Genomic DNA, 288,358 nt, shown 5'->3' with positions numbered 1-288,358 from the left:
TGGAAATGATTCAGAAAAATCCCACAGCACATATTCGACTTTCAACATGTGAGATACACCCTTGGGAATCATTCTGACCATAAGCACTGTTAATTACTCCTGCTAGAGATCAAACAACATACGTAACACACACTTAGCTGTAATGCTGATATAGGACCCTAATCCTGACCGTGGTTACTACCAAACTACCAATATTATCTGGAGGCAGATAATGTCCTCTGATGCACCACTGCCACTTAAATACTTTCATTAAGTAATAAATACAATTTATTGTCTTTCATTGCATAAATTCTCTCATCTTATTTCACGTCGTAATTTGACAGGAACATTATAAAAAGTCAATTACATTTTAACTGTATTGTGTTTCTTTTTTTTTAAATTATCTGCAATGTCTGACAAACAGCAGTCTGCACAAGTCACTCTGGGGACTCTTTTTCACACCATTTATAATTAGGGCAAATGTGTTCTTTCAAGGTTTAGTTACCAATAAGGAGTAATTTCTTTATAACTGTAAAGAGCCATTGTGCTTGGGGTGTCCAGCAGGACCATGTTCATCACCATTATTGTTCAATATGTTTGTGAAGTCCCTTAAAGGTCTAATAAGGCAAAACAGGAAGGCTGTTGATGGATATCAATGCAAACAATACAAGATACTTTGTTTCCTGAGCCCTCAGAAGAGCTATAGCTCCAGCTCAAATGCTCCTAGGATCTCCAGGCCTTCATGTTACCATGGCAGAAGCGATAGCAAACAAAGATGAGCCAATGCTTTATAAAACAAAATATGAAATATAGCCTAGTTATTATGGACATATAACTTCAAATAGCCAAATCTTTTTGGCAGGCAGAGCCTTATAAAGCAAGACAAGAGATATTATTCAATGTCACTTATCTTTAAATATCTGCAATAAGACACTACACACGCATGCATATACACACGTTTGCATTTGGATAATCTAGCATGATCAGGATTACTGAACCCTTGTAAGTCAAAATACAGCATTTTAAAACATTTCACCATAGCCAACATCTAGGAATTGCTTCATCCATTGAAATGCAGCCATAGCTGGGGCAGGAGATACCAACTATGCTAATGAAATAACAGAACATACAACAGCTATAGAGACCAGAAGTTAAAATGCACTACATCTGGTAGAGACAAAAGAATGTTGTTAGCTAGAAAGCAATCTGGTCAGGGCAGAGTCTCATATCTGCTCTGGGATAAGTGAAATTTGAACTACAGAAAAAGTCAGGACCCAGTTTTACCTCTGATTCAAAGAAGGTCTTTCCCAAAGCATATTTTCTGAAGGTCTCAGGTTCTATCCAACATTCAGTACAGAACTGTATTTCCATGCCCAAAGGTACCCTAAGGCGTATTACTTCCTAGAAAACCTCCACACAGAATCAGCTATCGGAGCAGGGGTTGCAGCCATACAGATGTATTCTTCCAATGCTGCTTTAGAAGTTCATAGGGGCAGATCATCCTCATGGGGTGAGACGATATACAGCAGCTGGGGATCTGTGGTCTAAATCACATAAGACCTGCTCATTCCCATTGATCTGTAACAGCACGTGGATATATAGAAGTATGTGAAATAGTATTATCTTTTCAAAGTTTAGCTAGTATAAAACTTATCACCTGCCTTGAACTTTAATGGCTTGCAAAACTAGGTGGAAGCATTAGAGTTTGCACTACATATGCCCATAATGAGAAATATGCTATTCATTAGAATTACTCTATGTCTCAGTATGTGCCAGCTACAGATATTGATCCTGCATAAACACATCTCTTATGACTGTAGAAAGGCATCTAGGAATGATCTTTGTCACCTTGACTAGCCTAAAATGGTTTTAACATGAGTAGCCCCCCTAAGTCGATTGATCGCAGACTAAGGATAAACTAGCAGTTACAGTTTGTCTGTCTTTGTCAAACATCTTTAGCATTCTACCTAAAGAGAAAGTACCTGCAATACGGGAGTAGTTGTGGGCTTTTGCAAAGGTTTGACCTCATCATGTTTCAGTTGGCTTAACGCACAGGTATGATTTCTTTGTAGATTAAAGAAGTATTGTAATCAACAAGGAAAAAAAAAAAAACATACTTGAAAGTAACAAGTAGCTCAGATATTCATTACTAGCCATTAACCTGATTTTCTAATGAATACGACATTAGGCATTCATTAACAATCATTTGTGTTTATGTGGAACAGTGGCTGTATAATGAAGGTTGATAAATGAATAGAAATGAAACGAGGGAATTTTGGACACTTGTGAAGCAATTAACTTGTTTGGCATTAATTACATATTGAAAAGCTAAATCAAGTACATTTGGAAAGCCACTAGGACAGAGACACAGACCAAGGGTAGATATAAAGACTAGATATAAAAGAAAAGCTTTATTTCTTTTAAATAAAGAAATACAGCCAGAAGTATGGTATTAATGACAAACAAAGTCCATTTCTAGCAAAAAGAAATCGGATTGCAGCCTGCATGTTAATAAAGAAAAAAGTTAATGAAAAGTGAAACAATGAAGCCAATAAAATAACCCCTCACAGTTGACAATGAAGTGCAAACAGGTGGTGTACTAGAGGGTTAATGTTTTTGTTTCTTAAAGAAAGAGCTATACAAGTGCCCACACACTTGAATGTATGCTAATAAACGAAACCACCTAGAAAATTAGATGCTAGAAATGAGGGAATATGGAAGCTCATTTTACAGTTACCAGGACACATTCCCTCTAATGAGTTGGTAACCTGATCTTTCCCAGCAGTTTTGACTGCATCATTTCTGCTCGGTGTGGCCCCAGCCCCGAAAACAGATGCTTTCTGTACCCTTTGCCTGCACAGAGATGCATTAACTCCAAGGAAGGCGACACAGCCTGAGCAAACATCATCCATATGTCTCTTTTGCACGATTAAGACATAGAGTATCAAAGATCAGGGGCAAAAGGAGGAAAGAGAAGACTGAAGAGCAAATAATGGGAAAATTTTTGCTTAGCTGGGATTTGCTAAGGCGGGACTCTCTTTAGCAAAGGAGAAGGGGTCTCCCGTGGCATGTTGTATTCCTTTCCCCAATCTCTTCCCACACCCCATCCCACTGCTCTCAATGAAGTAGTGCCACTTAACCTCCCATGGCAACAGTCAGGACAACCCACAAGTGCAGGATCTGCTCCTCTGCTCCTGTCTGCCCCGAGAGCTCGCAGGGAGCTCCTGTCCCAGTGAGAAAGGACTGCCAGCTGAGCAGGACCTCGGCTGCCAGAGAGGCCATATGGTTTGACCCGGGAAACAAAGTGACATTGCAAACTGAGAGCCCCTTGTGCTATAGCAGCAGGTAGCAGCTGATGAGAGCTGCCCCTCCATCAGGACATCACTCCTCCTGTCAGAGAGCTGGACCTTCTTCCCTGCCCAAACCAGTGACCTAGGTGCTGCCAACTCCCAGCCCATGCCGCTGAGAAAAGGAAAGGTCTTCCCTCTGCCTGTTGCTAGTGCAGTAAAGCTAAAATTTTAAGTTTGTCTCCATCGAAGACTCATACAGTTGTTCACACATCCTGAATTAGACCAAGAGACATGTCAGTAATGTTTCCTGTTTCAAAGTGATTCAGCAACCACCAAGTACAGAACCCAGCTCCATTCCAAGAGTCATTAACAGCCTTTCTCTCTAGTCAAATGTTCTGCCACTGATTCCACTTACAAAATGCCAATATGATCAAACTAAAAAAAGCATACAGAAGATGACTTATATCCAGATATTTCTGCAATTAAAAGAGCTTTACACACTTCACCTGACAGGTGCTGTCTAAATTCAATCAGTGTTCTGGATTTATATCCTATACCATAAAAACTGCTTATTCTCTCCTGTGTTGCAAGCACATTTCCACAACAGAAGAATTAAATAAATCTCATCTTACTCCAATTAATCTTGCTTGGGCTTATAGTCAAGCTTTGGTGGATGCATGTTCCATACTGCATGGTTCATATCAGACAAGGACTACCACAGATACATCACCAACTCTATAGGGAGAATATAGTTTTATTTACCTTGGACCAAACTACACATAGCCCTCAATAACTAGGAGTAGCCTCATTTAAAATGTGTTTTAAACTTGCGCAGTGTGCTTTTCCTCCACTGCTGTGGTGCTTCAGTGCTAGCTGAGAACCCCGGTGAATCTTCAGAAAGACCCAGCACCACTATAGGAAACCACAAATCCTTAACTAACATATGCTAACTTTTCTCCTCGGAACAAAAGCAGCATCTCTGTTGTCCCCTCAACAGAAAACACCAATCAAAGACGACTCTTTTCAGGAACAAATGTTAGCCAGGAACTTCAGTTGTGTTTAATTAAGTTCTTCCGAAAGAAACTGCATGCTGTGGCACTGAAAAGGTTATCAGAGGTCAGCTGCCTGCCATGACTTTGTGACCCCCAAAAGGCAAAATAAAAGATAGTGGTATCCCTGCTGGTAAGATTGGCTTCCGCATTTGTTTCCCTCCCTTTCTGCTTTAATTTAATAGCAATCAGCACAATATGGCTGCTTTTCTTCGAACAATAGGATGGGCAGAAGTTAGATTTACAGCACTGCAAGGGGGAAAGCAGGAGAGAGGGGAAGCACACTATGGCTCTTGATCTACAATAGGAACATCACTTTGATACCCATAAATAACTTGCAAACCTACTTAAGATTCATTGCTGTCAAGAGCTGACAGATGTGCGCTTTTTTAAAATTTAGTATTACCTTATGGAGCCTCTCAAAGACACCACTGTTAAGTCAAACAACTGCCTTTAAAAATGGAAGATAATTCAGGGTACAGATCCATGTTGAATATATAATGTATTCCCAATATTTCTCTGAACCATTATAGAAGAGGTATCATCATAGATGTACAAATTCATATTTAAAACACCAACACAGCAAGCAAAACTACTGAGGAAGTTGAGGCAACACTGTCAGGATCCTCCTTTGGGTTACTTTGGTCACAGCAAATGTGCGCTACAGTCCCTGTGATTATCAAAGTGCACAGAAGAGACAGGATTTGACCTGAAGTGTCCAAGGGAAAAGTCTGTGTAATTCCAAAGATTTCAGAACATCTATTATTACACCGCCACCCTTATAATAAGTTTAAAGCACTCCCATCAGTATTAATGAGATTGCCTCCCAAATTTAGTTTTGCGTCCAATTTTAGTGACGATAAGGTAAAATGGAGTTGTTCAACCTTCAGATTTTGTTTAATCATTTTACAGTGCAAGAACTTTAGACATTAGGAGCCAACATTTCTGTTATTGTCTGAGAAGACACAAGTTGAGTGGGGGGTTGTTTTTTTTCTTAAACTATTTCCAATCTCTTCAGCTGTGGTCCCTCATGACTTCGAGTATTTCTCTGTCTCATTCCTGCCCAGCGAACTGCCTTCTGTTGAACATTTCCATCATAGAAAACTTGTCAGCAGCTTCCTTCAGATCCAGCATGGGATGGCACCCATGGCCTTGTTGATAGATCCCCCCATCATCCTGACCCTATCTGAGTCCATGGCAAAACTCTCATTGACTTCAGTGGAGTCAGGACTGCTCCCAGCTCTTTGCTCAAAATCAAGCTCATTCTTTCTCCTTCTCCAGTCCCACCAGTCTGCTTTCTAAAGCATGAAAGACTCAACTCTGCTCCCAAAGCCAGGGCAGAGGTGGAGAGGCTTGGAGCAGGGGCAGTCTCAGCCCAGAGAGGGAGCCTGAGACCACAGTCACCACTGTGGTGAACACCATCCTAACTGCTAAATCCTGTTGGTTCTTAGCAGTTTAGCCATTCACCAAAACGAAGAGAGATGATTCTACCCCCTTTTAGGTCACAGTCATTTTGGTTTGAAGAGAGGTCAGGCGACAGGAGGATAATTTGCTGTGATACTGCAAAATCTCCCACTGAAATCAGTACGATTCTAGGTACATTAGAAATACAATGCATTCATACTCTGAATATTACCTTCATTTCTAACCTCATTAAATACAGAAAATACCTTTTATATTTTCTAAATGTCTATAGTATTGAATCTCAGGTGATTATCATGCTAAACAGGACAGAGCAGAAAGTTAGATATGTTATGGCAGGGCCCTGTTTTTTTCTCTCAGTAATCCCTTTAGTGGCAAAGTATTGGTGCTTTTGTTTGCCTGGTGAATTACTCTCTAGAAAATGCAGTTGGTCCTCCAAGAAGGCATATCTCTGTACTATACTGATGTGCAAAATTATTATCAATAACTGTATCAATTCCAGGAGCAAGCCGAGCTTTGCAGTTCAGAAGCATACATTTTAAAGTGAATCACAATTAGAAAACCAGTTCCAAGATTAAAGGTATCAGACATAAAAAGACACAAACTACTGTTAGTTTTCTGTAGCAGCAATCAATCCTGTTCTTCCCTCTGCTTGAATTTTCTCCTCTGTTGAAACACTGTAGTCATGAGACTTTAATCAATATGCAAAGCAATTAATTTCTAATGTAAAAAAATCTTAGGTCAACTAAAGATAATGGAAATCATACAGGCAGTTATTCATGTCTAAATGCCAAGCTTCTGGTTTCACTTCCAGACAAATCCAAATGACAAGGAGTACAATATTTGTTTTCCCTAGTAACGCACTGGGATACCACAGCATATACTTTAACTGAGTACGGTCTCCTGTGTTTGTCCTCAGCTTGTTCCACATAATTCAGTAAAATACACAGACAAGTGCCACATCTGGATTTGTTACCTAGGCAGCAAATAAACTTTGTCTGAAACCTCACAGCAAAACATGCAGTTTGAAATTTTAGCTGCTGTGGCAAGTGACTCATTTATCAAACCCACAAGGAGAAAAACAAAATACAAGCGATCAAGAGCATCTCAGTTAAAATGAAGTTGCATTGGGGATTTTCAACTGTAATCACTTTAATTTTCTAGCTCTTACTTTTATAAAACAATTGAATCTTGAAGGGAGCACTGATATCTATAACACACCAACGTGACAACAGACTCCTGGCTCTATTCAGAGAACAAGCTAAAGCCATCCTCACAACAGCGATTATATTACATTAACAGAACAAAGTGCAAATGGGAGTACTTGTGGTTTTATCTACTGTTTTTAATAAAAAACACATTTTGGAAAAAAATAAGCGAACAAGCACAGTTCATCTAAGTCAGAAAAAAATACTTAAGAGAAAGACTGATCAGTCCTCCACAACTGTGTATAGTTCAGTGTAGAGGTTAGGAAAACGCTTTTCATGTTTTCATGTTTTCATGACACTGGATTCGAGGCTATTTTAAAGAGGTTTACAAACATCTCGGCCTTCAGGAGACTTTGAGCCAGTAAGTAAGTAAGATCTTCAAGTTCACACTCACCTTGTTTGGCATTGTCTAATATGAATTGCTTCAAAATATTTTCCCAAAACGAGTGACTGAGCTGCCATATTGAGCCACTGGTCAACTTAAGATTTTTCTTCTCCCTCTGAAAATAACACATCTTTCTTCTTCCCTGTAATAGGAAGTCATTTTACCTTGCATAGCAGATTTCTTGGTCTGATTTCTTTGAGAAAGCAAAACAGTTGTCTTTGCTGGCACTTCAAAGGATTTCATGAGTGTATCTTAACCTTCTGCCCTGCAGCTCAAGACATAATGTTCAAAATCTTCAGGGAGAGGCATGGTACAGTGGGAAAAATAAATAAATGTTTACCTGACTATTATCCACACAGTGCCAATGGCAGCCAAGTGGTTTTTCTCAGGTATTTTCAGCAAGGGTATGAGCTCATCTTATAAATGATAAACTAAAGGAGGAATGTACACTCTTGAGGCCTGACGAAAGCCAATAAATGTGATTACAGGCATAAAGGCTGGTTGTTTAAAGGATAAATAACAGTAAGAAGAAACTAACATTTTGTAGAAGAACAGATCAAAATTGTCCAGTATATGAAAGTTCAAGATACCATTACTGTTTGTGGTTAATAAAGAAAGAGGAACGCTTGGAAAATAGACTGTGTACTGGCAGAGGTGCTGGCAGTAAATCGTAATTTCTTACCATTCTCAGGCCTTTACACTGTCCAAGAAGAATAAAGCAACCAGATCTCATTGCTGAGATTATCTAGGATGAACTCAGTCATCCCTGGAGCAGAATTCAAGAGGGTATGGGGGAAAAGGGAGGGTTATGTCTTATTAATAAAGCAGCTTACATCATCTCAGGTCATTTTGCCAAGTGGCAAATTCGACTGTGTAAGGAAGAGATGCAATTACAGACCCATCAGCTTTGGTTTTGAACCTGCAAAGGATAAGTGCACCCCCATCTGTAACAAGAGTGGTCCCACTGTCCAACCGAGTCCAGGTTAAGCCCACGCATAAAACCTGGGTATATGTGGGACCCTGACCATAGCAGGCAGGTTTACTGTGGAGAAGAATATTGATGAGGGCACCAGCTGTACTGATGTATTGGTATATCCTCAGAGGCCGGAAGGAGACACACACAGCAGGAGGAATCTTCCTTCCTTTCACACCTCAGCCACACCTTCCCTTTCCTGTTTTTACCCCAACATCTTGCCTGCAGACTCAAAGCCAAATCCAGAGCCCTCCATAAGGGCATAGGTGAGACAGACCAGTACCACAGAGGTCCCAAAATGCCAGTTCCCCATGTGGAAGAAGGAAGCAGAAGAACCAGTGTCTCCTTTTGAAAAGCTGGCAGGTTTGCAACGCTGCCCTCTGCCAGGTAAACTGTGTGTGAGGGAGAGACCGGGAACTCAAAAATCCAAATTCCTTGACTGCACAAGTCATCAAAACTATGCAAGTCCAGAAGCAACGTCACACCTATTGGCTACACTGCCTGTCACCTGCGACAACTGCGTTCACAAGCTACCACCCACCACGTTATTTTTCCACTGTTTTACCCAAATGATAAGCTCTTTTTTCAAACTCTGTTGCTTTAGCATGTTTGACCCTGAAAACCCTGCCTCAGCAGAACTCGTCCCCATCCGCCAAGCGCAGGGTTAGAGAAAACTGACTACATTACCTACAACGACATTTAAAATTCAAGTGCACTGGAGCTATGTATTTCAGAATAAAACCTTTGAAAAGTATCTAAATAGTATAAAAATAAATCAAAAGTGTCTCAGTATATCATGAAAAGAAGATGATAAGATCCCACAAAGTATTTATTTCTTACAATTACAATATAGTGATACTTCATGTGCAGTACCTAATAAACAAATATGCAACTTTTTGAACGTCAAACCTTGGAACATATATTTTGAAGTCCTGGGATCTGTGACCATTGTTACCCGCAGAAGAAGAAACAATAATGACTGATTTAAATGAGCACATCTCTATCAACCTCATCAGGGCCATGCTTCTGTGAGAATTTGGTAGAAAACTTTGGTTTGAATATTAACACAAGTGAATCTTGGGGAGGGAGCAGCCGCTGAGCTGTTTCAACAATGCCGTACAATTTGCTAGCTGCAGTCTACACTGTGGGCTTCAAATCCCTCCTCCATCAAAGAGGAGCTTGAACTGCACTGCCCCAGTTCCCTGCTTGAGAGAGAAAGAGTCTCTTCTCCCTGAGGGAAGAAAGGTGAATTTTCTATGCTTTTTACTTACTGTATTTCAAGATGTAATCATGTTTAATTATGATATTAAATAATGTGAAGTTAAGGTATTGCCTAGTAAAACAAATCTTATAAATACCATACATCTACCTTCTTTTCCAGCATGTTCATATGACAATTTTCATTCAAACTAGGGGGTTTTTGGACATCTTTTCTCAATGGTTTTTAATCAGAAATAACTAAAATTGTGGAATTGCTATTCTTACATTAAATAAAAATTCACAAAGTTTGTTCAGGATGACTCACGCAGAACAAAACAAAATACAAGCACCAACTAAGCAAGATGGCATGGAAACTACAAGTGGATACTTACAACAACTTGACCACACTTGCAATTGTTAGTCACAGGCCATCGCAGGTGGGGTTTTCTGAAATGCTCTGCATTGGCCCAATTCCCAGTAGGCCAGCACAGGGTGCTCTGTAAGACATGATCAGAGGTTATTAATGATTATGGAAAGCATTGCCATCACTGGCTGATCCTTTCTCCTGACCATAAGAGAAGCAAGAATTGAACAGATGAGTACAGCAAGATCAAGCCACATACCTTCAACTTCACTTATTAGTTCATAAAATAAATCCTCGTCTTTCTATGTGGAAGTATAATGGTTGTTTCTTACAAAAATTGTAAATTATAGCCAGAAAGACTGGTTGGGATCAGTTCAATCCTTCCCATGGATGGTTAATGAGAAGAAAGATGCTTCTCTTCTCATTCCTTCTTACCACTCCCTCCATCCCTTTTGCCATGATAGTTTGGGATCAGTTGAACACCAGTTTTGCTATTGAGGATTCTGATCTTCTCACCCTAGCCATAAACAGCAGCAAAAATCTTAAATTTTCTTCTACTGAAATATTTTTATCTGTTTTTCTCTTTATTGTTGATCAGCGTTTTGAACCACGAAGTCCTCCCTGATAACCTGTAGCTGCCTTCCTTGGCTTTCCTCAGAGTTACTGCAGGGGTGGGACATCAGGAGCATGACAAGAGGACTCTAACCCAAAAAGGTAGGTGAGAACTGCACACCCTGCATAGAGGCCCTGAAACGATGGTTGTGCCTTGCTCTCCCAGGTAGGACTGCAGTCTGCCTATGAGAACAAGAAGCCTCACTGCAGAAGCACATGTTTCACTGAAACCTAGAGCCACAAGGCTTAGCAAGTCCCAGGTGATATCTGTGCTAAAAAAACAGGGACCCTAAAGCCAAAACAGGTTTCAAGCCTGAAGCTAAAATATACCTCATGGTGAGAGCAATAGCCGAGTATAAATCACATTCAAATTCTATATCTGAAGCCAACTGAGCACGATTCAGCCTTGTATTACACAGATTACAACATGGCTATGCTAATTAGTGGCACCCACTCTTCCTGGGTTGTTGTCAATTTTTTTTTTTTTAGGAACTTCTGAATTTCATCTTGATAAGTGATAAAAAATTGACATTTTTTATAGCATCAGTTGTATGTTCCCCCTTTTTGTTTTCTCTTCCAAATAGTTTTATATAGCAGCCATTCCTGGGCAGTATTTGTGCAGCTTTTATTCACCGCCTAAAAGTGGAGAGGATGCTTTGGGCTTCTGGTTTTGCTCATAATTTCACATTGGCAAAGTTTGTTCAAATCCCTTTAAAACCTCTAAACCTATCTGCAAGCCAAAAAGGTACAGCTTCAGAAGGCAAAAGAAATAAATCTCTTTGAAATGCTAATGGAGTGGAACATTTTCTGCTATTTCAAGAAATAATCTAGCCCTTTGGAAAATTTGTAAAGGGTTTGCTGTAATGAAGATATTTTAATTTATGACATGCAATTATAGTTCAGTGAAAACAATATTGCGCTGTCACAGCCTTGTTCCTTGTGCTGTGAAAATAGAAACACCATTATGAGAGAGAAACTGCCGCTTTTAGGAACACACAATGTTTCACTAGCTTCGTTGAAGACGAACAAAGCACTGACCTCTGTGTAGATATCTGAAAGGTACAGTTTTCTTTTTACAGTGACACTTCAGTTACTTTTCTTTAAGTGTTTTTAAAGGGAAAAAAAGTGTCTAGCATGAGTCTGTCAGGAGCCTTGAGGAACTGGAATAAAAATACATACAGACAGTACAACGCTTGGTATTGTAGCAGCCGCCACACACGTGATTAAAAGCCTACCTAGGGCACGAGGCTAGGTCTGGTACCAGAGAAAAGACGCTATGCCCAAATATTGCTCGTCGAGCTAAATTATGGATCTGGGAACATGAAGAAAAAAAAAAAAAGGCTTCAAAAGAAAAATAAAACAATGCTCCTAAAATAGACCTGATTATGTGGGTCACTAAGTACTGTGTATTTCCCCTGTAGCATTTCATAGTCGTTACTGTTGCCAGGGGAAGCTTGATCCTCTCATTATGTATGTTTGTCTTTCACATCAGAGCTCCTCTCTTTCTTTCCATGCCCCGGCACTGTAACAGAAATAAAAATAAGGAATGAACCCCCATTATTACCCAAATACCTACAAAGCAGAGGGAGTGACCCCGGCGGGTCGGCGGGTCAGCCCCCTCATCATTGATGCACTTGCTCCAGCGGACCCCTGCCTTTTGTCGTGGGGTCAAAGCCAAGACCTCTGCTGAGTGTCCTCAGTGAAGAATTAACAAGTGTGACAATTTGCGGTCCCTCCCCCCCTGGCCCCCGGTCCTGCCTGTGTGAATGCTGTAAATAGAGACATCTGGATGGAGGCCTTTCACTGCAGTAATTGAAAATGAACATGGATCAAGTTCTGGCCTGTTGTAATCATAAATCTTCAGGCTTAATTACATTAAAGGGAAATCTAGAGCCCGGCTCTATGGAAACGGCAGATCCTATCGGGCTCTCAGATCATGAATCTTTAAGATAAGTGTTTTTCCTCTTTTCAGGACAGTGGGATGAGAAATTTTGATCAGGTCTTTCCAGCATCAGAAACCCAGCAAAGATCTATAATTGTTCTTTGTGTTTTCCTTTTCCTTCGTACGTGACGCGTTTCCACCAGCGAGGAGCTGGAGGACTTGGACGCATGAGGCATCAGGCTGCCGTCATACCAGGCATTTGGGCAATTGATCCTGGAGGGCCATGCACACCCTCCGTGTGGAAATTTAGGAGAGAGAAAATGTGTAGCTAGCTCAGTGTCATGGTTTTCGCAGGCACAGAGTCCTTGGTCCTGCTTCCCAGCGAGAGCTGGGGCACGATAAACAAGTGGGGTCTGCAGTTCTGTTTGTTCATTTCAAAAAGAAAATGGATTTTGAGTTCAGTGGAGACTCTCTTCACATCTGTCTTTTAAAAACTTAGCTTTTCGCGAAGGAAGAAACTGATATTCTGAAAAATTGATAAACAAACAAACCGGGTGGCAGAAGGGTAAAAATTCTGGACTTTGAATGAAACTGTCTAGCAGTTAAGAGCTGGTTGTTTCACAAAAACATCAACATTTTCAGCAGCATTTTCTGTCTCTGTAACAAGCTCTCATCACAGTTACAGACTCCACAGAGAGCTTGTACGTGATGCAGGTTTTCAATGCAGCAGAAGCTTTGATAAAAAGAACACCCCAAATGGAATAAAGATACACAAGAGCCAAGATATTTTTATGTGAAGTAAGGGTTCTCCTAGACCCTACCCAGAAAAAGTGCTGGTGTAGACAGACCCCTTTAATTAAATTCTGCAGGAACTAATTTGATAGCATATAAGTTGACTACTGTGTCCACAGCCACCAGACAATGCAAGTGAGCCACAATATGGCCAAGTAAAACTGAACCCTCCTGTTCATTGCAAGACCATTGGAAGAATACGGTACAGCAAATAACAAAACCTTCTATCTTGGCCTTTATATACGTTCTGAATGGTGTCGTGTGGTGGGTTTTTATCATTTTATTTGTGACCATTTTAAAGCTAAAGAAATATTAAAATCCGCCAGAAAAAAAGACTTTAACCAGCTCAAAAACAGCACGAAATCTCAAGACTTTTTGTAAAAAAGGAAAGGAAAAAAAAAAAACCAACAAATTACTTCCCAAATGCAATTTTGCTTCCATGAAATTTCAGACTGAATGAACTTCAATATCATGGCTACAAATTTTCAATTAATAATAGCAGGGTGAGTTCCATGCAGAACCCAAAATTCAGTCCTCAGTCCCCACGGCTACAGGTTCCCGCCCAACCACACAGGTTTCTCCACTCCATTTCTCGCAGAGCAGGGAAGCTCTGCAGCAGGAAGTGGCAGTAGCTAGCAAGCAGGTCCTCTAAAACAACAGCCTGTCCTGCCTCTCAGATTAGGGGCATACTGCAAGAAATAAAAGCTCCTAAAAAATATCTCCTGAACTGGAAATGAGAGTAACCCACCCTTGTTAACAAATCTTGATTTTGTTCCAGGACTTGTACAAACCACTGTGGCAGAAAACTATCAATAACGTTTGCTCCGCAGGAGAAGAGCAGGGTTACTTTTAGCCTTCAAAGAAGCAGCGCTCCAGTAACAAGTGGCTTTGCTGTCAACATTTACCGTAGTATTGACAGAAAGGGCTGGGTAATGACTCAAGGATTATTTACATGAAACCCAGAGCCAGTGGCACTGTAAGTTACGGAAAGAGGACAAGCTCACAAAGCAGCGGCCGTGTGTCTGAACGAGAAGGGACACGTTTTCTGTCAGCGGGGCTCGGGGGCTGTGATGGAGATCCAAAACTACAAGCTTGCACCTGAGCTCATACACACATTTCCCAACAAGGCAGAAGGGTGACAACAGTGCCGAATAATTCATGTTACAGTGAGGCCAGTCCTGCTCTCTGCAAGGCTTTCTCATCTGACAGGTTTACTCACGTACCTTTTGTTATTCTCCAGCCATTCCGCTCCGGGATTCTAGATTTCATCTTTATCTTAATTGTAGGTTTAATTGTTGAACCATTTAGGTGCAGTCCATTTTATAGAGGTCTTTCTGTCATACATGCTGCTTTTACTACCACCAAAGAGGGACGGCTCTGGCAGTAAAATTAGGAAAGGCTACAGAACCCGGTCCTGGGGGGTTTAACCACCCACATTGTTAATAGCATTTGGGAGATGCCAAAGTTGTTTTCAAATGTGGTCTGTCTTTCCCAATTCTGAAACTTTCAAACCATGCTGGTGATTGGGGCTAATTCCTATTACACGGGCTTATTCCTATTCCTATTCCCCTCCTCCCTCTCTCCCACCAGTACCCAGACTCATACCCCCTCCTGTACCTCCTTTCTCACTGAGCGGGTCAGAATTCAGCCCTTGCGCCGCACAGCAAGTCCTCTGATACAGCAGGCTCAGGCAAGCCTGTGCAGTGGTACTGAAACACACTGTGGGATGCCCTGCTCCTGCAAATGCTTTGAAAGGAAAGTAAATCAGCAATTTTACATTCTTCTCTTCCTGGCAAGGAATATGCAAAAGTAGCAAATTAGTAAAAAATAAATAAATTAATTAAACTAACATTATGGATTTAGTCCTGCTCATAACTCATCGGTGTCTGTCTGGAGTCTTCTGGAGCTAGTCGGCCTCTATCAGGGTATTTTATTGGCCTTAAATTATTAAACATACAATAGAAAGCAGCCATTGTGCATGTGTACTGCAGCGTGTTGTACTCTTCCTTGCTGCCTGCATTGATGCTGGCTGTGAGTTCATTAAAGAAGGTAAATTGATGTCTGGTTGTTTTTTTTTTTTAATTGTACTATGTGGCAATATACTTGTATGAACCAGGAGACATCCTTTCTGCACAATTTTATTTAAATTCTGTGGGGACTGGGTGCCTAACTCCCACGGGTATCTTTGACAGTGCCTATGTGTGTTATCTGCAAACACAAAAACAATGCCTCAAAAATGTAAAAACAGGTGGATTCTCCAGAAATAACCAATAACAATACTTTATAAAGTCCATTAAAAACAGTTAACTTTACAACAGGCAACCTGTAAAGGAAATCCAATCTTAACAGTGAAATTTGATACAACTTTTGTTTACTTCCATTCTTTACCAATCCTAAATGTACAGCTGTTGATGAATCCCACCATGAATAATTCAGGCGAAGATCCATCATGAATATGATGGATACTAATGAAAAGCATCTGTTCAATCATGTTGTACAGATCCAATGAGCCAAAAGTCATCTCAGGAAGTGAGGATATGATCCCTCTAATGAGCCCAATTTCCCTACGCTCTCAGACCTCCCATGTATTTGCTCACATCCCAGTTGCTACATATATCTAGTCTCTCCCTATACACAAACATGTATAACGTGGGCCCTTCTACCCACACAGGCAACTACTTTGACAGAGGCAATTGTTAAGGCTCTAAGGTCACAGCAGTAACTCCTTTGCCCAAGCTTATGCCAATGCTTTGCCCAGCCAAATGCACCAGAGCAGTTTCTGCAAAGCTATTTCATGCAGGAACTGTATCATTTGAGCCACTAAAATATTCGGGATGAAAACACCACCCCTTGTGCAGTAGGCCAGCACCAGGCCCTACTAGCAAAAGTCTTCATAGGGAACATGAAACTACAACCTAATTTCATGGGGAGCCTCCGTAAAGACCTCTATGAATACTGATGCATAAAGCATAAAATATAGTTACTGGGGCATTTTCCTTTCCCAAGGTAAGATGTCTACCTGAGCTAGTTACTTCAGCAATACCTGAAGCCATTCATGTCCTGCATTGACCCAGGAGTCATTGCCATTCCTGGGATGCCTGAGCCTGCCCCGTGGAAGGGAAAAAAGTATTGCAATAGCTGCTGAGAGACAGGTGGAGGGGGTCCCCATTTTGAACAAAGGAAAATAAAAAACCTCCATAAAACTTACACAGACTTTCCAGTATTTTGCCAGCTGTATGAGTTAGGAAGTGATTACAGGCATCTTCATCTTTGACACTGTTTCTTATTTATGTTTCTTCTCCTTTTGACTCTACAGACTTCACAGTCTGGCATACCAGGCATAAATGTAAAGATTCCTTATGTTGCAGTTGTGTTGTGTCGTTACCAGCAAACAAGTTGAATGTATCTGTTTCAAGCCCAGAAACCTCGGAAGACAAACTTTAGGATAGCAACACATTTAATTTCCCCATGACTGCACTGCCTGAATTTTTATATACGTGTAAATGGAGTGTGCGTGTGTGTGTATAGTCCCAGTAAACTTGAAGTTTCAGTAAAATTTACTATGGCCAAAAACCAGACCCCTCTTCCATTGCATGGAGGCATTGCAGCATCTCTGCATATGCTGAAAAGATCCAGTGACAGCTGGCGAGGTCATTGTAAATGAGGGAAAAAGAGAGTCTTGTCTCCATTACCAAATGGCAGCAACTAATCACTGTCACATCATGATGTGGTTCTGGACTGTCCACAGGTTTATTGTGGCCATTAACCTATTCAAATATTCTACTTGAGGAGAAAAAAAAGTCTGGGGCCAAGTCTGGATCCTTAGGTCTTCTGCAGTCATTTTAACCGCTACAAAGTCACTGTAAAACATCACCAAATCAGATCACATCTATACAAATCAAATACAGTGAGGCAAATTAGAGCTTGAATATATAGCATATTACTATCTACAGCCCTCATGCATGATCTTTACCCTGCAAGCAATGCAAAGTAGCTTTTGCAGCTTGCACTGAAAGCCGAGCCCTCTGGTATTTACTGCTCAGTCAGGGGAACTCACCAGGGAGCGACTGAGGCTTTGCAAGCTCACACACCACTTCAACCCACAGCAACCTGTTCATGCCACCGTGCTTTCAGGCTGATAGTACTTTATGGCCACCTCGCTATAGTGCAAATAATTACACTGGAGCAGAGAAAGGGTAAAACAGACTGCAGGAAGGAGGGACAGAAATAGCCTTTTTCCTCCTATTTTAGAGCTAATGTTCTTTGTCATGTATTTACATTATCTTAACAATAGGGGGTTGATTCCCACACTGATTTTCTTACGGGCTGTCAACATCATTGAGAATTATACATAAGCGATGAATAGTTTCTTTAGCCACCACAGATTATTTTAACTGAGTCTCACGAATTCAAAAAAGTGTTAACTTAGAGTCACCTGTTCTTTTGGTTGGGTTTTTTTTTGCCTCAAGGAAATGAACCGCATGAATGTGAGACAAAACAATATTGTATTGGGCATACGCCTACACTGCATGAGGCTGACGCTCTTCACATGCTGCATGCAGCCACTACCATACTTAGAATAACATCATATCTCGTAACCAAATAGACACCAGGACATCCCATGAGTGAACATTACACAAACCTTTATACACAGAAAAGTTCCTAACACTGTGTAATCAACACTCTGTGATGGTCAGACACAGTGGGAAGTCCCTGCATCTTTGCAGTTCATGGCAAAACCCGGTTTATCCTCAAAGACAACTCAGGAAAAGAGGGAGGTTAAGACACAAGACTGAGTTTCAGAAACTATGGCATAAAATTGCTGTGGGCAGGGCACTCTGTGTGACTTTTGGAGATGAAATCAGGTTTGCCTGATAACATGGCTGTAGTCTGTGTGGATGCACCCCCAAGCTAGTGCCAACCACCGAGCTCAAGTACCCCGAGGGGGCAGGAGGGGCAGCCTGGAAGTCAACACATGGTAACCTCCTAAGTGGGTTTTTTCAGCCTCCCCAGCACTCTGTACTGCCACAGCACCACCACTAGCAGTACCTAAACTACCTAATGTACATCCAGGTGATATATGTTTACATGACCTTCACAAGGACTTTCAACTCTTGCAGAGGCACTGAGACCGTCTACCCAAGGAACCTAACCTGAGTGCCTCAGTTTGCCCTCCCAGCATCTCCACAGCTGAAGAAGCTATACTCCTGACTCTAGACCTCAGACCTGTATCTGACCTGTCTAAAACTGGCTTTGTGATGCACTTCCCACTGGAAACTAGGGAAAAAAATACTACTTTAGGTGCCTGTCTAGTTTATAACCACTTTAGAAGTTCAGTGTCGCTGTGTGTTTTTATGGTATCTAATTCTGTAAAGATGTGGTCTCAGATGAGCTTCCTAGGTGATGTTCTAGCAATTGTTAAAATAATGATCTTTTGTAATAACCAAAGTAGTTATCTCATGGACAAATGCAGCCCCTTGTGCTCTTCTTAAATTGACGTCATAGAAAAGTATTCAGCATAGAAGAAATTGCCAGGAAAATATCAATGAAAATCTGAGCAATACTCTTTTTCTTCTAACTGAGCAAGTCAAAGAAATAGATGAAAATAATTTATCGGTGTATGAACCCAAACTCTCATGCGTGATATGCAGTGTATCGTGGATACTTAATGCATCTGCCAGTCTATAGCTGCATTTTATTTAGCACTCTGGAAGTACAAATGCTTCCCCACTAGTGGAACCACATAGTTTCCAAAAGCTGTCTTCCATTGAGAGGACAATTGTTTTCTATAGAGATGAGAAACAAATACCCATGACCCACGTCACCTTGCCCCAGCAGGCTTTTGCTGCAGCTTCCTCTGTGCAAATACGACAAAGTCTGGCAGCAGTCAATCCTGCCAGCCCACACTGAGCCGCCACAGAGTGCGTAGCTATTTACCCTTCCTATTAATCTGTCAGTGTTCTAGTCAAACACATAAAACAATATGGTGTGTGCATATCTTGACTGGTCATTGCTAAGTTACTGAGGAGCAACATGAATGAGTGGAAAACCATGCAACAAACTATAACGCTAGATTTTTAAGGTATGGAATATTGGAGTTTTCAATTGTCAGAGCGAAGGAAGCAGCCATGGTGTTCGTAGCATGGTGACAATAATGCGCAAGCCAGAAACTACAGCCAGTCTTCCTCTTTCAGTGTACAATAAATGGGCCCTGTTTGTTTTGCTGAGATGCAGATTTAATCCCAACTCTTTTATAGGCCCCCTGCTCTGTGCAGTCAGGAAACAATTAGGAAACTTGGGATCCTGTCCCTCAGTTTACTTCACACAACCAGACTGCTGCCACAGTGCAGAAACCAATGACTGCAGTTACCAGGGATGTGGCAGGGCTATATTTTGAAGCATTTGGAAGTTGAAATACTGTTTACTTACAAACCCTGTTAGAGAAACCCAATTGACTCAAAAAGCCGTGCAGTGGATAACTCCGTAGCGTCCACTCCAGCACTCCTTACTGAGATAAATTCAGCTTAGTGGTAGCAATTCTTGTCCAGGAGAGCACCTTTAAGAACAAGTCAGTACATGCTGTCAGGCTGCTGAGCCAAGCACACTGCTTGCCCTTCTCAAAGTAATAATCTTATTTGATGATGCTTCAAGGCTCTGTCAGAGCTGAAAATTCACACTGCCTGCTATCTCTTTAATCCGTTTCCTTGCCATGAACAAAAGGAAGAGTGTGCGTATGAGAAAGCAGAAATAGAGGATATAGGTCAAAGGGTATATTCTGAGTGTCAGGAAGACTTTATCTCAATCAGAATAGTCTTTCCGCAGTCAGCAAACTCCCCAGAGCCAACAAGAACTGCAAAAAAGCATGACTATAGACATTACAAAACTAAATGACAAAGTACAAATAATAGTATTTAGCCATTTTCAAAAACCTTGACTCGTTCTTTGCTTTATGGTCAAGAAAAGTTCTACTTTGGCAGTGCTGGAAGAGAAGATAAATTTTGCTTATGTGCATAAGCATGTATATAAATATACATGTCTGAAGGTATTGGTATATATACACCAAATTATGCCAAGCAATTCATAATGAACAAAGGCAAATCAGGGATTCACTGCTGCAACCACTTCCATGCGTAGCTTTATACTTCTAACTAGTCCTATTGACTTTAGTAATACTATTTATATATGAAAGTATACAGATGGATAATCCTGAAAGGTTTTAGCCTCAAGATCTCACACTTGATTGGTATTAACAGAACTACATGAGGCTCTAAAGAAGTCCTGGATTAGACTGCAAACTAGTGATTTACAAAGTGATAAATTGCAATAATTAATTATGTTGTAATTGTCCTAGCCAATACCCATTTGAATATGAGGTTCATTGTCTGATCTACTTAAAGTTGACCAAAATAGGCCATAGTATACATCTCTTTGGACTTCTGAAAGATGAATGGTCCAGGGATGTCCAAAAAAGTGTCTGGAACAGATCCAAAGGCAAATAAAATATCTTAATCTCAGTCCATGCTCAAGCGACAGCTAGGGAAGCATACAGAAAGCAGATCTACCCCACACAATCAAGCTATCAGTCTCAAGTACTTACAGGCAAAATATCAACCTCTTAGTAAATCACTGCTGGTCAGGCTGCACTTATTTAACCTCATTATCACAAAGGACAGGTAAGCACATCAGCATTTCAAGAGGAATCGGAGAACCACCGTTTCACTGGTAACATAATTAAGGTGCTAAAATCCCTGACTGCACATGGCATTCCTATTTCTTTAAACTTGCAAGGAAATGCCATTTATTCACAACCCTGTTCTGGTAAAGCCCACACAGACTGGGAGCAGCAATAGCTCCCCTGCCCCATCTGATGCTGCATGCTAAGGTCTAGGAGTGACGGTGTTATCACCAGTACACCCAGTCAGAATCAGGTTTTCACAAAATATCCCAAGGCTTGTCCCAAACAAAAAAATTTGGTTATGCTTTAGCCAAAGATAACAGATTGCTGTTTAACTCAGGGTAATTAATGCAGTTTCCAATTCTAAGATAAGCATATCTAGCTCATAACAGGAGAGGAACACATGCATGTACATTTGATTTGAAACTCCTAGACGCGATACACTTATTGTGGCGATGAGACTTGCTGAAAGGGGTAAAAACTCTTAGAATCAGCATAGTGTGTCCCTGCTTAGCAATTTCACTGAAGTTTTCAGCAAGCCAAAGCCTGCCAAGGTCAACAGAAAGATTCATTGTACTTTGTTTCAACTCTATACTTAAGGTCTATCTAAGAAGTAAAAAAAACCATTTATTCCAGTCATCTTAATACAAGAGATGACTACTAGAAAAGCAAGAATTTTGCACTAGGAACCAATGTTTTGAACTATAGTATTTTTAACTGCAGGTTTAATAGGACAAGCCAGACCCTTACAAGGTTAAATTGCAACAGTAGAGTGAGTTTTCATACTAAATTATTCTTGTGCAAGTATCTTCAGAGTGCTTAGATAAAACTGAAAAGCTCCAACTGATCTTAAAAAAAAAAGAAAAGAGCTCCCTTTTTAATAAAACACATTCAAATTGTTTGGGGAACAGAGAAGATGATTTCATTTATTAAGAACAAAGTAGATTATATTGTTCAGTTCCTCCTTTATCATAGTGGCTCCCAACTGATTCCAATTTGCAGGAAAGTTGTACAGAGGAGCTACAGATCTCAGACTAGCGATCTTAAACTACCAAGCATTAGTTTACTTTTGTGGACCCCTCAGAAATGCAACTCTCTTTCTAGTAATCCAAAAGCCTGCTTGCTTTATTTATTTGTGTACCAGTGAAAAAAGTCACACTTGAGTCCAGAGGCTCCCAAATGAATCAAGACACGATAGTTCCAAGCGCTGAGGAAAGTCATACAAGAGATGGGTGACTGCGCTCTGATTTCCCCACCTTTGGTTAATGCCCTAGCCACAACACCAGATCACTTCCCAAGTGAAACATGCAGCAGTCTTCTCTGGTTTAAATATACCATATTCAAATAAATCAACAAAGTTGCATGCATAATTCTATTGATAATGGAAAAGAGGTAAGAAGAGGTAGGATGAAGTTTGAGGGCAATTGCGGAGCCTTTTTTTTTTTTTTTTTTAAACAAAGTTCTTAGCAACAGAACTAATCAAGACAAGGAATGTTGGGTTTTTATTATTTACCTAAATAAAACAGGTTTTGGTAAGTTTAAGGCTGCAGATTTAAAAAAAAAAAAAACATAGAGAGGAATGTGAAGTCTTAAGGAATGACATCCAAAAGGAATAATAAAAACTGGGAACAGAAGGGGGAATGGCCCAAGGATCTAGAGAATCATAATATTTTTTTTTTTCAAATGGCAAGAAAGTCTGCTTCGTACAACATTTTAATTTTATGAAATAATTAACAACTTTGGCTGTTCTGGGGGGAGAAGAGGTTTCTCCCTAGGCAGAGCTCTCCTGGATGCTAATGAGCACCTCTGTTACAGGTTTTGAAGGAAAATAACTGCCCATTCTGAAATGAAGAGTAGTGTTTACCCCAAGAAGCTTTTGGGACCTGACTCACAATACACTTACTGGAATGAGAAATCCTGGGACGCAGAGACGTCTACTTCACCAACCTGAAGTCAGTGAAGCCAAGGAGCATTTTTACAAGTACTCTTAATCATATTTTGTTACTTTATTCCAACATTAAAGAGGAAGAGGAATGTTTTGGGGTTTTTAACCATCTAATCACGTTGAACTAGTTTCTAGTACCTGGGCAAGAAAGTCTAGACTGTAATAGTGGGCCCCCTTGGGCTGGGTGGTATATGTAAGGATGCTCCTCGGACTTCAGCGCAGGCCCTTGCTTCGCAGAGCATGGGGATTTGGTGGCCATTTCAGAGACACGCTTCAGAAGGAATAATAGAGTCTTAGCTTCTGCCACATCATCACAGAGCAGCACTGATACCCTGCCAGATTACTAGGCTGATCTTTCCATTTCTCTTTTCATCTCATTTCTCTGTCTCCCAAGCTCAGCATCCTCTAAATGCTGGCATTTGTATTCAGTAATATTTCTGGGGCTTTTCTAAACTCCATAGTCTCAGACGAGTTAAAAAAAACAGCATTGTGCACAATTGTGACATGCAGTGTAACTTGAAAACAATGTCTTGCCCCTCTATTTATATATATTTTTTGTATGTGTCCTTTACAGCTCCCTCTTTGCAAACCACAGGTGTTTGCGGGCATAATGCTCCTGATGCTGTAGAAAAGAGTTTATTGTGAGGAGCCTTTTCTTTGCCACTTGTCCTAAACCTGTTCGCAAAGTGCTACATGCGTTCTACCGATCACCATAAAAATCAAGGAACAAGAAGTCCTCTGTAAGCCTGCCCAGCAGCGCCACTATGACATTGGTTGCGACAGCTTTGTGACCCTGCATTGTTTTCCATTCATTCACAAGCCTTTTTCTTTGCTTTGCTTTCCTTTTTTTTCTTTCTCTACTCCCTCAGGAAAAAAAAAAGAGAGGGGTGAAGCCTTTATAGGCATTTTTATCTACTGTAAAAAAAAAGTTTGTGTGCGCTGGGGTAATAGATTGTAAAAAAAAAAAAAACCACCAGAATGTGACGGCTACTTTAGAGAACACTGCGTGGAGTTACAGCAGTAACAGTTTCAAAAAACACCTGCAAACAAGCACAGATACCATAGCAAACTGCCCTTAGGATTTCTTTTTTCTTTTTCCTTACATGGTCCTTCTTTTTCTTTTTTTTAAGTTCCCTCTTGCCATTCTAAGCCTGAAGTCGGTAATGAATTTATGTGACAGCTATGAAGCAGGTATTAAAACTGTGAATAGTGGCTAACAGCGCTCATGCCCTCAGTGTTAGCATCTTCGCGCAGCAGTGAATACAGGGCTGAGGCTGGTGAATGGGACAGGAGGGAGGGGGGCAGGCAGGCTGATAGCCTGGGTTTTCTCTCTTATTTATCTGTACACAAGTATCTGAGGGGGGACGGCAGGGGGGACGCATGATGGAAAGAGCAAAATGCAAACACCAGGACTCCTTCTTGTGCTTCTGTCAGTGCACGCTTAGGGAGAAGGGGTCAGAAACGAGCCCAGGAAGAGACTGGGGACATTTTTGGCTGCTTGTCTGCTGAAGAAGCGAGTGCAGTCAGGCGGGGAAGTAACAGGGACAGGGAGTGAAAGGCATCAGGTTTTGCTTTCATTTAAACGTGTTTGAGCAGACTGAAGGAGTGGTGGTCACAGGCAGGTGTAGGAGAGGACAGACAGGACAGCAAATGGAGAGGGGGTCCCTGAAGCTCTCCCCCCAGGGCAGGTGGGAGCAAATTTGTCATCCCCTCAGTCTTTCTCCATACATGCACACAAACAAGGTTAAGGGGGCAGAATGAAGAGGAAGGGAGAGGTGCACAATGAGACAGCGAAGGGTGCCGTGCCTCAATGCGTTGGCTGGGGCTGGGTGCAGAAGGAGCCTCGCCATCTCCTCACCCCCATGCTGAATGGGAAAGAGGGCAGGAGGGAGGGGGTGCAGGGGGGAGGGGGCAGGGTTAAAGGGTCTTGGGGGTAGGGGGAGGTGGCTGCAGCTAGAGAAGGGAAATCATGGGCACCCTTTGATTTCCCCGGCTTTCAGCGGGCTTTTCAGCAGGGGAGGAAATAGAGCTGGAGCTGGGTGGGCAGGGCGAGGGCTCAGACTCCTCTCTCCCAAGAAGTGCTGACGGGCTGTGATGATGGGGGGGTGAGCTTGGGGGGGACGGACATTGTTATTAGTGGCGAAACCTCAAGACCGAAGTTGAAGCCGAAGAAGAGAAAAGGAGCAATATGATCAATATGGTTTCATTGTTGAGCCCCGCTTACCTCGGCGGGAGACCATCTGCTCCCTGTCAATGCATCACCTGCTTGTCTGGCCTGTTGGCTGGGCAACGCGCGGGCGGGGGGATTAAGGGGGCAGGGGGGGCCGGGGGGCCCGGCCGGGGGCTGTCCCCCCGCCGCCGGGGCAGGGGCAGGGGGAGGCTCGCCTGGGCTAGGTGGGAAGCCGGGTGGGCTCCTAGGGGCTCGGCTATTTCCAGCGGAGGGCATAAAAGAAATGCCGTGTTTCTAGCCAGCGGGGTGGTTTCAGGAAAGCCCGTCCTGCCCCTGGAAGTCGGGGTTTTGCTGCACGCGCTGAATTTAGGGATGCATGAATGAGCCTGCCACAATGGACACCCGGGGAAAAAAGGGCAGCAGAGGGGTCCCTGCAAAGCCAGGCGCATCGCCGCTGGAGTCACCAAAGGAAAACAAGGCACAGTGCTCTCACATCCCCCCAGAAAGAAAATTTGGTGTGGAAGAATACATTGAAATAGTGCAAGAATATTGCTAAGTCATTTTAATGCCACTACAAAATCACTCCATTTCCATAGGCTGAATGCAAGGAAAAAAAAGCAGAAACCCTCAGATGTTGTATAGCAATGAATGCAAATAAGGTGCTGAGTCTGTGTGTGATCCAAAATTACTTGATTTTTGGATAATTTTGAATACGTTTGATATTAAATACCATCCACTTAAGAAGCAGATAAATTACAGCTCCCTGGATCCCAGACTGGGCAGTACCAAAGCACTTAACCAATCCCTCAGAAACTGTCAGAGGAGACAAAATGTTGCCGGTGTGGAGTACCCTCGGTTTTGGCACGTGCGCAAAGACAGGGCTGCCTCCTGCTCTTCCCTGCAGCTGGGTGCACCCCTGCACCAGCTGCATGAGCACACTGGGGAGTATACGAGTTCACTGATTTGGGGGGGGAGGTTATATATCCATATAACCATGTATCTATATCCATGCATGTTTGCGCATACACGCTCACACACACATCCTCTCAAGAGGCCTTGCATCTGCCCTATCCCGTATCACCGTTACTGAAGCAGGGCCTGCCGTTCTCTGTGTGTTACAGCTGCCGTACAGCCAGCCCGAATGCTCACAGCGATCATGTTTGGGCATTTGGTTACAAACATCACCTGAAGGCTCTGGGAAGACCTTACAGCAGCCTTCCAGTACCTGAAGGGGGCCTACAAGAAAGCTGGAGAGGGACTTTTTACAAGGGCATGTAGTGATAGGACAAGGGGTGATGGCTTTAAACTGAAAGAAGGCAGATTTAGATCAGATATAAGGAAGAAATTCTTCACTATGAGGGTGGTGAGGCACTGGAACAGGTCGCCTAGAGAAGTTGCGGATGCCCCATCCCTGGAAACATTCAAGGCCAGGTTGCACGGGGCTTTGAGCAACCTGGTCTAGTGGAAGATATCCCTGCCCATGGCAGGGGGGTTGGAACTAGATGATCTTTAAGGTCCCCTCCAACCCAAACCATTCCATGATTCTATGAAGCAGATTCTCCCAAAGGTTCTTCACCCTTTGGAGACAATGAGAGTCCATATGGAGTTACACTTCTAAGGCAACACCACCAGGATCTTGGGACAACGTCACACCCTCCTGCCTAATAAACAAATGAACAAAACCACTTGGCAAACCTTGCTGGTCTGCTGAGTTTCTCATTAGCAAATTTTTTTAACTTTTCTAACCCCAAATAGAAGTTCCATGCAAGGACGAGGGGCGTATAAACAGGAGTGCATGAGAAGCCAAGTTAAACTCTCACCCTTGCAGAGTTTTCCCCTTTACACATCACTCATCAGGGAGAAGATTCCTCGGATGAAAAGCTATCAGCAACGTTCATTACAAACAACTGTATTTGGATATTGTTATGCATTGCAAAGCTATAACTGAGCAGAGCCAAGCAACTATTTCCAGTTTTAGAAATATCTCCCGTTACACGGAGCAAGCGCAGTCCAGTGGCGTATGCACAGAGAGGCTGCGAGTTAACAGATGACATGGCCTTCAGCAAATCTCGTGTTACCACTGTTCCGGAATCACTGAAAGTCAAACAGGGTAGTGCTTAACTCATCCTTCTAAGGTTAAATAAGGTTAAATAACAACCTAATGCTTGTCAAGCTCTAAAGCTATGAGATGTTTTCATTAAATAATCTGTGTGAAAATGGCAACTTACTCTACCTACAAATGGAGCTTGTTAAAGCACCGCAGAAATTTTTTCCAAGCAGTTAAATCAAAACATCCAGCGCATACAACCCATCAAGATGAAGAAAGGTGCTTTCTTGTTATTTTGTAATCACTGTTGAAGCACTTTTTCACATGATGCCACACTCGCATCTCAGAAATGTTAATGGAGTTTTCTATTGACATGCTGAACACAAGTAGTACATGCTTTTAGGTGTCACAGCTAATAGTCCTCACTGCTTGCATGAATCGGGAAGAAGAAACCAGACTCTTAAAGAGGGATATTTTCTGCCCAGAATATTATTATTCTTTTACCTACCATATAGCTCAGAGCAATTCACACAGAAGGAATATGGAATATTTGAATTCTGGATTTACCTTGCATTTTAAAGAGTGTACTTCTAAGCCAACAAAAGGTTACTGCATCAATTATAAAGTAGATGTGGAAGAAATAGCAAGAATCACTTCTAGGAAAACTAAAATCAATAGGTGGATAACTAATACTGAGAAACAAAGGTAAAGCACACATCTCATGACAATGTGTAAAGTACAACTCCTGCAATATCCCTTACAAACTTGTTGAGGAAGTGGTTTGTATCTCTAGTGCTAGCTTGTTCCTGGTTTCTCCAGAAAGAATATTTCAATGGATTCATTGCCTACAATTCAAGATGCAAAGCATCAGGACAAGAAGGCTAGAGAAACATCCTGGTTTATACAAACAAAGGGCTTCTGTTACTTTTTCACTCCCTTATGCACAGATTCACAAAGGCATTTAGAAGACTCCATCCACTAGGACACGATATCCTGAATGCCTTCTCTAGTCTGAATCTTGGAAGCCTAAACATCAAGACCCGCCCTGCACAGGGAGAGCAAAGTGAACATTTCTGTGCACTTGAGAAAGTAAGCCATTCAGGTTGATGAGTATCACTACAGGATATGTTGTTAGCTTGAGTTCCTCACACTTTTTTACTGCGCAGGCTGTGTTGATACAGTGCGTTTGAATTTATACAAGGCATCTAACTTAGCAAACCATGGCACCTTGAGGAAAACCAGCATTGTATAGAATGAACATGACATGCATTAGATAACATAAACACTGATTCGTGGGCTCATTTCTCAAACCAAAGTTGTTAGTGATGTTGTTTGTCAAAGCAATGAAAGAGAGACTTCCTGAGGGAACTGTGCAATTTGGAAATGTTTGGACCAATCATGAAAGGACTGTGTGCAGGAGACAGGATTGGGAATTTTCTTACGCACACCTTCCAGTCAGAGGCTGCGTACAAGTGCTGAGCTTTCTTGCGTGGATAAAGCCTGGGATGAGCAATGTATTTTGACCAACACGAGCACTCTATCCATTTCAGAATTTCCATATAATATTGTTTTTCTTTACTCATTTAGCCACCTCTTGTCCGGGCTGTTATTTCCATTTGGAAACAAAGGGGAACACTACCAGCATCTAGCCAGCTCATCCCTGCAAGACCCCCAGAAATCCACTCGCAAAATTGTGTCATTATTCCTATTTAAGTAAACCTTTCTAAGGAAAATAACATTAGCCTGACGTACCATGCTTCAATATTTACGTGAATTAACTAGGAAGTGGAAAACTACAGAAAAACTAACAGAACCAGGGCAATGGATACAGAAGAATGTTCTTGGAAACCATGTTTTCTATAACAGTAGTGAAGATTAAAGGTCTGCTCAGGTCTGTATTGTACATTAAAACGTTCAAGGCTGGGGAATGGGGAGGGCTGAAGAATGGCTCTGCAGACTCCAGTCTCCTGGGTGCAGCATGGAGAGACTGAACCTCAAAAGGCCAAGTAGGAGAGAGCACCTGAATCAAGCTCTGCTAGAGGGTCATACAGAATAAGAGCATATCTTTCCACATTACCTACAGCAGCAGCCTAAGGACACTAATCTCCGGTACTAACAGTCAGAATTTAAGTATACCCAAAGTATTTTAAAAAGTCCATGACAATATCATTGACCGGACATTATGGCTCCCAGGCAGCCGTATACAGCAGCAAATACACTGAATAAGACCCATACTGATGCTGGCAAGTGACTGGTGTTGGAAAAAAAACTTTTAATGCCTTAGACAAGGAACTCTGATACTACGTTCAAATACTTTTGATACAATATGCCATGACCTTTAAGCTTCCCTGCTTAGTGTATATATCTCCTACTCAGAAGTCTTCTTTTCCTCTCAGCCAGTACTAACTATGTTTCTGGCAGTAACAGTAATTTCTAGGCTCTCTGGACCAAACTGGAAATGCAGGCAGCTTTCTGCAAGTTATGCAAGGCTCTCACCATGTCAAAACACATCTGAAACACCGGTACCACTTTTACTCTAAGAATGACCCATGCAATTGTAATTGAAATTTTGTCTGCATTTTGAAGCAAGAATTAGACTTGCTTCATGATGTAGTAGCTAGAAAATAACAACAGTGGTATTTAAAATAAGTCTAGCAACACAGTCTGACATCAAAAAGACATTCAGACTTGTGGTTTCAAAACAGCAAACCTGCTTCCTTGTGCAGCTGAGATGTTAATGACAACCAACAGGTACTGCAATAATGGGAACAGAGAGGCTTGCATTTAGCCAAGAGGTTAATTCTGGAGAAGAGGAAAAATCAGGTTTGTTTGGAATGCAAAGCTACAGCTCTGTCCCTTGTAAACCACACTATTTCTCCTAAGCTTTGAACACAAAAGTAAGTCTGGATCCAGCCAGAGTGGCCAGGCATGACCCAAGGAACTGCCAGAGCTGCCTGGTAGGGGATGGGCGCTCCCAAAGAACTGAGGCTGTATGTGTGGGCTGAAATGGTATCTCCTTTACAGCACTGCAACCAGAGTCCGCAGAGTGCTACTTTCCTTAAACATACTTAAAATTTACTATGGACATTAGCTCCAAAATCCAGAGACCATTTTTTTGATTAAACAATTCAAAGTGAAATAAGCCCTTTAAATTTTCTTGTCGCAACATTGAACAGTTTTAATAAACGCAAAATTTTTGCACAGGATAACTTTGATTTTGTAGAACCTGACTGTTTGCTTGAGAAACCATCTTGACAGAAAGTTCCCCATGGGTCTTATAATCAATTTGCTAATTCACTGCTTCAACCATAAGTCATCACAGAATTCCTGAATCAAAGCTGGAAGGGACCTTTTGAGATCACCTGGTCCAACATCCTGCTCGAGCGGGGTCCATGGAAGCAAGTTGCCCGGGATTGTGTCCAGATGGGTTTTGGGTATCTCCACAGACAGAGACTCCACAGCCTCTCTGCGCAGCCCCCACAACAACAACAAAAAAAGTGTTTTCTTGTGTTCAGATGGAATTTCATGTGTTTCAGTTTGTACCCATTACCTCTTGTCCTGTCACCAGGGTCAGCAGGACATCCTGCTGATAGCACCAGCTATCAAGCAGGAATTATCCCATATTTCCTTCCGGAAATGTATAGACTTGCTCACATTTATCAGGAGTTTTACTGTTTATACTAAATTAGTACTCAGGGCCCCATTTAATACCAAGTCTCCCTTGGGTACTATTATCAGGCAGTCTCTGAAAAGAAGGACAACTTCTGGTCCAAACAAGTTTGTATTACTTAAGCTAGTATACCTTAAAAAAGAACAAATACTGAAAGGATAAACAGAAACAGATGCAGGTAACATCAGTAAGATTTCTTAGTCGCACAGGCCAGCTGTGTGCAGGCTGTCATGCATATGAATTATTTTAATGATCGTTAGCTCTCAGCTAGCATTTCAACAAAGAAAAGGTGGGGGAAGACCTGGAAAAAGAAGCAGCAGCAGAAAAAGTGTAGCTAGGGACAGACAAACCATTTGTCACAACCAGCATCACTGAATAAGAGGAAGGGGACATAGGGAGTTTTTTAGAAGGAGCCTAGCTACAACAAATAGGGATGCTGCAGAGGACAAAGCAAAAGTAAGAAGCAAAATCAGGATATTGAAATATGGGGAAAATTGCAGAAATTACTCCAAGATGATGGTGATACTCCTCATGCAATGCAAAAGAAAGACCTAGGTAGGTACACTGTATGGGGCAGGCACTCGGGAATCTACAGAAGTTAAATTAATCTGCAGGTGAGGGCCTGGGTGAAAGTTTCCACAGCGTGGACTGGAAAGAGCAGCCTAACTTCATGAGACATAACAGAGGAGCACCAGATGGATTTAGATACAGCACCAAGGTGATGGATAAATGAAAGACAAGTTAAAGCCTGAAGAAGGGCTTTGGCAGGATGTTTTATTAAACCACTCCAGTCATGGTGAGTAAGACTCTTCCTCATAAGAAAACATGCTTAGCTCTGGGTCTCAGCAGAAGCAATCTGGCTGTGATAAAGCCATGTGCAGGGTAGAAAGTTTCCCTTGAATTTTGGTTTCCTTTTCACTAGAGGAAAAAAAAGCCTCTCTTATTTTGGTCATGGCAGTTACATGGGTTTGCAGTAAGCTCTTCCAGTTAGGATTCACTGACCTATAAATATCACCATTTTTTATACTATCTTCATTTTTTTTTCTGACCCACATCATCCAAAAGCCATATTCTGTGCATGCAATGCAAGGTGGCAAATTTTATTGAGGTCTCTAGAGATAATCAGGGAGTAGTAACAGTACATCCTTCATACCTCTATTAATTGGAGCCTGGATGAGCAAAGACTTCAAAAAATCCATTTTAGAATACATTACAATAAAAAAACAACTTTATACTATGTTGTGGTGACTGGTCTCCAGATAGGAGAAACTTCCTCCTATCCATCCTCAATGCTTTCCAGTCTTCTGCTACCCAAGATAACCCATCGAACAACACATTTCAGGGATGTATTTGGCCATTCTACTTTTTCACCTGTTTTCCAAGCGATACCCATGATGTTTAGAATCATAGAATCATTAAGGCTGGAAAAGACCTCTAAGATCATCGAGTCCAACCATCAACCCAACACCACCATGGCCACTAAACCATGTCCCTAAGCGCCTCATCTACTTGTCTTTTAAATACCTCCAGGGATGGTGACTCAACCACTTCCCTGGGCAGCCTGTTCCAATGTTTCACCACTCTTTCAGTAAAGACATTTTTCCTCACGTCCAATCTAAACCTCCCCTGCCGCAACTTGAGGCCATTTCCTCTCGTCCTATCGCTAGTTACTTGGGAGAAGAGACCGACACCCACCTCGCTACAACCTCCTTTCAGGTAGTTGTAGAGAGCGATGAGGTCTCCCCTCAGCCTCCTCTTCTCCAGGCTAAACAACCCCAGTTCCCTCAGCCCCTCCTCATAAGACTTGTTCTCCAGACCCTTCACCAGCTTCGTTGCCCTTCTCTGGACACGCTCCAGCACCTCAACGTCCTTCTTGTAGTGAGGGGCCCAAAACTGAACACAGTATTCGAGGTGCGGCCTCACCAGTGCCGAGTACAGGGGCACGATCACTTCCCTACTCCTGCTGGCCACACTATTTCTGATACAGGCCAGGATGCCATCGGCCTTCTTGGCCGCCTGGGCACACTGCCGGCTCATGTTCAGCCGGCTGTCGACCAGCACCCCCAGGTCCTTTTCTGCCGGGCAGCTTTCCAGCCACTCTTCCCCAAGCCTGTAGCGCTGCATGGGGTTGTTGTGGCCGAAGTGCAGGACCCGGCACTTGGCCTTGTTGAACCTCATACAGTTGGCCTCGGCCCATCGATCCAGCCTGTCCAGGTCCCTCTGCAGAGCCTTCCTACTCTCGAGCAGATCAACACTCCCGCCCAACTTGGTGTCGTCTGCAAACTTACTGAGGGTGCACTCGATCCCCTCATCCAGATCATTGATAAAGATACTGAACAAGACGGCCCCAAAACTGAGCCCTGGGGAACACCGCTTGTGACCGGCCACCAACTGGATTGAACTCCATTCACCACAACTCTCTGGGTCCGGCCGTCCAGCCAGTTTTTGACCCAGCGCAGAGTACACCTGTCTAAGCCGTGAGCCGCCAGCTTCTCTAGGAGAATGCTGTGGGAGACAGTGTCATATAGGGGTTATACCCTTGTTTGTTCTACTGCTGAATTGACCCAGCACTGTCCACTGTGTTCACATGTAGGTGAAAATTGAGCAATATTCAAAAGCCAAAATATGCCAGTACTGTACTGTCAGCAGTTCTGAAACTACAGATCACAATAATAAATGAGATTTCTTTTTTTTAATCCCAGGGATCAAAGGTATAGTCCTGTGAAACTCATGCTGTATGGAATAGGTTATCCTTATTCTCAAAACTGTTTCCATCTCCTCCACTATTATTTCCTGGAAGTTTATTGTTCATAAGTTCTGTACAAATATCTATAAAATCAGTAAGAAATCTGTGAAATGCAACAAAATTTCATTTTACCCAGCCACCAGAACACACAAATATTGTGTTATATCCTCATTAGCACTCAAAGGATCCATCTGTAAGCAATAGATAAGTACCTAATACCAAAGGCCTTCTTTTAACAGTTTAATATCTAATAAATTAAGCACTGGGAAGATAACAGCCTGTACATTTAGAAGTCCATTTAGAAGCTAACCTACAGTTCCCTGTGATAGATCTGTGCTGTCACCCTCTTACCAACTTTATTCTGTGGCCCAGGATTCACTCTGATTAATTTTAGGGAAAACAAAAAATTATTAATTTTATGTATGCAGCAGTTAAAATTTTACTAGGATATGGAGATGGGAGCCCAGAATTTACTCTCCTTTTTGCAAAATTACCTACAGTTGGCAAGCAGAAAGCAGAGCTCCCTGGCATCCCCAAATAACGCACATCTAATACCTCGGTGCAGCCTCTGCTCAGACTGGAGCCACGAGCGTGCAAAGATGGGATGACATGAAATTCTTTCAAATAAGAAAATCTGTCAGCACAGGTAAATAAAAATATTTGGACCGAGTTTAGCGATGAGGAAAAATGACTTTGAAAGACGTTGAGCCGGATAATTAGGTGGTAATGAATGGGGAGCTGCACTTGGTATTCCACTCCAGCACACTGGGGGCGAGTGCAGGCGGGATGCGGAGCTGGGTCTCTGCCGCTCCTGCCATGCATCATTGAGGCCATACGCAGCGTGGCCTCAAGTTGATTATTGCTGCTTTCCAAGAGGTTGTCAAAACATGTAGACTGCCAGCAGGAGACACACTTTTAATAAAACTGCCTAGTCTCCAGTGATATTTTTCAGTTATGAAAACAGCATCCTTTCATATAACATGTGCATGTGAGCAAGAGAGCATGTAAAACACTGCAGCAGCGTTCCCAGAGAACAGCATTTTCATTACAAGTAGGCAAATTGGATGTTTATGTAGACTAACATTTTCCATGCTGTCTGTTACATGGCAATGAGGTGATTTATTGTGAACAGACAAATGCACTGTCTTTGCAACGTGAGTAACCTGAAGTTTTATACTGTCACTCAGTCCCTTGATTTTTTCAACTCGTGTCTTAACTCATCGTTTTGGGTGAGAACAGACAAGCCCAATTCAGTATTGCTTGTTTGTGTGTGTGTGTCCACACGTGTGTGTGAGAACAGATGAGGAGTGCAACACTAAGATTTTAGATGCATCAAAACACCCTTAGCACTCAGTATGTCCCAGGACTCTGTGGATTCATTTGATAGTGTCTCCTGTCTTTCTTTAAGAGAAGAGAGGTGGAGATGGAGCCCAGCTGGTCCACAATGCCTGTGAAAGTAATCTCTGAAGATGTAGGGGAACGGTTGATACAAGCATGTCTTGTATGTCCTATATCCCATTTCAAAACCAAACAAAGCATTTAACAAATGCAAATTTCAGTAATTTCTCTGAGATTTAGGACCCTACATTTCTAAGCTGCTTTAAAAATCTTACCCATGGGGGGGGAGGGGAACAAGAACTAAAGAGATGCTTTGGATGCAATGGACGTGAGAAGAGGATGAGGACTGCCGCCTTCTAAGCAAACGTCAAGTACCACCAGCCCTCCATTTGCAGAGAAGGAATATAAATGCAGGTGAGCACGTAGGTGAAATTACAATTAGACGTCTAAATTTTGACACAAGTTCTGAAGGGCTGGATGGGCATGGCTGCAGAGGAAGCCAGAAGCTCTTTTTCGAAGCCCTTTGAATCACAGCACTTCAGTTCAAGAGCTTGGCACGGGGAGTGAGGGTTGTAGTGACGTAGTGCATACACTCATTTCATCATCATCACTTTACTCTTCCTTTGTACATCATGCTGCTTTGACGTTTCTTCCACCTATCCTTTGTCTGCTCATTGTATGGGCTTGTTTTCTTCCCTGCATTGTTACAAATGCTATAGAACTAGCAAAAGCCTGTTTAATTTTCTTTGCTATAGGAGAGATTTAAAATCATGTAGAAAAATAAGCTGACAGCAAGGGAACCCTTTATTTAAAGGGGAAGGCTTCCTCTAAAGTAGCACTGCCAAAAAGGAAGACAAAAAAAGGAATGGTCATAATTTTCCATGTCTCCTCTTTTGTTCTTAGTACCAGAAATAAACTTTCTCAATCTCTGTTGCTAAAGAGGGCAAGGGCTACCTTCTCTTTGCATCTCAGAATCAAAGATCAAAACAAAGCTGGCAATAGGTATACCTACACTGGTATTTGTCTCCATAAACAGTTGCTTTGTATTTAAATTCATCATTTTCTAAGCATTGTAGCCTTCTTTTGCTTTTTTTTCTGCCCACAACAATGCCTTGAGCAACTTTCTGTCAGGGTGCCCCATGATTAATAACCCGTCACAAGCAGACTAAGATAAGTACTGTGCTTGATTCCTCTGCTGATGGAAATGTTTGTAAACATGGCAGAGGAAAAAAAAATCACATTATGTTGTCACGAGTAGTTAGAGAGCAGGGAAGTCGAACGCAGAAACATCCAGGAGCCAGGCATGCACCCACAGCAGTGGTTTCCTCTCTTTGCTCAGCCAATTGACAGCAGCAAAAAAAAAGACTCAAGCTATTTTTCAGTGCTTTCCTTTAGGGAGAAATATGAATGTTAATCGGGAGGCTGATAGACAAATCAATAGACAATGTCTATCAGAGCTCTAATTAGCATACATAACCCAGTAATTCTCTCTTCATACGAGACGCTGCTTATCACATTGTTTTGGGAATCATGCAGCAAGGAGACTCGATAGGTATTTTCAATCTTCTTTCAATCAGAAGGAGCTCTGATTTAACCTCTACCTTTTCTGAAGGCTTTAGTTTTATTGGACAGAGTCCTGCCTCTGGCAACACACTGGTTTTGCACCGAGGTCCTCCTGCTCACTGGTGAGCAGCATGGTACCCACTGGGACAGCATCCATGGGAGTGGTGGCAGTGGGCATCCACACCGGCCTCACCTCCCCTGGCTGCAGGATTCTGCTTCTCACAAGCTGACCCCACCTACCCCAGCTTTTGTACTTTTCCACCCATGTTGGACCTTGTCCTGCTTTTTGCTTCCTGTGAGAACTGTGCAGGTTTTAGCCTCTTTGGGCTCTGACACCGAGATCTCTCTTTCTGTCTCAGCCTTTTTTTTTTTTCCTTGATGTCCTGTCTGCAAATTCAACACAACCATGTTTCAGGGAAGGTCTGACCCTTTAATATAAAATTCATCCTGGAGAGGGTAATTTCTGTGGATTGGCAAAGTCTAGCTGCGCTGTTCAGGATTATTTCTGATCTGCTCAACAATCTGAGGCATTCAGCTCTGGGCTGCAGTCAGGACCTGACCCTCAGAAAATGAGTTGTCTCCCATAAAGATGAAAGATTTATCCTCAGCTCATTCAAAAATGCTTCATCTTTTATTTTGGTTTCTGTTACAGATTTAGTGCGACACTCAGCGCAGTTTCACACCTAGCCCACCCTGCCAGATTTAACTGAAACTACTAAGACACGCCAGAATAGAGAGCTAACTACTGCCTACAGAAATAATAAGACCTTTTGTACAGTCCTCTTTTACAGGCACACACTGCTTGCAAGCACAAAATGGTGCACCATTTAAGGCTTCCCATATTTCTGGAGAATTTCACCACTGACAGAGCATTTAATTGCTGCTTTTTAATCATTTTTATTCCTGGCACACTGTAGCGTTTGGGGAAGTCATTGTGCCTGCGGGAGCTCTGTTTTAGTCAGTCTGCCTCCTAACGTTCAGGCACACAATCTTTGTAACACCTACTTTTTTTCCAAGAAACTGCATGCTAAAAGGACTCCGAAATACCAGAACATCCATATGTCATCCTCTCTTGCCATAGTGGGCACTCTGAGCTAGAGGCCATCCTCTACATACAATTCTTAAACCAGAGAGGGGATCATCTCTAGGAACTTCAACATCAACTTCAGGTTCAGTGATTAACAGTAAGGTTGTCTCTACCCTGCAGTCACTGGTTACAGGTCACCATGGAGTTTGCTGCTAACTTGCTACTTCAGGCACTAAAACCACCTGGGCTTCAGCAGCACAAAACGCAATGCAAGCTCCAAGGTTCACACAGAAGCTGGATAAATAATCATTTCTTCTCTCATGCTGAGACCACGCTGCTACAACTAGGTGCTTGCTGCAGCTACATGGCAGTAGTAACCACTGCTGTTAGCTGAGAGGTAGCTCAGCTGTGTGTCCGGAGGAGCATTCATACCATTTCATCACATTAAACACATACATCCACGCTAAACATCATATATGCAAGGCTTCTAGTCCACCTAGTTATTACATCTCTACTTCTAGTCTTTTAGGAAAAAAAAAATCTTAAAAGGGTTTTAAAAAGCTTTTTTAAATGCCCTGTTCACTTTTCAGTGGGAGTCTATTGCAAAACAGAGTGTGATTCTTCAATTAAAAGCTGTGTGATAACACATATACTGCGAGAGATGGCTGAAGGTGATCCAGTTTCAGTGTTTCTTGACTCTTACATATTTTTTCACAATGTTAATGTTCTCAGCATAATTTGATGCGGCATTTTAAAACAGCTTACACAAAATTAGGAACGGAAGTATAAATCCCAGAAGCAGAGGCACAATTATCTGGGGAGCTATATCTTTGAGACAGTATCATGTACAATTTCTCCAATAAAACTTTATGGGCAAAATGCTGAATGTGAGATAGCACAAAGCAGAAAGCTTCCTTTCATCACTGTCTCACGTCAGTCTGAGAGCAGGACTCCACAAAGCTTTGTTCACAGGGACCACATCACGAGTTGGAGGTCACAAAATCTAGCCCCAAGCCAATATATACAGTTCCTCGCTCCCATTTCCCTCCTTCTCTCTCTCCAGTCCTTCCACCTTCCCCAGCTGGTCCCCTCTCACCTCTCTGTGTCCCTGGGGCTGAGAACAGGTATCAGGCTGGCCTGACCCAGCATCACAGCACCTTTGGAAGAGACCTTGCAGAAATGTCACTTAGCAGGAGATGTAGAGGCAGCAAGAAAGCAAAGGAAGCAACTTCTGGTTTAGAAGCTCTCGGCCCCATTTTGCTTCCACTAAAGTTAGTCAGGGTTAAACCAGAGGACATCAGTGGCTACCACATCAGGCTCCAGCACGTTCAATTAACAGAAATAATTCCATGATATGGAAAGATATTTATCTACACCCGTTTGCCTTTTAAACAGGACTCTTCTCTTCCGACTTCATGCCAGTCTTCATGTTCCAACACGTTATTGACATGCTACCAATGCTGTGTTTGATTTTCCTTGGGCTCTTCATGTTAGCCAGTGCCACATACATCTAAGTGTTCTCAGTTCCCTGTTGCTGGTACACCTAGTTTCATCATCTCAGGTTATGAATACAAATGTGATATATATTATTCATATTGCTTTCTAATTTTAAGCCATATTAGACTTTACAGTAAGGGCCATATTCTACACTCTGCAGGCTCTACACAGTCCCAGCGTCCATAGGGTGGTGGTATGCAAGTGAGTACAGAACTGAGACCACAACTTTTCCCTAACTACGTTAAAACTCAAAAAATCAGCCAAGCTAAGCTAGCCTTATTTTACATTCAGCTTGCAAGCAATAAATTATTCGCTTTTCAAAAAGTTGTTCTTCACAAGAATAAGCATAGTCAGGTGGGCTTTAGTAACAGTGCAATGTTCTGGTAAGTTAGGTACGCATGAAAAGGCATATAGCACTTTTTTATCATTTTTCAGTGAATTGGGTCCAACTTATCAAAAGTATGATCACAGGGCTTGCAGCGGATAAGATTTGTAGTTCACTTACAAAATTCATCTTTTCATGTATGTTAATTACTGAAATACTGAGAATAGAAATATGTCTAACAATGCTTTGTTAATGATCTAGAACTATGTTTTTTTCTTTAATGTTTCAATCTCTAATTTTAAATTCTGCATGAAATGGGCATGCAGATGGTTCTATACACCTTCTAAAAAAAAAATGAAGGTATTTGAAATAACTTAATTCTAGACAACTTCTCTGGATGAGAGTATGGAAAACAAACGTGTTTCTTCTAAACAATAGACTACCACACTTATATCTAATCCCACTCTTGTCTGCGCTAACATAAATCAGGACAATAACTAAAGCCAATAGGATGACATGGGGTCAAACCAGTTTGAAATCTGAATGAAGACCACACACTTTTCGTCCTTTAGAAACACTCATACCATTTTGCTGTTGCTTCTCCTAACTAGGCTTCGCTTTCTGGTTTTTACATACCAGCATAAGACTAACACACAGACATTCATGGATTTAAATTGAAATGAAACAAAAATAAATTCAATTAAATGCTTCTCTCCAAGGGTAAGTCAGACAAGTTATGAGCTTTCGGATGCCATTTCCTTTAATGATATACAGGAGTATTAAAATAGTAGTTTTGATGTAGTTTTCAAATTGAAAATTGCTATTATAAAAATTCCTGATCTGGTTATTTTTCACTGCATGGTGAGCCTAGAGAGCTTTCTCAGCTTGACCAAGGCATCAGGGGAACAGTTCCTTTAGTCTCTGACAGCAAAACAAGGTAGTCATTGACTCAACAGAAGGGACACCATCCAAAAGGTCACTGAACTCAAGGAACCAATGGTGGTTTGGACCTGGGGGAGGTAGAGAAGGAAAAGAGTGATTCCAGCAATAGTTCGTCATCCAGAAAGGCAACAGACTCACAAGGCAGGGAAAGCAGCTCTCCATTCTGCACTCATTGACATCTAAGAATCACTGGATAATACTGTATTTTGGGGTCACAAGGCACTGCATTAAATACTACCTAATTAAATGTATTTCACATGTTTTAACATATGTTTTGCTGCAGTGGCATTTTCTGTCCTTTTTTTTCCTGTTTTCTTTTCCCTTTGATGTTTAAATTCAGGTGGAAAATGCTAATGAAAAACATTCAGTCGTAGTGCAATGTGGTTCCCTGTTTCATTCGAACTGCCATGGAGAAATTTATTTAGATTTTTTCCTTGTTACATTTTCTGAATTTTTTCTAATTAGCTTTATGGTTTGTTTCAATTTTTTTCCCCTTTGTTTTAAATATTGGAGCTCATATCTCACTCTGTTTGTGGCACACAAATTTCTTCTGCAGCCTCAGATGGGACTTTATCACACCCTTCAACTGCTCATAGTTAATTTTAAACAGTAGCTTTGTCCTCTTCAGTTTGAGATAAAAATCCTTAAAATCAAAGGCTACTAGTTAGAAGAGCCTACATTTGAAGTGCCTTGAAGTCTTTGGTTTTCTTTTAATTTCTGTGGGCCTCGGATCAGCCTGTACAGTCCTCTTTGTTCATTTATAACCACAAAGAGGAGATTCTCTTTCATTTATCAGAACCATAGCCACTCAGATAAAAAAGAAATTTTTTTATAAGTGATGTTACGGAGTTACAGTTATTTAATGATCTTATAAGCTAAAGGCTCATTACGTGTCTCCTTTTAGACCGCTGCTAAGGATCTGAGCAGGACTAGCCTACGCACAGAGAGCCGGCTGGTCTAACTAAGCTGAACCTGTGCCTGCAGAAGACCCAGACTCATTAGAGCATGTCATCAGAGCGAAGCCAAGCACGAGCCCGAGCCTGAGGTGGCTTGCCAAAGCCAGTGGGGTAAATCTGGAGCCGGGCTTGGCCCCACGCGCCTGTGCTGGAATCTGAGCTGTCACCACCACATGGAGCCGGGATTGACTTATTAAGAGTTTGACGAGAGGCACTTGGTATTCTGCAAGGAAGGCAGCCTTTGCGTGCGCGTTGGGAATGAAGGAGTTATGGCGTTTCTATGGGTCCTGCGAGCCTTTTATTTCATTCAGCTCTCCGCTGCTGCACAGCATGAACTGACTGAGCCCCAGAAGAGGTTAACGAGCACAACAGCCATCATTTGTGAGGAGTGGGAAAGAGCCATGTGCTGCACCAGCTTCTTTTCAAGGCTCCTGATTTTTTTTTGTCTTCACACTGGCACAAGGGCAAGCACCCAGCATAGCTTGTCTTGAGGAGCTTGGCAGCACTCTCCTCTCCTGGCAAACCTGACGAAGCCAAATAAAGTAATCTGTGCATTGTCTCTTCCTTCGCTTGGGTGACTTTTAAGTTGGGGAAAAAAGGAGCGGCGGGGATAAGACTTTTGGATTTGGGGCCCTGTTGCCATTCGTACCATAAGCATCTTGCTTGGGACAAACGAAATGAAATTGTCTATTGAAATCTCACCTATTAAGTAGAAATTATTTTTTGAGACAGCTCCCTCTCCCCCCATCCTCCTCCCCTCTTTTCTGAAGCCATCATTGCATAGATTTATTCTATTCAGCCCTCACATTAGCAGATGTGAATGAGGGAATCTGACTGAGCCTGTCAAGGCAAAGAAAGCCATGAAAGAAGAGAGAGAAGAAACATTACACAACTATAATGGCAGCCACAATGGAAATATGCTGGCGTGAAAACAATTAATGCAATCGGTGCTCTAAGTTCACAGCTTACTCCGAAACCAAGCAGCCCCTGGAAGCATGAAGCCCGTCGCGACATAGGGACAAACCCCGAACCACCGAGGAAAGCGCAAGTAAGAGGCTTTGCTGTGCATAAAAAGCGGCTCCGGAAAGGGGCTTTAGCAAGTGACTTCTCTGCTCTAAGCTGCTGCAGCAGCTGCCACATGCCGGAGCCCCGCTCAGGGACCAGAAAGCAGCCGAGGTAACATACCGCAAGGCTTCGCCTCGCTGATGTGCGTGAACCCTTGCAACTGCACCACTGGCTGTGAGAGCTGGCCTGAGCCTTCCTCTTCTCCTCCTGTCCAAGGATCCAAACTCTTCCCCTTCCCAATGGAACAAAAAGCCAAAATCCTGAAAAGGTTTGCAAATCAATAGCCCAGGGGAGAGAAGGAAGGGGAAGGTCAGCTGAAATGTTTTCATTTGATCACCTCAAGTGCTCCAAACCAGAAAAACAAAAATTTTCATCTAGAAAACATTGAAATAGGCAGTTTCAAGAATTTGTCCTTTCCTGAAAACAGGCTTTGTTGTAACTAAATACCATCTCACCGGAAAGAAGAAACAACATTTTCTGGAGGTATCTAACTAGCTCAGTTACAAGTACGCCCATCTACAACAGACTTCAGATGTCCCTCATAGTACCCATGAGCCACACAGGACTAGTAGTACAGTACGGTATTTGCACAGCAGAAGCGCTGGTTTCCCACAGCTCAAGCCACTAATGACCCATGGTAGCAGAAGCAATAATTGGACCAAAAAAGTGAAGTATTACAGAGCATGCAACTGCTTACTAGCCTACATGGCAGCAGGTCTAAAACAGGATTAAAATTCATAACCTAATTTGGATATTTTTGCCTTCCAGGATTAACATAAACAAGACAACAGAAAACAAAGGAGAGAAATGTAAGTTTTCCCCTCTGAGTGTTATGATGTAGGAAGAGATATGAAAAGAGACGTCACTTCTGCTGATGTCAGTGATTAGATGCGTGACCGTCTAAATCACTAACCCCTCCTGGGCCTCGAGGCCAGAGATCAGGCATGCCGGGGAAGGAGTTGCTAAGGCTCCCTCTAAGCACTACCAAAGATTTTGCCCACCCATCTCCCCCATTTCCAGGAGCACCCTCAGAGGGCAATGAATTTTACCCTTTGAGGCAACCTGATTTAGTGTCTTCTCCACAGCCTCAAATTTAGGGTCTTTCTTCGACCTGCCGCACAGTTACAGCAGCACTTTGACACAAATGTCACTAGATCTCCCATCGGATATGTACACGTGTATAATTGCTGAAGAGGGCATCCAACGAACTTAGCTAGTTCCTGTTCCCTTTGCTCATGTCAGGATTTACTTTTAAAAGAACTTAGCAATCTGAATTACAGGCTGAATAGATTAAAAATATATTTTTTAAAATTTTTTTTTTTGTTATTTACAAAGGAACTTTTTTTATTTTCTAAAATTATATTCAGATATATTCTATGACAGGTTTCTAGCTGTCTCCCTGCATTGTAACATTTCATTGGCATCTTGTTTCCTTTTAATGCAGCAATAAAAGAATGGTATACATATTGTGGTTCTATTTATAACCTATCTCCTTGTATAAATAGAAATGATCCCTCAAAACGCAAATGAGATTCATCAGGATCTTTTTCCTTTCTTTCTTTCTTTCTTTTTAAAATCACTCCTTTCCTTTGTAGTTATAAATAAGGCTTCCTTTCTTTCCTTTTGTGAAGTCTAGGGTAGCTATCAGTCACTGCTGTAGGTCACAAACTTGTTACACACTACGGTGATAAATCACTGTCAGGAGGCAGCTACTGTATAGTTAAACAGGGCTCTGTCCCACATTAATGCAGCAACACATACAAGTGGACCTGCAGTATCCCACTTCACCTGAAAATCCTACAATGCACGGTTATTTTCCAGAAGTAAGAGTCCCCAGCAAGGCTTTTCTCCTTTACATTTTCCAGGGGAGATGCACATTTCCATTGAGCTCTGTAGGAGCCCAGGTGCCCCAGGGCAGCCACTGTCAGAGCGCTGGGTTCGGACATCTCGGGGGACTCTGCTGCTTTGCCATTCCAGGTCTGGCCCAGGAAACAATCAATGAACCAGAGGGAAAGGGAGGGAGGGAGGGGGAGGTGGTAGGTGACACAGAAAATCTGGCCCTAAAGAAGAAGGGCTGAACAATAGTTTTACTGTTACAGAAAATAAATGAGTTTAGAGTCAGTGCAAACATACGGTGCTATCGAAAATCTCAGCTTTTTAGGAGAAGGTTTGCTGAATGCCAAAAAATAAACCAGGTATCGAATGTCGTACATCAACTTTCAAATTAAAGTCCGAGCCTCAGACTTCGTACACTATGGAATTAGTTCACACCTCAAATTTTAATTTCAAAATGACAAAACTGTATATACATCATCCAGTTACTTTATTGCTCCACTTCATATGCAGTCCCTAAGGCAGTACTTAAGCTATCCAAAGGAGCATATTTTCTCCGCTCCTTTTTGTTCAAAATAGAGTAGACAACATAAACAAGATGTTATAAGCCCGCTATGCTAATTAGATTATTATTAGAACGTGCAACTTCTAACTATTTGACAAAAAAGCAGAGAAAATGAGGAGAGCGGCAGCAAGCGGCGGTGTTTGCCAGCTCCCTATTATGACAGGGTGTAAATAGAGGTTAGGCTCATGCCTCTGTCTGCGAGGAGGTCACATCAAACCGCTTTCACCCCACAGGCAAGGTGAAAACAAGACCACACAGACAAAGAGGAATTGAGCTTCAGCTGGCATGACTGGAACCAATGCCAGTCAAAGAGTTCATTGAACAGTTCAATCATTTATCTTGACAGGATATGATTCTTTTCAGGCTCCTTCTAGCACTCAGGCACAGCCAGCTCCTTAAATACTGACACAGTATTTAATAGCTCTAATGATCCAAATGAATATTTAGTCTAGAAAATTAACTTTTGATAACAGTGGCTGATATGCCCTCTTATGGCATACTGTGTTTATCAAATGTTACGGTAATTTATCACTGGGGAAAACAGAATGTTAGTTTTTATGGACAGACTCCAGTACTTCTTTTTAAATGAAGGTTTAGAGAGGGATTTACAGTGGTCCATACCACACAGGTTGCCAGAGTATGAATTTGACGTCCTTAATGCCAAAACACATACCTCTGTCACTCGAGAGGAAGCAATAGTGCTGCTGGACCTCCCATTCAGCAGGGTGTAAATCGCGTTTTATGCATTCATCCTGCTTAGTCTGACTTCCAAACCTAAAACTATCAGAAAATTTTCACATTCTCATGAATTACATTATTGACACGTTTTAATATCTCCACACAGGAAAAACGGGATTGTAATAAAGAAGGTTTAGCCAAGGCTGAAATTAGACGGTAGCAGGTCCCAGTTTTCTTGTAGCTTTGGTCCAGCTGAGGAAATTCCAGGTTTCACAAGAGTCTTGCTGCAAGAGGGGGCATATAGGGACAAAAGCATGTAAGTTTGCAATAGGATTTCTTTCCAGATCCATCCCGTGCTGCATCACAGCACTGTGTGGCTTCTGTGTTTTACCATTGATTTTAAGGGGAATGGATCCAACACTAACTATTTTTGTGGTCCCACCATCTCTAGGCCAACTGGACACAAAGCCAACAGCCTATTCTCCCTTTTTAACCAACTTCGGATAAAGCTCTCCTTTTCTTACAACTAACTGGCTCTTTTTCTATCTGCTCTTGAATGGATTTTGGGAATACCTCCTTAAGTCACAAGTCACAGGTTTTCTCCCCTTGTTCTGAAAACATTTCAGTTACATTCAGGGGCAATTTCTCTACTCTCTGCTGCCATGAAACCACTTTTTGGGCTGCAACGAATACAGTATTCAACCTACCTGATAAATTCAGCTTCGGCATCATTAATATATCTCTGATAACAACCCAAAGTCAGATGATTTAAGTGAAATGTGCCATCTTGTCCAGTCATAATTCAAACATGCACCTAAACCCAAATCTGCAAAAGGGTTAAAGCCCCAAAGTGCAACTTGGGCAGAAGTTAAGGACCAGTCCTCACAATCCACCCTAAACCCTCCTTCACAGCACTAAGTCCCCCTCATAACTGCTAGTACAACTACAGCATCTGCTTTTAAAGGATACCCAAAATCTTCATTCAGCTCACCTCAATAGGTTGTTAACTGGACTAATTGCCCCAACTATATAAAACATGCATTATTTTTGTCTTCTGAAATTGTCTAGCTATGCTTTCCTCCTCCATTACTGCCTTTATTATAGAGGTACCAGCTAGCATTTTTGCCATTAGTTTCCTCTTGGCTTTGTGTAATTAAACAGACTTAGCCTCATTAATCTTTTACAGAAAACCAGATTTTCCAAGGGCTTCATTTTACTAACACATTGATATTAGTGCATTGTGGCAATTAATTTTTAACATCAATAGGAGTTAAACTTATGTTGTTGTCTATGTGTTCATGTCAGAATTCATAATGGTCAGTGTTCGTAGTAGAAACAGGCAAAATATTTAAACTACTACTTTTGGACCAACAGCATCAATATGAAAGTTTTCATGAAAAATCTTAATTATGCTTCATATTCCTAAAAGAAAAAAATATTTCATTAAAAAGGTTCTGTTTCCCATAAATTTTCTTTCCACTTTTAGAGAAAGAAGTGCATCCCACCAAACAGACAATTACAGAGGTACCCTTTTAGGAACACACTTTTTCAGCACGGCAGCATGCCCTGTCCCTGGGCTGGTGACACATTTTTCAGTGAAGAGGCAATGGAAAAATAGCCAAAGAGATCAAATCCCTCATTTCCTGAATGACTGCTCTAACAACTAGGCTGTTTGAGAGAAGACAAGTGTCAAGTGGTACAGCAATGCCCCTGGCACATGCAAATGAAAATATATATGGCATCCATGAACTATGTACATCCTGAATTTGGCACAGACCACACTGCCCGCGTTACTTTGCACTACAGGTGGGGAAGAGCTGTTGTACTCTTTGGTGGCAGGCAAGGACTACAATATCATTAGCACCACAAATTAATAACACAACACATACACTAATACAGGCCTGGCAAGCATTTATGAAGGACAAAGAGAGATCTGTTCACCTCTCCATCAGGTTACTCAAGCCAATTAAGTGCAACAGGCTTATAAAAGGGTGCTTCACCCCTTTTCAGGCTTTGCTCCGCTCCTGCCAGGCTGGCAGTGTTTCCGGGCACCCACAGACCAAGAGAGCAAGGGGCTCCCCAGGCGTTGGGACAAAAGGTGGGTGCACACAGGAACGGAGGTGCCCAGGCGTGCGTGGTGCTTCTGGGGCTCTCACCGTTTCTCCTGCACAGAGCGAGCAGGGTGAAGGGGCACCCAAATGGTTTGTGATCCCAAGCATCCGTGTCTTCAGCTGCACTCAGTTGAGTTTTTAATTGATATGGCCATACATCCAAGCACTTCCTAAACGTTAACTCGGTAAAGAGAACAAAACCCAAACCCCTTCTGAAGTCAGCAATAACCAGAATGAGAGAGATTTCTGAATACTTCTGTAAAGGACTCTGTGTGACCAAGAGTCTAAGAGATAAAAGACCTCGGTGCATCTATCACATGGAAGGCAATTACAGAAAAGCAATCTGTAGCACTTGCTGACAAATAATAATTTAGGAAATAGAGAATAAAATACACCCTACCTGGTATCATAAACTGTAGTTTCAACAAGGGATTTTCATGGTGTTATTAAGTTTGAGAGACAAGCTCAAGTGGTTTAAATAATAGAAAGAAGAAAATACAACTTCCACAACATTATGTCTCAAAGCACACTTCCTTGCATGTAATATATAGGGCAGCCTGACTCCAAATACATCTGAGATTTTCTATTTCATGTTCTGCAGATGATGTTTGCAGCTCTGTGCAGGTATCTAATTTCCAACCAATCTAAGACATTACACCGGGGACAGCATGAGGTTATAGCAACAAGCCAGTCAAAAAACAAATTATTCAAAGACTGCTCAAAATAATACTGTAATTCTCTCTATTGTGCAACCTTTGCTTTCAAAGGATAGAGCGATATGCTGCTCACTGGACAGAGTTTTCATAAAAACCAACATAATACAGTTTAGATATTCTTACCCAACTTTAGGCAAAAATAATAAATATTTCACTTTACAATATCACTGCCATATTATTCTTAGTTCTGCATGAGTCCCAAATGACCAAACACTTTTAATTTCTCTGCTTCAAAGGATAAAAATAAGTGGGAGTATAAGTCTGCACCAACACCTTGCTTTTGGATAAAGAAATGATAGATAAAATACGCAGTTTTTATGGCAAGATGATGACACATCTGAGCACCTTGACCAAGAAACTGAGATAATAGATTTTCTAATGCAGCATTTGCAAGAATAGGCATAGTTGATTAAAGATTTGTGAATTCCTTAAGACAGACAGCCTGCAATTCCAAGGAGTGTAGATCCCCAACTCCATCGGAGCTATACCCATTTATATGACCCAGCCATTTAGGCTCCAGAGTGTAACAGCCCTTTACAAAAGCCTCTGAAAGAAAACAAGTGGTTATGGAATAAAGTTCCTCCAGTGGATTATTAACTGACTGAAACATAGAAATAAAGGAAAGAAATAGATTGCAAATTTTTCACATTAGAGAGAAAACATTGGCCAGGAAGTGAGATACATGACTATGCTGAAAGCATAGGTGAAAATGGAGTCAATAATAAGGCAACAAAGCATATCATGTTACCAAAATATTTGGGGAGGTCAATTCTAAGGCCAATTGAGTGAAAAGCTGCAAAAGGATTTCACAGCAAGTCAGGGGAAACAAACAGCAAATGAAATCCTGCATTAATCCACACAACATGGAAAAAATAACCATGACCCAGGGATGGTCTTTAAATCAGTATTGCACTCTTTAAAAGGATCTGGGAGCCGTGTGGCTCCCTGTCTGAAACATCAGCTCAATGTTCAAGAGTAGGCAGAAAAGCATATACAATGCTAAGGATTTTAAGGAGAATTGAGAACGAAACAGCAAAAAATACTGTTATATAGCCATATAAATCTATGAATGTTGTAGGCAGCTTGGCTCATCCCATTTCCAAAGTAACAAAGGTGAACTAGGAAAGGTTTTAGCTCAGAGAAGGGCAAAACTCAGGTCAGAGGTCCAGAAAGACTCTCGTATGAGGATAAACTGGATAAACTATAACCCTTGTATATGGAAAAGAAATAACAGGGGCAGAGGGTGGAGGGATATGATACAATTCCACAAAGTCACAAAGAGATTATCAGCTATTTCTCACACCCCAGCAAGCAGGGACACGCAACCACAGTATCTGACAGGAGGTTTGAAATAAAAGAGCTGGGGTTTTTTTACACAGTGTGCAACTACATTGTGGAAGTCACTGCTACAAGATGCTGTGGAGGCAAAAGTAAGAATATAAAACAGCTAAAAATAGCTGGTCATAGGTGGAATCCTGGAGAAGTACTTCAAAAACATTATTCTACATTTGGCCTGTTTCTTATACTCTTTTGCTAGACATCCAGTACTGGGCACTGTCAGGAAAAGGATACCAGACTAAACGGGCCTTTGATTTTACATGGTGGTGTTGCTATGCTCTTGCGTTTTCATATACATTAAGAGTTAAATTCAGAATAATGTCTTCACTCAGAAGTTTTGCCAAGAATACAAATTTGGGCATTTTGCCTCTTAAGCACTGTGACAGGAATTAGTTAAATCCAACTTTGTAACAGACACAGTGCTTAAAACCTTCACTGCTGTCCTTGGGTGCAAGACTGTCATCAGCACAGTCTCTTTTCCCCTTAGTCTTTGGTCTTGAGGTATAACACTAACTGAAGAATTCACCATCACTCTTCTACCATATCTCCTCTTGTTACTTATCAGCAAATCTGGGAACTTTGCTCAATAATAGCATTCAAGTTTTAACATGATAGATCCATCAACGGGAAAAGGCTGCATTGCATTGATCCTAAATTAACAATAGTACACCCAAGTGCAAGCTCTAGCTGCTCTACTATTCTGTTTTTGTGGAAATTGTATTTAAAACAGCTCAAATCCTGAGAACATATAAAGGCAAATCACATACAGGGAACATGAAAATTTAAGGTTGATAATATACATCACTTTGTGGAAAGAATTTCCAGAAAGAGTCAGCTTTTTCAACCAGACTCAAATGCTATTTACTCACCTAAATAATTATTAGGAGATTTTCAAAGGAGCTCAGCACTCAGTATGCTGAAATCTTTTGAAAACCTGGTCATAATAGTCACAATGGGAACTGAGCTCTTTTGAAAAACTAGTCACAGCTGAGAGTGCCAAGCCAGCGAGAGCTGGATCTCAGACAGAAAACTTGCATCATAACATCTCTTGAAATACTCAGCGGTGATTGATGGGAACAGATGACTATCTACTCTACCCTCTGATTGCAGCCTGCATCAGATGAACAACCAGTTGTGATTTTTCCATTATATTGATTTCCCAACAGGAAACCTGGGTTCCAAAAAGCCTTTTCTGAGAGAAGATATCGATTTTGAGGCGTCAGTTTGATTTGCCCTCAGAACGTCGCTTCCACGGTCTGCAGGTCCCAGGACCTCCAGCCAGCCTGTGCTTCCCAACTTGTGGATCCACAGAAGCCAAACTAGTGAGCTAGAAGGAAATCTATGTCTTTAAAATCGTAATTCTGTAGAATTTCACCTAATGGGAACTTGGAAAGGAGACATCTGTGGTCATCCTAGGCCCAGCCCTCAGCACTCCCATAAACTCTGCAGCTCTTCATGCTTTCAGGTTTCTAGTTCCTTGGAGTCCTTATGCCCATAGGGTGTGGTTTAGCTGCCTAGGACTGTTTCGGATGCCTCATAGTATCCCACGTGGCTGCCAGGTGCTACTCCAGAAGGCCACAGCACTCACTAGTCCTGAACATCCAAAGGTATCTAAAGAGGCACTAGATGCCTGTGTTTAGGCACCTGAATTGCCTCGAGCCTTTCTGCTCCTCGGCAGAGTTTGAGACAAGCTACTACATCTCTGAGGAGTCCAGTGTGCCAGGCAGATGCTTTACCCGGCAGGCAAGGTAGAAAAAGGTAAACATTTCATTTTTTCTGCCATAAAATTTCTTCAACTCAACCTGTGAATACTTACATTCTGAATTGGAACAAAACAAAGTTATTCAAAATCAAAATATTTTCTACAAGAACGAAAAGTTTGCTTCTTACAGATTCTAGCTAAATGCTGCATAGGAAGTCTGTGAAACAGTTTTCTGCCTGGTTCCTCTCAACCACAAACTTCTAAGAGATATGAAGACTTACCTACCTACAATTAGACAGTAAGAAAATAAGAAGTTGCACTAGCAGAAAGGACTAAAAGTTTTTTAACCTCTAATTTACAAAGAAATAACTTTCTTTTGTCTTTTTTAAAGGTAATTCTTTCAAACATTCTCTTATTGTAGAATTACAATAAAAGAAAACATAAGCATTTCCCATTTACCATCTCTACACACTTCATGACACCTCTATTAATTTTATCTCTTTTTAGTCTTCTATCTACTCCACACAGGCATTTATTACTTCCTATTTTTCTAATCATTGCCATTTTCATTCTCCAGATCCTTCCAAATCCTTCTATATCCTTCACGGGATGGGATGATCAGAACTGGACACCACAGTCAGAAGAAGGCTGAAGAGAATTTCTGACATTAAAATATTCAGGCCACATCTTTAATTATCTATTCGCTCCTCTCCTAGGAAGCAGAGGTCCTTCCCCCCAGGAGGTCAGACCAGAAGCCAACGTTTAGTTCACCTTAGCATATTAATGCTATTGAATAAGGTGAGGTTCATGAGGTTATGCCACAGTGTTCTTCTGCGATAATGTTATTTCCCCAACTGATACCTGAAGTGTTTAGGTAATTTCACATCTGCAGGTCAAAATTTAAAAACAGACAAAAAAAGCTGGTTTGAATTGTGTTGTCCTATAGTGCTATTCCTTACCCTAAATAACTGCGCACAGCCAGTCAGCATTTGTCATGTATGTACACTCACGTGGTACATCTCATTGGGGCTGCAGGGGCTTTCGGATTCTGGCTGGTCTAATGTCATTGATGATGCACAAGAATAGGATGCTAAAGAGGATGTGAATGTGGAAGAGTCTGTCTTTACACTGCTAGAACGTTGCTTATGCTAAATGATATTAAAATATATTCTGCAATCACATAGTGCTGGGTGAGAGTCTTAGAAGACTATCTGGCAGGGCCAGTATCCTGGTTTTGGCTGGGACAGAGTTAATTTTCTTCCTGGTAGCTGGTACAGTGCTGTGTTTTGGATTTAGGATGAGAACAATGTTGATAACACACCGATGTTTTAGTTGTTGCTAAGCAGTGCTTACACCAGTCAAGGACTTTTCAGTTTCCCATGCTCTACCGACTGAGAAGGCTGAAGGTGCACAAGAAGCTGGGAGGGGGCACAGCCAGGACAGCTGACCCAAACTGGCCAAAGGGATATTCCATACCATATGACGTCATGCTCAGTGTATAAACTGGGGGGAGTTGGCCGGCGGGCGGTGACCGCTGCTCGGGAACTGGCTGGGCATCGGTCAGTGGGTGGTGAGCAACTGCATTGTGCATCACTTATTTTGTATATTCTTTTATCATTATTATTATTATTACTATTATTTTCCCTTCCTTTTCTGTCCTATTAAACTGTCTTTACCTCAACCCACAAATTTTACTCTTTTTTTTCCCAATTCTCTCCCCCATCCCACTTGGGGGTGGGGGAGTGAGTGAACGGCTGTGGGGTGTTTAGCTGCCTGCCGGGCTAAAGCACAACAGCCAGGAAAAGATACATCTGCAAAGACAAGTGATGTTACCAGGGCCAAAGAGTTAACATTGTTCCTGCTTAGAGTTTTACACGATCAGACCTTGTTTCTGCTGCTTATAACCTCGGTGGATTTGAAATAACTACATTAAAGCTCCATTTACAGGTGGTTTTGGTCTTTTTTTTTTTTTAACGTTCCTTGATTACATCTACAAAACTTAAAAAAAAAACAACAAAAAAACCACAACATTTCCATTTTAAAAATTTGAAAACAAGTCAAGCACTCAAAAACTAGAAAGTTTCTAATTTATAACCCCCACATAACCTAGTTTTTCCTCTCTTCAGGTGAATACTTCATGCTACTGTCTCTAATTGCTAAGCTGAATAATCCTCTTGGGAGGGCATTTAATTCTGGACTCTTCATACTTCTAAATACTGGACTTCACCATCAAAACTTTCAAAACTGTAGCTTTTTTTTTTTATATTGGACATATCCAAAACTTATCTATGTTTGTAGATGAGGACTTTGCACAGTTCTTCACAAGAGCCTTCTGTACAGAGCCTTGCTACACATATGTGAGCCCTCGAAGAGGTTTTTCTGCATATGCGTGCTCAGCCTGATCTCATTGCTAGTTACACTGACTTTACATTTTTATGCTTATTTAGACTTTCCAGTGTGTTTAACACAAAGTATAGTCTTTTTACCATACCTTTTGTATAATTGGAAAGAATCCTTGTATGTTTATTTCATCACAGTAAGAAAACAGTAAACTTTCTAACGAAGTTTAGTCTTCAACATACAAGGTACAAAGCAGATTCGTTTAGATGGAACTTCAGAAGATGCTCCTGTGTATTTGAAATCACTCAATTTTTTTATTCACAATGCATATCCAACTCAGTGGGAGTCTGGGGAAAGGGAATAGCTCCCCAGGTGCTCAGTTTTTGAGATGCAGCATATGTTTGTGCAGGTATCTGGGTGTACCCTCTCCCCTCTACCTCGTGTCCTATGTACTCTCTGCAACTAGACAAATGCTTCCAAACTTCTCCGTCGTATAAATGCCACGCACCATTTTAATATTGCCATAAACGCATTTTTATGTATTTATTTTATATATTTTATAGATTTGTTTTATATATATATATATATTTATTTTTATATATTTATTTATAACCACATGCTCTCAGACTATTTTTAGGAAATCGGTACACCTCAACCATGTAAACGTCTTCACCCTTTCGCACCCCAGTGCGTCTCCTCTGGGTTGCAGCGGGGTTACCCACAGCAGGGAGCCGCCTCCCGCACGGCTCTCGCAGGGGCTTCGTGGGGACCGAGGAGCCCCTTCGAGGTGCTGCTGCCTGCGCGTTGGGGGGCGGGGGGGGGGTGGTGGTGTTGAAGCCGTGCCTTGGGCTCTGCTGCCCTCCGGTGGTCCCGCGGGGAGGGTCCGGGACTCGGAGGCGGGGGGCGGGCGGGCGTCCCGGGAGGGAGCGTACGCTCCCTCCCGGGACGCCCGCCCGCCCCCCGCCTCGGAGCCCGCTGCAAAACCGCCCCAGAACAGGGCAAGCCGGACCCCGGAGACGCCAGGTAGTAAGCCCACCCTTGTCTCTCCCCTCCCCAGCGGGCTGCGGCAGGAAAGTTTTAAGAAAAAAAATGCCCGCACTGAAGAGGGATGGAGGATGCAGGCGGAGAAACTGCATTTTATTCTTGTCCTGGAGGCATCCTCGCCCCGGGTGTCACTTTTGGAGGCGCTGACACACACCCATAGTGGAAGGCAGACAAACTATAGGAAGGCAGAAAGGAGAGAAGATGTAGCCAAGGCAGAAGGGAGAGCGGCTTGTCCGCATCTTTAAGCAACGGAGCCAAAAACGCAGCCTGAGCTTCCTTATCCCAAGTCCAGGTCTATTTCTTAGGGCAGTGGTTTGCTGGCCTACAGCCAGCTGACACACGCCCCGCAGCACCGCACTTGGCTCTTCCCAGCAATATCAGATGTCCCCGTGGGCAACTTGTTGCCCTTGGGTCATGGCTTAGGGGATTACCGTGCTGCATACCCACACTGTGTTACCCATCTGGCACAGCACGTAACAGATCCCTGTTGCCTGATGTAAACCACGGCAAGTTTATAGATCATAAGGATGAAGACAATGAAAGATAACATTGTGTTATTCTATTTGTGGAAATTACGCCATCTTGTCTTCTGCATGATTCGCTTTCTCAAACAAATTTTGAGATGGCTTTTTCTAGACAAGATAATTGGCTGAAATCAATTCACTATAGCCATAAACACGCACGTTTGGATAATGTTATAAAGGCTGCATTTAAAAGAAAGAAAAAAAAAAATGAGCAAAGGTTTATTGCTCCACATCATTATCTGCAATTCAGTTCTATTACTAGTAAATTATTAACTATATTAAGCTAACTTAATGTTTAAGTCTGACTAGTCAAAACAAAGGCATTATTATGAAAGCATACAAGCTCTACATAGGCCAAAATTACAGCAAATTCTCTGCATTGTCTAGAGCAAGGAAGGAAATCAGCAGGTAAAAACACCACGGTACTAACCCAGCCTCTGCTGCTTCCCCCCGACGCCACAAGCTCCCTTACCTTACGGTGCCTGGGGTTTCCAGATGTCCCCAGTTCTACCACGGCCAACTGCTAAGATCTGAAACGTGTGTGCCGCTCTCTGTCCTGCTTCTTTACCGTGGGGTTGGAGAAACCAATGTAACATTTACAGCACCAGAAATCCATGCTCCACATCCCTCTGTCCATCCCAAATACTGGAATCTCAGGATTTTCCTCGTATTTTGGCCTTACATTCTGCAATCTTAGCAGAACTGCAAGTACAAGACACACATACAAACAACCCCAGTCTCCTTCCTGCCTGGATGTTTATAAACTGCAAAATAGGTTTGCTTGAGAATTGCCATCAAGATCCATTTCAGACACCTTCTCCTCTTGTGTAAGCCTTGTATTCCTTCCTAGTTTCCGATATCCTTTGACTGCACCTTAAAGCTGAAGCTTCTTACATGTTGACATTACACAAATAGGCAGATGTTAATTCAAACTACGAGTTTATTTTGGTGTATTTATCCAGCAGCTCATAACTGTGATTCATTTTATTCCAAATCTATGCAAGGAATATGTGTTATATTTATACTCCATTAAATATGAGATTTAATGATTCTAAAGAGTGTTATATCGCCAGGAAGAGCCACAGTGTTCAAAAAAGTCGAGATTTTGTACCAGGGCAGTACCTTCTGCATTTACCATGCCGTTAGCTGGCAGCAACGTGGGACCAGAGTCTATGCATGGTCTATCAAGAACTGCAATGCAGGAGATGCAGAGCAGACGCAGGGACACAAAGATGGCTTTAATATTCCTCTATGCCACCAGCATTTCCAGGTCCGAGTTACTAAGTCCTTCCCTTCACCCCCATGGTATTGCCACCCAGCAACCCTGTAGCTTCATCCCCCTGTACATCTTGGCGTGAATGTCACACAGCTGAACATGGGGGATGCTTCCCACAAGTCAGGGACTTTAAGTCCTATATCCTGCTGGACCTACAGGGCATGGGGCCCTTCCTATGGCTAAAGCATGACTTTCATTTTTTTTTAAGCAACATATTATTATAGCATGAAAGGGTAGCAGAGGTACCCATGAGCAGATTCTGGTTTTGTGGTCATTCCCTTTACAGCATGGTGCTGATTATAAGCTCAGCCTCACAGCTCACCCACCTAACACCCCCTTAAAATTCATAGTAAATAACATTGTCCAAGTTAGCGCCACATACGCTACTCTCCTCATGTCTCCCTAGAAAAACCCTCTCCACCACGGCCTCAGCTAGAATGCCTTTTGTTTACAATTTCACCAGCTGAAAGACTCTTTTGAGAACAAAAAAAAAAAGAGGGGAAAGAAAGAAAGCTGAAGAGGCCACTATGAGGATCTAATCTATGGCTAAGACCACCCCTTGACTGGCAGTCTGCATTGCCATCAGCTGTATGCATCATGAACGCATTCGGGTTTAGATCAGCTGTCTGTGCCTTCTCCCTCATTAACATCGATAAAAGCGATGGCCTCTGCCGGGCGCACGGCATTCCTCAGCATACCAGCTGCAGCTCTATCTTAATGCATCCTGTGGGCTTGGAGAATTAATTAGTTCTGATAGTCACCATGTTTCAAAATGATGGCTGTCATAACCCTGCAGATAAAATTACACACCCCTAAAATTTTCCACATTGCCCATTCAGACTCTCCATAGGCCACTGTTGGCTTCCTCAGACGTATGGCACTGGAACGATTTAACTTGCCAAACCTTTTTTTTAATCTCTTTGTTACGTTCCAATTAAGTCTGTGTTAATCAAAGGCAGTATTTCCCAAATATTACCCCCCGCTCCCTTTCCCCAAGCCTCTTTCTAGGCAACTTCATGGTTTGTGCCCCCCTTCCTCCCACCTACAATTAGCATTCAGACGTTTCTCTTGGCAGAGCCAAAGCCTCCCTCCCCCTAGGAAGCTTTCTTCTTCTGAGCACATTTTATCTTTTCCTACCCCTCTGCAAGGTGCTTTAGCCAGTTTCCAAACAAAGAGCAAAGTGACTTTCCTCAGACATGTGCAGCGTCAAACCGTATTCAAACACCCGTGGGACAGCTTTCCTGCTGTGACTGGCTCTAAAACAGAAGCCACATACAGTAAAAAACAGTAATTCATTTATTTTCTGCTGCTTACTTTCAAATTACTAAGTAAGAATATTAAATTTAGCTCAAGACTGCCCTCACGCTTGACACTTTCTAAGACCTCACTAACGAGGCTGCTCCCCTGGGAGAGGAGCTGAGCCACAAGTAGGGTGGGACATACCAGAAAAGCAGTACCAGCTTTTATTACACAGAGTTCATGAATGTTCAGGCTGCAAAGAGTGTTCTGCTTCAAAATGGTCATATTTCTTTTTTATTTCTTCCTCTAAAATGCTGTTTTTGTCAGATGATTGTGAAATGGCTGAGCTTTGTATGAGTCTGAGAGCTCATCATACGCTGTTCAGTCACCTCCGGTTGAGAGAGCTTCACGTTCAAAAAGCTCAGGGGAACGATACACAATGCAAGTCATGTAGTCAATAATAAATTAAAAATTTTTAAAAATGCAAGAAGTTATGTGGTTATCAAAACTGTGTAGAGGAAGATGAGTGCTGCAACCATCATGTCTGTATCTCCACTGTTTTTTATTCACTTTTAAACTGACCTCATGTGCCAGATGCCTGGCTCTGAGAAAGAACGACTAGCTCATTGTAACGCTGAAATAAGTTGCAGCACAAAACATTGTTTTCAAGAACACCTACATAAATGAACCATCGCATTTTCTCTGGTTCGTTGACATTTTCAGCACAGAAATAGAAGAAGCAACTTGGAGAGAGGCAGTAGGTGGATGAAGGAAGTAAAAAGGCAACCAGCTCACATCTACCTAAAGTAGGAGCATCCAGTCCAGGAATGCAATAGCAGAGCGGAGGAAGGCTGTGACGCACACGAGAGTATGCCACAGCACATGGTATTTGCAGTATTACAGCACACACAATGACTCTTACTAATCTTTTTCATGGGCTCCTTGCAATCTGAAAGTTTTCAAAGGTACAAGGGTAGGGAGCATCTGAGCGGTCGGGATATGCCCAGGGAGGCTTGGCTGGGCTCCTCCATGTCAAATTGATCCCAGCTTTCAGGTGCATCCGTGCCCACAGTCACTGTCACTCCCATATTCCTTGCTCTCACTTCACTCACCTGTATCAACATTATTTAAAAAAATCCAAGGGGACCAGCTCCACAGACACATTTGTATTTTGATATTTGTCATCTAAGGCTTCCAAAATTTTCACCTTCTTGTAGGAACCAAAGAGATCCAAGACCTCTCCACCACTCCAGCTAGACACAGAAAGAGGCACAGCACAAAGCTAAAATAAAATATCCTGCTAAAGCCAGGAAAAAGTAAAAGTAGGAAATGCAAGAGCACGAAGGCCTCAGCTGAGCTGTATGAGCGGTGAGATAATGAGAATGTGATAGCTTGCCACTACGACCCAGGACATGGGCTGGACGGCCAGGACAGGATACAAACACATCAAGGGCAGGAGCTGGAGGAGGGCCAAGACAAAAGTTGGCGCAAACGCGGCGATGCGCAGGGTAACACGCCAACAGGTGAAATGCCCACTGGGGATCCGAGACATGTACGGACCCCTTGGCACTCTGTGGCCCTGGCACCAGCAGGGGAAGAGGAGGAAGGATGCCGGTCCCAGCCTGCAGAGACCACCGCTATCATGTTTCTAAAAGCAAAGGGAGAAACCCAGCAGACGGGGCTTCCTGCCCATGCTGACAGCATGCCAGCACCCGACACCAGCACGGACAGCAGCGCTGGAGCCGGCGGCTGCCCGGTACCTCGGGCACTGGCCAGGCCACCAAGGCAAGCCTACTCCTGAGCAAGGCAGTACGCCAGCTCCCTGGCCGGCCGGCAGGTACACTGTCATCAGCAGTGGTGCCACACTGCACAGGCTGTTTTGAGTGTCGGAGTGCCGCCTTCCCACCCCCTGAGTCCCCAGGGAGCCCCGTCCTGTGTGCCACGCGATGTATTAGCCTGTATTTCTGCTCAAAGCAGGGCAGGAGCTGGCCAGGCAGAGTTACAGTCAGAGCCTGGCACAGTCTGCATTTAACCACTGAGAACAAGGAAAATCCCTGTCACCAACACGAGGAAAGGGTGGTTGTTCCCTCTGGAGCAGGGAAAGCGGTCATCATGGGAGTTAGCAGGGAGACCATGCTCTGACACAAAGGGAGAGGAAGGAAAGGGAAGAAGGGTTTACTTCACACAAATGCCTATACGGGAGGTAAGAGCAGATAACAAGAGAGCTGATGTGTGTTCCTTTTTATCTCGATCTACAGGACAGGAAAGGGACGTGCTTGATTTACAGCTCCTTTCACCACTGCGCTGTCTGAAGTGGCAACAGGCAAGAAACCCTGCTGACCTCAAGCTGCTGCAGACACTGTCAGCTCCTGCCATGACACATGCAGGGGCCAAGCAAACGTGTTTTGCCCAGGTAGCACAGACCCTGCCCAGACAGCCACCCTGCCCACGCTCCAACAAGGCACAGCTGCAGAAGAGGGAGGATAAGTTTTACTCCCAAACATCCCACAGAGGACGGGATGTGGCCGTGGGCTATCATCACAGGGGAGAGAAGATCCTCCAGGATTCTGCTCTTTTGGACAAAAACCTGAGCCATTGCTTCCGCCAGGCCAGATTGTACATTGTATGCAAAACCGAAGTAACGTGAAAGGCCTTGACCTCAGAAAAGAGAAATGGCACTTCTCAGGGCCGTATGTACTGTCAGCACGTACGTCACGACCCCTGGCTGCTATCTTGTCTGCATAAACAAGAAATTATTTACTTTTCTCATCGTATAGCAGAAAGGAACAGGATCTGATGAGCGCGCAGGAAAACATCTTGCCCTGCCATCTTCTACCAGCAATTTTTCAGTCTTCAGTTAGAGCATATAACAAAAGTAGATGAATTTGTGTATTATCTATGTATCAACACTGAGTTCTTTAGGAAAACAGTATGGAGTTCAAGATAATAGGTTACCTGCATCAAGCATTACATTTGTGGTCTAAAGGTGGATGCAGCACGTAGCCATGACTACAAATAGGAATTTGGGAGAAAGCACTATGTTTACAGCACTGTACTTCTGTGAATTCTTCCGTCAAAAATATAACATGGTTTTAAAATGCAACTTTGTATTAAGGCATGCTTACAGATTGCCTTCAAATGATTGAAAAATTATAATGTCAGGGGCACAAAGGAAAGCTGGCAAACTGAAGTCAGCCAAATTATTAGCTATTTAAGAAATGGGAGAGGCTGCCCTTACAAGACTGACCAGAGCAGCAGCAAAGAGCAGCACTAGAAAAGAGCCGAAGAACTCCAAGAAGAAAGAGAGAAAGTTTTGATTTGGGCAACTCAAAATGTCTGTCTATCTACTCATCCCTCCTAACCATATGCAAGTAACACAGCTGAGTTCCAGGAAATTAGTAAAAATAACTTAACAAAAAAAGCAACAAGAAAAAAAAAAATCCCCTTTTTTATCCAGCTAACCAAAGCTGGAAGGTGTTCTTTTGGCCTCCTGAGATAAAGACAGTAGTATTTCTCCCAGAACCACATTCAGGGGACCCACCCTTACGCTATTAGGGCTGATAAGCCAGCTTCCAGAGACCCTTTGCTCTGCCTTAGATCATCTGAACAAATGTAACGATAACAGGCACAGCAGTTAGTCCAGTCCCCTGTCCATGCCCACCCAAAAGAAGAAAACATCTTCTGTCATAACAGTTCAGTGTCCTTGGTTTTGTCCTGTCAACAGCTTCAGAGAGAGGGATAAATGAACAGAGCCCCATCAGGATATCCTGTCATTCAGTTAGGAAGGGTTTATTCAGCTTTGCAGTGAAAACTTTCGGCAAATACCCTACGTTTTGGAATTTTTCCTGCCTGCAGGCAAGCTTTGCATGCCGTATCCTTCACTCATTTTCCTTCAGGAAGACAAGAGTCCTGTTAAACTATTTACCTAAGAATGCAGAAGAAATAGCACCTCTAACAAACGATCACTTTATGTCAGGATTTTAGTTTTCATGTCTGGAGGGCTCCGAAGGAAAAAACCCAAATTCTTCACAATGGAAAAAAATCCAGTTGTTTTATTCTTTTTGGCTTTTTTGGCTGCAGTGAAACTGTGTTTGACATCACAAGTCCCAGATGAGGTAAGCACCAGCTTTTTATTTAAGTAATGAATTATTATATGTCTGTATTACACTATAGGGGTGGGGATTGTTTCACTGTTATAGAGAGAATAGTTATCAGATACTGTATCTTATAGAAGAAAAACCCACTTTAACAGTCACTGATGCATATGACACTGAATTATAAACTAAGAGCTCTGTAATTCAGTCCTCTGAAATAACAGAAATGCATCTGTTTATTCCACGTGAGAATTTGGCTCAAAGGATGTGTCATGAGTACACTGAAAAAGCGTCTAAAAAATGGCAAACATGGCAAAAGACTGTAGCTGGCACATTCATCAAAAACAACAAAAGAAAACCATTAGAATTTCTGATAAGTCAGAAGATGAAAGCAGAAATTTTTCCATAGTGAAAATTTTCCACTCTACTAACCACAAGGAGGAAAAGCTATTTCAGATAGGTGGGGAAAAAATTCTAAGGCATTGAGCTATTGGGAGCAATTGTACAAAGTTATAAATTTAAGTAAAAGGTCTGTAGACTTTTGGGGAAGTGGTGCGTCTGTCATTACAAATCCTACGGATCTGTGGAATTTCACGAAATCTGTTTTCACCACCCTCGTAGAGAGGTAGAAAGTGTTGGGTTACAAATCTGAACCAGGAGTTCATCAGCGAGACCTTCACTCATTTAAACTACCTCTCAACATGAGACTTTAAATGACTGTGTTCTGGAGAAAAACCCCTTGTAGAAGAGGAAACAAAAGGACAGGGAGAAACTGGGGGGGGGGGGGGGGGGAGGGAAGCCACTCAGGTTGTTGGGGTTTTTTTGGTTGGTTGGTTGGGTTTCTTAAATGGAAAAATACTTTGAAAAGTACAAACAAGTACTAGGAAATGTGTTCCAATTATTCTGTCTCTAACAAAAGAGGCACTAACAAATCACCTTTCTTTCATTTTCCCTAAAAGCAAAAAGGGAAAATGAGGAAATGGGAGAAAGTGGAAATAACCCCACCATTCTAAAATAAAGAGTTCTTTATAGCTGGTAGTAGGGAAAGGGTACAACCTATTTTTATTTAGATTTTACCTTTTCAAAATCTCTTTGAATTTTCTTGTTCCAAAAATGAAATTTTGTGAGGTGCCTTTTTGATGACCACTTCTGCAATGAGGTCATTTCAGCTACTCCTACCAACAGCTTTTTCACTTCTGAACCTTAATATCCTACAAGCCCAGCAGTTTATCCAGACTCTTAATGGCTTACCCCGAGCACCTGCGAGGAGCAGGGCTTAAGTAGCATACTTGGTTAAAGACTCAAAACTCAGCCAACGCTCTGAGTTTATGATTCTTCAACATTAACAGTACTGATTTGACTCGGTGGAAATGCTCATAGGAGTTAAGGTGCCCAGACTGCACGTTTGTGCTGTGGTGGTTCTTGCTCTGGTGCATGCAGAGTCTCTCGTTAATGATGGGCCGTTAAGGTGGCTGCACTGGTGCTGAGCACCAGGGTTTTGAAAGGCTTGAAGCGTTTAAGCTCCCTCGTGTTGGTGCCTCGTGAGGTGGTTTTGGATGGGAAGCAAGGTGCAGAGATGCTCTGGTTTGAGTTTGTGGGAGCCACATTAGACCTGAAGCCCAAAGAGATGGGTCAATCCAGTGCCCCACCAGCACCGGGTTCTGCCGAGAGGCTGCTCAGTCCTCCTAGCATGGCACTGCTCACCGCTGCTTTGCCAAGTGTCTGATCAAGCTGTATCCACATTATACCCACACATGGAAAAAGGTCTCATTTTTATTTCAAAGATGCCTGAAATGCATCTACGCAACAGTAAGAGGTTTCACTACCCAAATACTTGAATGTTATCCAAATCAGATTTCAACAGTACATTTATAAAGACTAAAATTTGACAACGAAATAGATGTTGAAATGTACTCATAACTGGGTGATGACTATCAAGTGGAGTCCCTCAGACCTCATGCAACTTAATCTCCTTATCAGTGTCTGTGATACATCCTCACAACCTTCACTACTGATGTGCTGCTATCACAAACACTGAAGGAAGGATAACACTGCTGTGACAATACCCTAAGCCTTTTCTCCTTTTTGCCATCTTCTCAAATCATTTGTCAGATTTGCATTCTTGAAACTGGGACCTCCACAGCAAAGGGCACGAGCCCTTGGCATTTGAGCTAGAGGACTACAGCCAGGTTTCCCAAGCGGGGCTGGTTCCTTCTGTGGTTTTCTCTAGGTAAAAAAAGAGGATGCTGCTCTTCTCAGCGTGCTCTGGTGGAGTCAGGCCCATAACTTCTACCAGATTTGAATGCAAAGCTAGATGTCATTCTTTTACACCAATTTGAAAATACCAGCCATAGTCCTTCAGTTCAATGCGGTGGTGCTGACAAAATGAAACCCGCTTTTGAGAGGAACAAAGGCTTGTGCTGTGCTCTGTGTGCACAGAGCCACTAGCAACTTCCTCCACACCTTAAGTTTAGCTTTTCTGTTGAATGGAGAAGGCACTTGCCTTTCTCCATCCTGCTTTGGGTTGGTGAGACAACTTCAGAATTAACGCTCTGTAGGCTGATGCTGTCTCGGTAACCTGGCTTTTAAGTCTGCTGAACTTAGCATTTGTGATAAAGCATTCTTAGGAGAAATATGACATTTAGAAGGGTTTCTCCTGCAGTGGTTGGACATATTTTGTGCAGACAAGACTACTGTAAAGCCCTAATATGTGGTCTATAACCAGAGCAGGGACCTGCTGAACAGGACAGAGCTTGTGTCTGAGTGAGAAGCCGAGTTAAATTTGTCACTTTTCAGCAGTGCCACTGGGGGCAGAGTTAAACCAACTCAGAGAACTTCTTCCTTCTTTTTAATTAATCTTCTCCTATTACAGATGAAGAAGCAATGTGATCAAAAGCTGCTCATTCGAATGAAAACTGAATGTGTACCTTGCTCTTTAAACCTCGAAACCCAGTGCCCTGCTGGTTACACCAAAATTACCAATGGGACTGGGATACCAGATTGCAGGTATCTCTTCTGTCAGAGCTTTTCACCGTGAATATAGTTCTCCGTTAATTAGGAAATGTTAATTCATATCACAAATGCTCTATTCTGTGCAATTTCTATGCTTCACCAACTCCAGAACTCAAGCTTCAAAGTACTTTAAGCCAAAAGTTAATCAGCAAATGATATGAGGAAAATACACATTGCTATCGATGGCCTACCAGATTTTCTTTTGAGTGATATCATAAAATCACTTCCTTGTTTATTCTGCATACTTGATATGAATGATACATAAATATCATATGATAAATACATAATCATGTAAATGATATTTATGTATCATTCATATCATATATTGTCATATAAATAACAGATTTTTCAAACTGCCGGATTGGGAAGGTGTGGGGGGTGAAGGGCAGGAAGAAATATCTCAAAACAAATTTGAAATCTTGCCTTTCAGATTAGAAAAAAAGAAAAGCGGTATTTTAGGGAAAATGTAACTATTTTGAGCTTACTTAGCATTTAAAGAACCTTGATATTAAATAATTTTTAAAATACTATTTCAAATCAAAACTTAAAGAAAACTGCTGTGTAGGTTGCAGAAATGAAAAAAAAAGATATATATATATACTATGCAAAAGAAACAGCACCGAGGATCTTTTTAGACCTTGATATGCAATGTATGTTTTAATGAAGAAAAAAAGGCAGATCAATACAACTAAGCTTAAAGTGCTCTTGTCTGACACTGAAAGGAGAAGAGGCAGTTAAGAATTTCATTTTTCCCCACAGGAGGCTTTTAAATACTTTAAGCAGCTCCAACTTCTTTTCCTCAGGTATTATCTAGAAATTAAAACACACACACTTTCTTTTCCGGGATGTCGGCATCATTGTATGAAGGAATTTGAACAACCTGAGTGCTGCGAGGGACACTGGGGCCCAGACTGCATGGGTAAGCTCTTTTTTTTTTTTTGGATAGAATTTGAGTAGAAGTAAAGCAGTGGTTTTTCTTCTTTTCAGAAACTATTGCCATGAGAAGATAACTCCTCCGAGCTTATTATAGGAGTAGAAATAAACAGCAGTTTTCAGCTAAAACTTATAGGATTTGGAGAAAAACACATATTCAAAGCTTTATTTAAAAAGAAGAATTCCTAGAAATTTTCAAAAAAATCAGGGAACTCCCTTGGTTTTGAGATTTTCAAAACAAATCATTTCAGTCAATGCCTGCAAAATTACTTGTCATTTGGGAGGATCCCCACAACAGATTTTAAAAATTAAAATTTTTAAACTGCAAGTTTAAGTGTTTCATTTTAGGTCAAAAATACCCTCATCTGAGTCTGAAATATTTCCAAATCTCTTTAGTTCTTTACTTTTTGATGCAAGGAGGGTCTTTTCTTTCAGCTCATCTTGAAACAGTTTTTCCCTCCAAGTTTTTTGAACCTCCAGCGAATGCTAAAGGTCATTACTGAAGCAGGGGTAATCAGCAGTGACTTTCCTCCCGCTGCCCCTTCCTCAGGAAAAGCCTTTCAGCATCTCCACAAGTGCATCAAACCTCAGGCTACTGAGGTGGGCATCAAGACCCGCAGAGGAAGTTTCCCTGCCCAGACAGAGCATTTCCTCCTTTAGTTAACGGTTTAGATAACAGGGTAAAGGTCTGGTTCAACATCTGTGAAGCCCTTTTGTCCACAAAATAGACAAAAAAATTATCTTAGCATGGCCCAAGCCATGATTTAAATACCCGTCATTTATCTACTAAAGTAAAATAGCCAAATCCCAACTTACAGCTACTTCTATATAAAAGATGGGCGAATAGCTGAGTGCATAGTGTGTGGTCCTGTCTTCTTCAGAAGATAACCACTTGTGTGGTGATTTACCATTTTTCCACCAAGTGCAGCCTAAGTGCCCTGTAGGAGGAAGGCAATGCTACACATGACTGTCATCCCATACTTCAGGGTGCTCTGGGAGGCCACGCAAGGGGCATGGGTGTTTCTAGAGAGGGGCAGAGCTCGCTGCCCCCAAGCTGGAGCCCTGCCTGCACTGCACAGGAGGCTGCAGAGGCAAGGAAGCCCTCTCTTCCTTAGGACAAACTTCCTGGCCCCAAAAAGCAAAGAACCAAGGTCTCAGCATTGTTTCTGCTGCCATTTGGAGGAAGAAAATAGCTCTCTGCATTATCACAATCTCTCTAAGAGCATATGGCACGCCTTGAAATGTTTGGAGGAAAGCCGGTCCTTCCTGAGGCCAGAGAAAAATCCCTGACTAGGGGTTTACTTCATATTTAGCATCTGATGGCAATGACAAAATTAGGTCTTAAATAGCACTCTAACTTCCTTAAACGATAGCACACGCTAAAACACACAGTGTGCATGAAAGATGTTTTGTCCCCTTCCCTCCCCACGAAGCACCCCGAGCCAACAAGCCGCACGCCCATCCCTCTGTAAAAAGGCATCAAGGAAAAAGGGAAAAGTACCGGGGGGAAAAGGTCCAGGGGAGAGGAGCACAACCTTTTAACACTGCCAGTATCATCCAACCACAGATGCCAAAGCTGGTGGAGCTCAGATGCCCCACGTGCGTAACTGATGGGCTTCAGCGGGAGCTACTCCCTACCCCAGCTCAGGTTCCCACTCTGGGCAGTATTTGCCTGCCTCCAAAGAGAAGCCTGGGTACCAACTGAAAGGTGCACAGTCTGAGCAACTGAGTAGAAAGCATTGTAAAAATAAAGAAAAAAAAGTGAAAAGGAAATAAAAAAGCCAAGAGGAAAGATAATAAACCTAACTCTATCAAATTATACGTCCAAAATACATCATCTTTACAAGTTCTACCCACTGCTTCAGCCTGCAGGGGTAATCCAAGAAGAGGCTGCATTTGAAAACACTTGGGAAGTGCTGATTTAAACTCTATGAGGCAAAAAAGCTGACAGATTTAAGCTCTTTTGGCCTACATATAAAGAATAGGCCTTCGGTCTCTGACAGCTGTAAGAGCTAAGCAGAAACATCTCTTTCTTACTACTTTTCGAAGAACGTCCTCAGCAGAAGTGAAGGTCTCGCTCCTCCCCGGTACCGGGCTGGTGGCAGGTGACTGTGCCAGCATCACTCCAGTGTCCCAGCACCGCCTCCTGCGGCCCCGCCAGCCGGGGGAAGCGCTTTATCTGCCTGACCAAACTCATACAACGATATGGTAATTTGCTAAACTTCTGATAAAGCTTGTCCCTTGGTGGTGGTATCAAAACAAGAGACAAGAGGTAGTGAAGACAAGGGGAAGTGTAATGAATATCAACTGCAAAAAAACTGTTTTGTCAGCAATTTTAAAGTATGCTTTCCTAGAATTTATACCATAAACTGAGTTTTCTCGTGAATTCTCTATCTTTGCACATTCAATAAAAGCATCAGTGCAGTTAAAATTGTTTCCATTCAGAGCAAATATTAAACGGTTTGCACCTGTGTCAGTCCTAAAGATGAGATTTAGCTATCACATGGTAGCCAGAAAACAAAACTCACTAAAAGCCACTTTAAAGATTAAAGTATATGTAATTATTACTTTACCTCATTTCTGGTTATTTCATCTCAATTCTTAATAAATCTTTTTATTCCAGCATGTATGAAATAAACTGCACTAAAATTTTCATCCTTAAATTTCTTGGTTTTTTCACAAGAAGCTTACTCAGATCCAACAGACCTCACAGACTCATCATTAAGGAATAAATTGAGAAATATTGACAAATTGATATAAAGCCAAAGCCTTCACTAAAATTAGGTGTATACATGTACACATCCACTTATTTGCTCATCACTCTGCCCAAATCAAATTCATTTTCATGAAAACTTCTGTATCACTTAAACACTCTAAAACAGGATTAAGTTACTCGGTGGGAGCATAAACCCAGTGCTGCCCATCTCACCACACACACAACAAACTGAGGCTCTTTATAAGCAATAAATCTACCAGTAAGGTACAGCAGAGAACCTGTGAGGACAGTTCGAGTTTGCTGCATTTGAATACCACCTGCATCAGGATTATGGTTCCTAATGGGAATTCCAATTAGGGGAAGAAAGGGCTTATGGAAGGGAGTTAATAAATCATTTCCATGGAGGGGCTGCACAACTGTAAAAAGTAAGGATATCCCTACAGGGGAAAAAAAAATGACAGAACAATCTGACTAAAAATATGCATTTCCTATAGGCAACCTTTCAGTAAAAATGTGAATATTGAAAAATTTCAGTGAAAAATTAAACTATTTTGATTTGGAAATGCAGTTACTGTTTCTTAGCCTCTCCTGCTGGCTGGGGTTTTTGGTCAGACTCTGTCTCACCTGGTGTACCACTGCCTGTAATCATGGTTTTAGCACCAGAGGATCTGAAGACCATAGCACATCATTGGCACACAAGTTTTACTAGTGACAACAGCCCATTGGACAGAAGTGGGTTATGAGATACCCAAATTTCAATTTCCAAGATCATTTGAATCAAATATCACAGTCTTATGGGAGGCAGCAGGGAAAATGAAAAACTTTCCACATAAAGCAGAGGCAATTTGTGGGGAAAAGAAAAAGACTTATTTAAACTCTAATTTAGCATCAAATATAATTCTGACAGCAAATTTTCAATCAGAGTTGTATTAACAAACAGAAGAAGCAGTCAGGCAAGCTCCACTTGTATCAAAAAAGTTAACAGTTTAGAGTGGCTGCAGACAGAAGAGGTGGATCAGCAGGGGCAAAATCAATATGGTACTTTAGAATAAGAAAACTATTTTTTGTACAATCTATTGATTACAGTCACTAGCTTAAGTTCCCATACTAGAGAGGGTGACGGTCTCTACTGAAGCTGAGATTCTAGTGAAGAGATTCAGGCAGCTGCAACATAGCAGCAGTCACTCGAGGTCCCTGTCTGGCCCAAAACCCTGCGGCCTCTGAGGTCGTCACCTCTAATATGCAAGGGGAGCATAAGGGTCTGAGCGAGCTGACTGATGGCTTTAACGTTGTCATTTCTAGCCTGTCCGGGAGGAGCTGCGTCACCATGCAACAGGAGAGGACACTGCTCCCAGGGTATAAATGGGGATGGAACGTGCACCTGTCAGGTATATCCCTTCTTTTAAATGAAAAAAAATAACAGTAGTATATAAGCTCTGCTAAGAAAGAATGTATATTATGTGATATAAATACATTAAAGGAAAGTATTTCAGAAATAGCAGAGATGATCTGCTTGGAGTTCATTTTTTTGCTTGGTTTGCACTAATCTTCACACTTATTTCTACAGACTTGAGCATGTTTGGGTGATATTATTAAAGAGCTCTTCCATCTTGTCTTCCTGAAGCAGGTGGTTTGAGTTCCTCTGGTTTTAAGAGTATGCTATTACTTATGACTTTTTACCCTAATTAGAAAGGACTTATACTTGGGACTAATACTCTCAATATAATGTTTCTTTGCTGAGAATGCAATGTGCAGTGCTTAATAACTTCAGCCAAAAAGATTTTTTTTAAAAAACAACTCAAATGAATCTATTCTACCTTCCCCCTCTACTGGTTAATCTTTCCATTACATCAGAAGAACATCTGGGGACACGTAAAAAAGAGGCAGAGTGAGAAGCAGTCAGAAAATACAACCTAACAATTGTAAGAATGATTTGGGCATTAAGCTTGATTACTGTTCTTTATTTTTAACTTGATATTCAGAACATCTGATTTGATTTGAAGTGTAAGAGCTAAAAATTTAAAATTAAAAAAGAGAGAGGAAAAAAATCATTCAAAAGACAATGTTTTCTAGATTGCAGTAGTCATCTCTGATTTGCTGAATGAACCGTTCACATTATTTTCTTTTGGCAGCTAAAGATGCTGTTTTCAGGCTGCTAAGCATGTATCTATCTGTATAGAGATAGATGAGAAACTTAAGTTTTGATTTCCATTCTGTAATTCACAGAAAGGCTTTGGTGGGACAGCCTGTGAAAAATGTGCTGAAGATAATTTATTTGGTCCTCACTGCACATCAGGTAAGTTTGAGCTTTCTTTATTGAAGTGGGGAAAAGAAGGTGAGCGAAAGCTGTATTCAGACACCACGAAATCCCAGTGAAATGGGTAGGGGGTCTAAGGGTTTCCCATCAAGAGCTGCTGTCTGCTTCAGGGAACACAACAGGGAAAGAAAATAGGCAGCTGCTCAATTCCTCATTCACAGTGGGGCCGGATTCAGCTCAGGACTGTACAGACAACACTCTCAGTGTAGCGCTACAAAAATATCTTAATCGCTACAAAAATATCTTAATCTTATCTTGAATATCTTTGTTATAGCCAACAGTCAGATAAATTAGGGATTAGAATCATTGGCGTGTTCCTGCAGGTATGCCTCCCTGTTAGCCCGTTATCATGTTACCCACTTTTCACCCTAAATTATGGATTTGCATTTGTTTGATCTAAATACAGGAGGTTGTTATGGTACTTAAAATATTGGGTGGGAACATATCAAATGCATAATTTATAGCGGCTTACAGTGTTTTGGTATGTTTTTTAAATACATCTACAAACTGGAGCATCTGTATTAAGGCATGAAGTACTCATGTGGTGTTGAAATCAGAATCTCTGAGTCAAAAAATGCCATTTTGAATCAGGCCAAAAGTCCTTCTAGCCTAGCATCCCATATTGGAGGCCAATAGTTGATATCTAGGGAAAGAGTACAAGCAGCCAGAGACTGCATTCAAACTGTAGTGTTTTAAGGCTCCTGCTGGATCCATCCTCCATAAATTACCCACCTTACCTCTGAGTCCAATTCCGCTTTTGCTCTCCATAATAGTCTGTGCCACGGAGCTCCATAATTTAGTCAAAAGTGTGAAAAAGGATTAATTTGGTTTAGTTTTGGGGTTTGGCTGGTAGATCATTCCATTGGTTGGCCATACTTCTATTAGGAGAAGCGGGACATTGAGGGAGGGATCAGAGCTATGTGCACTATTTAAAATGTATATGTATCACAAGTGTATATATTTGTATAATAGTCTCCAGTTTTGCCTGTTTCTTAATGATTTCTAGTATTTTATTTACCTTCCTGACCCCTGCCGAGCATTAAGCAGACACATCAGAAAACCACCTGAAAAAAAAAAATTAAGAAACGTCTCTTTCTTGAGTGGTAATAGTTGTTTATCTCTAAGTAAAACTCTTCTTATTCCCTCAAGTTCTACATAAAGTTACTCCTAAAAAGAGTCACAAACGACCTCACTTTAAATGATCTGTGTTGGCCTTTCTACAGTAATCCTACACCACTGCTGACCCAAAGGCCCTTTTTCCACCAGCTGTCCACTGGATGCCAGTGTTGATACACAGAAATGTAACTGAGCCAACATTTTCATGCAAATAGGGTACTTGAATGAATACAATTTCGTAAATGTAATTATTTTCCAAGAAGCTACCAGAGGACTCAACTGCATGTTAATTTAAGCAACATTTTACACTTCAGCTTTCAGATATTTGAGCTCCTCCAAGTTTTCTAAGCACCTATGAACACTGCGTTTGTGACTCGCTGCTTTTCAGCAATACCTTAGACATTTCTAGTTTTTATATTAGGACTACTAACATAGGTAGAATGTTACTAATTAATTAGTGTAGGTGATTTGCGTGAACACAGGATACGTTTGTGAAGGGAAGAGGATACGCTACACCACTGCAGCTTAAACATAAGGTCACAATTACAACTCTGCACATCTTAGAGACTTTTCCAAGTGTAACTGTAAAAGGCCTTTTTAAAAAGCATCATTACCATAATTGAAACAGTTATAGCTATAAAGCTTTTTAAGTATACTTAAGGTTTCAAAAACCACTTATAAAAGGGTCTCATAGTTGCCTGGACTCTGAATACGGCATCTTGTGCATATATTGTCACAAGGTTTATAAGCAGAAATGACAGAATATAGGAACAGGACCGAAAAAAAGCCTGAGACCTACACAGTGATTAATTATCCATTTAACTAAATAAATTCTGTTTAGGGGGAAAAAAAAGTCGCAAAACTCATCTCTTCTGGAGGTGTTTGAGAGAGGCAAAGAGAATTGAAGCAAAAATAAGCAATTTGTTAACAGTTATAAAAATGGTGTCTGTTACACATTATATTCAATTTTGGCTTAAGACTGTATGTCCAATTTTACAAGTTTTATGGTATTAGCAACTAGTCAGTTTGGTGTTTATAGTGTGTGTCCTGAAGATTTTCAGGCCCCAGGCTATCAACAGCCTGCAAATATCAGTATGTTATTTACTGATGTATGCAACTATGAGTATTGATCTTCTCATTAATGGCAGCCTATAAATTCAGGAACTCAGGTCAAAGCTTGGTTTGGCCAAAGTTGTTGGCCAGGACACTATTTGCTATGGGTACTGCTAACGATGTCTTTCTGAACACCATTATTATTCGGTAAAGCCAATCCATCTCTCCATACAGTTTGCGACTGCGTTCATGGAGTATGCAACAGTGGAATTACAGGGGATGGAAGATGCGCTTGCTTGTCTGGATACAAAGGGCTCAGCTGTGATCAGCGTAAGTGGATTGTTTTCTACATAAGATATATTCAACAGCTCTGATACAGTTAGAATTGGCAAGGACGAACGTAAAATTAGTCTCAGGTTAGTCACTCTAGAGCAACCAAGCATACACTGAACCTCAAACCCTGTGTGTGAGATCCCATAACCATCATCACTTCAATCGCCACAAAAATTATGTCAGCAATAGGATCAACAGTCCCTAGATCAGGCGTACTTTGAACTAGTATACTGCAGAACGCAATGCCTCCTGGCACAGTGTGCAGACACAGCTTAACCTGTCGCACTCTGTCCCTCAGCGATAGCTGAATGCGAGGCCTTGCGGTGCCCTGCAAACTCCAGATGCACTGCCTCAAGCGAGGATGGAAGACAACTGCAATGCTCGTGTCTGCCCAACTACCATGGGGACGGTACACAATGTGAACGTGAGTAATTTTCATGTCCACCGAGTTCTTTATATATGACATCATTGGTATTATAGTTCAGATATTGAGTGTGCTTTTGAACCAAATCTCACCATCTAATTGTTCTTGGGTTCATATCCCAAAGCAGTCTCATGTGCACAAACTAGATTCCTTCAGGATGAAACTAAACCCTAGAACGCGCTTCAGAAGCACATCAGTCCAATTGCTAACAAGCTTCAGTCCATGCAACCAGACTAAAGCTAGTAAACCCCCTTGAAATACATAATGTGGATACTGGGTCATCAGTGCTTACAAATCCATTCCTGTCACGTCCCTCTACTTGCTAAAGCTCAACCTCACTCTTTGCTTCCATAAAAATCAACAACAGCAACCAAGGTCTTATATTTATTGAATATCCATCATGTGGCGGCTCAGCTTCATCACTAAGCATAAACTCTACAGCCAAGTAAAGCTCATTTTAGCTTTCCTATTTTTCATGAAACAAAGCTAATAGTGTCTCAGCTAGAGCTAAAAGTCTACCTTAAAGTTGTCTTTATAGACTCCTCAACTTGCCATTGAATACTCAAATTTAACTATATTACAAGAGTCCAGATTTTCTTTCCTCTACTTACATTATGTCTTACATCACCAGCTCTTCCTTCTAAACCAATTGCAATGAAGAAAATGGTTGTATCTGATGCTGGAAGCACTATTTTAGTAAATGTTGGCTTGGATCAGGCCACAAATACAATACTTCTTATCCTGCCTGGGATTATTAACATTCAATCCTCTTGGTCCTAACTATGGTGTCATCCTCTCTGAATAGGCTTGAACACCATCCAAGAGCAAGACATCAGAAAGTCACTCCTCAGGGAATATGACATTCTTCTAGTAGGCAGCATAGACAAGCGAGAGACAAAGAAATTGCAGCAACCAGCAGAGAAGAAGGATGCTAGTACCCCTACCTCTCTTGGGTTTTGTATTCATGCAGTCTGTGTGGATGTTGCTCCTCTGTCCCAGTGCCTTTAGATACTGGGGTCATCTGTGGCTTAAGCCAGCGTCTTTTACATTTGACTGGCTGGGAAGCAGAGGACAAGCAGCTCCAGCACAGCTAAGTACGTAAGTGAGGATAGCAGTGGCTGCCCCAGACTCTGTTTGGAGGTGGCATTGTTTATGGTCGATTTGAGCATGTGAATATGCGTGCACATGCATGATTTCACACTGGAACAGAAGAGAAGACTTGAAAGAGTGAAGCTGAGCTTTGCCAACTCTCTCAGTCCCAGCTGAGGGGGAAGAAAGGGAGGAGGAGAGGGGAAGACAGTGAGCAGCACCACCTTTTAGGTGAGTCCAAGGCCTGCCACCTTCTAGGTACAGTGTGTGCTTGACCATATCCTAAGCTGGACACAAAGGTGTGAGAAGATGTTCTCCAAGCACTGCTGGACTATGAACAAGGACAAACAATGCCATTGCCTTGAAAAAAAGGGCTCATGGAAATAACTAGTGACCTTCCAGTCCAGTCCTGAAATTACAGCAGTGTGGAAGACTTGACTAAAGCACTTGCTGGCCAGTTTTCCATATAGCTGAACAGATGACATTATATTGTTTAATTACCGGAAAGAAAACAGCGAAGGCCTATTATATTGAGAAATACTTTCCAACTGATCTAACAGGCGCTTAAAGCTTGTACAGACCTCGTATCACCTACCTGACCTTCTCTGGTTAAAATCCACCAGAGAACAGGGAAATAGTTGTGATATTTTATTGAGCACATTACGTGTTTTAATCTGTTTATAACTCAATTTGCCAAGTTAAGAGATCATTTCTGTTCAAAAGCAAAGTCAGTTGCTATGTTAGTATAAACACATTCCTCCCTTCTGTCTTTATGCCGCCACGATACTTCAGACTTGGCTGTTATGAGAAGTTTAGTCTACCCAGGCTTTGTTTGGTATGGAGGTGCTCTGGCAAATCCTCATCTTCAATTTCAGAACAATAATTCATTTACTTCACTTATTTTTTCACAAGCTATCAACCCATGCTCCAAAGAGGTCTGCGATCCTAATGCCGACTGCATTTACCTCGGACCAAATCGGCACAAATGTACCTGTCGAGAAGGTTACAGAGGGGATGGTCAAGTCTGCTTACCCATAGACCCCTGCCAAGCAACATATGGGAATTGCCCTGCACAGTCCACCATTTGCATATATGATGGTCCAGGAAAGGTTAGTGTTGAACGGGTGCCCCAGACGTTTCCTATGTCAACTACCTAGGAAGGAATAATGCTTTCTCTCTGAAAAGCAGCCATGAGGGTACAGGAGCAGGCCTCAGGAAGGCCAAGCTCTACTCCCAGCTTTGGCATAAGGAGCGAGCCCCTTTACCTGCCTCTCTATGCATCTATGTGGTGCTTTCCCCTCTGAAAATGGGAATGGCAATAGTGTTCTTTTTCCTAGAATATTTTGGCTCAGATTTGCCCTCCCCAAAATGAAGGCACTGAAATGAAGCTTCTCCCAGTTCAATTTTCTCTCTCTGACCACAGGGGGCTTGTAGGACCAGTAGGCGCCTTACACAGGTACCACAGATAAATGCCTACAGTGAATGTATTTAGGAAAGAAGTAATCTGGGTCTTTGAGGACTACCAATGAGAGGCACCATATAAAGGCTGCTGTCGGGAACTGGCTCAGGTTTCCATGTGTAAAACTCCTGCTACCGAGAAAGCGAAACTTCAGAAGACCATGCCTGCTTTGCCTGGACACCCTGAAGAGCCGAAAAGGGAGTCAGTCATCCAAGGTTGTCCTACAGTTCACGTTCATATAAGTGCTGATATGCCTCGCTCATTCATAATATGCATTGGCACTCGTTTTGGGAGGCAGAGGGCTGTGGGAACAGAGGTAAAAAATCTGACCTACCCTCACTGATTTTAAATGTTCTCTGGTCACGGAAGTGAATCTAAACGGCTTTATCTGAAGGAAATTTATCTGAGAGTCAGTAGTTTTTTGGAGTGGATAGAAACCTAGAAGGGAGTTGTATAAATACGGATAAGCTTTATATTTGCATCTGAACTCACCAGGTGATTAACTAAGGCTTTGGAAGCTCACTGTCTTTAGACCCTAGTTCCAGAAAGTATGCTGAAATTCACAATTTGTGCATGTCTAATTTTTCTCTCCCCTCTCCCATCCTTCTGATAGTCCCATTGTGAATGCAAGCAGCATTACACAAACTTCGTACCTGGGAAAGGATGCAGCATGATGGACATCTGTGAAACAAACAACACCTGCCATAAAAAAGCTAAATGCTCAATGGTTGCACCAGGACAGCTTACGTGAGTCTTTTTGCTTATTAAAGCTTTCACCCAGTTTCTCCCTCCTCCCCCTAGTAAACAGGCTGCTAAAACAAATCCGGTGGATGAACACCTCCTGAAGTTATTATTAATCATTTCTTTATCAAGGACAAATTACAAGATTTAATGGGGTTAGCGTCAACCAATTAGTATAGTGTTTGATTTCATCAGTCCAATTGCTAATACCCACTAAGTTTTATTTTTATAGCACTCAGAGGTCATTTCTACACTAGTAAATAAAAAGGACCAAGACCCTTTTCTGTTCCTCAGGGCAAGCAGCATGGTCTGGCTCACAGCTAAAGTCTCCTCTTCTTCCAAAACAGAGTAACTGCCTCTTGGCAGGGGTCCCTGGCACACGCTATCCCTTCAGCTGTGCCTGGGCACTGGGTGAGAAAATGCTACTTGGTGTGGGCCAGAAACATGCCAAGCAGCATGCTAAAAATTAATCAGCATTAATTATCATGGGACAGGGCTGGAGCCCTGGATTTTTTTAGTATACTAATAGTAGGGAATCTGACCCCCATGCTGTGAAAGCAACACCAACCTCAGCGGATTCCTCAAAGCCTCGAGACAAGCACGTGGGAAACTGCAAAACCTCTGGCAGAGTTTGTTTTCCTGTACAGAAATTTGCTACAGATGTTAGGAGGAAAGTCAGTTTTAACACTAAACTTAACAAAGCTATCTTAAACCAAACAATTTGGATTACATGTTTCTATAGCCCAGTGGTGGCTAGTACTGGGTTTAAAGAGGTGTCCCTGAAACATTAGTTTTCAGGAGCTGAGAGTTTGAATGTGAAAGACAAGACAGGCCATTAGTTGTAAGTTGGGAACAAATTATTTATCATACAGATCTATATAGACAGAAAGCGTTCACTCGGGAGAGTATTCTTACTGCCAGTTCTTGCTTCATCATGCAGCTGTCTCTTACAGCGTAATATCAACATCACTTTTGTGTAAGCTCTTGTGCATTTCAAACAAGTTTATCTAGAATATCCCCTAGTTCATTTCTAGAGCATACTATACTACTCAAACTGCACTTAGTACATACTTATACTATACTTAGTATAGTATCCTACTGTAATGGACAACATGAGTTGAAAATTAAAATAAAATTCCACATCACGTAAATCAGGACCTTTCTTTCCTAATTTGTCACTGTTTCACTGTTGCAACTCAATTTTCAACAGCTGAGGAAGTTTTCAGAATTTCAGAATGGGGAAAATTGAAAATTTATGACTGGGGGGGGAAACAAGCAATCCAAATGCTTTGCACATCATTCATTCAGTGACCTTTAATGGCAGAAACAAATACAGAAGAAAGGAGTGGGATTCCAATCAAACTAAAACTATCTATCTGGAAAAAAATTGAAACTATACTGAATAGTTTACAACTAAGGAAAATCCATTTATGAAAGAGGAACTTTGCAAAGAAAAACATTGATTGGTAAATGTGGGCACAGTAAATTGTTTCTGATAAGTGACAGACACTGTATTTTGGCTGCATCCCAAATTTTAAATGTATTTGGGAGGGCTTGTTTTGGTGGGTTTTTTTAATTCTTCTAAAACACAAAGCTGTAACAGAGGCCACAAACCTGCATTGCTTCCTTTCTTTTGTTTTCGGTTTTGTTTTTATTAAAGACGCAGTTGTGCTGTTAGCTTCCCCCATATAGAGTCACTTCTACTTTCTCCAGAATCAAATTATTTGTACAGGAATAAATCTCTTATACAGACAAAGATGTAGAAAAGACAAACATTTAGTTTGTGAACATAACAACCTCCTGGAAAATCAAGATTGTCTCTGTTTTCTGTTCCTATAAAGATCTTTCCTGAGTGACTGCTGACACTTTCCATGGCGTTGCTTCAGCACAGTAATTATGTTCAGCCTTGCCCAGAAGCTACAAAGCTTCAACTGGTGCAGAATTACACTGCATATTAGACCACAACCGCTCTGGTTTCTGAGCAGAACTAGCTTTCCCTCAGCTAAACTCAATTATTTTCTCTTTTAACCTCACTCTTATTTTTACTCTGACTGTGTCTTCAATGTAGAAATTAGTAGCTTCATAAACCAAAACTCTATTGTACAAGTTTCAGGTAAAATGGAGACAGAAAGCTGGGCTCCCCTTTTCTAGAGAGATCAATTCTTTTTCCACTCCTGGGTAAGCTGAAGTAGTGACAATTCCCATCTTTTCCAGTCCTGCCTATACTGTCCATGCAGCATATCATGAAAACATCAGACAACTAAGTTTAAATAGTCTGGCAGGGTTTGTTGTAAAGCTGTTCCTCTTTAGAAACGCTCAGCCCGTACAGTACACAGTGCATTCAAAGTAAAACCAATAAAGCCATGTGCAGTATGAGTTGCAAACCAGATCCTCCAGACAAAGCTAAAACAAAACTAATCTAGTTAGTCACCCAGCTGGTCCTTCCCGAGCCCGGCCACACAGAGTAAATTACTCCATCAGAAGGGGTGAGAGGACAGACAGGTTGAAGGGTTCAATTCCATGCCATAGGTGCTAATCTGTAATTGCTAAATGCTTTCCTTTGGCAGTCAAATCCAAAGCGTGTTACTGGACGCCCACTCAGTTATAAGCAATATTGTCCTCAGAAAAGAAATTTCAAACTACATAGGTATTTCTGCAGTTCACTGTGCCCCTGGAAATGATAGGCAAAAAAATTACTATGTTTAACCACCTGCTTCTTTATGGCTATTTGCTGAAAAAGAGAGGAGAGGTTTATTTTGAAACCTTGATCTGATTTGTGCAATATTTCAAGGGTAGTTTCTTTTTTCTACTAAACTATTCCTCGGCTCCTTTGAAGCCTCAGGTTTTTTCTTCTCTGCTCAGAAGTGAAGGGGGCTATGTACATCAATACAGCAATATTTACCACATCAGAAGAAAGGGGTCAGCTCCCAAGGAGGAGCTGCTCCTCTCTCCCAGCCCTAAACCTTTCATCCAGGCTCCACAGTCATACCCTCTGCCCAAGAGATCCCCTTAAAAAGAAGAGGGTTCACCATCAGAATCACATCCTAAAAATTTAAGATGCTTTTAAACTGCTGTTTTTACCCAGGACCAGAAGAAGTCAAAGTTTGAGCCTCTTGGCCAAAATCCCAGCACCCCTCTGTGTCTATATGCAGCCCCCCACACTGCAGGGACTGTGGGGATTTTCAAATATTCCTATCACCAGAGAAACAGCTACAGTAGAGACCATACGTGGGAAACAGGAGATGATTTGGCATCAGGTTGATACTACTGTGGGGTGTGAGTGGCAGATGTGTGTTTGTAACAACCAGCACATGCAAACGATTAGGTCATTAGTTATATAAAGAACAACTTTTGCTTGTGTGGAGTAATGTTCCTTCTCTAATAATGCCTTTAGAAAAAATATCCGGAGAGATGAATCATTATGGATAGGGCTTATACGAATACTGAACATGCTGGAGACTTAATTAGGAAAGGCACTATTAAAAACCAACGTCCGGCAACACATACCATATAGTTATTTAGCCTCCTAAATATAGTTAGGGTTTCTTTCTGTGCATGCTACGTGTTGACAAGCACCTGCTTTAATTTTAGCACTGAAGATGAGTAAATGACTGAGCTGACACCACCAGCCAGTCTCCCAGGAGCAGCCAAGCAGGGGCTGATTTTCTGAAGACTGCAACAAAAAGAAAGAGCTGAGATTGGCAAAACCAGCAGGCATCGATGGCCCCTCACATTGAGGCAGGCTTAAAGAGCCCAGATTTTTTAGAAAATACTAACCACCTCTCCTGGTGAATAGACAGGCTGACACAAGGTCAAGGCACATGCAAGTCCTAGCAGCTCTTTGAGACTCACAACTATTTGTACCCATCAGCACCTAATGGCAAGCACGTGTCAATCACCTTAACAACCAACAATTTCTTCCCCACCTCTCCTGCAATGCATGGCCATAAGATTCAATTTTCACGAGGCGTGTTCCCTCCCTCATAGGACAGAAAATGTCAGACCGACACTTGGGGTTGTTCTTCCATAAATTTCCTTTAGATTTTGCCTTGGCTGCAACACGCTACTTCTACACGCTATGCAGCCCATCCCAAGGCAGTGAGGACACTGAGCCCATCTTGAGGCATTGCCTGTCACTCTCATGGGCACCACGACCTGAGCCTGCTTTGGACGTACGTAGGACTGGGTCAACCGTACATTACTGACACCTCTCACAGGCTGGAGTGAGAGTCCCGCAGGGGACAGCCAGGGTGTTACAGATGAGAAGCTATTTCCAGTGCAGAGACAGCAGCAGCATAAAGCATACATCTGAAAAAGCATGATATTTCATGCTTCAACAGCTTCAGGAAAAAAAGATGATGTTAAGGTACAAGTACCATTGCACAAAATGGTTGCGTTACTTAAAGGGCAGGATAACAACCAACCACTTTGCTTTGTTGAAAGGACTGACATCCCTGCCTGCCTTTTCTTACCAGTCCCATACAGCTATCGCAAGGATTGATGAGCTGCCATCACCCCTTCATACATAACTACCACTAATCCTGCCAAGTCCCACGTAGTAAGTGGGGGCTTCACACAGCCGCCTCCCCACCGCAAGGGTGGCACCCCACACATTTATGCCGTAGCCTCTCCTCGCCCACAGGCAGGCAGACTCAGTGGCTTTCTGGGCTCCAGCAACCACAACATTTGGGGACCAGAGGCTGCACCGCAGCCAGGGGCGTCACGCAGCCCCCATTCAAAGAGGCCCTGCAAGACAGACACGGCTGCCCCCTGGCCCGGCTGACAGAAGGACATCGCGTCAGGCAAGCAGCCACCAGGCTGCCCTACACACTGACGTACTTTACAGCATACAGAAGCAAAGGTGCTAAAACGCATTGGTGCTTCCTGAAAATGCCTTCAGAGAAGCAATTAAGTAACCCCTGGAGCAGGTTTAGCTAGAGCCTCGCTGACACCACAAGGCATCAGCCCACAGCTAAAATGACCATCCCTTCACAGGTGTACGTGCCAGGGGGGCTCCGTGGGGAACGGGTTTGTGTGCTATGGAAACATCATGGAGCGCCTCCGGGACCTGAACGCCGAAGTGGGAGGACGGTGGCAAGGCAAGCTGACATCTGCCTTATCTCTCATGGGTAAGTGACCACACGCAAGCAGAGTCAGCTCCTGCTGGGTGGGTTGATCTTGCCCTGTCTTCCCCCAGTGCTCCCCGCTGCAGGAAGGTGCCGCTAACAGCATGACACAGCACACACGCTACTCACCGCAGACTCCCTCTGACCGCCTCAAGCTGCCTTTGCTCACCATGCCATGCAATCTGCAAGAATTTCCAAGCAGAAGTGCTAAGCACATTCCCCCAACCCCTCACACATCATTTGGTATCACCAGTGGGTTTTGCCCCATAGTGGGATAAGTGGGATCATCCCACTTCCTCTCCCTCCCTGCCCCCATTGATTTGGATAAGTGAGATTTGATCTAGAACGATACACAGAAGTCCACCAAAAACATCAGGATTCCCAGCTGGGTCCCTGTTCCCCAGTCCCCAGCCATCAGCAGTGGCATTGCTTTCACCGGGAAAGAGGAGAGAGGCAAGGGGAAGAGACTGATCCCATCCATGGTCTCCATTACCCTCAGGACCCCCACCAGAGCAACTCAGCCACAACTGGGGGGTCTCCAGGTTTCCAAATTGTCTGCAGAGGTGAGGTAGAGACCCTGTCAGGGATCACAGCTTCCAGCCTTTCACAGTTATTGCAGCCACCTCATGAAAAGAACAGTGTAACTGTCTTTATCATCTTCTGTTGCATGGCCACGAATGTGACCTATGAACAAACACTGCTAGAAGCAAGCTGGATCTTCAAGTTAAATTTGTAAATATGAAAAATTTCCTCCTGTTTAATATAATTTGCTTGGTCCTTTTCACTGAGCCCAGCAATTAAAATAAAGATCCCGAATTTCTGACCAGAACGGAATAAGAATCCCCCATACCCAGTCAAGGACAAAGCCTGGCAGTGACCATCACGTTCAGCACCGAAGACCAAAATCCATTGCCTTAGCACTGAGAGCTCAGTTGCAGTTTCTCTGTGTGTTTCTCCTTACGTGTCTGAAAAGTGCCTGACATGCTGGGTGCCACCATTTGTTAACAACAATCCAGATTTTATGTTCTTTGGTTAAGTTTTGGACATATATGTGCCATTTGATTTACTAGCCAGAAGCTACAAAGACACATTAACCGCACAGGTTATTTTACAATACATTCACTCCACATTAATGTCTTTCAAAAACTAAGAATACACAGAATAGTCCACATTGTTTTGTAAGACAGCTTATTAATTTTGAGGTATATTCTCTGGTATGACATACCTGTAGCGACTGTAAAGATGGGCTTAGTTCTGATTTTAAACCTCTGGAAAATGAGCTGAATATTAGAAATATTTAATGCCTTCAGCTACAGAATCAGTGGTCTCATACTGCTGTCTTGGAAACAGAAAAGCCATCTGGGTAGCAAATTAACTTTAATTAACTTTCAGTGCATCAGTTTTTATTACCAGCTATGTGTTTGCTGATATTTGCACTACCAGCAGGTTATCAGCAGCATATCCCTCACCCTATGAAGACTGAATTGATTTAAAGCAGGAGGTCATCTTTCTGTAAAGACACATCTCCAAAGAAACACTGTTTTCATGTCCATCACCCTGCTCTGCATGCCACGGAATCCGGGATGCCAGAAGCATTCTGAATGTTTTGCCTTATCCTGTGTCAAATATGCAGCAGCACCTGGATTTCACATCCCATCTGCCTCTCACCTTTCAACAACTTGGATTTCAGAATCTTAAATTACAGATTTAATACAGATAGTGTTCTTTCTTATTCTGCCCTTGCATACCTGGCACAGATTACACAGTCCCTTCCTCCAATGAGCTTTTCAATACACATTTAAACTTTTTTTTTCCCCCCTCCCTCCTTATAAGAAAACGTCTATGAATGGCCGCTGAGTACTCTGGGACCATTTACCGTGCTTGTACCAACAAACAAGGGGTTCAAAGGTACAAATGTAAGTAAACAACAAAGAGGGTTTAAAATTGGTGGGGATTTAGCTCCTTCAGAAATCTTATCTGCGTTAAACGTGTTTTGATGCAACAAATTCAGAAGAACTTTTTGCTCTAGTTCATTTCTGGATACATTTAAATCTAGGGGCCAGAGATTGTCTTTTGCTACTTGAAAGAAAAACAAAATAATTTGGCAAGTCAGGGCAGAATGCAGTCATGCTTCAAGTGAGTTTTGGATTGTCTTACATGGCTATGCTCAAGGTTTTTTCACTTGGTTGAGACAGGGTCTGAACGAAGATCTGAATTTTCAGCAGGGAGGCCTACAGGTCACTTTTTATGTAAGGTGATAAAAAAAATAGTATTTTTAGTTTTAAAAAAAAAAAAAAAAGTGGCCTGATATGCAAGTGGTCAGCATCCAGTACCTTCCCCTGAAGTCAGGACAACTCTGGAGGCACTTACAGCTCATGCAGGGACATAAGGGTGTAATCTGACCTGAACTGAAACCAAGAGAGGCCTCCATTTGGTTCAGACCCTATCACCTCACTTCAGAAGAAAACATAGCATTTCAGAATGTAACAGCTGGAGGAAAAAAAAGCATTCACCATGAAATTATTTTTAGATGAAGCCTGTATTGAAATAAATCTCTGCTCTTCTAGATAAAGGATCTTCTGAATAATAAACAGAAAGCACAGTACTTCGTGAAACTCCATGTAATTGCTGGTCAGTTGAATACCAGTAGCTTGAATAATACTAATGTGATATATACTTTGACCGGCAAGTCAGGAGAGATATCAAAAGGAGAAAAGGTAAGTGGCCTTCCAGCCTACCTCAGCAAGAATACTACTCTCTGTTCACTCAACACGGAGTATGACAGGTCTTTCTGCAGCGAGACGTCAGGTTGCAGATAGCTGCTGGATTATGAAAAACCACAGCTGTGGCCATGTATTACAAGGAGTTCAAGTGAAACTTGAAACCTCACCAGCATCAAAGTTCCCACTAAAATCAGCGAAAAGAAAAATTACCTTTAGAGATGCATCACCACTGAGTGACATAGCAGACTAACACAGACCGCTCTAAAAATGTTTGCTAAAATTAAGTCATCTTAAATCTGCAGGCACGACCAACAGACTGGGGGGAGGCATTAAGAGAGCGTAGGTAAAATAAAAGGGGGCATGGGGAGGGAAAAGCCCAGAGCTTATGCTGGAAACCTGTGCCTACTGCTCACACAGAGCAAGCACCAACTGCATTGCCGATCCCACCTCCCACTGAGCATCAGTCTGCGCACCCTTTGAATGATGCGGCACATAAAACTCTTCAACATAAATAAAATGCACATGGCAATTTATCATGAAAAACATGAAGTTCATCACTAGCCCAGCTTATTTGATGTCAGAAAACATCGGGGCAGTCTGATCCCACAGCTTAAAAGAATTGTTCTCTACAGCTGATATACTAGTTTTTATAATATAGAATTATTGCTCTTGGTCCATTAAATGTCTGTTAATGACTTGAGCCTATGTGAAGGCTGAAATCAAGTACTTCTCATGATTTTTAGTAGATCAGTGGCATCTTAGAAGAGAGATCTATTTTCTTTCTTTAACGAATACGCACTCCATTTGTAACAGGAAAATACCATTGCTGTCTGAGGCCTGTTAGTTTCCTGCAGGCTTCAGTACAGTGCAGAATCAGCAACATTTTGTTGTTTTAAATATACATATAATATAAGGAAATGGATTGTAGTCCCTTAAGATTACGGGAGTTGACCCTTTCAGTACAATCATATTTTAAATCATTTCCTGGCAGACTTCTATTACTAGCAGTCATCAGAGCCCTTTTAGGTACACTGCTCTCCCCACAGGGCCTGTCCCTGCTTCTCTTCTGAACTTTGCTGTCCTGGAACAAAATAACATGGTCCTGATCCAATGTCAAAGCAATTTTTTCCATTTCCTTGATAAGCATTGGAAGCAACCTTTAGCCTCCCCAGATTTAAATGGTCCAGGTGTTGGCAATGGAAGGGGGGTGTTAGACTTTATTCAACACTCATATTCTCTCTATTGTCATTCCACAATAAAGAGCTCACTATCTATTGCCTGGCTTCTTTCAGGATAATCAATTAAGAATTAGACTCCAAGGAGGAAGGAGAAAAGGAAAACTTTTGCAGGGAAATATTATTGCTTCCAATGGGATTTTGCACATTATTGACAAAGCCATGGACAACGTGCAGCCAACATTTGAAAGCAGCAAAGAGGTGAGCCGTAAGCTATACACATGCAATGTCAGACTTTCTTTTAAAATAGTTTCACATTAATTGAATGCAAAGAAGGATGACTGACAGCAGCTAGACAAACTCTACTGAGCCACTGTGTGTCAACTCAGAGAAGCAACATTCAAAGTGAAAGGTAATGACGCAGTTTCCACATCAAACAGACATTCACTCTTCTGCTAAGCTGGTCTATGGAGGATTTGGTTGTACTCACTGCATTTGAGTGGTTCCTTGGGAAATTGGCAGTCACGATCAGTGCATCTCACTGAATTCCAGAGCAACATACTAAAACGAGGGACATCTGGACAGATGTCAGGCAAGACTTGTATTCAAAGCAGCAATCCCTCCCCCCAAAAGGCTGATATTATAAAAACTGATAATTTTGGATGCTTTGGGTTTTTTGGTGCCCTGCTTAGCATACTTCCTTGAAAGTTCACTCTCACTTTATATGGTGGTTTTGCAAATATTTTATTTCTCTGCCATTTCGCATTGGGAATGAAGAGATAATAACACTTTCCCCATACACACGCAGTTTGTACGTTCTGTGACTACACAGTATTTCAGGACAATGACAAACTCTAACTATAAGCCAGTATAGCACCAGGACAAGAGCGCTACCATCTCAGCCATTTCCAGACACCACCAGCCACCCAAACAATAAGGAAACCCAAATGTATTCAATCTGTAATAACTGAGACTCATACAATAATTCAAAAAGTGTCTTATAAGAATTGGTATTTATTCCATGTTCCCAACTAAAATAGATCTTACTTTCATCTTACTTTAGGAAACCATAATGTCAGTACTTCAAGATAATGGAAGATACAGCCAATTTACATCTTTGATAGAGGTAAGGATCCAGAAAAGCAATTCCATAAAGCTATTTTCAGATGTTCTTCAATATTAATGTATAATTTCACTTTTATTTTTATACCAAAACAGAAAACTGGCCTGGGAATGGATTTACAGCAGGACAACAGACCTTACACAGTCTTTGTTCCAAGTAATGAGGCTCTGAGTAATATGAAAGCTGAGGCTCTGGATTACCTGCTTTCTGCAGAGGTATAGTCTTTCTATAATGCAAATCTTTCTTAGATAGTATATATATATATGTAGATATATAGTAGATGCATACATCATTTTCCTGTGTTCATCTAGTTTAGTGTTCATCTAAACTAAGCTCCTATGATCAAGGCTTAAGCCATCTCTAACAATTAAAGATCAAGGTAACACCTAGAGAGGAATGGGATTTGGGATCTCCCTAGCCTATGAAGTGACACCAATCCCCCACACCAGGTCCTCACTTCTCTGCTCTTGCCCTGCCAGCACATGGCAAAGCCCCAAACCCTCTCCTGGGAGGTGTCACCCTTGGCAGGGACAGACAGAGGGAGCAGACACCACAGGGCAGGTTGCGTGCCTCGAGCTGAGCACCACCACTGACCCAGAGGTTTCTGGTGCACCAGCCGGTGACACCATTCTCATCCCCATGTCCTCTCACAGGCCAGGTTGGGTTTGTGTGACTCATTTTGGGCTAAAACAGCCTCTTTTCTGCTTTGGCAGGGTTCATGGAAGCTGCTGGAGCTGGTCCGATACCACATTGTTTCCAACACTGAGGTGAGCACGGCTCCTTTACTGACCCAGAGTGTAAGAGCATTTTCAAACCCCTTGCCACTCTGAAGGCAGAGGTTTTCCAAGAACAGCCTCCACTCAGCATTGCACAGCAAGGCTTCAAAGGACAGCTACGTCTCTGCCTTTACTAAGAGTAGTCACATAAAGGTCACTAACAAAGAACACAAACCTTTCACCTCAGTGTCACTAATCAAAATAAAACCCTGCTAGGAGGCATGGGGTAGTCCTTGAATTATAGCAAATTAAAACTGTGTTGGGTCACACGTGTGTTACAAGCGAGTAACTATTTCCACTTTAAAATATACTTTTTGGTGATGGGGACTTAGCCCAAGTGGGGAAAAAAATATAGACATAGTCATCCTGAACCTGAGACCCACTACCTTAGCCTGCTGTGGAGCAAGAACCACTGTCAGGGGGTACTGTCAGCTTGGCAGGGCTGCAGGAAGGAGAAGCAGGAAAAGTACTTGTTGCTATTAAAATCAAGCTATGAGCCACTTCTGCTAAGATTAGTCTTCTGTTTATCAGAAAGAGGTGGTTTTGTCATCCTCTAAGTAAGCGCCCCCTTTTTACCTCCTTTTTCTACTGGAAACAAAGAGCAGAACCCAGCAATACTCCCAGCAACTAAGCCTGGAGGAGACTGAAGTTCATCCCCACCCCAAACCCTGCTGCGGGGAAGGAAGGGTGTTCTTATATCCTTAGCGAAAGGCCCTGCTCACAGTGTCCAAGGTGGAGGTCACTCCCGGCACAGAGTGGGATCACAGGGAGCAGAGGCATGAGATCCACATGTCCCTTCACGGGATATCAGCACCGCAATTTCCACAATGGTCTAAGAATGCACACACGGCCATTTTTAGGAGAGGTGATAACTTTACTTAGACTAGTTGCTATAATTAGGAGAAAAAATAATATCCTTTTGGGCAACAAGCTCTTCACAGGCAGCAACCAGCAAGCTGAGTCAAAATTCAATCACTCTAACTTCGTTACCCAAGCAGGTTAGTCAATGCGAGGCTGCCCACGTAGCTAAAGAAAAGCTGATAGGGTCATTCGCTCACCCTAAAGAAAAGGGTGGTCTTTCTTGTGAAACCCATCTGGATTTGAAAAGAATAATGATATTACATTTCTTTCAATCAATTTATATTCATTTCAGCTAGAGGTTGCGAGCCTCATCTCAATAGAGCGCATCAGAAGCATGGCGAAGCAGTTCATTTACTTTAACAGGACCAGTGCTGTAAGTCAAAGGCAGCTTTCACCTGTCAACAGCTCTCTCTGATCTAGGCAACTGTTTGCATGCAGGGGGAATAAAAAAAGGGAGGAGGAGGGACATTAGCAGAGGAATTTCTTGCTATAATGAGGCAGAAATTTTCAACTTGCCATTCCCACCTACTGTTAAAAATTAGTATTATAAAGGATGCAGAGCAAATGCCTGGTACATAAGGACAGCCTGCAGTTTCTTTTTTCTTATGATTAGCCCCAGACTAGGAATGATCCTCATTTATGCTCTGCCTAGTTTAAAAAAAAAAAAAAAATCTATTTAAAATATTTTAAATCATTCTGTTACGTATTCTGGTTATTTTAAACACTTCTCAGTGCACATGTAGATATTCTTTTATTCGCTTTAATATTATAGTCTCTGACCCTGATGAACCTAGTGAACACATTTTTAAAGGTGTTAATTTGTCAGTACTTTTGCGAAACCAAACTTATCTGTTATGTTAACTCCCTTCTGTTCTTTGCATATTTTAGCCAAATATGAACATTCTGGAGAAGAGATGCATCTATGAAAATTCTTGTAAAGGCAGAGCAGTTGCATGAGTAAATGCAGAAAGAATACTTTTTCTTTTTTTTTTTCTCCTGTGAATTTGGATAGATCCCAGATTCTCTCTTACTTTTTCCCCCCTTTGTCAGAAAGAGGAACAGAGCATGCTTATGCCCACTGAAATCAATGCCTGAAGTCATCAGTAGTCTTCTCATTTTGGCCAGTCTTCTAGTCACCAGTTCCACAGGTTAACAGTGCAGATTAAGAGGAAAACTTTAGATACCGCTGTTGTAGACCAATATTCAAGAAAATGGGCAACATATGCATGCTTCTTGCATAAAACAAGTGTAATAAAAAATAGATAGCCAATTAAAAAGAAGTATGACTACAAATTCTTGAAGTTAAATTATCAGAAATTGAGAAGCTATGAAAATTTCATTATTAATAATAATTTATTGCTTCATAGGGACAAGTCTTGGTGAGTGGAGAAGAAATGGAAGAAACAGATATTGTTGCAAAAAATGGTCGCATTTATACCCTTGCAGGAGTCCTTATCCCACCCACAATTGTTCCAATTCTACCACATCGGTGTGACGAGACAAGAAGTCAAGTCACAATGGTAAGAGAATCATGACAAATCAATAGCTCTTCACTGCTCCATATAATGCGCTCCAGCTTCCTCTTTACTGCTTTCTCTGATATTCTCCATAAAAAGGAGGGTATTTTTGGAAATTAATATATCAATGACATACAGCCACCTAGCTAGCAGTGCTGCACAAATACAAATAATCTGTAAATAGGGAACTCATATCAGCACATCCTATGCCACTTTAACTCATCTAGTTCTTGCAGTAGTCCTTTAAATATGTTGTCTCTCTGGTCAAACTTTTTCCTCCAGTTCCTGAATCCCACCTGTGCATACAAGTACATGGTAAGTAGTGTCAAGTTCTCAGGGAAACTGTTTTGGACCAGTGTTTTCATTTCTACTAAATATGCAGGGAAAGGAGCCAGCAAGTTAAAATATTAACATAATAATTAATTTAATATTAATATATTAGAAATACGTTATTTTCAGAAGCCACAATTTCCCCTAGCCCTTCTTTCTTCCAGTTTTCTTCAAATTAGGAATTACAAAACTGCTTCATATTTCAAAGGGTGGATTTCAACATATCTTGTTCGGTTTGGTAACACAGTACAGGCCTTTACACTTGGTAACATTCAGATACTATTTCTGGTAAGAAGACTGAGTATCAGACTGAGCTTTTAGTCTGCAGTAAGCATGGCTCCAATGAGCTGTTACTGGCCCGTGTTCAAGCACATATCTGGGCCAGTAACAGTTCCGGTACAGTAATGCAAAACATTTATTGTCTTAACTTACAACAGTCCAGAACCACAGCCTTGAAAGAGGTTCCCAGCAGAGCTGGACAGCATCAAAATTTAATGAAGAAAACACAAGAGCTGGCACTAAAGAACTATTACCTCTGGCAGTAACTACAAAGTGCCGTATGTGCAATACAATCATAAACCAAGCAGAGCGCCGAGCCACAACCTCCAATACAAAAAGCGATCAACACCTTACAAATTCAAATTACACTTCAGTAATTTGAATTCTCTACCAGGAACCTACCTACAAACTATGTCTGACATCGATCAATCCTAAAGCAACACTATGAAAAATTATTTAAAGACAAAACAAATAGCATCTGTCACAAAAATTATTCCCCAAACTGAAGTCAGGAACTTTTGTCAGCTTTGAAAGCTTCATGCATAGTTTGAAATACAGTTTAATATCCAAGGCTTTAAGCAGAGCACTGCTACCAAGTAGAATACCAGAGGGAGCAGTGGCTTTGCTGTTCTTACCTGCCATCGTGCATCTTCATCACTCTCAGAAAACAAGAGCAATGCCACCTTTGTAAGTAAAGTAAATACTACTTGTGGTACCAGTGAAAAGTGACAAACCTTGTAGGAACTGTCAGCTGTACACGCCTACAAGAACTGTACATCCCTAAAGATGAAACCATTATGCTAACACATACATATCCATGTGACTGTACCTGAATGCTGGTAACAACCGCAGGACTCAATATCTTGCTCCACCTCCTCCCAGAGGTCATCACTCCCACAGCAGACTTGGCGGAAGGGAGTTTATGTCTATGCTTCAAGCACTTCGGTGCAAAGACAGTATCTTTATCTACTGCTGAAAACAGGCAGATTGGACTTTGCGTGGAAGTGCAGACACATTGCCCTGTCCCCCCTCTGCAGCGTGGCAGAGGGGAGAGGCAGGACTCCCATCCTCAGGAAAAGGAGGGAGCAGGTACGTGTCAATGGCTGAGACCATCCCAGGTGGAGAAAGGGAGCAAATAGGTGACACTGAGTGGCACTGAGCAACAGGGAGAGCAACGCCAACAGCAGGAAACACTTTCCACAGCAACCAGCCAGATTTTTAAGTTCTAAAAGATCAAAGAGGCACTTGCAGGGATTTTCAGAAAAGCAAAGCCTAAGTCAACTTCAGCCATGACCACACAGCTTATCAAAGAGCTTTTATAATGCCCAAATGCATTTACCAAAATACATCTGACCCACAGACCGTTAAAACATAGTAGTGGCATTGGCACCTCAACTATTTGATGCCCAAATGCTTTTGTAAGTCTGGTCCTTTATTCCTTTAAGCGATGTACAACACGAGGGGCTACTAAATCCAAACCAGTATTTGATTCTTTCCCCGCAGCTCCAGTGATAAATCTGTGGGGAAAATGCCATAATTCAGGTTTGTGGTCACTTGTCCACTGATTATGAAACACAGTGAAGTAACACATCGGATGTCGGCTCTAGGATTTATTCTAACTTAGTTGAAATGCAAGACGTTAGCAGTCATGAGCGACACGGCTTTGACAAACTCCATATCCACACACTGAAAGGCTCAAATCTCTGAAGTTATTGTATGTTGAGCCTGTCAGAGGACTCACCTTTAAAACTGCCACTGGAGTTTATAACTCCTCAGTGCTGTAATTGCCAGTCTCTGTCACCACCACATGGTGATAAATTAGCTAGTGGGGAAAGGCAACCGAAAGGTGAAGACATAAAAATAGTTATACACCACTGGATCATACCAGAGTACAGGATCTATGACATGGAAGCAAAGAATATTTTCCTCTCCACCACCTATAAACAAGACAAATTTCTGTTCACAGTGTCTATATAGGAGACTCAACTAATTTGTGGTCTTCCTAGGAAGAAATAAAAAAATTCTCATAGAAGTTAAGTGTACAGACTGCACCAGACCCTCAGACAATACTAGTTAATATATTATACCGGGTTGAGCAAACGACACCAGTGCATTTGTGCCCATGCTTATCTTCTGTTTAGGAAGCTGCCAGTTCTTTAAAAGAAGGGAGTGGGGAAAGGACAAATGAAGATAAAAAGGTGAAGGTGGAAATGAAAAACCACTCGGCAAAAATCAGAGCCAGCGCATATAGCCCTGGTGCTGCTGTTGGGTTCCAGATCCATGCTGTGACAGTTAAAGTCATAGAACAGACATACTTAAAATTTACAGGGTATATCATCCATAAGTATGCATCTCAGTAGTTGGTATAATGCCTTTTCAACTGACTATCCTTATTGTCTCCATCTAGGGTGTCTGTGCAAGTTGTTTATCGCATGCATTGGCTCTCTGTCCGCAGGATTCAAAGCCCATTGTAAGTGACATTTCCTGACAGATTCCTCAGTTGTACAAAATGCATAGAGGAAAGGGGTCCCCATATGTTGATTACTGCTCTCCCAATATAGTGAGCAAAAGAACCAGATATGAATACAGCAGACTGCATAAAAATACAAATACAGATGGTACCTTAGTCTCTTTTTGGCAATGATTGAAGCATCAAGTAATTTCAGCATTATTTCGTTTGCTGTTGCAAGATCCCTCACAGACTTCATAGAAGCTCTGATTCTTTTCTCAGGTAAACTAAGATCTATTTAGGATAGGCTTCGGCAGAAGAGAGAGCTGAGGATGAGAATTGCTACAATTATGCTTTGAGAGTTAGTAAATGAAAAACAGAGGAGGGATACATTTAAAATAGACCTCACATCTGTTAAAAATTTCCTTTTGATTAAGCATCCTCCCAGAAGTAACTGTCTGCAGAAGTAGCTTCAGAAAGGATTTAAAGTCTTCCATCTGCTTTGCATCTAATACATGCAAATCTGGCTGCATGTTTCTCCACATACAAAACTCAAGTCTAGCTACCACAGGAATTATATTCCCCCCGTCATAAAAATTCACTAGTAGTTAGTCCTATATGCCATTATTCAGTAATAACAAAAAGAAAGCTCGCATTATGAAAAAATACGTAATTTAATAATTTTTTAAAATGCAACACTATAGCAAGGTGCTTTCTGTTCTCCAGTTAAATTATGTTGCGATATTAAGATTGTATCACGGAACTGTACGTTGCTTAGAAATAGTGATGCTTCCATTTTGTGCATGTTCCAGCCTTTCTCAAAACGGAGATGCATTATTGAAGGCCCAACCTTTCAAAAAACCGGCTGTGCTAGATCCTGCAATATAACGATAAAGGTACAGAGTTACAGTTTCTTAAGGTGAAATGTATATAAAAGTTTTCCAAAATATTGTCTTTTGCATTGTGAACTTTCCTTTTGGAGCTGAGATATGTTTGGAGATGTCCATGTAGTTTCCATACCCTTCTACAGGGGGCTGAGAGGAGCTACTGTAAATCTTAGAGCAAAATACCGGGCAAATTCCAGTGAGGTTTTTCAGCTGCCAGATGTTATTGACAACAATGCTCTCATACTCTGTAACTCAGGAGTTTTCACATAAGACTCCCAGCCCAAATGTTCTTGTTGCCCCATACAGCTTTAGCTACGAAGAACAGGACAGCTTGTTCACCCCTGGTCCCAGCCCTTCCTGTCCCAGGACTTCACACAATATTGGGTAACAATGAACGGGAAACACTCCCGAGAACTGCGCTCCACTTGCTCTGCTTGGCAAGCCTAGTCCTCGCAGAAGTCATTAGCCCCTGAGAAGTACTTAGGTATTTCTGGCTCCCAGGGCTCCTAAATAGGCTTCTGCATCTCATGACCACCATTAAGTAACAAGCAGAGAAGTCTACAAATCCATAAGCTTTGAGAGCCTTTTGCTAATTCCTATTTCCCTTGAATCACGCATGTAAATGAGGGTTTATTCTAATACACTTTCTGTGCTCTTGATAAATAAATGGATCAAGCAGCCAATTCATGATTAAAACAAAAGATGCAGCCGAGAAAAACATTTAGGGCTGTGTAGCGGCTAAATCCCACACTGGTGCAGAGGGGAAGGGGGAAGATCAAAGCAGCGTGTCTAGCTTTCACAGCGTCTCCCTGGGGTAAAACATATCTTCAAGTTCCTTGATCTCAGATGCAAAGGAGACTGCCTGCCTCTGAATCGCACTGCACTCCCACAGGCAAATATGAGAGTACGCACAATATGAGCAGACACACACAGGCACATTCATAACTGGTGACAGGACAGGGATTTCTAACACTGATGAGTCTGATAAGAACAAGGGAAGGACCTGGTGGTCTGTGCATCCCCTTCTCGGGCTGCCAACACCCCTCCTGATTTTAACAAGGCCATTGCAGAGGTGGTTCTGGTTTAACACAAGCCTTTCAAGAGCCAGCTACCCCTACAGCCCTTTGCCAGAGGGCAAAAACACTATGAAGAGGTGTCTTTTGTGCACTGCCTTCACACTAAGGCACTGGAAAAGAGGCTATTTGCTGTATTTCACAGGAACGAAAGTGTTGCAAAGGCTTCTTTGGCCCTGACTGCAGTCCGTGTCCAGGAGGTTTCTCCAAACCCTGCTCAGGAAACGGGCAGGTAAGCAGAGCATCCAGCAGCACCCTGCACTCCCATGGGGGAAGGACAGGCTGTGTCCCAAAAGTCCCCGAAGCACTTCTGCACAACCGGAACGTTAGGCTCCACAAGAGCGGCACCTTCCATTATGTCCAGTGACGGCCGTGAATTTAAGGTTCAGTTATACGGAGGAGGGAAAATGAATTGGTCTCCTCTCAGACGTCCAAATTGCAGGTTTCTGTGGTTCCAACACACAGCACACAGGCAAGGCTGGGGCTGGGTCACCCACTCTGATACTTTTATTTTACACGGCACAGGATAATGACCCAGCTCACTATTCTCACTTTAAAATTGCAAAGGAAGGTAAAATACACAGCAGCAAAGTACAAGCACAAGGAAAGCTCTTGCTTTGAAACACCTTTTTCGTCAAAGCTGAGGTTCTTCCTGGTAGTCTAACACAGTCATAATATGGACAGGCATATAGCCTCTTCTCTGGGGGAAGGATAAATATTTATTTCAATTTATACATAGAAATCACCTCTCTTCCATATCACAGTGCATGGATGGCCTGGGTGGAAATGGGACCTGCACTTGTGCTGAGGCTTTTCAAGGCTCGCGCTGTCAGTTCTGCTCAGACCCTGGCAAATATGGACCTCAGTGTGACAAAGGTAAGTACAGCTGTAATTCCTCAGCCCGAGAGCATGGTCTATTTCTTTTGGACCCTATTAACATTAAGGTAGGAGTTAACTGCTCACTAAACAGTCTCTACAGAGGATGAGCAAGATCTCTCTGGGGTACTTTCATTTCTTATTTCAAAGGGATACATCATAAGCCCAGAGTCAGTAAAAATCTTCTCACTGGCTTAATTGGGCTTTCTGCAGGGGCCATAGCTTGCTTTATATTAATTTATTGTTCTTTTCATTTCTGTCTCCCTCACATAAGTAATTGAAAAGAACATCTTTGCTATTCCATTCCCGTCCGGTATTGCCCACAACAGAACAGATTCTGCCTGCAATGACAAACATATGTAATCTAAGAACAACTAGATCTATAACAGATTGTGTTTAGGGCCACTTCATAACCATCTTTACTGAATAATTTCTGATCTATTGAACAGCTTATAGTTCTAGCAGTCATCTTCTATATACTGACAGATTTAATCCTGCTATGTCAAACCATACTACATTTGAGAGTCTACAGAATATACAACATCAAATATAGATATATTCCCCATCTACAAAATCATTTTTAGTCTTTTTTGCTATGAAACAGCCTGTCATTCATGAAGCACAGCTCACTTGTAGGTTCAGAGGTACATGGACAAAAACCAAAAGACAAATTCCATAAGAAAGGGTGGTACTGCCTAAACTCCAGTCCTGCCAAAGCAGTACATGTTGGCTTAACTAGTCTCCACTGGCACTTCTCGGGATTGCAGAAGGCTTACCTACAATGTCCTTTGGGCACATTGCTGTGCCTCCCAGCAGCACTAATCCGCCCAGCCCCAGCAAAGTGCTGGTAGGTCTGTGCTGCTGCTCTGTGTACTAGCCCAGCACTGTGCAATTTGTAGGATTGTGGACTCAGTATTAAAAGGCTTCCCATATCACTGAAAGTATGCCAAAAGTTGTGCAATTAAATAACTTCAGCCTTAACAGCCTGGGACATAGTATTTTGTTCCTACTTCTCTGAAGTACTTTGACTTTCATTGATAGGTAAGTGCACTATAAAGACAAAATAGATTTTAGTTATCCATAAAACACACCTGAAAAGACATGGGTATGATAAATAAAAAATGAGTCCCCCAACAAAGTGAGACTTTAAAAATACAAAAGTTTAGATTCTAGAAAAAAAGGAGGACCCAATTCAAAAGAAATGCTATGTAAGGATAGATGCCTTTTACCACTATGGAATTGCACATTGTAATTTACCTCTGGTAGAGTGCCTCTGCATTTATGGGAAGTGCGATAACCGAATAGACAGCGACGGGATCTGTCTTCCTGGATCATGCATAAGTGGATACACAGGGAAACTCTGTGATAAGCAGATTGTTCCCTGTGAGCCCTCCCTACGGCTCTGCCATGCACATGCAGACTGTCAGCTTAGCGATGGTGCAGTGAGGTAAGTCAGTAACTTGCATCTAATTAATATTAACTGTGACGCAGCTCTTCCCTATTTGCTTGATCAAAACAGTACCTTGTAGCAGTACACAAACATCAGCCACTGAAATACTGCTATGCGGCAAATAAGCATAAACATGTACCACATCGACCTTGAGTTGCAAGATAGTAATTAAGAGTTTTCAATGCCCTATCCTGTACCTTATATTTAACACTGATAAGATAGATACATACGGATCTGACCCTTGTTCAGAAGGCTGCCTTCCTACCAACATCTACGAAGGCTCTTAGGAACCTCTTATTTCTAACCATCCCTTAGTGAATTAGGAGTTTGAGCCTTGTTGAAAAACAATGAAACTCTCAAGCAAGTTTGGGGATAGATAGCTCACTCCGGTCAGCTCAGGTAAGATTTGCATACCACAAGACCACAGACTTCAGCACAGGCTCTCCAGTTCTGACAGGACTGGTCACAAAACTCTCTTACTGCTACAGCTGCCTTGTGCTTGCCTCACGCTCACCTTCACATGCAGCAAGTTTGCCTCTTGCCGCAGTGTATTCACAATGAGTCACCACAGGAAGCAGAATGTGGGATGCTGCGTAACTTGCATGCTTAAGAAATTCCCTCCAATATGGGTTAATCTTGGGGGGGGGACCCAGGGAAACAGGGGGGCTTGTTGTCTTGCATGCATTTCAGGAAGAGAGCTATCTTCGTTGTCACTGAAAGAAAGAGCAACCCCAGCCCATAATTAATTTAGAGCTATTAGCTCACCTTTGCAAAGATCACATCAGCACAGAATTAATTTCACTCCCCATCTCGTACACAGAGAGTGGATCCTTGATTTGACTTAATTAACCCAGTCAATATTTCAGAAGAAAACCATAATGTATGCACTTAAGCTATTTGTATCATGAATCCAAGGTTACCAATTTTAAGCTGCCTATAAATAGCACGTTACAGTGGAAAACAATCACTTCACTTTACAGCTGTCCTATCGTGTTTAATGCCTCCCTCCTTTCTCTTGTCTCTATAGCTGTGTTTGCAAACCTGGCTATGAGGGAGATGGCATGAGCTGCAGCAAAGTTGATCCTTGTGCTGCTTTAAACCCAGGTGGCTGTAATATCAATGTAAGTATGTGCTTTTCCCACAGAGCCTGACACCATAGAAAAGTAGGCAGTAAGGAAGGTTTGGCCAGAAACTGTTGCAGAAGAAAGAGTCACAATTTTCACTGCAGTTTCAAGCTCTTTTCCCTGATAGCAGCATCACTATTGCTTAGACAAGCCTTACACCTAAAGCCAGATGCCACCTAACTGTCCTGAATGGATGCTTCTGCATCCCTCCCAGGCTGAGTGCATTCAGACGGGCCCAGGAGAGTACACGTGCATATGCCAGGCAGGATGGACAGGTGATGGAAGGGACTGCTCAGCCATCAACAACTGCCTGCTGTCCACCGCAGCAGGGTGCCACGAAAATGCCACCTGCATATATGTTGGGCCAGGTCAGGTACGTCTTCTCACGTTCATTGCCACCTTCGGCACTAGTCCTCACCCATTTTGCTCTGCCGGTGCTTCCTACCCTGTTTTCTTCCCCAAATTCTCCTCTTCCTCCCAGCCACAAGGCTATTTCCGACAGTGCTCTCTATCCAAAGCAGTCTCCTTCAGTTTCTACCCCAGTGCTCCCTCCCTCCTACGTGGTGGTGTTCTGGCAGCAAATACTTTTTAGTAAGTACGTTAGTAGATGTCAGGTATAAAGGTCTTCTGAAGATATTAATCAGTGTCATTCCACTGAGGTCAATGGAGCTACGCAGAAACACAGAAAGACTAATTCACCATGTCTAGAATATGTACACTATTTTAATCATTTTAATTAATTGCTGTGTTTTATTAAAATGACAGAATGACTGCAAGTGTAACGATGGATTTCGGGGGAATGGAATTGAATGCACACCCATAAACTCATGCCTGGAACAAAATGGAAAATGCCATCATCTAGTGAGTAATTAATCACTCCCCGAACAAAGTGTTCAGATACATATCACACCTTGCCTCCTGCACACACCATAGAGTTTCCTTGCCATTTCAAGCCTGCAATTTCTGTTTGAGTTGGAAAAAAGCTTTCCAAGCAGTACTACAAGCACCAAAAATGCTATGTGAACCACATCAGTATGGTACATGCGCTGACGACAGACAGCAAGGGCTGCTCCCAGTTCTGAAGGACTATCTCAAGCCTGGCATAAATAAATGCTGCTTCTCTACCAGCAATTACAATTTGGATGCAATAGACTGTTGAGATGTTTACTCAAGTCACACATCTCTATACAGGCATCCATCAGCTTTATCAGTAGCTGCATGTGTTCAGCAGACCTGCAGGCTCTGCTGTGCTCCGTAGTGCCTGCAAGAGCCACACCAGCCTCAGGCGGGACGCAGGGACAGAGCTAAAGAAAAGAGCATGGGGGAGCAGAGGATGGGTCTGCCATAGTCGGGTGCAGGAACAGGGCCCAGTTTATGTAGGGAGGAAGTAAGAAAGGGTGGAGCAGAGAGTTTAGACTCCTAGACTTGGTGCATGGTGGGCAGGTGAGGAAGTTAGTGCCCTCAGCTGGTGGAGTTTGTCCTATAGGAGGGTGAGGATGTCTATGAAAGATGCTATGAAGATCCTTTGTTAAGGTTATGTCTGTATGTGAATGTGTATCAGGAAGAGGGTTTACAGGCCATTCTTGCTCTTAAGTGGTCTCCTGAGTATTTGATAAGTTCTCTCTTTCTGGTTCAAAGGCAACTTGTCAGTTTGAGTCTTCACGTGGCTGGGAGTGCATATGCCCAAAGGGCTACGAAGGAGACGGTAGAATATGCTATGGAAATGCTGCAGATGTAAGTAAGACGGTCATCTTCTCTGAGCACAGGACCTACTGCACAGTTCTCACACTGGATCTTAACCAGAGAGACAGCAAAGCTATTATAAACAGTTAGAAAAATATGATGCCCACCAGTGCTATCTGCAGACAGTGTTCCTGCTGGAGACTCTTGCCTGATACAAAAATGATCTGTTGTGTTTAAAAACATAACTTGGAAAGCGGCCTAAGGGATCTGAGCATATTTCTTGAAGACAAATTGAAAAATGCCAGCCCCAGAGGCCTAACGTGCAGAAGTGCTCAGCACTCACCTCCCAGCTGGGAGCAGCGATCACCCAGCTCTTCTGAAGTTCTGCCTTGAGGTCTCTCTCAGTGGAAACGGTCAATTTATTGTGTTAAAACAAACCATGCTGACCAGCAGGCAAATAAAACCAAAACAAGTAAATTGGTGAAATAAATATGCATTTAACAGCGTAGGAAAAATGAAAGTGTCAGCTGTCCCAGCCATTGGCAATAATCTTACATGGCTCTTAGCACTATCTGCCATCCCTGCTCATACCATCATCTATCTCTGTTCGAAGTACTGTGGCTGAATAAAGGCTCTCCACTTGCAGGATGATATGTAAGATGCTGTACAAATACCAACCAAAACAACACAGCTTTTTTCAATTAATTTTGCATTGAAGAAAAGATTTAGGTTTACATTCCCAGAAAATTAACGCTTAGCCTGAGGTCAGTACATGTTACGTACCAAGGTCAAGTACACCTAATACACCTAAGCAATAGATGGCCTGATTTTCAAAAGACGTGGTAACTCACCATTCCCATTACCAGAAAGTATCAGTACTAGAAAAACATTGATGTCCTCCCTTTTCACACATACTGAAAACCTCCTCCTCCATGACATGTCAACCAGGCCAGACACAGCGGGTTACACCACAGGCTACAGCAAGAGTACTTTGGTACAGCTAATTATAGCTTGCATACTCATGGCTTGCTCTTTCTCTCTCTAATCAGGAGTTATCTACTCTGTCAGAAGCATCTGCATTTAACCAATGGGTTAACGTAAGTACACTTCATGGTTGATTTTTTTAGTATGTTCAAGTTTGCAGAAATACATGAGCCTTTTAGCCTTTAGAAATGGGAACCTCACAGCAATATTCCCATCACACAGCAGAGGCCCAAACTCTGGAGAGGCATCGAGTGCCTCTCCCACCAGTCACGGCAAGGCTGATCATCCGGTTCCCTATTTCTACCTGAAAACCAAATTCTGATCCCAAATTCAGGCAAGTGAAGAAGCTCCACAAGCAGAAGAGCAAGTTACAAGCCCATCCTCTGAGGCAGGGGGCTACATAAGCCATTACTCATTCTGTACACAAATACACCGCAGTCCAGATGACCAGCAGCAGGGTACAAGCAGAGCCTGAATATGCGCCCAGGTGGCTCCTTCCAACTTCCCTCATGCAATAAAACTACACATAAGTGGAGAGGGAAGGCAATGCCTTACCCTCCCATTTTCACTGAGCCCCATGCCGGGAAAATGCAACCATATGGCTGGTCAGTGTGCTGCTGCCACAGCAGGCAAGGAGGAAAAAACTCGGTCTGTGTGGGCTTGACTGAGGTGCAGGAAATGAAGGAAGAGATTAGCTTGTTTGGCTTCAGATTAGGGAAGAAACGCCAATTTAGATGAAAGAAAAAAGTTCTAGATAGATTGATTGTCGCTGTCTACTTTTTATTTTCACATGCTATCATCTATTACTAGCGCAGCAGTAACATTAGAGGTCCTACCCCACTGTGGTTGGCACTGTGTGAATAAAGATCAAAACCAGTTTCTCCCAGAAAGAGCTTAAAACCTAAATATAAGAAGTGTATAGCAAATACATGGCAAACAGAAAGGAACAGGGATATGTTAATGAATAGCATCAGAAGCAGAAGCCACAGCATATTAGCTGCTTTCATGCTTTTCAAAGTTAGACGGCTCGGGGATCATTAAAGTATGCAATTGCAACAGGGACCTCAGGGAGCTGCTTAAAAGAGAAGCCAGTGTGGCTAATTTAAATCAGTTATCTGCCTGGCCCTGGGCTCAGGCTGCAGCACTGGACACTGTAAAGAGAAACTAATGAAGTTAAAGAAATGAGCACAATAGGAAAGGCTGTTCACCTGCTAATGTGCTTTTTAGATAATGAAGCAGGGAGGGGGTGGGAATCAGGAAGCAGATTCTGTATAATCTATTGAAACAGGGATGTGGAAGTTTCTGCTACACTTCAGAGAAATGGTATACCTTAAATTAAATAATGGTAGCTACAAATACGAGTGAAATAGGGAGGTATATCCATCTGGGGGGGGGGGCGGGGGGGTAACTTCATACTTGAGCAGGAATGTGATGTTTACCACTTTTCATAACCAAATATTTTTCATGCTGGCCAGGAAGGATGAGAAAGGGAAGTCTGTTGCTATTTCTATATTTAAATATTTGGAAGATGACAGTGATGATGGCTAGAAAGAAAGACGATCTTAACAGAGGCAAAATTCCCAGCTATTTAAGGGAGCCGATTCTCTTCTTGACTTAAAACCCAGTGTGGGTATTGAAGGACTATCCAAAACAAGCCAGCTTCCAGGCAGCATACCAGCTGCAAAAAGGTAGAACCCAAGCTAAATTATGATTTTTTTTTTTTTTTTTTTTTTTTTTTAACATTCAAGTCCATAAAATAGAATCCATGAGACAGACTAACTTTTGTGGGAGGCAACTTATGTGTTTCATAAGAAAAAACAATTCTGACCTAAACATTGCTTCTGCCCTTTAAATGCTGGCAATCTATTCTGTAAAAAATAGACACTCATTTACCATTTTTGTACAGCTGTAAGTACTTTTGTTCAAGTCATTGCTCAGTATAATAGTTTTTCCTCTCCAGGCCGGTCACAAAACACGTCACATACTCCACCTTGCTAAAAAGTCACCAGCTGCTATTTATAGATCGTCCTCAGGATGAATTATTTTATGCTCTTTACTTTCACACAGGAGGCTGAGATAAACTCGGTGTTGTCCACCACCTCAAACCTAACTGTCCTCGTGCCTTCTCTTCAAGCAATTGAAAACATGGATGAAGATGAGAAAGCCTTTTGGGTGTCAAAGAGTAACATCCCAACACTACTGAAGTACATTAATGGTTTTGGGTTTGGGGTTTTTTTTAATGAATTGCTTTCCATTCCAAACAAGACTTTGGTCTGAAGCCTCTAAAGCAAGACAGCTCTTACATTTTTAAGGGAGGGACATAGGATTCCCCTTCTAGTTACAGTGGTATAAAACTGTAGCAACTCCACTGAAAACAAAGACATTGTTTGTATTACATCAGAAATGTTTAAAGGCTGAGCTAAGATCAGAACATAGCTGAACTAGGTATTGTACAAACAATTCCTGCTTTAAACCACAGTTTTAGGCACACTAAGCACATTTATCTGAAAAAAATGAGAAAATACAAAACCTTCAAATCCAGTTAATTTCCTTTAGGTATCATGTATTGACAGGAGCTTACAGCTTTGCTGATTTCCAGAATTTATCGTCCTCTGACATGCTGCCAACATCTCTCCAGAGCAACTTCCTACACTTGTCTAAAGAAAATGGGGTGAGATGATCTGCAAACCTCTATGGTATCATACACCAAACCCTGACCATCACTGCCACTGGCTTTCTTGTATTACAAAGCCACACAGACATTATGTACCTGTGTTTAAAAAAAGACCGTGTCATAAAATTAAAGAAATAGATCAATTATATTGGGCCCTCTGGGAGAAACGTTAACTTGATTTTCTCCACCACTTTACCTAGCTGAAATTTGTCCACAATATTATTTATTCCTAGTGTCCCTGTAGCTGCTGCAAATGCTGGACAGTCTCGTAGCCAAACGGAAGCAGAGTCCCTGCCTGGAGCAGCCTGTGTGAACTAATTTAACACAAAGAGCATCAAGGAAACCCAATAACTTATTTTAGGGAGCTGGGAAGACAGGAGGAAGCAGTGATACCATGCACATGTCCTCATGTGCAACTTGATAGTCCCAAACCACGCGACAGTATTTTTAATGGTAAATAGCTACAACTGACAGCCCTTCCCCCTCAGCCTTTTTATTTATTACTCCATGTTCTGAGGAGGATTTTCTGGGACTCCATATGGCACATTTAAGCACTTCATCCCCATTAAGGGAGGGAAAAGTTGCCTTTGCCTCCCTTCCCCGAGGGAAAAATCATGAATGGGGTCCTTCAAAGCTGCACAGACACGGGAGCGCATGAATCTGCACAGGAGCTCATCCTGCCATGGGGTGGGGGTGAGTGCACCTACCCTGAGTAACCACCCCAGTGCGAGCGACCCCATGGCTTTGCCGGTCTGCGGGCGGGGAGCAGCACCGAGTCCCAAAGTCACCTCTCCTGCACACAGTTCCCTGAGGGCAGGTGCACACCGGCATGAGCAGAGCCATGGTGGAGCCCCAGGCAATCGTTTGGGAAGGTGTGGAAATCCACAGCACGAACCGCCAGGAAAACACTGCCACCGCAATGCAAAAGCAAACCCTTTCTCTCTTCCCTCTTTCAGAGCCTCACCCTCGAAGGCGCTCACATCGTGGATGGCGACATCGCATCCACAAATGGGATCATACACGTTATTGATAAGGTATACGGCCGCATAGGAAGGATTTGTTCCTCTGCACCACAAGCAGTGGAAAATAATTAACAACTCTTGGAAAAAAGTATTTGCACAGAATCGCACTTTCTCCTGCATCTGATCCTTGCAGGTGAGGTGCTACCACAGCATGTGCACATGTGCTGACGTGGGGTATCTGCTTCCTTTTCAGGTTCTGACCCCCCTCCACAGCACCGTCATGCCGAGGCTGCTGGCCCGCCTAGAGCAAATGCCCGATTACTCCATTTTCAGGGGCTACATTATTGTAAGTTTTCATAGCCTTTTAAGAACAGCAGCAGTTGTCTGCTTTGTTTGCATTTGGACTGGTATCAGGCTATCAGTGGTCATTCTGATTTGTTTTTATGTGTTTCACAACAGCAATACAGCCTGGCAAATGAAATAGAAGCTGCAAACACATATACAGTCTTTGCCCCAAATAATGATGCCATAGAAAATTACCTAAGGGATAAGAAGTCTGCTACTCTGGTACGTATTACTCACAAGACTTGTCTTAACTCAGTATCTCATCTCAGTTTCAAGTGGATGGATTGAGAGGACACAGAAATAGGAAGAGGTATTTGGTTTCCAGAAATCCAGTAAGTTTGGGTTTGCTTTTAACACCAAAAGAGGTGAGGAGGGATGGATCCACCTATATTTTCCTGGCTTGCCAGAAGAGCCTAGCTATTTGTTCTGGGTTTTGTCCTTCTCTACATTAAAAACATGCTGATAACATCCAAGACATTTCATCAGTAGACTTTTTTTTTTTTTTTCCCCAAAGATGATCAGTACAGGAATGACCAGGAATAACACTGAAATGAGTTTCCTAGGTGAACAAGTCCAGTCCCCTGTCATCACTGGCAACCCCATTGTTAATAATGCCACAAAATATTCTGACTCTTCCCTAAAAATATCCAGATGCTTGCCCTGTCGCTCCTGCAGGAACGCTATTGCCCAGCCACTTTCCACAGACTGTTTCTAATCCCAGTTTACGAGCACCATTGGCCAATCCCAGGGCTCAGAAAAATTTCTGAAATTTTCCTGGCTAGAAAAATTTCCACGGGCAAACCCCATTGCTGCTGCCCACTCCCAGGAGCCTCACACCAGGCTCATGCCTGACCTGGCCATCAGCTCCTCCCACCAGCGCGGACATGTCCATCCCACCTCCCCTGCCGACCTCAGTCCTCATGCCCAGAGCTAGTTTATATTATTTTGACAGCACGCCTCCGGCCAGTTTATATCCCTTTATTCTTATGCCAGGAATATGCTTTAGCTGAAACAACTTTCTCTCTCTGGCATTTGCGCCCTGACATATTTGCAAGGCCAAACAGCCTTCTCAATCCTGTCAGTCTCCTCCCAAGATAAGCTATCCATTTCCTGCATCATCCCAGCACCTTTCTTCACACCTGCTCCAGTTTGAAACAGCTTTATCAAACACGCATATCGAGAGCCACACCTTGCAGAGGAAGCTTCGCCCACGACTTGCTCAATGACATTAATACTTCCCTGCCTCTTCCATAAATATTTACCCTGCCACAATCTGTCCCTACTTTTCATGGTCTCCATTTACAGCCAGGAAGCTGAGGAGCACAGGGTTCAAATGACTCATCCCAAAACATTTACCACCAACTGGCAGACTCACGGCAAAAGTCCCGCTTCCTGCCTCACCGGAAGAATTCACACGTGATCAAGCTACGTCTGCTCAAATGACTTTTGAACACTATTTTAGTTAGTTTCGTGACACGACATCATCATTTCTGCATGACTGTAAGAAGCATTTATAACAAACTTTGAGAGATGCGTAGGTAGCTTTAAGACATCAAACCCGTTGGATTCAGGTTACACACGCACAGAAATCTTTTTAATTTCCACTACTTACCAATATGTTTCTTCTGTCTTTCTTCCATCCTCCCAACCTTGCCTGGTGTGGCAATCTGACAAAGAAAATGAGAAAACAACCATAAGGTTAAGCCTGCCTAAACCTTATCCTCTTCATGAAACACCTTGGGAGAACTCTGCCGCAGAGGGAAGAGCTCGGCACAGGGAAGAGACCCCATTCCTTGGCCTCGCTGGAAGCAAGGTTTTTTTCTCACTCTGCTGGTGATTAAAGACAGAAATGGGGATGCATGAGAGTTAACTTTTCCTCCAAAGCATCCAAGTCAAGAGGATTAAATAGGGTTGGACATTGATGGAGGCCTATGCCTTACTAGATTAGCTCTACCTTAATTGCCACCTTCTTGCCTGCAAATATTTCTTTGTCAAATCTGTGGAAAAGAAAGCAGAATGAGTCCCACCGTATGAGATGTAAAGACCACTACTTCACCCTGTGGGCAAAGCCAGGCAACATCACAAATCTTGCAACCTGGGGTTGTTTCATGCTTTCACACACTTTTGAAGGAGCTGAAGAGCGAGGAGCAATATGAATGTTCAGAACAAGGGGACAGCAGGCAATGGGATTTCCCACAAGCACCTTTTACTGCAAAGACATACAGCTGCAGCAGCGCTATATCTGTTGGCTAGGCAACTCCTAAACCCTCCAAATGCCCCAGCTTCTCTCACATCTACAAATCTCGCACAAACACATTCTCCTTCTGCTTCCTCCTCCAAGTCAGGGAGAGCTCTGGGAGTCCCCTGCTTTGGAACAAGATGCAGAAGCTTTGGGAAGCCCTCACAAAATTTTGACATGCAGAGAATAATTTCACTGCATCAATGAAAAATAAATACATTCTAGCAATAACGCATAGAAAACTTTCCAATTAACAGGTGTGGCTCTAGCACTTCGTTGATTGAAGATGACCTTAAAGATTAAAAAAAAAAAAAAAACACCCACCACCTATAAATTGCTGTAAACGTTCCTCTATAGGTTATTCAGGGATTCCCAAAGGAAGAAGGAATCGGTATGGGGAAGATTATAAAAGCATTCATGAATATGCAACTTTTGATGTCAGATGAACTCGTGAGGTTCAAGAGTCCTAAAAAAATCACCTGACTAACTTTTCCCTGAATCTGTCAGCCAACCCTATACACAGAAGAGACACTAACAGGCACAAGCAAACCTTGGTCCCGCCAGTTCAATATCCTTCCATCCCCCATGGTCAATAAAGTTTCATTATGACAGGAATGTGGACTCTCCACAGTAAGAAATATGAAATAACCTGCCAGCTAGAGAAGCTTCTCCTTAAATTCAGGCAATCTATGTTTGGCTTATACCCTGTGGGAAAAGCTATCCCAAAGAACTTTCCATGCTTTTTTACGTAACTCTGAATTTAATCGTGTGTTTGCAGGATGAAGGCCAAATCCGCTATCACATTGTGCTGGATGAGAAGCTCCTGAAGAACAACCTGCACAATGGCATGCACAGGGAGACCATGCTGGGGTTCTCCTACCAGGTTGGGTTCTTCCTCCACAACGGCCAGGTACTGCTGCCTGCACTTGCTCAGAGAAACAGGTTTCCTGCTTTTTACGAATCCAGCTTCAACTTTAACATGCAGTCAAAAACAGCTGTGCACCCCACATGAGCTTCTGGGACTTAATAGCACAAAAGATGTCACTCAAATGCAATGTTGCTCTCAGACCTGCTTAATTCAAAGTCACCCTTGAAGGGATCTTTGACTGAATTTGATTTCAGTTATGCTGTTCCCATTTAGCATTGCATTTTAGAAGCTACTGTGGTGGACATGTATCTCTAGCAGCTACAAGCCCACATCGCAAAGCAGTCATTAATCTGACTTCCAAGAGCTATTAGAGACCTGCCTTCAATTATAAAACATTAATTCTCTTTTCTGTGGATTTACTCCACTTTCAATCCTAAGAGCTCGAAGCACTTGGCAACAAATATGAATTGCCTTTCAACACCACTCATTGGAAAATCAGGCACAGCAAGATTAAGCGACACACCCAATTCTGTGGCACAGCCGGGAAGGGAACTTGGTCCTCCTTCTTCTCTGCCCCAGAGCTCCCTCCAGGCATAGGCAAAGGAGGACAGAAAGCTTCTCACCAAAGCAGTTTCAGCCCTGCTGTTTGCTCTGCCCACAGCAGAGCCTTAAAAGAAACATCTGCTTGTGGGGCTGGTGAGGGCACGATGGGAGTGTGGGGTAGCAGTGAGATGATGAAAGTCTGCCTTGAAGGAGCAGCTTCTGGGAGGTCTTCCCTGAAGCCCATCATCCCCCACAGACAGCAAACCCAGCTCTTGGCTTGCTTTAAGGCTCCTTCTTCAAAACCTTTACACCCCACAGTGGAAAAAGCTGCTCTGCCAAATCCTATTGCTAAGAAACTTCAACAGGCTGCATGTCATCTCACACCCTCCAGTCCGGTGAAGCTCTTAAATGCAGCAAAACTGGGATGTGAGCAAGTGCTCGAAATTAACGACGTTCTTTGGTTTTCCTGAAGTGAGGCTTGTACATTGCTCCTTCTTTCACCCACTACTGCTGCAGTTACCGTAAGGCTACTAAACAGCTCTGCTGCTTTCTAACTGATGGCATTTCTTTTGCAGCTATTCATAAATGATGCACCTATAAGCTATACAAATGTTGCAACAGACAAAGGAATTATTCACGGTTTGGGAAAAGTCTTGGAAATCCAGAAGAATAGATGTGATATCAGTGATACCATGATCACCGTAAGTGGTTCTGTTCATACAAATGTTTAAAGGCCCATCAGAGAGATCTATAACCAAACACAGCTAAGATGTACAGGATACGTGACACTGTATTTCCCGGTAAGGAAAGCATGCATTTTCCACAAAGGGTATTCCTACCAGAGTTTTAGCATCTATTAAGACTGCTTTGATCCTGCAATCAATGTACTGACAGCCTAGATAAAATATAATTAGAGTAGCACAAGCAATTCCTGAGCTTTAATTTTCAGAAAATAATAGTAATGCACTATTCTAATACATCTTCTTAGCCAGGCCACTTGTTTATAAAGTAAACAAGTGAAAAAAACCTAGAAAATAAAATCTTTTTAGTAAGGAAAAATGTTTCTTTTCATTCCAGGTGTAGATTACCGCTGCACATACGCATGAATTCCTCTGAGTAAAGCATTCTCCCTCTTTTGTTCCTTTTACATATGAAATACAAATGGGTTTACATTCCTTTAAAGGATAGGATGTGGTTTCCTCAAACTGGCAGAGAAAGGTTCCCTTTGTCTTTTCTCCTGAGTGAGTCAAATAGGACAGCAAACAAGCAGGTACCTCCCTTTTTTATGGAGCATGCAACGAACTAGACAAGGAAGACAAAGTGAGACCTGTGCTTCAGTTAAAATTTAACAGGCGTGAACTTTTGCAGCTTAATTCTTTTCCTTGGGATACAGTCCCATATTTGAGTGTATTCCACTCAAGGCGTTCCCCCAGCTTTGCTCTGTCAGGTACTAACCAGGCTTCGCACATAGCCCTTTGGTTTCCCATGGAAAATTATTTTCCCTGCTATGTTCAAATGCAGCAACATACTTAAACAGTCATTTAAGCCTTACTAAAACTAAGCACATATTTAGCTAAACAGGAATAATATTAAACATTGTATATTAGGTACAACATGCACCTAAGCATTTTGCAGAAACTGACCTTACACGTGCAAATGAGTCACATGCATATAGCATAGGACATATACACTGTATGAGTTTTCCATTTCCAAGCTGCTATTGCCCTTGTACCCCAGGCAAACTACATCCAAGCTCAGGATTTGCCTCTTATTGTGCTTCCGATGGGGAAGCCTTTGGGAAGAGCAAATCCAAAAGAGCTTTCCTTCTCCTTCCCCTTGGGAGAAGGCCTCCCGTAGGGTGTCCCCACAGACCCACTGGTAGGCATGTTCTTCCTTGCTGAGCAGTCCAGCTACCCTCACCACCTTTACCAAAGGGAGTATCCTGACTATGCACCCTGAGGGCTTGGTTTAGAAATATAGCTGGAAACGATGCATTTTCTATTGAACAACCTGTCTGCAGCTCTATACAGTCTGTTAACTACCTCCCATTTGTGTTGCTTAAGGAAAAGTGCAGAATTTGTTCGCAGCCATCAAGTTGTCCCCCAGGAACAAAAGAAATAGTAAGTATTTTATCATTAATGCTTTTTTTTTTTTTTAATCAAAACTGAGCATGGATGCATTCAATCCTGTTTTTAATATAATTGCCTCAGTTTCAACAAAAGTTATTGTAGTTACTTCAGCCTGCTAAATACATTGCTTACAGTCAATGGACTCAATCTACCCTGAGAGCAAGGCAGCAGAATCAAGGGCAGCTTAAAGATAATTTTATGTTGAAAGACCAGTTTCTAGTCTGCATTAGGACAACTGAAGACTCCTCCAGCTGCAAAGGTTAACCTCTACCATGCAAAACTGAGGGAGTTGAACATGGTCTGGAGTATGCTCGCTACAGGAGGAATTACAGAAGCAGCTTTTAGCCCTTTGCATCAGAAATGTACAGAAAGGCAAACTCAACCTGTCCCCAGCAACATGCTGTGAGTTATGGTCACAAGGAAACTTGGAGACTATAGAGGCTGCGGGCGCCCAGGTCCAATGCATGAGAAGTGCAGATATTTAGCAGGTCCCCGTCAACCATGATAAGACCTAGAGCTTCTCAGCATCTGAATTTCTCTGGGAAAGCCCCTCTGTTGGGATTACATAAGCATATTTTCCTTTATAATTTTTTATTTTTTAATTATGACAGTAATAGGATTCCAAAGCAGATCAAGTTCCATCCACTCCATTAAAGTAATTGGCTGAAGTGCTCATGAGTAAAACTCAAACACATTAACGTTTCCTTGACAATGAGCAGCTGGATGGATGCTTATCTCAATCTCCTAACAAGTGTACAATGAGACCAGCAAGCCTTTTTCTGCAAGCAATCTTTCCCAACTGTGTCCAGACATGGAAGACAAAATTTCAACAACTATTTTTGCAGAACTTTGGCTCTCAGTTTTCCAAGAAGAATTAGGAAGAACAGGAAATATGTCGGGGGGGGGGGGGGGGGGGGGAATGTTTGTCAAACTTCAGAAAAAAAATTCTGTTCCAATTCTGAGCAAAGGCAGTATTAGACACATCTTTAAAATGCCACAGGGCACTGAGTTAAATTGATCATATATTTGCTAGCAAAAATCATTTAGCTAATGCATTTTTATTGCTAAAAGTATTTCCTTCATTTTCATTGTGAATGTGTGAGTCAGTGCACAGCATGTATAAAGTTAGTGTCCCATTTTTTAAAACATTTCAAAGTAGCTGATCAATATTACCCAGAAGTGAAGCCATTTCTCCAATCTGCGTTCAGGCAGGGGAGAAGAAATACTGCGTCCTCTCAGAAAACATGAGAATGTACACCATCCAGATCGGGTGCCAGCTAAAGTGTGCTAAAACCATCATTGTGAGTATACCATTTCTGTTGCAGTAAAAGCCAGGAAACCCCGACCCTGAACTTCACCCTCCTCGTAATCCCCACAGGCAGCGCGTCAAGGCGGTCCCTGACAATGTATTTTTAGGCCTTTTATTCTGGATGCAGCAGAGATTGGAAGGTTAAAGGCTGCTGATGGCTGCAGCATAGGAAGAGCTGGGAGCTGATGTGCTGCAGAGGGAGCACAGGTTTGGGAAGGGTAACCCCATGCTTGTCCCTAGCAATCCCATCCACCTTTCCTTGGGGTGGTGGAGGGCAGCTGGGTCCCACCAAGGACTTGGGCTGGCAGACTGAGCCCCAGCACAGTAAGAAGTGTGGCCAGAGACCAGCAGAGCTGAAGCGCTGCTAAAAATCCAGACCTATAGTTCACCTCCACCCAGCAGCAGTCCCAAGAGACAATACCCAGTGGCTACATGCTTGCTGCCATGCTTGCTACCCTGATCCTGACCCTCAGCACGGCATTTCTTGGTTTCCAGACCAGGGAGTGCTGCGCAGGTTTCTTCGGGCAGCAGTGCCAGCCCTGCCCGGGGAAAGCAGGGAACGCCTGCTTCGGAAATGGCGTCTGCCTGGATGGCATCAACGGCACAGGCACCTGCGAGTGCGGAGAGGGGTTTGTTGGCACAGCCTGTGAAAGCTGCATCGAAGGCAAATACAGCCGCAACTGTGATCAAGGTACTGAGCATCCCCAAACCACACAGGCACTTTCGCTAGTCTTGTCAGATGTCAAAACCTTCCCCTTAGATCTTCTAACCATGTCCATTCTAGATCCTGGAAAGGTACATCATTTTCAGGGTAATAGGCCAGTCTTAAAGACATCATTAACCCCTTTTCTTTCCCCATTATGGTATTTTCTCTCTACTCCCTTCTTTGGAGACGGTGCCTCCTACTCTGGCATGCTACAGGCTTAGAACAGCATCTGGCAAGAATCATAGAATCATTGAGGTTGGAAAAGACCTCTAAGATCATCGAGTTCAACCATCAACCCAACACCACCATGCCCACTAAACCATGTCCCTAAGCGCCTCATCTACACGTATTTTAAATACCTCCAGGGATGGGGACTCAACCACTTCCCTGGGCAGCCTGTTCCAATGTTTAACCACTCTTTCAGTAAAGAAATTTTTCCTCACGTCCAATCTAAACCTCCCCTGGCGCAACTTGAGGCCATTTCCTCTCGTCCTATCGCTAGTTACTTGGGAGAAGAGACCAACACCCACCTCGCTACAACCTCCTTTCAGGTAGTTGTAGAGAGCGATGAGGTCTCCCCTCAGCCTCCTTTTCTCCAGGCTAAACAATCCCAGAATAATCCTCTTTAGCACTGCTTTTTCACCAGTGCTTTCCCATTAAAATACAGTTTCAGTCCCTTTACTTGGGAACAGAGGAAAGATAAGCATATTTTGAGTTTAGATTTATTCTGTAGGAAGAAGCCAATAGGCACAAGCCAAAGCATTTCCTTCCTCTCGCTGCGCACACTGCTACCCTGCCCAGGGACAGTGGTTTCCCCCCCATCTCTCCCTGCAGCATGCGCTTGTGTCCATGGGAAATGCAGCAGCGGGATCGACGGGGACGGCTCCTGTGAATGTGACATTGGCTGGAGAGGAGTGACATGTGAGACCGGTGAGTGTCCCCTCCTTTTTTATTCCTGGGGAGAGAAGTGAGCATTTCAGGAAACGCCAGAACTACCACCGTGATCAGATCCCAGTGCAGGAGGTCCAAGTGCACTACCAGATACCCAGCAGCTTCCCACACGTAGTGAAATACAGGTGACGCTCATGTACTATGGCAATTAATTACCATATTAATAGAAAGCCAGCTGAGATACTGCTCATGAGACTTAAATACCTTACTTAGCTAATTCTCTAACTCTATCACCCTGTATCTGTCCCAAAAGAATACCCCATTTGTTAAGGCTATATATTTTGCAGTTACCTAGCATGTTTTGATCCTCTGATCAGAAGCCTCTCAAGTGCTTCAATAAGTTGATTTAGCTATACAACACTGGATATTAAATTACGTTCTTGCTAATACAATAAAAATTAATTAGCAAATAAATCATTTTGTGTTGGTTTAATACAGCTCCTACATCCAATAAAATTATATTCTAGTTAGACATAATTAAAGTGTATTAAATAACTATTTCAGAACTCTACATATAATAGTATAAAATAAAAAGATGTATATGCATATTAATAATAACATTCAATATCTGTTTTAAATTTGCTTTGGGAAAAAATAGTAATGAAATGAGCTTCATAGTTAAAGAGTTGTTATAGTTGCTATATCTGAGCAATTTCAGTTCCTTTGGAAAACCTACACTTATATAATTAAACTACTAATGTGCAAAACTCACCAGAATAAATCCAGATAAAGGACAACAGGTGAAATGTTTTCCTGGCAGTATGTTGACATGCCTCTTCCTCACAACTGAATTTAAGTGGTACCCACTGATCTATACAGACAGTCTCTATACAAACTGAGCGCGCGGTTGTCTGGTGCAGAACTCATAACAGACTCCAGGTCTGCATGGTGGGAGCAAAAGACTGGGAAACTAGGAGGATGTTGACCCAAAAGGTTCTGATCCCTGCTTCTTTTTTTTTTTTCCCCCCTCTTGCAGAAATCAAAGATGATGCATGTAACACCTCATGCCATACCAGTGCTAAGTATGTATGAAATCCACTTATTTGGAGGAGGGGGGAGAAAAAGGGGACATCTTGCTAGCAAAAAGCATAGTCCATCTCGCTCTTCATGAAGACTTCTCAGCCGCATAGATAACACTCATGTTTTCCACCACAGAGATAAGGGGTGATGTTAACGTAACATGTTCAGTGATTAGGCCAAAAAGGTCAAAATGTGCATGTTAAAAGGGGAAACAAATGAGATTTTGCGGGGAGGAAAAAAAAAACACCCGTGAGATCCTACCATGCAGTATACAAAGAAATAGAGCCTGCAGCACTAAAGAGAACAAGAGGGCAGGGCAAGGGTGATCACAAAGGTGGGTTTCTGAGGTGGGCTTTATCTGTCCCTCCTATTTTCCCCATCCGCCACCACACATACAACTGAGAAATGCCATTGGCACTGGGGACTTCACCCAAAAAAGCTGCATTTGACAAGAAACAGCTCTCCACATCAAAACATAAAAATGCTCTTGGTGGTCTAGCACCAGTACTGGGACACTAACCAGTTTTCAAAGGAGCAAGTCACCCCCATTGAGCCATTTACTGAAGTGCACCTGCCCCCCATCATTGACCAGACAGCAAGATTTACATTACCCAGGACGTTTAAAGAACAAGGAAAGCTGGCTGGAAAGACTCCTCATTTTCAGCCACAGCTCTTCTGTAGGAGCAGAGAAGCCAGAGGGACAAAAACCCTTTTTCCCAGATGTAGATCATTCTCTTCCCCGTGTGTTTGTGAACTGCCGTTCACAGCAGTGATATTTTACCAGGGTTTTTGGCAAAACTCCACTCTCAAATTTGCTCAGGGGGATCCCACACATACTGGCTTCAAGACTGTGTTTTTCACAGGAGCAGCAGACTGTTCTTCTCTTGAGCCTTATTCGTCCACTGCCGTACCCCTGTAGGTACGAGGACAGGTGCAGGCATGGCAGGAGTCGGGGGAAGGACAGGATTGTGCTGGCTGTGTTGTGACGTTGTCCCTGGGTGACACCAGGGACCAATCCCTGTATTATACAGAGTTCATGGGGCAGTAAACCCATGCTTGCATACAGAAGACCAAACTGTCCAAAAAAACAAACTTGAACTCAGGGGACTCAGACATCTGGCTCCCACCCCTGTGTGTCAGTTCTGCTGCGTCCCTCAATAAATTGTGTGCACACAAACAAAAATTTGTGCATTTTTTGGGTGAGCAGGCATGCAACTTCTGGAGTTCTGCATGAGAAAATAGGACACTTGATGACCAAAGCATGCATTTTTAATACTTGAAATAATACATGCAAAATGCACTTGGAAAGCTTGGTCCGACTAGGTTCATTTTTATGATTGTAACTACATCATACCGTATGGTTAAATGCCTTGTTATTTCTATGCGACATTACCTTCAGAACAATGCACAAAAACAAGGGCTGTACAGAAGACCTGACTACTTTTTTTTTTCCTTCTCTTTTTTCTTTTTTTAATGTCATCTCCCTCTTTTTGCTTCTTCAGCTGCCTTCTCCTATCAAATGGCACTGCCTATTGCAAGTGTGCAGCTGGGTTCGAGGGGAACGGGACGTTCTGCACAGGCAAGTAGACTTTGTTTCTTCCCTTTTGGAAAAAAAAAAAAAAAAGAAAAACACGCTTGAAGCACTCTGTGGTCACGGTGGAGCTGGTGAGAGATGAGCACTTCCCTATGCACCAGTTAAAAAACAGGAATTGCTGCCAGTTTGCTCAAAATGAATAAGAGCCCAACAGGTGCAGATTCATAGCAAACAAAGGGCTCAAAATCTCCAAGTTGCAAGGCATTGTGCTAAGGGAGACCAGAGAAAAGGGAACGTGCCATGCACAACCCAGGCCCCATTGTTTGCAGGGTAATGAAACCTGGATTATGACTTTTACTCCTTTTCCCAACAAAGACCAGTGAAGAGAGGCCAATTCAGGGTACAATAGCACTTCCAGCTATTGGAAGCTGTATAGCCCTACCATTTCCTCGACTTTCTCAACTTGCACAGATTTCTGGGGTGGTAAAATCAACTTCTTTAGACCAGAGAGATCTAAGACACCCTCAGAAAGGAGCAACAGCAGCTTATCCTAGGTGTCCCTCCACGAGTCTGGGATATCCAGACTTCCAAAATAGACAGCTTCCGGCTACAGTGATTGTAATTAATTTTACAGTTGTTTTACTTAATCTTTAACTGATTAAAATACTAATTGTCTTGGGAACAGAAGCATATTTGTCTACTTACAATGGCTGGCAGGGTCCTAATCCAAGATTTTAGTACTCTTACTCTGCCTGCTTTCATTTTCTCTTCTGGCACAAATCAAACAAATTCATTTTACTCTGCTGCTGGGAAATTCCCCATGTGCAGGAAGAGCTGGGTGACACAGGTCACCCATAGTGGCTCTATACTCACCCTTATTCCCCTATACAGGGTTCTCGGGCAAAACCAGTTACAGGACAAGTCATCTCCCCAGTCTGACTGTTACAGCTGCTGCAACAGCAATTTGGGATCATTTGAGGCAAAAACTAAAGCAACATTTAGGCTGATTTGATTCACACAGGAAAGGCTCCCTCCCTGCTCTCAGGGTAACCCAAGGAAGCTCAATTGCAAGCTCAATTTGCCAGCCACTGACTCATCCAGAGTTGCAGAAATGGTGCGAGTATCCATCTGAATAACAACCAGGACTTTTTGTCAGAGGAGGGGGCTGGGTGGTGTTACACTCTAGACAAGAGAAGGCCATTTGATCTGTGTGCAGAAAAAGGCAAGCTAAGGGAAAGCTTCACGTGGCCATTTAACGTAGAGAAGAACGTGAAGGTCCCTTTTTTTGGTGCTTGGTTGGAATGGGCAGAATCAGAAGATGGAAAGTTACTGCAAGTCAGTCCTGGATGAATTCTTATCTTCCAGACTGAAGCAACTTCTCAGCTTTCCCTCTTGTAATCAATAAGATGTATTAAATATCTGGCACTAAAGTCGTCTATGGACTCTTAAATCAGAAAGGTTCTGTGTTCAGAAAATGTTAGCAAATCCCTTTAAAAGATAGAGACAGCTTAACCCGAAAAGCAAAGAGCCATTTAAGCACATTGTTTTAATCTGGGTTGTTGTCACTGTTCAGCTATTGATGCTTGCAAGACCAGCAACGGTGGCTGTTCTGCCAAAGCAGAGTGCAGAAGAACAACGCCTGGCAACAGAGTGTGCATCTGCAATGCTGGGTACACTGGAGATGGAATAGTCTGCATCGGTAAGCATTCGCAGTGTCTCGTGTGTCACAAAGAGGAAAATTACAGGAGTGTGTTTTCCTGTAGATGGAAGATCCTTCTTCCGCTACGACCCAGAAGTGCAGTTTCCTGATACTATAGACCTTGATGCCAAAGGCATCTCTACGTGCCACATGGATGATACTACTTGGCAAGCCGTGCAACTACAGCAGTGTGGTGTGACACCAAAGCTTACTAAAAAAGATCTACCTCTCAACAAGGATAACCCCATCTTCAGCAGCTTGATACACTCCTCTGACCACTGCACACTTAAAGACTTTTAGAAGTTGTTGCACCATACCTCCCCAGGTATGGTTTTAGAAATGCTGACGGCAGGGTTTTAGCCTTCACCAAGACAACTGCAAGACCTAGACTGAGTTATTAAGTAGCTAAGAGAATGAGTTTAATTGATTTACAGTTGTCATAGATCTGCATTCCTAGTATGCTTTACTTAAAATTCTCCCTTCTTGGGTTTTCAGAAGTCACACTTTTTTTTTATTATACTGTTTCTGTTTTATAAAGAAATCAATCCTTGTCTGGAAAACAACGGTGGATGCGATAGAAATGCAGAATGCACACAGACTGGACCCAATCAAGTGAGTACTTCGTCAGTGCAGAAAAATAAGACTGGGCAACTGTCTACATTTGGATGAAGAAAGATTTCCCCATCTCAACTTTGTTTTTAAATGGAAAAGTGGATTTCATAACAAAAATTCCGAAAACTATATGCTTCCCTCAAAAAGGTATTTGAGAGGGAGTGTAGACAAACATGAAAAAATTAATTTCAGTAGAAGAAATCCAAAACTGCAGAGAAAAGCAGTGTTTTGCTGTTTCAAGCAGTTGTTTTTCTCCTTTGGGAGGTTTTGATATGAAAACCTGTCAGTTTGAAAGTATTGCCAGATAATGTTTCTTTTATTGTTATAGAAACTGTCCATGGAAAAAATCCATTTCAGACTAGCCCTTCTCCCGGCATAGCTCAAACGTATGCACAAGGAAACAAAACGGGCTGAATCATAGTTCTCATACAGGGGTTACAGCATACCGGCATCCACTCACTCGTCTGCTGTTCTGTGTCTCCCATGCAGAAGTACCACATACTCCCCAGAGAAAAAGAAGTATAAAAGGACAAGGGGGGAAAGGAGAAACAAATTAGCCCAGGCAATCAAGTGACATGGATTAGCGTTTCTAGTTTTATAACAGTTTCAGAAGAAGCTGAACACCTTGATTGCAGCACTTATCATCCCCCTAGTTTCATATTGGCAGGACCGTAAACCGCCAGCGAGCACTGCACAACAGTATTTCTTCAGGAGCAATGCAGGAAACGGCGACCAAGAGTCAGAGGCCTCCTGCCTTCCAGTCGTCCGGGGACAGGAGGGGCAATAACCCCATCAGCCCTTTTTGCAAGTCAGTATGCTTCTGGTGGGAGCACAGAGCCACTTAACTCCTTCCCCATCCCTCTAGACAAGACAGGTGATGGCTATTTTCTTCCATATACCCTCACTGGGGATAGAAGTAGTAGCTACAACATGATTATTTATACTTCCTTACCCATGGGAATATAGTTAACATCAGAGCAATAATAACCTCTACTACAAAATCCCATTGCAGCAGAGCCGCACTTATAGGACAGAAATGAGTCTGCTTTCTGTAGGGCTTTCAGTCATACAGATACATAAAACACTGCTATTACACTGCCTACCAGTTTTATTTCTGCCACAGAAATCTTGAATTTTCAGTCTCCTACATACTAAATGTGAATTCTAAATTGAGAACGATTAAGCAGTGAATTGGAGAGGAAGGTAAGTCATTTCTTTGCAGCCATGTTAATTTTTCATCTTTGTGATAACTGCAAGTGCAAACCAGAGTAATCATGATGTAAGTGTCAAATGCATTACCACTGCATGGGAAGCTGTCAGTAACATCAGGACACAATTCCAAGTGTGTTTTGAAGATATGTTTCATCACTTAAAAAAAAACAGGGGAAGGGAAGAGAAGAGAGGGGAATACCAACCTATGCAAATAAAATGAGGGAAACAAATCAGGGGTTTAGCCTGTTTTGCCAGCAAGATGACTGTGCAGGTGTCAGAGGCATCATTTCAAATGACCAGGACAGCAGAGGGGAGACGAGAGAGATAAGCAGAGAAAGGGCAGATAGAGCCTCTTAGAAATTGTTATTTCCCAATCTCAGTCTATGGTTGCTGATGCTGGCTAAGAAACTGCTGCGGGAGAGATGATGTACACCATACCACTAGGAAATAATCTGGAAAAAAAGTAAATTAAACATAAATGTGCTGAAAAAAGTCAAACATCTTCCCATGTATGCATATTTTCTGGGTTTGCTTTATAGGCAGCGTGTAATTGCTTGAAGGGATACTCTGGAGATGGTAAAAGATGCACATATATCAGTCTGTGTTCACAAGTAAGTATCCATTTAAGGAGAGTATTTAAGGTCTTGTTATAATCATTACACTTTCAGGTTTTGTATGCATTTAAAACTAAGTCAGATGGGTAGATCTGGGACCTTCTATGCCCAGAATCCACTTACGTTAACTAATCTTTAAATGTGCTTAGTTCACATGCTTTAGTGCCATCACTGTTTTAGAAACTACATATGCAGTAAGGGCTTTTCCTGGACCACAGCCTGGACATAATACAAAATGAGGGCCCGGACTCATCACTGAGTCTTCACAACACTTCAGATCTAGAGAAACAGACCCTAGTCTGGAGTGGTAAAGTGCAAGTCATGTCTTCTCAGCAGATTTTTTTTGTCATTGCTATAATTCATATAAAAAAGCCACCATCTAAATTTGCATTTGGGACCCAGACGGCTTGCCAACATTTCAGTTACTATGGGGGAAAAAAAAATATGCAGCTTCTAGGCAAGACAATTAAAGAGCTTCATTCAAAAGATAAGAGAGGAGTGTGCTCTATTGCATGTTACCTGTAATGTAAAAAAAAAAAAAAAAAAAAAAAAAAAAAATCAAAGGTTCAGGTTGTTGATGCTCAGGGGCCAGTTCTAGCTGTTCTAGGAGCCGGGTGATTGGGAACCAAAGAGAATAGCCTACGGTAGATCAAAACCCCTATTTATTTTTAATATTCTCCTGTAATTAAGTCCTCTGGTATGATTTAGGACCATATCTGTGCAGTCTGAACAAGAGAAATGATCAAGTGTCAGCATACACATCCCCTTCTCAGTCTGAATTTTTTATAGCCAAATCAGAGTATCTAGTCCTCACATTGCTGGGTCATTACCAGTGAAATCCATGCTGGGGCAATCCCAGGCTCAGGGGCCCGAGTATGCCTGGGCTCCCTGGAATAGATGTTTCCAGCAGAGGTCCCAGCCTGCAGGCTCACCTAGGGCAGAGCTCCCATCGAACAGTCAAAGAACAGAGCCCCACAGCCACATGTAGGCTGCATCCCAAATGCATCCCTTTGGATGCATCATACAGGATAGCAACACTGCAAGCTGCAGCAGAGGCGGGTTAGTGAATAGTGAAACAGGAGGTGGGGTGGGAAGATGGAAACCTCTCTTGATGGGAAGGTTAAAAGAAAAAAAAAAAAAAAGAAAAGCATTCTCTACAGAAACCATTTCCCTCCTTTTCCTTCCACAACACACAATGCAGGGCTACCCATGGTATTCCTCATTCTGTCCCTCACTTATCACTGCAGGCTGAGAATTACCCACATTCATTTCGCACAAGCTAGCTCACACGCTGCAAGCCACGTATTTGCAAGCAACGCAGTGCTCTGCACCAGCCGCATTGCTCTGCTTCTTGGCAAGCTGCAGCAGGGACATATCCACTCTCCCGTGCACATTAATCCTTTGTGCTCCAAGCACAGTGACAATAATTCTCACCCTCCCGGCCTGGCCTGTCAGCAGAGTTTCTCTGATCATCAAAGGTTGCAGAGATGAAAGAGCAAGGGCAAAAACAGAAGCTGGAGGAAGGGGAGCCCAAAGTTATGAGCTGCTGCGTCCTATGATTTTGTAAGCTTTTGCTTTTTCCTATGCCTTGTTCCAGCAACTCTGCTTCCACTTGACTAATTATGCCAGGCTAATTATATATATAAAAAAAGATAGTCTTGAGAAGCGTCAATGTCAGACCAGAGGCTAATCTGGCTTCACTATGGCCAAACCTCTGTGCAGCAAAGCTTCACAAGAAGCTATGATAAACCCAAGATTGCAAACAGTTCATCTAAATCTAGCCAATAAATAGCACTACTTACAGCCAGTACTCACTATGGCCCATCAAGCCAGGCCCTGGTAGTAGCTCCCAAAGGAGCTTCTGTTCCCACTCACGGCCCATGGGAAAGGATCCCCGAGATGTCCAGCAGCAGAAAGGACACCATGAAACAAGTGCAAGGAAAGAAAAATAAGATGGCTTCTCAGTTTTTCCTGATTTGCTCCCAAGTCCAGGATAGAAACGTATTTGCAAACTGAGGTGCTAACTGGGGAGCACCTACTTGTGACTGAGCAGAGCTCTGAACCCCAGCACGCTGCTTCTGGATGAGGGACATCTCCCCTTAGCACAGAGGGCTTCCTGGAGCAGATGGCCAGGTGAGGTGCATCTGCTGCTCCAAGCCTTAGGTCACAGTGGTGGGGCACCGGTGGGCAGACAGGGTATGTTTTAGAGGAGAGCACGTGGCAGGTCCCCATTCCAGCTGGCCTGGGCCATCAGACAAAGAACAATAGACAGTCCTATGCTAATGCTCCTCTAGAAATCCAGGCTCCTGGCACCATAAAAGTGATTTACAGCTGTAAATAGTTCCCTTCAGTGTACATCAGTGCTGCCTCAGCAGAGCAGCTAAGGCTCATCCCCAAGGTCCAGAATGAAACTTGCCTGGAAAACCTTTGGATCCTTATAGCGCCATGAACTGAAGCTATAAGGAGGGAATCGAAACTACATCTTCTGCATAAAAGAAGAGTTATTTCTTATGAACCTTAAATGCTCTTTATTGTTTGCAAGAAAGTATATACTATCAGAAGTTCCAGTAAGTTCTGGTTTCAAAAAGCTGTTGGGATTAAGTCTTTCAAAGCTATATACATGGGAAAAAAGTGATGAACTGGAATTGTTTTGTACACCTGGCAATGAAGGAATGAAATATTTTAAATTTTGATCTTACAAGAATAACGGAGGCTGCAGTGAATTTGCCATCTGTAATGACACTGAGCTGACAGAAAGGACCTGCACCTGCAAACGTAACTACATTGGGGATGGATTTATGTGCCGAGGCAATATCTTCCAGGTAAAGTGCTGCACATGTTTGCTGTCCCTTATTTTTCTTCAGATAGTTATTTAATACAATGGTTGTCTCTTGAAACACGCCAATTTTTCTCTTGGACAAATTGGTAAATCTACCCCAGAATTTGAAATAATCCCAGTCGAAGAAACCAGGAATAGGAACAGGATGCTGCAAGATAACCTTACATGCCTTAAAAAAAAAAATCCACACTGATGGACAATCATTATGACTGCAGTACTAGGGAGTTAATACTGGTATTTTTAGGTTTCAAAGAAGCCTGTTCTTTGATAGAGCAAGGTAAGAACAGAACAGGAGCTGCAGTTGGGCAGCATTTATTCCAAACCAGAAGTTCCCTTTCTTGTTCGAGTGCTGCATTTCTTTGCACTCCGCAGATGTTGTGTCACATTTACAGCACTGTTACAAAGTCTTGTTCTTGATTGCAGGAACTTCTCAGGGACTCCAACACATCTAGGTTTTATTTCCACTTAGAGGTAAGAAAAGGTTGAGTGGGGTTTTTTTGTTTGTTTGGGGTTTTTTTGGGGGGTCCCCTCTTTTTTTTTTTTCCCCCTCAAGGGTGTAGGGGGGCAGGGAGCAGGCAAGAATCTGGCATGTACCATCATCCTTCAACTTAATTGGGACTGGATTTGGATCACCAGTCACTAATGTCAGAGGTGCTCTGATTTAAAATACTAACTGCCATTAAAACCTCTAGAGAATTAATGATCAAGACCAAGATCCCAGGGAAACGTAGGGCCTCCAGACCAGGCATAAAACTGAAGCTTTCACCCACCCATTCACAGTCTTAGATTTCCAGCACATCTCTCATGAAGTCTGATGTGAGCAAATAACCACTCTTCTACTACCCCTGCTGCATTTCTAAACTCTGATGCTGTTTTCAGTTGCCCCACTGAAACGCCTCCAGATGCCGCTGTGTGTTGCTAGACAGCCAGTGTGCACCACCAGTTCTCACTGCTTTTTGGAGGCTGGCAGTAATAATTCTCTGTTTACCCTGAGCCTCAGGACAGCACAAATCTGTATACTGGCCTGCTAGTCCAAAGACTGATATTCTAAGCTTTGATTCTGCTACCATGGTAGACGGATGGCTTTAGCAGAGCTCTCTTCTTATTTTGTCAGTGGTCATTGCAGAGTGCCTGCAATACCCCAGGTCCATTTGTCCTTCTTAACAGTAATTAATCTACTCCTAGGTACAAGCAACCATGTATCAGCTAAATGCGTGTACAAACACGTGCATATATCCACTCTTGACTATCTCAAGATGAAAGGGTTTGTTCATCCTCCCTTGCCCAGGAGGGAATAGCCCTCTCCACCCTCCCTACACTTAGTGTTTGTTGCAAGCTTTCCCTCTTCTTCTCCTCTTCGTTATTGCAGAGGAAACTGAGACTCGGCCATAAGCCAAAAAAGCAGAAAGAAAAATCTTCCATTTTATACCCGTGGGCAGAGGTGACAGATGGGGCTGGGAAGGAAAGTCCACGCCATACAAAAGAGTTTCTCCCACCCTTGCATTGCAGGGAAGGGAACCCAACGTGCAGCAGCAACGGGGCTGCAGGCATCACCTCCCACTCAGTAGGGCTGTCCCCATCGCTGCGTGACGTTACACGCATTAATGACTCATCACTGCTTTGTCCTCTTAAATTTGGCAGGCCTCGTCTATCAGAGATATTGCAGGCCCTGGCCCTTTCACTCTGTTTGTACCTCGCACAGACGTACTAAACAGCGACCCACGAGTAAGTAAGAAGGCCAGAAGTTTTTGGTGAACTGGCCACAAGTTTTTTGATTCAGATGCCTTGCTTGACTGCTTCTCAACTTCTCCACTTTCTGCTGCAGGTCAAGGACTGGATTGCCAAAGGAGTGATGGCTCAAGTCCTCCGGTACCATATGGTGGGTTGTGCCAGTCTGTTGTACAATGACCTGACAACAATCACCAACATCACCTCTCTCCACGGGGACCCGATACACATCAGCTACTCTCAGGTAACAGAGCATGAAGAGGCAGGGGACAGAATAATAAAACAGTCTGCTCTCATTCAGTTTTTTTTAAAAACCTGAATGGTTCCCTTTCCTCCTCTGATGCACAAAAATAAATAAATAGCATTAAAAGAAGATTGCCCATTCACCTGAAGTGTTCAGCACTTATCTGCTATGCAAAGAGTGGATTTGTACAATCCTTGCTTTGACACAAGTTATTTTATCCTCAGACTCTGGCTTTATGAGCATGATGAGAGTTTGAAAAAGCAAAGGGCAATTTATTAAAACTGAAGCTACTGTTTGCTGCAAAGAAAGGATGTTCTAGGCTCACCATATCAAAGAAATTTGGCATTGGCCTCACCCTCCCACAAGGTTCCACAAAAAATGTGTTTTTGTTTCCTTTCTAGAACTCACTGGTTTTGAACAACAAAGCTGAAGTTATACTCAGCGATGCTGTTGGCACAAATGGCGTGATCCATATCATAAACCAAATTCTGGTCCCATCACATATGCAGGATTTCCCCCTTAAGAAGGTATGTGCAGCTCATTGCCATTCTCAATGCAGGGGCTTTTCCACAGTTACTGTTAGATCATGTTTAAATCATGTAAGTCACAAAAAAACCCAGTGATACTAAAAAGACCTTATACAAACATCATTTGACACTGCTGAATAAGTTAAATGTTGTATTTAAAATTCATTCAGGAATCACAGTTCTACTAAGAACAGTATAAGAGGACTTCTGCACAGGGCTTTTACAGCGGCATTGATTTCATAGCAAAAAGTGACTTACAGGGGAAAGCAAGATAATATCTGCTTTTTAAATACCTATATAATGTATTTATTAGATAAATTACTGAAATTCCTTTCTTTGTAGGAAAGCCTTAAAATGGTTGCAGCCAAACATGGATACATCCTGTTCAGCAGTTTGCTGGAGGTAAGGTCACAAGAGACAGCAGCCACTGGGCAAAGGTTTTAAACACTTTTTTAAAGACAAAAGCACAGGCATGGCACATGGCATTACTGGCAGGATGGTGTTCAGTGGAGCCAGCGGGCTCACAACACAGTACACGACAACCCTGGTCACCACATGGTCCCTCTTCCACAGAGGTAGGGGGATATCAAGCAGACCCACAGCCACCTTTCCCCTCCCCACTCAGCTCTGTCCTACCATATTTCAAATTACGTGGCCAAGGTTTGACCCAAGTATGACTTTTTGAGCCCAAAGTTGGGCCATCAGCCTGCTTTTCAGTCGGCAGCCCTGGGTGATGAAGCACTTCTGAGAATTCAGTCATGTAACTCAACTTGGGCAGCTCAACTGAGGCATCTGGTTTTTAAAGTCAGGCTGTTTGCGGGCTGGTGACCAGGCAGCCCACAGGCCACTGCATCCCAGTTATACTAGACGTTCACTCCATAGGGTCAATGTCATTTTAGATGGAGCATTAATCCTCTGCCCCAATTTTTGGTATGTTGCAGAAAAACAACCTGCTTGGGCTGATCAACGATCCTATTCACAAACCCGTCACGCTCTTCTGGCCCACAGACACAGCTATCCGTGGGCTGCCACAGGAGCAGCAGGACTTCCTCTTCAAGAAGTCCAACACTGACAAACTGGTCCAGTACCTTAAATTCCACATCGTCCGTGACGCTGCGGTAAGCCCTTGCTTTTTAGAAGCATTGCCAAGGCCAAGACATGCAAGCCCAGACACGTGCATTTCCCCTGTTTCCTTCCCAGGTGTTGGCCTACCAGCTCCCTGTCTCCACCTCATTGAAGACCCTGCAGGGCTCCAACCTCAGCGTTAGCTGCGGGGATAACAGGGAGATTGTAAGTGTTCACTCTGCCAGCACGCTTACCCCTTGCCCCTGCTGCAGGATCCACTCATGCAGACCCCACTGTGCCTGTGCATAGCCCCCAGAAAGGGTCAGTGGCACCAAAACTCAATTGGTCTTCACCAGTCCACGCCAACAGCCACAAAACCGGGGCAGCCACCCCAACAGATTCAGCAAACTAGATGGTTTGCAAGACTCTTTGGAGCTATCGTTTTCTCTGTTGTAAGATGCTATTTGTTCAAAACAGCTCTCAGTTACCTCAGAACTGAAATATCAGCACATTTTAACTTCTCCTACAATGAAATACACAATGGAAAACTATTTAGGTGAACCTGGCTTTGGCAGAAACCTCATGAATGCAGCATCTGCATGCAAACTCTGGTTTGTAAGCACTTAGAAGCTAAGATTGCAGGCATGCATGCAGCCTTGTTAAGCCAGAACAACGGCACGTTTTTCTTTGCAAATGTATCAGATCATCCCTGGCAAGCATCTGCCTCTGAAAACGTGACTAAGCCTAAATGTGCATAAGGTAAACCTGTGGACATAGGGCTGACACACTCTGTCCCCTTCAGGAAAGGCACAAAAGATCTGCCCATCTGTAATGTTATAGCATTCAGTTATAGGTCCCCAGATTGGTTTAGAGCAGAGGGAGAATTATCCCTAACACCCGTGCAGGACCTGGATTCAGCCTGGCCCCAAGGAAGACGAAGCTCATGACCTGTCACGCCCCCATCTCCCCATCCCATCCCTCAGGGCGCCCTTTTCCTGAACGACAGACAGTGCAAGATAGTGCAGCGGCAGCTGGAGTTCGACGGGGGCATTGCCTACGGCATCAACTGCCTGCTGACAGACCCCAGCCTGGGGGGACGCTGCGACAGCTTCTTCACCGTGGATTTCATGGTCAGTCCCCTTTTTTGGTCCCCCACCCTGGCAAAGGTGCAACCCAAGGGCCAAACCCTGTCCTCGCAGAGACTGGGGCAACACTGGCAGCAGCTTTGACACATTAAGTCCCACCACTTCGGTCTGGCTTCGTCTGCCGCACTGGTTAGAGCTAAGGTTAAGAAGCACAGCACAACACCTGAAAGATACACAACAGAAACCCTGCATCCACACTAAGCAATACACAGGACAAGTGGTTTCAGTTAAGACCAGCTTAGCAAGTCCTGCCCTGTTTTCAATAAGAACACTACCTTACAAATGCAAGCATAAATTTGAGGAATTGACAGATCTTCCTATCGAGCTTTTAAATTAATACAAATTCTCACTATGAATTTGGTCATACAGATTGCATTTACAAAGTTCCAAATTACAAAGCAACAGCGTTGCTGTCCTGACTGCACAGGACACAAGATAAGGACACAAGATAGAGAACTGCCTAGTCTGTTAACCAGACTCTTGGTCTCTCACATTTCTTGCTTTCGCAGAAATATCCTTTAGCACACCTGAACAGGCACTGTTTTAGTGGAGGAAACTTCTTCCACAAACTTTGATGGATCCCACAAACAGGAAGTTTTGAAACCCATTTTGAAATGGTTTCAAGACCAAATTTACTTCAGTTTAATTCGAGTGTATGAAAAAATTACCTAGAAGTAAAAAAGATTTCATGTAGTCAGTCTTAAAAAAGCTTATTGGAATTTATATTTCAATTATAAAGCCAACACTTGTGTGTATCCCATCTGCTCAAGTTACCTTTTGTTTCATGATTTTGTTAAATGAAATAGATACAGTTTCCTCAGATCTGGTCAGCACTTTCCAAGACGTAACCATTTACCTCTACTCCAAATTAGACATCCAGATCTGATGCAGCCCATGTCAATATTTGTTTGAAGAATATCCACCATCTTTTCCCTGCTTGTTTAAATCTAGAGCAAAGTTTCTTCTTCCAGAACTTATATTCTAGTATCAAAACTAATTTCTTGCATTTCATGGCACTAAATTAATGCAACTATTTTGTTGTCATTCTCCTCTCTTCTTTCTCCAGAGTTCTTATAATGTTTCAAGCATAGTAAGCCTACACTCTGCTCATATTTGCTGCTCTCATAAAACAGACTTTTTGTCCATTTCAAATAGCCTTTTGTTGCCATTATTTTAATATATTTTTTTTTCCTTGTCCATTTTGTACAACAGGGGCATTGTGTTAGCTGTTTCAGTAATTCTAAATGCCCTCCAGGGACAAAACCAAAGGTAATACATTAAAATCTTGCATTTAAGCAGTCTAACCTGCTCTTCTCTGTATTTCACACAAGCAAACTAGAATAAGTTGCTTTGAAAAAATAAAAAGCGAACCCTCAACAGTGAAGCCACACTGTTAAGTGATGCCACAAAGCCGCCGGGAGAAAGCTGTCCCCAGGGCAAACACCCAGACACTGGTGGTGGGGGATGCTTGTCGGTCTCACGCAGCATCCACTGTAGCGAGTGCTTTGGTTGACTTTGGAGCCAGCCTTCCATCCTCATTAATGGTGCTTAGCAAGTCGGGAATGAAAGAGAAGGTGGGGGCCTCACACCAGCACTCTTCACACATCACATTTTGATTCAATGTACATCAGAAACTGTGATTTAAAGAGGAAAAAAACCAAACCTCCACATGGCACTCATCTTCCTGTGTTTTTCCCCCTCTCTGCGCTGGCACACGTGATGCCCAGGAAGGGATCCACTGGTGCACATACAAGTCCTATGGGCTGCAGAGGGACGGCTGCCGTAGGAACTGCTCCATGGTCATCCACACGGTCAAGTGCTGCAAGGGCTACTTCGGGCCAGACTGCCAAGGTAGGACCCCCCTGCCACCAGCCACGTAGCGCCTGGCAGGCTGAACTGTGAGAGCTGGGATAGGGGGCATGAGGAGAGACCAGCCGCAAGATGGGGGAACTCTGTTGCAAGGGCTGAAGTAAACAGAAAGTATTATTGCTTTTCCACTCCAAATAATCTCTTTTTCACATTTACAGCAAGTTTGAAACTCCATGCTAGTAGCAAACTAAGTGAATGCTACAGAGAGTAAAGACTGCTCTGCTGTAACCAAACCTAGCGAGTCTTAATCAGTCACCAGCTGAAAGTCCTTTCAACACAAAAACAGACATCAGGTTCGTGGCAGTGATACCAGGAGACACCAGAGACACAGTGTACAATTCCTCAGCCACCTGCAAGCAAGCACACCACTGGCGTAAGCTCAGAAATTGCAGCTTTAACCAGGTGTGAGACAGTTTGAGAAGCTTTCTCTCCAGCTGTTTGTTAGCAAGCATTAACGAACGGTGTGCTCCTTCACCTGCCAGCCCCACAGGGGAACAGTACTGAGGCTCTCACCTGGCAGGCAGGTCCAGGGACACATAGCCCTGCCGACTCACTCTGTAGAGATTTCACAAACAGACACATGGCGGTCCCGAGCAATTTTGGCCAGCCCACCCCGAGCTGTCCTTTGGGCTCACCAGCACATGGAGGTGCATGAGCAAGGCTGGATTTGGGCAGGGGCTGGGCAGTCCCATTCACTGATAGGTCTGAATGAGCAAGCACCCAGACCCAGGGCTGGCAGAGTCTACAACACCGTTCTGACATAAGCTGTAAAAGTATGTCAAGGGATTTGGAGCAGGAGGCTTGCAGTTGCAAGTGTCACAGCCACTTTTACACGCCCCCACAGAGATGCATTTACAGGCCTTTCCCTGTTCAAGGATTTTTACAGAACAATAAATAACAAACAGTGACAATGCATAAACATGCACTTGAGCTAAACAGCCTTTTTTTTTTTTCTTAAACCTTTCAGCTTGCCCAGGGGGCCCAGAGACCCCATGCAATAACCACGGCTCCTGTGACGATGGGTACACTGGGACAGGAGAGTGCCACTGTGACAGCGGCTTCAATGGGACTTCGTGCGAGCTGTGTTTGCCAGGCAGATACGGCTCCAGCTGCAGGCGTATGTTTAAGTTACCTTTCCATATCATTGCCCATGTCAAGCTCAATCTATTTTGTCAGCAATGAGTTTTTAAGTAAACCAAGAAACACTTCCCACTTTCTACACTAACATTTTCCCCGAGTGCTTCCTCACACAGAGGGATGGCACAAGGTCTCAGAAGGGAGGAGAAGGCGGGGGGGGGGGCAGAGGTTTACATAGCTTTCTCTGCAGGGCTCCTCCTATTCTTGTAGGGTACATAAAAAACAGGGAATAGAGACAGAACCTCCATCAACAAGTGTTTTCAACTACAGCACAGCCTTCTCCCCCACCCTCATAAAAGGCAAGACAGCATTTTAGCAATGTGGTTCCTCAAGGACTGCAGGAGGCCAAGGCCATGCACTGCTTTTGCAGAAGAGAAGAAAAAGGACAGAGATGAAGGCAGTTTGTGAAGAGGGACGGCATCTAAGAAACTGCTCATATAATCCACTTCACTGTGGTTTTAAGTATAAACTAGGAGGAGCCAGGATCAATATCACCCTTTAAACTTAAATGCTTTCCCAACATAAAGCCTTGAGATGGGAAGCTACGATATTGATGCTTCCATCCTAACCGTGTGCACCCGTAGTGCTCATGAGGCACGTACCATGAAGGGTTATAGGCTAGATACCCTTGCAATGTAGGCAAGGCACCAGGCTTGGACACCAGTGCTCAGTATTATGCTTCCCTACAATTTGTCCATTTCATAGCACACCATAGCATAAACTGCATGAGCTGTTAGTCTGAAACCCAGATTGTGGTATCTAACAGAAAAGTTTTATGCATATTTATATCAGCCAAAAATTAGGTAACCAGCCTAAATAAAATAAAGCCAGAGGATGAAACTCCTTTTCAGCAGGACCAGGTTTTCAGAGAATCAGTTCCCCCAACCCCACATCATTTTCCTCTTTAAACAACAATATTTCAGGAAGAGGGATAAGGCAGGAAAAGATGCTACTTCGTTACATTATAAAACAGAGAGACAATAATTCCTTAAGAAGGACTCGGCATGTAAGTTATTGCAGGGCCCAAAGAGTAGGGAAAAAACATCACCTATAGATTAAATCAGCCCCTCATGCTTCAGTTTGCAGGGCACAAGGGGTAACACCCCACATATAAAAGGAACAAAAGGAATCCAGAAGCTTTTAGGCATAAAAACATCTAAAACCTGAAAAACACATTACAGGCAACTTGCCCACGTTTTACAGCAAAGTTCACTAACCTCATATTTGGCTTCCTCACTCAGACAGACCCCCTCCCTGCCAGCAACCAAACACTCTCACTCTGTACACCTTACTTCTCTCTGGCTAAAAGGCTCCCCCACAGCTAGCAGCTGCTGCACATTAGGACAGGATCAGGCCGGGTCTTCAGCTCAGCCATTAACTCCTTCCCGCCACAGTCCTTTGTGAAATTTGCTACTCTACCACAATGCAGATCAATACCCATTTTCAATTCCAGAGGGACATTGAACTAATACCAGTTATAAAATCATAGGACCACAGGATAATTCAGGTTGGAAAGGGCCTCAGGAGGTCTCTAGTCCAAACCCCTGCCCAAAGCAGGGTCAGCCCTGAGATCAAGCCAGGTTGTTCAGGATTTATCCTGTTGGGGCTTGCAAACCTCCGAGGATGGAGACTGCCCAACTGCTCTGGGAAGTCTGGTCCACTGCTTGACTGGCCTCATGGTGAAAAACCATGAGGTTAGATTTATCTGAATAATTGCTAAATAATACTGTATCTAAACTGACAGTATAGGTGATGTTTCTGTAGGGAAAGATTTTCTCCTTTCCCAATGGCAGCTCTGTAAGTGATCCCTCTGTGTTCCTTTTGCAGCCTGCGAATGCAAGACCAACGGGCAGTGTGACGAAGGATATTCAGGAACGGGACGATGTTTCTGTGAAACAGGATGGACTGGCCGGCTGTGTGAAACCAAGCTAGGTCTCTGCCTCCTCTCACCGGACTCTGTTGCATGGAGCCAGGGGTTCAAAGCACTTGCAATTCAACAGAGGGTTTGCATAGAGAAGAGAGAAAAAGGGTTAATAATATCAGAAGCCCTCTAAGGAGACTAAGGGACTCTGCTCTGGACTGAGAACAGGTCCCTTCACCCCTCTGTCTCCTCCTTTGTGAAATAGGAATATGAATGCCTACCTCCCCTGTGGAGGGGCTTTGGACTACACGAGGGAAGGTGTCACCTGAGAGCTAAGCAGTCAAAAAAATATTCTTACAGGTTTTCCACTTAGCAAGACTGGTATGAGGGCTTTTCGTTCTGCAGGAAACAAGGGCATTGCAATATAAATAGCTCTTTCATCCCAGCTGTTCTGCCTTCCCCACAGCTCTGCCGCCGGTGTGTTCCCCAAGCTGCTCTGCCAATGCCGTCTGCATGGAGAACAACACGTGTCAGTGCAAGCCATTCTACAACGGGGATGGGCTCACATGCACAGGTGAGCTCCCTCTCCCATCCTACAAGAAAGCAGGCTGTCCCCTCTTGCACATGCACTTGCGTGCAGTTGCCGTCTGGTATGAAATGTCGGCTATCAAACCTAACAGCTTCCACAGTGCAGCAAGTGAAACGAATTTAGGATATATACAGATCAGTTTTTTTCTGAAGCAAGTGGCTAGCTTCACCAGGTTTTACTGAGCAGGAGTATGAGCAAGAAGTGTGCTTCAGTCAGGGTTTTGAGACAGCAGGTTTTCAGCAGTGTTTCACTTACGGGATTTTCTTTTATGACCTTAAGGCAAGGCAGTTCCCCAGTAACGTCGCTGCAGAAACAGTCATTCTTTCTGAGCCAGGTGTCTCGCGTCCTCCAAAGTCACCCTGGCCAGAGCAGAGTCCCCAGAAAAGCAGCTCTCTTGGGCTGCCAAAAGGCAAAGCAGAACCTCTGGGGGGTGGTGCCACGTCTCTTAAATCGAGGACATCCTGACAAGGGCTTCAGAGCCCTAAAGGATAGCCTTCACACAAGTTCAGGAATGCCTCAGGAAACTCAAACAGTTGTTTTCCCCAAACAAGTGTTCTAGTATTTTTAGCGTGCCTTAAAAATCTGGAGGTGGTTTGTCTTTGTGAAGAACATCCTCCTTAAAAGCAGACTTTACTCACTTGTTTTCTTTTCCCCCGTGCAGCTGCAGACCTTTGCAAACAAAACAACGGCGGGTGCCACAAGGCAGCCGAATGCACACAACTTGGGGTGAAAGTCTTCTGTAGCTGCCAGAAAGGATACAAAGGCGATGGCTTTACATGCCTTCCAATAAATCCTTGCGCCGATGGGTTCAACGGAGGCTGCCATGAGCATGCCATTTGCACTGTCATAGGACCTGTAAGTTGAATGATTTCAGTCACCAGCAGGGAAGTCCGAGGCATTTCTTCCTGGTGCCAGCAGAAGTGTTTTCTCTGGCTGGATCACACCCCATACCTCTCAAAGTCCCTGTTTTCCGAAACAACCTTTACATAGCACCAGCCTACTTTCCACATCAGTTTGCTATCCTTTCAGCTGAGGGGTGAGAAACAGTTTGAAATCTTTCCTCTGGGGAAAGGGGTACTACAGCAGATGGGATATTTTGCACGTGTAATTTTTCTGTCCCCTTAGCTCTCCCTAACTGGCTATCCCTATTTGCAATAGGAGTTTGTTGGATTGAAACTGAATATAGTTTGGTAGCTAAACCTAGGGACAGTTGGGAGAACAGTATCACTTGTTGGTTGGCCGGACTCAGCTTAAAAAGCTCTGCAGCCACATGATACAAATTCCTTGGCCCCCACAGTCAAAGCTGTTGAGGAAAACATGTGCGGTGACTTGATCCAGCATTTGTCCTGGTGCTTTCGGGATCACCTGTCCGTTCCATTTTGGTGGCTTGCCTGATGTGTCTTCCAGGAGCTATCTAGAAAAGCCTTGCCGCTAATCCGTTCCAGCTGCCAACCATCGCAATCCCTGGATGTCACCAGCTCCTGCTTGGTTTATAGTTCTCAGTTTATTACTATCAGTGGGCTGCTAAATTCCTTTCATGCTCCCATGCCCAGTCATTTAAATATCATTTTGATAGGTTTGCCATCCATTTTTGTTAATTATGTGTCATATAATTCTCCAATGCATGTTATTAGCTTTGTGGATGGAATTATGCTTTGGTATTAATTCAGCAAAGCACCCAAGTGCATGTGTAAATATTTTGCTTAGAAGAATAAATGTCAGTGTCAGAGTTTGTGGTCTGTTGAATCACAGTTGTTAGTAGCAACTTTCCTGTTTGTCCATTCCTGGCTACATCAAGTGAAATTTTTCGAACAGTTCAGAATGTTGCTTGAAATACCACTTCTAAGTTAGCTAAGTACTTGGCTTAGCGGTTTTTATTCTCTCTCTGACCAGGACAAACGCAAGTGCGAATGTAAAAATAACTACATTGGTGATGGGCTGAACTGCTCGGTGATGCAGCTTCCCCTCAACCGCTGCTTGCAAGACAACGGGCAGTGCCACCCTGACGCTGACTGTGCCGATCTCCACTTCCAAGGTGAGAATGGCACACCATGCACACCACGGGACAGGGACATCCTCATCCCTGTGCCACTGCACTGAAGCCAGTGGCCAGGATCCTTGTTTCTGTAAGCTCACTCAATCATCTACCTATGTCCCCTTGAAACAATGAGATTGAAGTTAGAACGTGTGCTTACATACTTTGTGATACTGGATTTATGAAGCAACAGATGAGGGCATTCCAGGTAGGAATGTTACCCCTAAGGGATCAATCTGTCCTAACTACATTTCACAAAATTCACGGGTATTTCTATGGCACAGTTGACTCTGCATCCAGACATTGAAACCCCCTCAGGAAGAGCTGGTCCTTCTCTCTCTTTGCAGATACCACGGTTGGGGTTTTCCACTTACGGTCCCCACAAGGGCAGTACAAGATGACTTATGAGAAGGCAAAGGAGGCCTGTGCCAATGAGTCAGCCACCATCGCTACGTATAACCAGCTGCTGTACGCGCAGAAGGTGAGGTAGCCTCACTGCAGGAGGAGATCCCTGGAGAGGACCTAGCCACAGCGTAAATGGAGAGGGAGGAGCAAGGGGGCTGCTCTGTGCTAATAAGCTTCGTTTTCCCTCCTTTCCTTCCCCCGTGCCTCAGGGTATGTTTGGCTGGGAGCAGTTTTCAGACTGTTTATTGGTTTCACGCCTGCTCATACAGCACTGAAACCAGTTCCCAAGTTCTTGTTTCCAGTGATACTGGGATGGGATGGTAAAGTCAGACTTACAGAGTGTTTTCATGGAGGTTTTAATTATTAGCACTTCTTAAAGAAATACACACTTCAGAATTATGCTTAATTTTTTTTTTAATGTAAGGCTCCAGGAATCTTTTCCCCAAATGCTGTTAACTTAGCAGAGCCATTTCCATATTCTTTTCCTCGAGTCTGTTATAGACAGCGCATGGCTGACATCAGTGGGATGAGCATCACACCTTGGGTTTGTAAAACTTGTTTAGAAGAGTGAGTCAGACTGACTGTGCCTTTCTGGGTCCTTCCCATCTGTGGAAGGAAGAAAGACGCTCACCGTTTAGAGACACCTTTAGCAAAATGTGAGGCTGGACCACGGCCAGCATGTAAACCTGCCCCTGCTGCCCGAGGGGATCCAGATTGCAGCCTGAGCTGCATGTCCCCTGCGCCCCATAGTCTAAATATTTCCCTCAAAGCAGCAAAGTCGGCAGTGGGGCTGGCTCCAGCACTCCCGGGAGTGTTGGAGCTCTAGCTCCAGCACTCCCAGGAGCAATTTTCTGTGTTGAGCTGGTTTGTGAGCCCTTCCCACACTGACAAAAGGTGGGCTGGCACACGATGGGATTGCACGTCTCCCTTTGGCTTTCACACCCACCTCTGATCTTGCCTGGCTTTGGGCTTGGGGAAGCTTTTCCTGGGAAAGACTCCCTTAGTCCATACGGGGAGCCACTGACTTTCAGAGGGGCCCCATCTCCGCAGCCCTTTGGCCCAGAGCTCAGCACAGGGCAGGCTGCAGGACAGATGGATGGACAGAGCCCCCTCAGAAAGAGGGCTGGCAGGTCGGGTGCTGCCTGAGCGCCCTGGGGGGGATCGTCTGTTTTGTCTGCAGTGCCCCAGCCCCACCACCCAGCTCTTCCCCCAATGTTTTTTCCCTTATGGCCGATCCGGCTGCAGGCGAGGTACCACCTGTGTGCTGCTGGCTGGCTAGACGGCGAAAGAGTGGGCTACCCAACTGCCTTCTCCTCCCCAAACTGCGGCTCTGGGTACGTCGGCATCGTGGACTACGGGAGAAGAGTCAACCTGAGTGAAACCTGGGACGTCTTCTGCTACAGGGAGAAAGGTAAGTGGGTCCTTTGCTGCATCCCTCTGCACAAAGGGGAGCAGCAGCCCGGTTTTTGGTTCCTTTGGTCAGCCACAGGCTGCTAGATAACACTGCAAGAGACTCCACCTCTTTTTAACTTTAAAAAAAATATGTATCTGTTGCCTGAAAGTTGTTTTGTCAGGCACAGGACAGCCTAAAGCCTTCTAGCAAAGGGCGTTTGCCCACGCGGCTCTCTGTGTTTGTGCCTTCCAGAGGTGAACTGCACCTGCAAGCCAGGCTACGTGGGGGACGGCTTCTCCTGCAGCGGGAACTTGCTGCAAGTGCTGACGTCCTTCCCAACGCTGACAAACTTCTTGTCGGTACGGCCCACAGCTGGCGCGTTGCTCGGTCGGGTGAGCGGAGCGAAGCAGGCTCTGCCACCGGGTTGTATCTCAGTGTTTGCTTTACTAGCAGGTAACACCACCACACCAGCAAAGCAAGGTGGAGTGGTCTAAATCTGTGCCGTTGAAATCAGAACTTAGTCGCTATTTTTTTAATTACTTGCTCCAAAGAGGTTTTGGGGTTTTTAAAGTTCATTTGGAAATTAAACGCTACTGCAGCTTTAGCTTAAGGAGGATTCTGTGCACAACTGTTCCTGGCTTTCTAAGCATCACAAGGAGTGCGGTGCTTTTTTGTAATTTTATTGAATTGCTGCTGGGGAAAAAGGCAAAGCATTAAAAGGGTCCCTTTCTTGCCACTACTCAGAAAGGCATTATACGTGTAAGGAGGCTCACAGACAACAAGGGCCCAGCTCCTGCAGGTCAATTTAAGATGCGCTCGCCAAATCAGCAGCTAAAACTGGGTTTTGACAACAAACTTCTTCCATAATATCACTCCGGAGTTACTAGTGGCTATTAATAGAAAGCTTCTTTGTCGTTATTTATACAGTCTCATCTTTTCAGCTCCCCGCACAGGAGTGCACAACTGCTCTTTAGTAAAGCTGGATTTTGTTTCTGCCTAGGACATCATGGCTTACTCCAACAGCTCTAGGAAGGGGAAAGAGTTCCTGCGGTACCTCACGGACCTGTCAGTGCATGCCACTCTCTTTGCTCCAAACGATAGCGGGTTAAGGGAAAATGAGGTCAGGTTTTTTTTCTTTTTTCCTTCCTCATTTTAATAACACTTTTTAAACAGCCATTACAGGTTTCTGTATCCCAGTGAAATTTAAGTTTAAAAAAAAAATAATAATCTTAGTATGACATGACTTCTGTGTAACCCCACATAGTTTAAACTGTGCTTCTGAAAGAGGTGAGTTCATCGTTTCCATTTCTTTTCCATAGTTAGGAGTGTAAGGTTATCAAGCGTTCAAGTCACTACAGACTTTTCCATCAGGGATTTTAGTTACCCAGTTATAAAGGAGTCTGCCTGACATGAAGCTTTCTCTGCCTTATTAACATCAAGCACAGTTATTTGAAGAAAGCAGTGCCCAGCTTTGGTATTTCCCACAAATACGTTAAAGGCATCTGGTCCTCCCTCCCTCCCCCCCCTTGCCATCAGAGGCCAGCAGGGAGAGAAGATCCCACTGTTCACATCCAGATTTCCCAATAGCCTCTACCCCATATTGCACTTGCTGTAGCATTAATAGCAAAGAGGGAAAAAGGCCACAGGCACTGGTAAATCCAGAAGATTAATGAGATCAGTTAACATTCCTTCTATTTTGCTCTCATTTGCAGACACTTTCCGGGCGAGACATCGAGTATCATTTATCTAATGCCAGCATAATGTTTTATGAGGACTTGACCAATGGAACCACTCTTCTAACTCATCTTGGGGAAAAACTCCTCATTACAAACACCAGGGGCCAGGAACATCAAGTCCCTACCGCTGAACAGGTACCTTTTTAATAAATCTCCCATCTTCGTGCTTTTTCCCCACTTAGGCTATACCCTGTAATCGGGTGACACACTGATCCGGAGAGCAATTTGGTACGGTTATAGGGGGCAGCAATGAGAGGCTGACTTCAGAAGGCTCCTGCCCAGAGACTGCAGGATAGCAGTTGGCAAACTGCAAATTTACAAGTTTGCAAATGGCCAAGCTCTGACCCGCAGAACTTGAGAAAAGCTGTTCAGGCGGCCTGCAGGAATGGCAGGATGGGGATACGGGCTGGATTCAACCCTTCTCTCAGCCTGGCAGGATTATGGGAGATGGCAGTGCAATAAGAGGAGAGATGAGAGCAGCAGCTTATCATTAAAGAAAGGTGTTGGTATTTGTAAAGTTTCTTGGTAACCTTTTGGGAGAGGTGGGAGATGCTAGCACAGCCTTGCTCAGAGCAAAAGCAGACAAAACAGTGGTTTGCATCTTTTATTACTATTTCAGTGGGTTTTAAATGCAAAAATTGATATCCTTTTTACAAATGGAAAATATCCTTTGACATTTTAGGGGAACACATCCTTTGAAAACACACCCAACTTCTCATTTTTTTTTATTAAGAAAATACTCACTACCCCAGCATTTCAAATGACCTCTATGACAGCAACCCCTTGAGACCGAGGTTGGGACTCTGCTGTGGGTGATGCAGTATAGCTGAATATGAAAATAAGAAACCCTGCGTCCGTGGGCTTGCAGTTAAAATGTGCTCTAGAGAATGGCACTGGACCCAAGGCAAGTTGAGTGCCCAACATGCCAGCTGGGGGCAGGGGGGGAGGATTTTCACAGACACCAACAAGAAGGGAATAGGTGCTGCAGGAAGAGGTGCACAAATGACTCATCTGTTGCCTTTGCTCCCTTCCTCCTTCGAGGACAAACTCCTTTGGCATGAGAATTACCATTTATATTTTTAAAACCACCCTAATACTGCAAACCCAGTAATTGCATTAATAAAGTATACCCTCGTGAGAGATTGGGTGCACCAGCACAAGGCTTACCTGTATCACTCATTAGCATGCCAGGAGCTCTTTTGGATTACTTTGATCTGATATTTGAGTTAAAAGAGATTCTCCTTAAAAAAAAAAATCCTCTTTTCTTCAAAAGCTGCCAAGGGGAGGCTTTGAGCCCATTAACACAAATCTTGCTCCTGCCCTTCAAAGCTGGCTGGAAATTTGTAGCTTTTCTTCCTTCCTGGAGGACCTGAGCAAGCCCCCAGTTCCCCCGGCTGCAGTAAAGCTCAGCGGGGTGCCAGGGTGGGAAGGAGAGGTAGCAGCCGCTTTCCACGCATGCTCCAGGCAGCCAAGCACCCACCTGTCCCAGCACACCAGGTCAGAGCCCACAGGCTTTCCCCAGGACCCTGGCAGGGGTGAGGGAGAGGGAGGAGGACATGGTGTGACTCCCACACCACTCCGCGGTGCCACCACGGCTGAGTCCCTTCCTCCCTGGGCACAGAAAGTCGACGTGTGCTCCAGTAGCAGTGTACCACCTTGTGCCTGGGGCAAGAGCAGGCAGCAGCTCTCGGTTCTGCTCACCGAGGAGAAAACGTTTTGCTAGGATGCAATTTAAAGCAGAGTTTGCAATAGCTCAGACACCCATGCTCCCAAAAATGCTGGAGAGACTCAGGATCGGCTTGAAGCAGTCAAGGACTCCTGTTATCAGCAGAGTCTAGAGAAGCGTTGGGGTGGCAATGACCGATCCCGTCCCTCTCCTTTCTCACCTCCTGATAAGCTGCCAAATGGGACCACCTTCCAGCTCACTGACACTAGGCCACCAAATAATCTGCAGGCAGCGGCTCCCCATCAGTGCTGACCCAGCACTTCTCAAGCCAGCAAACTCAGTGCAAGTGGCATCCTCAGCACAGAAAGCAGCTGTAACAGCGGCAGGCTGCAGCTGTAACAGCACTCCTAGGCAGAGCTTGATAATTGCACAAACATCACAAAAACCCTTATTTTAAAAAAAAAAAAAAAAATGCCTGAAGGCAATATGCAGGTAATGATGATGCTACTTCATGCACAGGAGAGCCATGACCAGCCTGGGGCCATCCCAGGCTGATGTCCAGGGAGGCAGCGGTGTAAGCCCCCACGTGATTTTTCCTCTGTTTGTCAGTAACTGAGGTGGGTCAAGAGTCTCAAGGTTTATTTCAGTCCCAAAGGGAGGAGGGTCAAAACTCAGCTCTCATTGCTCTTTCTCCTGGCAGAGTGAGATCAGGTATGTGGACAGAAGTGCTATTGTTGAGTGGGATATAATCGCTTCCAACGGGATAATCCACGTCATTTCAGAGCCTTTAAAGGCTCCGCCAGCACCTGTAAGTACATAGTGATTTTTTTTGGTTTTTTGGGTGGTGGGAGCTCTGTTCCATGCAGGGTATTCTGTGACAGCCCAACACAGGCTCAAGCTGACCTTACAAGATGACCGACCACTTATTTAATCCAAAGAACTTCCCTTCCATCGAGGTATCTCATTCTGATCCTTCTCTCCATGCGCTGGAGGGGCCTCACTCACGTTTACAGCCCATCTATCCCAGCTCTGATTTCAGAAGTGGCTAATCAGCTGCCTCCTTGGTCCGCAAGATTAATGCGACGGATACCCTATTTCTCACCTTCATTTTGTTCTGAGCAACCCTTTCTTCTTTACAAACCAGCCTTCTTGTTCCTAGAAGCTCAGTAACATGCCTGCACAATCTCTGTTCACAGAAATCCCTTGCAGCCTACAATCCTCACAAGTAGAAAATGACACACTTAGGTAAAAGCATAAATTACTGCCTGAAAATGAGTCAAAATAATAGGCAACTTCTGTCAGTCTACAGCAGCATGATATTATAGTCTTTATAATACCTTTCACATGCTAGAGGGCAACTAAATGTTTTCTAATATTTAGCTGTCCAGCGGCACTGTGTAAATTACTTTGTTTTCTAAAAAATAAATGAAGAGAGCATATCTATTAAGACAATGTGATTATTTTTGCCAGGGTAGGTTTAGTAATTAGTTTTCTAGGCAGGAGGCCACGGAGCTAGAGCATCACATGGAAAAGCAAGAGTAAGAGCATATGAATCTCCTACCCATTTCCAGACCCCTCCTCACCTCCCGGATTGCCAGCAAAGAGCACAGTGCTTTGGGGAGATTGCAGCCTGAGTGGCTGCGTGCCCTGGGATCCCTCAAACTTATTATCACTCCAAAACTGCCAGTCACCTTCATGGTATCAGTCTGTCAAGGCCACAGAGCTGCAGAAGGCAAACCAAAGTCAAAGTCAGAGTCTGGAGGCATTTCTCCCCTTTAGATTAAATCCAGATCACATGTGAATTTCTTTCAGTCCTTCACCTACATATTTATTAAAATATTTATAAAATATTGTATACAGTTACTTGGATTGGCACTTTACCTGCTTGACTGAAGAATAATTTCAGGTTAAAGGCATTGCGTGTTTTGGGGCAAAATGACCTACAGAAAGCAGGTGTTGGGCCGCTGGCGGAGCCCAGCCCTGCACACCCTCTGCACAGGCTGCCAGTCCCTCTAACCAGTGATGAGATGGGCCTCCTCCCAGATGCGGTTTGGTTTGAGCCCTGATAAGCAGGGCTCAGAGGATGGTATGGCTGCCGATAGCTGGCAATAACCAACACCTCCCCAGTGCACAAAGCAGTGGGGAATAAGCTTGAACCCATGCAGAGCCCTCTAGGGTTTGTAGCACAGGTTTCCAAAGCTGCTTAAGGGCATTTGGTACCCACTTCACCTCCTCAGGCCAGTGAGGTTTCAGCCTCATCATAGCCTCTATTGCTACTTTGAAAAGGCTGACCAGAAAAGATCGCTTAGGCATGCTCTGTAACTTCAGAAACATAACCAAGATGAAGCTGTACCACAGCCAGTGTCCAGTACCCTGAAAAAAAAATTAATTTGCAATTACTATCAAAAGGCCGTATTTAACTGTCTCTAGGGATCACGTACCAGGAAACTCGAGCACAAAAGCAGTTCAGGACTAGGGCATATCTCAAAGGGACACTGCATGTGCTCGGGTGCTGGTAGGTGACCAGTGCCCACCCCGTTGCTCACTCACCCTCTCTCTCGCTTCCAGGCTCCTCTCCATGCCAGTACTGGGACAGGAATATTCTTTGGCATCTGCCTGGTTACTGGAATTGTGGCTTTTATCGGATATTCTTACCTCAGGTTCAGGAGGAGAAACACAGGCTTCCAGCACTTCAAGGTAGGCAGCAGACAGGAATGCAAAGCAGGGGGGCAGCACTACCCCAGACCCACCGCACCTCCCAAACTCACAGCCTCCAATTTCTCCTTGCATTTTATTAAGCTAGAAACATTCCCGATCGCTTCCCACTTGAACCATTCAGACTAAGACATGGAGAAAGCGGGGAAGGCTCACACACTTGTCTTGGGCACAAGCTTACACTTGCCTACTGCTCCCCCCAACCTCTCCCTCCAGGGTGCCTGAGGGGCTCCTGCTCTCTCAGACACTTCCAACACCAAGGACTGGCCAAACACTTATTTAAGTATACGGCACCAGTGTGGAAGTCTTTGCCTCACCAGAAAGCTCACCTTTAGGGAAGCAGGTAATTACAACCACTGAAAGGGCACCTGTTCTCTTCCCCTTCCTTCAGGACATTGCTAATAATTTTGCTGCTCTGGAGGTTGAAACGTTTGATAGGGAAAAAGCCCAGATTCAAAAGACAAGCAAATTGAAATGACTGTCAGGACTGAAAAGCGCAAGTTTTTATACTGATGCGCTCTCCTGCTTGCTTTAACTAACTTTGCTAGCTTCACGTAGCATCGTGGTGATGTGAAACCAGCCAGCAACAGCCAAGCTACTCAGAGACCAGGGATGACAAAAAAGTGTTACAAAATACACAAAAATCAATCCAAAAGGAAGTCTACCTAGAAGTAACCAGAAATCCCTTCCTATTCTAGACCCTGCATAATGTGAATCGTCTTCTAGAAACAAAAACAGGAGCCATGAGCCAGGGGAAATGCTTGTATTTTTATGTAGTTGCAATTTAAGAGAGTGCTCAGGACCAACCAGGTACCTTTTATCCCAGGCACAATGCCAGGGCAACACTCCCTCTCCCATTCTTTGCTGAGGCGTTAAAATAGTAAGGGAGAGAAAAAAGGTTCCAGCGTGAAGTGACCTGAGATAATACAACAACCTAGGACACAGTTCATGCCCGGAGACACTGATAAAGCCCGTTCAGTCACAACGCTGCACCAGTCGGTAGCGAAGCTTAAGTGTCCCACTTAATGCACTGTTAGGAGGAGGATGGATTTTAAGCAGGTTTGTGTGATTTTATGTAGTTAAAAGATGACACTGACGTAACATCACTGGACAAGTCACAGCCTTCAAATATCACCAACCCCTCATATGAAAGTTCTTCTGCACTGACTCCACCAGAACCTTCTTATGATCCTTTCTCGGTAAGTGTTCATTTTGATTTGAGATTGAGACACAACTAAAATCATGGTAAGAGGGAATGACTTTATGAAAGGAAGACGTCTAGTCGCAAAAAAGGAAAAATTAATTCAGGAAAACACCATTCAAGTTCCTGGCTTTCCTGTCTCACCACTGCTACAAATTGGGTCTGTGGTCTACAGCTGTATCTCAAGTCTACCTTCAAAGAGAGCTGAATTAAACAGGACTTCAAACGCTACTCGATGCCAGCGACGTGTCTATACAAACTTAAAAAGCCTTCCAATTTTGTCTTCCCTTCTCTTCGCTGCAAACGCAGCTGAGTGTCACGCCAGCACTCTGCAAAGAATCTGAAATGCAACGGGGAGGGGGCTGGTAAACAAGGGGAGGAAAGATTGAGTAAAGCTAGAATATCTGACTAGCCTCAATGGTCCAATTTAGCAAGACCCTCATGTACATGCAGAGTCTAAAAATCAAAATAAACCTTTCTGCATCCAGTAAAAAGACTTGTTTAGTGCAAAAGTGTCAGGTGCAACCTCTGCCATCTGTATGGACAGATTTGCCAAAAAGTGACTTTCATTTCTTAATGCAATGTTCAAGTCTGATTTTTCTTTTTCTTCTATTTTATAGGATTCAGATGACCAGCAGCTTGTGATGAGTGGTCCTCATGATCAGAATTAAAGACTGAATTTGGCATTAGTCAATTATAAAACACATTTCTATTTACACTTACTGTGGAAAAAACAGCACCTACACATTTCGGGGAATAAAATCTTGTTACAAATTAAAAACTGAAAGAGCACAGCTTTGTTTAAGATGCAGTCTATAGAGTTCACAGAGTTACCAACCTCAGAAGCGGTGGCTGTATCTGAGCAATATCAACTAAGAGTGCCAAATGCAAAACCGAGTCTCAACTAACCTACCCAGAAGCAAACAGACACTTCTCAGTGAAAAGTAGATGACTTTCACTAGTCTATATAACTGCTTTTATTCTTCTTCACAGACTTTAAAACAGCCTCAAACACACTGCTAACTTGCAAATATCCTAAATTTGCTAGTACTCCAGCTCTACGATTTCATTTTGGCTCAGTTACGACTACAACTGGCAAGTGTGAAACAGAACACGTGTTAAACCTGTATTTTTAAACTAAGGAGATTTTTTGCTAGTAAACTTTCTTGTAAGAATTTCAGCAGCGAAAAACGCAACCATTCTGTCTACCCTGCTTGCCCACTCTAGCTTTTCTGTCTTTCCTCCAACTTGACTGTGTTTTGTTTACATCTCACCTCACTGTACAAAGGGAAATAGTACTTGTAGCAGCTTTAGCAAGAAATATATGTGATACAAGGGTATTTGAAGAGTAATCAATTGTTACTTGAGCTATTTTTGTGAAAAGCAGACAATGAAGATAATGTACTTGCCATCTCATGTCCACATTCAGATTTTTGGGTCTGCGAGGAGCAGAAGCTACCGGCTTGTTCACATACCGTAATTTTACCAAGCACGTTAACATTGCCTTTCAACCGATGCACAGCAGTAACAGCTGCAATTTTCACCATACTATTAGGAGTGAATCAAACTTCAGTTTGATTCGCTGTCGTTTCCTTCCTTCAAAACATTAATATCATAGCAAATTGTGAGAACACGATAGAAACCACAAAACAGCAAGAAAAGGAAGATTTTCTTGCTGGCAGCAGTAACGTTCCCCGATGATATACCTCCTGGTGTCTACCACATGTGGTGGGCAGGAGGCAAGGTGTCACTGCAAGAAAGCATTAGTTACCTCTGGGAGCAACCCCAGGATGCCTCCTATCAGAACAAGGTATGCAGGCAAATCCAGGGTTCTTGATGCAGCAGTCAAGCACAACACCAAGGGAATCTAATGTGTAAATAAGCCTGGATGAAAGAGACGGACTGAAGTAATTTCCCTAACTCCTTCCCTTGCCCCCCTACACATGCCTGCTTGTTTTTACCTAGAAGATATTAAAAAATTTAGAACACACTTAAACACGCACACATATTTAGGGGATTTTCCCCACAGAGTTTTGCAATCAATACAACTCATGTTCTTTCCTTCTCCCCAGTCACCCAAAATATTAAGGCTCGTAGGGACCAGAAGATAAAGTCCAAGCATTTATTTTTGTAATAATCATTAAATATTTTTAATCACAAAAAAGTTTCCACAGTTCATTAAACTCTTCTTTCACTGACAGACTATTCCCTTCAGAGTTTTTGATAGAACAGAAAGAAAATTTCTTCTCGCTTTGGTGTTCAAATAAGCTATACTCCCAAAACAAATGTAAAGAGACACTGCCCTTCAAACACACTCAAAAAAAACCTCTTTGAAGTCAGTAACATAACAAGGTTAAAAAAAGTAATGCAGAGAGCATTGAGGTGTAGAGCTCAAGTTCTCCGAAATGGTTATAAAAATGCAAGTCATTTTTAAAAGTTAAATAAGAGCATTCTAGCACTGAAAAATAAATAATACACGTTAAAATTCTCACTTAATTTCATATTCTATATTGTTGGGTTGTTTTAAAGGAACATAACCCTTCCACATAATGTGTTTTTTTTTTCTCCATGCAATGTTGTTTATTTCAAGAAGTCATGCAATATAAACAAGATTTTACTTCAGCTGGCTTTTGTAACATAGCTTTGTAGAGAAGTTTGATTTGTTAGTTAAGAGAAAGGATGGGGGGGAGGAGCAAATAATCTTGAAACAAGATGTGTATTATGTGGATAACATCACCCAACCCAATTAAACTGTTCCTGCTTAACACAGGAAAATTAGGCAAACAAACTGACTCCTAGCCAGCTTTAAAAGAAGAAACATCAGACAGCTATAACCAACAAAAAAGTACCAAATTCAGTAACGCAGAACTGAATAACATAATACTATTATTTGCTGGTAGTAAGATGAAGACTGTACAGTGGTTTGGGTTTGTTTGGTTTTTTTAAACAGTGCACTGAAACCTCTGGAGCATGAGAGGTGCTACACACATGTAACACCAAGTTCGGTTTTAGCTGAGCATTAGGATAAAGAACTGAAGGCAAATCAGGGATATTTCCATCCCCACATTTCATTATCAAGTTATGCCAAATATTTCTCGCACAGCCCCACCACCAAATCTCCTGATAAAGCCAAACTAACTTCCTGCAAAACTTTATCTTTTTCTTCCAGCAAAACAGCAGAACTGTCAGATGAACTTACTTGTTTCAAGTATATTCATCTGTTTAAATACACACACACACTTCAGGAGCGTTGCACATCAAATTTGTAACAGGAGCACAAGAAAACCACGAACATAAGATCTATAACCGCCTCTGAGGAGTTCAGACTGATTTCAAGCATACAAGAAAACCGCTTATGAAATTGTGCAGGCTAGATTAGAATGCATTCTTTACTTTGCAAACATGCTTTTAAAAATATGAAAGATAACTGCATATGAAATTCAATACAGGTATTTGCACATAATACAGACAGGTTAAAAAAACAAACAAGAAAACTTTTGGTCACCAAAAGTTTGTTTACCTGACAATCATGGTAGGAAGCAAGTGATATCCCCAAATGAAGTGAAGAATACCAAATGCTATATATTTTGTTAATTACACACTTTTAAAAACAGAGCCTTTAATAACTAGAATTTGAAAAATATTAATCATATTATGCCTTCCAAAATGGCTGGGGTGGGAAGCACCAGTTAAAAAAAAAAAACATTTCCTTTGGATGCAGAGAAAGGAAAGCATCCTTTTTAAAAAACAACTATATAGCAGTTCTATAAAGTGCCTGTTTGAGGAAACACATCAACAGACGTTTTCCTTGTGCAAAATAAACATTTTTCAGCTCAAATCTTTGGAACATATATGCTACCCAGAGTTTGTGTTCATGCATTACCTATAATTTCAGTAATTCAATAAAACTTCTGATCTGCACCGCCAAAGTTATTTTGATTGATGCAAACTGCCCACCACCTCCAATTCAGCTTTGAGAGCTTGAGCTAAAAAAAATGTCAGAAAACTCTGGGTTTCGTTTTCTTGTTTCTTAATTTTTCTTTCAACTCATTTGCCCATTGTGCGTGTTTACTTTTGACTGTAAAAGTCCATTACTGAAGGCTATATGAAATACATTCTCTCTTAGGGAACAGCAAAACCACATTGCATACCACTGTAAGACACTGTTAAAATTTTAAAAAGCAGCATTTAGGCTCAATCTAAAGCCTAACGGAGATCTGTCTCCACTTTGAAATGCAAAATGCACGACCTCTTGAAATGGCTCTATTATCAGAGAGTGGATATTTAAAGTGTTTTAAAACTTGAAGAGAAAGGTGCCTAAAAATTAACAAAAAGGAAGCTGAAGCAGCCCAAGTTACCGCCACTTGCGGTTTTAGGCTCAGGTTCACCTACAGCCAAGCACAGACATTGCAAGAACAGAAACTGCACAGACAGGAGAAAAAGCCCCCATCAGCCTGAGCCCGCCCGTGCTGTAATCACTGCAGTGCAGCAGAGCCACACCAACTATGCAGCAGTTAGTTCAGTTACAGGTAAGGCTCTAGCTATGGCAGCAAGGAAAATTAGAATGGGTACACCATCCCTCTCAGTCTCACCGTAAACTGGCTACTAACTGTGTATCACTGAATTACTAATACCGGATTTAAGCTCTTCAGTGACAAGATCCATTACAGGCTCCAGCTGGAGTTCTGATCAGGGCCAGAACAGAGAGTATAGGTATTTCTTTGTAAACCACAAGGCTGCAGATCGAAATTTCCAATGAACAAACAAAAACAACCACCCCAGAACACCACCAGTCCCTCCCCTCAAATTTGCCCTCCCTCCCAGCCCACTACTATTTTGGCAGTCCATCATCTCTTCTGTGTGTAAGAGGAGTTTTCACATCTCCAAGCAGGAGTGAAGAAAATGGGCACGATGCTTATAAGAACAAGTATGAATTACATCTAAATCAAGATAACAGATTTGAAGTGACTTAAATAAAATACATGTACATTCAAAAAAAAAAAAGAAATGTATTTGCCCATTTTAGGGAGAACAAGCCAAGTGCTTATTTGACCTGAACTGTCTCCTGTAGGAAAGGTATTCTGAATGTACCAGTGCACAGCTGGTCTGACCAGCCAGGAAGTTCATGCTGCAAAGGAGTCCTTCTTGGATAAAACGTGTAATCAGGCTCATAGTTCAAGAGACAACTCAATGATGCCATGTAGATATCCGCAAATCTAGAGAGACGTCTTAGGAAATAAGTTGGATTCTCATCAGTTCTGAATAAGCTTCCAAACTGTGCGTTGAAGAAATTCCTGTTCATCTCCCTGTCCCCAAAAAAAACCAAAAGAGAATGAAGTGAACATACCTGCACACATCTCTCTACCAGCTAGCATCCAGAACCTGAAGCAAGCAGTTCCTATAATCTGTTCTATGCGTTATTCTCTTGCCATTGCACTTCAAACCACTTAAATGCACCACTTAAGAAATTTTTGCACATATGTAGCCCAGATCTAGCAATCACAGTAGTGAACAGAAGAGCTTCACACTTCTCCCACTAAAACCAGTGGTAAGTTGGTTCTGACTTCAGAAACATGACATCTCAAGCTTTCCTTTCTAGAGATTGCGAAAGAAGACTTTTGCCTTCATCTAAATCCTAATAACATCCACTTGTCCCAAAGAAAAGACTTTAAAAAAAAAAACCGCAAAGATTTGGCTTAATGTACACAAAAAGCTTAAACACATCTTGGAATTAACTTCTGTTATTAGTCACTGCCAACTGTCGTTCCCATTTCATTTACTTCCACATTTCTGGGGAAAGCTGCTGGTGGTACAGCTGCTGGCCTTGCCAACTGTGCACTTCGCACACCCTGCATTTAGGGATTGTTCCTTCATGATAGTAGATTTTTAGGAGTTTTAGCCGTATTACCTATCTCTGGGATGAGATGCTAAATCCAGTCCAGTGCAGAGCCCAGTTTCTGCATATTCTAAGATGTATTGTATGTAATCTGAAGAAATCATCTAAAAAAACCTGAAGAAGTGACCTAAGTCTTGATACAGAAACACATTTTTAAATCATGCAGCAGTTAAGCTGTGTAATCAGTAGCGATGGTGACAGCTGAACATAGAGGGACAGGAGAACTAAGATGAGAAGGAAAAGTATTTGATCTGATGTTACCCTTTCATGCAGAAAGCTAACATCTGTTTCAAAAAAAGGGGAACAGAGAAGAGGGGTTCATTTGCACAAAGGGTCAGAGGGGAGAAGAGCTGCACAGGTAGAATATTACTTTACACAGATAATTTTAGAAGGTTTGTAACTACCAGGGACTATAAATCAGGGAGGGATAGAAATTCTGAAGAAACCTGTGGGAGATATCACATAGAACACTTGGCTACCATGAAGCATATTGAAATTCATCTCCCCTGTCTTACCTCATTTCCTTCCTTTCCTTCTTCCATTCTTCTAAAATCATTTGTGAATCAGGATCACGGTGAACCTGGAATGTAAAGTATGGATGACAGGTAACTAAGGATGCCCTGGTAAATGAGCCTTTCCATTAATAAACCCTTATCAGCTAACAGCACAAGAGCAATGCTTCAGAGATCGGTATACAGAAGATACCCACATGCATTTTAAACAACTGAAAGCAGGAATCAATCCAGGCTGACAAGTGGAGGAAGGGAACAAGATTTTAGTAAAACTCTTAATTAACTAGCCACACAAATAATTGCATTTATTTATCTACAGTCAAACTGGTGAACTTCAGTGAGACAGAAAGTACTTGCAACATCAGTGTCCAGCATTTAGAAACTTGGCTGGATCCCTTTGCTATACAGAGCCGATTACACACACACAAAACAAACCTGCATGTGTTCCAGTAATCCTGTCAAGGTTTGCAGCCAGGTCATGGTTTGAATGTATTTCTCTGTGTTCATGATTTTAATCTCCGATCGTAACTCTGGAATAATTGCACCAGTGCGCCAGCCGTGCTTCAGGGTCAAATCCTATTCACCAAGAATTACAAAATACAAGTATTAGTCTTAAAAAGAACTAGTTAAAAGAACTGAAGAATTTGACCATTGTTTATTCCAAAGATGCACTAATTCAATTGCTTCTTATGTATTAGCAGAAATATTAGACAGTGGGACTTAACTGTTCCAATAGGCAATAGAATTTAATTTCAGAGTAAGCTTCAAATCCCACATTTTTAAAGAGAAAGAGAGATAAAGAACACATAAGCACTTGCAAATAAGCACTAATTCATTAGGTTTAAAACAAACAGTAGGAAACTCCTCTTGCAGATGAGACCTCTGCTGCTGTCAGAAGTATCTGGAGGAAACCATGTGTTGGGTTTGTGGTATTTACCCGTACACTCAGCTGACAGAAGGGTCCTATCAGGACCCCCAGGCATTCAAGCTCCTCCTGACAAGTACAGGACGAGGCAGCTGCCACCTGTGCTCTTTCTTCCACTGCACCAGAGAAGAACAGAGCTGCCTCCTCCTTCCTTTGGCCCTCAGCCTTCTGAAGCACCTGAACTTACTTTTCTTTTTAAGAGCAGATTGGGGCAAAAATGTTAACATCTGCTGCTGCTGAAACGCGTTACCACTGCTTGGCAGTGGAAAGTCATATCCAGGCATTCATATGCAATCAATTACAAAAGAGTTAAGTGGTGGTCACTTACACTAAAGTAACAGTTAACAGTACATTTGTTCATAAGGTAGTAGGAAAATGCCTGAATAGCGGGGCTACAAACTATAGCAAGATCTCAGGAAGAAAGAAAGTTCACCATTAGTGACAGGAAGATTGCCTCTCCTGCATTCAAAACAGAAGTTCATTCAGCTCTTATTACACTTGGTAGTAAATGTCTGTGTTTACTCTCTGTTACATCTGACACAATCAGTATCTGGATCAGGAACATAAACTCACAGGTTCCTGAGCGCAGTTGGTAAACAAGTTAAATGCTACAAGTCAGGTGGAAAACACGGTCAGCCTTTTACGGCACCAATTTTCTTCCCTGCAAGAAAAGCAATATGGCTTAACTAACAACTCAAATTTTGTTGTATTTGGAAATCTCAAATGAAAGTGTGTTATTTTGAATAACTGGGGAGGAAGAGAGGAAAACAAAAAGCCTCATCTTTTTTCCTATTTTGTAAAAGTAAACTACTTACTGCCAAGTCACTGTAAATGTGATCACCAAAGTAGAGAACCTTAGAGCCCCTCCAGCCAGTAAGCTTCAGAAATTCGTACAAGTTACCCTGCAGAAACAATGACATGTACGTTGTAGTGGCATGCAGCTTGTGCCTTCACAGATATGAAAAAGGAATTTAGTACACCCCTAAAAATATTTTCATATCAAGAATCTTGTCCTCAGTTTATATATTATGAATCCCAAATTTTACAGGCAATTTCAGTAATGCTATCACTTCAAGAGGCAAGTAAACTGCAGACATACAATACCAACAATGAATTTGTACCACTTCAATCATTAGAACAACTGTCTTAAACATATCTACTTTTTAGAAGCCTTTATGATGTTTAAAGAAGCTTGGGATTCTAGGAAATAGGTATTAAATTTGAACTGAAAGAGTTTATTGAAAGCATACCTGTTTGTAAATCTGACCTTTCTGCAGCTTGTGAATTTTGTCCCAAAGCAACACTCCCCTTTCATTCACCTTCCGAAATGGTCTAGAATAAAATTATATACAATTGTTACATTGCTGTAGAAATTCTGTCACTTTTTAGGAGGAGATTAAAATTTTAATATTAAAAATATTCACCTTTCAAAAGGAAAACATGCTCTCTAGCATCTCTATTACATTTTGTAATAGACAGAAAAAGCAAAGCTCCAAAACTTCAGCTTTAGCTAGTGAAATGCAATGTATCTATCCAGTATACCTATGATGTTTATAACGGAGTTTGAGAACTGTTAAGAACTAAGGCAGGGGTCCCAGACAGAAGGGAAGAAACTGTGAGTTGCCTGCCACTAAGAAGGAGAGAAGAGAACACAAAAGAAGTGAAGAGGTGTAAAAATTTTGCCCAATACCTCATTTCGTACAACTGAACAACTGAAGAAGCAGGGGGCAGAGGACTGGGGGCAAGACATACAGCAAAATTCTTTTTAAAATTAAATGAAAAATAGTAAAGGGAAAAAAATCCCACCTCCCTCTATCTCACTTTCAAATCATAAGTGCACATAAAGGAATAGGTCTTTTTCAAGTGTAAGAGTAGTGCATATGCATTATAAATGTGTTTACTTAATTGAACAACTAGTCCAAATACTCCAGTCTGTCAGCCAGTCTGCCCTTTAAATATCACGTATGACTAAACAAAACCAGAAGCAGTGAAAGACATTTCCAGATAAGGGGCTGATTCTGAAAGGCACCAAAATTTCTCACATTTATTAGGAAAGGAACACACTTCAACTTACAAGCTAAGATGTTAAAAACAGCTTCTGTGACCCTAACTCAGTCCAGTAGACCTGTAATAGCTACTGGAACTTTCTTAGGTAAGAAATGGTAAATATTTGGACTTCAGAATTGGGTATTGCTGCATTCTGTAATGACCTTAAACAGGATTTCATCAAATATGATTTCATTTTACATTGCATTCAAACTAAAATATTTCATAACACGCTCTATAGCCTTATATGGAATAAGCTGCTTGAATCATTCTTTACTGACTAAATACCCACCTTCGCTTATCGTTGAAAAAGTTTGGCTTATCAGCCTGTACAATGACCACATCAAAGAGATCCCTCCAGTCCTTGCCAACTATGAACTTCATGCCTTTGTCCCTAAAAAGGACGGAGAGGTATTAACAGTGAAGCATAACAGAAGTGCAGTTATCTATGCAATATAATGAATTACATTCGAGAACCTCATCCTCCCCATCCTATAAAATGTATAGTTGAACAGCAAACAACTGATCCCTTACACGAAGCTGCTGGGGCTGTTTGTGATGAGAAACATCTTCTTGCCGTGATCAGCCAACTTTGCTAACACCGCACGAGTTTGTTCGGCATAGCAGATGTATGTCTCTGTGAGGATTGGGGAAAATACAGTATTAATTGAAAAAGTTTTTCCACAAGAATTTTCTCTGCATTCAACCAAGGGTTCCAAACATGAGGTTATACTTAACAAAGGCACCTTAGACAACTGGAAATAACTCTTTCAAGGTTTAAAATTTAGAATTTATCATCTTAAATAAGGAAGCCAGAAAGATCATTATACTATCAGTGAAAAAAGCTTTGATAGATGATCTCAATAGTACTTACCAATATCTGCTTCAATTGCTCTGTACATTATTCCTTTGATGTGGACATCCCTGATTGCATCCTGCCAGGAAAGCAACAGACCACTAAAGAACTGAAAAATCTTTTCAAGTATAAAAACCCTGCTCACTGCATAGCAGTAGTAATTTGTTTTTAAAACAATTCCTTTCTCTGAATTACACTTTCAACTTTACAGAAATGCCATGTGATATTCATTTTATATACACATGTCACCACTAGACAAAGAATAAGCCTGTACTCCAAGAAACTAACTTCGTATTTTTGGGAAGTACAAAACTGTATAGCACAGGGGCTGTTTTACATAACAACTGTGAAAATGCGCTCAGATGGGTGAAGTGGGGTGAAAGCCCTCAGCAGAAGCAGAGTCACCACAGATTTCCAGTGACCTTTGGAGCAGAACACATTCCTTTCCTCTTAAAAAAAAAAAACCCAAACCCCACACTTTAAGTCAGATTTTAGATTATGATCACTCACAAATACCCTGGCTATTTAAAAGAGAAAGTTATGAACAGATGAAAGAAGCTAAATGCTTAAGCAAAGTACCCATAAGGCACTCTGAAGGCATTTGGCAGCTCTCCTGAGCCAGCTCTGCACCAGACCGCTTTGTTTAGGACAGTGGTACTGCCATTTTGGTGCTTACATGGAGTATGTCCTAAAAATCCTCAAACATGCCGCTGTAGGGCTTCCAAAATGTTGGTAATGCTGAGTATTACAGTACAGAAGTTTCTACAAACACTTCAGCACAAACGACAAGAACTAGCCTTCTGACTCTATGTAATGATAGGCAGAAGGGAAAATTACTCTGGAGGTCAAAAGTTTCTTAAAACCCATCTGATCTACTTGAGAAAGTGAGAAATTCAACATTCAGGTGCATCACATATGCTGAACAACTACACAAGTTTAATACATGTCAACAAGGGGCCAGGAAAAGGTTTTGGATGGAAAGCTTGTGCAGACAAATACCATCAACTTGGGCATGACCTCTTCCGTTCTTAAATAACCATGACATAATCTTATCTCCTCTGCAGGATATATCCTGAGGAATCAAGAGGGTCAAATTACTCTAGTCATCATTACTAGATTTTTTTGGAGGAGGAAGAGAGGGAAAACAGGCAAAATAGATACGCCAAAAGGAAGAGACAGCAAATGATCGTATACTAGTGAAGATACAGGAGCAGTACAGCTGAAAGCTCCAAACTGGAATTCCCTATAGCCTTTTACAACTCCTGCTAGTGAGAAAAGTATACCTTTAATAACAATCAAAAGAAGCTTTATCAACGTACAAGAGCTTTTTCACTTCCCCCTATCCACCCCTCAAACCTACAAAAAGAGCAACAGCCCTAGAATGTCAGATTTAAAACAAATTTCAAATTATCCTGTTTCCTTTCCAAGGTCTACCTTCATTTTACTTATGTTTTTATGGTTGTATAGCAATAATTACTCTATACAAAACCTTAAATTGAGGTATTTCACTGGAGCTGCCGCAACAGGTTGAAGCTCCCTGAAGTGCTCACAGAGAAGACACACAAATGTAGAGGTTTACCTAAATCTTCAAAGCTAGTACCTTGACATCTTTGTACAGATGAACAGGCTCATAGTCTATGTTGTTTTTCAGAAAATACTCATTCACACAAGAAAGGAGCGTCATTTCTGGCAAGGAAAATATATCCATGAATTGCTTCATTGTATTTCCTTGTGAGCTCTACAGGGGTGGGAAGAAGAAAGAAGAAAAGGTCAGGCATTTCTCAGATTAAAACACTTTCATTCATTCAGTATAAACACTTCAACTTAGTGCAGATATTCAGCTTTTGCCATCACTGTTCACATTGCTGTAGTTTTTTTTTTTTAACTAAGGCTTTCAATAAAATAACTCCAACAAAAGTGTTGGCTTTATTTTAAGAATTAATCATGACTTATTACTCTTAAGAGCAGTATTTTAATTCATAAACAAATAAAAGACAGCACTCAAGTAAAAGTCAAGAGAAGGACTTAAGCCTTCACTGGAAGTCTGCACTTCTATAAAGAGGCACTGGATATTGTGATGGGGGTGAAAGTTGTTATTTGTTGTTTTGTGGGTTTTTTTTAAATAAGTAGAGCATCGATTAGGACTGCAAAGCAATTTGCCCTCTTGAAAAGTGATAAGAAGTTGTAAGAATCTAAAATAACTAATGCAGTAACAGAGGAAAAGATTTCTAGTCTGCAAAAGCTGTAACTATAGTTAAGTTTCACAAAAGTAGACAATCTCATCATACAAGAGCAAATACAAACCAAGTACTTCTCAAGAAGAAGAGAGGTAAAGCAACAAGCTCAAGAGCACACCAGTCAAGATCACAGAAACAAAGAATGGTTGAGGTTGGAAGGGACCTCTGGAGGTCATCTTGTCCAACCCCCTTGCTCAAGTGTGGCCACCTAAAGCCAGCTGCCCAGGACCTTGTCCAGATGGCTTCTGCATCTCCAAAGATGGAGACTCCATAAGCTTCCTGGGCAACCAACCCACACCAGTGCTCAGTCACCCTCACAGGAAAGGAAGTGTTTCCTGATGTTCAGAGGAAGCCGCCTGTGTTTCAGTTTGTGCCACGGCCTCTTATCCTGTCACTGTCCTTTCCAAGATCAAAGAAAGCATAGACCTGCAGAGACCAAGGCATCCCACAGGGAATGCCAGGGCGATATTCAGAACTGCTGCAGAGACCAGATTTGGGAATTCTAAGTTCAGCTCCTTAAAATAAGAACAAGCGCGAGAACAACAAAATGCTCCACAGCACAAAGAAGGGCCTTTCACGTCAACATGGAATTAAGATGCATAAGTAAAAGGGGTTTGGGAAAGAGGAAGGAACCTACCAGCAAGAAGATCAACTTTCCCCACAAAGTCAAATCCTAAACTTAAAAGCTTTATCTTTTATCATTCATCTTTTGTCAAATCCTCTTAGTGTCACTCTGCCAGCTTGTATTGCAAGAGATGCCTCCATACATTTACTTGCTGCTACATAAGCTAAGCCATTAGACCACCTGGAAGAAGTACATAGCTGGGGTAAGGTACCAGATATGGTTCATTTCCCAGCCTTTATCAGATTTGCTGTGCAACATTGAGCAAGTCACTTGATTTTTCTATGTTCTGCTTCTCTGTCTGTATGACTAGGCAAGGGACAGTGAAAGAAGAAACTACAGCAAGTGGGAGAAAGAAAAGATATTTGTCACTTTAGAGGGCAAACTTCACATCTAGCACTGTAAGTCAATCGTGTATTGAGAAAATATAACTGCTAGTAAGAACAAGAACAAAATGTAGACACCGCTACCCCCACCCCCCAAAAAAATAAATCATTTTTAAATAGCAGTTTGTGGTTTTACCTTTCCATAAAAGTCACTCATTTGTTCTAAAGGGACATGGGAACCATCATACATTGCAATGACTTCTTCATCTGGGACAACACTGAGGCCTCTGGAAAACAACATCAGCTTTAGTTCAAAAGTCAGATTAAAATTTTCAAGTAATTACCGAATGGAAGTCTGACAGACTAACACTTAGATCTGGAGCTTATTAAAATACTAATAATGTCATAGCAACACTTTAGTCTGTAAGTTAAAACAGCATCATCTTTCCTTACGGAACAAGTAACATTTTAACAGGCTGACGCACACAGAACACATTCAATTTTAAGTCCTTTTTACTGTCTTATGGGAAAAGAGCTAATTAGTCTCCATTGAAACTATGCCTCAAGGGTTTGTAAGAAGTAGCTAGAGCTTCCAGTTTCTTAACGCAAAGTAATTCCTCACTCCACCTTTGTTTCATACAGCACTGATGATGTGATAGTGTTTAAACCAGATTATTCTGCAGCATGACCTTGAAGATTCAAGGGAAAGAAAAACATACATAACCTTTAACTAAATAAGAATTTCTTTTAAACTGTATCAACAGTTCAGTTTCCCAAAATTTAAAATTACTTGAAGGATCGTTGACAAGTATTTAAAGTATAAAAATGTAACAACAAAAGGAGAAGGAGACATCATCTCTCCCCAGAGTTTCTTTATCAACTATTAAGAGATTAAAGGCTTTGTTTTGGTTTTGAATGTTCACAGTATCAAGCATCTTGCACTAAAGCATCTAAAACACTGCAGGCAGGCAAACATCCTCAGCAGAGGACACAGAAGTGTTGAGGTTTTGCTTAAGATTAAAGAACACAAATGAAAACCAGATCATCTGGTCCCTTTTTTCCAAGCCTACTTATGGTGCTTTGCAGCCTTGTAAGACAGACAGTTATTCCAGTGTCTCCCTTTCTGGGTCTTACCCTGAAGTGTTGTGAGACATTAAAAAATAAATAAATTAATTAATTAATTAATAAGCCTAGCACTTTCAGTGTTTAGTGTCCAACACCAGCTTTGCAGTGGAAGGGCATGATACATGAACTTCCTCAGGGCTGCTACAGTAGCAGAGTCCCCCATTAACTAGTTTCTTTACTGCACTTCTCAACGCTACATCGACTTGGGCATAGCTCTGTGCTACTGCTGGCAGGACTCCAGCATTCAAGTTCGTATTGTGCACCAACAAGGCAGATTATTTCGTTTTGTAACATACAGAGTTCATCGTCACCCACTCCACAGCAGGAAACACAAAGAAATGCAACCAAACTGTTAAACACATACCAAGTAATACAATCAGAATTAAGAAGGACTGACTCATCTTCTAGTCTGCAGACAGCTATGCCAAGTGGTATCTGAATACTGCTAAAGAAAACGCTTGTAGATCAGGAGCTACTTAAGCACAAATCAGGAGAGGACAATAGATACATGTGAAATCCAGAGAGGAGAGACGTCGACTGTGTAGGCAAAGCTGTAGATTAGTTTTACCAAAAGACCCATAGTCTTGACACAGTTCACAGTCCAGCTGAATAACTACAAAGTTTATTTTATTCCACTCACAGCATGGACAGATGGCACTAAAAGCATCACAGTTCACCTACAGCAGTGCTCCCATTGCTGCTCTTGGAGATGTGCATTGTTAGAGGGATACCAGAATTGCTTACACCTCTCAGTGCAAATAAGGCTGTACACTTGGGCAAGTCCTGCTACTTTCAGTGGTATAATTGTCCTACACACATACAGAGCACATGGAAGGTTAAAACTAAGAACTACAGACACGCAGCAACTGACAGCAAAGCTCAGTGTTGGTGTAGAAGAGAAAGGTAATCTTATTTTAAACAAAATTAAGAGAAAACATTGAGTGAAATGGTAGCTTTCACTGCCTCCCTCACACACACTCAGAAGTGCCAAGACATGTGGCCTAGCAGTCTGTCCAGAATTACCAAGACGTGTGGCCTAGCAGTCTGTCCAGAATTACTTTGGGTGATGCAGAGAACAAGGGACACCAGCTCTTCAACAAATCTCAACACCTCTCTAGAGTTTTCTTGATCAGTCATCACATGCTGCCTTCGGATGTGCCTTTTGTACTAGAGGGTGACAGCAACTGTGATCTTCTGCCTCTTCATTCTGTCCCGCTCTGAGTCACAAAGCAACACTGCTGATGGACTCACCACCCATTTGCCTTCTCGTCTAGGTCACTATACAGTTCCAGTCATACCATTGTTCTTCCTGACATCTTCTCTCAAAGCCTTCAGCCTCTTTTTTGCTCCTTCCACCCCCATAAGGGCATTTGGAGAAAAAGCATACAGATGTGACAATATCTTGGTGACCAACTGATCCAGGTACCACCAACACACGCCACCCTTTTGTCCCTTCTATCAACATTTCTTCTGGTATTCTCACACATACACGTTTCCATTCATACCAATCTTAGTATTTCTATTACCTACCTCTACAGATAAATGTACCTTTGATTACATCACCTAGCCTTTAATCTAGCAAACTAGCATTTTTCACAGTGAAAAATGTGAAAATATGACAGCCTTTTTAAATTAATCTTACAAGCAGCGACCTTCACTCTGAGTTCCCTGGTTCCCTCCTAGTCCTGCATAAATGATTCCTTCGAAAACCACAGGAACAGGTTTTGTCAGTTGAAATATACAATGATTATTCTATATCAGCTTGTATAAAACAAAAGGTATGACGTTTCACTTGGACTCTGATGATACACATAGAGCACACATTGTTTTGGCAGCTTTAGACAGCCACTACGTTGACAGTATGAGCCTAATGCTGGACCCATGCCATCTTCTTTCCTCTTTCACTTTTCTTCCCTTCCTCTCCCCTCTCCCAAAGGGCATCTCACACTAAGTCAAAAAAGAACAGATCAATGACTAAGGCTGAATCATCTATCTATCTGCCCACCTGGCAAACAAAAAGAAGTAATGAGCGCATTATCATCACTTCATACTACCATACACAGTTCCATGCTAGCCCCCATAGTGCATCACTTCAAGGTTGCATTATCTTTTGGCCCCAAAAGAAAACTTTTTGTCCAATGACATTAAGAAAGGTGCTCAGGCTTGTTGTTTAATTTAAAATATGGTACCAAGTGTGGTGTTCATGTCAGTCAAATGTGTACTGCTTCATTACAGCAAACTGAGCCATACTAAAAACTGTCCTGTCAAAGATCACATACAGTAAGTCAATACCACGTAACAAAGCACGCACAGAGATCACCAATGAATTCAGTCAACTGAATTCACCATCAATTCAGTCAACTGAAAAAGGGTCAGGCTGTGCGGACACAAAGCAGTTGTGCTCCAACCACATCATGCTTGCAGAATGATATGTCCCAACTTAAAACGTCTGTGCAAATACAGGACAACCTCTCAAGCGTCTCTGCAACCACACCAAAGTCATTCTAACAGGCACTCTGTGACAATTATTTACACAGAAAGCAACAGCGGAGAAGTCATCAGTGTATTTTTAGATGTCTTTCAGCACAATTTAACAGCCGGAAACAAAGTGAGTCAACACTATGTGACCAACCAGCTTGCCAACTTCCCCAGCTCTGAACTGGAGAATCAGCTGTACTGTACCAGTCAGTACACATGTGCGCATGTCTGTGTGTACACACAGAGGTGCAGAGAAACCCCCTTCCAGTAAGACTGCAATATTCATTCATGTCGTGCTTTTTTCAGTGCACCGTTCCTGATATGAACCTAAGATGTACACTAATAAATGCAATTAAGAGATTCAAAATACAAGAGTATACATTTTTATTATAAATAGGAAATAATTTTACCTACCTGTAAACTGTTCCCAGCTGAATATAATGAAAAGCATCGATCTTCATTAATAATGCCTTTGGGGGAGGGGGGAGATTAAAAAAAATCAGTTTTTATCAAATCGACTATTTGACAGGAAATTATACAAATCAAAGCAACTTTATCTATAATCTTTCTGTCTCAAGAACACCCGAGCACCTTCACTTCAACTTCCTTCATAGCTTCCAAAATACTTTATCAATAACTTTTACCTAGCGCTTGCCAAATCACCAAGGAAACATTGTCCAGTGACCTGAGCTAGGTCATGAAGAAATATCTTTTCCTACTAGCAGATGCCTGCTTAGGTTTATTCTGTTGCACTCTAAGTTGTCTTTCTCCCTCCCCCTGCCCACCATGAGAACAAAAGACCCAAAACACTTTATACTTAAGAGCTATATAAAAAAAAAAAAAGTAAAATAAAAAAAAAATCAAGCTTGCCATGAAAGAGAAAAAAAAATATGAAACAAAATCCTTGCATGTTAACACTGGTTGACTTAAAAGCCCTATTTATTTTCTTTGGCTAGGTTCTCAGCACTACATAACTCATCACAAAGTTATTTATACATACCCGGTGCACATCATAATGAAGTCCTCTGATTGCAAAATTGGGATCATAATCATATTTTCTTATTTCTGCAGGATACTAAGAAAAGATGGCAATGATTTGATTTTAAATCCGTAACAAAAACAAATAAAAAATTGTTTCTGCAGAATTTTAAAAGCTAAGTTTTCTATGCTTCTCATTTTCACTAGTCATTAAAAGAGGCTTTTTGATAGGTTGGTGAGATTTGCAGGAACATATGTACAGTGCAAGACAAGTCGAACATTTTTCCAAAATCCAAGGTCAACATTTTAAATTTAAGTCAAGCACGGTACCTGAAGTTGGACATCCAGGTACTCTGTAGTGGTCAGCTTTGAACATTAGCCTCTTGTTCAAAAAGTTATTTTAACATATGCACCTTTGAAAACAAACTAAATTTTATTAAATTCCTAAAATTTAATAGCTGGGTTGCCTTGCATTGTGAAGTGTCACCAAGAAACAGACTATACAAACACAGTTTCTAACTCAACCTTCTAGCTAGAAGCCCAAGAATATTGCCTGATTTACAGAGATACCTGAACTTTACTGCTCACTTCTATTGACAGAAAAATCAATACGATATCATCTATATTAACAGGAGCAAAAAAGTCTCTGGCATTTTCAAGAAAGAAGCACAGCTACCTGTTTTGACTCCCTAAGTGTAGATCATACTCCTGGTCTTAGATTGTCCTGTTTGAAATGTAGACCCCAGAGGTGCTTAAACATACAGTGCACTGCAAACACAGGAGGGAGGGAGTGAGGGAGGAATTCACAACAGCTAATGTTAGAGGACCCTGGCTTCTCCAGGTAGCAGGGACTTTCCCCAAGGTACAGTGCATCACAAAGATCAGATTCTGAAAGCAAGTTACATTTAAGTTGATTAAACACCACCAGGGTGAGTCACTTCAGGAGAACACCACAGTGACCCAACTGTATTTACCCTGGACAGCATTTGCAACACCTTGGTGTTTAGAGATGCACACGAATTGAATGTCTGTGTCATGTATTCTTTCCTCAGGTTGCTAATAGATAGCATAGGTAGCTCAGACCACCTATTAGAGAGTTTTCTAACATTTTTCAGTACAAGCCCATTCTCAGTCAACTGTAATTTTGTCCTGCTTTAAGCATAGGTTAGCCATGAAAAAAAATGTTACGTGTGTGCCTTGGGCTAAGGGTTTCGTTCATTTGTTCTTAAAAGGTAAAATGCTTCAGTCATTTCTGACAAGGCCTGAGAAAGCTATCATTTCTTTGATTAACCAACTGAAAGGTGATCCTTCATTTTCCTCCCACAGGCTACAGCAGCCTTAGAACTTGCATTTGTCAAGTTCTAAGACGCATTTGACATCTCAGGCGCATTCTCCACCTTCTCAACAACAGTCTCCATACGTATATGGCTAATTTATAAGCCTTCAGGGGAAAAAAGTAGATTACACAGCTTCAGCAGAGGCTCTAGCTATTCTTACAAAAAAATAAATAAATCGCAATTTCTCCACAAAGTTTTTATCTATGCTGAAGAGGACTTGCTCTGCAACTGCTGTAGATTGTACTTGTATTGAGCACAGGTATCTACAGTTAAAGAAAATAGTCTTTTCTCCTAACTTCTGAACTATCATCCCTACCACCACTTCCAGAAAACATGGGGGAGGCTACTGATCCGAATGAAGAACAGCACCAAAAGCCTACAGATGCGTTGGGAAGATGTATAGATTTGGCCAGGGAACATAAAGCAGAAAAGGAGACAAGGGAAAACATCAGGGACTGATACAGAATGTGATTAATTAAAAACTACCATGTACCACGCATGCCTCAAAGCAGCCACATCAAGCATGAACAAGGAAATTTATTTCTGACTTTTTCAAATTTCTGCATGCTTGACTTTCCTACTTCAATTTATTCTGCTAGAAGGCTGTCTTTCTGCATGCATGCCAGTACGTATGAGAAAAAGATTGAGCCTATCTCGGCACACAAATCAAAGCTTCCTTACAAGCCAAACAAAATAATGATAAAAATTACACTGTTTGCTTACCCCACTCTTGGTAGGGATAGATATATCTGGACTGAAACAACAGTCCAGATAAGGTGGCGCAAGGCCCGTACATTAGGAAAGAAAGAAACCCAAGAGCAAGAGTTTACATTCAACACCTGCTGCCACCTCCAAGATTAGCATTAAATTGATGTTTATTCTCTTGGACACACTTCAAAATTCCTTGCTTCCTACACTGTATTTTGCAATTTCTGATTAATTACCTTACACTGCCACAACCAAAACTGGCCATCTTTTAGGTTAACTATGACAGTCATAATGGGCAATACTATCTAGAAGCTTTTTCAAATGTTAAAGGCAAGAAAAACATTAACAGTATAAGCAGCTACAGAGATAGCATTAATAAAAACTGTTGTCCCCCAACAAATTCCAACAGGAGAGGATATATTTCAATAAGTTGTCTCAAAAAGTAATTACAGCTTCATTTATTAGAACTCAAGATATTTTAATTGAGACAAACTGGAAAGTTATTACTGCTTGAATTCATTCAAATAGTAAAGACAGATCACCGGTTTAATTATTGTCTACAAGAATTAATCTTGACTCCTATGGTAATGTTGATTTTGCAAGAACCAGGTAGCTTTATTAAAGTGTATTTACACATTCTACAGAAATTGCTAACAAGACATGCCAAAATCTTAGGGGGATCAAGTTGTATATGCTTGTAGCGCCCATGAAGTTTTGTTTGTTCTTCCAGGGATATTTATAGATTTTTTTATATATAGCTCCTAACCTTTAGATTCAAATATGAAAGTAGAGTAACACCACCCATTCAGATTTAGGCTATATAAAATACACAAGCAGTTTTATTAATAAAGTTACTCTGTGGGCTTTTTGTCTTTTATTTTCCTGCAAGTCCTACAGTTCAACAAACTTTGCCTCTTTCAGTCCACGTTTTCTTCAATCTTTTTCCCCGCAATACCTTCAGTTTCCCAAGTCACCCATCTGCCCCCCAGCTTTCGGACACACAGTAACTTCTCCCATCCCCAAACTACGCAACACCCAGCTCCAAGCTGCTTGGATGTCAACTGGCCACTGATGCAAACACGCTGCTTGGTAAGGCGACAGGGCAGTGCTCACTCTTAGGTGACTACTGAGCTGAACACTTAACTTGGGTGTCTCTTGTATCCAGCCTCTGATTACAGTGTCACTACACACGCTGCCCCTTCAGCTAACTCAGCTGAAACGCCAGGCACATACAGAGCACCTCGCAAGCACACAGCGCAATCAAAGACCTCATAAGAAGTCAGGCTAAAAATATTCCACATGGAAATTGATCACTGCACTCACAGCAATGCATACAACACAGTAACAGTAACTCTTAAGCTTCTTATCTATTAGAGTAACTCCAATAATTGACAATCAGGAAAACCCAAAAACACCACCCCACCACCACCAAATTGAAAAATAAAACAAATAAAACTCTATTCCTTAACAGTTGTCAGATTGCACTCTGCTCAAAACTGCAGCTGAGAATAAACTAGGACTTCTGTGGTTCATATGTAGCCATTGTACAAAATGTGTTATAAGGGAGCCAAGCTAGGACTGAGGCATGAAAAGATGAGTTATGCTCCTCTCAGTTAGAAATTATTTATTATACTCTTTATTCGTAAGTTCATTGTTATTCCATTAATTTTACTTACCCGATGCTCATTAATAAGAAGATCTCGAGCAGCATTGAAGATCAGCGTGTGCAGATGTTTAGAATAAAAGACCAATGTGTAGTCATAATCAAAACCATAAATCTCAATGTCTGACAGGCTCATTTCATTGTTTGAAAAAATAGCATCCGGATTCAGCATGTTACTCATAATTGAAGGAACCAACTCTGGGAACAGGGGAGAGAGAAAAAGAGTTATACCACTTTGTAGTTTTATTTAAATAAATACATATAAATCCATTAGCAATTTCTAAATATAGATAAATGATGATGGAAACTATCAAACTAACTCACACTAACCAGCTAATCCTTAACAATATGATGCTATTGAAAACGCTGTCCCTAACTTGTCTTGGTGACCCATAGTTTTTATTTGAAGCACACTTTTCTCTGCACAGTTCAAGTAGGAGAGAAGATGCATTTCAGCATCTTGCTGAGAGCGCCCCAGACTCAATACATATAATTGTTTGCTAACTCCATTAACACATTTATTACTGCTTTTGAAAATGAACTTTGGAGCTGGAGGAGGATATTATTATTATTCTAGGAGCCTTGTCTTCTCCTCCCATTATTTGGTCCAGCTTCTGCCCCAGAAGCAGAACTGACATTGTTTTAATTTCACATTGCTTTAATTTCTTTTGCTTCACCATTCCAAGGTTACCACATTACTCAATTTCAACTCAAATAAGTAAACTTTAAGTGATTGCCATACTTTCCAAACAAGTTACATACACATTGCTATGCTTATTAACCTTCTAGCAAGTCAGGAAACCAAAAATATTCTGCTTATTCTCTACACACATGTACCTAGTGTGTGTAAATCACTTCCATTTTTAAGGGTATATTTCTCTTGATATTTGTTTGAAAAGTACACTGAGAAGTTAAGACCACTTACATAGAGCCATAACATATTAAGTAACTTTAGGACCAACACCAACGTCAGTATTAAGGATGTTCGTATTTCTTGTTTAGAAAACTTGGAAGAGCAACATTAGGAGGCTAAAAGCTACCATCATGGAAGCATAAAACATAAGCATGTTTTCCTTCCTTTCCTTCCCATACACTATCTTTATAATCCAGACTTCCTTACTAGTGGAAAAAAGAGGAGCTTTCATCTTCAATCTGTGCTTGGAGGGGTGAGTTTAAAGTGAATATGCTTTGTTTGGTTACTTTCTACATATAAGTCTAGAAGGAATTGGTCAAGCTTATCTCAACACCTTCAGCTCTGAGGACAGATACACTATGTGCTCCACCATGGGAGGAAACCATCTCAACAAGGCAGGTAGGTGTGGGGACTCCAGATCTGTTAGACAGATAGTGCTCCATTTTGAAAACTCTGGCCAACTCATAGAAAGGGAAATAACATTTCTTTTGTAAAAGCAATGCCTTAGACTGCTACACAGTTGACAGGCAGATACAATAAGAAACACACAGATGCTCAATAACAGACGGTAATCCGAAACCATTCAACTTTATCAGATGCAGATACCCCAGTCTTTTAATTTTTAAGAGAGAGACAGAACAGCAATTTCACTAAGTTTAATTCCAAGTTTCAAATAAAGTCCAGCATCTCTTTCACCAAAAAAGATCCGAGGAGTTCCTCATGCTTAAGCTGACATGAAAAGCTGTCTCTTTCATGTCAGGGGATTTAACAAAATAAGCCTCAACAAAAACATTAGCTCCTACTATCTCCAGTCACTGCTTATAGTAATACAGGAGATAAATGTTACACTCAGTTGAGGTAACAAAATAGTCAAATGCAATTTGACACGCTAGTATTAAGGCAAATACTCTTATTCTATAAAAAGGGCCATGAATCATTTAATTAACTTGAAGTCATAACCATAGTTGTGAGTGAACTTGCAAAATCATGTTACAACACCCATTTCTGTATTATAGTTAAAGTATTTTTTCAAATGTCAATTGTGCACCCTGCCGAGTCAACATTTGTTTTAAAAATAAAGGTATTTATATATCTATATATAGATATAGAGATAAAGATATTTCGGATAAAAAAAAGCTTGACTAGTGCCTGCCTGAAGACAGACAGTATGAACACCCTGTTGCTATTAGACATTCTGGCTGGCAGACAGCATCCCAAGCGCTATAAACCTTGGGTCAAAAATCAGGACAGCTTTGTCATCTTAATGCTGTAACTAAGTGAAACGTCACATACTTGAAGCCATTGGGTGACTTAGGCTATAATAAAACATTAATTATTCTAGAAGCACTTGCCTCGTCTTTTGCCAACCCACACCCACTTACTTTCTCTTAACACTACCCTACTCTCTAACCTCAGCTCTGAAGTGTTATTTGGGTGTGGTTTAGAATAAGAAAAATTCCAAAAACAGGAAAAGAAAAAAGATATTCAAAGTAAAAGGCATTTACTCTCTTCTTCCTACTCCTTATCCCACTCTCCAAAGTCCATAGTATTCTTCCGAGATCTCTAACACAGCTTCTTATTTCACTTGTGAAATGCTGCCACTATTTTATGTCTGCAAATGCTGTGTTTTCACCCAGCACAGTGAAGCCCCAGTTCACACTCAAGACTCTTAAGTGTAGGATAAGACCATACTTACCCTTATTTTTTTTTTTTTTTTAAAGGGCAAAACACACAAGACTAAAGCATTATCCATTGCCACTACAGGATAAGCTTTCCCACTTGACATTGTGGAACACACGCTGCCTCTTTCTCTTTTGGCTCTCTAAAAAGATCACATGTTCAAGCACCTCGGTAATACCCTTCCCATCAGAGCAAGAACAGAATCAACCAAGCTCCAAGAAAGTATTTGGGCCTCAAATTTTTGCCTAGCTGGGCCGAAGAACAGGGCTTCCCAGAGCCACGCACTTATCATTAGCATTTTACCCTGGCTTCAATGCTTCACAGCATTTTAATGGAAACATGGGCAAAACGAAAAAAGTCATCTAAAACTTCACAGCATTTTAACTTTTTGGAAGAGCAGTCTATCGCAGAAAGCCCCCTCAAACAGACAACCAACTTCCCGATTTTGTTTTTACATTTGCTTTTCTCCACACAACGCATCTCCAACGCCAGCCACTTTGCCCGGCCCAAGCTACGCTGTATGAAAGGCTTCTTCCCCAAGGCACTTCCGAACAGCTACAGCCCCGGTGGGTCGGACGGGTGGTGGTCTGAAGGGCTCACCCCCTCTTCAGAGGGGGGGAAGAAAAAGGGACAGCCGCCCCCGCCAGTGCGCGTCCACCGGCTGTCCGGCCCTCAGGACCTACGAAGTGACGGTCCTACCCGCGCTCCCGGTTTGAGACTGGGAGAGCACTGGAGACGCCAGGAGGGAGAGCACTTGGACACCAGAGCCGTGGTGACTCCAGGAGCAGACGGCGGCTTCGCCGGGCGCTGCGGGACGGACCCCGCGGCTGCTCACCGCGGCGACCCACGAAGAGAAACCCCCCCGGGTGGAGGCGCCCAGCGCCTCGCCCCGTGAACCCTTTCGGGCTGCCGCAACGGCTCCCGCTCGGTTCGCCGTTCCTCCTCTCCCAGCCGCCAACATGCATCTATTTGCCTTAAGACCGGCGGCGCTCCGACCTGCAGCAGGAGGAGGACCGGCAGGGCGGGGGAGCCGTGCCGCTGCCGCCCGCGGGTCCCGCGCCCCGGCCCGCCGCTCACCCTTGGTGACTCTCTTGGCCTCCTTGTAGCGCGACCACAGGTAGCTCTTCATGTCGGGCGGCGGCGCCTGCCGCCGCTGCTGCTGCTGCGGGGCCACAGTGCAGTAGGGAGCGGCCCCCGCGGCGGACAGGGCCCGGCACCGCCGTCCGCCCGCCCGCCCCGCCGCCAGCAGGGACCGCGCCGCCGCCGCTGCCATGCTCCGCTCCGCCGCTGAGCCACGCCGTGCCGTGCCGCCCCGCCGCCGGCTGAAGTCACTTCCTCGGGCCCCGCCCCGAGGCGGGGCCCGGCCCGGCGGCGGCAGGTAGCGCCCTCCTGCCGCTCCCCCAGCCCCGCCGCCCGCCTGCGGGGGTGCTGGCCGCCCCTGCGCCGCGCCGCTCTCTTGCCTCGCCGCCACAACGCTGGGTTGTGGGGGGCGCAGGGAGGCTGCTTGTTCGGCTTCGCCGGGAAGCGGCTTTTCTAAAGAGCTGACCCCAGCAGGCGTGCCGCCGCGGGGGGGGGGTGTAACTCAGGGGTGGTTGGAGCCCTTGCCCTCAGGTCTGCCATCCCGACGAGGGAAAGCAGCTCTCCCCCCATCCGTAACGGCCGGCAGCATTTTATCAGCAACTGCTGAAGGTCTACCACTCAGTTCAAGGTCAAGTGGAACTGCGTGGGGAACGTACCTGACTTCATGCCTCCACTGCTCCTCAGGTCTCTCGCTGTGCTAGGAGCTGCCTGGGATTCTTTCACAACAAACAACGCATCAACAGCAAATACTTACTTTTCCAGCCAGCACTTCTCAAGTGCATGCTATATACACCTGCTTACATCTGTGAACAAAATAAGCACAAAAATATAAGCTGGATATAAAAATGTATAATACAAAGAATACCATGAAATCCACAGAAGTCCTATTGTTGTTTTGAGGCCCCCATCTCCTTGTGAAACACTTGCCACTGACAGCTGTAGACCCTGGCAGTCTGAGAACTTGAACCATACCTATTAATACCTGTGAAAAAACAAACAAACAAATTAGGTGATACATGGATGAAGAAGAACAAAGACCAGACCACTTCCACAGCAGAAAGGTTACAGCTCCACATGCAGAAATCCTGATGTGCTCAGAAACTTTCTTTACAACAAAAGGAACATACTCTTTTTCCAACACAGCTTGTTCTCATACCAAGGAGATCCACATAACCCATTGTCACTTATGTCTGGCAGTTACTCAGCCATTCCTCCCCATACATCTCTAAAGCAGCAATCCTATACAAATCTGAAGGATTTCAGACTAAATACTACTCTGAGCATTCTCTTTCTTACAAAAGAATGATGCCCACCTTATTTTTACAGGCAAAATGACAACAAACTGGAAGAAAAACAATCAACCTTGGATTTCAAAGTGTCTGTCAGTGGGTAGCTGCGTGCTCTATCCTTCCCACCGAGGTCCGAGTTCTTGATTGACATTACAATTGTCATTGCCAAAAGTCTGATACCCTATGGACCTCCCAGACTTGGTTACTTGTGGAGATCAGATACAGCTTTCATCAAAAATTCCTGCATTATCATTTATGTGACATTGTCATTTCATTATTGCAGTATGTGATTCTAGTATACATTACTACGAATCCGTTATGATAAATTATGGAAACAAGGGGAGAACAAGATGGACAGTATTTAGAAAACAGACAAGGCGAGAGGAAAGACAACTTCACAGACAATTTCTAATCTGGTACTTGCTTTCTCTGATCTTTCTAGTCAAAGAAGATTTTTACAGACCTCTTTTGCTACAACACCCTGGCGCAGAGAAAATGAAAACTCCCATTTACCTTTCAGCATCAGGCTTCCCATGTACAACTAGGAAAAAAAAAGTCATCTATGAAATCAGGAGACTGTGAAAATCATTCTGAATTCGTGGCACAGTTCTAGGGTATTGTAGGTTTTGTCACTCCAACTCCTAACTAATCAATCACCTTCAACAAAGCAAAAATGCATTAGAACTGGACAGCTTTTTCACTCCAGCCTATGGGCTAAATAATCCCACATGCAATTCAATTGAAATTAATAGAAAAACGCACATTGTTCTTCTCCTGAACACAGCCTAGCCTGGTCTCCAAGTCCCAAGACTATAAATATTGTGAACAATAGCCACATCGGTAGGTGAGGCATTCTCAAGGAAGAGTTACAAGAACCACCCTGAATAATACAAGAAGGAGCAGTAACGGAGAGGCCATTTCCAGCAGTTAATGGAGGTGTTGCTGTTCTGGTGTAAGCAGTAAGAGAATACTGCAGAGGCAGGGATTTATGTTCCCTTATTGCGACACCAGCAGTAAGGTTAGAAAACTTAGCTCTAATAGAAGTCTGGAAAAAGACAATACAGTGCTCTATAGCACTGTCACTCACCCCTTGAGACCTGAAGGCTTTGAACTTTCACATTCATTTATTTTTTATACTATCAAACTAGAATGGTAGTACTTCTATTTCTTCTGCAAGCACGTGCAAGACAGGACCTTGAATGTGAAAACCACTATTGTGGGTAGAAACCCCTGTTTTTGCTGCAGACAGCCTGCGGTTAGCTCCCCAGACAGCCGGGACTAACCTATAAAAAGAGATGTGTGCTTGAGTGTCTAGACCCAGTGCTTCCAAAGATCATTCTCCCTGCACTTCAGACAACATGCTTTTGTAATGCTAGCATGTGCTTGATGTATGCGATACAAATAAGAAGAAAAGTTGTTTCCTTTATGTAATTCTGTTAGCTAGAGCAACTTTCATGGGGCGTTTCCTTCAATATGAAGGCCTGTTAGGCCAGTGGGTTATTCACACAAAGTAATCCCTAAGTGTTGGCAGCAAGACTAGAGACAGAACTAAAACCTGAGGTAGTGGTGTTTAAAAATAAGCTGTTAAACAACAACTTCAGACAGCTCGGTCCTTTCCCGTGTCTGCTGGTCTCCGAGTAATGACTCGGATACTGGAAAATATGTGGTAATGTAAACTGGCATGAAGGAGCACACATAGAAATTCATTTGTCTTTATTTGGGGTCCATAGAAGATAGATGAAGATACACTCCTTCCAAAAGTTGTATCAGTTTTTATTTAAACAGAATGGGATATACAGAAGTAGAGGAAGTCAACCTACAACATTTTTTCTAAAATTGCAGTTAACATGAAATATAATCCTACAGGCTAACGTAACTTTAAATGTCTGTTCTTAAATCAGATCAGTCCAAATGACCCTAGCTGCAAGATGACTAGAAAAGATGTATCCAATACTTTACACAATGCACAAAAGAACCCAGACTTTCCCTCATGTTATTGTCAGAATTGACCACACCTATGACACTTATCTGGTACGAACTAAAACTGAAAGGTGTTTAGGTATGGCTGGCAATTTAAAAAAAAAAAAACCTCACACCCAAATAAAGAGCTTCACAGAAGAATTATCCTTCAAAGAAGAATCTCAGAGGGCTGTCTTACTGCATGGATAGAGCAAGAGATAGCATGGACCTAAAACCAAAAAGGCACGCAGTTGTGTTAAGTACGTACTACATACCCTGATTTATATGTGGCATCCGACTACTATTCAGGGCCTGTGAGATTAACTAGGGTCTGAGTGGGGATAATATACACAATTCTTTCAAGATAAACATAATGCTTATGAACTAAGTGTTTTACTTGGCTGAATTTTGTGACCAGGAGTAATTCAGAGAGACACTACATACTATCCTCAGTTCACAAACATCAACTCTATTAATACAGTTGAAGGCTCAGGACATAGATGCCATGTGATCTCCATATGTGCATACATAAAACACCTTTGAGAACCTGTTAAGTGTTTCACATATAGTATGCATGACAAATTAGACCTATAATTACACCACTATCTAATTTCTTTGCTTTTCATAGTTTTGTTCACATGGGGGAAACATGCAAATCTCCCTGCAGCCTGCTCAGCCCTGTCAGCTCTTCCTCACATCTGTGATTACTGAGAGAGCTCAACACCTCAGAAACCACTTGGCTAATAAAGACACTCCTGCACTTAAGTGACTGCGGGATGGATTTCTAATCAGCTAGTACAGCCTTCAAGTAAAGCCTAAGATTGGGCTAACAGATACTACAATTTATTAAAGTCCCATTGAATGAAATTAAAACTCAACGCTAGGAAAGCTGACAATGTCTTACTGCAGCTTCTGCGGTGCAGTGTTCCAAACAGAACAGCTTCATAAGCAATAAAACCATTTGACAGATTGTATCAGAGTTGTTTATTACAGGGATGAATGACCTTGGACTGACAGAGAATGGGCAAAAGCCACACAGAAACAGTTTCTTGTGAAAGAATCAGAAATCTTTCTTACTGCCTTAAAAGATTCCGAGGAATGTTATTTTCTTCATCTTTAATATATTGCCTGCTTACATAAATCTTCCTAAATGCATTTGTAAAAATTATTTTGCTTTAGAAGGCCACAGAACCATCAGATGCTGGTAACAGTTTTCAGCCATTATTGACCTGAGTCCTCTTTGAAACCATACCCTGTTACAGTCCCTTTAGCCAGCCAGTACCTCTCCCACCAACAAACATTTCCATACGGAAAATTCTTGCATACATTAAATTCTTATGTGTTTTTCATTTTGGTATTAAAAAAATAAGTGGAACCGTGTTTATGTGCAACAATTTGGGAAAAGTATCTTTAACTATTTGGAGAAAAATCTTTTTTCCAAGCTAGCCTGCAGAAAAGGAGGCTGAGGGGAGACCTCATCGCTCTCTACAACTACCTGAAAGGAGGTTGTAGCGAGGTGGGTGTTGGTCTTTTCTCCGAAGTAACAAGCGATAGGACGAGAGGAAACGGCCTCAAGTTGCGGCAGGGGAGGTTTAGATTGGATGTAAGGAAAAATTTCTTTACTGAAAGAGTGGTGAAACATTGGAACAGGCTGCCCAGGGAAGTGGTGGAGTCCCCATCCCTGGAGGTATTTAAAAGACGTGTAGATGAGGCGCTTAGGGACATGGTTTAGTGGGCATGGTGGTGTTGGGTTGACGGTTGGACTCGATGATCTTAGAGGTCTTTTCCAACCTCAATGATTCTATGATTCTATGATTCTACTTATTTGCTTCCTTTACTTCTGTTGCGGTAATACTAACACCATTTGAAGTTAATTTGCCACATCCAATGTGGAAAAGCAAGAATATAAGCGCACGCTACCTAAGTATATTAATATATGGTTAAAACAAGAGTAGAAAAAGAAAGCAATTGAAATCAGAAACATTAGTCTCTGTACTGTTCCTAACAAACTCCAATATAAACCAGAGCTAAATACTTTAAATGTTACACTACCATACTGGAACCGGGTAGAGAAGATTCTGACTATTTAATTCTGCCTGGTGAGCATTTGTCAGCTGTCCCTCCTCCCGAAAGAAAATGTTTAATCCAAACAAGTTATGAGATTTCCTGGTAACCCAAGTGGGACAATTTTACCATCCAGGCACCTTGCCATGTGAATTCTGGTACATTATTCTGGCCATTACGTCAGACATCCTAAAAACTTGCCAAAACTCTGAACATGTTTTAATACAATTCTGAACGGTACAGGAAATTTGTGCTTATGGATACAGCCTTAAAAAAAAAAATCGGTAACATCAAGCAAACCTAAATAGGGATGCAAGTTTTGTAACTGCTTTTGCCCAACTTCCTAGCTTTGCAGCCTAATCTTGTATTGAGTAGAAGATTAACTGGCAATTAAAAAAAAATGAACCTTTTTTACATGAATTTTTTACATGAAATACATTTTGAACTATATATCCACTTAGGAGCAAACTTACCAGAGGAGTTAGAAGCCCATCATGCTTCTCCGTTAATGGCATCCAGTACAGTACATGCTACCTGTTACGTGACACGTGAGCACTTAACCAGCATCTGGTCCAAAGGGAAGTCTGATTCTGCAAGGTAAAAAATAAGCAACCTTGAATTATTTTATACCAGATTTCAAAATAATAATGCTGGCAAAGCAGATGCAGTCAAGTGTGTCTCTACCTAAATTCACAGTGGACAGGAAATGCAAAGAAACACAGTACAGAGACAGCCAAACTGTCTGGAAGGAAGACGGGTCACATCCTCGACATCTCTGCCTGACACTGCGCTCAACCACTCCCACTAGCTCTTGCACAAGGTTGTTTAGCCCTTATAAAAAATATCCAGAACTAAGACAAGTCCAATGGGCTCTGTTCTACCCCGTGAAACTACATCTTAATTCAATTTTGCGTTGTAAACATGTCATAAACACCTGGCCAAAGAAGTGTATACATACCCTTGATTTGGCCAGGGCCATCCCAAAATACAGGTATCACTCCTATAAGAGTCAGGACATGATTTTGTCATGCCTTACACTAGAACAGAGGATTTTCTATCCCCACTTTCAATATGTGCCTGATGATTCATCCCCAACATGGCAGAAGGGGAGGGGGGACACGACACACGGAACCTATCAAATTCAGCACTTGCACCAGGTCACAGCTTAACACAGGCATTTTTCCCCCTCCAGCAGGAGTTGCTGGAGGGACATCTTTCTGGCTCTGCTACCTAATAAGGCCAGGGAGCAAGCTCTGGTCAAATGACATTCCACAGGAAGCAGGGTCCACATATATCTAGCAAAAAAATTGGTTGCCCTGGTCTCTAGGGCATGGACTGCTTCCAAGTCATCTGAAAACTAATCCAGGTGCAGCAGCCCAGAGTTCCCATGGGCTAATTTATTCCGCTCCTAGCTAACAATTCAAAATATCTGCCTCTGGGCGGAGTAGATTAGCCTATACAGAACCTGGTGGTGTCACACCAAACTGCTTCTGGTCCTGGCAGAAATACTGGAAAGGTAGCTCAGGCATCTATATTATACCAATCTGAATTAGAATAGTTCAAAGAGCAAAGAATATTTCTGGATTGCATAGACGAGCAGGCATGGGCCAGTGTCCTCAGAGTTACACCAGCTGAAGCTGCCCTTTCACTCTCAAAAAGTGACCACCAAGGAGTTCCAAGTGCAGGAGCTAGGAAATTCATTCCCCAAGGCATGCCTCATCTTAAGGCTGCAGAAAGAGAAGATGTCATAGCATTTGCTATCTTGGCTCTCCGTCACTAGAACTGTCCCCCCCAACATGACTGACTCGATTACCAGCGTAACATGTCACATCATGTCATGAGACTAAGCAGGACTGGGTTTTTTCCCCCCACTATACCCAGCCAGAGCTCAGTAAACACTCATCCTATGATCTTATTTTCAATGAGTTTACGAGCAGGCAAGAAACCAGCAGCTGTAAGCCATCAGCTGGCAGGATTCCTCCCGTACTTGGGGAATTGGGTTGTTTTCACTCACCCATCTAGGCAGAGATAACACTGACAATAAATTTGAAGAGCTTGGGAAAAATGGTGAACAGCTGTCAATCTTTAGACTAATGAAACTTTAATAAGGCTTCAAATTCTTAGCATATCATAAAACATTATTTCTTTTACAGACAAATTTAGGTGAGGTGATCATATAATTATATGTCACTTATTGCTCAGCACTTTATATATAGCCCTGACTTTTTATTATTCTTGAGATGACTTGAAAACTCTGCCAGCTGTCCTTGACCTCCAACTAAAAGATTGATCTTGCCATGTAAAGTGTAACTTGCATAGAAGCAAAAAGGGAAATATCCTTCACGCCCAAAAAATCTCAGGCCAAAAAGCCTAATAATAAAAAAACCCCATACACCACAAGAACTGAATTACTAAAACCACTTTTTTTTTCTGAACACAAGCAAGCAAAAGGAAATTTTGGCTCTAAAAAAAGGATTATTTTTGATGGACAGTTTGTTTGCCTGAATAAACTTAACTGATCAAATAAAGTTACATCGAAACATGATACGAATACAAGCTTTGTATGAATGTCATACCACAGCCCACTGTGCTCACTGTGGCTTCGCACAGTGGCATCCTCAGGGAGATTTAGCCAAGTCCCTGTTGAGCACGTGCAAACTACAATTCTGCAGAGACTTGCAACTTAGCCACAATCAAGCAGGTTTTCAGAGGGACATTTGTAGCACATAGGACACAGCCTCCCATTTCCAGTCCCTGTTCTAAACAAGAATAGTTTAATTAACAATTTATACTTTTTCCTCGACAATCTCTACTTGAAACTTCAAAACAAAGAAAAAAAAACTGTTGTAACAACCTTCAAGTCCACATACTGAAACTTCGCCAAAGTCAAAACCAACTGAAAACAGGCTTATTAAGATTGTGTGACATTTCCTGTTACTAGAGGCAGGGCCTATAATTCAAAAAAAGCCTTTAAAAAGACGTGGGTTTACCTTCTTTTAAACAACATGAACATCTCAAAGCCAAGAGACAATGTAAGGGTGTACAGTATTGCTTCAAACTGAATAGAGCACACATATACTGTAAAAAATGCAACATCTCTTCATAGAAGTTTCCTTGAAAACAGATACTTTATTCAGAGAAAATAAATAGTAAAATTTACTCTCTAATGCCAGACCTATTGGATTGGTCTCCAACCATGTAGTCCTACTACTTTTTGGAGATGCACAAGACCAGACAGTTTCGATTCATATCGGAAAAGACTGGTCAGTGTTTCTGTCTCCATTGCCCTTTCAAGAATGGAAGAAAGGAAGCAAAACAAACAGACCTAAGCACCTTTTAACATATTTTATCACAAATTAAGTTGGAAGCCTCAGTCCTGCAATCAGACCAAATGGTGAGTCCTTCTCTCCTCACGAAGCGTTGCTAACATGAGTTGTGCTTTATGCTGTTCACTGTGCACAAGGCTGTGGCAGACTCAGACACCCACGTCACTGTTCAACTGTCGGGTTTGTAGCAGAAATAAATACTCTGACCTGTATCCATCTCTGGGTTAATACATACTCTTTCTCAGTAAAGCTAATGAGTTCAGCAACAGCACGCTGATAGGTGTATGTCTGTTTTGAAGACATATGTACTAAAAGAGAAATAGATATGATACATATGTATCATCGCAAACGTATAGAAATATTTTCTTCTTGCTTCTGGAGGCTTTGGAAAACTATGATACAGATCAGTAACATTTTTTTCCTTCCAGTTTCTGGCAGCCTCCTCCAGCATCCATTGCTCTTGCTTTGGAAAATCCGCGAGTTATCATCCAGTTACACAACCATTTGCCTGAAAAGCATGACTACTCTCACACTGTAATGCTAACTAGTCAGGAAAGAAAGTATGTTTTAATGTTATTAGCATAAACAAGATTTAAATAATAAAAAATAAAGAGGAAACTTCTGCAAGGAAAACCAAGCCCTGATATCTTTTGAAAATCTGGATGCCTATTGATAGATCTAAATTCAGATAATGGGCCCGTTTGAAATTCTACTCCAAGATGTACACTAAAACCTATTACAGCCTATTAACACACCATTCTTAAAACACAAGTTACTCAGAAAAACCTAAAGCTATAGACAGACACATTCGCTCTTAAAAATCTACTGCCAATCCTTTTGAAGAGTTCATTAGTTTCATAAGATTGATAATTTCAGCGCATCATCCACTGCATTTTGCTGCTTCTTTAAAACAATGGTATATTTAGTATCGCTATTAATAAAAACTCATAGCAAGAAGCATTCACTTCTTTAAAGGTGTCTAGGTCTTGTAGCCGGAGAACTTCTGAATCATTTGGTACAAAACTACTATGACAGATTTCAGCATGCCTCTTTTGACTGTTCCTCTTCTTTGGGAGAATACAGAAGATACACTCCCCCGCTCTCCCCCATAGCTTTAATGAGCTTAACTCAGGCATGACAGCATTTTATCTTACACAGCATCTTGTCAGATCCAAAGTCTATTTTTCTATCCTACATTTTATTACCGTCTGCTTTCGTTACATAATCATTCCTACAGGTGTTTTCACAACCTGTTACCTGTTGGATACAAGCAGAATGAATAGGGGGGGAAAAAATCGTTATTATATAAAATTCTCAAAACTACTTCTTTATATTCAACCTTCCAAATCCGTATCATAGCTCTGGATAAATAACATAGAGGTATAATGGCTTTATTACAGCATCCATCAGTATCAAATTGCTGACAATTACCTGTGACTCAAAGAAAAACTGCACAGTTTTTCCATCTGTCATAGTAGTTCTCATACACTCTAAAAATCATTTTGCTTTCAGAAGTACTGAGAGTTACAACCACATGCTGACTTGCTACCTTTCAGATAGAACTGAATAAAAGATAGCTTACAAAAACAACCCCCTCATAAACCTTTTTTTTTTTACAACTTTTATTCAACACATAGCTATAGTCTAAGCAGTATTGTACCCTGTAGCTAGGTTTGCGCAGCCAACTCATCACCTAGCTAGGATACTCTCATCCTACCATCACTATTTATCTTAGGAGATGCACCCTTCCTCATATTAAATATCCCATCCTACTTCACACAGAATATTCAAGAGATAGACGATCCCGGATTAGATCTGCAGAAGGACTCATATGCTGGCAAGGAAACAATTTTCAACAGCCTTGCCACCAAACGAAACACACGTTTTTCACAAAGGCTGAAAAAAAGCTCCTAAACCATAAGGATAGCAAGGCAGCTATGGATGAAACACTTGTACACCAAGAGATGGAACAGAGAGCCAAATGAGTTAGCACTTACAATGACTGAGAAATGCCAGGCTAAAAGCACATCAGAAAAGTAACTGGGCATGTAATCCTGAGTATTCAAACAACAGATATTCTCACTCAACCCTGTTAAAGCTGTTCCACTTTGCGTGCAATAATTAAATCATTTGGCCCAGAAATAGAAAGGATGGTCTAACATCATAGAAAAGAGCAGAAAAGGAGTTTTGTGACTAGTGTACTCCAGAACCAAGAAACCAAGTCCAGTGTAGAAGAGTAACATACCCCAAAGAAAAAGAGCTTTATCCTGATCAATGTTTCATTTCTTTTTCATTATGTTATCCTGTAGCTCACTTACCAAGCTGCTCGTGCTATCTGGCACTTCTACAGTGATGAACATACAAGGGGTCACTGGAGTTTCCTGAATTCACACCATAGTAGCAATAAGGAGAGAGATTTCATACTTGTCTGCATAGCTAGAACACCTAAAAGCCAGGGTGTCTCACTACCCCCTAACTCAAAGCAGGAAACATCATTTCAGAGTCAAAAAACCCTAGGCACACAAGGAGGCTCTAACTACCTTGAGCAGCCTGCAACCTTTCTTCTCTACAAAATCTTTGTTAACGTTGCCATCCATCCACCTCCTTCAGCTGCCAGTGTTCAAGCTATGCTCTGATATAGCACAGCTGTGTAACCTGGACCAGAGTCCTGTGAGAACAGCTGTGAGAAGCCTTATCTGTGCCTCCACCCACACACCTCACACCCTTTGGCTCCCGAGCTATATTTAAGCTCAGGCCTGTGCCTTAGTCCTCACATGGCATGTGCTCTAGGTATGCCTGGCTTGGCCAAGATGATTTCCTGGCTAGACTTGGATCTACCTGGTCAATATGGACTATCATCATTCAAAGTCTAGTAAGGAAAAAATTGTGGTCTCATCCTTAAAGTACATTTCACAGTCCCAATACAAGGATCTTCCTTCTTTTTAAATACATTTGGACATACAACTGGTACACAGGTTTTACATTGATATAAACCTGGATTTCATGAAATTAATTACAAAAGAAAGTATTTTGCCTTACCCTGAGAAAGCTTAAATATATTTTTCTAATTAACATTCTTTTGCTCTCTATTTTCCTGGTAGGTTAGGTTTGACCTAACTTATAAGAAACAAAAGCCAGAGATAACAAATACATTATACCTCCAGCTATTCACTGAGATCCTGGGACTCGTTTCTGTACAGTCAACAGGTCTAGAGTTCACAGGCTACTGCAGTTTACTTGTGATGCCTCTGACTGGAGGAATAAGGAGTGTTTCTCCTGACACAAATGAACATTGCTGAAAGATTGTCTATTAATCTTCTCTGGCAGTACCGCAAAGAGCTTCTTTCTGGGACGTAAGAAGAGAGGAGTCATGACATGTTTGCAAGGGGGTGGCAATTTGTATAACCACAAAATAAAAAAAAAATTCCCTACTAAAAAGTTAAAGAAATACTTAAATACATGCATATACACATACATATGTGCGAAGAATAGTTGAAATATTTGAGAAATGGCTCTTTCCAGCCTTAATGTCTCTTTATGGGGATGAGCATATAAAGGCAATGCAAAAAGGAGAAGACGATGATAAAATATTTCTTAAAAGTAGCAGGAACAACAAATGTAACCCAGCCATTTGCACGTGAAGACCTGGCAGGGGTGATCTCTTGAAAGGACAAGCTCCCTGCAGGCCGCCAGGGCGAGCTCTCGCCCAGCAAATCTGGCCCCAGCCCTGCAGCTCCGCCGCTTCGGGTCCTTCCCCCCTCCCGTGCTTTCAGGCAGGGGAGGGGGAAAAAAAAACACGTTATTTAAAGCTTAATGCCTTCTCTTCAAAGCTTTTTGTATCTTCCTGCCTCGGTTCTTGAGCAAAACATGAGTGCCAGTGCGCAGAAATGGTGTTTCCCAAGGATACGTTCAGATCTAAACAGTCAACTTTGTGGACATGGGCTCTATTCCAAAAACTTTTAACATCCACTTGAGTGATAAGACAGCTGGCTAAGCTCACAGGAACAAGCTGGAAGCTATACTGACGCGTCTGGGTGACGCTATGCAAATACTCTACGCTGCTGCAGCTGCTCTGCGCTCCCTGAGTCCAGCTTAGCCCTGGTGACCTGCACCGGCTGAAGGTCTGACACCTCATCGCCAGCAGTGCTTCTGCTGCCAGGGGTCCCCAGTTGCCATCCTCGGGGGGGGGTGGGAAGCAGAAGTGACACTTTTTACACCACGGGTTTGCTGGGCCCATTTCGCTGCAGGTGTAGACGAGCTCCTCTTCAGTTAAGAGAGATGTGCCCTCTTCCACAAAAAGACTATTTGACCATTTTAGCTTTTCTCTCCCTCTCTATACTAACACTTCACAGCCCAGCATAGCATGGGAGCATGTGCTTAACTTCAAAGATGTGAATGGTTTCCTTGATTTTTAACTGAAACCTGTGCTCTGCCGGAGTTGCCCCCCTAAATCCAATCATGCACCACAAGGCAGAAGCTGCTGTGAAACCAAAGGGAGCTCGTAGCGGATGCCACTGCTTGTGCATTCGCTGTGGCCAGCCATTTCAAGCTAAGACTTTCTTCGGCCATGGAGAATAGTAATTACAGATCAGAATAAGGCTTAACTGTTTTGAGAAGAGTGATATTCCCTGCAATATGTTTTTTATTCTTAGCCACAGAAATATGTTGCTGCAGGTGCAGATTTCCAGTAATACTGAAACTTACAGAGGTTTTAGTATTTGACGAGTCAGGGAGGTTTTTATAATGATCAAAACATGGCTATTTTATTTGTACAAAGAATCTTCTAGTTACAATTCTTCACCTTAACAGATTTTGCCCTTTATGCTAGGCTCCTTAAAACCCATTCCCTTCTGTCAATTCCTCTATTATGAGAATACAGAGCATTAAACTTCAAGGGGCACCTTGCAGACTTCAAAAATACTTGATGGGGGGGAAACCCCACAGATTACTGACTTATCACTAACAGTGCCAGCTGCAGTGCAATCATCAGTCTCAGGAGGAATGGGATAAAGCCGACTAAAGGCCAAATAATACCTGAAGAACAAACACTTTCTTCCAAACTTAGAGCAGACCAGAAATAAAAATTAGGAATACTGAAAGTATAATGTTTAAGTCAGTATTTAACATTTTTTAAAAGGTTATTTCAAATATAAAATGGCAAAAGATACAGATGAAGGGTTTTTCCTAATGTGATTTTGATGGTGTGCTGAACGATAGTCTTAATGTTGAAAGAAACATTTATACCCAAAGTGCTTGCTCAAGGAGCAACTTAGACCCCAGTCCTTTAGATGTTTAAACGCCAGCTCTGACCATGTGTGTAGCGTGCCTATCATCGGTGAATCTTTCATCGGACTCCTAGCACTTGCATATCAGTATGAGTACTAGGTCTCCTGCAAGCGTAGTGTCTGAAAAGTTAGGCATTTCAGACCAAGTTCCTACAAAGATGCTTTGGACCTCCTGGAAATTCCTGAACCTTAAATTCACAGAAAGTTATAACTTACCTCTAGTTCCCTCTTCAGACATCCGGGTCCAAAATTGCTTCCTCCGAAATGCTTCTCCAGCAGTTACCTAGCCTTGAAACCACCTAAGCTCTGTCAGCATCTCATTTTCCTTCTGAAGTTTCCCAACCTCTGAAAGTCTCTTTTCTGGTACTGCCAACGGTTATTGTGTCAAGTAGTGATGAACCTAGCTCATTCCTGACCTTCACAAAACAAACTTCCCTCCATCTTTCATTCCAGAGTGATTTTGGTCCAGAAAGGAAGCCCAGAGCATACTTAATAGATCAAGTTTCAAAAAAAGGTGGAGACTGCTGCCTTCCTTCAAAAAACGGCTGGTATTCATAGCATTTCTATCCAGTGACTCAGTGATAAAAATTTTAATCCAAGCTGAGAGAAACTTCCATTCAATTTGTTCTCTACTTTACGGTATTCACCCTCATATCTCTCACCACCCTGAATGGTGATCTAAAAATGGTGGGGAAAAGGAAGAAAAGGTTGAAAACATACAGGTAACTTGCAACATGTTTCATTGCAGTTGTTCCACTATTTTGTGATGAACGATGAAGGATTGCTTTGACTGAACATTATAGTTCCCAAGGCTTCCTATGGATCTGGTTCTGGCTGTGTTCTACATCCACTGCATTCAGGCCCCTAGGCATTCCAATTATTCAAGCTGATGAAGCTCTTTTAAAACATATGTAGTTCCTAAGAATGGTCATCTCACATCAGCCCAGTACCCTGTCTCCAGCAGTAGCCAACTGTGGATGCCCTGGCAAGAACAGAGGACAAGAAGAGAACAAATCAATAGAAGCCCAAGACTGTTTCTGCTCATGTTACTTAGCTCACTATTTATCTACCAACTTAATTGGCTTTTTCATAAGTAAACAAAGAGGATTTGTCTCAATATTAATATTGAGACCAAAAAAATTTTAAAAAAATTAAAATAAACCAAAGGGTTTCTCAAGTCTTTAAATAACATGAATAATGCTGTGTCATACTAGAACTCCTCAGGATCTGGTCTGTGGGGGTACCAATGCTGTTTCATATGCTTGTTATTTTTTCTCCCTATTGTTTCTCAGGAAACTAGAAGTAAAATAGGTGAAGTGAGAGCACTGATATTGCTGTAACAATTAAAAAGCAACATTCCAATTTAGTGTCATTGTTAAGAGTGATCTGTGCATCGATAAGCAAGTTTTGGTAGTTGCAGAATACTTTGTCATGCTCAGAGGTTACCGAAGTATGATGTGTGTGTGTGTGTGTGTGTGTGTGTGTATGAATACACCTAATAACATGTCATATTACTAATTATTACAGTTGCACCAAAGCACGTTGCTTCTGCCTGAAGGATTTCACCCAGCTAGTGATCAGAGGTGAATTCCCACTACTATAATCTCCAGATAGTAACAGGATAAACTTGCCTGTTGCTCCAATCTTTAATCTAAAAATTAACGCAGTAAGGAATCCATCTCAGCAGGAAGCATCTGTTTCTCTGCAAGTGGATATTTTCATAGTCCCTCTTATCTTGTAGTCAGTCCTGTTGTACCCCATGAAATCTTTCCTTCTGCTCCGCATCTGACTGTGCCATCTTCAAAGGCATCTGTCATATCTATTGCCTATTTTAGTTGAGGTCAAAAAGTCTAGAGGAGGGGGAGCTGGAAAGTAGGCTCATGCCTAACCAGATCCAGGAGTCCTACACCCCGCTGCAGCCCAGCAAGCAGCTCTTTAGACAGCAGCCCACCGTCATCGTCCGTTGCCAGGGTTCAAGGAAGATGTTGCTTCTCTCAAAACTGTTCCTGTTGCCTATGATGGGGTCACAGATACATACAGTAGTAGCTTCATAGGGTAAGGAAGGTGCTCACTACAGCTCATGGTCTGTGGGACCATGACCAAATATGTTTCATACCACTCTCTGATGCGTATTACTCTCTGGAAAGAGGGTTTACACATTTGCTAACATCATCACATGAAAAAATGATACATCAGACCCTGGCCATCTAGCATCGTCCGTACTACTGATACACTGTGGGAAGAGTCACATTCACAGCCCCATAGTAAGATTAGCTCTACGGATCCTTGGCAGCTTTCTGGCGAGATTCACTGATATTCAGCTGCACAAACTGCTGAATTTCAGAAACCCAGGAAAACAGGAGCAAAAGCAGGAGGTGAAACTACTGTAGCTAACAGAAATCTAGTAAACAGCTGTATCAGGGAAGCTGATGGGCCTACATTTATTGCAAAAAAAAAGTGAAGAAGTTGTCTTCTATCTGAGCATCAGTCAGACACAAACACTCTGGGCTTACTGTTTTCTTTCATGCATGTATAATTCAAAGTACCTCAAATTTTAAATTCTACTTTGGCTACCTTTCTCATACAGCACTCTGCTGAGTCCTGGGAACACTGAATGTACCTCCACCTAGCAAGTTACATTAATTATAACTGGGAAAAAAACAATTTTGCATAAAACAAACCATATTATAGTTTCTTTGCAAAGAATAAAAGGTTCAGAGAAACAGTTCTAAAGATGTTTGTACATGAAGCTGTAGACTATTTGGCTGCGTAGCCTTTGATAGTACAGGAATGAAAAAGTTAACCTTTTTGTTAGGATTCTCAACTCTTAAAACTAGAGTACAGCTGGAATCCTTCTTTGATGGAGATTAATAGTTCTGAGACTAAGTAGGTAGATAGTGGATACAGGATGTATTTCTCCTAACTGGACAAAAGGTTGAAGTCAAAACATGGTATTTTGGTCAATAGATGTTCTTGATAAAAAGAGAGCAGGTAAGAATAATTCATAGCATGGGCATTTAGTAAAGCTGTCACTGTTTACAAACAATAGTATTTTAATCTTGCTTGTACGTAGTTACTGTTAAAATTTTCTAATATTTGGATAATCAGCTTGAAAAGCGAGCTAATGGCAGCATTTTTTTTGTTTCATATTCACACTCAGTCCCAAATATTGTAGAGCATCTTAAGTAAGTGGATGTCTTCAGTCTGTGCTGTACGTACAATATTTAGTCCCTGAAGCAGACATTGCAGAGGAATTCCGACTAGGATAAGAGGAAATGGCCTCAAGTTGCGCCAGGGGAGGTTTAGATTGGATGTAAGGAAAAATTTCTTTACTGAAAGAGTGGTTAAACATTGGAACAGGCTGCCCAGGGAAGTGGTTGAGTCCCCATCCCTGGAGGTGTTTAAAAGACGAGTAGATGAGGCACTTAGGGACATGGTTTAGTGGGCATGGGGGTGTTGGGTCAACGGTTGCACTCAATGATCTTAGAGGTCTTTTCCAACCTCAGTGATTCTATGATTCTATGATTCTCTCCCCCATCCCACCAGGGGGGGAAAGTGAGCAAGCGGCTCTGTGGTGCTCTGTTGCCACCTGAGGTTAAACCACGACAAGCTCAAATTACAGAGAATGCGGTTAAGTAGTTCTTCGTATTTCCAATGCATTATCATGTAAGAAAGATGGGACTCAATCTGGTGGTACAAACTTCAGATAGATTGCATTAATTATTCTCAAATAAAATCACTTACACTTCTTTATCAAAAACAGTATGACAGTAAATGGTTAGTTAGCAGTGACACAAATTACAGCATTTTTATTATCCATGAACAAAAATGGAACTTGCATTAGTTACAGATTTCAATTTAACTGTGTATTAAAAGAGGTGATATTCTGACAATGCAAACTCATTGTTTAGTTTTATGGCTTCCTTACATTTGCACCTATGTACAATGTCTTTGTCTATGTAATTTACATCCCAGGCTCAGCCCACCACCATCAAAACCAGGATATCACCTTCTCCTAGCCATAAACTCCTGCTCTTTACCATGCTCTAGTCTGGTGCATCCTGGACCTGATATAAGCTGATTTAACTACAGAGTATTTTGCTGGGCTAGAGAGTTAAATCAGCTCAGGAAAGAATCTGACATACGCCAAAGCTAGTACAGTGAAAGGAGGACTGTCTCTCTATTACAGATGGAGCCTAGGCAGATTAGCTGGCTCATTTAGCTGGTTGAGTCAAATACCCACAGTCGGGTCGTATTAACTCCTCTTAGTTATCTCTACAGCTATTTCTGGCAAGGCAATACTTCTTGCTAGTTACAACTTACATTTGGAATCACATGGCATGCTTCAGCGAGCTAACTTCCCCATGGACACATGGATGAGCTGATAAAGTTGCATTCAGAGGACTGGAGAGGGGCTTGCTCTACTGTTTGCGTGGAAGAAGACGCTACCTGTATTCTGTTTCTCTTATCACCACATGCCCCTGAATTTTTACTTAAAAGAGCAAATATAGCGCTTAAATACACTATTTTAATCATTGTGCACACCATCATCAAAGTATATCTGATTGCTTTACAGAACCCTTTAATGTAGCTAAGTTGCTGAAGAACTACTACCTCTTAACAGTTACATCTTTCCTTTGGTATTAAATCCTGAAAGGCGATACTCAAGACTTCTTTTGAACGGCAGTAGTAGTCAGTGCAACTAAGACCTTAAAAACTCCCTTAAGTTTTTTAAGCAGAAATTAAGCTGAAACTAATAAATTTTCAGTGGAAACTCTACTCAGGTTTGCTTAAAACGTTGACAGGTATTTGACACGTAAAGGTATTTGACAATATGTTCATAGTTTTAAAATAGATAAAGTATTTTTAGAATTTTAATATTCAAGGAAGATATTTTCTTCAATTGCCAACCTCCTTGTAAAAAGATCAAACTTTCTTCGTGAGAGCTGCCTCATTCTTGCCCATTAGTTTTGTCCTGGGTAATCCAACTGGGCTTTCATATAAGCAAATAGTATAATCTACATAAAGCAAGCAATGCCACTAACCACATTACACTTCTTAGTAGTCTGACCTCTAAATTCAAAGCAGAAAACACAGGTTTATCAGGTTTCATAACTCCTTCAAAAGCAACATTCTACTTTGTATAGTCATAAGCACAAAGTAACCAATAAAATTTGGATTCCACCAAACTTAACCTAAAATCTCTGTTGGTTTAGCATAGTCAATAACAGAATTGGTTTGCATTCCTACTATTACAGTTAGCAAAGTTCAAAAAGATTGTCACGAAGCATTACATTTTCGTGCTGCCAGCAAAATGACTGCTAGAACAGAACTGCCATAAAAACCTGTTAATGCAAGAGTTCTACAAGATGGAGATAGAATCATAGAGTCATAGAATAGTTTGGGTTGGAAGGGACCTCTAAAGGTCATCTAGCCCAACCCCCCTGCTGTGGGCAGGGACATCTTCAACTAGATCAGGTTGCTCAGAGCCCCGTCCAACCTGACCTAATAAATTTACTACGTCCCTCAAATGCTTATTCACAGTCATAGAGCAACATATGTCACTCTGGGAATCATACAGACATAATTAGGAAATCAAATCCTGAAACTGCTTATAGGTGAGTTTTAGAAAAAGACAAACTTTCTCTGCTTAGGCTTCTGAATAACTAAATTGTATTTTCAATTAAGACAGAGTACTCTTTAGAAAATAATTCTCCGAGTTCACACAGGTCTCCACAAAAACCTGACAGACTTTTTTACTTACAACCCTGACACTGACCTCTCATACTTACTTTTCACAGTCATTCTCACATACGTTTTGGGAGAGTAACTTTCCTTCTTATTTCTCTTATAATTTGTGATCAGTGAAGCAGCAACTTCTGAAGAACAGCTATTGAAACTGTAAATCATACAGAAAAGCTTCATGATTATTTTTAAATAGGTCACGATCGAATCCTGGCTTCATTAAGAAGAACCCAAAGACAACCATTATTTACTGTAATACAGAGGCTCCTTTCCAATTCTATAAACTTTAATTATCAGTAGGACAAAAAGGTACAACACTGAGTTTTGAGGCCAAAAAAAAAAAAAATCTATCTGGCCCATTGTATAACTAAAGATGATAAGCTTTTTTTTGCCTAGACTTTTAGCTACTGATAGACTAACTTCAGTGTTTGTGAAGTCATAAACACAGCGAGTTTTTTATTTTTTGTATTGCACAGCTCAGATCAATAGCTTTCAAATACATTCCTCTCCAAGTACGGACTTCATTAAATCATTGCTCGCCAGTTGGGGTTTTTTTTTCCCCAATCTAATGTTGAACTTGTGTAAGACAAAACAGGTGACTAGCACATGAAAGCCAGGGCAGACTTTTTCAGGAAAGCAAGGGGGGGCCATAAGATATTTCAAGTAGCTTATTAACATACAAAATAAGTATATTATATTTAATCACTTGGCAGCTTTAACGACTTAAAAACCTGAAGTTGTTAACAGCAATGCACTGCAGAATTCGCACGCAGCGTGTTTCATTTTACAAACTGCAATCCCTGAAAGGGATGTTGAAAAAGGATGGGAACATCCCATCTCCTGAGCATCGGGCCTACCTTTTACTGTTCCACTGATACTAGTTCCTTTTCACACTGACCTTCCCTGACAGGGGCACTGGAGGAGCAGTTTGCGTGCGCGCTCCCCGGTCCCCTCACACCAGCGGCGCATGGAAGCAGCTGAGGCAGCCGCTGGAGCCCCCACTCCAGGGGGGGGAAGGAAGGACCGCTAACAGATAAACAACGGCCCCAAGGGTAGGCTAAGGAGTCCTAACAAGCTTACGGCGGGATGGTCGCCCTGATGAGCACTGGAAGGCACGACAACATGGGAGACCTGCTAAGCACCCAGCTTGCTTTATTCTCCATCAACACTGACAGTCCCCGCAGATGAGGCTGCGGGGAGGCTCGGCTGAAGCCAGCCAGTCTGTTACGGCCGTGTGAGGCATTAGACACGCTAGAGGGGAGCGGAGAGCCAAGGCCTGGGCATCAAGGACAACCGAGGGGCCATCTCGGGCCCCAAACACCTGGCGGAGGGGGAGGTCCCTGTCATGGCGCCCCCCCTCGCCCCGCGCAGCTCCCGCGCCGTGGCGGCAGGGGGCGCCGTGTGCCCCGCCGGCGCGGACTACAGCTCCCGGCATGCAACGCGGCGCAACGGCGCATGCGCCCACTGGCGGCCTCGCACCCCTGCCCGCCGTAGGGGGCGGGGAGAGGGGTCCCCACCCGGCGGGGCCGACGGGGGGGACCCGCCAGCGCCGCCCCTTCTCTGCCGGCGGCTGCGGCGGCCCAAGCCTGGTGCTGCTCCCGCCGCTCGGCCGCACTGTTTATGGTCGCCCTACCCGTAACTTTTCTCTCCTCTTTGGTACCCGGGGGTGCGGCGGGCCGCCACGACCGGAAGCGCCCGTTGCCGCAGCAACCGCCTCCCCGGTAAACATCCCGGGTGTCCCCGGAAGCGGTCGGAGCCGGCCTCCCACGCGGGGATTGTCCTTATCGCTCCCGGCCGCGGCCGCAGCGGCTGCGGCCCACGTGGCCTCGGCGTTAAACATTAACGGCTTATTCATTAAACCATAACGAGAGGCCATGCCTGTTAAACCCCTCCGCGGAAACGATTGGCCAAGCGCCCCTCCGCCCGGCCAATCGGCGCCGGCCACGCTCCGTCCGCAGGAAACCGCACATGGAAAGCCACGATTGGCGGCGATAGCTGCAGGCCCCCCCTCTACAGGCTTCCCATTGGCTGTATATTTGGCGTGGTACGCTCCAATTGGCCAGTCGCGGAACGGCTCCCCCCCTCCCTCCAGCGCCCCGCGTTGATAAGGCGGAGGGGGAGGGCCGCCGCCGCTCTAGCGGGCTCGGCGGCGCGGGACGGGGGCTGCGGCCGGCTCGGGAGCGCGGGGCAGAGGCGCCTGGGGCCGTTCTCTTCTGCGACCGCAGCCCACGTCGCCATGAAGTCGGTGTGGGGGCTCGCTCTGGCGTGCACGCTGCTCCTGGCCGGTGAGTGCCCGCGGGCTTCTAGAAGCTTCTGGCGGGGGGGGGGCAGGTGTCGGGGTCTCGGCCAAAAGAGACCCCCCTCCCCCCCGCCCTTCCCCCTCTTTTAGCTAGGGTAAGGGGGACGGAGGCCGACGGGAAGCCAGGTGGGGCCCTTGGCGTCTGGGGGGCGGGGGGACCCCTCACTCTCCCCCGTCTCCGCTCTTCTCCCTGTGGGCTGCATGGAGAAGGGAGGGCGAAACGGTGCCCGGCCTCCCGCCTTGCTCTCCCCGGGCTGCTGCCGGCGCCGCTCTCTAGGGAGCGGGGTGGCGGGGGGAGGGGGACGGTATGTCTAACGCGGCTCATGCGCCGTCACGGGCGGGGGAGGAGGGGAGGCGGGAGGGGGGGCGTCCGTTCCCTTCCCCCGTCTCTGATGTCTCCGGTTGGGCTGAACTTTTACTCGGGGAGGGGGGTGGAGGGGCAGAACGGAGCCTAAAACCGTGGGGAGGGGTAAGCGGAGAACTTCGGTAGTGTGTAGCGGGGATCAGGCTCAGATCGTTGGATTCCTTGTTTTCCCAGTATCCGTTACAGCTGATGAGGTGGATGTGGATGGGACCGTGGAAGATGACTTGGGTAAAAGCAGAGAAGGGTCTCGAACAGATGATGAAGTTGTTCAGAGGTTAGTACTTGGGGTTCTGGGTAAGTTAGTTCTGAAACGTTAAGGCTTTCTCTTGCTTTTGAACGGTCGGTTAGAGCATCAGTCATGCCTAAAACCTCAGAAATAGGGGGGGAACACCATTCAAAAGAGAGATCTAGTCAGCTGGGAGGAATAAAATATTTCTGGAAAAGGCTGTTTCCTTCTAAGTAGAAGCGAGCCTGAGAACTTGGATTCAGAAATATTCAACTTGTCTTTTCTAATATTAGTAGTTGTATAGAAAACAGTTAATAGGGGTTTACTCTTGCATGTGGTAAATGGTGTCAGTTTAGTGCCTACTGATGAAATAGCTCTATGCCTATGAACCGCTTCATCTTCTGTGAGGTATACCACATGCTGAGGATTACAGTGGTTTTAACGTACATACATTCTTCCCTTAATTTCTTTTTAGGAAAAAAGCCTTACTTGCAAGCATGGATTTTCACTCAAGTTTTAGATTAAAGTTATGCAGTTGAGGATAGCTAGTCTTGCACATATCTCATTTGATCATGTAACTTTGGGGCTGTGTCAGTGATTAAGGATCTTACTGTTGTTCTAACTAGACTGTTATTGCTGTTGCTAGATGATAAAATTAGTGATACTATATGGGGAGAAGACTCTTGACAGGTTTTCATTGTCCTAACAGAGAGGAAGAAGCTATCCAGCTAGATGGCCTAAATGCATCCCAGATCAAAGAAATCAGAGAAAAATCTGAGAAGTTTGCATTTCAAGCAGAAGTGAACAGAATGATGAAACTTATTATCAATTCTTTATATAAAAATAAAGAGGTTAGTGCCTTTATCAGTAGAACATGTTAGAACTGTTTGTGTGTGTTCTGGAATTCCTGACTACTGGTTTCTATTTTAGATTTTCCTGAGGGAACTTATTTCAAATGCTTCGGATGCTTTAGATAAGATACGGTTAATATCTTTAACTGATGAAAATGCTCTTGCTGGTAATGAGGAACTTACAGTCAAAATCAAGGTAAGAAGCGTTAGGTATCATCATCTCTTACGGAGGAGGGGTGGGAGGAATGTAAAAAAAAAGATAGTGTATCATTAAATCTAGATTTTTGGCTTAATACTGACGCAAATACAAACTAGGATCACGTCAGGACCCTTGCAATTAGCTTTATCAAAAACTACTCTTTGTGGTGAGAATACATTTCTGATTCTATAAAGAGTAACTGAAGCATTGAAATATTTTGAAGGTAGGTATTTCTCACTTCTATAGTTACTGCAAATTCAATTTGTTGTAGCCAGGCATGTTTGAATTTGAATAGCTGCTACTCTACTTACCACTTTTCTGTGGCAGTGTATTATGTGTTAAGATTCAAAGTGAAGTCAAACTGCATCTTTCTCTTTTTTTCAGTGTGATAAAGAGAAGAACATGCTTCATGTTACAGATACGGGTATTGGCATGACAAAAGAGGAGTTAGTTAAAAACCTGGGTACCATTGCAAAGTCTGGTACAAGTGAATTCTTAAACAAGATGACTGAAATGCAGGATGATAGCCAGTCAACATCTGAATTAATCGGCCAGTTTGGTGTTGGCTTTTATTCCGCTTTCTTAGTAGCGGACAGAGTTATTGTCACATCAAAACACAACAATGATACTCAACACATTTGGGAGTCAGATTCAAATGAATTCTCTGTGATTGATGACCCAAGAGGAAACACTTTAGGACGTGGCACAACCATAACGTAAGTATTAAGTTTCTTTGGGTTTAAAAGAAAAAAAGTTGCGTGGGTACACTTTACTCATTGGAATATGTGGATGACTTTAGCATGGTGACTCATTTATTGTTTGATTCTTGTAATACAGCTTTTTTCAGTTTAATAGAAAATTTGCAAACTATTAACCACATCCAAAATAAGTGAGTGATAATGTAGTTTGCTTCACATTCCATTAGATGAATTCAGAAAGCCATGAGCATCTTGACAACTAATTGTTGGCAAGTAATTCCAGACAGTTCAGCTGCCTGCAAACTCATTCAGTCCTCAACACCATTGTGGCCCATCGAAACCTATACACGGGCTGTAGAGCTTCGTCTTGGAAACTGGCTGCTGCTTATATACCAGTGAGACTGGTCTGATGCAAATCTCAAACTAGAGGTAGTTTGACAATCCTATTTTCATCGCTTTCACAAGCACATAAATTTATTTGATCTGGGTTTAGAGGACTTCTTCCTGAAGAAGGCACTTGGTATGAAAAAGTTCATCTCGGTGCTCTAGTTCCAAGTAAAGCCAGTGAGAGTGCATCAAGGTCCTGATAAGTATCAATATTATTTGAGGTTTTCATTTAGACTTCTGGACATCCTGTTGTGCCCCAGTTGTTGAAAATAATTGTGTTTCTTCTCATTGGAGCAGTTTAGTAGGGACTGTATTTTTTTAAGATATATTTGTAGCTGAACTAGTAAAAGCTTAATTGCATAAATTTGAATGGCTATAGCTGCAACAGTAGGCAAATGCATCTCTTCCTGTAAAACTATTTTAAAATACTTGTCAATCCCTTTGATTGAAGGGTTTTTTTATTTTCTTTAGCCTTGTCTTGAAGGAGGAAGCATCTGATTATCTTGAGCTGGATACTGTTAAAAATCTAGTAAAGAAATACTCACAGTTCATAAACTTCCCCATATATGTGTGGAGCAGCAAGGTAAGTATTTAACTGAGCATTGCACAGTATGAGCTTTGGTTGTGAAAACTGTCTGGCCAGATCTTTCAGGAAGGATGAGGGCATACTATAGAACTTCTACTTACCTAATTTCTAAAATTCTTCCATTCCTGACTTTTCTGGCTAGTGTTTTACTGGTTACTTGCTCTCCAAAAGTTAGTGTGTTGCTAAAATCACAAACTTTGAAGGAACTTGGTTTTATTCTGACTGAAAGAACTTTACCAAAGGAGCAAGACTCTGCTAATTACTAAGAAAGATCTTTTTTCCATTGGCTTTGTTTGGTAGCTGGAAGCTTTGGTAAGGTCTCAAGCAGGGCTATGGTTAGGTGTCCTGAAAATAAGGCAGTGTCTTAACTTTTAGGCCTGTTCTTCTGATGTTTTCTTGGTGTAGCACTAAATTAAAATCACCCAAGTCTCTGATTAGCATTATGTGTAAAGCTATGGAAAAACTTAAATTTGAGTACAATGACCTCCTAGTGTATTGAAAAAGCATGTATTCATGAAAAATGCAACTGAAAAACCATAGCTATCTATAGAGAAATGCTTGCGATAGGCAAATAACAAAAGTTAAACTAGTGCTCTGAGAGATTTAGCTGTTTGAGAGAATACTAGAAGATACCTGGTAAGAAGCCAAGCAGTCCAAGTCCCCACTTTCAGTTGTCTCTTTAGACAGAGACTGTTGAAGAACCCATTGAAGAGGAGGAAGCAAAGGAGAAAGAAGAAACAGATGATGATGAAGCTGCAGTTGAAGAGGAGGAGGAAGAAAAGAAACCAAAAACTAAGAAGGTGAACTTTGTCCGACTTGGGGTTTTGTAACTCATGTCAGATAGTTCAGCAAATTTCGTAGTCTTCCAGAGGTGCACTTCAGTGTGTGTGTGTGCGCTTTCAAACAGCAATCCTGTTTAAGTGCAGGTAGACATCTTGTCAGGAAAGAAGATTGTCAACAAAACAGACTTGGTTGAAAACAGGCAAATGACTGACAATAGCCTTGTGATGAGGCAGTGGTCCCAGAACTAATTTTAAATACAAGTGAACTGCTTGAAATGGTAGTAGACTTCAGTAATCTGACATTGTTGAGTAGTTTAAATTGAGTATACTCTGCTGGAAAGCTTTTTTCAGAATGGTAGTAGAACAGAAATACTGATACTCAGTGAATGTGTTAAATGGACATAGGACACACTGTAGTGTAGACTGAAGTTTTGTTCCTGTGTGTTATGCTAATTTGTATGCTTGAATGAGAATATCCAGGCCATTGCATAATTTATTTGGTAAATTAGAAAGAGTGTGAATTTTTGACATACTATTTTATGACTTAGCTTCAGTGGAGTGTCTTTAACTGACTTAACCTGAAGTAAAGAATGAGTCTATTATACTGTGGTGTTTACATACCTAGGTTGAAAAGACTGTCTGGGATTGGGAGCTCATGAATGACATAAAACCAATCTGGCAGAGACCATCTAAAGAAGTTGAAGAAGATGAATACAAAGCTTTTTACAAAACCTTTTCCAAGGTAAGCTCTGAGCCTGAAGATTGTTCCAAAGCAAGAGGTTTGCTATAGTATCTCTTGCTGTGTAAACAGAACTTGAGTGTTTATAGGATGGGCTATTTCTGAAGAATTAATTAATTGCTGTCAGTAGATAGGTGCTCTGCAATTCAGTCTAGGAAGTGTAGCATCTCACTCAGGAGTTAATCTCTTTTTCCATAGAGAAGGTACTGCCACCCAAGTGTTGGGCGGCCTGGGTTTGAGAAGTCATCTGTTCCAGTTCATATGGAGCTTACTGATGTGTTTAAATGTTGACAGGGAAATTGTTATTTAGTCTGAGAGTGGTGCTTGTGTTGTACATGGTGGAAGAAAGAGGAAGATATGTTTCTAGAAACAACATTGTCTTTATGTGCAAATACAGCATAATGTGTTACTTGGGAGTCTCTTAACTGTGCTGTGATGATACTGTATTGGTTGCTGTGCTGTTGGTAACTTTGTGGTGGTTGGCTTGTGGGAAAAAAAACATAAAAAACCCAACAAAACTAATAGGTCTCAAGGAAGGTTACTTCTATGTGAGTAACTCAGCTGAATCTGGGACTTCTGTCTCCATAATAGATTCTGACAAAGCATGGTTAGTTAGTTATTTGTAATATAATTGCATTTACTTGGCAAACTCATGTTATTACTGGAAATGTATTATCTCACCGATAGTTTCCCCATGTCAATTAAAAGTATTCTCTCTTCACAGGAACACGATGACCCAATGGCTTACATCCACTTCACTGCTGAAGGGGAAGTAACTTTCAAATCTATCTTGTTTGTTCCTAATTCTGCTCCACGTGGCCTGTTTGATGAATATGGATCCAAAAAAAGTGATTTCATTAAGGTAGGACAAGCAAGTGTGTGGGTATGGATTCCTGTCAAAAGAACCCAAACAACAAACATACATAACCTGGCTGCTGTTTCCTCTTGTAATTCAGTTGTATGTTCGAAGAGTGTTCATCACTGATGACTTCCATGACATGATGCCCAAATACCTTAACTTCGTTAAGGGTGTTGTAAGTATTACAAGTCTTACTTGCATTTTATTTTTTTTAATCTTCGAATACTGTTAGCTATACTTAAGAAGTTTTTTTTCCTCAATTAGGTGGATTCTGATGATCTTCCTTTGAATGTATCTCGTGAAACACTTCAGCAGCATAAATTGTTAAAGGTAAGCTAGCTGATCTTAAATTCCTTCATTGTAAACACATGACAGTAGCAAGATTTAGAAGAATAATAGCCTGATTAATTTTACTTCATATAAGGAGTGTGAAATTAAAGTGTAGGAAACCCACGCATTGCTGTTTTCAGACTACCTCTGTTCACTTCAAGTCAGGGACACTAAGTGTCTTGAATCCATCCTTTGCAGTGGGGTTGAATTGAGGGTTCTTCCAAGTCCTTACTGTTCTAACTTGGTATTGCTGCTTTTTTTAGGTGATCAGAAAGAAACTTGTTCGCAAAACTCTTGATATGATCAAGAAAATTGCAGAAGAAAAATACAATGACACATTCTGGAAAGAGTTTGGTACTAATGTAAAGCTTGGAGTTATTGAGGATCACTCCAATCGTACACGACTGGCTAAACTTCTTCGCTTCCAGTCTTCTCATCATGAAAGTAACCTTACAAGCCTTGATCAGTATGTGGAAAGAATGAAAGAGAAGCAAGACAAAATTTATTTCATGGCAGGTGCCAGCAGAAAGGAGGTATGTGAGCATGGAAGAAAGAGGGAAGGGGAAAAATATTATGGCTCTTAGTTAAAGTAGTACCATAAACATTGTGAGCTGTGTATTTGTTGTAAATGTGGAGACTCCATGCTTATGTTACTACTGCAGTTCAGTTTTCCTTGTGCTGACACTTGTCAAATAGTTGCACAGGTTTCAGTAGCTGCTGGTATCAACGCAATTAAACCAGCATCTGATCTGTTTTGTCATCTTAGGCTGAGTCCTCACCATTTGTTGAGCGTCTTCTGAAAAAGGGCTATGAAGTGATCTATCTGACTGAACCTGTGGATGAATACTGTATTCAGGCTCTGCCAGAGTTTGATGGCAAGAGGTTTCAGAACGTAGCGAAAGAAGGAGTTAAGTTTGAAGAAAGTGAAAAGTCTAAGGAGAGTCGGGAAGCCTTGGAAAAGGAATTTGAACCACTCTTAAACTGGATGAAAGACAAAGCTCTAAAAGACAAGGTAAAATGTTATGCTATATGTAATGTTTATTTGTAAATGCTGTTGTACTTGCTACAACATACCTTGCAGATTCTTTGAGCATAGACAATACCTTTATTTCAGGAAGATAATGAGTTAGAATGTCATCTTGGAGCCTTCAGAAAATATTGAAGTGACAAGAAATTTCAGAATTACTTACTTTACTCCCTGTATAAGCTGTTGGCTCTGTGAGCTAACATTAAGGCTTTTTTCCTACAGATTGAAAAAGCTGTGCTATCTCAACGTTTAACTCAGTCTCCATGTGCTCTTGTGGCTAGTCAGTATGGATGGTCTGGTAACATGGAAAGAATCATGAAGGCTCAAGCTTACCAAACTGGGAAGGATATATCTACAAAGTAAGCTTTCAGTTATGTAGCAGCAGACATGAAATGTAGTTGATGGTCTCCCTTGCTTGGTGTGGGCACACCAAGCTCCCCTCTGGTTCAGATGATCCTTCATATTTTTAAGGTCATCTATAACCCAAGTTGCAGTCTCCATCATAGTCTTACATTGTTGTTTCAAAGCCCGGATTGTAAAACTGCCTGGTGAGCGAGACTCATCAGTGGCATTTGCGCTCTCTCATTTGGTAACAAGAGAAGATGAACTGTCTCACCATTGGATGTGAGGAAAAATTTCTTTACTGAAAGAGTGGTTAAACATTGGAACAGGCTGCCCAGGGAAGTGGTTGAGTCCCCATCCCTGGAGGTATTTAAAAGACGTGTAGATGAGGTGCTTAGGGACATGGTTTAGTGGACATGGGGGTGTTGGGTCAACGGTTGGACTCGATGATCTTAGAGGTCTCTTCCAACCTTAATGATTCTATGATTCTATGTCTCAGTAACCTTGAATGCTTTTTAGAGTTAAACTAGTATTAAAGTGGGGCAGGAGGGAGGAATACACTTGTTACTGTGGCTTTAATCAGTATTCACTGGTTTAGAGATGTAGCTGGGTCCTGTACTTCAGAATGTAGTGATGTAATTTCTGTTCTTTTCAGTTACTATGCTAGCCAAAAGAAAACATTTGAAATTAACCCCAGGCATCCATTGATCAAGGACATGCTGAGGCGAGTCAAGGTAAACAAATAACAGTAGTGAAATATTGACTGCTTGGCTGCATACAACCTAGTTAACAGTTCTGTTTGGTTTTTTTGTAATGCACTTCCACATTAGGAAAATGAAGATGACAAAACAGTTTCAGATCTTGCAGTGGTACTGTTTGAAACTGCAACTTTGAGATCGGGATATATGTTACCAGACACTAAAGAATACGGAGACAGAATAGAAAGGATGCTTCGTTTAAGTTTAAACATTGACCTGGATGCAAAGGTTAGTTTGGCTTCAACTTGGGGCTGATAATTGATTTATTGCTGCTACATTTTAAAGCAGATACTTGATAGACTTGCATAAAATGAAGTGTATCCAGCTTCCTGCACTTAGGTGGGCCACCAGGAGCCCAATTCAAGTACCTGGGTGGGAAACTGATGAGTCTGTACGTCATGCTCATGTCTTCCCTTCCACTCTTCTTTCCAGTTGCTTGGGATTCTGTGCTCTCATGCTTCTCAAGTATTGTCCCACCCTTAATCAAGTGGTGGTTCTATGGGAGTAAATTAGGGGCCAAAGGCACATGTGCCCACCTCGTTAATGGAGAAATACATAAGTGGGTATAAGTAACATGGGTTCTCATAATGCTGTGCAAGAACTTACACTGGGTGTCTTGCCGGAGGAGGTATGATAGTGTGTCAATGCTAAACAGAACTCGCTTTCTCCTGCAGGTAGCTTGGGGCAAATGTTAGGAACTGATAGTGGGTACTTTCATAGCCTGTATTTAGCTAGTCCACAACTAGTAAACATCCTAAGCAAATAAAGCAAATTGCTTGTGACCTTCCTACAGGTGGAGGAGGAACTTGAAGAGCCTGAAGATGCAACTGAGGAGGCAGAGCAAGATGAAGAGGAGGTGGATGCTGATGCTGAAGACAGTGAAACACAGAAGGTAAGGTCTCAAGTTTGACTCTTTTCTTACCAATATTTATGTGCAGTTTTGTCTGTGGTGCTTCCTGGCAACAAACTTGTTCGCTTTGCCTTTCATGACACTAGTTTTTAGTGTGAGGTTTTCCAAGCTTTTCTTGGAGGGTGGAAAACTGCAGCACAAATGACACTTCATTCCTTATCAAACTATATTGTAAGAAGAAAATGCTTAGATATGTTCGAAGTTGGAGCTAAATTAAGCTTGAGAGATTGTAACAGAGTTGCCCTATGGCAAGAAAACAGAAAATTCTCTGCAGTCAACTTAATGTTATCTGTTGGATTTCCACAGCTTGTGGGCCATAACATCAACAAATTGGCAAGTGTTGTTTCAAATGGTTACAATACAGACTTGTAACAATGCTACAGACAACACCATTATCTCTAAACAGTTCAACTGTTACGTGAAGTCAGCCTTCACTTAGCTAATGTCTGCAGTTTTAATGATGTCTTGATGGATACTTAGGTTCAGTTCTTCTGGGACAGTTCTTGTAACCTTTTCTACTTTCAAAAAGTAACATTATGATTCTGTTTGTCTCCACAGGAATCCACAGATGTGAAAGATGAACTGTAAGCTGCACTCAACTACCGTCCTGCATTGGGGGGTTAGGAGGGAATGTGAATTAGATTGTTTTGGTTTTTTTCCACTGTAAAATGTTGAGGGATGGTATGGGGTTTAAGGGTAAAGGAGGAATTTTTTTAAGTTCACTTTTCTAAAAACATTCCTCATGAATGTAAATTTGTATTATTTAACTGACTTGGTGTAAAATCTTGTCATGTACAAAATAAAACGTTCCCAAACACCACTAACTCTAAATTTTACGTAGTAAGCTCATCTTGTGGGCTAGCACAAAGAAACACAGAGATTGTCTTCAGTGTTCAGGTCCTTTGTACAACAGGCAGTCTGCAGTACTCATGCCTTTCCCACTGGCGCAGCCACGACTGTCTAGTGTATGCCTATGGTTGGGTTTTGTGTTAACACACCTGCTGTGCTGTTTAGCCAACATATACCTGGTATGAGAGCTGTAGTGAACTTGCTAGTTGAAATAAGTATTCAAGGAGTTATGTATCTACTGACATCGTAAAGATGAGATGGGGTATTTAAAAATAGCATTGGAGCTGAAGTTCTGCCAGCTTGCACTGGACTATATCTGACTTGACTCCACTGTACAGAGTAGGCAGTGGTAGCTTTTACAGCTGAGATGAGCAAAAAGGAAAAAAAATCCTTTCACTAAAGTTGTGAACAACAACCAGAAGTGGCTCGCTGCCTGTGAGCTTATACCATCCTCTATGGTATTTGGTAACCTTACCTTTAACTTTTGTAGTTACGCAGTCCTGCTTTCTGTGGGTTTTTTTTTTTCCAAAGGTGGAAGCTCTTGTGTGTTACACTTGTTCCTTAATGCTGTTGTTCCTAAACTTTCACTCTTGTTCTATGCCTCTTTAGTATGGCAAAGCACTCTAAATACTTAATCTAATGCAAGCTAAATCTGTTGACACTAAATTGTGTAAATATTAGCTTTATGTGGTGTTTGGATAAAGCACTACATTTTTTCACTAGTGCCTCTACTTCGAAACATCTTCACGGTGTTGGTAGAAAGTGTTTACACTGAAGGGGGTTTTTTTGCCTTCCTCTGGAAGAAGTACACAGGAGTAGTACTTCCATACAGTGACTCGACTTAAGAACCACTCTTGTGTTTCGTGAACAGAACTTTCATGAAGTTTTAGTTTTGCGATCTGAAGTGAAATAAACTTTCTAATGTGAAAGTGAAGTGAAGGCACTAAACACTGACCTGAAGAACTTGTTTTCCATTTACTTTTACTAGGCCTCTCTATTGCCCAAATACTGTTTCCATGCAATGAATACAAATGCCCTGTATCAGTGTGGTTACTGACTTAGGTTTTATACAGAGATGTTGGCTTTATTGAAGTATGCTGTTTGATGCTTCAAGGAATGGGAGCTTAGTCTTGGGTTTTTTTGAGGGAGTTTGGGGTTGTTTTGTTTTTTGCTCACCGTAGTAGTATCTTGGATGCACCATAAGAGCGTTTCGTCATTAGAGCATGCTGAGTGGTCTAACCCTAGAGTGTAGTTCAGCAGCCAGCAATTATCAGCTTTAATAGCAGTCCTTTGTTAGTAAGCTATTGAATGGGGCAGGTGCACCATTTCTTCTTAAGGCATGGTCCTCTTACTGTGGCAGTGCAACTTTTGTGCTCTGTAGCAATCAACTGCTGCTGAGGTTTTGATTTAATACTTCCTAAAATACCACTTCTAGTGATACACTTCTGAGTATATCATCAATATGCACCCCTCTATATCTGACCAGCCTGAGTCGCGAACGTGGCTCAGGCCTGCTGTATAGTTAAGGGTGCTTCTGCAGCTAACAAACCGAAGAGGCGTATTGGAAGCGTAGGTTGCTTGCTACAGTTTTCTCAATCTGTTACTTACTTGTAGACTTAAAGCAACCTTTGCTCTGTTACATAGCTGAAGTTCTCAATGCCTTGATTGGTTTTAGGATGACGTATCTGATTCGGAAATAATAAAGAGCACACTTGAGAGTCATGCTTTGTGCTGCTTCATCTTCCTCAGCTGAGGATACCATGTGCAATGTAGCTGTGGTCCAGCTGCTTTCTCTACCCTGGAGTGACAAGTGTTTGCTATTAATAAGCACAAAATGTGGTTGTAAGCTTGCTTTTTTGGGGGGCGGGTCATCTCTGAAGTAAAGTCGTGTTGATGGTGGAAGAAGCGTCTCCCAGTCATAGTGAGGCTATTTCTTTCAGTGCTGCAGTCACACTGGTTCTGGGGGTGTCACCTCTGCTGTCAAAACCTGGTGTAGTCAGCTTTGCTGTTCCTAGGTGGGCAATAATGAGAACGGTTCCCCGAGTGCTAGAAAAGGCTGGGGTAAAACAGATGCTCCCTGTTGCTCAGTTTCCATTAGTAGCAGGATACATTTAGAAATCCAATCTAAATAAGTAGTAGTAACTGCCCTCTGCAGCCTTTAGATCTGAAAAGCCTTTAGAAAATAGGGAGAAATGCATCTTTCGTGTCAGAAATCAACGTAATAGAGGTGATACTCTGACAAACTGTGAGTAACAGGGTAAGGGTTGGTGAATCCTGGCCCTTTAAAGGGACAACTGAAAAACTGCTATTCCTGCCCTAGTTAGAACAGGAACAAAATACTGCTGAACTGCCCCACCTTGTCTCTTCAGTAAACTTTATCTTATGCTGAGATTAAGATGCTGACTGAGATGGTTGTCAGTCTCAGCTTTGTTTAGGTATAGTGAAGGAAAAAGTAGTTTCACCAGAACTGGACCTAGTAAGGTGTTCTCATTGATTGATTTCATTTGGGCTTTAACACCTGAGATGTACTTGAGACCCTTCTGTCAATGACTGCTGTCATTGGTAAAGGTGTCTGAGATAGTATTACTAGATCACAGGCTCTCTAAGTACAGGCTGCAGCTTGGACATCCACGTGGGCACGTAAGCACAGGAGAGGATCTCATCCCCCCCTCAGCTGCTTTTCTACATCAGCCAATAGTTGCAAAACTGTGAGGGCAGAGGCACGTACCCATGCAGAGGAACCATGAACCCTTCTTCCTTGGAAAAACACTCCAACTTACACAAACGTAAATAACTTCACAGCTGGAACAGATGCAAAAGTAGCACTTTCAGTAATTATTTCTGGGTCCCCCTGCTATTACAAGAGCTCTAAGTACTTTGCCAGTAGAAGTTAGGGAGCTTTTTTGTTTCCGTAATGGGTAATCTGTCAGGTTGTGGTTTTCTTTCCCAAGTTAAACCTGAGAATTGAGGATGAAGCCTGTGCCTTGTCTCGGTACCTTTCTCAAGGGAAAGCAATCCCCAACCTTCACAAGCTCTACTGCATACCATTCAGAAATGGATTGTCATACCATCTTTGTAGGATGTTGACTTTGTGTATCTCCTGGTGTGAGAGTTTTGTGGCGATCCTATTTCGGGACTGAAAGGTAAACCTGCACTTGTTATTTCAGAGTTTTGTATATACAGCCATCAAAATCAGCCGTAAACAGAAGATGATGCCCAAATGGAGTACAAACATACATAATTTCAGTGTAACCTGTATGTAGTTGTATTAGCTAAAAATGGGGCAAATAAGTTGTAAGATCCTCCCTAGCCTTACGGTGGACCAAAGTAGACTTCCTCTCAGTAATACAGACAGCCAATGTAACTGCTGTTACAGCAGCCAGCCAGCATGAGGAGGAGTCCAGTGCAAGAAGTGCTGCAATAAGGAATCTTCCTTACTTGTACGTGCCATCACTTACTGTATCACGTTCTGGGTTACGTCCAGTAATACCGAGTTAAAGTTTAAAAAGGGGAGAAATGCCAACGGGTAAGTGGGGTTCTACTACAGGTGAAGAGGTGAGCTTATTAAGGCTAATGAGTGGCCACAAAAGCTTGACTTTTCAATATGCTAAACTTCCTATGCTTGTTAATCAGCTTAAAAGTTTCAAATTCCATCAGACTCGCCAATCTGAGTTTACATCTTTTATCCTGAAGGATACTTACACTGCAGTCGAGATTAAGAAATCATAAACATTTTGGCGCGCAACTGATTGGACTTTTAACAACAGTATTCATCGTACATTTATTTTTAATGCCACCTGTAACGCTGCTTAAAGGAAACAAAAAAAAGCATTAAGGGAGTCCAGTATTTCACATGTGGATTTCTGCAGTTGAGACAGTTGAACAAATATTTTATCAGTTCTAGTTTTCACAACGTAAGTAAATTCTGCTCACTGTTGTGAAGTTTGAACTTTGCTTGATCTTGCTTTTAGACCCAACAGTTCTGTTTTCAGTTCTCCAGGCTTAGGAGGTATTTCAGGTATACTCTGTTAAAAATGGAGAAAGATGTCAGTGTTGTGGCAGAAGAAAAACTAAACTCACAAAGCAGTAAATTAGCGTACTCTGTAAGAGACAGCATTATAGCTAAATTGTGGTTATACCGCCCTCTTTTTTGAGCAGAGTATAATTCTTACATGCAAAACATCTTAAAAATTAACCTATTACCTTTTTGTAATTTGACTTTTATTTTAAAGTAGCAAAATACGATTTGGAAAAAAGGAGGAAAAAGGAAGAATGGACGGTTTGTTTTAAAGGAACAAAGGTTCTTTTTGCCATTTAAGAATGTAAGTTTGGTTGAGATGTCTAGTACAGCTGAGGTTTCCACACGTATTCTCTCTCTTGGCGACAGAAGAAAGAGTTTCACGGCTTCTACCTTTCCACTTTAGAAATGAAGCGCTGAAACTGGAGTTGAAATTTAAAAAAGGGAAAGATACCAGATGACATAACATTTCAAGAACCGTACCTCCTCGAAATTCGTGCTAGTTTGAAGAGACGCAGATCATTAGATCATTCTGAATAAATATGCCTATTTGTCTGTAATGAAGGCTACAGTAGAGACTATTAAAATACATAAATTCTTATGTATCTATCAATGATTTAAGCCTCATTGCTTAAATTTTGACATGACAGCTCAAGCACGGTGATTTTTTTAACCTATTTCTGATTTGAAAACAGCACAGTGTTTTTAAAAAACCAAAGTGTGTACAAGAGCAGGAGGATGAAATAAGGCTTACAAGTCAGAAGGCCTCCACGAGACCAAACCGGCCATTAATACCCCTGGTGGATGGTCTCATTCGGAGCTTAGCTCCCTGCGACTGTAATTTTGATAGTCTTGACTCCCAGCCTGTCATCGTTTCTAACATAAACTTTCGGTCATCTTCACTTCCACTACTGGAGTAAAAAAAGTCTATTTAAATCTAGCATAGCCCCTTCTCGCCACTTTTGCACGCCCTTTTCAAAAACCAACTCCCCACAGCAGGAGCCCCTCCTGAAGAAGTTCGCGTAGCTTGCTTGTTCTCGCTACCACGCCGACAGTTCGAAGGCGGCTCCCGAGAGAAGACCCGGCTACCCGGTCGCCGCTTCTTTAGAGGCTGATCGTCTTCTGCAGCCAGGCCGGAGACCTTTCTAACGCACAACCGCCACAGGCGACCCTCCGTCCCGCAGCCACCCTACCCGCCTCCGTAACGCAACCAGCGACGGGAACCGCCCGAGCACTTACAAGGTCAGGCCTGTAGTACCTGTGCACGACCTCGGCGCCGGCGAACATGGCCAGCATGCTGGCCGCCAGCGTCTTCAGGTAGGTGGGCCAAGGCACGCCGGCGGGCATGGCTGCCGGGAGGGCCCGGGAAGGCGGCGCCTCCTCGCTTCCTCACGGAGGGGCTCGCACAAGGCAGCCCGCAGGCGGGAGAACCGGGCACGGGCCGCCGCCGCCGCCCCAGCGTCCCCCGCCCTGCGGCGGCGGTTGGACGCCGCCCCGCCCGCCCCAGACACACGTAACGCGCCGGACGTGCGTCACGCCCTCCGCCTCCAGGGCGGCCGCATCATGGCGGCGGGGCTGCCGGGGAGGGGGGGGGGGGATGTCGAGGCCCGCCCCTCGCGGAGGAGTACCCTGCTGCTGGTGACGCGGCATGAGTCGTGACGTAGGCTCCGAAACCCTCAGACCGCGGGGGGCTGAGCGCGTGGCGGCCCTGCGACCCGCCGGGCGCGGCTGAGCCGCCCGCCTCCCCCCGCGCCCCGAGCGGCCGCTGCCGGCCCGGGTGCGGGTCCGGGGGCGAGGCCGCGGGGAACCGGCTCCCCGCCGGCGCTGGCACCGCCCCCTCCCTGCGCCCCTCCCTCGCCGGGCCGGCCGGCCGGCCGGCTGCGCGCTCCCATTGGCCGCCGCCGCTCACGTGACGCGGGGCCGCCCGGCAGGTCGGTTGGGGCGCTGAGGCGCGGGGGGAGGGGGCGACGGGGGGCGGCCGGCGCGGGCGGTGACAATAGCCCCATCGGCGCCGGGAGGCTCCGCGCCCGGGCATGGAGGCCGAGGAGTTGGGCAGGTACCGGCGGGGGCCTGGAGCCGCGCTCGGGCCTCGCGTTGGGCATCGCCGTTGTCCTTCTTCTTCTTCTCTCCCTCCTCTCCCGCGGCCGGGGGGAGCCGGGGCCGGGCTGCGGCGGTCCCCCTTCCCCGAGCTCGCTCTGGGCGCAAAGGGGGAGGGGAGGGGAGGGGAGGGGAGGGGAGGGGAGGGGAGGGGAGGCGCTCCCGGGTGGGGTGTGAGAGGGGGTGCGGCGAGACGGGCCCAGGGCCGTGGGGCGGCCCTCCGTGCCTATGGGGGAGCGGGGTGAGGGTGGGTGGAGGCGCCGGGCTGTGGGGCGCGATGCCGTGTTTGTGTATCCCGGGTGGGCGCCGGGGGAGATGCCCGGAGCGGGAGCTCTGCGGGGGGGGGGGGGGGGGGGGTGCGTGGGGCTGGCGGTCGTGCGACGGGGATGTGCGGGCGCTGGTGTGGGTGAGATGGGACTGCCGTGCGGCGGGGACCTACGGGAAGGGGGTGCGTGGGGGTGCCTGGAAAAGGGAGGCAAGCTGATGCCTGCTCCCGGGGGAAGGTGTGCCTGCGGGCGGCCTGGGGCGGGGTGAGCGCCGCCTGCGTGCCGGGGGCGGTGGGGGTGTCGAGGCGGCGTGGGGCCGGAGGGGCAGCCCTGTGTGTTCGGAGCCCGCTGTGCGCCGGGGTGCGCGGAAGGGGCAGGCAGCCCCGGCGTGAAGGGGCGTCGGGGTTTGTTGGGGCTGCAGTGGGGACGGGGCTTGCTGCGTGTTAAGAAGCACATGCGTGGGCGTGCATGCAGCGGAGGCCTGTGTGTGCAGAGGTGGATTTGAAAACGATTTAATGTTTGTTTTTGTTCCAGTGGACGTATCTTTTTCTCTTCTCTCTTTTCTCTTTCCTTCATTTTTAGCATGAACTGAAGGGGGGTTAAATCATTACCTTTTCCTCATGGAACTGAAAACATTTATTCCGGTGTTCCATAATATATACATCAATAACAAAATACTGTGTTTCTGAACCCGTGCAAGAAAAATGATCTAAAAAAAAAATGCATATGAGGGTTAGAGGTGGGAGTAAAAGCTGTCTTTCATCTCATTACCGTGTGGTTAGAGGACTTGTTCATGATATGATGCAAATTTTCCTCTGTTTAAAGGGAATTTTATTGCCTTTATACGAAGGAGACTTTATATGCGCATAAAATAAGAAGACGTATTACGAGAAGATTTCTTGTTAGAGACTGTTCTTGGGTTAGACGCTTTCGCGTCTTTCTTACTCACTCTGTTCTGCTCTGTATAATTAAGCATTTATTACATTATGAACTGGATTCTACATGTCTCAGTTGTGTTTCCTAATACAAATCTGAGGATCAGTTTTGTTCTGTTCAGTAACTGCACAAGTATTTTATATAAAATGGAACTCTTCCAGCGGGAGGGGTGAGGTATTTACTGTACTCTGAAAATCCTTTGTGACTTTGTTAGGCAACTTCCCCAGGAATCTGACAGACCTACGTTCAAATTTATTCTCCTTGATTCAGGGCAGTATTTGGTTCAAAATCAGTGGCCTGATCACAAGACCGTGGGCTGTTCTGGCATAAATCTGAGTTACAGTGGGATTCTTAAATATTCTTAAAAACCCATTGTGTAATAGAGAATGGTCCCTTCTTTTGAGATATTTCTGTATATCTAAAAATTATTTTGTGTTTTTCTGAATAGCTCTGAGGTGATAAAATTATTTCATGAAAATTTACTGTTCATGAAATCTTTTCTATGTGTTTGTATGGCAGTAGAATCTATGGACAAGGCGGTGGCTGCATAGGTAGAAGGGAATGACAGTATGAAGCAGAAGTTTGTGTTGGGGTGTGTGGGCTGTACGTGACTAATAAATGTGTGGAGCAAAAGAGCTGTATATGGAAAAATGTCTTTGTGCATGGAAGGAGACTGAATGTGTGTGTGTGTGAACACTTCTGCGTAGAATAAGTGCAGTATTTCTGTTAGGATCCAGTGCGGGATAACTGGACAACATCTTCCACGCGATTTGTTAAAGCTGTTTAATAATCTGCGTAGTAACTAATGCTGTGTGTATTCATAATGCTTTGTAGACCAGAATGATTTATCCATTCTGTATCATATCAGACAAAGTAACTGATGTAACATTAAGAAAATCTAAAACTTGGGCAACTTGAAGTCCGGAGAGTTTTAACTCGCTTGTGTTGTAAATTGTCGGTATGTTTGATAGACAGTTTGCCTTGGTAATGTGTGCTACATAGTGGTTTTTGAGAAAAAAAGGGGAAAAGCCCTATGCTTCACTTATAAATGTTGTGATTCTTCCACATTATAGTAATCATGAGAGAACTGTACTGTTAATGTTGGGTTTAACATCCCCTGATACCAGCTAAGCACTCAGACTGCTTAGTGGATTTGGATAATTTACTGCCTTGTTAATAAAGTCGTTGGAGAACGTAAGTGCAGTACATGCCAGCCTTGATAAAGATTGATGTTTACAGTCTGTTTGGCACGTCGCTAAATTTCTAAATTGCTGATAAATTATGTCTCTTTTTTTTCTCCCTTTCTAAGATACTACACGTATCTTCAGCAAGCCCAAGCTTTTTACACGTTTCCGTTCCATCAAATGATGACTGCAGCGCCTAACATGGAAATCATGACTGAGCAGCCGACTCTAGAGGGCGTTCCAGAGCCAAACATTGCTCAGGAGCCTCCAAAAGGTAGTTTGACTGGGCTGTGCTAAGGGAGCTAAGACGTTAGTAACCGTCGGGGGGGGGGGGGGGGGGGGAAGTTATTGATCTTAAACTGCTCCTTTGGACCTATTGGATTTCTTGATGCTCTTTGAGGAAGTATTGATTCATTGTATTCTTTAAGTAATGTTTGTTACCAGACAATTAAAAAGATAAGAAGTAAACCCAGGTGATAGTATTCACATTGTTCAGTCTCAAAAAATTATCTCGTTGCAGGAAGAGCAGATTTTTGTTTCAGTAGCTAAACGTATCATTTTTAGCTGATTTTTCGTGGGTTTTAATATTATGTTAGAGACATTATCTTTTCTCAGTCTGAGTTAAAAATATTTTTTAACTTCTGCCAGAGAAGTACAGTATAGTACTGTTTATTTGAAATATTTTTGTTTAAATGGTGTTTTAGTGTGTTGTAGTCATCACAAGTAGTTAATTGCTTATATACACTAAGGATTGATTGTTTTTAATGAGGTTTGTTTAAACAAATACAGGACACTTTCCAGCATTGTTTGTATGTGACACAAGTCTTGTACTTTATGCACTTGTACATTGCCTTTCTTTTCCCCCACTAGGATTTTGTGCGCTTAGGCTTTACACTAACCATGCCAAGAAAAGATCCCTTGTTCTGTTAGTCTTACGCTTGCTCTTTACCACATAAAAAAAGGCAGTGATCTCTACCATGCTTAAGTTCTGATTCTACAGCAAATATTCACACACCAAGTTTCATCTTGCTTTTAATATATAGGTATAGGTCAGCGCTCTCCGTACCAAGGTAATCTATCAGCCAGTTCATGCAATGACATTGCTTGTTTAAGTGCATCCTTTTATAAGCGTCAATTTTTCTTTTTTAGTTGTAATGCTTGGCCAGATGAAATCATAGGAAGAAAACCTCCAGTTTAAAACAGTTGCAACTGCTCTATTTATTCACTGTATTCTTCACTACAGTTAGGACGCATCTTAAGTGCTATATAGTTAGGCTTCTTTTGCGGCTTTATTATTGGATAACATGATGTCACCATAAGCATGCTGTTTGACTGCACTTTCAAGTATTTTTAGACAACCGTAATCTTCTGTTACGAAGCTGTTCCCTAGTATTTTTGCGAGAATTGGAAGTTGAGTAAGGCCTTGAAAGACAGGGCTTGAAGATTTACCAAACATGTGTGAAATTTACAGGAGCATATGTGAAAGGCAAAGATTTGGAGTCCAGCTACCTGCTGTGATGAAAAAAGTAAAATTTTTAGGATTAGCGCCTGAAAGGCTGCCCTGGCATTGTTCGTCTTTCATGACAGTGGCTGGTTGGTAGGTACCTGATGAGCATGAGAGTTAGGAGAACGTTATCCTGCTTCATCTGAAATACATCCAACTCAGAGCAGTCAGAGTATCTGTGGCATTTTGCCGTCACGTGAAAAACCCCCTAGTTCTTCAAGGGGTAGGAAAGAAAAAGCTGCTTCTGTGCCTCACCAAGTCTGTGCCTTTCTAGTCTCTTCTTCATTGTAGCTACACTATAGCTTGAGTACTGTTACTTACAGCTTTCCTAAGCAGTTGCTCCAATGACGCGGTGGGAATTTCACATGACTTCTGTCCTTCTTGTAAGAAAGCTGAGTGCAAACAAAAACAGCCCCAAAAAAGTTTGCAGACTTAGGGCAGTGCCCTGGTATCCACCGTATTTCTTTCTTATCTGAGGGAGAGTTTCGTCTAGAAATTTTGCAAATAAGATGAAGTCTCAATTTTAAAGCAATAGATTACCTTGGTTCTTTGCTGATTGCTGCTAAATATGTTTGCATACTTTTGAAGTTGTGTTCTGCAACTTGACATTATCAATGAACAAGGATAGAGAGCAATCTCTGGGTGGTCATGTCATGACCAGTACCTGTGCTGATTGAATCTCTAAGCTTTAGGGGCCAGAAGATGAGGAAGCTTCAAATTGAGTGAACAGTGATTACTTTATGTTTGCATTTTGTAAATAAAAATTAATGTTTGGTGTCACTCCTTCAAACTGAGATCCTGAAGCTCTCATACGTCACCTTGCTATATGATGCACTGGACAGTATCTGTTCTGTAGACAATAAATTGTAAATAGCTTATGCAGCGTTCAGCCTATGTGTTTGTGTTCCTGACAAGCTTATACCTTACACTGTAGGTAATCCTTGAGACCTGTTGCTCTTGACATGCTGTTCAGTTTCTTCAATGCGTTATGTAATCTGTAACAAGCAACTTTCATATTTAGAAGCTGAAGTGTGAACAGTAGGCTAGAGCTTACTATTGCATCCCTTGGAACCTAAGCTTTGATGTTCTGGCATATCCTCCAAAAGAGATGAAACTGTTTCCAAAGGATTGTTGCACACAGCATGTAAACAACATAACCTAGTCACGAGGTTATTCTTGGTTTGTATCCTAAGTCAGCGTAGCTGCCTGTGAGTAGTGTGTGTGTCTGTGGTACAGAGACACCCAAGCTAGCTCTGTGTTGAGCCTGCAAAATGGAGATTCACCTGGTAATTGTTTAATGAATTTTGAAGGTAAATTTATCTGTCTGCTTTCTTTTTGTGTCCATACATTTAGCTCAGTCTTTTTGAATATCCACACTGCAATACTAGAAACGTACAAAAAGGATATTTGCTGTGTGTTTCAGAAGTTAAAAAAGGAGGAAGGAAAAGAAAAGCCAAAGCGACTGAGCCAAAGCAACCCAAAAAGCCTGCTGCTAAAAAAGAAAAATCAGCCAAATCAAAAGGCAAACAAGAAAAGATCACAGATACTTTTAAAGTCAAAAGAAAAGTGGACCGTTTTAATGGTGTATCTGAAGCTGAACTTCTGACCAAGACTTTACCTGATATTTTGACCTTTGATCTGGACATTGTAATAGTAAGTAACTCACAGTTACAAGATTAGGTAGAAAAGTGAATAGTCTGTACTCGCTGGTTATGATTTACATTCCTTCTGCTTACTTATCTATATTGCTTATATGGCAAGATCTTGCAAGATAAAGTATATAAACTGTTTCCTGTGTGTAGAGCTGCTTTGCATTTTCTGTTAAAAATCATAGTAATGTAGTTGTAACTTCTGAGAAGTCCAAGGCTTACGTATAATACATAGTTATGAGAGACCGTTACTTGACACTTCATTTACTGAAGTGCTGCACCAGTGGCTGTAAAACACACTGTGAGCTGCTCTTCTGGCATTGCACATCTAAATGAGACACCGCTGTAAAATTGTCATTTTTTTAAAATAATGATGGAAGGTACCATTAACACAGTTTTGTTTATTGACGGTAACTTAAAGAGAATTGAGTAAGCGTCCTTACTGTAACTTGATTAAATTCCTGACTGGCAAGCCATGTTCTCATCGTTAAAATGGACTGGTATCTTTGTAGATTGGCATAAACCCTGGCTTGATGGCAGCTTACAAAGGACATCATTACCCTGGACCTGGAAACCATTTTTGTACGTTTTTGTTTTCCTTTCTTCTTACAGAATTTGCAGAACTTTGTTAGAACTTGTGGCATTTTAATTAAACTGGTTTGGTTTTTGGTTTTTGCCTTTTTTTTTTTTTTTGATGCAGAGAGGGATTTTGCTTTTAACTATTCAAGAGTGGTTTAAATCCCATAACTGCTTCTGTCAAATACCATGCATAAAAAGGAATAAAAGAGGAATAATTGATGACTTTCAATGCAGGTTTAGAATTGTCATGTAAACACAGTATTACCAGATAACTTCTTGGCGTATTAGTGTGCAACATAAGGAATAAAAATTACATCTCTAGTACTTGAGTTATCGAGGGTAAGTCAATAGGCATCAATTTCTGATACAAAATAAAACTACACACATTTTCCCAAAAATGCGTTTCAGCAGGGCCTCTTCTGTTTGCATTTATTCATCTCTTCTAAACAAGCTTTCTGACTGATGAAAAAGCAAAAACCGTTGCCCTTTCCCAGTAGGCAAGTGCATCTAGCACACCTGATTCTCCAGACAGATATTTTTTTCCTAGGTATTTTTCCATTTAAATAACATTTTCTCCAGCATGTTCTCGTAAAGAAAGATCATACCTGAACTCTGAAATGCTCTGTTTTGCTTACTCGGAGCCATTTCAGCTGTGGAGCTCCATGTGGGCTAATTTGCAGCCCTGTGATACTCCAGCCAAAAGGCTTCTGGTGTCCAACAGACTTGTAAATCAGGCTTGGGTATTTCTCTAGCATTCTGCGGACTAGCCAGACTAATAGCTGCCTTTACCGAGAAGCAGACGGGATACGCATGCTCTGACAAATCCAGGTGTTTGTAAGCTTCCCGAATCATTAGGAGCTAGCTGTGGTTAATTTGTGCTTAGATTGGCAGTGCACATCACCCAAACTATACTTTAATACACTAAATATGAATGTAAGATGTCAACAGGTTCTGTCAGAGAGGCCCAGTGCAAGGAGAAGCGATGGCAAGGTTGTAAAAGAAAACTGACGCTTGTTGTATTTGCTACATTCTTTCCCACAAAAATCCATATTGATCACATTCACTCCCTGCTTAAGTGAATCACAAAATCTAGAGCTCTTTCTGACTTTTATTCTAAAAGTCTGGTTCCATACACAGGATCATGGTGAGGAATTCCTGTTGTTCACTGGGGATTTTCTATGCTCTTGCAGCAGATAAAGCAATTTTGGCTATTTTAAACTTTTCTAGATAGGGCAATAGTCTTCCGAAATTAACTGATGCTCTGTTAACATAGACTCTTCCTTTAGCATTCCAGGACTCTGATAGTCGAGGGGGTTTTTTGGTTTTGTTTTCTTTTCCTTAGAAAAAGGCAAAAGCATATCTTCCTACTTCACAGGGAAGTGTCTGTTCATGTCTGGTCTAAGTAATGAACAGCTGAACCATATGGATGACCACACCTTGCCACATAAATATGGGATTGGATTTACAAACATGGTTGAAAGGACAACACCTGGAAGCAAAGACCTCTCCAGGTAGGATAACAAGGGGGAATATTGTGCTTGTTAATGAGTTAATAGTTGTGATTATAATTTTGAGTACTTTCTATTTTAGCAAAGAGTTTCGGGAAGGAGGGCGGATTCTGATGCAGAAGTTACAAAAGTATAAACCTCGTATAGCAGCTTTCAATGGAAAATGTGAGAACCTTGATTTTTAAATGAATTCGTTTTGTCAGTAGCTTTTTTTTGTCCACTTATCCTATCTTCTTTTCATTTTAGGTATTTATGAAATTTTTAGTAAAGAAGTTTTTGGAATAAAAGTTAAGAACTTGGAATTTGGGCTGCAGCCACACAAGGTGCCAGATACAGAAACGGTAAGTATTGATGCTGAGAAACAAAACCAGGGCACTCCATTTTGGTTATTTCAAAACTAACAAAGTCTCAGGACTTGCACATGCTTACGATAACGTCAACGTTTGCCCGAAGTACAAGGGATGTGGAAGGCTTTTACTTAAATAGAGAAAGGGGGATAGTGCAATTTTCAGACACATCTTTAATGCAGCTTCTTCAGACTTGCAGACTTTATTTGGGAAATGGTGTATTATGGTTAGTAGGTTAGTGCATTCTCTGAGGACTATCTAAAACATGAATAAAACATACATGCTCTTATGATAACTATTCTTTCTCCCGCTCTGGGGCACTACGAGCACCATGGTCACGTTCAATATCAAAATTCAGTAATACAAACATACAGGGAACTGGACACAGAAAATCAGATGAAAATAGATGACAGTTAAGTCCATCATTGCGCTATTAGACACTACAGCTACAGCATTACTGGATCCGGGCATGCCCAAGCACTTCCTTCCATCAGACTCAGTCTTCTTAAGCTGATTTTCAGCTTGAAATTAAATCAGACACTTCAGATAAAACAAACAGTTTGATGAAGAGTGCGTTAGTCATAGACGTCTAGTGCTGGAAGGTATCTCAAGAGACCAGCTATGTATCATCACAAAGGTTTGTTTAACCTGTTCTTATAAACAGGTTAAGGCAAAGGCAGTTACACTAGCTGCCAAGGTAGCTTATTCCAGAGCGTCACTACCTTGTCAGTTCAAAAGTTTGGGTGGTTTTTCTTTTTATTTCTGTCCCAAAGTACTAGTGCTGCAAGTTTAAGCTGAGTTTAAGCTGTCCTTCTCTAAAGGTGAAGTGTTGCCATCAGAGCCTGAAGAACCGTTGGTGATAAAGCGCTTGCTTCTTAAGTAGCTCTTAAACACTTCTGCAGTAGATGTATTTGTAAGAAAGATAAATAATCCTATTTACAAGTACTTGTTCGTAAATACTGCACGCTAATAAAAGTATTGGATACAGTTCCTTTTTTCTGAACTAACTTTACGTCTGGTTAGGGCTGTTGGCCCTAACAGATAGAGACGCTTAGGCTGGCTTCAACCACACGAACTCCAGAGTTTCAAACCCTGGCAAGTGCGATGCAGACGCACTTGGCCAAGAAGCCAGGCTAATGAACCTGTGATGCCTCCCTTACTGGTTTGGGGTGTTTGCATGCTATCACGTACTCCACTGGGGACTTTCTGGCTCAGAGCTTCGCTTGCTCGGGGAGCACTGGAGTATGCTCCACTGTCTGGCATACGCTTGTAAAGTGTACTTCTTGTAACACATACCGGTGCTGCTTCTCCTGCAGCGCATAAACAACTGGTGAAAATTGTCCTCGCTTCAGCAGCTGATAATCAGTCCCTCTCTTTAGGGCAAGACATCTAGCTGGCCAAGGAAAATGAAAGGCTCCTTTTATCCTCCCCCACAACCACCCGTGGCATTAGTTGAAGTTTGTACAAAGGGTTAAAACAGTGAGCTTAGCTGTTAAGTTATTCTCGATGCACTAAAGATTAGCTCATAGTTCAGGGACCAGTAATGCTGTTTTTCTTGCTCTTTGTCTCAAGCTCTGCTACGTTATGCCGTCATCCAGCGCAAGATGTGCTCAGTTTCCTCGTGCGCAAGATAAAGTTCATTATTACATAAAGCTGAAAGACTTAAGGGATCAACTGAAAGGCATCGCACCAAACACAGAGGTGCAGGAGGTGCAGTACACATTTGACTTGCAACTTGCGCAAGGTATAGTGGTTATTTTGTTAGTCCTTTATTAAAATGTAGTGTAACGTACAACACAACCAGCAGTTTCCCAAGCAAAAAGAAATAAGGAATTTAAAGGAAGAGGTGTGCCATCTTCTCTAAATCATGTGGCGTAGAATTACACATTCCACTCTCTTTTTAGTACAATCTTAATCATCTAAGGGGAGCAAGAATTATCTTGTAAAATGTGTGGCTGTTTTTTCAAGTGTTCTCCGATAAAAACACTCTGTGATCATTTTTGTTCTGAATACTAATACTTGAGGTCTTCTCTTTCGGCAGAGGATGCTAAAAAGATGGCTGTCAAAGAAGAAAAATACGATCCAGGTTATGAAGCAGCGTATGGAGGAGCTTACTGTGATCGTGCACTGTATGAAAGCGAACAGTGCAATTTCTCTTCAGATGGAACTGGTAAAGTGCGGTGCTTGGGGCATTCAGTCTGTGAACCATTACTTATGAACAAATACTTAACTTTCTACCCTTTAGCAACTTGCACAATTCATACAATGTATTTGAAGTATGGCAGCAGTTAAACTCTTACATAATTGAGGGAATGTATAGTTTTTGTGAGAGAAATGAAGAAAAGTCATTTACTTTATTTAAAATCAATCAAACCGTTTTCCCAAACTCCAGCTGACTCCCAGGATCTGACAAACAGACACAACTAGTGACTTACACGGTAAACCTCTTCAACTGCAATGACTTGTATAACTGCATCATGCTTTTTGGAGCAAAAGAGAGGGTTGGTGGTACTTTTTTTTTTTCATTCCTAAGGAAAGCAAAGCCAGAGAATGGTGGAACAGATAAAATAACAGTGCAGTTGAGGTTGTTGCATTGCTGGCGGGCCAGATGAAGGAGCAGTATTGGAAGGATGAGTCTAGTAATCTAGCTGTAATTAAGAAGCTGGGAATTTTACTTCCCAAAATACCACCAACTGTAATTAAAAAAACAGTATGAAAAACAATGGCAGAAGCAGTAACTTCGGAGTAACCACCTTCCTCTGAAGTCTTGAATATTCAGTCCTAATCTCACATTGAGAATTGAAATTGGCGTTCTGTCTACCCTACTTTGTCAAAGAGAATGTCCTTTTGAGAAGAAAAAAATTATTTATAGGAGTAGAATACCTCACTGTAAAGTGGGGTATTCTTCTAAACATGTAGACTCTTTAATTTATATATATGCAGTCACCCTTCAAAGAAGATTTGAAGAAATTATAATTTGAGGAAATGATCTGGATCTACAAAAGTAGATGCTCAACAGAAATAAGTTTGAACTGCAGCCTGAGTAGGTGGTTGAAAAACAGAGAGGAAAGATGGAAACTGCAAATCTCTCTCTTTTTTTTTTTTTAGGGGTTGTTTTGGGGGGTTGGGGTATTTTTGCTTGTGGCGTCATCTGTATTTTAATCGTTTAGTTTTAGTTAGTGGTATCAACTGCATTTTTTTTAAACTGTGTTTTATTATTTTTATGTGTGTGTTGTAGCAGGAAGCAATCCGCAGTACTGCGAGGGGTCGTCCTTCGGTGAAGTTCCTAATGGACAATGGATGACACAGTCCTTTGCAGACCAGATTCCAGAGTTCAGTGCTGGTATGACACGGGAAGAGGAGGGAAGCAGCGCGTAAGAGCTGTTTCTTCTCGGCTATGCATACATGCTGCAGTTTTAATGCAGTGATCAAGATCGGTACCTCGGTTCTCCAACTGAAGCATTTTAATAGTATTTTATCTCCCCTAGTTATTTTATTATAGTCCAAAGTAAGTGTGTGGTAGGCTCAAATCAATGAACTAGATAATTTTAAGGAACTGTCCAAACTTTTTTAAAAAAAGTTAGCCCTTTTTTGTATATGAGTTTTATATTTAATGTATACCATTTCTTGCAGTTTTTGACAAATTGCTTTCTCATTTGTGAAGATTTCTTTGGGGCGTTAATTTTATTCCATAAATTGTAATGTAGTAGTAGCGGCAGCAGTATACTTTTTACTGATGCCTCGGTATTTGGATATCTGATAATCCTTTTATATCCAGAGGGGACAATGGGAAGTGTACCCCTATCTTACATGAAGTGGTGTTTTTAATCGTGCACAGTTAAGCCAATTGTGCTTTTTAAGTCTGCCTTTTGCCTTCTTAAAAAGTGCAGGAAGTTGTGTTCTGCAGCTGTGAGTACTGAGTATTTTCTGGGTGGGAAGAGGGAGCTCTGTCTGTTTAGTGATTGGACCATATTCAGGATTAAGGGAGTGGAGACATCATCTCAAGTCACAACACTGGGGAGGAAAATTTGTGTCACACAGGACAGGGCCTAAATATTCTAGCTGAGCTGTCTTAGGGTAAGATGTGCCTACCACTCCATCTCTTTCCCTCCTTAAATTCCAATGTAAGGAACTGGAATTCCTTTTAAAAACAAACAAACAAACAAAAAAACACCCCAACAACAGTGGTTCTAGAATTCTGTGGCATTTAAACTCTGTCATATTTCTGTGTGACTAGTCTCTTCACCTGACCTTTACCAGGAGACAACCCCTTTGAACAGATTACATTGCAGGGAATTGAAAGACCACGTTCCCTGTAAAAACCATGTACAGCTACGTTGTTTACATCAGGAACAATTAGCACAGCGTGGAAGAGGTTTGCAATTTAGCAGTTTTTAACATTCAGTTCTCTTCAATCTGTAAGACCTTAGAGGGTGTTCTCCTTATTCCTCATACAAGTAAAAAATACTAAGTAAGTTAAACGTAAGGGCAGCTGTTCCATGAATAAGAAGTCAGCTGTAGAAACTACAGCTGTCTTCTGAGGAACTTGCTTAAACAGTGCACATTTTTGGCCAATATTAGTGACCGAGAAAGAAATGAGATTCCAAGCTTGTGCCTAACCGTCGTCATCTTTCCCTCTTTTATCATGTGAGGAAGAGATGAAGTAAAAGCAATAAGCTGATCAAAACATTAAAGTTTTGATGATCTTATGACAGTAGGTGCTTCACATACTTGAAAAAGAGATGCAAACAGTATCTCCAATCCACGCTGGTCAGAGGTTGCTGTACCAGTGTGTTTTATCCTTTCCTCACAGCCAGTGAGAGTCGTCAAGCATTGAGTGTAACTAGTTAGTGTAGATTCTAATCCTGCTGTAACAGCTCTCACTGAGATCACACGCTGTCAACCTGTTGTGAGGCAGGCGTGATGTTTACAGTTTTCTTCCCAAATTATGTGGCTTAATTCTGAGCGTCTTAAATCAAGAAAGTGTCTGTTATGATTCTGATTGTGTTTATTAGCTTCAGCATAAAGCTGTTCAGTATATTGTCAAAAAGGTATAGGACTTGTCTTGTCTGTTATTTAAAGTGTACTGTATCATGTATTGCTGTTTACATGGACGTTTTCCTGCAGGTGCTCAAAGTATCTTGCATCAGGGATTTGTTACAATTCAATTTTATTTTTCAACAAAACCAGAAGCATGTAACTAGCACTGCTGAGTATGTAGCACAGTAGGATATAACTACTGTAAGACTATCCTGTTTGATTGGAAGGGAAAGGTCTCTTCTTTAACAGAGTCACCTACTAGGGTATCTAGGTATAAAATACAGTTCAGTGTACAATGACCGTTTCACTAAATATTGCCCTTCTCCGTGTACTCCCTCAGAACTGGTGCTCTTTTCATTACAGTAATACAAAAGTTCTTAATCTGTCCTAAATCTATCAATGTTTCACAATAAAATCAGGAACTGTACTGCAGTGTCTTAGAATGTGCTTTTGCTTTTGCATCTTGCTCGTAGGGCTCTAAACGCACTCCAGGACACGTAACACACAGAAACACCATGCAACAGAACCCTACTCACTACAATGCTGCATAAGTTTTCATTTCAGGCTGTTTAATGTGGGCTAGACAATTAAAGACGCCTTGTACGTAATACTGCGAGTATTTCCTGTGTAGATTTTTCTACCAGGAGACATTGGAGTCTTATTTATAAAGACCTGACATTAAAACACACTGTCTGGCACTGAATTTCACCTCTGTAAACGTTTAATGAAAATACTTCACTGTCACGTAAACTTCTTTCCTCCCCTCACATGAAAGTCAAGATAATCTGAACTGTGTCACTCCAGCCTCCCTCTCCAGCCATAAGCACACAAAACTGATGGTCATTTATTCATATATTTAACAAATACTTAGTTTTCTAAGATCAGTTAATTGTACAACACGTTGCATCTATTACATACTGCAAAACATAATATATAAATGCATTTAAGTGGTTTCAGTATCAGCTATCGGGACGAGTTAATTTGAACTTCCCTGAAGGGTCAGGAATAAACCAGCTTTCCCAGAGATCAGTGTGAACACTGGGATAGTCCCAAGGTTTATATCTCCCATTCCAGTGAAGTAATTTAGCTTCTTGAAGAAAATGCTCTGAGTAACGGGTATCGGGACTCCAACCTGCATGGGTACATTAAAAAAAAAATCCAGTTTTTAATAATGGAAGACACTATGGAGTGGGGTCAATTCAGTTGGGTTTTTTTTTAAAGTCTGATTAGTATGGTTTCACCTGTTAATACGCAACTAGTTGTATGATAGACTAGCTTTTTTCAACTTCATGCCTCTCTGATGCAGAATTAGAAAAAAAAAAAAGCAAACTTCCTCTCAACGCTTTTAAGATTTTGGCATAGCTGGGGTTTAAAAAAAAAAAAAAAATCCTTTTACTATTCATTTTACTATACCAGCTAAGCCATTCTCTTTTTCCCAGGATAATTCACCATTCCCAGGTGAAAGGTTAACTACATCCTCCAGAATGCTGACTACACACACACTGCCAGGCATCCCATCTTCTTCCACTGTGCCTACTATAAGAATGTCTGATTTTTTTCAGTCTCTCACTATATTCAGACCTCTCATGTATTCTTTCCCTAGTTTATGACAGTACAGGTTAGCTGGTCTTCAAACATGTAACTCTGTCCTTGGTATTTGTTTTTTTTCCTTTTTTATCCAACTTAATGACTATTAGGGTTTAGGGTTTTTTGCAGGGATGCAACTATTTTGTTTTCTTGACCTGTCAAGATATTTGCGTAATGACACCCGTGGGGAACCCCCACATTCTGCCCTACCCTGGAGAAAGCAGGACTGATGAGTGTTGGGGGAAGCAGGGATTATATACTGCGGATCCGAGGTATAAAGTAATGCGTTGGGGTAAAGTAACGTAAGGTCCTATACTGCAATCTTACAAACCACTTTATTTAGTTCCAACTGCAAACAGGGGGAAGTTAAACTTACCAAGATGTCTTACGTGCCACATAGGATTAATAGTGGAATACTTTCCATGAAATACAATCAGCATTGGAGAGGTTGCCACACCTCCCCCGAGGGTGCTGCTGTAGAGGTTTTCCCTGCAAAAGGGAAAAAAAAAAATGCAGAAAATGTTCAAAACCTCAATCAAAGAGTCTTTAGTACAACAGTCAGAAGATTAAAGGTGAGTATTCTGGCAAAATTCAAAATCATTTTGAACAGACCCGTTTTCAGCGTACTCCTCCCTAATGCTGTTAACTGCTTATACTTGCAACTCCAATTCCTCTTGCGTAAATCGTTGCTACCAAGTAAAATGGGAGTCAGACCCAACATGAAGCCAATTACTTCTACACGCTGCCTATAGTCTACAAGGCTGACAAAGTTTGCAGTAGGAAAAAAGCTGTTAACATAAAGGAATCAAACAGAATTTAGCCTGGTTTCTTAAGAAAATGTACATGTTTCCATGTGTTTCATTCCCTCTGTCTTTCTCTCCCCCCCAGCTTTCAGACCCATAAATTAACTTCGAATCAGATTTGCCAAAGTCTAGTTAGTATAAACTAACATCTAAAGGATATCAATTTCCTACGAGTTTTGTGATAAATCCAGGGCTAGATAAAGCCAAATCACTGTAAGGAGAGGTGTTAGGAGGTAGCAGCCAGATGTCACAGCGTGCCAAAGGCCTGGCCGGCCGGTTGGCACACGGGCAAAGCCACCCCAGCTATGGGACGCTGTGCCACCCGCCAGCCCGACAGGGAGGAAACCTGGGAAGTATCGAGAGATGCTGAGAGGCTACAGAACAAAAAAAAGTCATAACCTCCCCTCAAAACTGGGTTTCAACTGCTAAGCAATTTATTTCACTGTCATTTCAAAATCCAGCCAAAAGGAACATGAATGTGTTATTAAGGTATAAAATCATCTTTGCAGATGAAATTTGCAGCAATATTCATAGAGTTTTCTGAAACTCTTAAAAAGCATAGCAATAGCTCGTCAGGATATGTTACATAAGCAGAATAAGAGAAAGACATTTGGCTTCTCGTTCCTTCACATGCTTATCATTCGCATCTCTCCTCTGTTCATTTCTGAAACTAACAAGCGATGGACGTAGTCCCATAGCACAAGCTATTCGCTTTCAGTTTAGCCTTACTAAATTTAATTTAACCCTTTGCAGACAGAGAAAGTAAACGTTAAGTTTGTAAATAAAGGTTAATGGTGAACTAACATAAAAAATGAACAGCGATTGTTTCACTGTGTCATGACTTACTCATGGTCAACGCCAAAAAGATATCTTTCACGTCAGATTTCATTCAGCTATAGAAAAAGAAGTGTTTTCTATTGGTATTTCAGAAATACGGTGTCCAATTACAGTTTGGCTGGCATTACAGTAGGGGAGACCCCACACAAACAAGGAAACGTTCCTCCTCCTTTAAGCCAGCCTCAGGAAGGGAAGATCATAAGTGGCTTGATCCCAAGTCAGGTTGGTCACCCACAACAAGAAATACGTGTTTTCGGTGTCCCTCAGGATTAAGTGTGGTTTGTGATCAAACACAAGACTGGAACTCCAGGTGGCCGTTTCCTGGTACACGATTGGTCAGATTTAAGCAGATGGGAATTCTGCAACATGAGTTACTTCGCTTGATGAGATCTCAAAGAAAGACTGCTTGGAGTTAAAAACTTTTAAGAGCTTATAAACAGAAAATTAGACACTAAGCTGAGTATTAAAGTGCAAAGCTAGATTTCTCTACATACTCCACATTTCTTTGCATCCACTTTTCCAACTGCTTCGTAATCCGTTGATGTTTCCATTCAGTCATGTTAGCAACAATTACTCCAGGATTAAAGGAGCAGGTGCTGGGGCTGATGCCAAGATCTCTAATCGCTTGCTTTCTGTAGTCCAGGAATCCCATGTATGTGTTCTAAGAAATAAAAAAAGAAGTAATGTTTATCCCCTATGAATCTCTGTAAAGGTAAGTGTAAATGCATCTCTACCAATCACATAGAGACTAAGTACGTGCTCCCACAGCTGAGTTTCTAGATGATGGATACCTGTCTTGATTTCCATATGACACAAGGCTGAAAGGCAGGATACTTCCAGCTACTGAATTACTTTTTCCACAGTATTGTTCCATGGGAGGCTCTTCCCTCACCACGTTTGTCCTTCTGTAGCTTACTCTAAATGATGTAGCGTCAGGCTTGTACAGCTGTAATGCTAGAGGGACTCGCTGACAATTCTGGGGAACTCAGCTCAGGAATTAGACTTTAAACCTGTTTTCCTGAGTTCCATTCCAAATTTGACTAATACAAATATCATATATTCTGTCTTCATCAGGTGTTCCATAAGTGCTCGTGATCCAAAGAACAACAGACATTTAAATTATTACAGGAAACAACTCTGCATAGCATTACAGAGTTACTACAAAAAGTAGTTCTTAATTACCTGTAAAACTATTACAAAACTATAAAAAAAACCCCAACCCTTCCACTTTGGCAAAAACGTGTAAAATCATCTTACATTTGTGGGTAAATACATTCGTTATTAGAATTCCAAAATGGCATCTTACCTGCATCCCTACACTTCTAACCATTTCATGTGTAGAAGGCAGATCACAATCATCTGAAAAAGCTGCAGCATGTCCAGGAGCTAACTTAGTATCGTAGAGTTCCTGGATGTCACCTGATTACAGAAAGGTCAAAAGCATAAGAAGAAACCTACTTCACTGCTACAGAGTTGATTGATAGGACAACTTCTGTTCTCACGTGTTATTTATGAACATACCAATTTTAGGGGATAGCCCAGATATTAACGAAGGCTGAATTTTGTAATATGGGACAATTTTCAAGTCTGAGTCCTGTACCTGGATGTTTAAGGTCTACCTGTAGATATTATCATCAATATTCAATACATCCATATTCTGGTCTGAATGTCCAAAACCAGCTACAGCAGAAGCCGATTAGACTGTTAAGAAGCCTGGTTACAAAGTTACGCATTCATAGGCTTGCCTGTGGAGAAGGAGGGCACAGGCGATTTTTCTGAGCCTCTTCCAGTCCCACAAAAGTGCCACTTCCATCTCTTGCACAGATCAAGTTTTTCCTGGTGTTATTGTGTTTATACCTCCTAGCGAGATACCTGGATTCCCAGCACTGGCCAGTTGAAAAGTGCCTGTCACACTTGACCGTCCCTGCTGGCTTCACAGACCACCCAACTCCTTCCCGGTGGAGGGAAATAATGTAACGCATGGCATCTCGCTCATCATCTGACTAGCTGGTACCCATGATGTGCCAGAACAGTTTCAGGGCGTGTGGGCGGCACAGCGCTGCCACAGCAATTAAGCGAGTCTGCATCCAAACCCCCTACAGCTACCAGCTTTGCTGCTGGGCACGGGTCGGTCACAGGTAAGATGAATTATCTTGGAAGGCCACATATGGCCCAGTAGCCTGAGGTGAGCTCATTAAAAGACTAGGAAGCGAAAACATTCCCCATACTGCCAAACAGTGGAACTACTATTTCTGAAATAAGCAGAGATTATTTATTTGTCTGAACTCACCAGCTGGTTGGAAAACTTGGGTTAGGACTCATGCCCCACTAAGAAACAGAATTTGAATTAATGGGACACTTAATTGTTGAAGATCAACATGCCTTACTAGGTATTTTCTTCTGATTCTAAACAGCTTCCACTTTTCAAGAGAAAAGCAGAAAAAGAAAAAACAAAAATCAAACCAAACAATTCTGGGCTGACACCCCAAGTTCAGTATGTTTCATTCTTACTGCTGTGCAGAAAGCAACGACCAACAAATAAACGATCCCAAAGTTAAACCCTGAAAACCCCATTCACTCCTTACCCTGTCAGAAGTCTCAATCACTCCCATTCCAGAGACATCTGACAGCACAGTTTCACATTACAGCTAAGACGGGGGAGCGGCTGCCAGAGCAGCCTCCCTCCCTCCCACATGTCCATCTTTAGTCCCCTCTTCTGGGCCCTATGATTGCGTGGCCCAAGGGTGAGCAAGTTAGGCTGGCTGAAGCAAAGAAACAAGGCGGGGGGGGGGGGAAGGTTTTGAGGTTTTTTTGTACCGCTAGTCTTCTGCCAGGTCAACCAGCTGAATCAGCTGCTTCTGCAGCTGCACAACTGTAGATATGACACAAGTAACAGGAGCTGCCTGGGGACAGGAGAGGCCACTTCCGTCAGCAGCAGCCTACCATGAGCTGTAATGTGAAACTGCACCTTTATCCTGTGGCTCCAGAAGCACTATCAGCTGACATAAGCTGACACCCCTAATAAAAGAGAAAGTCCCATTTCCCCTGCCTTGACTCCTACCAGGGAACTAATTCAGGCTGAAAGTAATCACGGTGAACGCCTGCGCAGGTGCAAGGAGGGATGCAGGGGAAGCGGTGGGCTCAGCTTAAAGTGCTCATGAAACTGGAGCGTAAATGAAGACTGTAAAAACCTTTCAAAAGAGTTAAATATTGCTGTTGCCCATTGATGACAGACAGAATAACAAAACCAAAAAGCAGAGATAACCACTGAATACACCCATGTTGAAGAAACTGTCATATGAAGGCTATTGCAAATTAAAATGAGACAGGCGGAGCAGATTAATCGTATTTTACAAAGCAGCTAATAGTGGCCCCTTTAAGTGCAGGTGTTCTGAAACGTGCCACTGAAGAGACAAAACTACAGAAAGGTGCAGAGAAGCAGAGGAGAATGAAATTATATTTTGTCATGTGTAAATTCACTGATCTTAATGTTCTTACATCAAAGATTAATTTAGGCCAAAAAGTTTGTTACAGTTATACTCAGTCCTTTCCAAAGGAAATTTTCATTGGAACATCCCTTTACTGTTTAGCAAGGATAGAGAAAATGGTTTTGTTGTCCCTCTGTACTGGGCCTGGCTAGGATATAGTTAACTTTTGTCACAGCAGCTCATATGGTGCTGTGGTTTTTGACCAAAACAATACTGATAGCGCCCTAATGTTCTAGCTTTTGCCGAACAGCGGCTGCGCAGCATCCAGGCCTTCTCTGTTTCTCACTCTGCCCCCCCAGTGAATAGATCAGGGGGTGCGCAACCGGCTGGGAGGGGACTCAACCAGGTAGGTGACCCAAACTGACCAAAGAGATATTCCATGCCATATAATGGCATGCTCAGCAATAAAAGGGAGAAGAGGAGGGTCTTAGGGGGGTTAGCCAGCTTTTGCTCGGGAACTGACTTCTCTCTTCTTCCACTTATCCTTCGCTTATTAAACAATTATTTGTTTGTTTTATCTTGACCCTCAAGTTCTCTTGCTTTTATTCTTCCTTTCTTCTTCCCCCATCCCACTGGAGGGTGGGGATGCGGGGGAAGTGAGAGAACGGCTGTGTGGTGCTTAGCTGCCCACCAGGGTTAAACCACAACACTCTAATTAAAAAATATTATAAAAAACCCAAGAAAACAATATGATAAATCAAGGGAGAACAACAACTCTACAGAGGAAAAAAAATACACTGAGACACAGAAGAGGGGAAAAAAATAAATTAATCTTTAAAAAAAATAATTGTTCCTCTAATTAGATATCTTTGTATGAAAAATAAAAGATTTTTCAGGATTTGAATGTCTTCTAACTGCTCCCATTTGTCTAGGAACTCTGAAATCTTTGATCATGATTCTGCAAATTGCTATGGATTCTGAGCTGAAGATGCTCAAAAATCACATTTTTAGTGTTTAGAATTTTAACCCTCTTATTTGAGTAAATTCCTCTTGCTCTCAAGAACAGCAATTCTGGATAAGGAACTGGTAGCATTTGGGGAATTCAAATACTAGCAGGAAATGTACATCACATACTTTGCAATAAATATTGCAGCACCTAAGTGAAATCCATGATATCTTTCAGCAATTGACCAGATTCAATAAAATGAAACCCATACGTACAATTTTGATCAAAATCAACTATTCAAAAGATACGTGGAGAGAAGTTCTTCTTCAGACTTTCTTTTAAATAAACAAATAGATTATTTGTAGTTTTCCCAAGTGCAACACTCCTAGCAGCTGCCTCAGTTTCCGTTATATCTCATATTTCCAAATGACTGTAAAAGCTGCAATAACTTTGATTTTAATTCTGCTAGAAACTGCTTTTTGGATGACAGCTTACCTTGAACAATGATATCATCATCCAAATATATTACTTTCTCATGCTTCTGGATAAGCAAAGGAAGATAAAATCGAACGAAGTTCAGCTATTAAACAGAAAAAAAGACTAAATGGTAAAGCTGTTTAATGTAGTAGTCTCACGCTTCTGTCTCTATTAACAATCAGTTTTAATTTCTCTCTTCATTGAGCACTAGTCAACAATCGTTTGCTTCCTCTCCCCCAGCTAGTATCTTTACTAGTATCTTGAACTCATTATTATTATTATTTATCCCTATTTTATTTACTATGGCTCTAACCAAGCAGCCCAAAACAGTTGCTTCTTCACAGAATCATTTAGGTTGGAAGGGGCCTTTTGAGATCATCGTGCCCAACCCCTCTTCTCAAGCAGGGTCCACGTGAGCAGGCTGCCTGGGACCGTGCCCAGTTGGGTTTTGAATAGCTACACAGATGGAGACTCAACAGCCTCTCCGGGCAACTTGCTCCAGTGTTTGACCATCCCCACCATAAAAAAAAAAAAAATAAATAAAAAAAAAAAAAAGATTTTTCTTGCATCCAGAGGGAGTTTCGTGTATTTTAATTTGTGCCCATTTGCCTCTTGTCCTGTCAGTGGGCACCACTGAGAAGGTCTTGGCTCCCTTGTCTTCATCCCTCCCCTCGGGTATTTATACACATTGATAAGATCCTACTGAGCCTTCTCTTCTCCAGGCTGAACAGCCCCAACTCTCTCAACCTCTCCTCGTATAAAAGATGCTCCAGTCCCTTAATCATTTTTGCAGCCCCGTGCTGGACTCGCCCCAGGAAGTCCGTATCTTTCTTGTACTGGAGAGCTCAGAACTGGACACAGTACTCCAGATGCAGCTTCACAAGTACTGAGTAAAGAGGAAGATCACCTTCCTGGACCTGCTGGCAATGCTCTTCCTAATACATTTTTACAGCATACATCATACAAAACATTTCAAATTTAACAGTGTCATCATTCCACTCTATAGGAATGATTTGACTGGTGGCACAGACGTGGAATAACAACTTCTACAATAGCAACGAAGAACACAGCAGAGGGAAAGGGAACTGAGAATGTAAGAACCATACTGGTTCAGACCATTTTACCCAGCATCTGCCTTCAGAGTGGTCCTAAGCAGACGCTCAGTGAAAAATAAGAATAGAGCAAGCATACAGAAAAGTTGCTCTAAGTATTCTCCTAACTTTCAGCTATTTTCAGCTCAAGGGATTTCCTGAACCATATGTGATCTGTTTAAACGTAAACTTCAGTCCTCACGGAATCCCTGTAAATTTTTACATTCACAAGACCTTTCAGCAAGGAATTCTAGAGGTTCAGTACTCATTGCATGAAAAACATGCAACATTTCTTGTTTGTTCTGACTGTGACTCCTACTAATTTAATCTAATGGCCATTAGTTCTTGCACTGGAAGAGACAGTGAGCAACCATCTCCCATCCAGTCCTCCGTGCCACTCAGTTCTGTAAACCTCTACTATTTTCACACTAGAAGTCACATTTCCAGGCTGAACCATTTTAACCCACTGATTCCTTGCATGAAATCTTTTCCATATATTAGAAACGTCAAAGGCTCAGAGAAGAATAAACATTCTGAACAGACTTGAACATGTTCCAGTAGTGCTACATCTTTTCCAGATAAGGGGATGAAGATTGCACATAGCATCTAGGGTGAGGGAAAACTATGGATTTGTATTGTGGCGTAATGATGTTCTCTATTTTGACCCTTACTCCTTTCCTAATAATTTCTAACATCTGATTTGCCTCTTCTGACAGCCATTAACATTTAGATTAGTCATTAGCCTCTGAATTAACCCTGGACATGAGCAGAATGCAGCCAACTCAGCATCATGGAGGCACAAAGAACACTATTAGATCTTCCCTCTAATAAACTGTGAATATATTCTTAAACATTCGACACATTCAAATTACCAAGTTTATGCCACCAAATAATGAGGTCCCGGCAGGACAGACAAGTTGCAAGGACCTTGTTATAGTGCACTTCTTCGTGAGTGAGGGCTTAACGTTTGGACCTGCAGTGGCTCCTCTGGCTTACACCCCCCCGTGTAATGGAACAGAGATCTAGGACATTTTAAAACCTGTAGTAAGTGTTAAAAACACTGAAAATTTGTTATGCAGTGTTCATTTACTCACAGGCTGCAGTAGCTCAGGACGCGATGCATCTTGTCTGATTTTTCCTTTTAGTACCATAGGGTTGAATTCCACAACCTTAAATTTTATTTCTTTCAGTTTAGAATTTTCAATCCATTTTCTGTGATAAAAAAGAAGTGATAAAAGAAATATTGAGTGTGTTGCAAGTACTTCCAGTATTAAATTCACAGACTCATAGGAGAACAAGAGACCTTGAAAGCTCACTCGATCTATTCTATCCCAAGACAGAATCACTTATGTTTACAGCTATTGCACACAGACATTTGTTTAACCTGTTCTTAAAAAAACAACAAAAAAAAAAGCAAAAACCCCAAAAAACCCCCAACAGCCAAAAAACCCAACAAAGCAAACATCCCACACCACTGCCAAAACCAGAGACTCCACGTTGCCCAAACAACCCATCTCTAACCATTGCTAGCATTAAATGCTATTTTTCTAGGCTTTCTTGCTATAGTTAAAGACCATTTTTTCTTATCCTATTGTCCTGGTTTCGGCAGGGATAGAGTTAATTTCCTTCCTAGTAGCTGGTACAGTGCTGTGTTTTGGATTTAGGATGAGAACAAAGTTGATAACGCACTGATGTTTTAGCTGTTGCTGAGCAGTGCTTACACTAGCCAAGGACTTTTTAGTTTCCCATGCTCTACTGACTGAGAAGGCTGCAGGTGCACAAGAAGCTGGGAGGGGGCACAGCCAAACTGGCCAAAGGGACATTCCATACCATGTGACGTCATGCTCAGTACATAAACTGGGGAAAGCTGGCCGGGGGTTGCTGCTGCTCGGGGACTGGCTGGGCATCAGTCGGCAGGTGGTGAGCAATTGTACTGTGCATCACTTGCTTTGTGTATTATTACTATTATCATATTATTATTATCATAGTATTATTATTATCATTTTATCTCAATTATTAAACTGTTTTTATCTCAACCCATGAGTTTTTCTCACTTGTGCTCTTTCAATTCTCTCCCCCATCCCACCGGGTGGGGGGAGTGAGCGAGTGGCTGTGTGGTGCTCAGTTGCTGACTGAGGTTAAACCACGACACCTATCTACTGTGCTTTTAAAGCAGAGGTTAGTTTTCTCCCTTTTACAGTTTTACGTCCTTCAAGATGACTGCCACGTCACATCCTAACTATATTTTCTTTAGACTAATTTTTTTCATTGTTTTGTCAGATTTCTTGACACCATTGCTTTTCTCCTCTGACCTCTCTTCTAAATCCTTCCTGAAGGCATCTAAAACTGAACACCACACTTTTTCTGATGCGTTAATAATGTTTGCAAGATCCGAAAAAGTTTCCTCATAGCTCCTGTGGTCATATATGTCAACATGTATATCCACTATGATGCATGCCTTTTTTTTTTTTTTTTTAAAATCAGTGTGGTCAGTTATCAGTCATAATTCTGTAGTTTTCCGAATGAGTGATACTGAACTCCTGCTTCACCCTGAGCCAATACAATCAGCTATTCCCACCTATATTACGTTGTCATTACCTCTACTGAATTTCATCACATTTTACAGTTCATTTTTCCAATTCATCACGATTAGTTTGTTTTCAGCTCTTGTCCTCAATGTATCTGCTGTCTCTTTTCCAGCTTCATGCCAACTGCAGATTCATAAAGAACATTCTCCACTCTATTATCTACGTTACTGATGAACTGGTTGGGAAAAACTCCCTGTGGAACCCCACTTATTGCATGTTTTCATTTTGACTCAAATTATGGGTACACAGGCTACAGAAGTGCAGTAGCCAGAGGTGAGAACTGCTAAGAAATCTGCTTTAATTTTGATTCACACCTTCCCCCTCTTTTAGACAATGTTTGCAAATTTTAACACCCAAACATGCTTTCATTACAAGCTTCTTTGGGCCTCTATTTATAACCTTTAATACACCCTCTTAGCTGCAATTAGCTTTAAACAGCAAGTTTTCCTACTCTGAAGCTTAAGACATGGCACCACAGGTAAGTACAGTGCCACAAAGTGACAAGTAAGCATGCATATACTTACCTTACTACAAACTCTTCTGCAGCCGATCTACAAAAGGCAGAGAGGCATACGTATGGGCATGGTCTGGCTATTTCACACCCCTTTACACCAGTCAGTGCCTTGCGTAGGGCAAAATGGTCCTTTTTCCTACACATAGAGAATCCTGGGGATTGCTACCAATAGCGCTACTTAAATAAAAGGGAGAAACATTTCCCCGAAAAGTCCTCCAAAGTCTATGCCCGTGCTAAGGAGAACAATCACCTGGTCCTAACTACAGCATGAAACAAAATAAGGCTGGTATATACCGAATATGCGGGATGGTCGTCTTCAGCCCAACTATGTAGAACAAAACATTAGCCTCTGTGTTGCTGTAGATGCTACTGATTGCTGCTATAGCTGCACCCATTCTGCCCGCAGCAGCGCAGATTACGACTGGGATTTCTTCTTCCATTTCCTCAGGACTCTCCAAATCAACTACAAGAAACAAAACTATGCATTATAATAGAAAATTAAGAATCTTTTTGTATCAGATCTGGGTCATAGGAATGAGTATGTACTTCCATAAGCAGTGGAATCATATCACAATCACCCCATTTCCTTACCACATCCTATACACATCCGCATCTGGCAAGGCACACAGCATGAGCTGTCACTAATCCAGAACTACATGCAGGTTGACTGGACTGTTGGATGCCTCTAAACAGAATATATAACAGAGTTCTCGGCATCTTCTACTCAGCAGGGGCACAATTCAGCCTGTTCTCCATGTAGCTGCTTATTCACATGAAACCTGAAGAAGTTTGAATACCTTTGAGACTTCTACTGCTCAGTTATATTTAGTACAAATTGAACAATAGGTTCCAAAATTATCAAAGGAAAGAGGTAAGTCAAAGAGATGGTGTAATTGCATGAGCTTCACTTCTTTGGGAAGCGGGCTGGAAAGGAATAGTGCAAAATTTTGTACCAGCAGGAAGGTGCTAATGATAAAAGGAAAAAAATCTAAACAATACCGAATCAGTTCACATTACTGCTAAGGAAGACTTTTATCCCTAGCACTGATTAACGTACAGAACTTATATGGATATATTTATACTGGTTAAAACATAACCATTAAACACATAACAGCCCCAACAAAAATATACTGAAAAAAAATGGTTTATACCAAGACAGAGTTTGTTTATCTTGGGAACAGCGCATAAGCTATTAGTATAAACATTTAATACCAGCCCAACCATATCAACCCTAGCAGGTTTCCGTCACTATAAAAATTCCAGAAAAAACTTCTGCTGTAAATTTCGTCAAGATTTGATGATCTATCCGAAATGAATAGGTAGGCCAAGAACATTCCCAAAGGGGCAAGCTGTGATCAAAGTTTGTTATCACTTGATAATTCCAATACTGTTCAGCACAAATAAGGATATACTCCAGCTTCCATCTACATCAGTGACATCTGGATAAAAATTTGGATCAGAATGACGAATCTTAGTTATTACCACATCTACTGCAGGGCAAACAGGATTCAGTAAGACAAAAAGCACCGTTCAAATGAAGAGATAAGGAATATAAAACAAGAACATAAATGAAACAGAAGTACAAGTCATTTACCTGTTTCATTCTTTAATGCAGATGGCACTTGGTGAACTTTGTTATACAGAACGGCGCACACAGTTAAGACAAGAAGTAACAGTAAGATCTGGTTAACTGAAACAAAAGGGAGAATTTGTTAACAATCAGTATAATAGCTAATTTCCAAGTACCTTTTTTTAAAAAAATCCAATTTGCAACCAGTACATATCATAACCTGTATTTGCTGTGTTTATCAAATTCTCCTTTCTCTTGTTATTTGATCAAGCTAAAAATTTTATGTTAAAAACATAATAGTATCTCTCCCCCATTACAACAATTTCCAACTATCTGATTTTCATGGATAATTTGCTCACTAAATCATTAAGCTCCCAATACGTATGCGTTATCCATACTAGGAAATTCACGTTTCTAAATTTTACCAGTAACCTGGAACTTCCTTTTCTTGGCTAGTTTGTTGTCTGTTTATCATCACAGGACTTCATGAGTTAATTATTTTTACCTAGCCCTTTCCTTCTCCTACGCTTCGCTGATAAAACTTCAAACGCAGGAGAAATTTTTTTTCGATTTCAATGTTCAGATCTTCAAGGTGTATTTGAGCAAAACTCTAAAAATACTAGAAAAACAAAGCCAGCATGCTACTGAAACCAGAAATGTTCCAAAATATTTGAAAATGCATAAACATTTTGACACAGTTACTTTAATTAGTAAAATCAAAACAAAGCATGCAACAGCAAAGACCTTACTGTGTATTCTGATTTGCAGTTCCTACCAGACCGTCTTGTACAAGTTTAAGTTATTCAACATAAACCAACCATGAGCAGGTACCAGGTCAGTTCACTGAGTACAACAGGGAAGGAATCATAGAATCAATCATAGAATAGTTTGGGTTGATCCGTTGTCAAAGTCACTGTTGATGATGGCAATGTGAGTTCTTTGTATCGGACTACTTTGTTACTTTTGCACCACCATAAAAGGTATTTAAGGTGTACAAAAGAGCAAAGGGAATGAAGTTTTGAACTATTTCAAACAGAAGGGCCAACTGGCCAGAACTGGGCATGAGAATAAATTGAAATTGGTGAACATACATCACCGAACCTGCACTAACTTAAACCAGCTGAGTGTAAGTTACAAAAGTCAAACCCATTGACTTCAGAGAAATTTTGGGTGCATAACTGAAAGCACACACCGGTCCATTTTCAGTCACTGACCCTGACAGCTGAAGAGAACCCCAAATTTCTTGGGACCACACCTCAATTGTGAGTATGAACAGCATTAATGTGCAGAGTTCTGTAAAAAAGCCAGGTTCAGTGCTCTAGGCACAACGCACATGAAACCAGCAGCTACACGCACTCTTAGTGGGAAATTCCAGACCTCCCAGTCTCATGATAACCAGCAGTGAGTAATTGCACTGAGTAATTTTAAATTAATGGGATTTATGGCCGTACTTATCTTAGTTAACAAGAAAGTTAAGCATAATTTACCAAAACTAGAACTATAAATTCGCATGCAACTGTGACAACAGTTGCACGAGAAATTGCATTTGACATTTCTGTCCTCTTTTAAAAAGATATATTCCAAATGTTTTTAATCTCTCTTACTTTTCTTTAAAAGAGCCATGTGTCCTGTTGGATGAGAACTGTGATCTGTGGTAAAATAAAAATAAAGAAATAATTTAAAAGAAAGAGAGAGAGAAAAATCATTAATACCAGCAGTGAATAATAGTTATTTATTTCAAGGACAAGGTTTTGTATCACCAAATTTTACTGTTGACCTGGTAAAAGTAAAACTGAACTCCATCTTTGTAAACAACTTTTTTTGAACAAATAACTAATATTCTGGGCTAGAACTATTACATATTTTAATTTAAGCTACTAATAGGTTGAAAAGAACAGCATTTTAATAAATTCTATCCAATCACCTACATTGGTAATACCTAAGATTTTTTAACATATTTTAAAGTAATGTCTAAAGAAGTATTAAAACACCCACTGATGCAATTTGTAAATATATTTACATTTATCTCTGATTTCACCTAAAACATAGTAACAATCACAAATACTAATCTCTTGCTGGAGTATGTTCTCAAACATATGAGAATCTCATACTGGAGCAGTGTCTTTCAGACTCTCAGAAAATTTCAGAGCAATACTGAAAATATTTTCTAACAGCAGTATCCTTCCACTAACAGTAAGAGGGGAGTTTGTGCAATGTGTTTTGTATTTAAGCACACTCTTTGTGATGCTGAAGAAAATGAGGTAGCCTTCCCTAAAATTGTACTTCTAAACCAGACCCAAGAGTGGCCATGACTTTATGCCTGAGAGGACAGAACATAATCCCTAAAATACAGGATTATGGGAAATACAACATTCACTTGAATTCTGGACCCAAAACTACTGTTTATGGGAAAAAAAAAAAAACCAACCAAAAAAACCAACAGTAAAAAACAGCACCAGAAGTTGAGGCGGGGGAATGCAACTATGTGATCTAACCTTTATGCTATGGTAGCTGTATATAGGACAGAAACCAATTTTTCCTGTTTCCATACATACAGATATGGACACATTACAGCATAGATACGGATATATGATGGTTTCTTCACACACATAAAAACGAAGTTTATTCCAAATCCTCGAGAACGCAGACGGAACAGCAAGAATTCTTGAAACCTGAGTCACAAAACTGACCGCCTCTCACTGGTTAATGCTCAAGTTCAGGCGACATCCTAAATTAGTCTCTACTTCAACTAACAAGTTAAATGACAATAAAAATATCAAAAAAGCTATGATGTGGCTTTGTTTACAAACCACTTATATTTGCATGTATTTAGGTCCCAACAGATGACTAAATCATAGTGACAGAGGAGTATTTCTGGAAGTCCTTTTGCATCTGCAGTACTTATCTACATTCCAGCAGCCCACTCTCTTCATGTGGCATTAATTTACACAGAGAGGAAATCAAGCTTATCGGTCAAAAAAAACTCACCACTGAGAAAGCCCTTCTCTCACGCATTACACACAAGTATTGTCTTCTTATCCATTAAAAAAGTTTGCTTGTTTAGATAAGCAGAGAGACAGCAGAACTCCCTACACTCTTGGAGTAACTTTCTAATCCCACTTTAGCTAGTAGCAATCTTCCACTGACTTCCATAGAGCTGACTACTATCTTTTAATTAAGATTTGTAGTGAAAGTCACAAACAAACTGATGATCACTGCAAGATGAAAGTTGGATAGCCACAGCCTCATGATAACTTCAGAAATTATTAAATCAACATAAACTGAACCACGTTTTAAACTCTAAAATCCAAACTCAGACAGACTCATACGAGTTCTAAAACTACAGCATTCCTAAGCCTCAGAAACTCAGATTGATTACCCCCTGATTTTTAAGGAAAGAGAGGAGTATTTGTTCTCCTGCAAATATTTACTCAGTTTTTCCTGACTGTAGACATTAGTTCCTGGAACCTGGCAGTCCCTAACTCAGTTGCCAAATCCTGTAACAAAATGAGGGGCTGCAGAAGGGAAAGCTCAGAAACAGTGACATTACTGCTCAGATATTTCCTGCTTAATTAGTCTTTTTACCTCTTCAAAGCAGCACAGTATTCGGGACTCCTCTCTCCTGAAGAGCTGTAGAGCTATTTACTCGGATCCTAGATAGCCCACAGCTGTAAGCACTCTTGCCAAAGCTTCCTTGACCATCATCCTCCTTTGAAGTCCCCCACGCAAGGGCCTTACAGGGCACAGTAACAGTTTTAAGATTCAATTCCTTTTTCAAACTCTTCAAAGTTTACTTTGGAGTTGTGCTGGTTTTCTTTTCTTTCTCTGCTGCTGAGGAATAGCACAGAGTCCAGACGCTGCACTGGAGGAATGAGAGCCTATAAACCACTTCCAGATGTGCAGAACGATGATGCAGCCCCAGATCTGGCAAACTTGCCTCAGAGCTTCTGCTAGCAGATTGCAAACAAGTCCCGTAAGACAAAAAGTCTTAAGGGGTGGGGGAAAGAGAAGGAAACAAACCCTTCCAGAAGCTACTTCAACAGTCTAGTTGCAGGTTAGGTTTCTAGTCATTATTTACAGTAAATGTGAACAGATAACTAGTGTGCAAGAGCCAAACAACAACATGCCAAAGTCAAACTGAAAGCCAAAGTTTTTCCAATGTCTGTTTGCAGAGTTCTTGCGAGTCAAAAGCTAATGGAAACTTGCAAAATTCAACTCTGAATCGTCTCATTTCCGAATCTTTGAGCAGTTAAGAGAATCTGAATCCACAGGTTTGGTTTAGATTCAAAGGGCCCTTAGATCAAGGTAACCAGCACACGTCGATACCCTGCCTCCTAAGCTCTCCTGGAATGCTTTTGCAGTTTTATTTCTACACCACTTATTTTATTCAAGTTCTTTCCCTCCCTTCTAGGAGCCTCCCTTCTATGTGATAAAACACTGTTTTGCCGCAAAACTTTCATGAGTACTGAAAGGAATAATAATCTTCAATTCTAAACTGTTTTTCATATTTTTAGCATGAGGCAGTGCAAAACTCACGAGGAGTATTCAGTCAAGGTTTTAAAAATCTTAAGTGTTTCAAATGAAGACTGTTGTTCCATTTGCAGGAACTGAAAATGTCGGGTTTCAATTGTATGTCTCAAACATGCCAAAACTGTTATTACCTGTGTCTGATTTTGTACAGAAATCCATCTTTTGCAGAGCTGCTTGAAGGAAAAATAAAGAAAGAGCTATACAGACATCTACTTCATGTAGATGGCCACAACTACTACTACTTTTTCTGTACTATGGTATTTTTTTAAGCTGTATTAAGCACATGTCCATCAATATCCACCCGTGGTTTTTTCATCTCCCATTTCTATGTGCATCCTGAACAGATCTAAGCAGCACACAGCTGTATGAGCCAGCAGCGTTGGGACCATCTGCTTCACCTGGCAGCAACCCCTGGATTACTGGCAACTCAGTAGCGCCGTCTCTGGATTTCCCTCAGCCTCAGGTGTTTATATTCTCACTTAACACCCCCCTCACACAGGAAAGAGAGCAGCTTCTGTCCTGCAGAATGAGGTCTTTGGGTTTACTCAGATCATCCGCTGTTAAGTGTAGAACTGAAACGTTGGTTTCTAATCTCGACCTGCAGTGTTTGAACAGCAACTCATTTCTTTCTCAAGATGCGTACCTCGCAGGCAGCACACCTTGCCTACCACTAGCAAGTTAAAAAAAAAAAAACAAAACAAAAAACTGCTACAAATTTCTGAGGTTTTGAACGCAGAGCTGGGTGCCCCAAGCTAAATAGCACACACCACATCCGTGGTGACCCGAGCACCCCAGCAGCCCGGGGCGGCAGGCGGCCGCCCCCCACAGCCGGGGTGCGGTGCGGGCAGGCTTGTCTCCGCCAGTCGCCCCGACAGGGCTCCCGCCGAAGCAAGGCCGAGACCGGGGGCTCCTGACGGGCGGAAGGAGCCGTGCAGAGAGAGGCCTGTGGTAGAGGCGACCGTGGCACAGCCCAGGGTGTGCGCCTGGGGCCGCCGAGAAGGCGGCCTCCAAGTCCCCGCCCTGGCCGGGGACAAGCCGCAGCTCCCTCGTTGCGCCTCTCGGCCAGACCCCGTCACCGAGGGGGAGCAGGCCAGCACCCAGCAGGCGATCGCCGCCTCCCGCGGCCGCCGCGTGGAGGAGACGGGCGGTCGGAGCACCCTCTCAGGGACGAGAGTAACCGACGCCGCCGGGCCTGGGCCCGGGCCCGGGCCCACGGGAGGCGCCCGCCCCGCCGCCGTCACGTGACCCGCGGCGGCGCCCCGCCGCCACCCGCCGCTCCCCCTTCCCCCGCCGGCCTGCCCCGGCCGCGCGGTGCATTGTGGGAGTGGCGGTAAGATGGCGGCGGCCGCCGCTGGACTGAGCTGGAGGCGGGTGTCTTCCTTCACGGGGCCGGTGCCGCGCTCCCGCCACGGGCACCGCGCGGTCGCCATCCGCGAGCTGGTCATTATCTTCGGGGGCGGCAACGAGGGCATCGCCGATGAGCTGCACGTCTACAACACGGGTGCGCGGGGCGGGGCGGCAGGCGCGGCCCGCCGCGGGCGGGGGGCAGGGAGCGCGCGGGGCGGGGCCGGGGCGCCCGGGGCTGTGAGGCGGGGGGTGGGGGGGCAGCGGCGGGGCTGTCACGTCTCTAGCCGCCGGTGGCACCAGCCAGCCGCTGCTGGGCACCGGTCTCCTCACGGCGAGGGGGATCGCACCCCCACACCCGGAGCCTCCTGCCCTCCGCCGGGGCTGCCCGCGGGGGGCTCGGCTGAGTCGTTGGCGCTGTGGGGGCGGCGGGCGGGCTGTCCCCTCGCTGAAAAGCTGTCTGGAGCCCAAGTGGGGCGGGGGGGAGGGAAATAAGCCTGGTCGAGGGGTCCTCCCGGGGTTGTGCTGCGCCCTGGCTGATGTTGCGGGGTTAATGCTCCTTTCCGGGAAAAAGGAACCTGGAAAATCTCCTTATGCGCCTCGCGTCTGTTCTGCTCTCCCAGCCCCTCGTCCTGGGGTGCAGAGTCTCCCCTGGTAGGTCTCGGCTGAATGAGTGCAGGCTGGATTAGCCCCCTCGAGTGTCCAAATCCCCTTCTTCCCTCTGGTGGCAGCTCGCGAGAGCTGAACACGCTGAAATAGAAATCTTGGTTAGAAAAGTGAACATGTTGGCACTGGGAGCCTTTCCAAACAGGAAGCTGCCCAAGACCGATTTTATTCGTGAAAGATTAGATGCCTAAATAGTTACGGTGAGGGATGCTGTATGAGGCTGGAAAAGTTTCGTGTAATTTCAGATCTTGGGCTGAGACAGAAGAGTTAGGTGACTGATCTGTGCTTCTCAGTCAGCCGGTGCTGGCTGCTTGTGCAACATACCAAAAGCGTGAAAGTGAGAGCATGTTAACTAGCCTTTTAACTTGCCAACTTTTAAGAATCGTTCAAAAATTATTCTTATCGTGCGCCTCCCTCCCCCTTCCCCCCCCCCCAAGAAAAAGGTGATGGTATTTTTGCTGAGTGCTTTTGAGATAAAATCTGGGAGCACAAACATGTTTTGGAGGTTTTTGGAGTTTATTAAGAGGAAAATGCTTACTGTTAGAGTTCTTCAAGCAGATTTTTCCATGGTAGCTTAAAGATCTGCTGTACTCAATCACTTTTTTTTTTTTTGGGGGGGGGGAGAATACCTCTTAATGTTTCTGTTTTGATGGGTAATCTAAAGAAAGATTTTAGATACTACAGTTTTACTATCTTTCAGAACAGAGGTTCTGATGGGTGCCTTTTGAATGAGTCTTAACATCACTTTTTTAATTTTCCTGCCCAGACTTTCTGCTAAAGGTGTTTACCCTTTGCGGCAGTAACAAAAAGGATCACAACTCAGTTGTTCCAGTTCCCACACGGGTCTTTGGCCCAAACTGACCTTTTTTTTTTTTTTTTTTTCTGGGGGCTAAGATGGAGGGTTGTGACCCGGGCTGCCTGAGTCTGGGATGTCAACCATTGCTCTTGCTATGAGTGTGATGACTTCTGAGGAGCTGGCACACAGCGAGGGCATCTTAATCCCCTGCAGCAACATTCACTGGAAGCTTCTAATTTAATATTTTTCTTCTTCATGTTCATGAAAAAAGCTTAGGAAAAAGGAGACATTATCTCCTGTAATTCTTTCATTTCAGAACAGTTTAAATACCAATATGCTGCTGCTGGATCAGGCAGTCTCAGTTGCTCTTTCTTGCCTCTCTGCCTCTCCTCTCCCATGTATCAGTGCAGTGCTCTGTAGATATTAACATTGGTCCCAGAACAGTGTAATTAGTTTTTCAATAGGGCTATTAAGTCCAGGCACACTGCCATGCTGCTGTAGCTCTAATAATCCTGTTTCTAGGGCTAGCTCCCTCTGAGTTAGTGTAGTTATCTCTTTTGTGTGGAACTGCACTTATGTTCCTCATTAGCCTCTTTTTTTGGCAAGTCTATTAAATTGCTGGGTGATCCTTGGTAACTGACTTAGTTACAGTGACCTCATGTGCCCATTCATATATTGAGTAACATTGGTTTGATAGAGGTGTTTGCTTTTCTTTTTATTAAAAAAAAAGTTTTAATTCAGTTAAAACTTCATGTTAAACAAACAGCCTGTTCACAGTTATCTACAGGTAAAAGGTAATTCTTTAGAAAGCAGAGGTGTTTAAAAATACACTTTCCTTCTCAGTGTTTGAAATCTCTCTCTTTTGTTTTTTTTTTTAACTATAGCTACAAATCAGTGGTTCCTTCCTGCTGTAAGGGGAGATATTCCTCCAGGCTGTGCAGCACATGGATTTGTTTGTGATGGTACCAGAATACTAGTTTTTGGAGGAATGGTTGAATATGGAAGATACAGTAATGATTTATATGAATTACAGGTAGGAAATGTATAAAGGTGATTCAGTTTTGAGGACTACTTTATTTTATCTATTTATGAAAAAACACATATTACCAATTGCAGAGGAAAGTTAGGTGAGCTTTGCTGTGTTCCAGGAAGAATAAACTCTTTAAATAGATTCTGAAGATGGAGAAAATCTAAATAACTTTGAAAAAGAGACTTCCATATAGTCTAAATAAAGTATAAAATATTGAATGTTTTATGAAGGTTAGCTCTTATGTGTCTCTCTTAATGTATATCCGTAGAAAAGCCCAGCATTCCCTTAAAAATAATTCAGAAAATATACGAGTCAATTCTATTGACTATGAATGACTATAAATGCAAATATTTCTGAATATATATTTCTTGTCTTTAAGGCAAGTCGATGGCTCTGGAAAAAAGTAAAACCTCAAGCTCCTTCCACTGGATCACCACCTTGTCCTCGACTTGGCCACAGCTTTTCTTTATATGGTAACAAGTGCTATTTATTTGGTGGCCTGGCAAATGAAAGTGAGGATTCAAATAATAACGTTCCCAGGTATGCTGATTTGGTTTGAATTCAATGTCTTCAAAGTTGTCATATCTAACAATTTATTTTTAAAGAGGAACATTCTAGGGAGGCTCTCCTACATACCAAGTACTCGCATTCGGATTATTTGTGCAGCAGAGGGGTTACATGCTAAGAAGCTTAAATATTTCTTCTGCTAATCCCACAATATGTAACACTGACTGACAGCTTTAACACTTGGAGGGAAACCTGAGTAGACTTCGGTATTTTTCCTATTATTTTGCGTGATGTTTTTAAGAATGGCTTATTTGTTAGAATCACTTAAATCAGCAGTCTCATGAGTCATCAGGGAATTCACAATGGAAGTTTCCTCTATAATGCTGTGGAAAACAATTATGAATTCATGTGGAATTTTTTTTTGAAGTAACAGCTGAAGTTGCCTTTATTATCAGCAAACAGTGCTATAATGCTGAAGTTTTATATCCACATTCACCTGCAGTTCAGAGCGCTTGTATCCACTGAGCTATAAACTGGCAATTTTAAGCTCAGTAAACAAGAGGTATCTGGTGTGAATGCCAAGATTCAAAGACCGTTAGCTAAAAATAACTTGCTTATAGATTCAGCAACAAATAACTAATGGTTGGCCAGCCCGAAGACATCAGAAAAGAAACAGCTTCTTTTCACCTTTGTTGCCTTAGAGTTGCAGAAATTAATCTCTAATGTCCCACATCGTCGTGTATTTCTCACAACTTTGCAGTTCATTCCAAGTTTGTCCATATGTAGTAATTTCTGCTAAGAATGTTGTTTACCAATTTTCTATGTTTCTTTCATGTAATACAGTGTATCAAGTATGATATGAAAGCATGTTTCCTTAGAGGCAACAAGTTATAATAGTTCATTTTTTGTTTTAAATCCATTTAGTTTTGGTACTGTCCACAATGCCATAAAATGTTTTGGGATTTTAAAATTCTACATTCTTCCAAGACAGAAGTCTGTAATACTTGGGAGTGGTCAGGGATTAAAGCTCACTTGTAATCTTGCTTATAAGTGAATTTTTCATACTTTGTCAATAATACCCTAGATATTTAAATGATTTCTATGAACTGGAGCTGCAACACGGTTCTGGAGTTGTCGGCTGGAGTATTCCTGTGACCAAAGGGATCTTGCCGTCTCCCCGAGAATCTCACACAGCCATCGTATATTGCAGAAAAGATTTGGGAAGTCCAAAGATGTATATTTTTGGAGGGATGTGTGGCTGTCGGCTTAATGATCTCTGGGAACTTGACATAGGTGAGTTGATTTGCCAGTAGAAGTCAGTGAAGGGGCCTCACTGGCTAAGAGGAAAAATTGTAGCATGTGATGATTAATGGCATGATGTGGTGCAGACATTATTGGGACTCACACCATAGTGTTAACCTTCTCTAATTTTTGGAATTAAATAGATACAACATTGTTTGCATATATTATCCTCACTGATTTTGGTTACACTGTGAGATAGTTTCCTTAGAGTGCTTTAAAGACTGTCACTATGATAACCAATTTGAATAGCCATAATGAAACCATAATATATCTTTCTGATAAACTGATAAACAATTAGTTTGTCAGTATTTCCTGTGAATTTTAAAAGAAGCTTTAACTGCTTGTTATTGCGCCTTCTTTCTTAAAGGGGCCATGTTAAAAAGGTGAAATTTTGTTTTGTTGAATGTTAGAGGTATGTTCCCTCCTAAAATCCAGGTAGTGAAGTACACAGTAATAAGTTGCTTGAGGGTTTTTATTCTTTTTCTTTTAGAAACCATGACCTGGTCAAGACCAGAAACTAAAGGGACAGTACCACTTCCTCGCAGTCTCCATACGGCCAATGTAATAGGAAACAAGTATGTCTGTTGTTAAAAGCTCAACTCTAGAAAGGTACACCTAGTAGGAGAATGATGATGCTTATCCACTACTGCTCAGTATAAACCATCAGCCCTGTAGAGTACTTTTCGGCTTCTATTATCCTACCTCAGTGGAAATTTAAAAGTACCATTGTTAATTTAAGGATATCAAACTGTCAGTGTTTCCATCCAGCAGGACAATCTGCCCAACCCACAAGCAGCTTTCCAGGCTTCTTAATGCACCTTTGTGCATTCTGGGGCGGTCTCAGCTGGACCTGAGCTGGCTCTGTCTGTGAGGAGCCAACTTGAGTGCCTCTGTGTCTGTGACACAGTGAACTAGCTACATAAAGAAACTGCCCAAAGAGTAGAACTAGTTCTAGGCAAAACCATTCCACATTTTCGTGGGCCAGTTTTTCTGTAGTCTGTTCCTCATTACTTTGCTTCTTGCCAATGTGATTTGTTTTGGCAGATAGCATTGATAAAATGGACTTTTAAACATGGATTTCAGTCCATTTTATATCAATTTGCAAGCTGGCGTGAGGAGAAAGAGGCAAGGGGGGAAAGAAGCGTGAAAGTTTTTTGTTATCTTATCATCCAAGAGCTTAGCATTTTATTATTTACATAAAATGTTATTAGTTTGTAGCCTGCGTTATGTTTTTAAATTTTGATATCTGACTTAGATACCGGTCTTCTAATTTTAGAATGGCTTATTGAGAGGCCTGCAGCAAAGGGTTGTAGAAATTCCGTGTAAATGTGTGATTTTTGGAGAGTATTAGCAGTCTGGTGGTTTGTAAAAAAGATACAGTATTAACTTCTGTTTCTGGGAAGTTGTTTGAGGAGTTTGGGGTGGGTTTTGTTTGGTTGATTTCTTAATCAGTTAACTTACTACTAAATTTCAGAAGGTAGATGTCTGCAACAATACTTTCTAAAGAGACTAGACACAAATAAAATCTGCTATAAACTAGAACTGTAAAGCACTGGAAATTTTCTGTTTTGTCCTAGTTTGAGAGAGCACATGCAGCAGATCTGGATGTTAATTGGCTTTTCTTTTCTTTTTCCCTCTTCCCTCTTTTCCTATATTTCAGAATGTATGTTTTTGGTGGATGGGTTCCACAGTCAGCAGGAGGTGAAATTTCTGCTCATGATGGTGAATGGAAATGTACCGGTTCATTTTCTTATCTTAATTTGGGTCAGTGTTTCTGCCTTTCTGGGTGTGGGCATTTTGAATTAATACTTTCCTAACAGAGTAGAATAAATATTTTGAAGACCTTGAGAAAAGTTTTAGGATACACAGTTGTAATCCTAGCTGGCTAAAGAAGATGCCAGTTTTTTACATCTTTCTTAAGAAGTGGGGTTTTATTATTATTATTATTATTATTCGAACATTCAGCAGGTTTGCTGATGCAAATCTTTGTTCATACAACTTTAATGCTAAGTAATATAGATACTCCTTCTTCATTTATAGTGGAACACAAGAGACAGATCCTGAAATGAGTTTTTTCTCAATGTGATAGTACTATCCCTGAATCTTGTATTTGCCTGACAGAGACAACCAGAGGTCAGAAAATTCATCCTGTATTAATTGATCGTATCTTGCAAACTAATTGGAAGGCGACCTTCTCTTTGTAATATTGCAAATTTAAATGCAATTGTCTATAAAAATAAATGATTTATTTTAATTTTCTCTGAGCAGTTAAGTGTATTAACATCTGGTTTGCTTGTTTTGGAAGACATCTAGAAACTAAATTTTTCAAGTTTCATTTACTAGATACCACAGAATGGATAGGTCTGATCTCAGATTGCCAGGAGGACAAAAGTAACTTGTTACCAGGGCCAAGAGCAGGACACTGTGCTGTAGCGGTTGGCACTCGTCTGTATATCTGGAGTGGTAGAGATGGTTACAGAAAAGCTTGGAACAATCAAGTTTGCTGCAAAGATCTTTGGTACCTTGATACTGGTGAGTCAGAAATAAATAAGAGGCTTGTATTATGTTCCATATTTTATAACATATGGGAAGCTGGCATCATTGATGATCAGAACATCTAAAGCTGTAGCAAACTCACAAGATTATTTAAATTTTAAAGCTTATTTAAATAAACCAAACTTCACTGTTGATTGTTTGAAGGCTACAGCTATAACTTAAACTGAAAAAACTAGGAAGGCTTGTTTAAAGCCTCTGAAAGAACTTTGTGGCTAGATTCTGCATTGCATGCCATAGTCAGTAGATACAAGGTGCTAAAGGGTGTTTTTCCTAAATTCAGGGTTCCTGGCCTGTCTTCTTAGTGATCTGTTCTGCTGCTACTTACTCTTTTTTACCAAACCCCTTCTTCTCTTGGGATCATTGCTGCTGCTGCTTCCTCATCTCTTGGACTGCAAAAAGATACTGTTGAATCTGAGAAAGGACCAAATTGTTCCTGGGACTGAAAGGAATTCTGGAGCACTAATAGCTCATTAGTAGCTGAGATAGTATTGGGAGAGAGGGAACTAGAATAGTACTTTTGGGAGGGAGTTGTTGCCCACTCACGTGGAAGCGTGGGAATGGTTACTGGAGATTGTGAAACATTTTGGAGATCGTGTTTTCTCGCCCTGCCCCCGGCCCCTCAGGAAGGTCAGAAGATGAAAAAGAGTAGCAGGGGAGGGATGTGCTTCAGAGTGCAGCCTAGTCAGGCATCAAGGTGAGTGTGGGGAGCAGGTCATTGGCATTGAATCATGCCTAGGGTTCAGCTTCCACAGAAGAAGTTTGAGGGAAAGCTCACTTTAGCTGCAGAGAGCAAGCAAAAAGGAAGCACAATCTTCTGTGAATCCTTTCCAGGAATCTGTAAAGCTTTAGGAGCCAAAGAGCTTTGTGCAGCCTTTTAGGAAAGGAGGAGGATCTCTTATCTCTGTAATCCCTATAATGACATATATACAACCCAAAGACTTACTGGCAGCAGAAGAGCCATTAAAAACCAAAGAAAGCATCAAAACTTCAGCATTTTTGAACACTCTAGAATGACACTTTATAATTCTCTGACTTGACTTGCCACCTTTGACAACTTTCTGGTTGAATCTGGTATATATTGTACATAAGTGAAAAAGGAGCTATTGATTTTGCTTGCATTATGTAGATATTTCTTAAACTGATAAAGGAGGGAAATTTCAAACATGCCATCTGTGTTTTATTGGTTTCTTGTAGAGAAACCTCCAGCACCATCACAGGTACAGCTGATTAGAGCTACAACCAACTCTTTTCAAGTGAAATGGGATGAAGTACCTACAGTTGAAGGATATCTTCTTCAGTTACATGCTGACTCACCAGTGCCATCAGTGGCTGGAATACCTGGTACTGGGGTTCCTGAGACATCAGTGCTGAGTTCACAAGGTAGTAGTCAGATCACATTATGCTAATGTTTGTGCAAAGGTAGAGTAGAGGATTGCATAAGTAATTAATACGAGTTGGGTTTGTTTGGTTTTTTAAACAATTTGGAGAGAGAGACCTTATTTCTTTGGTTATTCCCAAAATGTCTGCATCATAATTATGGAGAACTCAGCTTTAACTTGTCTCTGTCAGTTTTGGCCAGCTATTTGAATATGAAGATACTTGTATAGTGCTGGGCACGATTTGAGAAAGGAAACAGTGAGGAAGGGATTTTATCTGACTGTTTGGCCATGCAGTTTCATTTCAGTCTTACAACCAAGTCTTCCTTCAGGCAACTTTGGGTTTCCCTCTTGCTTACTGGAATAGATTCCAACCAACATAATATTAAGTTTTATGTAACTGATTGGAATTTGCTTTTGTTTACCTGAAAGGTGGCTCTTCTCTACATCAAAGTCCACAATCATTGCCTAGTGTCCCTTATCCAGAAATGAAGGTGGATCATCCCAGCCAAACAAATAATGTCATTCCTAATAACGTAAGTGTAAACTGAAAAATGCCTAAGTGGCAAAGTAGTGTGGGAAGCGAGAGAACTGCCAAAACACTTTCTCAGTTTTAAAAGTCCCTGCATACGTTTTAGGCCTTAGGAAAAAAACAAAATCAAACAAAAAAGAAAGACACCTGCTGAAGTAGTTGTGTCTGTTTTCTTACATGCTTCTTACTTTTATGATTGACAGACAGTCTTTAAAGTCCTCTTCCTGGTAATGCAGAAAGGAAACTGCAACTGTATTGACTTCCAGAATGTGAACTGGGAGCCTGATACCAGTAGAAATGCTATTCATCCTCAAAATGTTGGTGAAATTAACGTGGGAGGCAAAAAGAATAACGCATATTCCTTCTTTGTTAGTGTTTTTATGCTAGTCTGCTTAGTTGTAGGTTCCTACTACAGTATAAACCCAATTATTGTCTATTCTGGTTGTGCAGTTGTACATGTTCCACTGTTTTGCCAATTTAAAAGAAAGATGGAGGAAAAACTCTGGCTAAAGGATCACATTTTTAGAAATGTAGACCTTTTCTTAATTGTGTAAGGCCTCAGGTCTGTATGGGATCCATAATGTATTCTTGTAGAAAACACACATAGAAGTACTATGAATTTTGCTAGCAGTAGAAATATCTTAGGTATGTGCCAGGAAAGCAAAGGTTGAAAGCCTCTGTAATTGTGACTTTCCCCGTCCCCTCAAGTCCCCCCAATAGACTAAATGTATGCGTCAGTGAACTTCCGTGTATAACATAAGAATGTGAGCTCACTCTCAGATAAAATTTAGCATGTGTCAGGGACACTTCCAAGTCAACTTAGAGTTTGAGTCTTTGTTTCGTAATGGCTAAGAAAAGGTGAATTGTGAGGTTGGTTTCTTGTTTTAATTTGAAGTGCTAGGGGGATTTGTTGGAGGATTTTTGTTTGTTGTTTTCGAGCAAGCATTTTCATGCCATGTTTGCAACTGAAATTTCTGAACTTTGCAGTTAAACATTAACAAATGTGTTGTTTTGGTTAGGTCCAAGTTTCTCTTTCATCCAACTCATTATTAAAAGTAGAAGGAAAAGAAAAGGTTGCATCACCTGAAAACAAGATTACACAGGAGACTATGAAAAACCATGCAGATGCTACAGGATTCAAAGAATCAAATGCCCTTTCTCTTTTGCCTGTTTGTACTTCAAGTAAGATGACTATAGAATAAAAATTAATTAAAAAGTGAGAGTTAAAATTCATCTCATAAACATAAAATAAGATTATTTTTGTCTTGCAATTTAAAATTATTTTAGAGGCCTTTGTGGTTTAAAAGCAACCAACTTGTGCTAGTTATTATTGTACATAGTTTTAGAAGATACAAGGAAAAATGAAATCTTAAGTTGTTTGAAGTGTTGCAAGGGACATGAAATTCTCAATATATTCATTGTTATGATGACAAATGTGTCTCTTTAAACATAAAAACCCCTTTTTAACATCAAAGAACAGACTGACAGGACCAGATTCATTTTACAACATTAAGGTGACAGTAACTCCAGGCTCTCTTTGACACTACTTTTGTCTGTTAATAGTGAAAAGCTATTAGCCGATGTAAAATTTTAGGCGACGTAGAGAGGAGCGTGTTTCTCCTTGACTGTAGAGGAAATAGAAGATGACTAGGCACTGATTTAGGCATTTCACTGAAGTGCCTTAAGTTCAGTCTGGTGAATCAGATGATCTTATCACCTGATCTGTTTATATTTGACTTTCATGTAATTTATAGGTTGTTGGATTTTCATTTTCTTCACAGTGTAATTTAAGTATTGCGTGGAAATTTTGGATCTTTGTGCTATGTGAGAAACAGACTTCCACAGTGGTTAATCTTAAGTTGATTGTTACAAATCTGTCATACTGATTTGTGTAGATCTTTCTCTTTATATTAGGATTTTTTTTTCCAAATTAATCCTTTTGTAACCAAATAGATATAGAATAGCAAGCTTAAAACAGATGAAATTGCCATTTCAGTGTAACTGTTTACGTATATCTATTTATGACTATGCAGACAGGCTCTTGTTAAGTTATATACCTAAAGAAAGCATTAGCAATTAATATGATCAGATCTAGTCTAACTTAAATCTGAGCTAAACTCTGGTTTTATATGAAACTGAAGCCATTAGATCAAATTGAGATTGGTTAGGTGTTACCAATATTGAATTCTGGTTAATATTTTCTTTTTTTAAGGTCCTCAGACTTCAGCAAATGTAGGTGAATTACATGACTTGGACAAACGAACTGTAAATCCTGATGCTTCTGTATCCAGTACTGTCTCCAGCACACAAACTATGGTAACCCAGCAGGCTGTTAAAACTGAATCATCAAGTACAAATGGGGCAGTTGTTAAAGATGAAACTTCACTAACAACATTCAATTCAAAATCTGAAGGTTTGAAATGTGTTTCACATACTGTATTTTGAGCCATATATATCTAAGGCCATCAGAGTTCCTCTAGTGTGGTGGGATTCCCATCTTGACTAGTACATGGGATTGAGATAGGGCTTTGGGTGTTGAGGACCTTGGGCAGCCTGGATGATCTCTGCTATGATTTAAACATCTTCTAAAAATCAGGATATTCCTTTTATACATTTGTAAACCACTTTGTTTCCTGTAAGTGAAAAGTCCTTTAAATCTTCATTTATGCAGAAGCCCATTTTCTAAATAGCAGTGGCAGCCAGTTTTGGTGCCCACAGCACATTTGCTTTCATTCAGTGATTGTTTATTTAGTCAGCAAAAGACTACAAATAGTAACCTTAGATGGTTTTGATTTTAAACAATTGACCTCTGTACCAAATATGGCCAGTTCATGTGGCTAGCTCACCGCTAGTCAAATGTGGTGACCTCTTCACAGTCTGCTTGAAATAGCTGAAGTAAGCAGCAACGCAGAAACCGAACATATATTGGTAGTTTTCCAAGTTTTGTTTTTCATGAATATCAACAGGCTGTGCTTGCTATTGTTTTGAGTGTTAACTAGAGAACTGTATTCTCTTGTTGATGCTGTGAGTAGTGTAACTTTTAGTAAACAGTACTGTATTTTAAAAGCAAAACCCAGAAACACAAGTATAGAATACTAATATTCCCTTGCGTTGCTCATGTGCTTAGTGCTTATGTGCTTTAATTTATCTTTTTAAGATTCCACTTTAAATTTAATAAATGTTCTTTTCCCATTTGTTAGGATTGTTTAAAGATTAACTGCTCATGTTCAGAATTCAGACTGTGTTAATGTCAGAAACAATGCATTCAAATTAAGATTTCATGCTTAGACGATTCATATAATGTCAGCAGTATGTGCCTCGATCTGGTATTTAGATTATTTGTTCACAAATATTTCGTATCGATTTCATAATTCTGTCACTTTCTAGGATTTTCTGAGTCCTGCCTTCTGTCTGTATTATCTGTAGCAGCCTGTAATGCCGGGCTCTTACAATTGTTTTGTGAATATGGCGCAAGCCAAAATTAGTTGTTCATGTTTATAAATAGAACTGCATGCAAAAGAAGTCTGAGACATACTTTTGCAACAAATACTTGTAAATGGCTATTGAGGTCAACTTTCATACTCTGTGGACTTTGTGTTGAGTTTTTCATATCACTTAAGCTTTTTAAATATAACTTCTTGTTTCTAGCTGCTGAAACTGCTTATATCATGCCTTCGACAAGGGTCAGTACTGGACAGACAAATGATTCACACTCCTCTGTAAGTCTGAAAAAGTACAATCAAATTGCTGTATTTATTGTTCTGTTGATCAGTTGTGAGGGCTCTTCTGTTTTCCTTTAGTTCTATCTCTGAAAGAAAAGCAATGTATATTTAGGGTTTTAAGTGAATAATACAGGGGTAAACATTTCTGTTGTAAAACTAATTGCATTGTGTGGGTTTGATTTGAGTCTAAGTAGCAGTTGTGTAGTTGGGAGGAGATCCAAGTATGTGTTTCAGCTGTTGAATCATTTTTATTGACTGGCACAGTGGAATGGTCTCTCTGCTGCATGATGTGCAAATGTAAAATGTTTTTCTGTATGCACAACTAAATTTAAAATGAAGTATGTATTAGATCAGACTAGTGTTAGCTGCTGATCTATAGGTTTGAAACGCAACTAAACTGACATCTTGATGTTTTTCCCTAGAGGAGATGGGGACTGGCTATGCAAGCTGTAAATACTGCCTGAAAAAGTAAATGCTTCCTATTTCACCTGCTTACAACTTAATACACAAAACCAAGGTGCCACTGTTGCCACCAAAAGAGAGGAGCTAAGGATGGGAAGAAGCAGCTGCTACTAAAGGGTTGGGGTGCTTTTGCCAATAGCATCTGCCACTCCTGCCCCTTTTCCATGCTAACAGGATCGTGGCCTGTCTGTGCTGGGCACACTGACCATGCAAGCACCCTCCCTGGTGCCTGGAGACAAGCAAGAAAGACAGTTTGTCTTTCTGGGTCAGTCAGGGACAGTTCCCATGCCCTCCACCACCATCGCTCCATGCCACAGCAGAGGCCCTGTTCTCAGCTGCAAGCGAGTTCAGCAGCAGCTTGAAAGAGAGTATGTTTGGGGCTGAGGTATAGCTGAATCCCAGGTAGAGCTACTGATGTTGGACCATGTTGTGGAACTTCTCAACCTCGGAGTGAAATTAACTCACAACTACATGCTGCTACAGACACATAGTTCTACAGCTTTAAACTTCTTCCCCTCCCTGTTTAAACTAGAATGTCGGAGGTGACATCCCAACTGTTTGGTTTTTTTTTTTTTTTTTTAAATAATGGACTGTGTCTAAATCAATGTGTAAGAACCAGTTGGTTTTGAACAGTACTTTAATAATATATGCTTATTCCTTTGAAGTATAAGAGAGTAACACTTGTATGAAAGGGGGTTGTCTGTTACATAAACTAGAGTCTTAACATTTTTTTTACATTACATTGAAGTATGGGTAGTCTACATAACGTGTTCTTCAAATGCTAGAAAACTCCACAAAGACAAATGGCACCGGTGAAAACAAGAGACCGGCAGTGGTATGATGTTGGAATTTTTAAGAACAACAGTGCTGTGGTGAGCCAGTTCTACTTGCTGCCAGAGGAAACACTGAGCATCTCTAACAAGGTAGCTGCTAATTCTTCTCTGACATACTTGCACATATGTATTTTGGAATCTGTTGCTCATATGGTTGACAACAAAATGTGTGATTTTCTGACACTGCAGCAGGATCTGGTGCTCATAGGAGTTTTGTATTTTGTGACTGTGTTGTTCCTCCTGTATTTTGCTCACCTTTTTTTTTACTATTTCCTAAACCAAATTAATTTTCTTCTGTTGTTTTTATAAGATAATTTGGAATGTCTTATTGTGCTATTGCTAATTCTTTCCGTATTTCTATTTCTAGCCTTAGGAAAGAATTTTAAACTTAGTGAACTTTCAAACCAGTAAAAATTCTTAAAAAACCCCAACTTTTTAATATGTTATTTCAGCACAGCATTGAAATGTTTTGATCAAAGTTTCTTCTCTGTTTCCAGAATCTTTGCTTACAAATTGTTAAAGATATTAATAAGACATAGGCTATAGGCTGTTTAAAAAGACTAGATATGGAACTGTAGTGGGTTTTGTATTAGATTTCTCTAACTTAATGTTGTTGCACATGTAAGTTTATATATGAAAATCCTGTATGTGTGAAACTTGCAAAGATGTTGCAGTTTTGATGGTGAAACTTAATGATTTCATTAAGTAATTTATGATTGTAAATTAATGATGTCCTAGCAAACTAAGAACAAAAATGATGGGTATATGTTTTCTTGAGACAGAAACCAAAAAACAGAACACTTTCAAAGAAAGCACTTCACTGTAAATATTGCACATCTTAGTTTTAAAGAGCGTAGTACATTTTACAGTGTTTACATTGATTGTGATTTCTTATACATTATTCAGAAGGAACGTAGTTCCATTGGAAGTTTCAGGGATGCATCAATGAATATTTTAAACATGGGAGTACAGCAGCACATACTTTTTCAGAAACCTGTTTGTTACTAACTTACAGTGCCTTTCTTTGAAAACATTTTGATTACTTACGCATCAAATTGCAACTCCTAACTATAGGAATAACTGTTTTTGAAAGAAAAATATTTTTTAGGACAGAAGAGTATGCTAATTAAATCATAAGCTATGCAGCTGGAAATGCTACTTTTGCTTTTACTTTCCCAAGTAAAAATGACCAAGAGGTGCAATTCAATTTAAATGACTGAAAAATGGGGGGGGGGGGGTGTCAGAGGTGTAGTCTCATATCGCTTTTTAGATCAGCTGTTTTGAGGTGAGCTAGTGCCTCAGTCAGAACCTTTTTTTAGGTTCTGACTTAACCAACTTTAACCAACTTAAATTCTGATTTAAGTACAAAAGTGTTAGATCGATTTTCAGTTTCAATTAAACTTACTAATCTCAGTTTATCGCTACCCACTTTATTTTTTTTTAGGCTAATTGTGTTTAGAATATTTTAAAAATTAACACAAATGTTGCTTTGTTTCCAGATGGAAAGTGCAGATGTACCAGACTACAGATTACTTAAGAAACAGGATCTTTTTCCAGGCACAGTGTACAGGTTCAGAGTTGCTGCAATTAACGGCTGTGGTGTTGGGCCTTTCAGTAAAGTCAGTGAATTCAAGACTTGCATTCCGGGTTTTCCTGGAGCTCCTTCAACAGTCAAAATCACCAAGGTGAGAAATATAGGTAATTCTAGTTCTGATGTATAAAGTTCTGGTCACAAGCTTAATCTCACAACTCTTGTTTTTAGTTGGTTTGTTGTTGGGGTTTTTTTCCAAGTTAGAATTGTCATATAAAATAGTGTCAAATGCTTAATTGGTTAACTCTGCTCAATGTAATATTCTTTAAGAAAATTGCTACAAAGAATTATTTTAAGACTTAATGATCATGTTACCAGATACACATCTTAATCATCTGAGAGTTTCCCCATGATTTTCTCTTTCTGCATCCTTGAATCTATAAGAGTTTACCATGCTTTTTAAAAGAAAAAAAAAAAGTCAAAAGAGACATCTTTACCTCCAAAGAGTTATGAAGTTAGGTTAGCATTTTCAGATGATCTTTAGAGGTTTTTCTGTTTGTTTGTTTGGGGTTTTTTTATATATATATATATATGTATATTTGAGTATCTAACGGTTACCTACATACTATCACATTTTCTCCCTTTTTCTTCAGAGTGTAGACTGTATTCATCTTTCTTGGGAGCCTCCTGCTTCACCCTCTGGAAATATTTTAGAATATTCTGCCTACTTAGCAATCCGTTCCACACAATTACAGGAAAATCCAAGTCAGCTTGTATTTATGAGAATATACTGCGGTCTTAAAACATCATGTATAGTGACTGCTGCCCAGCTTTCAAATGCTCATGTTGATTACACTTCCCGACCTGCAATAGTGTTCAGAATTTCTGCAAAGAATGAGAGAGGGTACGGACCAGCCACACAAGTTCGATGGCTTCAAGGTAAAGTCAGTGACAGACGCAGCATTTAAATGGGCTGTAGCTGTGATGGAGAAAATGGCGTGTTGTGTCTCTAGAACCAACACTTTTCTTGGCAGTGCATGTGAAGTTCTTGAAATGTCGTTTTGTTCCTAATAAAGTTTTAAGAAAATTTAGTTGTTGAATTTGACATAACATTTTTAAAAGTTTTTTATATTTGTTCACAAGCAAAGACAAGCAAATACTGAAATGTTGGTTATTGAGTCTTACCCAGTCCCTCAAATAATAAAAGCCTAGTAAGCTTCTGATTTCCCTGGGTTTCACTTCAGCTCAGAAGTTTTTCATTCTAATAAGTAATCCAGTTACATGCATGGGTGTAATCAGTTTTTTCAGTCTTTTCCCCCTCCTTATTAGAAAATTTTTTCATAAGGTGACGTAAGGTGCATTTTCATGACTCTCATACACTTTAAAGTCCGTATTATAGCCAGAAGAGGTTTTGTCATCTTGTCCCTGCACTTGAATTTGTACAGGTTCATGATGAGTTGGGTGTGGGACTGGATCCACTGAAAATAAAGATTAGTTTTTAGCCTGATCAGTTCTGGCTCACCTTTTAAGTAAGCCAATCCAGGGGCTCAAAACAAGAAGTTTTGTTGGCTTCTCCTCTCGTCCCGCTCCTTGCCCTTTCCAGCTTAGCTTTCTGCTAGTTGGGAGCTGGCTTCGCTCAGCAAGAAGTCCTGTGAGCATGGAGGAAGGTTAGGAACGGCAGAGCGAGGGGAGTGTGCCCACCCCCTCGGGGAGCAATGAACTGTTGTATCGGTTTAGCTGACCGCTCAGTTTGTGGGCTGTGATCCACAGGGTGTGATTGAAAGCGAACTGTTGAATACACCACTGCTTGTTTTTTGACATGTGTTTTCCTAAGGTGGAGAGCAACAATGAAGAAGTTGTCCTCCGTAATGTTTAGTATTCCAGTGCTGGTTTAACCCTTTAATTGGCAAGGGTTTTGACCATGATCTGTATCCCAGAACTCTGAAACAGTAGTTGTTTGAAAGTGTTTGACCATGTACACGATGTGAAATTATGAAATATTTAACAATGTCTCCTTCTTTTTGCAGATATGAAAACGTCAAGCTCAAAGTAGAAGCAACATAATAAATCTCAAGTTTCGAATGTAGTGTTTAATGTAACTCTTGTACTATTTGTAAATGCTACAAATATTTTATTTTTGCATTGTTTTTATCTTAAAAATATATAACCTTTTTTACGTTTGAAACATCAGCGTTACAGAGCCTTGCTCAGGTATGAGTATCATATAGAAACTATATTGAAGATGGTGGGGTGGAGGACCATACTCTATCCAGTAGCTCTTTTTGGTAGTGATAGTTAAAATGTAAAAAACCACACAGTTTCAAATGAAAAATAACTGAATAAAAAATCGGCACATGCAGAAGTATTTGAGGTAGAGTCCCCATGATTGCTACAGATCTTGCATAGATAATTCATAAGATTTGGTATATGAACAAATTCTGTTTGGTTTCACTTCCTTATACCACGTTCTTCATTGTGGCGCCTGAGTACAAGGCAAAAATTTCCAGTTATTATATAGTAACTTAAAATGTACAAATATTTTAATATATACTTTTTTTGTAAAGAAATGATTTTTCTACTATTTGTAACAAATATCTTAATCTTGAAAGATATCCCCTGAAGATTTAAAAGAAAAAAGATAAACTTAGTCATTTCTCTTATTACAAAAAAACGTAAATTCATTGTAAATGCACTACTAGTATTTAGAATTATCCTTTTGTAGTTGTACAAATCTTAAACTTGTAAATACCAATGTTTACAAGAGACCTTTCTGGTCTTGTATTAAAACTTCCATGAGATTCATTCTCTTTTTTTTAAATCCATATGCTTTGCTTTTAGCATATGCTTGCTTTTTGCACTAATAATAACTTACCTCATTCCTGTGTTTGTAATCACTTGTGTTGCTTCCATAATGTTTCTGTAAAACTTCAATCTGAAAATTTTAACCAAAGTTTAGAATACATGGTAAGCAATTTTGCACGTATTATAAGGCAACTTTCAACATATTTATTCCAATTAATCTTCTTAAGTGCTTGTTTGCTTTACCAGTATATTCTACCAATCAAGTTCAGTATCTCCCTTTTACTATGCATCATTTTACATTAACTAGCTAGCTGATAAATTCAACAAGCATTACTTCTAGGAATAGGTTGATCCATTCCTATGCTACAAGAAAAAATTTGTTCACAGTGGGGAAATAAAGGTAAACATTTTAAATGCTATTTATATATCTATATATAAACCTATGTTTACCAAAGTGTAGAGGAAGATGGCTGAGTTGGACAAGGTCACTAGGTGAATAGATTGAGGCACCTAAATAAGATTTATTTTAAAATAATAAAATCTAAATTATTTACTGTGCAATGAAGTTTATACTTTGCACTTTAATTTTGCCCCGAATGCCAAAAGACTATACATCAAGGTAGAATTTCTTGCCTCTGCCAGTTAAATTTGTCTTAAGAGCATTTGTAAATATATAAACTAAAAGAAAGGATGTGCCTGGTTTGGTGGGAGAACTATCGCTAAAATATTAGAGATTTAACAGCTCAAGTATCCCAGGGCAGATTTAATAGCCAAGTTTTAGCTACCCTGAAAATCAGGGTTGTAATGGAAGTGCTGATACAGCCTTAATATATCACAACACATCACATGCTATAATAGCATATAAAAAGTGCTGGGGACCATAAATCGCTGTAATAGTGTTAATTGTGGCACAGGAGTAATACACGTGGTTTTACTCCAGAGAAAAATCCTGTGTTCATGACAACGACAGATATCCCAGATTCACTTTAAACAGTGTTTATAGTATGAATGTATAGGACTTCTCCTGAAGTTAACTGGCTTTAAAATATTTGTGTTTTAATGGTCCATTTCATCAGGTATGATCTCACTACCAATACTGTCTGATAACTGAAGTACCGTACACGAGCTGTTAACTAGAAGAATAGAACTTGGTTTTTCTTATTAGTACTGTGAAAGAAGCCTTTAGAGAAAACACTTGTGGCTTTGATTTTATTGGTTGATAGCTGTGATTGTAGAGTTGTTATTTAAGAATAAAATCTGTTGGGTATGTCTGGGTGGAGTTTTTTTGCACTTGGTTTCACATGCTTTGCACAATTTCTTTTTCAGTGGGTATGTCACAACTACCAAAGGGTAAAACTGTGGCGTTTTCAATGAAAGTATAATTTCCTTGTAAGTGTGCTTTCTTCAGCTGACTTGACATAAGATGTCACTTTCTCTTCTTTGTCCAAGCTGGGTGATGTTGAATAGTGATCATATGCAAATCTTTAGTTCCTCACAGTTTTACTTTAAAATGAAATCGTGGTACACGCTGTAAAATACACTTTGTGGTCTGTTTTTAGAACTGTATTTATAACGTCTAAATCCCACCTATTTGCCTATCAGCTAGATATCAGACAAATATTGATTGTTCGATTTTAAATTCGTTTGGAAGACTGTTGACATCGGCTCTCTGAGAATCTGTGTCATCCATTTATTTCGTGTATCGCTAACGGACACGTAACAGAAGCTGATATCTATCAGGAGACGGTATCCGTATTGTAGAAATGTCTAGGTTTACTGAACTCCTTAGGGGAGTTGTGACTGTGTAAGTACAGGACAGTCGTGCCACTTACGGCAGACACTGCTACAGCTTCACCTTAAGAATGTTCTTGTGAAAGTGGAAATGAAGTGAACGATAACCAACACTTTGTGTTCTCAAAGTAATTATAGCAATATCTTTTGAATGTAGTTTGGAGTAGAGCACATGATCATGCCATAAACTCTGAAGATAGAAGAAGTATTACTGTTGTTATCTGATATTTCAGGATAGCGAATTTGACGTGAACTTAGTCTTACAGCCTGTTACTTAAGGACCTCTACAAGGAAACTGACATTTTGTACAATTCAAGTTGATCAGTCTTATTTCAAAGCTTTGTTTGTTCTTTGTAATAAAGTGGTTGTCCTATCAAACGCATTGTAAACACTGACGTGTGTGTCTGCTTTTTCAAAGGTGTACGTGTACAAACTTCAGATTTCTGCCCTTCCTTAGAAAAGGGGATGATACAGAGAAGAGAGTAAGTGTCTTTGTCTTGGGGGGGAGGGAAGGGTGGTTAATGATAAGCTTTGTAATACTGAGTATTACTCTTTCATAAAAAATGGTTTCCCAGGTTACTTCTTGGTTACCTCATGGGGTTTTTTTCTTAGTCGAGGTTCCCCAATTTCCCCGCCCTGCCTTCTCCTGTGCTCTCACTGTTACTCTGCCCCCTTCCCTGCCTTCGTGCCGTGCAGCTTGCTGGCTGCGGCCTCTGAAATGAAATTTTGACATGACTTCCCCTCTCTACAGAGCGGTTAGGTTGCTGCTGTTCAAAATGAGCAGCAAAGAGTTTGGTATCGCTTTGTTACAGTTTGTTAAAAGGATGGGATATGAGTGAGCGCTTACCGTGCTCAGAAGCCTTCTAGTAAGGATATGAATTGTGTGCGTGTCCAACTCTGCTCAAAATGTCACAGTCTTAGGGCAAGTTGCTGAACTTCTGTGGCAGTTGACTGTGGGGAACTCCGGGGGAAGTAAGTAATACGTGTTTCTAGAAGCAGGGGAGCAGAGAGGAGCGAGTGAACTGAAAGGTCTACAGAATTGTTTCTAGACCTCTTCAAGAGACTTCACGTAAGAAACCGCTAAAAGCGGTCTGCTCCAAATTGATTCCTTCCTTGTGTTCCTAGCTATTATAATAGAGTAACTGTTGTCTTATTTTCAATTACTTGTGATGCTTGCATTAGTGGAAAACAAATGGGAAAACCTAAACAATCAGTGAAGAATTCCCTCATTGTGCTTTTGTCTTTCTAAGATTCTCAGAGTAGGAGCTATTTTCTCTTCAAGGCAGATTTGAATTTGCTGTATGAATTTATCTTAAAAACAACTCAATTTTTTTTTTCTTTATAGCGTTAGCTGGTCCCTGGTGTATTTTTATAACATTTTCTAGCGAGCTAAAGGCCAGGGCTTTTATTCTGCGGCTTCCAGTTCTGACACTGAAGCATTTCCAGATTCCCAAGGCAGGGGTGGAGCATTAGCTGCTGGCATTGTGTTGGCAGTTAATGCGTTCCTCCTCCTGTTAGCAGTTGTGAAAAACTTCATTTTGGTGTGTTTTCCATCGATCTGAAGCTTGGTGGAGATCCCTTTTATTAGAATTTCCAGAAGTTAGTTGAAAATAGCAGGAAGATGAGCTTAAAATGGATCCTTTTGCTCCTTGAATGAGTCTTTAGGATACTGCACCTCCAATGCTTCCTCCAGAGAGAGGAAATCCCCATGGCGTGCTGCAGGGCAGGTGGGGGTAGGCTGGGCATGCAGCCAGATCCCAGCGTGAATAAACAGTGTCGGGTCTCAGCCAGAGAATTTCTCTCCTGCACCTGCAGACCCGTCCTGTGGCCTTACACAGGCCTGGTTTGGGAAATACCGCTACGATAAAAATCACAAACCAAGCCCAGGTGTGTCGCCGGGCCCTGAGGACAAGTGATACGGCGGGGTCTGTGAGGCTGAATCCTCCCGTCTTCCCCAAACCAAGGGGAGGCGGTTGAACCCACTTAGAAACAGTCTCTGGCAACTGCCAGCCCCCGCTCTGGGTCTGGGGGGAGCCCCGGCTGCAAACTGCACGGGTGCCCAGGACTGCGGGGCTTGGTGCTGCCCCCTTCTCCCTCGCTTTCCTTGCCCACGCATCCCCCCCGCCCCCCCCCCCCCCCCGTCAAGCACAATAGCCATCATTTGGCCATGCTGCTATTGACAGTAGCGGGAATTGCTGCGCAGAGAAAAAGAATGGGTAGCAGGAGACTCATGCCTGGAAGGCACGAGGCAGCAGGACACTGACATGTGTTTTAGGCACCCAGTTTAATTTGAAGTTACATGAGATGGTATGAGTTTGCTCTGCTGGGCTCATCAGCTCAGCAAAGAGGCAGAAGCAGCGGAGCAAAAGAAGGGGCTGGGCTGCACGGGTGGGAGAGGGGGAAGGAAGAGGAGGGCTGGGATGGGAGGAAGGCCCAAGACATCTCTGTGAGCTGTTGGATCTGCTTGTCTAACTCCATCCATATGTGCCTAACGTTATGTCATGAAAATCTGGCATCTGAAAAGGACTCAGTAAGTGGCTCCTTGGTCTGTTCCCAAAATCCTTCAAAAGCCTCAAGTACTTCACACTAGTTGTTGAACTTAACTTATAGCCCTGCCAATAACAAAAAAACCCAAAAAACAAAAACAAGAATCTACCAAATTGGGGCTGGGTTTGGTTTGCTGGCATTGTTTTATTGAGGAGGTGCTTGCCTCTCACAAGCATCTGCTTTTAATATATGACATAATTGCTAAGTTGGTACAGCAGCTCCTTAAAATGAAAATTAAGGCCCAGATATGGTATCTTCAAAGAGAAAAAGAGACAAAGCATTTCAGTGTATCCCAAATGGTAAGCAGTGTTCAGAGAGTTATTTCTGTATCTGATGAAATTATAAAACACTGGTATCCACACATGGAAGTTATCAATATACAATTATTTCCAAGTGATTCTTAAAAGAGGCACACTGGGTATGTGCCATCTTAGGAGGTTCAAAGCCACCAGTTCCTTGTTTTTGTTTGCATCCTCTTTTGTTTGCATTCTCTCATTTAAACAGTTTTTGCCTGGGACTCTTAACTGCCTTTTAGGATAACCACCTCTCTCTTATATGCAGGGCTGATAATTCTCCTTTAACGAAAAGTTATTATTAGGTACAAGTAGTAGCTCATAACTTTGAGCAGCATGAAGAAGTACCCCAAATTTTTCTTTTTAGTAGCAGCTTTGTAATTGTTTCTTCATTGCACTTTGCCTGAGTAGGGAGGTGGCTTTTGTATGTTGACGTTATATGCTGTCTGCTCCGGACGGAAAATGTTGGGAGCCTGGGAGCAACTCTCCGAAATGACTGTCTTGAAAAAAAAGACTTGAAATTTCAATCTAACAGTTTGAGGTTACAGCATAAATGGTTTAGTATAAATGCAGACTATTTATGTAGTTACTATTCAAAGATTAGTTACTGAGATCCGTTTCTTCTATTTGTGCTGCTATTAGAAGGTTAGGAAGATGAAGTTGCTGTAGAAAGGTGCTGCTGAGCCACCTGAAGCAACATGGGAGCAGTCAAGCCAGACAACACAAAATTGCCAGTTATTGTCAGTATTTCTATTTCTGGTGGGTACCGAAGTTGATCTCACCGCATCCACTCCAGAGACACTTTAGACGAGTTTCAGCTGCTTGGCTTGTAAAACATGGCTGTTGCTGCTGGTTTTGAATAAAGGAAGAGCGGACTCATCCTCTGCTGGAGCACTCCCCAGGCCCTGCAGCCTCCACGTTCCCATCCCGAAGGGACGGAGCCCGTTTCCCCGTAGCAGAAATGCTTTCCAGCTGGCTAGAGGTGAGATTTCGGATCCTTTCGCTTCTCCCCCAGTGCGTAGCTTTTCCTACCGGCTGGCTCCAGGCAGCTTCCTGCTCACCAGATCGCTTCTCCCGATGTGTTACATTACATAGGGAACTTGGGCATCTGGGTGGGTTTGGATTTCATGGCCGGAGCCGAGGAGTTGGATGCTGCAGAAACAAACCTGTGCGTCCTGGAGTCCTGTATCTGTGCTACGCTCTTCTCGCCAGTGATGGGACATAAGCTCTGATGGGATCGACCATTTGTCTTCACACAGGGTGCAGAGAGGAGTAAAAATAGTATATACTCCTCCTAATTTGCTGTTGCATAAAATGGTGACCATGTTTTAGCCATAGTTGTATTTAAAGTGACACAGCATTTATAGTCTTATGTTATTACGAGTCTTAGGGGTGCTGTTGGAAGTTGCTTTTATTTGCTGTCCCTGGCCCTGTGTCCTTTTGGGTGGAGAAGATACTCTCGTCATTGCAGTTGTGTCATTTCAGACAGATTCCCTGCCCTTGTTTACTGAATTATTTTGTTGATTTAAGAGTCTTCTATAATTTTGCCTCTCTTGTTTCTGTCACGCTAAAGACACACCTGAAGCAAATACAGCTAAGAAATTAGTTTTCTGCTGTCATTGTCACTGGGCAAGCTACCACCAGTGGCTAGGTCCATGCCCTCCCCTCAGTTTGGGGAGAGCTGCACACTGAGGCAGGGCAGGGAACCGCTTTGATTTGGAAACAACCCTTTTTTGTTCTTTTACTGCGCACAGAGAAGATGCGCAGCGACAACAGTTTAGGAGCAGCAGGAAAGTGTGTTAGTCGCTGTTACCCCAGTGGCAGGGGAGGAGTCATGCTGCGCCCAGTGATTTCTGGAGAAAAGCGGCCTGCACCTCTGAACAGGACTACAACCCTGAGCCAATTCCGACCGGGAATTGCTGCTAAAACTTTGTTTGCAATGCGCTATCATTGACGTGCCTTCTGGGAGTGAGCACTGAGCCATGTATTACTGTGGTTTGTTAGCCAGAAACCAAACCCTTTCAGGCAGCTCTGTCCTAAAAGTCAACTGCCGACTCTGATGCTCTACGGGCTGGGCCAGATTAAGTATTAGGCACGCACAGATTAGATTAGCAGCCTCAAGGATGCTCCTCTGCCCAGCAGATTTAAACCCTCAATTGTTTTCTTTCACACAAAAAGCAAGTCAGGTGCCATTGCTCCCGATAGATGGATCCTCTGGCCCAGAGTGCTGCAGTAAGATATTCCAGGAAATGACTTTGGCGATTTGCCTGGAAGATTTCCTAAACCAGTGTAGCTGACTCCCTCGGAGCTGCCGTGCACTGCCTCGCCTCTCTCACTGCCTCCACAGCCACACTTGGAGACTGCATTTTAATAAACACGGTGCAGCTGCCGCCAATTCGGAAACTATTGTGCATAGGAGCAAACTGCCCCCACTCCCAAGAGCATTTGGCCTTGGATGTCAGCGCAAGCTGAACTGGCACCGAGTTTCTAGAGAGCTTTCCATTAAATTTTTACATACTGAGGGTCAGAGGTGACATTGCAGTCCGTTATCATGCCAATTTCACAGATCAATACGTAAACAGATTACTATCCAGTTGCTTAATTTTTTCAGCCTTTTAAACCCTTTAAAACAGATTACTATTCAGTTGCTTAATTTTTTCAGCCTTTTAAAGGGTGGAGGTGTAAATGATTATGCCAGAACAACATTTCTTGTTTTCAAAGAGGAGAAATTGGTCTATGTCTTCAACTAGGTACATGTATTAAACTGTACCACAAACAAAAGGCATTCTTCCACCACCGCTCTTTTCACCGAACCAATATGAAAGAGGAATATAAGAGTAACCATTGTCCACATTATCAATATTTAACTTCTTCCTATAGGACTACATAAAATACAGCTTCCCTATAGCATTAGTCATCCTAGAATCTACATACTTTTTTTTTTCCATCTATAAACGTAAGAAAATTAACTTCAAATTTAAGTGAAAAACTTCCTTTCTTCTTCGGTACAAATCAAAACTGAAAAAAGTCTAGCCTGCACCATTTGGGAATGCAGTGACCTAAAAGCAAGTTGCCTTATCACTGTAAATACAACGAAGCAGCAAGTCTACGTGACTTAACTAGAACATTAATCACATTCAAAGCTCTGCAAAATGAAGAATTTTATAGCTATAAGCAAGGCTGCTGCCAGCTCTTATCGTGACAGCAAGGTGCTGGGGAAAATACTCGCCTTTGGCTCTCCCCTTTGCTCTCTGCGTTGCTTCGCATTGAGGAATCTCCTGTGCATGTGCAGTTGCCCATATGCTTCCTCTCCTGCCAAAGGCAAGAAAGAAATCACCTATATATGCTTACAACACGTTAATGAGCATCATCTTGAAACTCTGCAATAGGGACCATCTAGTAATCTGACATGATTCACAGTGTATCCAGGGTGCAGTTCAAAGGAAGACAGCTATTTAAAGTATAGCCCACATAATTCAGACTGATTTTTAGCTACAGGCAGATAAGCATGGGTCAGTAGGTATTTAGGATGTACCGCCTCACACCAAGACTCCCGCTGTGTTCTGGCTACACCATCCAGCCACATATTTTAGTGTTCAGTAGAGATCAGAACAGAGGAATAAATAAAATAGTAAGAGATGCATATGTACATCAGCAAGACTGGTAAAGGCAGAGCCTCAGCTCCCATCAAGCCTGTAATGAAAATGGGATGTAGAACACCACCATCTAAACGAGCTTTCCTCATAACTGCATTTTGACTAGAGATAACAGTATTTCTGTGCTTTTAAAGACACCACGAACACTCTATAAAGATCAGAAGGATCAAGTCACACGGAAATTCATCATAAAAATTAACGTAGTAAAATTTGCTTGTGTCATGGAAAGGCACCTAAAAAAAGTCACTGTGCTTGCAAAAAAGATCTTTGAACATCACTGCTGTTTCAATCAAGCACCCTTTCTCCAAGTTTTAGCATAGGCTGGCACAGCTGTTTCAAGCTCAAGCTCAAGACAATGTTAGTTCAAACAAAACCTTCCCAGAACCAAAGACAGCAGTTCTGTAGAAGCAGATGGGATACAGCAGGAATAGTCACTCTCGGTTTGGGTCTAAGCTACTTTTAAACTTGGAGTACTTACAAACAGAAAGGTGAGAACACATCAGTTGTTAAACAAAAATAAAGACTCCACAGTGGTAGTGCTACTACTAATATAAATTAGACAAGTATTTCCTCAGACCACATTTGTTTTACCAGCACTACAGCACCCTGCAAACTTTATTAGGTGAATGGTTTCAGGGAGATCAAACGACGCATTGTACTATTACTTCTATGTGTGTATTTTCAGGAAGTGAACGAACAAGTTGGTTATAGTTTTGTCCCTGGACCTCAGGGGGTGAGGGGGAGAAGAAAAAGAAAAAAGAAAACCAAAGCAGTATCAGCTCCTTTGCTCACATGATGGTGTGTAAACCACAAGCTCAAAACACTTTAACCTAAACTCACAGAAGAGATAGCAGACTGAAAAACATAGCTGGTTTCAAGCAACTGTGAGGGATGACCTCAGCCCCCTTTCTGCGCATCCAACTGCCAAATCTCTCCTAGCTTCTCCTTAGCTGAGGTCACAGCTTTTTCCATTGCAAATCTGGGAACATCAAGAACAGGGTATGACAGCCTGAAATAAATGGAATACAAACAGAAGGGGCTCGTGTAGTGATTGTGTTATTCATTTGTACATTTAATGAAAAACTCCATTTGTTCAGTCATAACTGCTGAAGAATGACAGACTGCCACAAAACCCAGAACATCCGCCCCGATCGCCACAGAATACACTGGATCGCCTCCAGAGGCTCTGCCAGCATGATGCTGACTTGTAAGAAACACTGTTCAAATCTGCACATACATAAAATTTTTGTTTAGCAAAGAATTGGCTAGTTTAGGTTTCTGGGATGTCTTAGTTTAAACTATTTTCCCAATATTAAACTGTTTTGGTTTGGGTTTTTTTTTTTCCAAAGAAAAAGACAAAACCAGCAAGAAATTATATGGCAACAGATTCAAGGTGTGGTTTGCTTAAGTTAATGACAGGTATGTGGAAAGGTAATTATTATATTACATTTCAGTCCACTGCAAACAGTAAAAATATCAAAGGTCCCAAAATTCAGTCTGAATAAGATATATTACTAAAACCATCACCCCTATCCTAACAGGCTAAGACATTGCATCTAACAAAATTACCCACCCTATTGTTAAAGAAACAGCAATGTTACTAAGAACAGCTCACTAAATATACAGAACTACATTATCTAGATAGAGTTTATTGCAAAACCAGGAAAGAGACAGCAAACTAGAAGTCTCTCTTCCATTTCAGATTTGTATCACCTGTTCAAGTTTCAATCACTCAGGCGCACGCACGCACACACACGCAGCCTGTACACAGAAAGTCGCTAACACAGTTGAGTTCCCACAGTCTCACAAGAAACCTTAAAACATTTCAGTAAAAAGTTAAAATGAGATCTTTCACCACAAGGACTATAAAATCCCACCCCCCTTGAATTTCTAAGTTTTGGATTCTAAAAACCATACATAAAAACGAAGAATCATTTCAGTAGCACAAAGACTACCTTAAATATATCAAAGTAAGTCTAAGGAGAGTTAATGCAACTGAAAAAAAAAAAAAAGAAATGAAGACCTGCATGGCACACAGTCAGTGTTTTCATCAATACTGTTGATAAGCTCTTAGTCTCTAAATGTAGTAGTAGAGCATTGGTTGTTTTTGATTAATTTTTAATTCTGAAGTTACATTAAAAAAAACAGTTGTAGCAATTCTTTTGAGTTGCTAGTTTCACGAGGAAAAAGTCCCTTTCAAAATTTCAATAAATATGCTGACATGTAAAGTTAGCTGAGGTTGTCATGCAAGACAAGTTACATAACCAAGACCAACTCAATCTTTATAATAAAGGCAACTTGCATTCAAAAATGAACTTTACCCTTACAATTTTATTCAAAGGGTAAACATGAATTAACCCAGCTGTTTACCTGAATTACAAAAGTAACATGATTCAATATGAAAATAAGAAACTGTCTACAAATCTCTGACAGTAATAAATTGCAATATACAATGCATACAGGAGTTATACAGAGCAACAAACTCTTGTACAAAACAAAAATACTTTAATACCTTTAAAATCCAATTTTTTTTTTTAAAATCATCATGAAAAAGATTTGAGTCAGAACTCACACCTCAATTAGTCAAGCTTCATGTAGCTACATTACAGCTATTTAATATACAAAGAGATAAATCTCTTCACCAGTCATTAAAACTGCCTCTTCGTTAGAGTTGCACAGCTTTTCTGTCTCGTGTTCCCAGATCCAAAGTTTTCTTCAAATCATGAGAACTGAATTTGTTGAACACCAGAGATCTAGAAAAAGAAAATGCAAGCTTACATTCAAATGCACCTTTTCTGAAACTGCATCGCAGCTAGCAGCCTTGAATTGTCACAGTGTTGGAATGTCACCACCAAAGGACTAAATAAAATTCATCCACATCTTTCAGAACAGGGCAGCTGAATTAGCATTTGAATTTTAGCAGCAGAAGGGAGAGTAGGGGACGGGATACAGTACCTGTTGATACGATGTTGTGTAGACCATAACATTCTGCTGTTGACCGTCTGTAGTTATTAAGCCTGCTGGCAACTGGTTAGCTGAAAGAAAGAGCATTTTAAGAAAGTTAGACGGGAACTGCAGGATACACAGAGCCTTGTTTGATGTGTCTGTCACCAGTAAATAACCTTTAATTGCGGTCCACTCCAGGACTATGGAGCCATTCCTCTCCTGACAGCTACCATCCTGCATTGCATATAGACAAACTTGTTACTCAGTGTTACAAGTAAACAAGTTTATTCCCATTAAGAAGAAACACTTAAGAAACAAAATTCAACTTAATTTTGCATCAGATAATCTAAAAGTAAGACTGCACCTTGTTCTTCCCCTGTACGTATCTGAAGCAGAACATACACAGCTGTACACTGGCGAACGGAGTGGAGCTTGCCATCCCGACCACTGAAAAAGCAACCTCCAGCATTCAATATCCCGAGAAACCTGGAGAATTCAGTTTGTTTTGTTTAGACATATGGTTAGCACTTGAGCATACACGTGTGAGGAACTCAATGAAATCGTTGCGGTTCTTTATAAAACAGGATCCATCAAGGACTCCGTAACGTGGAAGCCCCATGGAAGGCAGCAGAGATGAACAGAGACAGGCAACGACTAAAAAAAAAAATAAAGTGTCAGAGCCTGACATTACGTTGGTTGACTTCAGCACGCCCTTCGGGTACGCACAAGAGCTCTGAATTTTCTGGAGTAGAGAGGAGGCCGATGAACGGAGTAAAAAGTACTGCTGAGATTTAGAGAGAAAACACAGGGAGTGACACTCTAAGATAAACCTTTACAATAACACTTACATTGAGCTCTGCGGCATTCAGAGGAGGTATGTTACAACTGCTACTTGGAAGCAAAGCAGCAAAACTCTTCAGCTGTAAGTTAAGTCACCGTAGCATAACATTCTCCGCTAGGAGACAGACAATGGGGCTTTCTTCTTTCTGAAGTATGGCTGTAACTACGTATAAATAAGACTTATAACCCATAAAAAAATTCTGAAAACACAGTATAAACTTAACAGCTTTCATTTGAAAGCTGACGCTTGGGGGTTTTTAAATTGGGGTTTTGGTTGGTTCCCCCCCACCCTTCATTGTAATACTGAAGTTGGAAGTTAAGAGATGCATTAAGATCATAGTGAGAAGTGGCTCTGGCAGGTCCAAAATTTTACTGCCCTTTGATGCACATGTTCCACATCTAACAGAGTTTAATGCCAAGCCTCTGACCCAGCCCTGGCATTAGGCTAAGACAAAGAGCTAAGGGTTATGTCCCAGTAGCACAGCTATCACTGCTACTCCTGCAGCGAGACCATTGTTGGGAATAGATCTATAGCTGCCCCTATGGAGAGAAATACCTGCAGCACTTGTCACGATCAGTTATTTTACAGAAAAATTTTTTTCCTCCTCCTGCTCCTGCAACATCTCCTTTGCATCCTGCCAAGACTTAATATTCGCTTCCAAAGTTGCTCTTTTCAAATCACAGCAAATTAAGGCTTATTTCAGAGCACGCTGAGGCTCCGGGGCCCGGGATATTTGAACAAGTGACTAGGAGCAGATCTTCAGCCTTCTGCCGTTTAACAGGGATGATGCCAAATTTGGGAAGGAGACAGAGGATCCACAGATGTAAGGGGATTCTTTTTTTCTGGTTTCCATTTTCTGGTGGGCTAAGCAGAGCATGAGCATCCAGAGGAGGAACTTTTTGTGAATTTGCCTCTTTGCCCATACGAAACAAGATACTGGACGCAAACACAATCAGAGGTTTCCAGCTATATATTCTCCCTCAACTCGAGCTGCAGTTTAAATGCTTGAAGTGCAAATCAGAATATATACAAAACAAAGCTTTTAGAACAGTTTCTAGATATTTATTTGACAAGCTTCCAAGCCAGACAGACTCCCAACAGCTGCAATCCAGAAACCATTAGCAACACACCCAAGATAAGTAAGTTGGGCCTATAGTTGTGTCTTATTACTACTGAATCAGAGCTATTAAATATGAGTGAGTATGGATAAGAGTTTACTATTTGCCTTGCCTAATCTTTAATTATAAAATTAAAATAGTCATATTAAAAAAAAAAAAGCTTTCTTTAAGTCCCCTGCAATATTTAGGTTTAGATTCTCAATTTCCAGCCAGTTTTATGAGCTTATCTTCCAGGTTAGGAGACCCAAAGAATCTGTACTGTTTTATATAGCCAAAGTCATCATACTGGGAGCAAAGTGTGCTTCAGACCCTGAATAGGTCATTTCAGTCCTCAGGCTTTGAATTTTTGCTAGTTCAGTAGTTTACCAGTGATTTTAACAGAAGATTTATCAGATACTTGAAAAACTAAATCTCATCAGTAAATATGACTAGAGCTGTGCCTCCTAATTCTTCTTGTATCAGCTTCAAGATTACCAGCCCGTAACACTTAAAAGCCAAGGTGAAGACTACATGCAAGAATCCAGCATCAACAAAACCAACGCAAAGTCCCAACAAGTGTCAGGCTTTAATTCACAATATAAGGAAGAAAAACTACAGTGAATGCATATGATGCTCCTTGCCCTACACCTTTTAGTTGCCAATCTGTGCATTCTTTTGAATATAAGAAATACTAAGTGTTTTAGAGTTATACGAAGATGATGTTCTTCTCTGGCTCATTTCTCAAAGACGAGCTCCTCAAGTCATCAAGCGGAGTTTATCTTACTTTTTCCCCAACAGTCTTGCAAGTAGAACGAATGTGGCCTAAATATGTAGCTACGCGGGGTGGGGGGGGATAAAGAAAAAAAGCTTGCACCTTTCATTACAATCTGGTTTAAGTATAGAGAAGAAATACTGGCACTAATGTATGCATTTAAAAATCTTCCACAGTTGACATTAGCTATTACTAGAGTGTCATCATTTATCACTATATTACTTCATTCTGACCATAAGTTCTACTGACTGGGAGGAGGTTATCTGAGCACAGGTTATCCCCCAGACATCTCAAATGAAAATCTCCATGGATCACAGGTGTAACGTGTGGCCAGTCCAGGATGTATTCCTCAAGTAAGAATTCTGATGTCTAAAGGAAGTCCTGTTTTTTAGAAAAGCCATAGTAATAATACAATAAATTAAAACATATTACTTACTAAATGCTTCCTCTGTGAGCTCCTCACTTAGACCGTCTCCAGTTGTAACTGTTCCCCCAATTCCCTTTTCTCCTTTCATTGCCTGGCGAGGGGCAGGGGGATAGGAAAAAAATAAATAAATAAATAAATAAATGTATTAGAGTACAGTTGGCTTGAGATTGTTTCAAGACCCCAGAAGCTCTAGCCAAGGTTTGGAACTTGCAGAAAAGTCACTATGCAGCAGCTGGAGTTTGAAATCCAAGACCTGTAAAACTCTATTGGATTTAAGAACGCGCATAGTACAAGAATATACGAAGGCTGTTTTTCATCTTCGCCATACTCCTCAAAAACTCTGCAAACTAAGATTGTGTAGTTCTAAGAAAGGCTTTCACCTTCTGCAGAAAGCCGAAGATCTGCAGTGATACAGAAGAAGCAGTTAAGAGCATTTACAAGAAATCACAGAATCGCAGAACTACTGAGAACAAGCAACATTTGCTTACCAACCACACACAAGTGCTATCATCATACAACTAAGAGTTGACATTTAAAACCAAGATATTGGATTTCTTTTCCCACATCAAGGACTACAGCCAGAAAGGATACCAGCACAGAAAGCCAAGGCTCCCAGTCATCTGCATGCAGTTTTACAAGTATGAAGTTTGATGCCCTATGCTATTACATAAGAACATCTCAGAAAAAAATACAGGTATAAAAAGTATTCTCTGCAACTGTTTGATGTAGACTAAATACTAAGCTACAAAACAGAAACATTTCACTATATACAGTATCCTGAAGACAGAACTAGCTGGAATAGAGTTTTAAAACTGATGAGCAAAACCATCCAATCCATCCATCCAATTAAAACCCAGTCCTGCTACTCTGCTAGCACAGCATATATATCTGCAAAAATGGTCACTTCAGAATGAAAGTAGCATAGACCCACTTCAGACTTCTCCAGAAGTACTGAAACCAGTTAGGCACTACTTGCATTTTTAATAAAAGCACATGCAGCACTTTGACGGCACGTGCAACTGCTACACAGAACTGGAAAAAGGTAGCACACAGCAGTACTTCAACTTTTAGATTATACCTCCTGTTACTCAGTTATCACAGTAAATGACCTTCTGGGAAGGGGAAGCTTCAAGTGCTATCAGCGAACTAAGTATCGTTAGTGAGTCTGACCCCATTAATTAAAAAAACTTAGGTTTACAGAACAAAAAGTCTGAAGAGCATCTTTATCCAGAGCACTGCTGATTTAGACATACCTGCTTCACTCATGCCAGTAAAACCAAGCAGCCATACCAACAGAGGGATCCACATTTAAAAAAAAAAACCCCAAACTAATTTGCTTTGAGTTTTTTTTCCCAGGGTTATTTTAACCCTGAACAACTTCTTCATTCAGGACTATGAGGAAGAGAGGTCACTGGATAAAAATACCTTTTATTTGTTTGGTTAAATCTGGTATTCTGAGGTAAAAGAACACCAAAGTAAAGAAGCAAGCAAGCAGACAGGAGGCGGGGGAATGGGGGACCAGAACAAAAAACCCAAGCAGAAGCGATTTCTTTTTCAAAAAGTTTAAATTGCTGCAAGGAAGAAAAAAAAAAAAAAAAAGAAAAAAATCACTCTCTGGTAGAGAAGGGATAAATTAAACTGCTTGGACCACATGCCTAGCATGTACTAGGTATCAAAAGCAAACTGAGGGACAGGCTAAAAAAACAGATTAAAAAAAAAAAAAACCAAACATTGAAGCAGGTAGCCTTCCATGTGAATCATTATTCCGACACGAGAAAAACAATATTTTTTTTTTTGCAGATCTCGAGCCCAGACGAACAATAGGCATTAGGCTAGTTCCTCAGAGGATGCAGTCTAGTACAGTTTTATTGATTCAACCCAAAGATCGAATTAAGTATTCTTAATAGGCACCTTTGAAGAACAGAGTGATTTACTACCAGCAATATATTAGAGAATTTATTCAGTTGAAAACTTTAACTACTTTGAATCAGCAAGTCTAATCAAAATGCTTGCTTACTTCTTTTTCTCTTGATATCCTCTGGAATGCTTTTAAACATTACATTAGTCGCTGACAATAGCTGTGAGATACTGTGCAAGTTAACCTTTGTACAATTACAATGACAGGGAGCTAAGGATAAACACAACCAGGTTAAATAAATAAGGAAATACTGAAATATATACCAACCTCTCTGAATTTTTGGAGGTATAACTTCAAAGGTTCAACATAGCTATCAAACCCCAAGGTAGACATGGCAAAGAGAATATCCTCTCCATTGATGGTCTTTCTTTTCTCTTGGTGACACCTCTCACTTGCTTCTGACGTTATAAAGCTGATGAATTCACTTACACACTCTTGCACACATTCCTTTGCGTCCTTAGCAATCTAGTAAGGAAAAAAATATAATAAAATGATTAATCAAGATGCAAGAAGATTAAAAAAAAAAATGAACCCCAGAAGAATACACTAGATAATAAAGGAAACATCCCAAAACCTGGTGACAATACCCATTTAGGCAACACCTGTATGTGAGGGAACCACTGGATGTCATCACTGCTCTATGTAAGCACAGCTGCGACATGGTTTTAACGTAAGTTTTACTATTTCAAGCAACACAGCCAACTGCCAGGATCTCCTGAAGTCATAACTGTGTTCTGTCCAAGCTTTTACATATCGATGCATCTCAGTATTGCTTACTTTGCTTACCTACGCCTTCTCTTTAAACTTGTGCATTACAATGTCATAGCCCACTTCCACCTTCCTTTTAATAGACCCAGCATTTCCAATTCCACTGCAGTACATTCCCACAAATTCGGCAATGAGAAGTATTTTTATCCTGACCAGATTCAGGGACTAGAATATATGCCTAGCAGCAAGCCTCTCCAATGCTTTAATATTCTGGTATAAATTTTCCAAATGAGAATTCAAATGAAGAAACATATGCCCCAGGCAAGAATGAAGTAAGTAAATTTGATTATGGTTTTCAGCTGGACAAAACTGATTTACCTGACTTAAAATAACAGCAACCATTACTCATGATTATTTGGGAAGCTGACAGGAACCAACTGAAAGATTATAATAATTAAGATTCTTATTCTTCACATGAGAACCACCTATCTGTATTTAAAAAAAATAATGAAGCAGTAACCGTATGTAGAATCTTCACTAGTTCCTCTGATATTTTCAGACACACAGGGCGAGATTTTCAGAAGTACTCATCAGCCAGCAAGCTTCCCCTGCAGTTTTTCACAAAAACCTCCCTGATTTTTCAAGATAGCTTGACATCCCATATGCTAAATTCTTGAGAAAAATCTCATCTCGATCACTAAAAATTTATGACAATATGGACTAGTGAAGAGATTTTCACAGCATAGATATAAATGTAACACCCAGATCTCCAGAAAGCCCTGAACACTATGAAAGTACAAGCAGATATATGTCTTGCTTCTATTTAGAGTGATCTCAAAAAACGAAAAAAGAGAAATCCGCTTTAGCTAGAGGAAACATTACGGGGGCAGGAATTGTAGTGGAATACAATAGAGAAACAGCAAGTAATAGGAACCCTGCAAAGGTTTAAGATAAACAGGTACAACAGTCAAACGCTTATACAATCACCAGCTCAGCAGAATGGATTAAAAAGTCTATTCTTAGAAGTAAGAAATAAAACAAGTCTTTCAACATCTGGCCTAATCTGCTACATGGTGTAAGGCAGACTTCTTAGGTCATTTTGGCATTTGGACATGTAAAGATTCGGGCGATGGAAGACAAACCAGGATGAGGAATTGATTTTTATTTCATCCAAAATGGTTCACTTACTCCAAATTTTATATACCTCAATAAAAGCAGATTAAATTTCACATGAGAATCGCATAGAAAGTATTCCTACTGATATGGGATTGTCACCAAGTCTGACCCGTTATAACAATTTCAGAGAACACATCTTAGAAAAAGAAAGCTCTTGAAAGCCCTATGAAAAGCACTGTTGTGGATATTCTAATTATGGCAGTTACTAAAAGCTTTCAGAAACCTAAGAAAAATGGACTTGGTCTCAACCACCTCCTGCTCATTTTTTTTGTTTGTTTCTTTTCTTTTTTTTTTTTTTAAAGGCTTTTCTCCAGTAAACCAGGATCATTTGGAAAAATGTATTGTTCTACCAGCTCAAGTTCACTCAGAGGAAGGAATAAAACTCATTAATACGCCTTCTTTACCAGACTTACCTTTCCTGTTTGGGGTATGGCATTTTTCATTATCCTTGCCACATTTGCAATTGGAAGATATATATCTTGTTCTCTAAAACTCTCTTTTGAGCCATTTGTATCTTCGTGATCATTCATGCTGTCCTCTGTGTCTAATGAAATAAAGAAAAGTTAACACAAATTGTATTTGATAGACAGCAGGCAATAATTAAGGCAAGTTTAAAATCTTACACTGAAGGATGAAGAACTTGTGAAAGCCTAGCATACTAACATTGTAGAAATAATTAAAAAAAAAATAGATGTAACACCAGGGTACCTTTATGGGTGTTCAATATCATCTTTATATTATGCACAGAAATGTATGTGGCTGCTGAACACCAAGCATTCTTAATATCATGTCAAAATACAAATTGTTTTCTAAGACATCATTTTTTTTGTCATTACCCCAAAGGGCTCAGTGTCAACATTGAAAAATCCAACCCCCACCTTCAGACTGCAGAAAAAATGCTTTATACAGCGAGGCATTATGAATACAAACAATTGCAAATTCTTAGCTTGAGAGCAGATAGCAGAGAACTATACAAGAACTGGAAGGAAATATAGATATATATACACACAGAGAGAAATAGTAATATTTACTGTAACATTTCTTACCATCATGAGGCTGTATCACATAGTGACTGCCACCAATGTAATCTCCAGCAATTCCTAACTGAGAAGCATCCGTTGTGGAGCTATCACCATCCATCTATAACCAGAAGAAGGAAACCTTTCAGGTATGTTTGTTACACCGTTAAGCACAGCTACAGCTGAAAAACAGCACTTTAATCAACTTAGAACTATGAGACCAATTTATACAAAGTATAAATATTTTGTCATTTGAGAACAGTATCCCCTCTCTCGTTACTGAGCTTTATTGACAATGGAAATAATGAAACTGTTTTGTGAATCTTCCCCAAAAATTCAGCTGGAGGCACAGGCCGTGTGCAAAAATGTTTGGTTCATGCAGCACATATATAGCAACCTCATGTCGTTCCCATGCAAGTCTGACCAGAACAGGTCAAGGCATCTGTTTCTCTGAACAACCCTCAAAACCCAACACCAGCCCACTGCACACTGAACACTTTACCTACAATTATTACACAGAGTGTATCCCTCACTCACCATTACCCTCCACCCAAACAGCTTTTGTCAAGCCCACTGACAAACTTCTAGCCAGACCTCAGGACCAGCTCTGCATCCTCATCCTCCCTGAGGCACCAGTCACTCCTAGGTGCCTTCTGAGTTGTGTTTTCCTTTGCTTTCCCTGGTCCTGCCCCGCCTCGCTCCTCTGGGCATCCCTCAGTGCTCCTCTCACAATGTTCTTATGTGGTGGCCAACACAAAGTCTTCTCCTTGGGGCTTTAGAGACGGGGTGACAGTTTAATAGGTATGTTGAATGCCAAGAGAAAGAGAGAGGCCAAAAGAGCCAGCACTTCCCTCCCTGGCTAGGGACCTTTGTCCCGGGAGGCACCAACCACATTTCAGCTGGAGGAGTCTGGGAGAAGCCTGCCCTTCCTGCCTTCCCTCTTCCAACAGGGGCAAAACTACTGAGACAATCAGCAGCCATTTGCTGGTAAGTCTCAACATTTGCTAGAAAATCTACTTTGTGAAGGTCTCCCAGTGCTGCTCTGAACAGAGGCTGTGGCCCAGAGAATCCTCAGCAGCCTGCTGTCTCACTACGCAGAGACATCGCACATCTTGCACTTCCTCGTTCTGCAGAGGCGAGAGGTGAAGATGCCTCCTACGTCCCTTGGAAGTTCGCACCTCTTTAGCGTGGACTTGCCACAACAGCAACCCAACACATCACCGCCTTTTGCACCCACATTTTGCCACCGTATGCAACACGCACGTTCTTGCAATAGCAAATGCTCCAGCCCATGTAACCTGTTATCATATTACATTTTGCCTTTTTACAGGAACAATGAATTTCCTTAAACACTATCACCAGGTGCTCAGTAGAAAGCTCAGACCCATACAGAATCACGGCAGACAAGTTTCACTTTCAAAGGGGCTATTTTAGCAGCGCCAAACCTAAGTTTGAATTCAAGTCTCCAGCTTTTTAAAACTTTTGGACAATCTTGACTTTTTTCCCCATTGCAGGTGTCTTTAAAACTAGTATATTAAAAATAAACTTTTGCAGAACATTTAGCTCCCATGCTTCCAAAATGTCTTCCCCTCCCCGCCCCAGGTAAGGTTGTATTTTTGCAGTCATGTGCTTTAATAATACTTCTTTTGCAGAGAGGAAACAACGCAGAAATTAGGGAGAGAGAAGGGGTGCCCAGCACATGCAAACTCTTTCAACACTGGCACACAAATCCAAAGATTTTTTTTTTTTTTTTAAACACATCTAGATGCACAGCACCAGATTCGCCTTTGCCTCAAATTTTCTTGGCTATGTTTAACATCAAACAGCTCTGTTAGCATTTGCTTATTTACCTGTTTGCTAGAAAATTAGCTCTTCCATTCCCATTCTACACTTCATGCAGTTCCTTCTCTGCACCAGCACTTCCCATCCTTCCCCCTTCCCACCCCAGCTGTTTCCAACCCGAGCAGCCGGCCTTTCTGACGAGATACACGCACAGCCCCGTGGGAGGCAGAACCCGGCTCGATTCACTCGGTGACCTACACCAGCTGTGCAGGTACCCTGGTGCCTTTGGAAAACAACCTCTGCCCCAAAGGGTTGCGTGGTCATTGCCAGTGAGACCATGCAGCTTGCTTTCTTCCAGAACCGTTAGCCTGAAGAGGGAGAGGGAGGGAGAAGCTATCTTGTGCTACTTTTATACCTACCCAGAAATACGAGCAATTTAACCTCTTTCTAATCTGCACTTTGCCTGTGGCCACAGGGCTGGGTTTTGCTTTCAAACCTTTAGGCAACATCCGATGCTACATTTGGCCACAGATGCACACGTAACCCAAGTGCTGCTCGCATTCAAGGCAATACTACAAACAGCTGGATGTAGCCTTAGAAGCTGTTTAAGAGAAAGAAAAACCTCTTCCACCTCTTCTTCATCATACAGAATATTACACACAGACAGTTTTTTTTTTAAAGCACTTCTGGTCCCTTTTGATGGGCTTTTGTAAAACGGTTTCACTTCTTATACAGCAGCTCTGCCCAAAGGAAGGGTAGCATTTTAAGCATTAGCCTTCCACATGCCGACTTTCACGTAAAGTCACTTTGTCTGCATTTCGCAGACTCTTTTTTGGGAGATTTAACTTCGCTTTTCAATTTTCCAAAGGGTCTGCAGTTTGCTTACTCAGCTCGCTGTAATGACAATGCAAGGATATCGCAATCCTGCAAGTCAAGATCAAAATTCGCATCACCCATCATTAAGAGAGTTGCGTCTCTCTTTTCCTACTGCAATTTGAAGCAATTAATGTTCTGCAGTCTGGTAAATCCCAAAAGCTACCTCCAAAATTAAGTTCAGATTTTCTGGCAGTCTTGTTCTCAGTTTTGGCTCTCTGATCCCTACTAGAATTTAACTCAGAATTAGGGTCTCCACAAACTTTAAGCATTAAGTTTACTCAGCCCCAGTACTATTTTAAATGCCTTGATGTTTCTTCCCCTCTCCTTTTTCAGTCTTCTATGAAACCTATCTTCTAAAACATTTCCTTCTTTCAGGATTGCAATATTCTTCAAATTTCTGCAGTGATGTGATGATTCACTTGTTTCTGCTCACCCGTCCTGCGGGCTACCCCATCTGAATCTTTATTGCCAAGACGCAGCAATATTATTTAAGAAACCATCCTGCTTTCATTAGCCCAGCTCACCTTCAAGAGACAATTTCTGCTTGAATCTCTTTTAAACCTCCACTGCATCTGTAGACAGTTTTGGCCATATTAGACTAATGCATCCTCCAGGTACTATCTTCGCTTTTATTCTATGTGCACATTTCCATATCTACTTACAGTATGTATTATTTCACAATTAGTGAGAATTTGAGTGGAAGCTTATCAACATTATGAATCTAAAATAGCGATTAGCAAAATTGACAGGAAAAGGCTTGCAAAAGAAAGAGGCAGATCTGCCTCAGATAACGAAAACGGGCACTGACAGCTTAACACCAACTGAAATTACTTCCGTGGGTATTACTCTAAGAAAGATTTTTAGCTGCCAGGACAACCTTGGGACTGAGGATTACAGACAGCATAACACGCTTCTGCATAACGCTTAGCATAACCAGGTCCTAATCCAGGATCACAGGATAATTCAGACTGGAAGGGGCCTTAGGACGTCTCTAGTCCAACCTCTGCTCAAAGCAGGGTCAGCTCCGAGCTCAGAGCAGGTCGCTCAAGGCTTTATACAGCCATGTCTTGAAGACATCCATGGACGGAGCCTGCCCAGCCACCCTGCAAGCCTCTTCCACTGCTTGGCTGGCCTCGCGGTGAGAAAAGGAGCAGCATCTCTACACACTACTTCAATCCAAATAAGTTTGATGGAAGAATTTCAGTCAGATTTAATTTTGTCATTTAATTCAAATCTAGGTCTAGGCATCCAAATATAGCAACTGTGATTAATATACCATCTAGTCACTCTACTAGTATTTCTTTGAGCCCGATGGATGACACAAACATGACTCCGCTGAAAAATGTGGCCACTGCTATCCTAGTCATCTCATAATAAACACAGTTACACATTCAAGTATTACGGTTTTAATTTCAGATGTTCAAAACCCAAGTCAATCACCACATATCTGATTGTCAGCTCAGCACAAGGTCTGTAATATATACAACACAATACAATGCTCAGAAAATGAGAAAACACTGCTCTCCATACACTGTTGCTAATTAATCCCCCCCTTTAAACAACAACAAAAAACCCCAAACAAAAACCAAAAACATGAAACAAACGAAACTTTCAGTGTCCCTGAAGTTATTCTAAAAAGGCAGCAGTCCAATGTACCATAGAAACAACACCCTGCCTACAGTAACTGCAGTCAACTCACTGGGAGACTAAAAAGGACAACAGTTCTTGCTCTGGCACATTTAGTAGGAAGAGCTACTTCTTTGGATGGAAGTAGATGCTAAATTTCATCAACAGGCAGAATCCTGGAAGATCTAATCCTCAAAGGTCCAGACGGGCAAAAACTCTCCTCTCAGATTTTGCTTTAACCCCTGGAGCCGTTAACAACTTTCTTTAAAGTACCTATTTGCAGATTATATATCCCACTTGCACGGCCGTTTCAGCATGCAGACATTGCAATGCCTCTTAATACAGGACAGTGTCTCCTACACCTGCGCGGCTACTGAACTGCAGGAGGGAGGAGGGCTTCCAACACATTGATCTAACAGCACATACTGCACACACCTGCAAGAAGCACTTATTGCATGCTGTACATTACCCTTCGCCTTTAGCACTAAGAAAACACTAAAGCTCCTCCATGCATACACATATTGACTGAACCAAGACTAAGAGCTAAGCATACTAGAAGCAACAACATGTCAGTCTCTAAGGTGACCATGCCACCACCTGATTTTTATCAACAACAAGGGAGAGAAACCAAGTAAGTACCAGACACTCAACCCAAATATTCAGTGATACACTGCAAAAAGCACCTGAATACAGAGCAGCAGCACAAAGTTTTCTGGTGGTAGTTTTCTGTTTGTTTTTTTTTTTTTTTAACTCTAATGAAAATGGAGATACAGATTAATGGATACAGGGAAATTAACCTGAGAAATACGTTCAAAGGGAAACACTTCAGATCAACGGCATCAAAGAAAACTCAATGATAAGCTGCAAGTGAATGAACATAGAGGTTTACACTGACATCTGGTAGAAAATTTTCTGGAGGACACTTAAAAAAAAAATGCTTCTGTCAGCTGCCCACAACTCAGACTGTTCCTAAAATACATCTATACTGCATTAATAAAACCTCAGTAGCTCAAAGTAAATCTTGCATCCTGTTTAATCTTAAGAGCTCTCTTAAGAGAGCAGTATCAGTGGCTCAGCTAAATAATAACTAAAGAATAACAAGCCCAGACCTATTAGCACTGAGGAGAGGAAGGGTCTAAAACTTAGATCAGTATAAAAGGCAAAAAATAGAATCAAAGAAACAAGATTTTGTCTTCAGAATGGGGAAGTTATCTGGCAATGATTGGCAAAACCGGTCTCTTGAGGGGGAACCAAAGGCCTCTTGTGATTTAAGTACTTCACGTGGTATTTATCCACCCTGTCTCCCAAAATTACTACCTTACAAGAGGGACAGCAGAATATGATATGAACTGAAGCACTTGGTACACTTTCCACGCAATTGTCCCTGCCACAGAAGCAGGACAGAAATGATAACTAAAGCTGTTAGTAGTAACTACATCAGTCATTGTAGACTAATTTTGCCACCACACCTTATCACGAGAGATGTAAGGCTGTAAAGCAGTATGTAACAGCAGAGGCAATGAAGTTTTATTTGAGCTTTCTGCACCCTCACTTGCTGCTCCTAAACAGAAATACAGAAAGAATTATAAATTGAAAATACAATTTTAATTTCCTTTTATTTTTCAATTACTTCTGGAGAACTTAATTTCCCACCGAATTCTCACCTGGCAGCAAAGCAGTGTCTCCTCAAACAAGAAACACCGACTGGTAAATGCATTCACGGGACATAATTCCAGAAGATCCACAAAAAAGTAAAGTTAAAACCCCTTAGCACGTGCCTAGAACACAAACAGATGCTGCACTGTCTCCATCTCGGGCTCCTCTAATCTCTCACATTCAGTATTTTCCCCCACAGCAGAATAACCTCAGGAGAAGCAGACTGATGCTGAGAGGACCTGACAGCATCACTAAGGCTCATTAGCATCTCGGCTGTACCAGGCTCCTTCCCCTGGACCTCAGGGAGGGAACCTTTCCCTTATGAAATACACACAGGGCCTTTGCACCCTTCCTCTTCCACATACCAGTGTTATCAGCTTTATGGTGCATCTTACGAGCCCTGATGTCACCGGCCACAAGTCCCCTCCGCATGGATCCAGCTGTGCTAGAGTATGTGGTGGCTCCTTACCAGGCTGGCTAGCCGTTTACAAGTATGGTTACCTGCAGTATATATGGGTGGACTACCACTGCATACATTTTTACATCAAGTAGGAGTGGATCAGTGATACAGAGCAAGCAGGAGAAACTGAGTTTCCATGCCTTCTCCTTTTCAGCAGTAAAAGAGAGAAGCTGGAGAGGAAAAAAACAAGATGAACAGAGGCAGTTTTGTTGCTTTTGCAGAAGCTGGAAGAGGGCAGCAGTGCTGCACAGGCTGCACCAACACCTCCTTCCTCCTGCAACACTGACTGAAAGCCCCCATATTACCTTTCCATATTAAGTTTTTAATGCTTTTCTAGCATTTTTTGTGAAAAACTAAGCTTATCTGTTTATTAAAGCAGCAATCCATAAATCCTGCCTTTTCTTGTGTAAGTTTTATAACATTTGTAAGTTGGTTATGTTCTTCCTTCGTTGCGGTAGTATGTCAAGTGCGTCAAGAAGTTTATTCCTCTCAAGCAATAGGGCAAGTAAGAGATTTACAAAGCTAGTTTAGGACAGGCCAGTATTTTCAGTCAAAATCATCAAATTTGCTGACACTTCCTTTTATTCTACTGATGTTATTGACATGTTGTTTAGTATGCGTATATATAGTCATGTTTTGCACTTTTTACAAGCATCCTGCCACTAAAACATCAATTTCCAAATACCATGTTTCTCTAAAGTACTATTGCAAAACTCGGTACTGAAAAGTCAAGTTTCTTTCTAAGCAAAATTTTAAAGGTGAAGTGACATTTGAGATTCGCATTTGAAAGCACTAAAGGAAGTCTTGCAAGCCTTTTTTAAATGTTGACAAAAGATATCTGACTTTAAAAGTTTCACTGTATTTCACATATCTTCACAGTATCTTGAACAATCTTTTTCACTCAATGTCTGTACACTGCCTCCCTTCATGTAATTACTACCACAAATAAGAGGTTATCTATTAAACTTTGAACTGCTGTAATTGTCAAATATTAAAGTCTAAAGAGTAATATCCAGTATTCTTGAGTTCTTTCAAATATAATTTCATAGCTGTAAACGCTAGCAGCCAAGACCATATATAATCAACCGCTCAATGCAGAGCACAAACAACTCACACAGACCTCATAAATAATGATTCAGATTAAACCACCATAGGTCTCCCAGAGAATTACAGATGGATCTTCCCTTAATGTTTTAACTGTCATGCCATAGGCCACATAAGCAAAGGGGAAAAAAAAAAGTAATCGCTAAGCTTATTGTTTAGGAACGCTACGCTAATGATTATGCGTAAACACCATTTCTCCATTCTTGCAAGCCAATTAAAGCCAGACTGTGAATAATGCCCAAAGCAGCTCCTTCCATTTTGCTTTTCGCTACTATTTTGCCTGAGCTTCTTTTGAGAAAGCTGCAATTTTTTTTTTCTTTTTAACTGACAATAACTTCCCTCTATCAGCAAGATAAACAAAGGCTACTACATATAAGAGAACCCATTCAAGGGCCGAAATCCAGATTTCTACATCCCTCACTACCTAGAAATGTTCGGGTCATTGTTATCAATTATTTTGCCCTCCCAAAAGCAATCCAAGCACACTAGGTAGCTTTTACATGACAGTTCTTTGCAGAGCAAAATCACTTTGGTTAAGCCTCAAAGAAACTGGTAAAGCTAGAAGCTGACTGATTTTCTATTGCTGCAGTATTGCAGCAGGACTTAGGAAGGTTTCTTTAACCAGTCTACCTTAATAGTTGCAGAAACATTACTAGAACACATGCATTTTTTTTTTATCTTCCAATATGATTGTCTGTGGATAACCTACACAATACTCTTCAGGATCACCAACTACGTAATTTCTGGATGGAGCAGTGGCTGGCACGCACAGGTATGCCCAAGAACACTTCTGCTGAACACACAACAGTTGTGAGGACATTGAGAATGAGAGTCCTGTCTCTCTCCTACCTGCCATGTGTGCTATGGGATAAGCCGTCGATGCTGCTCGGCTGTGCCAGCCGATCGATCTCACTTCCTGATTTCATGCCCTTCAATGATGCAACGGCAGCCAGTGCAGGGGCACGAGGGGGAAACCTTCCTACTTACACAGCCTCAAAGTCTACCTTGCACCTAGCTCGCATCCATTCGATAGATACCTCATCTACCACGATTCCTTGTTTTGAAATCGAACAAGACAACGCGTCCCCAGTTATTTAGCAACTTTATTGTTAATCACCTTGGCTGCGATTTCCGTGGTGAACGCGGCAGCCTCCCGTACCTGTGGGGAAGAGAGGCCGCACACCTGTACCCGCCCACTGGCTGGGAACTTTTTGCCGGAGCCCACCTGCAGACCACTGCCTGTTATTCCCTCCTCGAAGCGCCGTGCCCAGATCGGGCTGCCCGCACGGTCACCCGGGTACTCTCACCACATCCCGGGGCCTCGCCCTACGCTCCTTATCCCTGCAAAACACCGCCAGATCTTCAACGAAATTTCGGTCTCAACAACAACGGCGGCGGGAGCCGGGCCGCTCTCGCCCCGCTGCCCGGCTCCCGGCCCGGCGAGGGGCCGTGGGCGTGGTGGGGCCCGCCAGAAGCGCGGCGGGGCCCCGGCCCCTCGCTCCCGCGGCGAGGGGAGGGGGCTCAGCGGGCTGCGGCGCTGGCCGGGCAAAAACAAAAGAGAGCGGAGCCCCCTCCGCCCGCGCACGGCGAGGCGCGGCCGCCACAAAGCCGGCCCCCCCCCCGCCCGCCATGCCGCCGCCGGGAAGAGGGGCCCTGGGGCACACGGAGCGCGGCCGGCGGGCCGCGAGGGAAACCGCCGCCGAGGTGCGGCCGGCGGGTGCCTCGCCCTGACCTCAGCGGTCGGTGAGGGGTGCCGGGCGCCCCGCCTGCCCGCGCACCGGCGGCCGCGGCCCGGCCCACGGAGGACACGGCCGCGGGGCAACCGCGCTCCCGTCTCCGCCTCCTACCCCCCCCTCCCCCCGCCTAGGCCACAAAATGGAGCCGGAGCGGGCGGCGGCGGCGGCGGGGGGGGAACGGGACCTCCTCGCGCCCGGCCCCACGGAGAGAGGGGGACATCGGCGGGGGCAGCCGCCGCGCCACCCCTGCCAAAACCCCCCGCCGCCGCCTCCCCCCCCGCGCCACCGCCTCCCCGCCCGCCCGCTCCGCTTCCCCGGCCGCGCGGCCCCCGCGCCTCCGGTCGCACAAAGAGGCGAGCGGCCGGTGGCGGGGCCCGGGGGCTGCCGCCCCCCACTTCCTGGTCCCCGCGGCGGCGGCGCGGCGGCAGCGCCGGGGCCCGGGGAGGGAGACGGACATTTCATTCGAGCCTGTAGTGGAACCGGTTACCAATCATTGGCCGGAGCCAGGCACAAACCTCCAGTGCGGCCCTGGTTGGCTCCCTCCGCAAATCGGCTGTTTGGTTGGACAGAAAATGGCTGCGAAGGAACCAGTCCCAGCGCGGAGCCCCGCTTCCCGCAGCCGGGCTGCCCTCCCTCCGCGCCGCCTCCCCGCCACGCGCGCCGGCTCTTCCCCTCAGCGCGCTCCCTCCCGCCGCCGTCCCCGGCCCTGCCCGCCTCCTTTATGCGGACAGAGGCGCCCGGCTTGTGGGGCCGCCGGGCCCGCCTCCCCCGCGCCGAGGGGCGAAGGGGGCCCCGCGGCTGGGCTGAGGTAGAACCGCCCGTCGAGGTGTGTCTCCAGGCTCCCGGCCTGCCAGGGAGGGCTGTCCCCCGCAAAAGGGCTCTCTCCCGTGGGGTGCTGGGCTGGTGGTGGTGGTGGTGGTTGTGGTTGTG

The 288,358-nt window shown here is 42.0% G+C and overlaps 8 protein-coding genes across 16 annotated transcripts; 4 read left to right on the top strand and 4 right to left on the bottom strand.

The window, feature by feature from the left end:
- The first annotated feature begins 61,477 nt into the window (after positions 1-61,477).
- On the top strand, positions 61,478-145,613 carry STAB2 (stabilin 2). Its single transcript, XM_076339581.1, has 69 exons — positions 61,478-61,603; positions 64,455-64,588; positions 65,398-65,513; positions 69,546-69,631; positions 70,470-70,539; positions 72,964-73,059; positions 73,361-73,486; positions 75,488-75,684; positions 76,648-76,781; positions 81,771-81,904; positions 83,735-83,817; positions 84,469-84,618; positions 85,917-86,060; positions 86,863-86,925; positions 87,018-87,137; positions 87,636-87,689; positions 88,852-88,932; positions 89,927-90,079; positions 93,093-93,155; positions 93,947-94,030; positions 95,240-95,326; positions 95,859-95,970; positions 97,237-97,417; positions 98,448-98,541; positions 98,759-98,917; positions 99,310-99,405; positions 100,183-100,278; positions 101,277-101,324; positions 103,279-103,415; positions 103,768-103,882; positions 104,842-104,919; positions 105,101-105,193; positions 105,307-105,414; positions 108,210-108,341; positions 109,418-109,543; positions 110,906-110,962; positions 112,180-112,272; positions 112,776-112,971; positions 113,821-113,916; positions 114,914-114,959; positions 116,460-116,536; positions 118,065-118,190; positions 118,729-118,802; positions 120,554-120,625; positions 123,331-123,450; positions 123,891-123,938; positions 125,109-125,192; positions 125,293-125,439; positions 125,841-125,966; positions 126,309-126,368; positions 126,908-127,084; positions 127,167-127,256; positions 128,015-128,161; positions 129,389-129,445; positions 129,904-130,027; positions 131,013-131,162; positions 133,010-133,114; positions 133,510-133,617; positions 134,294-134,487; positions 135,526-135,667; positions 136,015-136,148; positions 137,318-137,483; positions 137,718-137,824; positions 138,466-138,585; positions 139,178-139,336; positions 141,568-141,675; positions 143,436-143,564; positions 144,662-144,781; positions 145,404-145,613. Exons 1-69 carry the CDS (start codon positions 61,478-61,480, stop codon positions 145,452-145,454), a joined length of 7,686 nt encoding a protein of 2,561 aa, XP_076195696.1. The 3' UTR covers positions 145,455-145,613.
- A 1,278-nt stretch (positions 145,614-146,891) lies between these two features.
- NT5DC3 (5'-nucleotidase domain containing 3) lies at positions 146,892-170,290 on the bottom strand. Its single transcript, XM_076339566.1, has 14 exons — positions 170,163-170,290; positions 166,506-166,690; positions 162,807-162,881; positions 162,221-162,276; positions 158,400-158,490; positions 156,619-156,756; positions 155,037-155,097; positions 154,697-154,799; positions 154,455-154,556; positions 153,367-153,448; positions 152,932-153,018; positions 151,627-151,767; positions 151,195-151,259; positions 146,892-150,089 (listed from the first exon to the last, which is right to left on the bottom strand). The coding sequence occupies exons 1-14, from the start codon at positions 170,212-170,214 to the stop codon at positions 149,828-149,830; spliced, it is 1,500 nt and encodes a 499-aa protein (XP_076195681.1). The 5' UTR covers positions 170,215-170,290; the 3' UTR covers positions 146,892-149,827.
- Positions 170,291-191,707: 21,417 nt separating this feature from the next.
- Positions 191,708-203,761, top strand: HSP90B1 (heat shock protein 90 beta family member 1). Its single transcript, XM_076339553.1, is given in 22 exon segments — positions 191,708-191,744; positions 191,747-191,823; positions 191,825-191,911; positions 191,913-191,998; positions 192,000-192,118; positions 192,671-192,770; positions 193,432-193,573; positions 193,653-193,769; positions 194,157-194,488; positions 195,329-195,440; positions 196,127-196,243; positions 196,851-196,967; positions 197,689-197,826; positions 197,921-197,998; positions 198,088-198,153; positions 198,417-198,686; positions 198,920-199,165; positions 199,403-199,539; positions 200,178-200,256; positions 200,353-200,508; positions 201,074-201,172; positions 201,749-203,761. Coding segments are annotated over 22 exon segments (2,742 nt in total). The 3' UTR covers positions 201,779-203,761.
- Positions 203,762-205,802: 2,041 nt separating this feature from the next.
- Positions 205,803-207,530, bottom strand: UQCC6 (ubiquinol-cytochrome c reductase complex assembly factor 6). The gene is made up of 2 exons (XM_076328739.1): positions 207,297-207,530; positions 205,803-206,064 (listed from the first exon to the last, which is right to left on the bottom strand). Exons 1-2 carry the CDS (start codon positions 207,402-207,404, stop codon positions 205,969-205,971), a joined length of 204 nt encoding a protein of 67 aa, XP_076184854.1. The 5' UTR covers positions 207,405-207,530; the 3' UTR covers positions 205,803-205,968.
- A 395-nt stretch (positions 207,531-207,925) lies between these two features.
- TDG (thymine DNA glycosylase) lies at positions 207,926-221,595 on the top strand. 3 transcript variants are annotated; one of them, XM_076339523.1, is made up of 10 exons: positions 207,926-207,988; positions 210,666-210,814; positions 213,468-213,697; positions 214,206-214,275; positions 215,648-215,783; positions 215,863-215,945; positions 216,027-216,121; positions 217,700-217,871; positions 218,169-218,297; positions 219,366-221,595. In XM_076339523.1, exons 2-10 carry the CDS (start codon positions 210,721-210,723, stop codon positions 219,503-219,505), a joined length of 1,149 nt encoding a protein of 382 aa, XP_076195638.1. In that variant the 5' UTR covers positions 207,926-207,988; positions 210,666-210,720; the 3' UTR covers positions 219,506-221,595. The 3 variants fall into 3 exon arrangements, with proteins under 3 accessions (XP_076195638.1, XP_076195628.1, XP_076195618.1); XM_076339513.1 differs by lacking the exon at positions 207,926-207,988 and adding an exon at positions 208,043-208,113 and having other exon boundaries at positions 219,369-221,595; XM_076339503.1 differs by lacking the exon at positions 207,926-207,988 and adding an exon at positions 208,043-208,113.
- GLT8D2 (glycosyltransferase 8 domain containing 2) lies at positions 221,281-240,349 on the bottom strand. Of its 2 annotated transcripts, none has more exons than XM_076339535.1 (10): positions 239,670-240,349; positions 236,613-236,657; positions 235,033-235,128; positions 233,733-233,901; positions 231,431-231,548; positions 229,264-229,348; positions 225,701-225,813; positions 224,889-225,055; positions 223,131-223,243; positions 221,281-222,299 (listed from the first exon to the last, which is right to left on the bottom strand). In XM_076339535.1, the coding sequence occupies exons 1-10, from the start codon at positions 239,695-239,697 to the stop codon at positions 222,127-222,129; spliced, it is 1,107 nt and encodes a 368-aa protein (XP_076195650.1). In that variant the 5' UTR covers positions 239,698-240,349; the 3' UTR covers positions 221,281-222,126. The 2 variants fall into 2 exon arrangements, with proteins under 2 accessions (XP_076195650.1, XP_076195656.1); XM_076339541.1 differs by lacking the exon at positions 239,670-240,349 and adding an exon at positions 238,594-239,035.
- A 524-nt stretch (positions 240,350-240,873) lies between these two features.
- HCFC2 (host cell factor C2) lies at positions 240,874-261,171 on the top strand. Of its 3 annotated transcripts, XM_076339478.1 has the most exons (16): positions 240,874-241,039; positions 243,229-243,377; positions 243,754-243,914; positions 244,966-245,174; positions 245,674-245,758; positions 246,844-246,947; positions 247,527-247,715; positions 248,934-249,119; positions 249,548-249,651; positions 250,667-250,829; positions 251,860-252,060; positions 253,296-253,366; positions 254,617-254,754; positions 256,164-256,349; positions 256,849-257,134; positions 258,223-261,171. In XM_076339478.1, the coding sequence occupies exons 1-16, from the start codon at positions 240,874-240,876 to the stop codon at positions 258,246-258,248; spliced, it is 2,424 nt and encodes an 807-aa protein (XP_076195593.1). In that variant the 3' UTR covers positions 258,249-261,171. The 3 variants fall into 3 exon arrangements, with proteins under 3 accessions (XP_076195593.1, XP_076195582.1, XP_076195603.1); XM_076339467.1 differs by lacking the exon at positions 258,223-261,171 and having other exon boundaries at positions 256,849-257,286; XM_076339488.1 differs by lacking the exons at positions 240,874-241,039; positions 247,527-247,715 and having other exon boundaries at positions 243,281-243,377.
- An 8,214-nt stretch (positions 261,172-269,385) lies between these two features.
- On the bottom strand, positions 269,386-288,048 carry NFYB (nuclear transcription factor Y subunit beta). Of its 4 annotated transcripts, none has more exons than XM_076339455.1 (7): positions 287,944-288,048; positions 278,216-278,309; positions 277,583-277,713; positions 275,553-275,750; positions 273,377-273,458; positions 270,240-270,319; positions 269,386-270,037 (listed from the first exon to the last, which is right to left on the bottom strand). In XM_076339455.1, exons 2-7 carry the CDS (start codon positions 278,307-278,309, stop codon positions 270,005-270,007), a joined length of 618 nt encoding a protein of 205 aa, XP_076195570.1. In that variant the 5' UTR covers positions 287,944-288,048; the 3' UTR covers positions 269,386-270,004. The 4 variants fall into 4 exon arrangements, with proteins under 4 accessions (XP_076195570.1, XP_076195544.1, XP_076195561.1 ...); XM_076339429.1 differs by having other exon boundaries at positions 287,916-287,979; XM_076339446.1 differs by lacking the exon at positions 287,944-288,048 and adding an exon at positions 286,810-286,989.
- Positions 288,049-288,358: the final 310 nt, after the last annotated feature.

This window comes from Aptenodytes patagonicus, chromosome 1 (assembly GCF_965638725.1).
Source record: "Aptenodytes patagonicus chromosome 1, bAptPat1.pri.cur, whole genome shotgun sequence".
Lineage (NCBI taxonomy): Eukaryota > Metazoa > Chordata > Aves > Sphenisciformes > Spheniscidae > Aptenodytes > Aptenodytes patagonicus.
Note: the sequence above shows the minus strand (reverse complement) of the source record. Positions and strands in the feature narration are given on the sequence as shown.

Bases quoted from the DNA above. Each gene is read 5' to 3' on its own strand.
- STAB2 (XM_076339581.1), top strand. From the start codon at position 61,478: ATGTCTGGAGGGCTCCGAAGGAAAAAACCCAAATTCTTCACAATGGAA. The intron at 84,619-85,916 runs GTAAGTGGCCTT...GGCTTCTTTCAG, and splicing joins AGATATCAAAAGGAGAAAAG to GATAATCAATTAAGAATTAG. The intron at 87,138-87,635 runs GTATAGTCTTTC...CTGCTTTGGCAG, and splicing joins ATTACCTGCTTTCTGCAGAG to GGTTCATGGAAGCTGCTGGA.
- NT5DC3 (XM_076339566.1), bottom strand. From the start codon at position 170,214: ATGAAGAGCTACCTGTGGTCGCGCTACAAGGAGGCCAAGAGAGTCACC. The intron at 156,757-158,399 runs GTAAAACCACAA...CCACCCCTGTAG, and splicing joins TGAGTGACTTTTATGGAAAG to AGCTCACAAGGAAATACAAT. The intron at 154,557-154,696 runs GTAAGGGATCAG...CGTCCTTTTTAG, and splicing joins AACAGCCCCAGCAGCTTCGT to GGACAAAGGCATGAAGTTCA.
- UQCC6 (XM_076328739.1), bottom strand. From the start codon at position 207,404: ATGCCCGCCGGCGTGCCTTGGCCCACCTACCTGAAGACGCTGGCGGCC. The intron at 206,065-207,296 runs GTAAGTGCTCGG...CATTTTTAACAG, and splicing joins GGTACTACAGGCCTGACCTT to AGTATACCTGAAATACCTCC.
- TDG (XM_076339503.1), top strand. From the start codon at position 208,091: ATGGAGGCCGAGGAGTTGGGCAG. The intron at 210,815-213,467 runs GTAGTTTGACTG...TGTGTGTTTCAG, and splicing joins TGCTCAGGAGCCTCCAAAAG to AAGTTAAAAAAGGAGGAAGG. The intron at 215,946-216,026 runs GTGAGAACCTTG...TTTTCATTTTAG, and splicing joins AGCAGCTTTCAATGGAAAAT to GTATTTATGAAATTTTTAGT.
- GLT8D2 (XM_076339535.1), bottom strand. From the start codon at position 239,697: ATGGATTTCTGTACAAAATCAGACACAG. The intron at 233,902-235,032 runs GTAAATGACTTG...TGTTTCTTGTAG, and splicing joins TGCATTAAAGAATGAAACAG to TTGATTTGGAGAGTCCTGAG. The intron at 225,814-229,263 runs GTAAGCTGTCAT...TTCTGTAATCAG, and splicing joins TGATGATATCATTGTTCAAG to GTGACATCCAGGAACTCTAC.
- HCFC2 (XM_076339467.1), top strand. From the start codon at position 240,874: ATGGCGGCGGCCGCCGCTGGACTGAGCTGGAGGCGGGTGTCTTCCTTC. The intron at 243,915-244,965 runs GTATGCTGATTT...ATAATACCCTAG, and splicing joins TCAAATAATAACGTTCCCAG to ATATTTAAATGATTTCTATG. The intron at 252,061-253,295 runs GTTTGAAATGTG...TCTTGTTTCTAG, and splicing joins ATTCAATTCAAAATCTGAAG to CTGCTGAAACTGCTTATATC.
- NFYB (XM_076339455.1), bottom strand. From the start codon at position 278,309: ATGGATGGTGATAGCTCCACAACGGATGCTTCTCAGTTAGGAATTGCT. The intron at 273,459-275,552 runs GTTGGTATATAT...GCCCCTCGCCAG, and splicing joins ACCTCCAAAAATTCAGAGAG to GCAATGAAAGGAGAAAAGGG. The intron at 270,038-270,239 runs GTACTGTATCCC...TTCTTTTTCTAG, and splicing joins ACACAACATCGTATCAACAG to ATCTCTGGTGTTCAACAAAT.